The sequence below is a fragment of the Ornithorhynchus anatinus genome, chromosome 12 (assembly GCF_004115215.2).
Source record: "Ornithorhynchus anatinus isolate Pmale09 chromosome 12, mOrnAna1.pri.v4, whole genome shotgun sequence".
NCBI classification, from domain to species: Eukaryota; Metazoa; Chordata; class Mammalia; order Monotremata; family Ornithorhynchidae; genus Ornithorhynchus; species Ornithorhynchus anatinus.
This window is the reverse complement of record NC_041739.1, coordinates 16,465,187-16,730,908: the sequence shown is the minus strand read 5'-3', so window position 1 is coordinate 16,730,908 and position 265,722 is coordinate 16,465,187. Positions and strand designations below refer to the sequence as shown.

At 43.8% G+C, this 265,722-nt stretch overlaps 2 protein-coding genes and 2 long non-coding RNA genes across 9 annotated transcripts; 3 read left to right on the top strand and 1 right to left on the bottom strand.

Annotated features, from left to right (window-relative positions):
- Nucleotides 1-29,115: 29,115 nt before the first annotated feature.
- On the top strand, nt 29,116-142,725 carry FNIP2 (folliculin interacting protein 2). 6 transcript variants are annotated; one of them, XM_029076563.2, is made up of 18 exons: nt 29,116-29,248; nt 80,735-80,861; nt 84,791-84,955; nt 86,305-86,405; nt 86,498-86,569; nt 92,526-92,626; nt 92,818-92,907; nt 94,555-94,626; nt 98,169-98,292; nt 101,709-101,910; nt 102,722-102,810; nt 107,482-107,628; nt 108,984-109,153; nt 110,882-112,217; nt 113,033-113,189; nt 127,374-127,574; nt 133,109-133,224; nt 134,550-134,710. In XM_029076563.2, exons 1-18 carry the CDS (start codon nt 29,151-29,153, stop codon nt 134,695-134,697), a joined length of 3,516 nt encoding a protein of 1,171 aa, XP_028932396.1. In that variant the 5' UTR covers nt 29,116-29,150; the 3' UTR covers nt 134,698-134,710. The 6 variants fall into 6 exon arrangements, with proteins under 6 accessions (XP_028932396.1, XP_028932394.1, XP_028932395.1 ...); XM_029076561.2 differs by lacking the exon at nt 29,116-29,248 and adding an exon at nt 61,839-62,414; XM_007673049.3 differs by lacking the exons at nt 29,116-29,248; nt 134,550-134,710 and adding exons at nt 61,841-62,414; nt 138,905-142,725.
- A 7,741-nt stretch (nt 142,726-150,466) lies between these two features.
- Nucleotides 150,467-204,203, bottom strand: C12H4orf45 (chromosome 12 C4orf45 homolog). Its single transcript, XM_007673048.3, has 4 exons — nt 204,019-204,203; nt 186,548-186,777; nt 170,059-170,117; nt 150,467-151,034 (listed from the first exon to the last, which is right to left on the bottom strand). Exons 1-4 carry the CDS (start codon nt 204,080-204,082, stop codon nt 150,758-150,760), a joined length of 630 nt encoding a protein of 209 aa, XP_007671238.1. The 5' UTR covers nt 204,083-204,203; the 3' UTR covers nt 150,467-150,757.
- Nucleotides 154,943-168,954, top strand: LOC120638737. Its single transcript, XR_005660635.1, has 3 exons — nt 154,943-155,152; nt 155,238-155,299; nt 167,863-168,954. It is a non-coding gene; the product is annotated as an uncharacterized LOC120638737 (long non-coding RNA).
- LOC114815671 lies at nt 169,917-200,542 on the top strand. Its single transcript, XR_003763472.2, has 4 exons — nt 169,917-170,075; nt 193,885-193,979; nt 197,946-198,078; nt 199,709-200,542. It is a non-coding gene; the product is annotated as an uncharacterized LOC114815671 (long non-coding RNA).
- Nucleotides 204,204-265,722: the final 61,519 nt, after the last annotated feature.

Below are 265,722 nucleotides of genomic sequence, written 5' to 3'. Positions count from 1 at the left end.
TACTCTCCCAAGTGCTCAGTACAGTGCTCTGCACGTAGTAAGCTCTCAATAAGTAACACCGATTGATCGATCTCCATTTTACCAAAAGAGAACAGTACTTGATAAAACACAAAACCATTATCTGTGCTTCAAAATAATGCAGCTCGGTGATTTCTTTTTTTCCAATTACTATGTGGCACCAGAGAATTCCTCTCACACGAGTGAGTATGTTCTTCACTTGGAAGGCCGTGAAACTGCTTTATCTACATCACGGCAACACCTTTCACCTACATTATGGAGCCAAGTGGGAATTGTTGCTGTAGCAACAGCACAGATTTCCTAACATTCAATCCCACCAACGAGAGAGGGAACGGTTCATAAGGTTCCTTTCCCCTCCGTCCCCAGCTCCAGCTACTGAGCTACTTGCGAAACACGGTACGCTAGCCGTAGAAAAGTGTAAGCGTATCCCAACATGGCCGTGTTTCATTTAATGTCCTGGGAAGCTCAGCACAGATTCCGTTCCAACAAAATCTATTATAGCCAATGATGGCTAGAGTCTTGCAAGGCTAAAACAATGAAATTTCCCTTTCTCTGAGAATCTCCAACAATATTTGGGCTGTGTTTTTAGGCTGTCTTTCCTTTCGCTGTTGTATTTAAAACTACCTCTTTATAAATAAAGCCTGTCGGGTCAGTTGAGAATCTACATAGGTATCTGTGTGACCAGGTGCCACACCCAAAGCAGGGCAACCAAACTGTTATTGTTGGTCTTCTCTGATGGCATGAGATTTTTCCATCTAGCTGAATAACAAGAGCCAGATTTGCTTACTGCGTACTGACCACGCTGTACTAAGTGCTTTAGAGAACACAGTACAACAGAGTAGGTAGACACAATCCCTGCCCTCAAGAAGTTTACAGTCTCTTTCCCCATCCTCTCATTCCCTCGTTTCACTAGGAATCCTCTTTCTGCCTCATCTTTTTTTGACCACCCTAAAACAATCCATTGGTTTTCATAAGGGAGTCGGCAAGGTCCAGTAGAGAGAGTTGAGACGTGGGAGTCAGGAATCTCAGATTGTCATCTCAGCCCTGTCACTAGCCTCTTATGTGACCTTGGACAACCTGTGTAAACTCTCTGCCTCAGTTTATTAATCTGTAAAATGGGGATGAGGCACTTTTTATTATTGTTATTATTACTGTTGTTGTTGTTATATTTGCTAAGCTAACATCACTGAAATCCACCCCTTCCTTTCTGTCCAAACTCCTATCACAGTAATGCAATCACTCATCCTATCCCGCCTAGATTTCTGCAACAGCCTTCTTGCAGGCCTCCCAGCCTCCTGCCTCTCTTCAGTCCATACTTCATTCTGCTGCCCGGATCATTTTTCTACAGAAGTGTTCGGGTCATGTCACCCCACACCTCACAAAACTCCAGTCGTTGCTCATCCCCCACCTCCACATCACACAAAAACTCCTCCCCATTGGCTTTGAAGCAGTCCATCACCTTGCTCCCGCCTACCTCACCTCACTACTCTCCTACTACAACCCAGCCCACCCATTTCACTCCACTGATGCCAACCTACTCACTGTGCCTCCATCTCGCCTATCTCTCCACTGACCCCTCGCTCAAGTCCTCTCCCTGGCCTGAAACGACCTCCCTCCTCAAAGCAGCGTGGCTCAGTGGAAAGAGCACGGGCTTTGGAGTCAGAGGTCATGAGTTTGAATCCCGGCTCTGCCACTTGTCAGCTGTGTAACTGTGGGCAAGTCACTTAACTTCTCTGTGCCTCAGTGACCTCATCTGTAAAATGGGGATTAAGACTGTGAGCCCCACGTGGGGCATCCTGATTCCCCTGTGTCTACCCCAGCGCTTAGAACAGTGCTCGGCACATAGTAAGCGCTTAACAAATACCAACATTATTATCCGACCATTACTCTCCCCTCCTTTGAAGCCTTATTGAAGGCACATCTCCTCCAGGAGGTCTTCCCCGACTCAGCCCCCACCTTTCGTCTTCTCCCACTCCCTCTGCCTGACCCTGACTTGCTCCCTTTGTTCTTTCCCCCCACCCTCCCAGCCCCACAGCACTTCCATACATATCTATAATTTCTTTATATGAATGTCTGTCTCCCCAGCCGTAGACCGTAAGCTCGTTGTGGGCAGGGAATGTGTCCGTTTATTGTTGTATTGTACTCTCCCAAAAGCGTAGCACAGTGCTTGCACACGGTAAGCACTCAATAAATATGATCGAATAAATGCTTACAATGAGATAGAGACAAGTTAATCCAGTTGGACACTGTCTCCTACTTCTTAGATTGCGAGTCCCACTTAGGACAGAGACTGTGCTTGTTAGAATTAATTTATATTTATCGTAGTTCTTCGACGCTTAGTGAATGTTTCAACGCAATAATAATTATTATTTATTTCTTTACCCAGAGGACCTAGTGAGAGGAAGTAAGCCTAGTGTAAATAAAATGGGTAATCTGGAATAGTTTGAATTTTCCTCAGTTCAGTCGCTAGATGACAGCAAATCCCTCCAAGCAAGTACAACTGCTCAGAAGCTACAGGACAGATCCATTATTGTAAACTAACAGGGCTAAATAATTGAAGTCAAAACTACAATTGTGGACCTCTATCGGACTCCTTCATCAACAAGAAGTGCAGGCATATGGAAAAAATGACTAGAAGTTTGAACTGCATTCAAAAGATAATCCTTAAAATACATCAAGCAATTTAAGTTGACTCCTTACATACATAAATGATGGGAAACAGCATCAGAGAGAGCCGTAGGACAGGGGACAGAGCGGATTTGGTTGAAGAGGAACACATGGGAAACCGTACAGATGTAGTGACAGTGGAAATGAGATGAGTTTGCAAAAATGTTCGACCACCAAGATATTCTAATTTGGAAAAAAATGTTACTGCTGTAATGTATACAACAATTTTTCAAGAACCCAAGCGGAGTACTATGTGCATTCAATTCCAGATGACAACCTCACAACCGAGCAGTGTTCAGTCGAATAGAAAGAAGGCAACTCTGGATTAGTAAAGATAGGAGTGATGAGAAGAAATATGAAATTGAGTGGAAAAACCCAGCTTGGAATGTAAAGTCAATTCTAAACAGAATTCATGTCAATATTTTTCTCAGTTCAAGTTCCCAAGTACATATTAAACCACAACAGGTTAAAAATTAAACCCGCTATATGAATGTTCAAAAGTAGCTCTTAGATCACCGACACTGGAAATAGTATTTCGACCACAGGTTCTAGTTGTCTGCTAATACCATTCCAAGAAAAGCTGAAAATTATACAATTTATTATTGTAAAGCCCTAAATTATATGACAATTTAGAGATTACAAATTATATTCAATATGACATTTGGAAGATATTGTAAACAGCTACCATTTGGTTTGTTATTCTGTTTCCATAACAGAATTCAACAAAAGTGGAAGATTGTAAAAATGTTCAGACGGAGAAATTGAAGGCATATGGGTTGGAGTGCAAAGTAGAGCAACATTAAGAGAGATTTGAACGAAAAAAGTGTGAGATGCAACCATGAAACAAAATAAAAGTAAATATATACATATATAATACAGCATCTTAGTACAGTGCTATGCAAAGAATAACTTACGCCGTCGAGTCGTCTCTGACTCATAGTGATGCCAGTGAGGACACAATAAATACCATCAATTGATATTTAGATGGAAGGAAATTTCACATTTAGGAGGCTTCCACCCAGACTTGTATTTCTGCATGAGATTATACAGAGACTAAAATCCAATCAGGTACTTCAAGACAAGAGCAAGGAGCAGAACTCTTGCAGAAATGTAAGTCTGAATGAAGGCCAGTGACCTTTCTAGCCAAGTCTGCGAAAATGACAGGGAGATATCTTCTTCGAGAGGAGTTTTTAGTCTCTCCTTGCATGTGGAATAAAGCACTGTCATTTCATTTGAAAGGTTAGTCATTTCAGAAATTTGTCACTTGTAACAATTTCATTTTTAAATTTATGAGACATCTCAGATCATGAAGATTATTCTCCGTATTGGAGTTGGGTGATACAGAATTGTGTGACATGGAATTTGCTGTGGTAGAACTTCGATTATTGCTGATTCACCACTAAGGCCATAAGATAAACATTCATTCAATAGTATTTACTGAGCGCTTACTATGTGCAGAGCACTGTACTAAGCACTTGGAATGTACAATTCGGCAACAGTAGTAGTAGTCTGAATTGGAGACCAGTTATGCAAAGTTGTTTAAAGAACCAAATTGCAATATTAGATACAATTCATTCATTCATTCATTCATTCAATAGTATTTATTGAGCGCTTACTATGTGCAGAGCACTGTACTAAGCGCTTGGGATGAACAAGTCGGCAACAGATAGAGACAGTCCCTGCCGTTTGACGGGCTTACAGTCTAATCGGGGGAGACGGACAGACAAGAACGATGGCAATAAATAGAGTCGAGGGGAAGAACATCTCGTAAAAACAATGGCAACTAAATAGAATCAAGGTGATGTACAATTCATTAACAAAATAAATAGGGTAACGAAAATATGTACAGTTGAGCGGACGAGTACAGTGCTGTGGGGATGGGAAGGGAGAGGTGGAAGAGCAGAGGGAAAAGGGGAAAATGAGGGTTTAGCTGCGGAGAGGTAAAGGGGGGATGGCAGAGGGAGTAAAGGGAGAAGAGGAGCTCAGTCTGGGAACGCCTCTTGGAGGAGGTGAGTTTTAAGTAGGGTTTTGAAGAGGGAAAGAGAATCAGTTTGGCGGAGGTGAGGAGGGAGGGCGTTCCGGGACCGCGGGAGGACGTGACCCAGGGGTCGACGGCGGGATAGGAGAGACCGAGGGACGGTGAGGAGGTGGGCGGCAGAGGAGTGAAGAGCAGCTTGTCAACATCAACTAATCAAAACAGCATATTGAAAATAACTGAGGAATAAAATTCACCTGGAATTTGCCACAAAGAAAATCCAGTATCTCTTGGGGATTTATTCATAAATCAACTATAATGGATGGAATGCATTTCAAAGCTTAACAGTAGTTATCATTGACTAATTGATTGATTGATTAGGTTCTGCTGCCCAAAACCCTGAGATTAGCTACGTTAATAGGATTACCTGAGGATCTCTAGGGCATGAAGAAATGTAAAAGAGCAAGAGATTTATGTATCGGCCAAATGTGAAATCTTGTGAAACAGCAAAGTAACTCATTACATAATAGCCAAAAATCTGTAGATAGGAAAATACTAAGACCTTTGGCAGAAGTGGGAATGGACTCATTTATGTGATGGGAATACTTTTTTTTTAGACAGTGATTAGTTTTCAAATTTTCTCAGAATTGCTACATTGAATTATATGAAATCAAATGTCATAATTTGAATTAAGGCCATTTTTGCATGATATATTAGTATGCTATTTAAGAAAGTGTCTTCCTTCACATTACTTCCAGGACAAGATACTCTGAGCTGACTAGATTAGATAGAGAAACTGAAGTCAAAGTAGTTAGATTTGACTAGTTGAGATTATTAAATTACAGAGGAGAGTTCCCCTTTATGATTATCTTCTTTTAGTGTTTTTTCATCATGGTGCTACTGAATTTTAACACTTTTTTTTATAGTTCCCTTTGGTTTTATACATTGGTTTTGCAGTCTGTGAAAATTTTACTTTTGCTCAAAGAGAACTTATGTGTTGTTAATAATAATAATAATATTGGTATTTGTTAAGCACTTACAATGTGCAGAGCACTGTTCTAAGCACTGGGGTAGATACAGGGTAATCAGGTTGTCCCATGTGGGACTCACAGTCTTAATCCCCATTTTATAGATGAGGTAACTGAGGCACAGAGAAGTTAAGTGATTTGCTAATTTACTATCCCAAGTGACTCAAACAGTGGAAGTGACTATTCAGCCCAGTGAGTGTTTACAATACAACCAAAGTCTTCAAAATCTGCCCTCCCCAGACCCTGAATCCTTCCACATCAATGGAACATATTGATATTGTTATTTGATCGTGTAATTACTTTGTATAGTGCTTTTCCTTGGCCAATGTTTTGTACCTTCTGAATGCTTTAATATGCTTTACATTATTTTCCATGGGAAACTAGATAGTACCTAGCAAACGTTTGCATTTTCATGGAACAAATGAAGAGCGCTAACTTGGCTCTATCCATACCTAGCCAAAATCTTGGCAATAGGGTGCCTGCTATTGGTGCTATTTGGGAGAAAAGTAAAGTCTAATCTTTTGCCAAATTTGAAAATGAAACCAAGGAAGGAGAGACCATTTCCTATCATGCTGCCACTCTTCAAATGAAATTAAAAAGATGTGCCATGACAGGTGTTCTCCTACATTGCCACATAAAGTTTATTCAACCAAAAATACTGAGAGGAAAATACTGCTGTTATACAAAAAGTGGAACCAATAGTTTATGAAGCTGAAGCAGAAAAGGGACAGATCTGAAAAAAGGATGGGAAATGTTTCCAACTATTACCAAATGAAAGAATAACCCAGTGATTGCAGAAAAAGGATTAGGAAAAAAATGAATACAAGGAAAATGGCCAAATCGTTCCACTCCTCCCTATTTAGAAACGTTTTGAAAATTCTTCTCTTCCAACTAACAGACCTCTCTGAGTCATGTCAACAATCTGAAAAGGCTTCTTGTCTATTCTAACACCCCCACTAGACCGTAAGGCCTCTTAGGGCAGAGAATGTATGTCTTGATTCTACTTACTCTCTTTCAATCTATCAAGAGTCTTTATTGAGTGGCTGTTGTCTACACTGTACTAAGTGCTTGGGTGAGAACAGTGAAGTTAAAAGACATAAGCTTTGTCCTCATACTGCTTACAGTTTAGCAAGGAAGACAGATACAAAAATTACAGGTAGGAAGAAAAGAGAATGGAAAAATGAATATATGTGTTTAAATAGTAAGGTATGTAATCAATCAATCAAAGGTATTTATTGAGCCCTTAGTGTGTGTAGAGCATTACTCTAACTGCTGGGGAAAATATTATACAACCAAGTTGGCAGATATGATCCATGCAGAAGTGTACATAGAAAGTTGAAATGTGTGAGTGAATAAATGAGATGGTGAAAAGGTGCTGAAAGAGTAATCAGGAGGGTATGACTTGGGAAGAAGAAAAATTAGTCAGGGAAGATCTGGAGAATGTAGGTTTTGAGAAGGGTTTTAAAATCAGGGAGAGTGGAGGTGTCCAGTAGATTTGTAGGGAGAGGGTGTTCCAGGCAGGAGAAAGGATGAGAGCAAAGGGATTAGAAGCAAGGGAGAGAGATGGTAAGCCCCTTGGGGGCAGGGAACATTTCCACCAATTGTACTTTCCCAATCTCTTAGTACAGTGCTCTGCCATAGTAAGTGCTCAATAAATACCTTGATTGACTGACTGATGGATTAAAATGTTAGAAAAGTGAAGAGTGGAGGATAATACCAAGATGGCAGGTTTCGGAGACAGAGAGGATGGGAGTGTGGCCAATTCTAATGGTCAAATTGGGTGGAAGAGAGAGTTGGGAAGGAAGTTAAAGAGTTCAATCTTAGCCATATTTAGCTTAAGGCGCCGCAGGGATAGCCAGATGGAGATGCACGGGAGGTAAGAAGAGATGAGAGATGAGAGGACAGGAGTACCGAGATAGACTTTAGCTTCAGGTGGTAGCTGAAGCCATGAGAACAGGTAGATTCTCCAAGGAAGTGAGAAGTGAGAAGGGAAAGAAAAGTAAAAAGAGAAGGGGACCCAAGCCCTTAGTAAAATTCTTAGTACTCAGAAGGCACTTAATAACCTAATGAAGGAAAACATTAGAAATTATACTGAAATCAAAGGAGAAAAAAGAGCAAATACCAAAGATACTTTAAGAAAACCTGTTAGATCTAAAAGACAGCTGGAAAGGCTAATTGAAGCTAGTGAGAGTACTTAAAGTAAATATGAACGATAGATTGTAAAATATATGAGTATTTGTTATAGATGGAAGCTGTGGGAGGCTCTGCCTGTCACTCTTGCACTGCCATTTCCTCCCTAACTCGAGAGTCCTCAGAACCCTTGACTCAAGCCCCCAGCCAGAAAATTGGGACACAACCATGACCTTTTCAACATTCTCAGTGAGTGGAGAAAGCCTCGGGCTGCTGCTGTTAGAGACCTTCCCGTGCTGGAAGGACACTACTTGGAAAGCAGCGTGGCTCAATGGAAAGAGCTCGGGCTTGGGAGTCAGAGATCATGGGTTCGAATCCTCGCTCTGCCACTTGTCAGCTGTGTGACTGTGGGCAAGTCACTTAACTTCTCTGTGCCTCAGTTTCCTCATCTGTAAAATGGGGATGAAGACTGTGAGCCTCACTTGGGACAACCTGATGACCCTGTATCTCCCCCAGCGCTTAGAAAAATGCTCTGCACATAGTAAGCGCTTAACAAACACCAACATTATTATTATTATCATTACTGAAACTTGGGACTCTGCTGATCTGTGCCGGAGATCCTCTTTAACTGGTCCTCTTGAGATGAGCTAAGAACAGTTAGTGAGTTTTAGAAGCCCCACCCAGGCATCCCCGCCAATTCCTCGGACAAGACCCCTGGTACAAATATAAGGGGCAGTGCCATCCTGCAGCTACCGACGTCCAAGGTGTGGTAGGCACCGACATGGATAGAGACAGCCTCTCCAGGCAGGTGAATGCCAGCTTCTGGAATGTCAGAAGATTTTCACTGGCTCAGGGACATGGATGCAGGTGGGATGGCACCGGTCGAATGCTGCCAATACGGGAACTCTCCTGGCCTCCCTGTTGTAGTAGCAGGGAGTTATGATGACAAAACCTTTCCCTTCTATCCAGTCGCAGTTGGCTCAGTGCTAACTGCCTTTTTCCACTCACTTCTCCACTTCTTTTCCACCTGGGGAAGGACTCAAAGAGCAGCAGCCTGAGGCTTTCCCCAATCTTTGGGAACATCGAAAAGCTAACCTCCGTGGCTGCATATGGGACTTCTGGATCCGTGGGTCTGAGCCGGGAGGAGTCCGAAAAGCTGCTGCTCCTTTGGGGTTTATCACCATGTTGGTCTTGACATTTTTGTTCACCTTTCCCTACGTCTTCGTCACCGACGCCTTCCTCGCCCTAATTTTTAGATCATGAGCCTCTTGGGGATAAAGGCAGTCTGTATCTCATCCATATATTTCCCGGTGCTTAGTACAGTGCTCACAACTTTAAGCCCCATTTTACAGATGAGGTAACAGGGGGCCTTAGTAACTAAGATGAGGCCTCAGTAGGTCCAGAGAAGTGAAGTTGTCAAGGGGCGGAGTTGGGATTAGAACCCAGCTCCTTTTGATTTTCAGGCCTGTGCTCTTCTCATTAGGCTATACTGCTTCATGGCGTGATCCATTCCACCAACTGGACTGGTGGAAGCAGCAGGATAGTACAGTGCTCTGCACACAGTAAGCGCTCAATAAATACGATTGAATGAATGAATGAATGAACGATACTTTTTCCCTTAGCAGCAACAGCTTCTTCAGGCACAGTCAGCAGCCTCTGCAGTCCTCAGAGCAGCAACAGATGGGGCTGGCTGTATTTCTGTGTTATTATTATTTTTTTATTATTATTACCATATTCGGAAGTGATTACCATGTGCCAAGCACTGAACGAAGTGGTAGGGTAGCTAAAAGATAATCAGGCCAGACACAGTCCCTGACCCACATGGGGCTCACAGTCTAAGTAGAAGGGTGTAGGTTTTAATCCGCATTTCAGAGATGAGGTGACTGAGGCACAGAACAATTAGGTGACTTGCCCAAGGTCACATAGCATAGCATAGATTAGAACCCAGGTCCTCTGACTTCCAGCCCCCACTCTATCCACCAGTCCACACAGTTTGTCCATCAGTGCCACAGCCACGGTAAGCTTGGAGGCAGATAGGAGCTGCAGCAGGACAAGGTAAAACTACTTCCACCTCTTAGTCCCTTCATGCCTCCCCACCGGCAACTTGGAGGACTTTAGGCATTTTTGCACCTCAAAGTGGTTAAGCGGCCTTCTGGTCAAAATAATCACCCACCCTTGTCCTGAAGGGAAGGAGAAGGTCTGAGTGAGTCAATACAAGACACAGAAGGAGATAAACCTGAGACCTGGTTTCAGGTTAAAGGTTTAGTTATTTTAATAAATAAGTTATTTGTTCATTCATCAAGCAGGAGTGACTGTTTCATTATCTGTAAACACACACAACATGTCGTACTTAGACCTAAATATGTACCCATTTCAAGTTTACAATGTGGATCATGTTTCACTTTCAACTATAATTGCAAGATAAATGAAGATGATTATATTGCTTCTTGGCAGACAAATAACGTTTAAGAATGTACTCAAAGCACTCCAGAAACCCAGACCTTCTGAACCATGTAGGGTAATATTCACAAATTGCTTATATTAAGTCATACTGACGCTCTACCAACTCTGTTGCATTGTATTCTCCCAAGCGCTTAATAATAATAGTGGTGCTTGTTAAGCGCTTACTGTGTGCCGGGCACTGTACTAAATACTGGGGCGGATACAAGCAAACCGCATTGGAGACCATCCCTGTCCCACATGGGGCTCACATTCTCAATCCCCATTTTACAGATGAGGGAACTGAGGCACAGAGAAGTGAAGTGACATGCCCAAGGTCACACAGTCGATAAGTGGCCAAGTCAGGATTAGAACCCATGACCTTCTGACTCCCAGGACCATGCTCTATCCACTACACCATGCTGCTTCCAGTACAGTGTTCTGCACATAGTAAGTGCTCAATAAATACTATTGATTGATTGATTACTTGCTTGATTCTGATCCATATGCTGCCCGAGCATTTTCCTACCAAGACTAATTAGAGAATAAAAATTTTCCAAGTGAGTTTTACCATGAGGCTAACATAAATTAATATGAGGTTAAGGGCCCCATCAAGAAATCCAGGGCAATGGTATTGTGGTGATTGGAGATCAATTAATCAATCAATCATTGAGCACTTACTATAATCAGAGCATTTACTGCATATAGAAGTGGTAGACCTAATTCCTTACCTCAAGGAGTTTACAATCTAGTAAGGAAGACAGGCAATAAAATAAATTACAGGTAAGTGAAGCAATAGAATAGAAAGATATGCATATAAGTGCTCTGAGGGTCTGGATGGGGGGTATCAAAGTTCTTAGTGGATAAGTACACAATATAAAAATCCTATATGGAAAAACAGTGTGGCCTAGTGGAAAGAACCCGGGCATGGGAGTCAAGAGAACCTGAGTTCTAATTTAGACTCTGTCATTTGTCTGATGTGTGACCTTGGGCAAGTCACCTATTTTCTCTGTGCTTCAGTTTCATCATCTGTAAAATGAGGATTAAATGCCTATTCTTTCTCCCTATTAGACTGTGAGCTCCATGTGGGATGGGGACTAGGTGAGAGATGATTATCTTGTACCTTCCGTCACACTTAGTACAGAGCATAGAACAGATTAGGTACTTGAGAACCCCCACAATGATTAAAACTATTCTATGGAGGGGGGTGAAAGTGTCAACTCTGATTTGATGGGGATCTTGCCTCTTGTTGCTGTTGAACCAACCATTTATTACCAAGCATTGTATTGTACCCAGTGAGAAGCAACGTAGCCTAGTTGATAGAGCACAGGCCTGGGAGTCAGAAGGACCTGGGTTCTAATCCCTGCTCTGCCATTTGTCTGCTGTGTGACCTTGGACAGGTCACTTAACTTTTCCGGGCCTCAGTTCCCTCCTCTGTAAAATGAGGAATAAGATTGTGAGCCCTGTGTGGGACATGGACTGTATCCAATCCGATTATCTCGTATCTACCCCAGTGCTTAGTACAGTTTCTGGCCTACGGTCAACACCTAATAAATACCATTAAAAATTTTTTTAAAAAGTGTTCCCAGAATGAATAGCAACACCACTGTAAGAATTGCTGATCGCCTACATCACCTTGGCTTGGTCAATTTATTAAATGATGAGAGGATAATGGTAACTCTTACAAATGGCATTCTTATATGTTTCAAAATCAAGTATATTTCCTTGTCTTTTCTGTTCCTCTGTCAGACTTCCGAGGGCAGATCTGAGTGATAACCGGTGACACATTCTTTTCAAGGATTTCTGATGTTCGGCCACTCAGAATGTAATTTTAGCTAACACCAACAAATCATCCAGCATTGTATTATAGATCTAGCTGCCGTTTCCCAGAGACACCGTGACTCAGTGTCGGATTAACTGACCCCTACCAAAATCCCCGAAGACTATGAAAATACCCTCCAGAGAGGGAAATAATTTTGCTTTCTCCAGGACAAGGTAATAGGGAAGTCTTTCCTTTTTTCCTCAGGAGGGGCTTAGGTGAATACAAAGCTCTAGAGCACCAGTACCAGGCTGACTCGAGCCCAATTCGGCTGTCACAATCATTCTGGAAATTCTTCAGAGCGTTTATGCAGGAGGCTAAGAATGTCTCTCTCACCCCTCCCATGAGCCTGGCAGGTCTACCCACCCTCATTGCACTTAAGTGCTATCCTGACTCCGTCCACATGGACAGGAGGTGAGGCAAGTCAGGGGCCAGAGGCCTGGAGAGCCAGAGGAACACGATAATAAAAAAAATAATAATAATATCAGGGTTAGATGCAATGCAAATAGATAGGATACAATCCTTGTCCCAGAGTGGGCTCCCAGTCTGAGGGGAAGGCAGGCAGGTAATTTAATCCATATTTTCCAAATGAGGAAACTGAGACACAGAGAAGTTAAGTGACTTGCCCAAGATCACCCAGTAGACAAGTGACAGAGATGGGATTAGAACCCAGATCTCCTGACTGCTAGAGGAACAGCCTCCGGCTTGTCTGTGGCCCCTCACCCCTTCACCTCAAGGGCAATTTTTATGGTATTTGTTAAATGTATACTATGTGCCAGGTACTGTACTTAGTGCTGAGGTAGATACAAAATAATCGGGTTGGACGCCGTCCCTGACCCACACAGGGCTTATAGTTTTAAACCTCGTTTTATCGATGAGGTAACTGAGGCCCAGAGATGTGAAGTCGCTTGCCTAAGGTCAGACAGCAGTCAAGTGGCAGAGTGGGGATTAGAACCCAGGTCCTTGGACTTCCAGGCCCGAGGCTGTTTCCACTAGGCCACGTCTCAGAACCTCTGTAGAGTGGCTGATGCTCGTCCATCACAAGCCATCCAGGGAACCTCCTGTCTCGCATTGACACTGGCCAAGTGTGCCTGACGTACCATAAGGTACCCAAAATGGCACAGACCCTCCATTTCCCTGCATTTCCCCATGAGCATCACTGGAGTGTGAACCCATTCACTCATGAGGCATTTCCACCATGGAAGTAGATGAATGTGAGACTCCCTCTTTGTTGACCCAGAAAATGGATCTCTGCACTCCCAGGAACTGCACTGGGAGAATGGAGCTAATTGTAAGATTCCTTTGTTAGTGGCTCTATTACCTTTCAAATAACAGTGGAAAGGGGAATAACCCTCTCTGGGCCCTTAAGCTAATTGAAAATAGAGAGTTTTCTGTGGATGAACAGCAAGATTTGTTGACTTTTACTTTAGTTCTCCAACTTTTCCCCCAAACCTGATTGCTGTGTGGCTTGGAACAGAAAGCCCATCTATAGTTGAAATCCTGTCTGCACCCATGAATGACATTAAATCCTTGGGAAGTTTGAGTCACGAATTAAAACTGAATACATTTTGTAAAATGCCTGAGGACCTTCAAACCTTCGGGTCAGGGTGGATTAACTTATAAAACATTTTTGTCTATGGAATAAATTAATGTTTCAGCCAAGATCTTTGCAACATTGCTGATGAAAGAAGTTTGCCGGCTGGATAAGCATGGCTGGGGATTCTCACCTGGTGTGAGGACAACCATAATCTTTCCCTTTTTTTATGGCATCTGTTAAGTGCCTACTTTCTGCCGGGCACTGAACTAAGCACTGGGGTCCTTTTCACATAATAGAAAGGTTGTCAGGACTACTAAAATGTTAATGATAGAAGGGAGGTTTCGACCATCCTGAAAGGGGGTAGGATGGTATCCGATCACATCCTGTCTATAGTCAACACTTATTTGAATAGCACTTTCTACTAGGTGTGGAGAATTGCGAGAAATTTATAGGACATGTCCCTGTCTTCAAGGGAGAAGCGGCATGACCTAGTGGAAAGAGCAGAGGCCTGGGAGTCAGAGGACCCTGAGTTCTAATCCCAACTCTGCCAATTGCTTGCTCTGTGACCTTGGGCAAGTCACTTAATTTCTCTGTGCCTCAGTTTCCTCAACTGTAAAAAGGAGATTCAATACCCAGTCTCCCTCCTGAATAGAGAGTGAACCACAAGCGAGATAGGAACGTGTCCAACCTGGTTAATTATAACTACCCCAGCACTTAGAACAGTGCTTGACAAATTCCAAAAAAAGGGATGAAAAAAATTCCTATAGACTTCCTCTAATAGATAGCGTTGACAGCCCCACAGCAGTTAAGTACATTTCCTTATACTTTACTCTTTCTCCTACCTGGACTTTATTTTCATTCATTCATTCATTCAGTCGTATTTATTGAGTGCTTACTGTATGCAGACCACTGTTCTAAGCACTTGGAAAGTATAATTCAGCAATAAAAGAGAGACAACCCCTGCCCACACCGGGTTTACAGTCTAGATTTTGATCTATTTTGATCTCGGGCCCCTATAGACCATAAGGTCTTTGTAGGCAGGGATCATGTCAACCAACTCTGTTATATTGCAGTTTCACAAGTGCTTAGTGCAAAGTTCTGTCCACAGTCAACGATAAATACCACCAGATAATTGATATGCTATAATAAGCAGATAGAATGTGGTAGGAGCCACTGGTCAACAGAAACCGGACTTTAAGGATTTCATGGCCTTGGCTTCCCATCCTAGGTGGGCCACCGGCCATGGTGATGATGATGATATTATTTTGGGTGCATATTACGTGCCAAGGACTCTGCTTAGCACTGGGGAAGATACAAGACAGAGAGATCAGACACATTTCTTGGCCCACCTGGGGCACACTGTCAAGGAACAAGGAAAAACGGCAAGATAGTTGTAACACAGGTTGCCTTCCCAAGTATGAAATCAGACAAATGCTTTCTGTTCCTTGTGTGTGTGTGTTCATTCTTTTCTGGCAAACAAGTAGAGAATAGTAGGCATCTGTTCCTCCACTCCCTTTCCCGGGTCTGTGATGTCATCCTGGAAGTCACCAATCCCTCAAAGTTCTCCCAGAAGATGTGAGAAATAGCTTGGTTTGGTGGATAGAGTGCAGGCCTAGGAGTCAGAAAGGCCTGGCTTCTAAGTCCGGCTCCACCACTCGTCCCCTGGGTGACCTTGTTATTGTTGTTGTGTTATGCTGTCGAGTCGTGTCCGACCCATAGCGACGCCATGGACGCATATCTCCCAGACCTCGCCACTTCCATCTGCAGTCGTTCTGGTAGTGGATCCATAGAGTTTTCTTGGTACAAATACGAGAGTGGTTTACCACCACCTGCTTCCGCACAGTGAAAGGGCGACCTTAGGCAAGTCATTTAACTCTGTGCGTCACTTACCTCACATATAAAATGGGGATCAGTATTATGAGGCCATGTGGGAAATGGATTGCGTCCAACCTGATTAGCTTGTATCTACCCCAGCACTTAGTACAGTTCCTGGCACATAGTACACACTTAAGAAACGCCATAAAAAAAGAAGACCCTGTCTCGTTGAGAGAAATTCTCCATTGACCATGCAGCCATTAGATTGTAAGCCTTTTGAGGGCAGGGATTGTGTCTTCTAGCTCTGTTGTAGAAGCAGCGTGGCTCAGTGGAAAGAGCATGGGCTTTGGAGTCAGGGCTCATGAGTTCGAATCCCGGCTCTGCCACTTGTCGGCTGTGTGACTGTGGGCAAGTCACTTAACTTCTCTGTGCCTCAGTGACCTCATCTGTAAAATGGGGATGAAGACTGTGAGCCCCACGTGGGACAACCTGATTCCCCTATGTCTACCCCAGCGCTTAGAACAGTGCTCGGCACATAGTAAGCGCTTAACAAATACCAACATTATTATTGTACCCTCCCACATGTTTAGTATAGTGTTCTGCACACCCTAGGCACTCAATAAATAGTACTGATTGACTGATTATTATAATTTGCCCGGAATTCTGCCTTGGTTACATTTATGATCAAATGCAAAATACTGAATTCTATACAAGACAAATTGTGTTAAGTTAGTAATGCTGATACCAATCAGTGAAATTCTTGAAATTGAAATGACATTCAATTTGAATCTCCCTTCGGTATCGAGAAACATGCATTGGGTTTCCTCAGAACCCAATAAAATACATAGCTTATCTCCCTCTGACTCTTTAATAGAGAATCTCATTAATCCAGGATTGTGGAAGGCAATCATTAAACTAATTTAGTAGACAGAATGAGAAATGTGGAGGTTAAATGGCATATCCAAGGTCACAAACTAAGCGAGTGGCAGATGACATTTTCTGCTTCCTGGTCCTCTGAGCTAGCAACAGGGTAAAATCTACCTTCGTTCCACCCTGTCCCGAGGAAGCGTTAGTTATTTGACTGTGTCAGTGATTTAAGTTGTAAATGTATTATATGATTTGATTTTACCTTGCCAATGTGATTTGTACCACTGTATTTGAAAGGCCACTATATCAGTGAATTTGAAATCTGTTTCCAGTGACAAAATTATCTTGGCAAATAATGGCTAATGGTTGACATCTGAGATGATCATATTTTTGAATCTCTAGTTTCAATCCTAATTTTTCTCTACTAACATTACTTTTTAAACTTTTAAAATGTGCCCCTCGCTGATGTCGTTGAGTCGTGTTCAAAGAGTAAATGATTCAGTAAAGCAATGGGCAAAGCAAGGTAGAAAACCCAAGATGGCTTTGTCATTCTTGAAGCGGCAACAGAATTTCAGAGATGACCTGTAGGAGATTCTTTTTCATAGATGAATTTTCCACTGAGACTATCCCTCCTTCAGCTCTCTGGAGAATAAAGATAAACACAATTAAAATAATAATAATAATAATAATAATAATAATAATAGCTGTGATATTTGTTAAGGGCTTACTAGGTGCCAAGATTTCAACAGGAGCCCCCAAGCAGGAGACAAAAACAAAAAGATTTGCCTTTTGTCCCTGGGTCTTTCAAAGTCTCCTGGGAACAGAGAATTCACAGAATCAGAAGCTGGGAAATGGAAAAGCCGGTTCATTAATGTGCCCAGGTCAGGTGAGTGTTTATTCATTCAATTTGCCTGAGCCATCTCAGGCAGATTTTTCCAGGATTATCCTGGTTTTTAGTATAATAGAAAAGCCGATTATCCAAATATCTATTTTTCCAACTGGCCAGTTATCCAAACGGAGGTGGATTTAGGTAATCAAATAAAAAACAAAAGACCTGAGATAAGGAAGTAAAACTGGGAGAGTGCCTGTCCAAGATACCAGAACCAATCTCATTTGGTTATCTGAACTAGTCTCCATCCCCATCAGTTCAGATAAGCCATTTTTTTCCCCCCCGCTAATGTCCCTTAAAATTTTTCCAAAGCAACATTGGGTTTCCTTTTCCATTACACGTGTCTGGATGGCCTCAGATTTAATAGTAAACTTCAATTAGCAGGATAATTCAGACATGAGCCTGAATTATTAGGATAATTGAGAAGTCATGGACTTTGTCTAGAATTTGCAAACGGATGGTGTGCTTAGCTCAAATTCGCTGGCTAATTAGCAGCTTCCACTTCATTTGCATTGTGTAGACCAGAGATTTCTTTGAGTATCATCAATCAGTCAATCGATCCATGGTATTTACTGAACTCTTAATGTGGCAAGAGAACTGCACCAAGCACTCGGGGGAGTACAGAACAACAAAGCGGGTAGACATGATCCCTGACCCCAAGTCCACAAGAGAAATACATTAAAATAATAATAATTAATAATTATGATATTTATTAAGTGCTTACTATGTGTCAGGCACTGTACTAAGCACTGGGGTGGATACAAGCAAAATAAGTTATAGATCGGGGTAATGGCAGAGTGTAAGGGTGGTAATACCAGAATGAAGCATAATTATTATTATTGTTGTATCTCTTAAGTGTTACTATGTGCCAAACACTGTACTGAGTGCAGGGCTAGGCACAAGATGATCAGGTTGGACATAGTCTCTGTCCTACATGGGGCTCACAGGAGGGAATAGGATTTAATCCCCATTTTACAGATGAGGAAATTGAAACCCAGCAGTTAAGTGACTTGTCCCAGGTCATACAGCAAAGTGTCAGAGCTAGGATTAGAACCCAGGCCCTCGGACTCCCAAGCCCGTGCTCTTTCCACTAGACCTCACTGCTTCCGACATAGATATGGACATAAGTGCTGTGGGACTAAAGGTGGGGTGAATATCAGGTGCTGATGGGGTAGGGTGAATATCTAATATTTAGACAATACAGGCAAGAGTCTGAGGATGTGGGTTCTAATCCCGGCTCCGTCAGTTGCCTGCTGGATAACCTTAGGCAAGTCACTCAACTTCTCTGTGCCTCAGTAACCTCCTCTATAAAATGTGGATTACGACTGTGAGCCCCACGTAGGACAACCTGATTACCTTGTTTCTATCCCAGTGCTTAGAACAGTGCTTGGCACGCAGTAAGTGCCTAACAAATACCAGTATTAATATTAATATTATGTTTTGTCTCGTCTTGTTTTGTTCTATTTTGCTTTGCTGTCTGTCTCCCCCATTTAGACTGTGAGCCCGTTATTAGGCAGGGATTGTCTCTATCTGTTGCCGAATTGTACATTCCAAGTGCTTAGTACAGCACTCTGCACATAGTAAGCTCTCAATAAATACTATTGAATGAATGAATGAAGGAATCTGAGTGTGTAGGTGATGCAGAATGGGGGTTGTGTAGGGGAAATGAGGGTTTAGTCCAGGAAGGCCTCTTGGAGGAAATGTGATTTTAGAATGGCTTCGAAGGTGGGGAAAGTGGCAGTCTGGCAGATAGGAAGGGGGAGAAAGCTCCAAGTCAGAGAGAGGATGGGGACAAAGGCTCAGCGTTGAGATAGATGAGACCAAGGTAGAGTGAATGCCTTGGCAATAGAGGAATGGAGTGTGTGGGCTGAGCTGTAATCGCAACATTGCTTTACTCCAGAGAGAATTCAGATCTTGGATTTTTTTATGTTGTTATTGTAGACTCCTTGAGGGCAGGGACCACACCTGCTCAAGAGCTTAATATCGAGTTCTCTGCACACAGTTAGCATTCAACAAATACCATGGATTGATAGACTGATTGAAAAAGGCCCGAAAAATGGTCTGCATGAGGCATAGAGGCTAAGAATAGGTTGTGTTTATTCTTTAAGAGGTGTATATCAACTAAACGTTCTGTAACTTAAAAGGCAAGGGTAGGGTGACAGTTCAAGGCAACCTGAGATCAACTGTGATACTGAGGCATGCAGTTTCAGTCACTAGTGGGAGAAAGCCTGGTGTTTCTGCCTCTTCCCCTTCCTCCTCCCCCTTGCACCTCTCCTTGCTCTAATTAAGCAGGCAGGACCAGTATGTCTGATCAATAATAGCACCAGCTACTATACAGCTGGAAAATGGACAAAGAAAAACCTTCGATCAAGCTTTAGACAGTTTTAACTGAGGTGTGTAATTTCCTTATGTTTACAAATGCAGCCCTTCGGTGACCTCAATGACCTGGACTGAGCATCATAACTGAGGATTGGATTTGCCTAGTTTATTTCCACTTGGGCTTTTCCCTCTCTTATCTCTTCCAGGATTCTCCTATTTTCAACTGTAAAACATGAGGTGGATACGCTTGTGGATTCAACCCCTCCTGGACAGAAGCGATTCCCAGGGAATGGCTGCATATAATAGGCACTTAATGAATATAACGCAGTGATTATTATTATTGGTGCATGTCTGGTTCCAAGAGCTTAACCTATAGTAAATGCTTAAAAATGTCATAATTCTAGATTATTGCCAAATCAGATGAGAGTGATGAAGAATAAAGAGAGAGGAAGTAAATCTTCAATTCGCTATATGGTAATTGATTTTGGTAATGCCTACCTTGTTGCTCTCTAAGTCACTGCAATCCTTCCTTCCTTCCTTCCTTCCTTCCTTCCTTCCTTCCTTCCTTCCTTCCTTCCTTCCTTCCTTCCTTCCTTCCTTCCTTCCTTCCTTCCTTCCTTCCTTCCTTCCTTCCTTCCTTCCTTCCTTCCTTCCTTCCTTCCTTCCTTCCTTCCTTCCTTCCTTCCTTCCTTCCTTCCTTCCTTCCCTGAGATGGCTAGAAAAAAAAAACCAATCAATAATTGACCAATCAATCAATCAGTGGAATTTATTGAGCCTTTACTGTGTTCAGAGCACTCTACCAAGGTGTCGAGAATGTACAACAGAGTTGGTCAACGTGATTCCTACTCACAAGGGGCTTACAATCTAATCAGGGAGACAGAGGTTAAAATCGAATACAGAGAGGGGAAATGGCGGAATATAAGGACATGCGCATAAATACTGTAGGGTTGGGCACAGCGTGACTATCAGAGTGCTCGAGGTTTACACACCCAAGGCATGACAAATGACAATGTTCCCCTCACACACTGCGACTCCCCTTCCATCCCAGAAATGAATAAGGGAGACTCCCTCTTGACTGCACGGGAGAATTTGAAAAACAAAGGCAGGAGGTTACAGTGAGTATCTTGCTTGTGGTGTATTCATTTATTCATTCATTCAATCGTATTTATTGAGCGCTTACTATGTGCAGAGCACTTTACAAAGCGCTTGGAAAGTACAATTTGGCAACAGATAGAGACAATCCCTACCCACCAACGGGCTCACAGTCTAGAAGGGGGAGACAGACAACAAAACAAAACTAGTAGACAGCCATCAATACCATCAAAATAGAAAAATAGAATTATAGATATACACACATTATTAATAATGAAATAGAGTAATAAATATGTACAAATATTCACAAGTGCTGCATATAATAGGCACTTAATGAATACTGCAGTGATTATTATTATTGGTGCAAGACTGGTTCCAAAAGCTTAGCCTATAGTAAATGCTTAATAAATGTCATATTTCTAGATTATTGCCAAATCAGATGAGAGTGATGAAGAATAAAGACAGAGGAAGTAAATCCTCAATTCAGTTGTGGATATTGATTTTGGTAGTGCCTAACATGTTGCTCTCTAAGTCACTGCAATATTTAAAAAACCGATATGATTATCTCAGATGTCTTTCCCACTGAGTCAGATTCTCCAGAACATAGGTGAGTCCCTGGCTTCTCAATACTGTTGGAGGGTATAGAAAATCCATGAGACAGGAATTCAGTTTTGGTTAAATAAGGGGCTTGGGCGGGTTTAGATTCTAGCCCCTACCAGAATCTCCAGACCTAAGAGCATTCATCAGTGCGGGCAAGGGGCGTAAGAAGGGGTATAAAGTGAGTGGGGGGATGATTAATAAGTTCATGAGGGGTAGTCTATTTTTAGTTTTGGGGTTTGGAGAAACTGTAGCCTATCAGAAAGAGTACAGGCCTGGTATTCAAAGGATCTGGGCTCTAATCCCAGCTCTTACACTTTCCTCCTCTGTGACCTTGGCTAAGTCACAACTTCTGCGTGACTCAGTTTCTTCATCTGTAAAATGGGAGTTCAATACCTGTTCTCCATCCCTCCTAGAATGTGAGCCCTGTATAGGACAGAGACTGTGCTTACTAGAGAAGCAGCGTGGCTCAATGGAAAGAGCACGGGTTGGGGAGTCAGAGATCATGGGTTCAAATCCCAGCTCCGCCGCTTGTCAGCTGTGTGACTTTGGGCAAGACACTTAACTTCTCTGTGCCTCAGTTACCTCATCTGCAAAATGGGGATTAAGACTGTGAGCCCCACGTGGGACAACCTGAGCATCTTGTATCTCCCCAGAGCTTAGAACAGTGCTTTACACATAGTAAGCGCTTAACAAATGCCAACATTATTATTATTATTATTATTATTATTATTATTATTGTTATTACAGTACTTGGTACATTGTAAGGCTTAACAAATACTATTATTATTATTATTCTTATATTTCTTCTTTTCTTCCTGGGATGGAATCTGATGCACAATTTTTCATCCTGCTCTGAGGGGCATTTTGGAGAGACAAAAACAGAAGCCGAGAGACAGCATAGCCTAGTGATGATGTTGATGATGATGATGGTATTTGTTAAGCGCTTACTCTGTGCAAAGCGCCGTTCTACGTGCTGCGGGGGATACAAGGTGATCAGTTTGCCCCATGTGGGGCTCACAGTCTTCATCCCCATTTACAGATGAGGTAACTGAGGCACAGAGAAGTGAAGTGACTTGCCCAAAGTCTCACAGCTGACCAGTGGCGGAGGCGGGATTAGAACCCATGACCTATGACTAGAGGAAAGAACACAGGCCTGGGAGTCAGAAGACCTGGGTTCTAATTCCCACTCTGCTACTAGTCAGCTGTGAGGCCTTAGGCAAATCACTTAACTGTGATTTGATCTGTGACTTTATGCTATGCTTCAGTTACCTCATCTGTGAAATGGGAATAAGGACTGTAAGCCCCATGTGGGACTTGGACTGTGTCCAATCTGATTAGCTTGTAATAATAATGTTGGTATTTGTTAAGTGCTTATTATGTGCAAAGCACTGTTCTAAGCGCTGGGGAGATACAAGGTGATCAGGCTGTCCCTCATGGGGCTCACAGTCTTCATCCCCATTTTACAGATGAGGTAACTGAGACCCAGAGAAATGAAGTGACTTGCCCAAAGTTGTATCTACCCCAGGGCTTAGTTCCGTCCCTGGCATAGACTAAACATAGTAAGTGTTTAACAAATACCATTAAAAAGAAAAAAACAAGGAGAAAAGAAAGCCCATCGGAGCATGTGTGAAGTGGAGACATCTCTGAGTGACTCCTTCTGGGAATACAGGCAATTGGACTCAACTTCCACGACAACTCCCCCTTCTAGACTGTGAGCCCGTAGTTGGGTAGGGATCGTCTCTATCTGTTGCCAAATTGTACTTTCCGAGTGCTTAGTACGGTGCTCTGCACCCAGTAAGCGCTCAATAAATACGACCGAATGAATGAATGAACGAACTGGCAAGTGCAGTGGAAGAGTCGAAGAGACAGCAGAGGCATATTATAAGGGACAGGATTCCTTTGGAAAACAAAAAGGCAGAGAAGCAGCGTGGCTCCGTGGAAAGAGCCCGGGCTTGGGAATCAGAGGTCATGGGTTCTAATCCCCGCTCCGCCGCTTGCCAGCTGTGTGAGTCTGGGCAAGTCACTTCACTTCTCTGTGCCTCAGTTACCTCATCTGTAAAACGGGGATTAAAACTGTGAGCCCCACGTGGGACAACCTGATCACCTTGTGCTTTGCACATAGTAAGCGCTTAACAAATACCAACATTATTATCATTATAGTTTGTGAAAAATCAGCTGCATCTTGGCTCCCATTATGCACTGTGCTCCCGCCTCTCTATAACCGTGAATCCCACACTCTGGTGAATTTTGGACACTGGAAAGCGTGAATCCATATACAAAGAATTCACAGTCAGGGAGGGAGAGCAGCAGTAAATCAGGCATGAGGAGGCAGGCCTAAGGGGAGGAAAAGGAGGCGAACACATTTACTCTTTCAAGTTCTTGGGCACTGTAGGGCACTAGTGCCCGCTGCAGCGGTAATACGCTAATTAGCATTTGATTTGGCAATAACCTAACCAATGGACTGGAAACTCTATGGGTGTGCATGCTAATTCGATCTCATCAGTGTTTAGTGCCCTGCAGTTCAGTAGTCATGGACTACTCTAATTGGTCTCCTCGTGGCCTGAAAAAGTTCATGCCACTCCCCAAGTGCCAAACGTACTACAGTTCCAGGGTGTGACGGAGGCACCAGAGAGAACTGAGCCCACTGAGTCCAAAATGAACTCTGCATTCTTTAATTAAAATGGAGAGCCAACTAACTCATTCGCGTCTAGTTCTCTTTTACATTCCAATTAATGGAATCTCTAATTTCGTGTCTTGTACCTATTACTGTGGAACGGCAAGCTGAAGTCTCGCTGGAAGAGAGGGTTCGGAATAGTTCCTTTCTTGTGGTGTTTGTTAAATATTTACTATGTGCCAGGCACTGTACTAAACACTGGGGTAGATACCAGCTAATGAGAATAAATAAAATAAATCGTGGTATTTGTTAAGCGCTTACTATGTGCAAAGCACTGTTCTAAGCGCTGGGGGATACAAGGTGATCAGGTTGTCCCACGCGAGGCTCACAGTCTTCATCCCCATTTTACAGATGAGGGAACTGAGGCCCAGAGACGTGAAGTGACTTGCCCAAAGTCACACAGCTGGCAGGTGGCGGAGCCGGGATTAGAACCCATGACCTCTGACTCCCAAGCCCGGGCTCCTGCCACTGAGCCACGCCGTCCCTGTCCTGCTCGCAGTTTTAATCCCCTTTGGGCAGATAAGGTAACCGAGGCACAGAGAAGTTAAGTGACTTACCCAAAGTAACAGAGCAGACTGTGGTCAATCTGGAATTAGAACCCAAGTCTCACAGGCCTAGTTTTTCCATGAGGCCCCTCTGCTATTAATAGTAATAATAATTGCGGTATTTGTTAAGTGCTTACTAGATGCCAGGCACTGTACTAAGCGCTGAGGTGAAGACAAGCAAATAAAGAATGCCTGAGCACTTTTTCCAGGCTTAGGCATCTATCTAAGGAAACTCTCCATCCTACAGACAGCCAAAAGACCACTCAGCTGTTATTCTTGCAGTCTAAATCTTGGTCAAATCCCTAACCTCGGACAGTCACCTCTGTGTCGGTCACGGAGAACCTGGATGAGAGAGTGTGGATGGCTCAGCCCAAACTAACTGTGGTACTCCTTAAGCACTTTCAGAAAGTGCTCTCTCTCATCCAGGTTCTAAATGCTGGACTAAATGCCAGAACTAAATGCTGGAGGGAATACAAGCAAATCGGGTTGGACACAATCCCTGTCCCACATGGGGCTCGAGGTCTTAATCCCCATTTTGCGGATGAGGGAACTGAGGCTCAGAAAAGTGAAATAATAATAATGTCGCTATTTGTTGAGCGCTTACTATGTGCAGAGCGCTGTTCTGAGCGCTGGGGTAGATTTACAGGGTAATCAGGATTTCCCACGTGAGGCTCACAGTCTTAATCCCCATTTTACAGGTGAGGTGACTGAGGTACAGAGGACTTAAGTGACTTGCCCACAGTCACCCAGCTGACAAGTGGCAGAGCTGGGATTCGAACCCATGACCTCTGACTCCCAAGCCCATACTCTTTCCACTGAGCCATGCTGCTTCTCACTTGCCCAAGGTCACTCAGTAGAAAAGTGGTAGAGCCGGGATTAGAACCCATGACCTTCTGACTCCCAAGACTGTGTTTAGTCCAATAGGCCATGCTGCCTCTCTCGATCACCTATCGATGGCAGTGGGAGCAAGTGAATAAACAGACGGATTTTGCAGGTTGTTCTATTGGAAGCATTCTTGTTTATTTTGGGAGTGCATTTTCTTTGCACCCTTAGGCCATTTGAGCAAAGGATGAACTTTTAAAAAGAGTGCACGGGCAAGGGTCCGGGACCCAGAAGGACCGGGGTGCTAATCCCGGCTCCGCCACTTGCCTGCTGGGTGACCTCGGGCAAGTCACTTCGCTGTACAACGGCATTAAGACTGTGAGCCCCATGTGGGACAGGGACTTTGTCCCAAACGATTATCTTATTGGGGCCCCCAGCTCTCAGTAAATGCCTGGCACAAAAAACAGCTCCAACACAACTCCTGCTGCATAATGTCCTCTCCCAGAAGAAGAGAGGACATTACCCTGTATCTCCCCCAGCGCTTAGAACAGTGCTCTGCACATAGTAAGCGCTTAACAAGTACCAACATTATTATTATTATTATTAGAAGAGCACCAGGTCAATTCAGATAGTAATCAATGTTATTTCTTGATTGCTTACTATGTACTAAGTGCTGGGGAAAGTACAATGCAAAAGAGTAGGTAGACAAGATCTCTGTCCCCAAGGAGAAGTCAACTGTTCATCAAAGATGGATCTTTACAAGTGTAGGGACTGTCCTCTGTGACCCACAGATCCCAGCACTCGCGGGCTTTTAAACCACATGCAAATCCATAGATAAAGTTCTCTGTCAATAGCGTTATCTTCAGACCTTAAATACAACTACCGTTCCCTGAGATGAGGCGGGTCAAACAACCTGAATAATAATGTTGGTATTGGTTAAGCACTTACTACGTGCAGAGCACTGTTCCAAGCGCTGGGGTAGATACAGGGTAATCAGGTTGTCCCATGTGAGACTCACAGTTGATCCCCATTTTACAGATGAGGGAACTGAGGCACAGAGAAGTTAAGTGACTTGCCCACGGTCACACAGCTGACAAGTGGCAGAGCGGGGATTCGAACCCTTGACCTCTGACTCGTTAAGCCCGTGCTCTTTCCACTGAGCTACGCTGCTTCTCAAGCAAGGGATTACCTGAGGGGGATATGCATCAGCAGGGAAGGTGTCCCGTCACCCTAAAATATGAATATCTTTTGGAGGATGGTTTGAGTTTTGGAGAAGCAACGGTTCTTATGGAAAGATTTCCTTGGGTTGTTTGATCATTTGGAGAGTTTTCAACTTGTTTCCTTTTCCAGTTCTTTGTTTCACATGCAACATAGCCACCAGAGTTTGAAAGCCTGCATGATCTAAAGTCTATTATCCAGCTAATTGGCAAATGAGCTGTAGAGGTCCAAGTCTGTTTTGTTTCCCTTAAATTGCCACTACAGATTTCTCTGATCTAATGTACTGCAGAATCTTCATTTCTTCATTTTTCATTAGGGGAATCAAATTGCGTGCACTCCAAACCCCTGCTTGAATAACAAGCATTGATGAATACAGAAGCCTATAATTTGTCTGGTTTTTTTGAGAAGCAGCGTGACCTGCTGAATAGAGCACGGGCCTGGGAGTCAGAAGGACCTGGGTTCTCCTCTCGGCTTTGCCACTTGTCTGCTGTGTGATCTTGGGCAAATCACTTAACTTCTCTGTGCATCAGTTACCTCATCTGAAAATGGGGAGTCCCATACGGGACAGAGATTGAATTCATTGAATCATATTTAATAATAATGATGTTGGTATTTGTTAAGCGCTTACTATCTGCCAAGCACTGTTCTAAGCGCTGGGGGGATACAAGGTGATCAGGTTGTCCCACGTGGGGCTCACAGTCTTCATCCCTATTTTCCGGATGAGGGAACTGAGGCACAGAGAACTTGAGTGACTTGCCCAAGGTCACCCAGCTGACAAGCGGCGGAGCCGGGATTAGAACCCATGACCTCTGACTCCCAGGCCCGGGCTCTTTCCACTGAGCCACACTGCTTTATTGAGTGCTTATTGTGTGTAGAACACTGTACTAAATGCTTATCTAACCTGCTTAGCTTGTATCTACCCCAACACTTAGCAGAGTGCCTGGCACATAGTAAGCACTTAACAAATACCACAATTATTGTGTTTTGATCTTGCTTTATTTGAAATGTGCCTCCTTTGTTTTCATGTGGTTTCATGGAAGTTTTCAATGTCTTCTCACCATGCGTTTTACTTGGGTGTTTTCCCAAGTTAATCTCCATTTTACAGATGAGGGAACTGAGGTACAGAGAAGTGAAGTGACTTGCCCACAGTCACACCCCTGACAGGTGGCAGAGCCAGGATTCGAACCCATGACCTCTGACTCCCTTTTCACTGAGCCACGCTGCTTCGCATTGGGAATGGGAATCTAATGGGATTTAAGGTCAAAGAAACAAATGAGTTTTTTTCTATGATAATTAAGTGCTTACTATACGTCAAGCGCTGTTTCAGATGCTGGAATAGATACAGCCCCATTTTGCAGCTGGGGAAACCGAGGCCCAGAGACGTTAAGTGACATGGCATGGTAAAGCAAAGAGCTGGGAATCAGAGGTCATGCGTTCTAATAATAATAATGATGATGGTATTTGTGAGCCCCACGTAGGACAACCTGCTTACCTTGTGTCTACCCCAGCGCTCAGAACAGTGCTTGGCACATTGTGAGTGCTTAACGAATGCCATCGTCATCATTATTCTCTGTGCCTCAGTTCCCTCATCTGTAAAATGGGGATGAAGACGGTGAGCCTCACGTGGGACAAACTGATGACCCCGTAACTCCCCCAGCGCTTGGAACAGTGCTCTGCACATGGTAAGCGCTTAACACATACCAACATTATTAGTATCCCTCTGTCAGCTGTGTGACCTTGGGCAAGTCACTTCACTTCTCTGGGCCTCAGTTCCCTCATCTGTAAAATGGGGATGAAGACGGTGAGCCTCACGTGGGACAACCTGATGACCCCGTATCTCCCCCCAGCGCTTGAAACAGTGCTCTGCACATAGTAAGCGCTTAACACATACCAACATTATTAGTATCCCTCTGTCAGCTGTGTGACCTTGGGCAAGTCACTTCACCTCTCTGGGCCTCAGTTCCCTCATCTGTAAAATGGGGATGAAGCCTGCGAGCCCCACGTGGGACAACCTGATGACCTCCTCTCCCCCCGGCGCTCAGAACAGTGCTCTGCACATAGTAAGCCCTTAACACACGCCATTATTATTATGATGATCCCTCCCCTCCACCAATGTGGAAAGCGAGCGGTGTCCCTTTAAGACGGCTCTTTCTCCCGGGAGGGGGTGGGAACCCAGCACCACGTGTCCGGGGGTTGCGCCGAACTCGAAGTAGCCAATCGCGGGCGTCCCTCGGCGTCACGTGAGGGGGAGCCCTCGGCCTCCCGGCCAATGAGCGGCGGGCGGGCTCGACTCCCTCCCTCCCTCCCTCCCTCGCACCCGGCCCGGGCCTCCCCGCCCCGCGGGCTCCTCCTGGCGGAGGGAGCTGGCAGTGCGGGCTGGGCGGGCCGGGCTCCCGTCATATGACCAGCCGGGCCGCTCCGCTGGCCGGGAGACTTACTCTGCAGCGGCGGAGCCCGGCGCCCGGCCTCCCCTCCACCCCTCCACCCCTCCACCCCTCCACCCCTCCACCCCTCCACCCCTCCACCCCTCCACCCCGCCGGCCACGCTGCAGCCGGGATGCCGCCTCCAGCTGCCAGCTGAGCCGAGCAGCAGCTGCAGGAGCCGCAGCAGCAGCAGCTGCGGGAGCAGCAGCAGCAGCTGCAGGAGCTGCAGGAGCCGCAGCAGTTGCAGCAGCAGCTGCAGGAGCAGCAGCATCATGGCCCCGACCCTGCTCCAAAAGCTCTTCAACAAAAGGGGCACGAACTGTTCGGCTTCTGCTCAGAGCAGGACGGCCAAGGAAGGATCCCCCTTTAGGTGAGGAGCCTTGCCGCGTGGACAGCGGGTCGGGGGATGGAGGGGCCGGTGCCCTAACACCTCCCTCCCTCCCTCCCTCTCTCCCTCCATCCCTCCCTCCTGACACAGACGAGGGCTGGGGAGAGGGGCCCTCTCATCCGGACCGTCCCTCCAGCCACCCACTTCCAGTCCCGGCGTGGCCAAAACCCCGGACCCATTCATTCAACCGTTTCTTGGGCGCGAAGCGCTGTGCTGAGCGCTTGGGAGAGGACGCGAGAACAACACTCCCGCCCACCACGAGCTCGCAGTCCAGAGGACCGGCACCTTTTTCCTGGAGAGAGCCAGGAGGAGGGGACCCTTCCTCACAACTGACCTCCAGCGCTTAGAATAATAAGGTTGCTGTTCGTTAAGCGCTTACTCTGTGCCAAACACTGTTCTGAGCGCTGGGGGAGATACAGCCCCCAGGCCCACGTGGGGGCTCCCCCTCTTAATCCCCATTTTACAGATGGGGCACCGAGAATTCATCCATTCAATAGTATTTATTGAGCGCTTACTATGTGCAGAGCACTGGACTGAGCGCTTGGAATGAACAGGTCGGCAACAGATAGAGACGGTCCCTGCCGTTTGACGGGCTTACGGTCTAATCGGGGGAGACGGACAGACGAGAACGATGGCGATAAATAGAGTCGAGGGGAACAACATCTCGTAAAAACCGATGGCAACTAAATAGAATCAAGGCGATGTACAATTCATTAAGAAAATAAATAGGGTAATGAAAATATATACAGTTGAGCAGACGAGTACAGTGCTGAGGGGATGGGAAGGGAGAGGGGGAGGAGCAGAGGGAAATGGGGGGAAAAGAGGCGAGAAGGCGAATGACCTGTCCAAAGTCACCCAGCTGACAGGTGGCGGAGCCGGGATTAGAACCCATGACCTCTGACTCCTAAGCCCGGGCTCTTTCCACTGAGCCACACTGCTTCTCTTAGCCACAGTGCTTGGCACATAGTAAGCGCTTAACAATTACCAACATTATTATTTCCTTTTCGCCCGTGGCACTGGGGCATTTCCTAGGGACTTTAAGAGCAATGTACCTTTCCCTGCTGACATTAGAAGGAGCTTTCTGGTGTCCCCCCTGGGAATAGGGGCTGAAAGTATTTTAATTCTGGATTTTCAGAAATAACTGAGACGACTGTTCTGCTGTGTTGTAGAGAGAGGACATGCACGTTGACATCCCCAAAGCGTGTGTTATGTGACTTGGTTGTCCTGAAGTTGGGAGGTGGAAGAAAGGGAAAGAAGTGCTTTACGTCGGGGACTTGGGTGGGTGAAAGTTCGGGATGAAATCTCGCTTTCATTTGGGTGGATTGCTGGTGCCTGGAAATGGGGAGGGGGAAAATGTTTTATGAAATGGCTGAGATGGCCATCTGACGATTAGCTCCTGCATGTGTTCAATATTTGCTTTCCAGTTCATTTTTTGACAAGCCTCTCCAAGACCCGACATGCAGATTTGTTGCTTGTTACATTTTAAAGGGCTTGAGTTTTTACAGGATCCAACTGAGTTTAAATTCTTAATCGGTCCTTGGCGGATGTAAGTCCACGGAATGGTGGAATTGGTTTTTTTTTTAACATGACTAGATCAAAATGATACATTTGCCCGTGACTCTGGTGACATTCCAAGTCGAATTTAAGTTGCATCACACTTTCATTTCTTTACAACTATATTTCTGCAAAAATCACCTAGTGGTAGCTTTCTTTTTTTCTGAAAGATTCTGGTAACTCCACAGCTACAGCCCAATTGTCATATGTCTCCTTCAACAGCCTAGAAACTGAGCAAGGAGCTATAAGTGGTGCTGCCCTCCTTTGCGGATGGCAGAATTAGAGCATCTCCCGTCACTTGAGGCAACTTGGGGACCTTACAGTACTTTTGGTTTGCCAGTGGGAACAGGTGCTTGAGAATTGGAGCATCCCCAGCATCGTGGCTCAGGGTTGGGCAGGGACTATAATGATGATACAAAGAATGGATTGGAAGGTGGTTTCTACCATTCTTCACCCACTGACTTCCCTTGGTCATCGCCTTCAGGCCTCGCCCCATTGAGAGTGTGGCCTTAACTTTGTTGACTAGCCAATGCTTTGGGTGGGAACACTTAAGGTAAGTTAATTTCCATTTCAGGGCCAAGTTGGAACATAAGGCTTGGCCAGGGTTTTATTTTCTCTAATTGCAGTAGGATTTAGTAATTTTTTAGCAATATAGAGGATCCAGGGAGAAACACACCCCATAACCTGCTGTGCAAAGGAGATTCTTGAAGTGACCATCAAAACACTTGAGGATAATAAGCAAATAGTTCCTTTGGTCTTTTGAAAAATAAGGTGTATTTTGCAATTTTGGTTTACCCCAAGGTATACTAGGGGCCTGTGCCGTTACTAGCGTTTTCACAATTTCATATGTTTTCAAAGTAAATATACGATGCTGACTTTGGATGGATTTGTAGATCAGGAGAACAATCCTAGAAATCGTTTTTCCATAGTGATTTTTTTCACTTGAGTTCTTATAAATTATTGATTTATATTAATCTATGTCTCCCCCTCTAGCCTGTAAGCTCATTGTGGGCAGGGGACATGTCTGCTAATTGTTGTATTGTACTCTCACAAGTGCTTTATACAGTGCTCTGCACATAGTGAGCACTCAATTACCACTGATCGAATTCCAGTTCTCTCTCTCTTGTTTCTGGTTCACATTGAGTCATTTCAATTTCTTGAAATGACTATATCAAAATTTTAGTAAGGGAGATTTTCACTTTTTAAAGATGTGAAAAGTTCCTCTGGAAGCCTACCTAAAGGGAGGATGGTTCTAGAGAGTGATTCCAGAGAAGGTTCTGGCCAGCGGTCCTGGAGGGCGTCGCAGAGCTCAACAGCCATAGTCTGTATGCCTGAGGAAGCCGTGCAGGAAGCAGATGAATATTCCTGGAGGAAGTGGCAGCAGTGGGCACTCTTTGATTACTTGTGAAGTTCCTAGCCCTTGTAAAGAGCGACCCTTTTCAGACATAAGAAAATGTCTGCTTTAGTTCTAATTTTCCAAGTGCATGCCAGTAAAGCAGAGGGAGAATATCCCAAAATGGAAATGTTTGTTTTCCAAAAGGGAAAACCAATGTAGATGAATTGCGACTTGATTAGTGGCTTTGAATATAATTAAACAGTGTCAAAGCAGGGACTGGGATTGGAAGTTATAGCTTGAAAAACAGCTGTAAATCCAAGGTAAATATTAATCTAAGTGCTCCCTCTCTCTCCCCCCCCCCCCCCCCGCACCGCCGCAATAAATATAAGATCTTGGTGAATCTCAAGTTTTTTGACTGACACTAAAAAGCCAGAGAAGACTTGTTATGGTCTGAACTGTGAGAAGCCTGAAATCTCTCCCTTCCTCATTCTTAGATTGGGAGCCCTTTGGGAGCCCTTTGGGAGCCCAGAGTGCTTGGTACAAAGCAAATGCTTAACCAGTACCACAATTACTATTTAAAATGTGCAGGAACAGTATAGTGACATGGAAAAGAATATCTTCAGCATCCATATGTCAACTAATTAAACTAAAGTTTAATTATGACAAGAAGTGTACTAATTCAGAAAAACCTTTATGCTAAGACACTGTATGTTGTTGAGATCCTCAAGAAAATGATATCCATATGTGAGGAACAAATGTCCTAATTTGTTTTTTTTCTAGATCCTATGGTTACAGAACAGAATTAAAAGGGGTTGCCAAATGTCATGCTCGTTTATCACCATTACCTTGCAGTGTTAAACCCCCAGAGCACCTGGAAAGGTGTAGGGTGCTTTTCCAGTCAAGAGGAACCGGCACTTCCGCTGCTCTTTTAGGACTGTGGAATAGAAAACTATACTCCTGTGGAAGGACTCAAGGAAAACAAAGCATGGTGAATATGGAAGATTCAGTATCTGGGGCCAACCATGGAAGTAAAATAAATGCATTTTATGAATAGAGTTCAGTCGGGGAGCCACGTGAGTAGGGTCAGCAGAATTCTGTAGGTTTTTTTGGTGTCCACAGTTTGGTCTTCCCTAGGCGTCTACCTTTCCCTTTCTCGGGATTCTAAAATTCAAAACAGAATCTCATTTGAAGAGGCTGTTTGGGAGGTGGAGAAAAGGGAACTTATGAAATATGGCATTAGGGACTTGTAGTTTTGTGAAACTAAAGAACCCAATTCAATGTCAAAAATATCATCACCAAAATGATCCTTTAATAGGTGATGGCTTTACTTAACTTCCATTGAGATGGATCTTTCTGAAGAGGAGATGGACTACGTTCCAGTGCTGTGCAGTAACTGCCTCAAAGAAACAGTATGGCCTAGTGGAAAGAGCTATGGCCTTGGAGTCAGAGGACCTAGGTTCTAATTTTGGCACTGATGCTTGTCTGCAGTGCGAGCTTGGGCAAGTCACTTAACTTCCCTGTGTCTCAGTTTCCTCATCTGCTTGTGGGACAGGAACAATGACTGACCTGAATGACTTGTAGCTACCCTAGTGCTTGATGTATACTAAGCATTTAACAAATCACAATTATTATTCCCTCTCGGCCCAGGCCTGGTCCCAAAGCAAGGGCCCTGCTAGAGCGTAGCTTGACAAATGTTGGACTTCTACCTGAGCGCTCAATACAGCGGTCTGCATGCATTAAACCCTCACTAAATCCCACTGATTGATTGATTCCCTCACCCACTACCCAAGTTTCTATTGAGTCCAGCTGAACATGGCATGCTTTTCTCTCCCCATTGGTGACCTCACCGGGAAGACTTCTAAGACTCAGGATTTAGGTCTGTGCAGTGTGAGCTTAGTGCACTCTTAAGGGTAGTCTTGCTAACGGGTGAGACACACTGACGATGTCTCTCTTCCCAGTGGGTGCCCGGCTGCAGACCTGCAGTAGCAACCTGAGTTCAGTAGTGGACCCAGCACAGGTGGCGAGACCCCCCCCGCCCCGAACCATAGTTTGTGCAGAAACCCAGAATTCAGACTAGAGCACCTAGCCCAGTGAGAATTTACAGTTACCTGAGTGATGGAGGAGGAGGAGGACTGTCCCGTCCAGACCCACGTTCAATCCCTCTAACCTTTAAACTCGTTGTGGTCAGGGAATGTGTCTGTTATATTGGTGTTTTACTCTTCCAAGTCCTTAGTACTGTGCCCTGAGCACAGTGAGCCCTCAAAGTCTGAGCGGTTCCGCTCGGCTGAAGAATGAGGCCACTCATTTTTTGGATGAATCACATTTAATCAATGTGGAACCCGTTTCTTTTGGCTTTCCCTTGTGTAGATGAGGAAATTGAGGGTGTTTGTGAGGGCAAGTTTACTCATCAGTGCGGGAATAGGGAATTGGGACTCGGGCAGAGTTGCTGAGATCTCTGAACCACCCTGGCCAGTGGAGAACTTGCCAATGTGCAATATTTATTTTAGGTGTCTTGGGTGTAAAGGTTCTCACTGGGTTGATTAAACATTGCAAATAATGTGGTCACTACTGGTGGAAATGATCTTTCCAGTGATCTTTCCCCTGAAGACAGAGAAGGCCCTGCTTTTGGTCCCAGGGCACAGCCACACAATAGCTGTTCAATACCTGTTCTCTCTCATACGTAGACTGTGAAGCCCCTGAGGGACAGCGACTGTGTCTGGCCTGATTATCTTGTATCTGCCCTAGCGCTTAGTACAGTGCTTGACCTATAGACTGTAAGCTCATTATGGGCAGGGAAGATATCTGCCAATACTTGTACTGTCCCAAGTGCTTATTATAGTGCTCTGCACACAGTAAGCGTTCATATACCATCAGCACTTAATTATTTCATGTTTTTTTATAGTATTTGTTAAGCACTTACTATGTGCCAGGCTCTTTACAAAGCACTAGGCTATATACAAGGTAATCAGGATAGACACAGTCCCTGTCCCACATGGGGCTCACGGTCTTAATTCCTGTTTTATAGATGAAGGACTGAGGCACAGAGAAGTTAAGTGATTTGCCCAAGGTCACAGCAGACAAGTGTCAGAACTGGGATTAGGACCCAGGTCCTTCTGTCTTCCAGGTCCAGGCTCTTTCCACTAGGCCATGCTGCTTTTCTTTTATTATTATTACTACACTGGGAAATGGGAAACTTAGATTCTAGTCTTGGTTCTGCCTGCTAAGTCTATGCCATCAGTGGGGAAGGTGTCTAAGCAAAGAATGCCCAGGGAATTTTTCGAGGTGGACAGGACCAGCAGGAATCCTGAAAAATGACATGGCTAATGAAAATGGTGAAGGATGCAGTGATTACCCAGGCAACCACCTGCTGGGTCAAGGCTTAGGGCGCAGCATCCTCACTACATGTGGTCATTTTGGCTGTAAATGCAAGAACCCTTCACATACACTTCTCAATGTGCTGTGGCCCTGCTCACAAACTCACTCATTGCATTCACTGTCCCAGCAGGGCATGCTTAGCAAGGGTGAGAAACGGCAAATGGCAGTGGGCAAGCCATTAACATTATAATAAGTCTTCTGTGGTGGATCTTGGCTCTGAAGAATCAGGCCCTGAGGATTGCCCACCTTGCCCGAAGGAAAACTCTGTCATTATCAATCCGGTCCTAGTGGAAGACCATGGGCCTGGGAGTCAGAGGACTTGGGGTCTAATCCCATCTACTCTATTTGTCTTCTGTGTGACCTTGGCCAAGTCACCTAACTTCCTTGTGCCTCAGTTACCTCATTTGTAAAATGGGGGTTAAGACTGTGAGCCCCACGTGGTGACACATGGACTGTCCAACCTAATTATCTTGACCCTGCCCCAGTGCTTAATACAGTGCCTGGCACATAGTAAGCATTTAACAAATATTGTTTAAAAAGTCCATTTATTACTTGAGAATACTTTACACTACTTATAATGCAGTTCCTGGGATTTGCTATATCCCCTGCAATCTATCCAAAAATATGATGGGAAAAGTATGTAGAGATAGATATGAGTTTAACGAATTTTTCAGATTCTTTATAAAAAAAGTCTTAGCAAGAATTCAGTGTGTGAAAGGATTCAGTCTGAAGAAGTTGATTTAAAAGTTTATACATAGCAATTTTTTTTAAACCTTGAGGGACTGAACTAATAGACTTGGTGCCTGGATGGAGAGCACCAGGATGGATCAGTTGATTTAGAGTTTTGTTTAGCTGCCAGTGAGGTGGAGTGGTAGGCAGCCATTCGAGTGTTCAGTGCCCCAGTGACTGAAGTGAAGGTTGTGCCTTTAGCAAGAATTCCACCTCAACAATACTGGACCCCCAAGCTTTCTCCTCCCCAAACTCTGCAGTAGCAGAAAATACGTGGGGACATCTGCCTAGTGGTTGGGAGGGAGGAGCAAATGGGTGCTCTTAGTAGAGGAGGAGGAGGGAGGTCAGGTGGGAGGGAGCTGTGGGATGGCAGTGTAACATAGAAACCCTGGCAGAAGGGAGAAAGTTTAACTTTAACCCGGCAAAGAGGATGGGAGTGGGAACACGGGTCCTGACTATGCAGTCAGTCATTCAAGAATATTTGAGTGCTTTCTCTGTGCAGAGCACAGTATTAAGTGCTTGCGACTGCAGTAATATTTGTGGTATTCATTAAGCTTTCACTATGTCTCAAGTACCGTACTAAGCTCTGCGGTATGTAAAAGATGCCTAGGTTCCACATGGGGCTCATGGTCTAAAGTAGGAGGGAGGACTGGTCGGTACAGAGTACAATACAATAAAGTAGGTAGAAATGATCCTACCCTCAAGGAACTTGCAGCTTAAAATGGTGGGAGTTCAGCCCCTTGCCATTATCTCAAAGTGAGGCACCAGAGAAACCCTCTCAGTCTGGAAACCCAGCAAGCTTCAAGATGCAGTTTGACCATTTCTGTCTTGACTCAAGGTTCGTCCTAAATTGGTCATTAACTGAAGTAGCATGGTCAGTGTTTTTATTAATCGACATGTTTAAAAAATTTACAGCGATTGGATCGTTTTTTACACTTCTAAAATTAATGCAGTTAGGTCTCTGAAATGCGATTTCAACCTGTTTTGCAGAGTCTTCAGCTTGGAAGACTGATAGAAGAAATTGGCTTGACAGTACTCTTTCTGTGGGGCAGAGAAACTGTATGTTATGGACCTGTTGATTTAAAAACCTACTGTGAAGACAGCACTTCACAGGACATGCCAAAATGCGTAAACCAAAAAGAACAGAATTTTCCTGTTTCCCTACCACATTTCTGTCCTTTTCAATGTGATGACTGTGGTGCCAGCCACTTTGTCATATTGAGACCTCATCAAGAGTCATTTATGAATTGCTTAAACCACAAGAGTAAACTCATAGTGGATGAATCTGATTGAAAACTGCTGCTTTGTTTCATGAGACACTCTGTTTTACTTAGAGGGTGGGTAATGGTCTGTTTTCCCTGGTACGTGTGTGTGTGCGCGCGCTGTGATTGTTAGCTTGGATCTGTGAGCTCATGGTCTTGGTTGCTAATTCAAGACTTTATTCCCTTGGTCACAGCAGTACTGAAGTGCTTGCTGACCTGAATTCCCACTTGTTAAGCTTCTTTTATGGAACTTTATCTCAAGTCTGGAGTCCCAGTTAGGCAGGGCTGAAAGTAGAATGTTTTTCTTGCGGGTAGGCCCAGCCATCTGAAGTGCCCCAGGCCTGGGCCAGGGCAACAGAGCAGCATTGTAGACACGCTTCCCTGCAGGTATCCATGTATGTATTCCTGCCCCTCTTCTCCTCCCCAACCAGCCCTGGGGAGCGGGGGGTGGGGGGGGTGATTTAATCCTTTCCACAGTGGCAAGCTGTGCCTCTGCCCGCTGGTGGGGTGAGAGGAGGGTGTTGTGCACTGGTGAGAGAGAAGCATGGACTCAGCTCACCGCCATCCGGTTCAAGGGCTGGAAGACTGGGAGTTATAGCTGTCCCCTGACTATACTATATGGGGGAGGAGGGACCTCCCCTGTACACATACGTATGTGTGGATCTGTGTCAAGCATGTACCCCAGCTGGCTACCTGCAGCCCTGGCACCATGGTGGTTCGAGCCTGCCCTCCCACTTGGTCCAATGCCTTTCTGTTCCCCATATGGGCCCACCTAAAGCCTGGCAGTGCCACAGAACTTGGTGACAAGGTGCCTCGTGGAGAGAGGTTTGGGACTTCCAAGTGATTCATACCAAAATGCCAGATTGACGCTTCCTGTTTTACGGAACCACGTTCCGGACCGTTCCCACTTATTTTCATCTCAGCCGCTGAGTGGACGGGGAGTTGGGTGGACCAATGGGCGTTCCCACATAATTGAAAATGAGACAGTGGTTTTCCCCATCCCACCATCCTTTCACTCTTCATTCCATAAAATATACCTGTGCCACTCTTGTATCCAAGGCCCTTGTTTAACTTACATAGTGTGTGTATGTATGTATCTCTTTCTATTTGTCTACACAGTGTTGACGTAAACTGCCCAGGACAAAGCTGTGTAAAGATGGGGCTTTAAACAAATCAACATTTGTTTCCAAAACATTTACCAGTAAGCCTGAGATCCTTTTGTGTGATAAGAAACTCTTTATTTGTTATTTTTCACAGTGGATTATAAACAGGCAGTGATTGAGACTGAAGCTTTGTAGTGTAGGTACATTTGCCACATTTTTGGAAGGAGAAAGAGGGTTCATCTTAAATCCATCAATTTGCCTCCTGTAGTGTTTAAATGACTTAACTGCTTGTTTGTCTAACCTAATGACTGCAACTTGAGTTAGGTGTCTTCACACAAGCTAACCTTTAGGAAAAAAAAAAAAGTGAACACGGCTACTTTAATATACATTTCTCTTTTACTTGTAGAATTTAAGAACTCTCTCCATCTCACCTAATGTTCCTACTCTGCATTTAAATTAATGCTGCATTTTCATTATTCTAGTCAGGGGACAGACCCCTCCACACCCCACAAATAAAACTGTTGTATCGGTCAAGCTTAAATCTTGTTCAGGGATCGTGTCTTCTTTATTGTCCTCAATCACCTTAGCACAGTGATCTGCGCACAGTTAAGCATGCAGTAAATATTGTTGATGTGCAACTTATAGTACTTAAAGTAATTTTATATATATAACTACTCAGATTAAATGAATTTGTTTTGATGCTTTGGAAACATTAGGAAAATAACTTCTTTGAAGATGAGAAGTTGAGCTACTGAACAAATGTTTCCAATCCCAGGCAGCAGTGAAAAGCCTGAGTGGGCATAGCATTGTGCTGGATAAATTCAGTTGACCCAATGTTTTACTCAGTTGCCATGACAACCCTTTCCTTCTTGACCCTGGAGACAAATTAGGTGTTTACCTAGACATATACAGAGAGATTCTTCCTACTTCCAGGCTGTGATCGGGGTGTAGAGAGGGAGAGTTAATTATTGTTCTGGTCTGTTCTGGAGTCAGTGCCTGATGCTTCCTCTAGACTGTAAGTGTGTTGTAGGCAGGGAATGTGTCTACCAACTCTATTACATTGTGCTCTCCCAAGCACTTAGTACAGTGCTCTGCACACAGTAAGTGCTCAATAAATACCATTGATTGATTCAAGCCCTGCTATATTTCCAAGCGGGGCACCAAGACGGACTGATTTAGCCTTTGAAATGTTAACACTTTCACTTCTGCTTCATTTTATTTTGGGTCAGGAAAAATGAGAACATGTGCTGCTGCCTTGTTTTGAGATCAGAATCAGAATCTAGTAAAGTACTGAGGTGGGGTAAATAGTGGTATTGCCTTAGCTTTATGCAGCGCTATTATTCCTAAAGCTCTGTCCGTTAATTATGCCCCTTTTGCCCTCACAACAACTCTGTGAGGTAGGTAGGAAAGGCAAGTGGAATTATCCCCATTTTGCAGTTGAAGGAAACTGAGGTACAGAGAAGTCAAGTGACTTGCTCATGGTCACACAGAAGGCAGGTAGCAGCGCACTCCAACCCCAGGCTGTCTGGCTCCCAGATCGGTGCCTCCCACTGTACCACACTGCCTCCCCGTGTAGTTAGTAGTGGTAGTAAAGGTTTATTTAGTGTTCACTGGGTGCAGTGGTGCAGTGCACTGAACTGAATTCTTGGAAAAGAACAGCAGAAGCATGAGATCCGTTCTGGGCTCACACAGAACTAACAGTGCTCTCAAAATGTGTTGTGTTCATCAATGACTCACTTATCATGTCAGTGTTAGCCTGGAACCAGTTGCTATCTTTGAAATGTATTTGTTTCTCTTCCTTGTCCTCACACTTGGATTCGCAACCCTAATTCACCCCTCCCTTGGCCTCATATCACTTATGTCCATATCCCTAATTTATTTATACTTATGTCTATCTCTCCCTCTATACTGTAAGCTTGTTGTGGCCAGGGAACATGTCTATCAACTCGGTTATATTGTGCTTTCCTAAGTGCTTAGTACAGTGCTGTGCACACAGTAAGCACTCAAATATTCATTCAATCATATTTGAGCACTTACTGTGTGCAGAGCACTGTACTAAGCTCTTGGAATGTACAAATCGGCAACAGAGACAATCCCTGCCCAGCAACAGGCTCACAGTTATGTACATATCTGTAATTTATATTAATGTCTGTCTTCCTCTCAATCAGTGGCATTTATTGAGCACTCACTCTATGCAGGGCACTGTACTAATCACTTAGGAGAATACAATACAACAGAATTAGCAGACACGTTCCCTGCCCATAATGAGCAGCTCCTTTTGGGCAGGGAACGTGTATCAACTTTTGTACTCTGAACATAGTAAGCACACCATAAATACAGTTGATTGACTAATTTCTTTCCCTTTGTGGTATTTATTTTCCTAAATAGGATATGTTCATTTCTAACTCTGATCTTTCCAGGGCTCATTGTCCTTTGGTTGTCATTTTACCAGTTTTGAGCTTCATTCTTGAACCAATCTGTCAAATGTCCAATTTTCTTAGCCTTTGAAATACATTATAAGAGCCAACTTGAGTGAAGTCTGGCAAAAAATGTAGCAGTCAGGGCTAGAAAATGATAGAGATCTTCTTGGTGAACTGTATCCCAGTCTCCACCTCTGTCTTCTCACTTCCATCTCCTCAACCTGTCTCCCTTCCTGCCCTTTTGGATGTAATCTTGAGAGGGGATTGAGTTTATCTAAAAGCTGTGAAATTCTGCTTAAAGTCCTGATTACCCTATTCAGCTTTTCTTTGCTTATCATCAAATATCTCCTTAACCACCTTTATTCCTTTCATATTATTTAAAATAGGCTGAACATAAACTGTCTGATTATATTTGAACACTCTTGGGGAAGTGGGAATCTCACCCTCTGATACCTAGACTTTTCAAGATCAGTTGATCTAAACATTTAAGTGGAAAAAAATGTGTGCTTTTCCTAGGATTATTTTACTTAGCAACTCTCTTTTGAGATATTAATCAATGGTATTTATTGAGCACTTACTACAAGCAATGCAGTACATTATGCATTTTGGAATGTAGAGTTAATAGACACACTCCCACTCCACAAGGAATTTATAGTCTAGAGGTATGGCAAACCTCCGAGAAGCTTTTTAATTATCATTAACCAAGTTGCTCATCTGTTTCTTTAAGTATTAAAAAATATATATTTGAGTAGAAACTTGGTCAACTCTCGTCAGATTATAATTACTACTCTTAATTGCTAGCGTGGCTTAGTGGGAAGAACATGGTGTCAGAGGACTTGGATTCTAATCCTAGTCCTTACACTTACCTACCTTGCGACCTTGGGCACATCACTTAAATTTTTGTGCCTCCGTTTCCTCATCTGTAAAATGGTGATTCAATGCTAGTTCTCCTTCCCTCTTATACTGTGAGCCTCAGGTGAGACAGGGACTGCTTCTGACCCGATTATCCTGTAACTATCCCACTGCTTAGTACAGGCTTGGAACACAGTAAGCGCTTAACCAATGTTACTATTATCATTTTTGTTCACTGCAAATGATTGTTACCCCTTTTTTAACATAAGGTATTTCTGGTGTGAGGATGGATTATCCTCAGGTCTCTTGATTCTTCTCTCCTTGGTATCCAGTAAATACCACTGATTGATTTGTAGGTGTAATGAATCTAGGCTTTATGAAGTGTGGGTATCATCAGCTAAAGGTGTTCAGTAAATGTCACAGTGTTGTTTCATTTCCTTTATTCTAGCTGTCCCTCGCTCTTGACTTTACCTCTTTCATCTCCTCACTCCTACTCTTCCCTCCCACTACCCTGGCTTGCAATTCCCCCCGATCTCTTCCCATTCACAACCCTCCTAAAATCCCACTTCCTTTGACAAGCTCTCCCCAGTTAATTTCCCAGCACCCCATGCCATACAATCCTCTTAGCCAATTCTAGGACTCGGAAACTTATCTATACCCTTCTAACACTCATGTATATATGGCAGCACAATTTATTTATTTTGACTCCTCTGAGTTTGCTGTTTTTAGGTCCATCTCACACTGTGGGTGGGGAATGTGTCTACCAACTCTGTTATATTGTACTTCGTTCATTCAATTGTATTTATTGAGCGTTTACTGTGTGCAAGCACTGTACTAAGCACTTGGAAGGTACAATTTGGCAACAAATGGAGACGATCCCTACCCGTACTTACCCAAGTGCTAAATACTGTGGTCTTCAAACAGTAAACACTCAATGAATACTACTGATTGATTGGTTGATTGGCTTCTCCAGTTAGAGTGAAGCCTCCCTGTGGGCAGAGAATGGGTCACTTTGTTTTTCTGGACTCTCCAAATGCCTAGCACCCTGCTTCACACCAACTGAGTGTTCTAGAAATGCTGCTGCTACCACTAAGTACATGGGATTTCATGTATATTTTATTGGGGCTATGGAAAACTGAAGTAAATTCTAGTCCAAAAGCCAGGGCAAGTGAATGTGCCTCTCTTTTGAAATGAAAAATGCGAGTCCTTTGAGGCAAGTGATGATGTCTGCATGTTTGCCTTGCGAACTGCACTATGTGGAGTGCCTTTACCAAACGCTAGCAAAGCTTGGTGATGCTTTAGATCTGTTGGCAAAACATATGTGCCGTGCAAGGGGAAAATGGGAAGTAACATGTTCAAATAAAGTCAATAGCATTTCTTTTGAAAAAAGCATTTTTATAACTGAAAGATGCCACAGATTACCCTGACCCTTTCTTCCACCTGGCATTTACCTTAAGAACAATGAAACCATCCGGGGGAAATGTCATCAGTAACCTGTGCTTCTGAGGTAAATGAGCCAAACATAAAGTCTGTTCCCAGGTTGCCAGAGTGTATCAGAATGGTACCCCAACTCAGCAATGGGAATCTTTATCATTCTGCAACTGCCCTTGTAAAGTGGCCTGAAAAGGTCCCTGCCTCTTCCACGTGAGACTGACTTTCTACCAGGCAGCTGTTTGAGAGCTGTTTGACTCGGATAACATCTCCCTTAGTAGTGCAAGGTGACCAGATTTCCGAGTAAGGGTTCAGACAAATGAGGGGTAGATGGTGGGAAGGAAGGAAAGAGAGGAAGACAGACATAAGGAAAGGAGGAAAAGGGGAAGAGAGGCTGAGGAACAGAATCAGCATGGTCTAGTGGAAAGAGCACAGATCCGGAAGTCAGGAGACCTGGCTTTTAATCATAATAATAATAATTATGGTATTTGTTAAGTGCTTACTGTGTGCCAGGCACTGTACTAAGCTCTGGTCTGGATACAAGCGAATCGGGTTGGACACAGTCCCTGTCCCACGTTCATTCAATGGTATTTATTGAGCGCTTACTATGTGCAGAGCACGGTACTAAGCGCTTGGAATGAACAAGTCGGCAACAGATACAGTCCCTGCCGTTTGACGGGCTTACGGTCTAATCGGGGGAGACGGACAGACGAGAATAATAGCAATAAATAGAGTCGAGGGGAAGAACATCTCGTAAAAACAATGGCAACTAAATAGAATCAAGGTGATGTACATTTCATTAACAAAATAAATGGAGTAATGAAAATATATACAGTTGAGCGGACGAGTACAGTGCTGAGGGGATGGGAAGGGAGAGGGGGAGGAGCAGAGGGAGATGGGGGGAAAACAGGGTTAAGCTGCGGAGAGGTGAAGGGGGGGTGGTAGAGGGAGTAGAGGGAGAAGAGGAGCTCGGTCTGGGAAGGCCTCTTGGAGGAGGTGAGTTTTAAGTAGGGTTTTGAAGAGGGGAAGAGAATCAGTTTGGCGGAGGTGAGGAGGGAGGGCGTTCCGGGACCGCGGGAGGACGTGGCCCAGGGGTCGACGGCAGGATAGGCGAGACGGAGGGACGGTGAGGAGGTGGGCGGTAGAAAGGGAGAAGGGAGGAGAGGTAGGAAGGGGCAAGGTGATGGAGAGCCTTGAAGCCTAGAGGGAGGAGTTTTTGTTTGGAGCGGAGGTCGATAGGCAACCACTGGAGTTGTTTAAGAAGGGAAGTGACATGCCCAGATCGTTTCTGCAGGAAGATGAGCCGGGCAGCGGAGTGAAGAATAGACTGGAGCGGGGCGAGAGAGGAGGAAGGGAGGTCAGAGAGAAGGCTGACACAGTAGTCTAGCCGGGATATAACGAGAGCCCGTAGCAGTAAGGTAGCCATCTGGGTGGAGAGGAAATGGCGGATCTTGGCGGTATTGTAAAGGTGGGGGGGCTCACAGTCTCAATCCCCATTTTATAGATGAGGGAACTGAGGCACAGAAAAGAGAAATGACTTGCCCAAGGTCACACAACAGACAAGTGGTGGAGCTGGGATTAGAACACATGACCTTCTGACTCCCAGGCCAGAGCTCTATCCCCTATGCCATGCTGCTTCTCCTTTTAATACCAGCTCTGCCTCTTGCCTGCTGACCTGGGGCAAGTCATTTAACTTCTCTGGGGCTTGGTTCCTCACCTGTAAAATAGAGTTTAAATCCATGTTCTCCCTCCCTTTAGACTGTGAGCTCTGTGTGGGACAGTGACTGTGTCCAGTCTCATTTTGTATTTATCCCAACACTTAGTACAGTGTTTGTTATGTAGTAACCAAATGCCATAGTTGTTATTAAAGGTGAGAAGGGTAGTGAGGGGTGGAAAAAAGGAAGAGATGGCACTCTCATTGTAGTCTGCTGTCTCTCCTGCTCCTCCCACAGTGTTTGACCCATGGGAGATTCACAGTCTAAAGGGGAGGAAGAACAGGTATTCAATCCCTATTTTATAGATGAAGAAATTGAGACACAGAAAGATTAAGTGACTTTCCCAAGGTTACACAGCAGGCAAGTAATGGAGCTTGGAATAGAACTCAGCCTTATTTCTTTAGACCCATTTCTTTTGACTCTAAACTCATTGTGGGCGGGGAACGCATCTACCAACTTTGTTGTATTGAACTCTTCCAAGTGCTTAGTACAGTGTTCTGCACAGTAAGCGCTCAATATATACAGTGGATTGATTGATTCCCAGTCCTATGCTCTTTCCACTGGGCAATAAATGGTATCCGTGCTGTTAAGTGTAAGAACTGGGAACTGCAGTTAAATCTTAGTTAGGGATTAGCATTTTTGGGATAAACAGAATGAAGACAGTGTTTAGAGGCCAACCCAACAATGGTTACAGAGAAAATAAGGCAGAATAACTAAGGGAGTGCGGTTTAATTCTCTGAAAAGATTTTAATGTCGGTGTATGAACTGTTTTTTAATGGAATGTTTTAATAGTATGAACTAAAGCCAAGCCTCTCTTCTTCCCTGCCTACCCATCTATCTTTCTTTACTTAAAATTCTGGTTTTTGCAAGACAGTAGGATGCAGATGGCTTGTGCCTAAATTTTTGTAGACCTCCATTTGTGCAGATGCTCTAGCTTACTGAAGCTGAATAGGATACTTAATTGGGTTTTACAGCTTGGGCCATGAACATCAATATTATGCTTAACACCATCCTAGCAGTAGGGGTTATCTTGAACTGGCCATTTCCCCTGGCATCCAGGTAGTTTTCATGAGGCAGAGGTCTCTTCAGAGAGTATTAAGGTAAGAAATTGACTATTTTGGTATGTTATTGGCAATCTATCCACAATTAAGAACTAACAAGACTCCTTTTTTATGGTTATTTTTTTAAGCACTTGCTTTGTGCTAGGCTCTGTACTAAGTCCTCAGGTCGATACAACTTAAATCAGGTTGGACACAGTCCCTGTCCAATGTGGGCCTTGCAGTCTTAATTTCCATTTTACAGATGAGGGAAGTTGGGCGGAGAGAAGTTAAGTAATTTACCCAAGGTCACACATCAGGCAAGTGGCAGAGCAGGGATTAGAACCCAGGTCCTTCTGACTTCCAGGCTAACACTCTAGCAACTAGGCCATGCTGCTTCTCACCTCTTTTGGGAGTAATTCGGGGGATTGGTGACTTCCAGTGTGATATCACAGTCACAGGAAAGAGAATAAAGTGGAAAGAGAATGCCCACTGTTCTCTCCCTCTTGTTCACCAGAAAAGAATGAACACACACGAGGGCATCTCAGGACAACTGTGAAGAGGCAGACAAAATAGAAGAACCCCATTTTAGAAAAAGTTTTGTTATTGAGCAGATTGAGTGGATTCATTTCCTCACGGGCATGATCTTTCATCTAGCCCTGTGTGCTGGCATTGGATAGTAAACTGCCTCCTCACAAGGCCTCAAGACTCAGGGCTCTCCTCCAACTGCCCCACCTTTCTTATCTGCTCTCCCCCCCTGCCCCCCCCAGCTCCCTTCATTCCTCCCAAGCCAATCTTTTAAATGTACCTTGCCCCAAACTGTCTACTTGTTTTGTTTTGTTGTCTTTCTCCCCCTTCTAGACTGCGAGCCCATTGTTGGGTAGGGATTGTCTCTATCTGTTGCCGAATTGGACTTTCCAAGTGCTTAGTACAGTGCTCTGCACAGAGGAAGCGCTCAATAAATGTGATTGAAGGCATGAATGAACTCTTTAGCCCCCCAGCAAACCCCCACCCTCCCTCCCCCAGCTTGGAATTCCCTGTCTCCCCACAGCCCACAAATCAATTAGTCCATCAATAATATTTATTGAGTAATTACTGTGGGCAGAACACTGTACTATGCGTGGGAGAGAACAGTATATCAGAGTTGGTAGACCTGTTCCCTGACTACAAATAGCTTACTGTCCTGAGGGGGAGACAGATGTTAAATAAATTACAGATATATGTACTTAAGAGCTATGGGCCTGAGGGTGAGCTGAATAAAAAAATCCAGGTACAAGGGTGGAACAGAAGGAAAAGGGAGTAGAGGAAATGGGGGCTTACTTGAGGAAGGCCTTTTGGAGGCCTTGTGATTTTTGTTAGATTTTAGTAAGATCACAGCTCTTCCCTCATTCAAATCTCACTTTCTTCAACAAAAGTTCCCAAATCATATAATCCTATCAGCTATCACTAAGACTTAAAACTTAAGAATTTATTTATCCCCATCCTCAGCACCATCCTGAGCACTTTATAATGCTAATGCAACTGTAATTTCAGTTGGTTATCATGACTACTCTATTTGTAAATAATTTATGTCTGTCTCCCCTGTTAGCGTAAGCTCCTTGTGGGCAGGAAGAATATCCTTCCTTGGTTATGAACTTGCCAAGTGGTGGATACTATGGTGCCTTGCATCTACTGGGTGGATTGAATACCAGCTGAAGCAGCTTAGCCTAGTGGAAAGAGCACAGGTCTGGGACTCATAGGTCCTGGATTCTAATCCCAGCTCCAACATGTGTGTGCTGTGTGACTTTGGGCAAGTCACTTCTCATATCTGTGCCTCAGATATGAGGGATAATCTGTAAAATGGGTATTAAATCTTACTCCCTTCCTACTCCCATGGGAGACAGGGACTGTGTCCAACCTGGTTAGCTGTATATACCCTACTGCTTAGAAAAGTCCTTGGCACATAGTAAGTGCTTAACAAATACTGTAAAAAAGTAGGGGCACAGTAAATACAAATAGTGCTTCTATCACTCCTGAATTTGCCATCCACAATGCCTCCTCTTCACAAGGAGAAATTAGAAATCCTTACTTTCCTCTTCTTAGATGGTTCCTGTCCATCAGGAGGCTTACAGTGTTGAATTCCCACCTCAGTATTTTTTCCCAGCACCCTGTACACAGTAAGCATTTAGTAAATTCAATTACTGCCATTCCCCATCCTCAACCCTCTCCACCCTTCATTCTGGATTTGCATTGATTTTGTTTGTTTTGAAATACCTTTCAATTAGTCAGTTCCCTTCTGGCATTAAAATGAGCAGGGCCAATCCTTTTAAATAAAGCCTTTGTCCCAGACCCACAACCTGAAAGCGCAGTTCCTCACAGAGTGAACTGAAAGGCCTGAAATTCTGCTCCTCTAGCCACAGCAGCCTACTGGTTTTTGTCATTTGTGATTCGTCTGTGTCTTTTAGTTTTGGCTTAGTGTTGTGTTTCATCTCTCCTTATGAGTCTGTAGCCAATCTCCTTTTCTCCCCCTTGTATTTTTAGATGGGGAGCCCCTTGAGGGCCAGGGACCATGTCTAATTTCCATTCATGTATTATTTCTCAGTCCTTAGTACAGTGCTCTGCATTGGGTAAAGCTTAGTTAATCATATTACTATTACTATGCAATATTAAATCCCCAGAAACGTATACAGGAGTTTTGTTTATTCTGATTCTCCATTGCTTTCCCCAGCTCCCCTCAAAACCCACTCATTCCTTCCTTTCAGTTCTGAAAATAACTGCACTGATGTGGTAAATCAGCTTATTCCTATTGCACCTAGATCTTCTTTTCCTAGATGTTCCAAACCTCTTCTCATAACTTTCTCAGAAACCATATGGCTCCCCTTTTATTATGAAAGTGTCCAAACTTCTTTACGGAATTAGAAAAATAAAAAATTATGTATGATTAATGCAGTTTCAGGACTGGACTGCTGCAAGCCTGGGTCTGTTCCCTTTACTTAATTTTTTCCTCTCTGATAAATTATAAGCAAATTTGTTCTTACCTTTGAGTCATAGAGGATTGGTAGGAAGGCCTATTCTCCTTTGGAAAAACCACAGTAGATTAACTATTAAAACATTTATTATAGCAATATGAACTCTACTACTAGGCTATCTCCTTGTGGAAAAAGCATCATGGGCCTGGGAGCCAGGACTTGGGTTCTACTCCCATGTCTCCCCCATCTTTGGGTGAGTCACTTAACTTCTCTATGCTTCCGTCCCCTTATCTATAAAATGGGAATTAACTACCCACTCTCCGTTTCTCTTAGGCTGTGAGCCCCATATGGGACAGGGACTATATCCAATCTGATTGCCTTGTATCTACCCCGGTGCCTAATAATGTTAATAATTGTGGAATTTAAGTGCTTTCTTACTGTAAGCTGAGCACTGTGTTTAGCACTTGAGTAGTTACAAGATAATCAGGCTGGACACAAAGGGGCTTACAGTCTAAGCAGAAGTGACAACTGATATTTAATCCCCATTTTACAGAAGAGGAAACTGAGGTACATAGAAGCTGTGACTTGCCCAAGGTTACACAACAGACAGGTGGCAGAGTGGGGATTAGAACCCAGGTCCTTGGAATCCCAGGCCCATGCTCTTTCCACTAGATCATGCTGCTTCTCATGGTTAGCATAGTGCTTGACATAGTAGACACATAGTAACAAATATCACTATCATCATCCTTACCATAAACAGCAGCATGTGAGCAATTCTTCTAAGTCTGCCCTTAGGATAGGAAGAGAATTTTCCAGGTAGAACAGTCCCATCCCAAGCATAAGTAGAAGGGATTAAATCTCCTAGTTCTAAATCCCAGATGAATGTCACCTCGATGTGGAGTCCATTTTATGTTATCACTTAACCCCTCCGATACAGGATTTCCTGGTATTCAGCTTTGTGCTGGCAACAGGGTGTGCCCTACCAGAGTGCAAAAAGCGACTAGAAGAGGCTTATTTTCTGGCCTTATCCTCTCTTATCTTTCGCCTCTGAGCTCGGCAATCAGAAAGGAAAGTTAGTGGGAAAGCAGAGAAATTCTGGCCCAAGGCAAGCAAAGAAGGTTACTCTGGAGTTTGTAAAATCTACCAGAAAAATTGTTCTCCGCTCAAACAACTCTCCCCACTATGGATCAGCACTCTGTATAACCTAGACAGTGAAGACATTCTGTGACATTTCACCGAACAGAAAAGAGATGGGAAAATCAATTATCTGTTCCCAATCCAGGAAGTTAATCACCAATCTTATCTCCCAATTGTAAGTGCCTTCTGGGCAGGGATCTCATCTACTATATCTATAATAAGTGCTTAACAAATACCATTAAAAAATATTGTACTTTCCAAAGTGCTTCACAGTGCTCTGCACACAGTAAGCACTCATATAAATTCCATTGATTGATCATTCCACTCTGCTGCCCATCTCCAAGTCTTCTTTCCCTCTTCCAACCTCAACACAGATCAGAAGTGGCCTGTTGCCTTGCTACAGTTATGTCAAGGACTATAGGCAATGTAAGGAATTCAGTCGTGCCCATGGAGGGAGATTCAGTGACTTTTTTTTTTAAGCAGGAGGTGAAGATTCCAGGGGAGGCTAGCTTCTATTGTATAGTATCATTCATTCCCTATTGTACAATAAGAGTGTTGTCTTGAGTGAATTCACTGCACTCAATTTATGTAAAATAGTGTGGATACCTACCAACTTTTTGGGAGAATCCCTGAATGCCCTAAACGGATTTTTCCTTTTCTTTTTTTTTCACCTAAGGAAGAGCAAGTTTTAGTCTAATGAAAGAAACATTTTCTGTATACAGTGGCCAAAAAAGCCTTTCTTAACTGTGAATTTTTCTTGAAAACTGAACTTCAGGGTATTCTAGTAGCAGCTGGAGGGAAAGAGAATTTTCCCTTTCTCACCCTGCTCAGATTTAAAGAGGTAGAGACAGATAAGCAGAGTGCCCAGGAAAGCAACTCTAAACTCAGCACAACCGTTGCGAACACATAGAGAGATGCAAAGCCGAGACATTCAAGTACAGTGTCCAGCAAAAGATATCCTTATAAAACCTTATCAAAATTATAATATTTAAATATGAAAATTCAGACCTTGGGCTCCCAACTCCCTGTTTCTCCCTGACAATCATAAAATCTTTCAGCTGGAAGAGATTAGTTCACTCCTTTCCCCAAGTTGTGGAAAGATCTTTAGAGCTTGGTTTTACATTGCACTTGGTGGTGGGGGGAGTGGAGGAGGAGGTGTGGCAGTGGTATTTAAGTGCTTACTATATGCCAAAAACTGTACTAAACTGTGGGGTAGATAAAGGATAATCAGGTTGAATACAGTCCCTGTCCCACATGTCTAAGTAGGAGGGAGAAAAGTTACTGAATCCCAATTGGGTCATCTAAGAATGCAGTTTCAATGTGATAAGAGGCTTGTCTCCTGCTTTACTACTCTTGCCTTTCTTGTTCTCTAGTTTAATATAGATGTAGCAGGAGTTTAATGGGACAATAGGAGAACTTTGAACAAAATCACTCTTCATTTCTGTTTCTTTCTCTCCCATTTCCCAGAATTAATACCAAGCCTAGCTTTTTGCCCCTTCTTCTTTGAATTTTATTTTCTGGGTCCCTATTTCAAGAAGCCATCTGAACTAATGCATTTTTTTCCATTTATTTTCTTAGGGCTCACGTTGTGCATAGTCCCTTCATCTTTCCATTCCTTGCAATTCAGTTGCTATATTTTGATTCTTTTTGTAATAAAGTTTTTTAAACCTGACTCCATGTGCAGATGGATACCAGCCTACCTTCAAACCTAATAATTAGCATGGGATTTGAGGAGGAGGGAGGTCTTGGGTGAAAAAAGATGTCATATTTGTTTATGAAAATTGTGCATGATTTCCACCTCGAAATTTTAGATTGTATTTTTTCCTTCCCCAGTTCCCCATTCAGGTCACATGAATGTGAAAGAAAACAGAAATTTATGCTCCAGAATAACTTAGACGGGAACTTAGAAATTCTAAGGGTGAAAAAGTCTAGGTATAAGAACCCTTTGTTAGCACATTTTAGGTTGGTGCCATTCTCAGTATCAGTGACATTGTAACATTCTCATTCAGAACTGATGGGGTCTATATCAAGAAACTTAACTATCCATGAAATGCTCTACTGTCTTTCAAACACAGACTAGAGGAGAGGCCTTACAGACTGTTGGGGCTTTAATTCTTCCAACTTCTTTCCGTGTGTAGGGTACGTGTTTGTGTGACCAGAAATAAGAAACAGATGGTGAGTTGTGTGTTTCCTGGACTCTCTTATCAGGCTGTCCCAGGTGGTTGTTGGAGGTTGATGGCATTAGGGTTGCTAGGCAGCTGAGTCACATGAGAGAGGCCTGCTAAGCTACTCAAGACAAGGCAAGTAACTCAGGCCAGTAGATCACATTGTCCCGAAGGGCCAAACTTGGACCTTTAGAAACATGCTTGTTTCTCCACTGAAGGCAGTCACGTGCCCTAGTAAGAGCCTGGCGAGGGGCAGCCCTCACTGGTCTGCACTTGTCTTAGCAAGGTTGATTTGGGCCAAATTAAAATTGGCTCAGGCCTAGGGTGGCCACTGGCCTACAAAATTATCATTAATTGCTCTGCTTATTTCCCCTCCCCTCTTCTCCCCAACCCCACAGTCTTGGATAGAGCATGGGCTTGGGAAGGACCTGGTTTCTAATCCTGGCTCTGCCACTTATCTGCTGTGTGATCTTGGGCAAGTCACTTAACTTCTCTATAAAATGGGGGTTAAGGCTGTGAGCCCTAAGTGGGATAGGGTCCAACCCAATTATATTGTATCTACCCCAGCACTTAGAACACTGCCTGGAACAAAATAAACATTTAACAAATCCCATTATTATTTTTGTTATTATTATTACTACAACAGCTGAAAACCAGTATGGTTAGTATAAACACAAATGGCCAAGCTACCCAGGCTTCAGGGTAATAAAGCATTGCCCCAAGGGCTGTTAGGAGTTGTAGTCTCCAGAAGCCCAGGGCCCTAGCTGTTCCCTGCAAGTAAATTGTGGCCTCACTTCTGGTCTGGAGAACTCTAGCTCACTCAGTGATATTGAGTGTTTACTCTGCAGAGCACTGTACTAAGTGCTTGGGAATACAGTACAAAAGAATTAGTAGTCATGAGCCCTGTCCTGAAGGGGCTTGTAATCTAGGGCATGCTGCTGTAGACTATAAACTCGTTAGAGGAAGGGCATGTATCTGCTAATTCTGTTGTATTTTACTCTCCCAAGGACTTAGTACCATGCTCTGCGCATAGTAAGCGCCCAATATATACAACTGATTTATGCACCCTGCCAGCCTTGACCTAAAATGGGAATGGAAGCCTGTAAAGTCAGGGCAGAACTTCCAAATCCACTTGGAATTGGGTTTGACCCCTCAGGTCCAGAACCTCTTCCCAAAATCTTCCCAGCCTCCTTCTAAGAAGCACTTGTGTAGTAAAATCAGCATTCTTTACTCTTCTACTAAACTGAAACCCCATGTCTCCAGCAAGAGACCGTTTGCATGAGTGCATAAATTTGCATAAGAGCAAATAGCAAATAGTTTGAGAATGATGGTTTGATCACTCTTGAAAGGCAGTACAGTGTCTCTGAGAGTGCCCAATTATAATGTTGATCTGTGGTTTAATATTCCAGTGAAATATTTGGAAGAAAAAAGTCATGTATTTGCTGCAGCTTAGGGTGCCTAGTTTCCAATGATTGCCTTTTCAAGTTGGACTTATTTGGTGAGAGGTATCAGGCTAGCAAGTGGTAGATTTTCTGGATTGACCCCAAGCTTTTGCCAGATGAGTGTTGCGGAAGTAATTTGTCTCAGTTTTTTGTTGGAAAATGGTTATCCAAGAATTTAGCAATACATCAGAGATAGGGTGATATACCCAGAATTGATCCCATCGGTTCTGGGATGGTCACATCTAGTCCAAGTGACTGGTGATGGTGAGTTAATCCCCTACTTTTAAAGACAGTAGTTCAGTCCAGACAGTGGTGGAGAGGACCTTTCGAATTCCGCATGCTACCCCTGTCAGGAGAGACTGACTCAGAGAACCGATGTCATGCTGACTCATAGGTAAGGTGGTAATGGTGTCTTTCCCAGAATTTCTCATTTCCCTTTATGAATTTCCCTTGAAGTTTTCCCTTTTCAGAGCAGTCTGGTTCTTTTTCTCTAGCAAATTTTCTAAATCCCTACAGCATTCATTGAGATCTGGTTAGTTGTGCACTTCCCATGACCTTTTTGTCTTTAGGTATTGTATTTGCATTATTTCATCTTCTCTGTTTCAATTCACTGAACGGTTCCGCACACAGCAAATACTGTTAGGACTGCAATTGTATCATGTATAACGTTGGCCATGGATTATCCCCTGGACCTACATGTTTGTTTTCTCAACAAGACTCACCCACAGAGAGGAGGTGTTCTGTTACGCTTCTGTTTATGATGTTCCTAATATAAGTAGCATTTATTAAGTGCCCACTTGGAATGGTGCATTGTACTAGACACTTGTGAAGTACAGAATCAAGAAGTGACACGTTCCCTGCTTACAAGGATTCGCCTTTCTAATGGGGGAAACGTAAAATTATTTCCGACTAGAGCGGTCAAAATAATGGAGTATAGTATTATTATGGTATATGTTAAGTGCTTACTAAGTGTCAGGGACAGTACTAAGTGCTGGGGTGGAAACGAGCAAATCGGGTTGGACAAAGTCCCTGTCTTACGTGGGGCTCACCATCTCAATCCCCATTTTGCAGAAGAGGTAACTGAGGCACAGAGAAGTGAAATGACTTACCCAAGGTTACACAGCAGACAAGTGGCAGAGCTGAAATTAGAGCCCGTGACCACCTGACTCTCAGGCCCATGCTCTATCCAGTACGCCATAGTGCTAAGGAGGGGCTCGGTAAGTTTCCAAGTGTTAGAGTTGGTTTAAGGGATGATATGGCTCAAGGTGCTGGTAGATTAACTGGGGAAAGTGTGTTGGAGGAGGTGGGATTTAGGAGGGCTTTGAAAGTAGGGAGCACAGTGATCTGTCAGGAAGGAGTTCCAAGCTGGGGGAATAGCAGGGGTCGGAGGCGGGAGAGTCGAGAGCGAGCTACAGCCAGAAGGTTAGCTTGTTCCTACTTTGGGTACCTACTTGCCTTTCCATAGGATAAAAACAGTTCTGGGTCCCAAAGCAGGTAGGGTGAAGCCAACTGAAGGATCTGGGTGCACTGGACAGCATTTTTGTTGGCATTGCCTGACATTTCAAGAGTTTAGTACAGTGCTCTGCACATAGTAAGCGCTCAATAAATACTATTGAATGAATGAACTTCCATTAGAGAAGCAGTGTGGCTTGGTGGAAAGAGCACAGGCCTGGGATCAGAGGACCAGGGTTCTAATCTCAGCTCCTCCATTTACCTACTGTTTGTCCTTGGGCAAATCACTTTGACTTTTCTGTGCCTCAGTTCCCTCAGCTACAAAATGGGGATCCCTTATACTGTGAGCCCCATGTGGTATGTAATGATTTCATATCTACCCTAGTGCTTAGTACAGTGCTTGGCACATAGTGAACGCTTAATGGAAACCACAGTTGTTGGAAAGCAACAATAATTCCCAAAGTTCCAGTGATTCATGTTGGGACCTCTCTCCCTGTACCAATCCGGCACTTTCCGTGGAAGTGTTAGCTGCTGGGCCTGGAGAAAAGGGAGCCCAGAGTTTTTCCCTCTCTTCCCTTCTCCTGATTGTTTTAAGTTTTAAGAGCTACACTTATTATTCTAGGATAACTGTAGCTTTGCCTGGAATTCTCTGTCACCAAGGTAACTAAGCTCTCTGGAAAAGAACAATATATAATCATAGGATCTTATAAAGCATGACACTCTCTTTTTTTCCTTACATTTCAGTCTTGTATACTTTAATCCAGCAAATATCAAAGTATAATAAAGATACACTGTTCCCTGCAGCCCATAATGGGTATGTGTTTGCTTCCTGTTGCCAGCCATCACAACATAAATCTCCTTGTCGCTGCCAGCTGTTGCTCAGGCAGGCCACTGCAATTTTAGCCCTAACCTCCCACTCCACTCGTTTCTTCTCCTCTTCCCCATCCCCCCGACTGCCGTAGCGCAACCCCATTCCCTCAGCCTGCCCTAGTTTGAAGAGAACTGTGTCTCCTTGGTTTCCCTACCCTTCACCCTTCAACCACTTTTCTCTAAGACTTGTTTCACACACCCTGTCCTTTCCTATGGTTCCCTTCAAGTTCCCTACAGTCCTTCTTTTGCCCCTCCCTGGCTGGGTCCTTCAAACTTGGGGGATGGCAGGGATGGAGGAAGGTGGGGGGGGGGGGGGAGGAAGACAACTGCACTGCCATCTCTCAGGTTAAAGGACTCCACCTATGTTGGCCGGAAGGGGATTGTGAGCCAAGATGGAGGATGAGGGAGGAAAGGGAGAGAAAGATGGGACAAGTTTTAAAAGGAAGAGGGTTGATTTGAGGGTGAAGGACTGGTGTTATTGCTGGGTGTAGAGGAGGGTGGTTTGCAGGGAGAGACCAGAAAGGGGAGAGGTTGGAGTAATCCAGATTTAATTAATTGATGATATTTGTATGTGTTTTTTGGGGGGGGGGGTGTTTAGTGGTATTTGTTCATCACTTAACTGTGCCAGGCATTTTACGAAGTGCTGGGATGGATACAAGTTAATCAGGATAGACCCGGTTTCCGTTTTGTTTTTTTTTGTGGCATTTGTTAAGTACTTGCTGTGTTAGAAACTGTACTAAGTGGTGGTGTAGATACAGATTAACAGGTTAGACATAGACTCTGTCCCACTTGGAGCTCACTGTCTTAATCCCCTTTTTACAGATAAAGTAACTGAGTCACAGAGAAGTGAAGATGACTGAACTAAGTGCTTGGGAGAGTACAGTACAGTAGAAATGGTGTCAATGGTATTTATTGAGTGCTCACTATGTGCAGAGCATTGTACTAAGTGTTTGGGTGAGTACAGTACAACAGAATTAAGTCACTCTCCCTGCCCATAATGAACTTAGATGGTATGTGGTATGAATTCCATGTGCTTCCAGCTATCCTCCTTCTCTTCTGTGTCAGCTATTCAGTTGACTGTGTACAGTTTAACCATTTTGATACTCATCCCAGCCCCACAGCATTTCTGTACATATTCCCCTATTTCTAATCTGTTTTATTCTCTGTATCCCCCTATAGCCATAAACTCCCTATGGACAGGGATGTCATGCACAGCTCTGTTGAATTGTTTTACAATACAACACAACACTATTCAATATAATACAACACTAAGACACCCAGTGCTTAGTACAGTGCTCTGCACACAGTAAGCACTCTGTAAATACCAGTGATTGATAACTCCTCACGTAATCATAATAATAATAATGACATTTGTTAAGCACTTACTATATGGCAAGCACTGTTCTAAGCACTGGGGGGGATCCAAGGTGATCAGGTTGTCCCACGTGGGGCTCACAGTCTTCATCCCCATTTTACAGATGAGGGAACTGAGGCCCAGAGAAGTTAAGTGACTTGCCCAAAGTCACACAGCTGACAAGCGGTGGAGCCTGGATTAGAACCCATGACCTCTGACTCCCAAGCCTGTGCTCTTTCCACTGAGCCACGCTGCTTCTCTCAAACTCATATCTGAGTTTGAAAGGATAAAAATTAAAAATGTGTATATTTTGCTGTGTGTGTGTGCAGGAGGAAAAGACAGCACTTGCTGTATGATCGAAAGCCCCAAACTGAGTCATAAACATCCGTCCCCTGATTTGCTGGAGGATGAATCTGTTTACCTTGATGGAGAGATACGGCTTGCTGGAGGGTGGTGAGGAATGCAGTAGGAGCTTTTCATCCTGCTATTAGCACTTGTGCCTCTGTGTGGTTGAAAGAATCCCAGAAGTTGCTCTCTCTCTCTGTCTGCCCCCATCTTCCCCTCTCTCTTTCTCTCTTCCCTCTTTTTCTGCTCCAGGACCCTCTCCCCTTTATTCTCAGCATCTCTGATTGTCAGAAGTTCTTTCTTTTGTCTTTTTTTAAAATGATATTTAAGGGCTTACTCTGTGCCACACACTGTACTAAGTACTGGGCTAGATACAAGTTAATCAGTTTGGACACAGTCCATAAACCACATGGAGCTCACGGTCTTCACCTCCATATTACAGATGAGGTAAACTGAGGCACAGAGAAGTGAAGTGACTTGCCCAAGGTCACACAGCAAACAGGTGGCAGAGCAGGGATTAGATTCCAGGTCCTTCTGATTCCCAGGCCCGCTCCCTTATCACTAGGTAATGCTCATTCTTGGTGTTTAGAATACAGATGTGGAGTATATGGTATTTTATTACTTTAATCTTAGTTCTCCAAAACATGCTAGGTACCTAGGTAGTTCAGTCTGGGAAATGAGGAAAATTACTTAGCAGTCAATAAATAAAAGTAATCACCCCCAAAATGTGCCACTGCCAGGCAGAACATTTCATCACCCTTAGGCCTTGGACAAGTGAATTTAATATCAGTGCCAAGTTCTAATAACTTCCAATCCGGTAAGCCGTCATATGACCAGAAACAAAATTTATATTGCATTTCCTGTGCTGTCCCTCCTTTAGGGTAAACTGGCTGCTTTTATTACCACTGTTTAGCGATATGATATGTAGACTACGGCAGTGGAACCAGCTGAATAGTTATGGCAAAAACTGAAGGTAATCCTCATGGATAAGGTGGAAAGGTTTTGTTTCGTTTTTGTTTGTGTTTTTGACTCATCCTGTTTGTTTGCAAACATGCTGTTGCATAGCTTAATGGCAGGAGCATTTGGTATTCACCCCACCCTCAGACCCGGAGCAGTTATGTGTGTTTATGTATATTAAGGAAGAACCCCACGGGAGGGAAAGACACCAGACAGAGAAAGAATGAATAGATGGTGTTCTGACGTGAATAGGATTTAAACACTCTCCCCCACTAGATTGTGAGGTCCTGAAGGGTGGAGATTGTGTAGTCTCCCAAGTGTAAATGCTGAAATACCATTGATTGATATAAAATTTGTCTGGAATGCTTTAACGTAAAAATCTTTCCTTGGTTGAAATATCTAACCTCAATCAGAAAAGAGGGAGAAGGTAAATATGGAGCAGAATGACCTTGTGGAAAGAGCTCAGGCCTTGGAGTTAGAGGATGTAGCTTCTAATCCTGACTCTGCCCTATCTCTGCTGTGTGACCTTGGGCAGGTTTACTAAACTTTTCTGTGCCTCAGTTGTTTCATCTGTAAAATAGGGATTAAATCTTCATCCCTCCAGTTTAGACTGTGAACCCCGTGTGGGACAAGGACTGTGTCCAACCTGGTTAACTTGCATCTACCCCAGCATTTAGAATAGTCCTTGCCACTTAGTAAGTGCTTAACAAGTACCATAATTATATGGAGCTGGGATACCGAAAGGAGGAAAAGCATGTTGTTGGCCACCAAATTGAAGCCTGTCTCTCAGTGGAAGGATGTGATCAGGAATCACATTCTGTTCAGTTGATACTAATAATAATTGTGGTATTTATTAAGTGCTTCCTATCTGCTAGGCACTATACTAAGTGCTGGGGTAGATAGAAGATAATCGGGTTGGACACAGTCCCTGTCCCACTTAGGACTCACAGTTTTAATCCCCATTATACAGATAAGGGGACTGAGGCATAGATAAGCGAAGTGGTTTGCCCAAGGTCACAGGGGAAATGTGGCGGATTGGTATCAGAACCCAGGTTCTCTGACTCCCAGCCCCATACTCTTTCCATTACACCATGCTGCTTCTACTAGAGTCACCTGGCAGACACTCAGCCAATGAATACGTTCTGACAGATGGTGATGCCCCAGTTACCCCTGCTGCTATTACATCAGCCCACCCTGGCTTCTTTTTACTAGCCATCATGGGTGAGGGACTGTGGGGAATGCCAGGCAATTTCTCTCTCTAAGTACAACTTATTCCAAAAATTATAATGGCTCTTTTGAGTCTGTAAAATTGAAGTTCATTGACATATTAGGGAAAAATTGATTCCCCCTCCCCCCCAATAAGCTGTTACTGGCATTTAAAGGAGTGATTTTCTTTTTTTTCTCCTCCTTTAGTTGTCATCTTACCCAACTCCCATAGGAGGCCGAGGGAATCGTGTGAACACTTGCAAAGATTTGAACAGAGCTGTGCCCAAATGTGATTTGGTTCCTTACTTCAGGACACTGTCACCTACTGGTTCAGCACAAATTTAGAAATGGGGTTTACTAGTTAACCTTTGTTCACTTAGCAGTGGAGCTGCTTCTAAAGAAGTAGCAAAACCCAAGATATTCTAGCACCACATCAACTATATTTCAATTTCAGTTCACCTTTGAAGATACTATCTTTAAACTGATTTTTAAGTGTCCTATTTAAATATTTACATGGAATGTGAACATTTGATATTAATTTCTTTTTAGGCTAAATTAACATCATCTTATCCTTCAGGGACCACTGAAATTGGCATTTATTTTAAACTCAGACCACCCACATTGCCTGGGCTGGCTACCATGAATCCATTTTTATAGTTATTTGAAGTTATGAAGCAGTCTGGCATAGTGGAAAGAGCACAGGCTTGGGAGGCAGAGGATTTGGGTTCTAATCAATCATTTATTGAGCGCTTACCAAGTGCAGAGCACTGTATTAAGCTCTTGGATGTACAATTCGGCAACAGATAGAGACAGTTCCTGCCCAACAGTGGGTAATCCTGCTCCTCCACTTGTCTGTTGCGTTGCCTCCAGCAAGGCACTTGTCTTCTGTGCCTCAGTTACTTCATCTGTAAAATGGGGATTAAATCCTACTCCATACTACTAAGGCTGTGAGCCTCATGTGGAACAGGGATTGTATCTAACTGATTAACTTGCATCTCCCCCAGCATTTAGAACATTGCTTGGCACATAGTTAAGTGCTTAACAAGTACTATAATAGTAATTTAGGGTCCAGTTTGGTTTTTTTACCCCAATTATTAGAGGTCAGATATAAAGTTAGAAACCACCCCTAACTCCCTGATGCCTTCATTTAAGTTTGTCATTCTTGATATGACAAGCTGATATGATTCTTTTTGAAAATCTTCACGTTCTTTGCCCTTGTAATCCTCTGAGGGTATAATAACACCTCTTACCTAGCCATCAAAAGCCTTCTATAAACTATGTCTCCTGGCCAGCAGCCTTCCCATTTTACAGGTGATGAATTGAGGTCAGGGAAGGTGGTGACCCAACAGGATCACATGATGGATTAGTGGCAACCATTCATTCCTTCCTTGGAGAATTCTCAGCTGAGAGATTTGCCCTTCACCAACATCCCCTCTGAATCCCCCACACCCCAATTCCTTCAACCTCCCTAAACCAACACTGAGGTTGTTGAGGGAGAAACCTTTTTCTGCCTCACATGATGGGGTCTTATACAAATGCAAATGGTATCTTTTTCCTCTTTCAGGAATAACCTTTGAGCTGCTTCCCTGGTGGTCGAGACACCTCAGTTGAAAATGGGCAGCTCTCCTGATTTTTTTCCATCAGAGCCCAGGGAAGAGTTTTGCAAGGTTGCTAGGAGCCGTCAGATGACACTGGCTCACTCACATGAGAGCCATTAAAGGGGTGTTGTGGCCAATGTCAGAGCAACCTTGCAGCTGAAGGCGAGTCACTGCTTTTGCCCACAGCCATATGAATAGGTCTTGTGACCCATTAATTGACTACTACATAATCTCCTGCTAGGCAGCCCAGCTGCAGTGAGTCAGTGAGAGCAGCTGAACCTGAGTGTTTGCATCCTGCTCTCTGGCACATACGCTGGGCGAACAAAAGTAGGAAGTGGAGTTTGACTTCTGAGAGTTCACCCCCGGGTTGGTGCTGAGAGCAAGTTCCTCAACCTGCTGGATGCAGTTGATTTCCTAAGTTTTTGGCTAGCGGGAATTGCAGAACTTGTGTAAATGCTGCTTTTTTTTCTTTTTCTTTCTCCCAAAGAAGCAATCAATCACGAAGCAGCCAAGGATTTTCTTGGACTTCTTGAGGGAAGGGGAATGGTTGTTCAGTGTTGACAAAGACAGAGATCCGCCTCTCCACTAGCAAAGGCTTTTCAGACCTTGTTTCTGAGCCATTTTTAATGGTCTGGAGGAGTGAGAGATCAAGCAGCACAGGAAATGTGTGGTGGCACGCCAAGGACATCAACCCGGACCGGGGGCCCGCCAGACCAGGCCATATGTGGGGCCCATGCTACGTCCTCTGGGCCGTCAGGGAAGACGGACCGGTTGGGCCGAAAGGCTCAGAAACCTGAACGCGCTGGGGTAGGAAGGGGGAATGGAATCTCGGGGAACGTTCCTGCCCATATTCACGACAGGTTTGAAAGCTTATTTTCATTCTCAAAACTCAAAAAAAATGGGTTTTAATTTAGTGGGCTTTAACTGTGTGGCCCTCACACCACTGCTTTTCATGGGGGGAAGGGGAATGGTCTGGGGAGGGAAATCTTCATTTTGGAATGAGGTTGGAAAGAGCAAAGAATGAAGAACTGTGAACTCATTGTGGGCAGGAATTGTCAGTCTTTATATCTGTATTGTACTTTCCCAAGTGCTTAGTACAGTGTTCTGCACAAAGTAAGCGCTCAATAAATGATAGTCATTTCATTCATTCTTCTGGAAAGAGACTCAGAATGAGCTTTTTCTGGGGCTTTCTTTTGCCTGTTTCCTTCTTCCATATGTTTTTGCATCACATGTACTTGGTTCAGGCCCTCTGGGATGATGACTGCCCTGGAAAAAGTGCTTAAATCCAAGTGGCGGTACTCATTACCAGCAGCAGGAAGAGAGATGCCTTTTCTCTCACCACAGTGAAGGCGGTGGAATGGAGCACTGGATTTTGGAAACGGGGGCTCCTTGGTCCCAGCCTCACCTCCACCCTTCTTTTCAGGGCATGTTACCATCTGGCCGCTACCACCCCTGGCACGAGACGAGCAGGGCCAGTTCAGCATTTTTAAAAGGCCCTGGAAGTTTTTCATTAATTCATTCAACTGTATTTATTGAGCGCTTACTGTGTGCAGAGCACTCTACTAAGCACTTGGGAAGTATAATTCAGCAGCAAATAGAGACAATCCCTGCCTACAACGGGCTCACAGTCTGGAAGTTTTGGAGAAATACTGCTCAATCAGTAGCAAGGGGTCAGTGGATTTCTCCTTTACTTTACTCCCTCACCTGCTGGGCCATTTAAGAAACTGCTTGATCCTGAATAACATCAAGCAGAATTGGAAAAGTGAACCTCATTTCTCCCGATAAAGTGAGTGCTTGTGATGTACTGATCTATAGTTGGAAGACCAAACTGAAGAGATTGGAAGAAGTTGAAACAGCGACAGTAGTAGCAGTTACTGAATAATAATAATAATAATGTTGGTATTAAGCGCTTGTTATGTGCCGAGCACTGTTCTAAGCGCTGGGGTAGATATAAGGCAATCACAGTGTCCCACATAAGGCTCATAGTCTTCATCCCCATTTTACAGATGAGGTCACTGAGGCCCAGTGAAGTAACTTGCCCAAGGTCACACAGCTGACAGCGGCGGAGCCGGGATTAGAGCCTACGACCTCTGATTCCCAAGCCCGGGCTCTTTCCACTGAGCCACGCTGCACCCACTTGATCCGTCACACTGTGCTAGATGCTTCTGAAAGTCAAGAAGTTACATATTTCCTGCCCATGCAGAGCTTGCCCTTTAATGGGGAAGACAAATATAAAAACTATTAAAATCATTTTGATTCTCTTTTCACAAAGTAAACTACTCCTTCCTTCTCTCCCTTCAAAACCCCATTCAAAAATTAAGAAGATTTCCATCTCCCAAAGTGGTCATAATAAATAATTGATTACACATAGGTGAGTACTGGAGGGAAGGGTAATAAATTCATAACTATAAGACTTGATTGGGTTTAGAAGGCTTAGGGTGCTGGGAAATTAACCAAAAAGGCTTTATTGGAGAAGGTGGGATTTTTAGGAAGGCTTTGTAGGTGGGGAGAACTGTTAGAGGAAACCACCCCCAAAAAGCCAGTAGTCTGTCCGTCCAGCTGGGTTCTGTTGAACCAGGAAATGTTAGGAGATGGAGGGCACTTGAAGACACCACAGTCGCTTTGTGATCTCTCCGGTGGGCAAAACCTGTCCTGAAGTGAGGATTGCGGGGTGGAGATGAGGGGGGCCTGCAAAAAGTGAAAAGAGTCCCACATCACAGAGACTAAGAGGGGGTGAACCCTTTAGACTGTAATATCGTTGTGGGCAGGGAACCTGTCTACTGACTCTATCATATTGTGATATCCTTCTCTCCCAAGTGCTTAGTGGGGCCTGCAAAAAGTGAAGAGTCCCACATCACAGAGACTAAGAGGGGGTGAACCCTTTAGACTGTAATATCGTTGTGGGCAGGGAACCTGTCTACTGACTCTATCATATTGTGATATCCTTCTCTCCCAAGTGCTTAGTACAGTGCTCTACATGGTAATCATTCAATAAATACCATTGATAGTTTGATTACTCGGGAGTTGGAATTCCCACTGCATCGGATGAGGGACTTTAGAATTTTATTGACAAGTTTCATGTAAGAACTGGCTGGATGTCCAAGGGCCTGTATTGGTGTTATTATTTTTCAAGGCACTAAAGGGCTTAGTGCAGAGTGCAATACTAGATGCTTGGGAAATACAGGATAAAAAATGGACACTGCTCTCTGGGGCACTGTTTGTATCTACCAACTCTGTTGTATTTTACTCCCCCAATGCCTAGCTCAGTGGCTTACATTCAGTAAGCATTCAATAAATACCAGTGTTTGACAGGTGCCTTGCCCCCAAGGATCTTATCACCTGAGCCGTGCTCACGCCTATTCTTGTAAAAGTTGGAGGTTTTGGGGACCAAGTATACCATCCTGCCCTTTGGAAGTGGGAATCACTCCTCCTAATTGGTGGTGTGTCCATCTCGGGTTCTAATCCCGACTCTGCCACTTGTCTGCCTTGTGGCCTAGGGCAAGTCACTTTACTTCTCTGTGCCTCAGTTACCTCATCTGTAAAATGACTGTGGACAGTCCTAGGGGAAATCCCAAGTTTTGCTCACCAAGTCTCTTTCCAGCCTCCTGCCACTGTAGGAGGGAATCGGACAACTTCTAGCCACCAGGTTGGTTGAGCAACAGCCAAAGAGGTGTTTCCTGATTATCTGGGTTTTTCAGTGGCTCAGGGGCCCTGAGCAGGATGACTGAGAGTGTATTTGGGAGCATTTGGAAGTAGAGATACAGTGAAGTGTAGTGTAAGAGACAGGAGATCTAGGTTCTGATCCTGGCTCTGCTGTTTGCTGCTTGTGTGACCTTGGGCAAGTCAGTTCTCTGTTCCTAAGTTTCCTCAACTATAGAAATGGGGATTCAATACATGTTCTCCCTCCCACTTAGATTGTGAACTCCATGTGGCAGAGGGGCCTCCCCAACCGAATTAACTTGTCTCTACCCCAGTGCTTGATGTAAAGTTAATAATAATGTTGGTATTTGTTAAGCGCTTACTATGTGCAGAGCACTGTTCTAAGCTCTGGGGTAGATACAGAGTAATCAGGTTGTCCCACGTGAGGCTCACAGTTAATCCCCATTTGACAGATGAGGTAACTGAGGCACAGAGAAGTTAAGTGACTTGCCCACAGTCACACAGCTGACAAGTGACAGAGCTGGGAGTCGAACCCATGACCCCTGACTCCGAAGCCCAGGCTCTTTCCACTGAGCCACGCTGCTTCCCCAAGCACTTAATTCTTAATGCTTAATGTGGTACTTAATGCTTAAGTACCACAATTATAATCCATGTTGTTGAGTGTGATATGTGATATTCGATCAACTCTAGCATCTCTGGTTGTAAAGGGGCTAAAAGTAATCTACAGGTTTCATTTTAGATGCACTACTGTCAGATGCTCCAGAGATTGGGGTACTTGATTAAAATTTTAAAAGGCAATTTCGTCTTTCCCCTGTGCAAGCAGCCTTTTGATCAAAGCTACTAAAAAGCAATTATGTTGATTATTGAGTTTTCTTATTCTTTATCCTGCCCATCCTTAGAGGTGCCAGATGGCGTGTGGCCTAGTGGAAAGAGCACAGGCCTGGGTGTCAGAGGCCCTGGGTTCTAATCCCAGCTCTGCCACTTGTCTGCTCTGTAGTCATGGGCAAGTCACTTAGCTTCCCTGTGGCTCAGTTAGCTCATCTAAAAAATGGGTATTAGACTGTGAACCCCACCTGGGCCATGGACCATATGTAACCCAACTAGCTTGTATTTACTGCAGCATTTAATACAGTGCCTGGTACATAGTATGTGCTTAAATACCATTTAAAAAAAATAGCCAAAAGACAAGACAAGGAGGAGAATCCACACAAGCGAAGAGCCCAGAGAGTTTCTCAGACAGGATAATCAGCTGCTCAATAAGTGAGAGTTTTTCCATTTAAGAATTATCTGCCTCCCTGGGAGCTCAGAGTGCTTTCACATCAGTTATTGCACTTATTCTCCTAAGGTCCCTGTGAGGGAGGGTGGAACAAAGGTAGCCTCTCCAGTTGACTGGAGAACAAAGGTCACAAAGTCACAGGCAGAGCTGGGACTAGAGCCCAAGTCTCCTGACTCTCTCTCTGTTCTCTATTCACCAGATAATCAACCCTCACCTGACCCAAGAGTGTCCTTGTGGGCAAGGTAAAAAAAAAAACACACAAAAAAAACCCATAAAGCTATCAGGCATGAACTCAACCCCTGGTCTAAGGATAAATCCTCAGAAAAATTGGGCAGCTTTCCATAGGGGCTAATAAAAGTAATAACTGTGGGATTTGTTAAGTGCTTACTATGTGCCAGAGACTGTATTAAGGGCTGGGTTGTATAAGCAAATCGGGGTGGAAATAGTCCCTGTCGCACATGGGGCTCACAGTCTTATGCCTCATTTTACAGATGAGGTAACTAAGACACAGAGAAGTTAAGTGACTGCCCGAGGTCACCCAGCAGACAAATGGCACATCTGGGATTAGAACCCAGGTCCTTCTGTCTTCCCAGGCGAACGTATGAAATTATACTCTGAAGCACCCGATTGGGCAGCGAGGACTAGTGGCAAAAGCATGGACTTGGGAATTAGAGGTCGCGGGTTCTTGTCCCGGTTTCTCCAGTTGTCTGCAGTGTGACCTTAAGCCACTCATTTAACTTCTTTGTACTTCAGTTACCTGTAAAATGGGGTTTGAAACTGGGAGGCCCATATGGGACAGGGACTCTGTCCAATCTGATTGCTTTGTATCTACCCCAGTGCTTAGAACAGTGGATGGCACACAGCGCTTAATGAGTACCATTATTATTATTATTATTATTATTTCATGAAAGCCACCTTTAGATAATGATTAATATGTTTGGTCCCAGAGAGTGTAAATTCACTGTGGACATGATTGTGCCTACCAACTCTGTTATAATAATAATCTTGCTTTTGTTAAGCACTTACTATGTGCGGAGCACTGTTCTAAGCACTGGGGTAGATACAGGGTAATCAGGTTGTCCCACGTGAGGCTCACAGTCTTCATCCCCATTTTACAGATGAGGTAACTGAAGCACAGAGAAGTTAAGTGACTTGCCCACAGTCACACAGCTGACAAGTGGCAGAGCTGGGATTTGAAACCATGACCTCTGACTCCCAAGCCTGTACTCTTTCCACTGAGTCACGCTGCTTATAGTCAACTCTTCCAAGTGCTTAGCACAGTGCTCTGTACATGGTAAACACTCAATAAATACCACTAATTGATAGATGCATAGTCAGGTGGAAACTCTCCTTGCTTTTCTTTGTCGTCATTGTTTTCTCTTTTAACCCGATCACATGGTTGAAATCCACAGCCTGCTTCTCCTATCTCTCCCACCCTTGCTGTTGATCCCTATTAAGTTATTTAATTGTGTCTTAGTAAAACCTCGTATTTTTTTTAACTCTCTCCAACCAAATTATCCAGCAGCCTCCCTCTCTCCCGATGGAATGATAAAAATGTTCATGTGCTGTGGCCAGTCAGTCAACTGGCCTTTCACTCAGAGGATTTAAGTAAATTGTTCTGGCTTCTTTTAGTCCCTATGATGAAATGAGTCTCAACTTGTCCATTTCCCTGTTGCTTGGTGTTTCTGTCATTTTGTCCGTTCAGTCCTCTAGTCCAGTAATCTGATTCAGCAGTCTGACTTGCGGTTCAGGGCTTTTGGGAGCTCTATTGGGAATTAGGCCAAAATGCAAGAAGAGGAGTGAATTATTGACAGGACCCTGCATTTTGGGGTTCTGGCTCCGGTGTACTCACAAAGGTAATCTGTTTGATCAGGTCACAAGGAGCCATTGACGTTTGACTTCATCTGGCTCTTTGCTTTTGGTATCTAGAGTCAACAGTGTTTCAGGTGGCTCTTTTCCAGTTAAGCTGGCTACTCAGCAGTTTCTCACCCTCACATGAGGGCCCCAAGCAGCCATTTTGGGCACCTCCCTGCAAGCTTGGGCAGGATCTCCCGGCCCCGCAGCACTTACATACATTTCTGTAATTTATTTATATTACTATCTGTCTCCCCTTCTTTGGATCATAAACTCGTTGTGGACAGGGAATATCTATCTCTGTTTACTGTTCATTCATTCAGTCGTGTTTATTGAGCGCTTACTGTGTGCAAAGCACTGTACTAAGTGCTTGGAAAGTACAATACAGCAATAGAGGCAGACAATTCCTGCCCACAGTGGGCTTACAAGCGCTTAATATGGTGCTGTGCACACAGTAAATGCTCAATAAATATGATTAAGTGAAACAAAGCCATAAAGGGGGAAATTTGCATTCTGCATATTTTTGGTGTAATCATATGTGGTTTATCAATCGATCGTGTTTACTGAGTGTTCACTGGGAGCAAAACATGTACTGACCACTTGGGAGAGTACAATACAGTGCATAAAACAGAGTTGGTAGACACTTTTATATCTGTTCATCCCTTCCTGCAACAAGCTAGTGGTTACTGGAAAAAAGTGGAAAGTTAGGGGTTTTCTAAGGTGATTCAGGGGTTTCGCTTACTATTTGCTAAGTGTTGGAGTAGATACAAGCTAATCAGGTTGGACGCAGTCACTGTCCAACATGGGGCTCACAGTCTTAATCCCCATTTTGCAAATGAGGCACAGAGAGGTTAAGTGACTTGTCCAAGGTCATACAGATGACATACATGTCATCCTGACTCCCAAGCCCCTGCTCTATCCACTAGGCCACGCTGCTTCTCCTACAGTTGGTTGAAGAGCTCCAATTATTTGGTACCAGAACAGTGAAATAAAATAACATTAAAATTGGAATGATGCAGCATTTTAAGTAGTTAATTTAGAATTCCTTGCTAAAAGGAACACAAAAATTGATGTAATATACAGCAGGCTTCAAAGTGAGCTCCTCAAACGATTTTACTACCCAAATGAGCTCATCAAAAATGTCAAGTGTGCAAGATTACTAGCATTTTTAAAAACTCTTCTGATTATTAAAAGAAGAAATAAGTTACTGTGTAGGAGGAAGCTGGGGTGCCTTGTTAAACTGGTCTGTCAATCCCTAGTCTTCCTCCATCAATAGAAAATCAGTTTGGAAACCAGTTTTACTAAACTAAAACATTTCGAAGCACCCTTTCCCTGAAGCGTATCTTACCACAGGGAAAGGGAATCGAAAGAAGCACTTTATAGCCGATCAGGCGTTACTCTTTCAAACCACGGGTTCAGGTTTTTTGTTTCGTTTCATTTTTTTTCAGTCATTTGTGATAGGGCTCAAAATGGATTATGCAGCACTCCTTTGACGAATGCAGATGGAAAGAGGAAAGGAATGATTTTTAAAAATGTGGTTAGGACACTGCGTTCCAGAAATGGAGATTGTAACCTTTCTTAAAGATTAGAGCTGTTTCTTAACGTTGTTGAACAAAGACAAGTTGCCCATGCTGTGGCTGTTGAAACAAGCAGCCTTACGGATTGAAAAGGAATTCCAAAGGCTGCATCAGGCCAGGAAGCTTTTGATGGAGGAGTGGGGTGGAACAGCGAGGTCTCCTCGTGGGGGTATTTTGTTTTCATTTTTTGTGCCTGAGGAACCACAGCGTGGGAAGCCTGTGAATTTGGAGCTGTGTCTTGTGATCAACTCCTTCTCTTTCTCCTCCGGCCTCTTGATAATGCCTGGAAGAAAATGTGAGTGCCTGGCTGCCTGACTAAAGCAGGTGGGGGAAACCAAACCCTAGTCAGCTGATGGTCTTGTGTCCCTGGACAGACTGCACAAAGAAACTGCATATCACTGGGCGTGTTTTCCGGAGATGCAATGGGCATTGTTGCCACAGGTTTTCCCCCTCCCTCCCCCCACTATACTACTTGCTTGTGAGGATTTGAGATCTGCTTTAACTGGTTTGAGCAGTTTCTTTCTCATCTCGTTGATGATGCTTTATAATTAAGATCCTCCGAAGTGTGTTGTGATTCCTAGGCGAGGGCTGTGGAAACTTTTGTGGGGGATATACTGGAGTGTGTGATTCAGAGGCATGATAAGGAGTAAGCGACTTTCCCCTTCAGGGTCAGAACTACACTTAGGGCCAGTAAAAGCAGTGTTAAACCGACTGACTTAGAAGTGAGTTTGAACTTGGGGAAGGCTGGCTGTACATTAAGTGAAAGCCCTTTACATACCATCATTATTATTGCCTGAGTGTTTCTTTGGTCCATTGTATCGCACAATAAGGAAGAATTGCTGGTGTCATCCTCCACCCTATATCGCTCCCACCCAGGGTGACACTGTTTCCCACTCAAATGACAAGTCATGTTGTAGGTGTTAGACCGGTTTTTAGTCACATGTTCCAGTGCCTATGTGTTAAACTGGGACACACATGCTTGTAAAGTGTGCAAAAATAACAATAGTCTGTGTGTGGTGTATATGTTAAGATCTTACTAGGTGCCAAGCCCTGTCCTAAGCCTTGGGATAGATACAGTACAATCAGGTCAGACACAGACTCTGTCCCACATAGACGCAGATCAACAGGAGGGAGAAAAGGTATTTAATCTCTGTTTTACAAATGAAGAAACAGGATGGAGAAGTTTAAAAGACTTGCCCAAGGTCACCCAGGAGGCAAGTAGTGGATCTGGGATTTAGAACAGAGGCCTACTGACACGCAGATCAGGGTCTTTGCACTAGGCTACTCTGCTTAAAGTAGTGTGCTCCTCAAAAGTATCAAACCAAAGTTCCCTCGATTGTCTTATCCATGTTTGTCTAAACCTTCTTCATTAGGTTGTTACTTCCTCAAGGGCAGACACTGTATCCTTAGACTCTGATTTATTCCTTAGTGGGCCCCATTACCTTTGTATGGGCGGGTGTCAGGAGCTCGAGACATCCCGGCCTGTGTGATCCCTGGATTTCCCCAAGATGCCGCCCCACACCCAGGGAAGTGGGAGGGGGAGGGGTGAAAGGAGGGCAGTTAGTAATCCCGTGACTCTACTCAAAGGAAATAAACAAATGTCAACCTTTTTTATTCACAACCTTTTTTGGAAAGCAGCAATTGGGAAGGAGCTGTTAAGGAAGGGTGGAGCACATCCCCATAGCAAACAGCGCTGAAGATGACTACACACATGTGGCATAAGGAAGGAGGAGATGGGAACTCTGCACATGTGGGGAGGCCATCTTGACAAGGTCACTGATATGGACACCATCTCGAATGTCCCAGGAGGTTAGGAAGGTTAGGAGCCATAGGAAGGTCGGGAGCCTCATACCCACACCTGCCATGGGCCATCCCAAGGTGCCCATTTATCTTACTTCCAGAGCCAGCCTTAAGGCAGCCCGTGGTAAGCACAGTGATGTGATTTTAAGACAGAACTTGTTGAATTAGTGACAGCTAATGGCCTATCAACCACCATTTAAAAAAATGCTCTTAGGATAGAAGGGGCAGATTATTCTTGTTAATTTTCTCCTGTGTTTTTTTTTAGTTGTGTAGAGGAGGGAAAAAATCTAAGGAAGTTGCAAGGTTTCTGTATGTATGTTGTAATTACACTGATAGACAAAAATTAAGAATAATTTGGCTTTGTGGAGTTACTGCTTTTCACACTGTGAATCGTGGCTTGGACAACAGAATTATATGAATTTCTTCAGAGGGCAAAAAAGGGATTTATTTGTCAAGTTAAGACCCTGTCATGATTAAACCAAATAAATAAATCCAGGAGATTCGGCAACCCGCAAATCCAGGAGATGGTAGTGTAGCTGGAAGCAGTTATGGCTGTAATATGTTATTAACACATTCTTATCCACATTACCGAAATCACATGAATCTAAACCCATTTTGACTTCTCTGTCCTTCCTCTCAGCTTCCCTTTAAAAAATATACTTATATATTGTGTATATATATTACTTCAGTTAGGCAAGTCATGATAAGTGGGTTTCTTTGAGCTGAATGAAGATGTGGGGCAAGCAGCCTGTGCTTTCACTTCTCAGCTACCACCTAGTCTTAAATACAGATTTCAGAAAAAAATCCTTCTGAAGCTACCAGGTGAAAACCAGAATCTCAATAACAAATTTCAATTGCTTCTTCAAAATACCACACTCCATCTTTCAAAGTATGCAAACAAACTCTAATTAATTACTAAGCATTCAAGCAGTTTGTCCCAGTGTTTCCAGTCAGATCTTTTCACGCTGTTAAAAAAAAAAAACTGATTAAATCTGAAGGTTTTCAGCTTAAAGAGGAAAATCTGGTTGGCTTTCTCTGTAGAAATACAGCACTCATGAAGATACCATTCCTTAATGGTGAAAAAATTAAAGCATTTCATCAGAAGGACAGAATCAAAGTCAAGAAAAATTAAGGTCAGGCACATCAATCATTAGTATTTATTGGACACTTACTCTGTATAGAGCACCGCACAGTACAATAGAATTAGTAGACATGGATCCCCATCCTCAAGTGACCTGCAGTCTGGCAGGTATGGTTGGTGAGGTGCTTAAGCATTTATAATTTTCAGAACTCCACTCCTTAAAACTTTTTTTTTTCCCCATGGGGGAAAATGTTATCAAAAGGTCAGTTAATGTTAATAATTCAGTGGATGGGAAAGGCAACAGGCTGAGATAATAAAGCCATTGGCGAGCCCAGTAGTGGGAATTTACTAGGGCACCTTTTTTTTTTTTGAGAAGCTCAAAGTAACTCTCATTTTCTCATTTTCCTAATGGCTATGTAAACTGAGAGATTAATTAGCATGTTTGACAGAAGGTGTTAGCTAACTTGCATAGCGGGTCAAATTTGTAAGAGATTCATTCATTCAATCATATTTATTGAGTGCTTACTGTGTGCAGAGCACTGTACTAAGCACTTAACACTGTACTAAATCAACTCCCTCCAGTCTGGGTCTTGACCTACGTTGAAAATTGTATGGAAATACCACAAGAGTGAGAACTGGAAACTTTTTGAGTCCAGCATTAAAAATAAGGTGAAATTTTCATTTTCTTGAATTTCCATTTTATAGAACTCTTTTTCAGTGGAAGGGTATATTAGGCAAACAAACATCTTTCTTCTTGGGAAAGTTCAAGAAAGATGTTTTGTTGATGCGACCTATCTTTCAACAGAGTCATTGCAAATCTTAGTGGAAAAAAAAAAATCCTTGCAGTGATCTTGTGACTGCTTTGATTTTGCTGACAAGTGAATAACAGATTTAACCCAGTGACCATTGGAATGGCACATGTTTGCAGACTGACATCTAACTGTCCTTGATCTGTTAATGCTAGGTTTGGGGGGGGGGGGGGGGGAGGTTGGGTTTTTTTTTTTTAGCGTTTTGGGGAATATGAGGAGTGCTAGAAGTCTGTCTCTGAGCAGAGGACTCTATCTACGACTTCCATACTTTAGATTCTTTGGTGTGTCCTGAATACAACTGATTGGCTTGGCATCATTCTCAACTTATCTTTCTCATTCAACCTGTCACTAAATACTGTGGATTCTACCTTTACAATATTGCTAGAATCTTTCCTTTCCTCTCCATTCAAACTGCAAGTATGCACTTAGCATATCCCTCTTTGAGTACTGCATCAGCGTCTTCCCTTTCTCTCCCCACTCCAATCCATACTCCACTCTGCTGCTTGGATCATTTTTCTATAAAAGCATTGTCCACCTTTCCTTACTTCTCCAGAACCTTCAGTGGTTGCCTGTCCACCTCCGCATTAAACAGAAACTCCCTACCAATAAGCTTTAAAGCACTCAGTCAGCTTGCCCCCTCCTACCTTACCTTGATGATTTTCTACCACAGTTGCTATGACCCCTGTTAAAATTATAATAATGGTGTTATTAAGTGCTTAGGGCATGCCACGCATGGCCCTAAATGTGGGGTAGATACAAGATAATCATATGGACACAGATCCTGCTCCAAATGGGATTTACGGTCTAAAGTAGAAGGGAGAATAGGTATTTTATCCCCATTTTACAGATGAGGAAACCAGGGCACAGAAAAGTTTGTGACTTGTTCAAGTTCACACACCAGGCAAGTGACAGAGCTGAGATTAGAACCGGGATCTTTTGTCTCCCAGGTCTATGCACATTCCACTAGGCCAAAGATGGCAGTGGTGACAGGCACCTACTCTCTCCACCTTCAAAGCCTCTGCCACTTGTCAGCTGTGTGACTGTGGACAAGTCACTTAACTTCTCTGTGCCTCAGTTACCTCATCTGTAAAATGGGGATTAACTGTGAGCCTCACGTGGGACAACCTGATTACCCTGTATCTACCCCACCGCTTAGAACAGTGCTCCGCACATAGTAAGCGCTTAACAAATACCAACATCATTATTATTATTGAAAGCACAACACATCCAAGAGGCCTTCCCTGATTAAAACCTCCTTTCCTCTTCTCCCACTCCCTTCTACGTTGCCCCGACTTGCTGCCTTTATTCATCCCCCACGTCCCAACCCCGCAGCACTTATGTACCTATCTGTAGCTTATTTATTTATATTAATGTCTGTCTTCACCTCTAGAAGGTAAGCTTGTTATAGGCAGGGAATGTGTTTATTGTTATATTGTTCTCCCCCAAGTGCTTAGTACAAGTACAATGCTATACACACAGTAAGCGCTCAATGAATGTGATTGATTTAGAATAGTGCTCTTCACATAAGTGCTAAATAAATGCCATTGATTGCTTGATTTCTAAACTTTGGAATTCAGCTGGACACGCTGCAAAACGTAATCTTTATTTGTTAAGATCTTGTCAAACCTTTGCCTCCCTTTGAGAAGTGAAGAGGTTGGAATTACATCAATAAGTCGATGGTACTGAGCACATACTGTGTGCAGAATACTGTATTAAGTGGTTGGGAAAGTACAATCCAATAGAGTTGGTTTAAAAAAAAAAAGGTCCCTGCCCACAGTGAGCTTATAGTCTAGAGGGGAAGACATTTATATAAATAAATTGCAGATATGGACGTAAGTACTGTAAGGCTGAGGGGAGGGTGAATATCAAGTGCTCACAGTGTACTGATCCAAGTGCAGTTACATAATAATGATAATGATGGTATTTGTTAGCTCTTACTATGTGCTAAGCACTTTTCTAAGCTCTGGGGTAGAGTCGAGGTAATCAGTTTGTCCCTCATGGGGCTCACAGTTACATCTAAATGAAATTCTAGACAAAGTATCTTAGGACTTTGAGTTTTCAAAGTCAAACATTTCATTCTCCTGAAACTCTGGTTTGGAACAGTGTGGACTCTTCCTCTCTAATGTGGCATGTGACAAAGTTAGTTTTGGAAGTCATGGCTTGGCAAGAGCCTCCCATGTGATCCCAGAGCTGAAAGGTGAATCTACCTGGACAGTGACAAGAGACAAAAGTGACAGGGGAGTCTGTGGTCCTAATGTGTCACTGGTCTGACTTGATGATCAGAGAACAAAGTATTTTAGTTGAAAGGAGGGGAAAAAAATTGTGTTTGAGAATGATTCGATCCCACTGGGCCAGGAAGCCGTTAAATGCTTCCACCCTAGAATTTCCCTGACTATAATTGATTTCAGTGTTTGTCTCTCTCTGTATAGACTGTGAGCTTCTTATGGGCAGGGATTGCATCCGTCAACTCTATCGAATTATATTTTCTCAAGTGTTTAGTGTTCTGCACACACTAAGCACTCAAAGACAGGTGGCATGGCCTAGTGGAGGGAGCATGGGTTAGATAGGTAGCCAGAAGACCTGAGTTCTAATCTTGGTTCTGCCAAATGTCTGCTGTGTGACCTTGGACAAGTCACTTCTGTGTGCCTGTGTCCTCATTTCTAAAATGGAGATTAACTCCTACTCCCTCCTATTTAGTTTGTGAGCCTTAGACTATGTCCAACCTGATAATTTTGTATCTACCCCAGCGCTTAGTACAGTGCCTGGCACCCAGCATTTAACAGGTACCATTAAAAAAAGATGGATTAAGCATAATGCAGTCTCTTGCCTCTTGAGGGACGGGGACATCCCAGAGCATCAGTCAATCCACTGTTATTTATTGAGTGCCTTCTGTGTACAGAGCACTGTACTCAGTGCCTTGGAAAGTACAAAACAGAGTTGGGAGATGTGATCCCTGCCCGTGAGGACAGCCTATAGGGGAAAACAGACGTTAAAATAAATTGTGGCTAGTGGAAATAGAAAATGAATCAATCACATTGAGCATGTAGTATTCATTCAATCGTATTTATTGAGTGCTTACTGTGTGCAGAGCACTGTACTAAGCGCTTGGGAGAGTATAATATAACAAAATTAGCAGTATAGGGATATGTATGTAAGTGCTGTGAAGCTGGGTGACTTTCAAAGTGCATAGACAAGTGAACAATTGATACAGAGCAGAGGACAGATTAGGGAAACTTGGGTATATTGTTCATACTTTTCCACAGGAGACCTAATTGGTGTTGTTGGAAGGGATGATGTCTGGTTATGTGGACGCTGAGTATTCAATAAATCCCACTGATTTATTATTAATTTATTGAGAGTGGCCATTCTCTCTGAACAATGCCTTTGTAAGAGGCCCAGCACAGCAACATTAAGCGAGTCCCCCAGATGCTTAGAACAGTACAGCGCTTAGAACAGTGCTTGGCACATAGAAAGCGCTTAATAAATACCATCACGTCTGAGTCTGGCTGACTTGGAAGAAATCCAGAAGTCGGCCCTTTTCTATGGAGACACCCAGGTTTCTGGATTTTCTTTCCATTGAAAGTCCCAGAGCATTCATTCTTCAAGAACATGGTTAAAGGCCTTTTTATCCCCCACTTGTCTCCCTTGTAGTTTAGGCTGTTTTTAGGATACCTTTAATGGTTTCTCCCTAGGTAATGCTACAGTGTCACTTTTAAAAATGTTTAATTGATGATATTTGATAGAACTGTACCCAAAGGCATTAGACATAGAATGCGACTTTGTAAATCACAAATTAACTTCACGTGAAGCCTGAAATGGGCGTTCAGACTGCATTGACTCCATTAAGGCCTTGTGGCACTTCTGTTTTCATTTGTTTTTAATACGTGGCTGGCAACTGTACTAACCTAGAACGTTTCTAGGTGGAGTAAGCACCCCTTTTCTGCTTTTATTTCCTCCACCATTTCCAGTGAATGCAAATTCAGCAATGGCATTCCAACCAATAGGTTTCAGGGGTGTTGAGCTCAAGGTAGTCAGTTCTCCCAAAATGCATGTTTTCCTGTGTGGGAAGTTAGAGGATCAAGGATCATTCTTCCAACAAAACATGCCTGAGTGGAACACGATGCAATGTTAGAAGAAATGGTTGTGTGTATGTGTGCGTCACCTGTCAAGGTATGAGCACTACTATGGGCTTTACCTTAATATGGGATCTGGGAGGAACATTATCCTCAGGATTATGAGAGAGCTGGATGTGTATTCTCCTACCCCCCTTCCCCTGGCCACCCCTCAGCTCTGAGCCAGCAGAGGCACAGGACAAGGTCCAGAGAAAGTTCCAGTGAGGCCATATGCAGAATCCACTGAAAGCTTGGAGGAAATGTTTTAAGAACTCGATGAAACAGTGACTCGGGCAGTGCTGCTGTCCAACCGAGAACTGGGAGTTAGCTGCTGAGGGTAGAGCAGCGTGGCCTATTGCTATCAAAAGGGAGTGGCTTGTTGTAGAAAACAGCTCCAGATGCCATAACCATTAAGCCTGATGACACAACAAAAGACACCCTTTTGTGTGTACATTGTGACCAGGACCTTGGGTTCCCCCATCGGCCTTTTTTGTGGGTCCTGCGTTGCCCTTTTCTGCCATACAGTCACTCATAGGTGAATATCACCTTCAGTGGTATCTTCCTCAAACACAAAGAACAAGAGAGAGTGTGGGTGGGTGTGGGCAGGCACAGGCCAGAGCACTGCTATTTGCAATGTTTATTTAGGCATTCCCCAGTCATAATACTCTGTAGGAGAACTTGATGCCCAGTCTCAGCACTGGGCAGAAACGAACCCGGGTTTGTACCCAAGGAGCATTGGTGGGGAGGGGAAAAAAGGAGCTTTGGAGTTGGAATACTGTCCATCACGTCACTTGCCTCAGAGGATTTTTGGCTCTGGCTATTTCAGGTGGAGTTTAAGAATACTGGGTTAAAGAATCTAATAGTTATGTGGACTCAAACTCATGGTGATTCTTAGCCCCAAATTTCGATAACGAAGAAATTGGAAAAAGTAAATACGAAAATGGATCTTTACCCTAATCGTCTGTACAACAAAAATTTCCTAGCAGGTAAATCCTGCAGAATCCCTATGACCGTCACTGGTCGATGTGGGAGGGTGTCCCTGACAGACATTAGTGTACAGGCCTCCAGCTGGATTGTTTAGTTCATGTCCCAGCGTTAGTTCAGCCATAGAACCAGCTCCCCCGAACAGCCCCCACAGTGCTGCTTGCTAGCTAATAGGAGCACAAGCTTTATGTTAGATTTATGTTATTTAAATGATCTGTAGGTTGGAGAAGCAGTATGTATTACTGGCATGCCCAGAGCATCTGCTCTTGCCCATAACAGTGGGTGGTGGGAGTGTTTCAGTGCAGCTGACACTTCTAGGAGTGGTTGCTGGAGAAAATTTACTATTATTACGGAAATAAGTAGAGGCCTCATTTGCCTGGAAAGGAATGAGTGTTAAGAGCAAAAAGAATCAATACTTGACCGGAACTCCACATTCATCAAGTTTTATTTAGAAAAGGGGAAGATTGGGTTGAGTAGGGGGAGAAACAATCAAACATGCATTTTTTGGTTTTGTTTTTTATGTACTTTTTAAGCACTTTATGCCAAGACCCATACTAAGCCCTGGAGTACTTACAACATAGGTTGGACACAGTCTTTGTCCCATATGGGGCTTACAGTCTAAGTAGGAAGGAGTAGGATTTAATCCCTATTTTATAGGTGAGGAAACTAAGGCACAGGAAAGTTAAGTGACTTGCTTAAGGTCACATAGCAGACAATTGGCAAAGCGAGGATTAAAACCCCGTACTCTGACTCTCAGGACTGTGCTCTTTCCAATTAGACCATGCAGTTTGCTGTGTGCAAATCACTGTACTAAGCACTTGGAAGAGTACAGTAGAATTGCTAAACATGATTCCTGTGCGTAAAAAACTTAGACTCTAAATGAGGAGACTCATATTAAAATAAATTGAGGATAGGGGAAGTGAAAGATTATAAGGATATTATCGTAAATACTCTGTGGGTGTGATATTAAGCGCTTTAAAGGGTAGAGATCCAAGACTACAGACAGGCAAAGCAGAAGGGAGAGGCAGTCAGACCTAGCGGACAGGACACGGGCCTGGGAGTCAGAAGGACCTGTATTCTAATTCCAGCTCCACCACTTGTCAGCTGTGTGACCATGATAAAATCACTTAAATTTTCTGGGCCTCAGTTATCTCATCTGTAAAATGAGGATTGAGACCATGACCCCCCTGTGGGATAGGGACCATGTCCAACTTGATTAGCTTATGAGAAGCAGCGTGGCTCAGTGGAAAGAGCATGGGCTTTGGAGTCAGGGCTCATTAGTTCAAATCCCAGCTCTGCCACTTGTCGGCTGTGTGACTGTGGGCAAATCACTTAACTTCTCTGTGCCTGAGTTCCCTAATCTGTAAAATGGGGATTAAGACTGTGAGCCCCACGTGGGACAACCTGATTCCCCTATGTCTACCCCAGCGCTTAGAACAGTGTTCGGCACATAGTAAGCGCTTAACAAATACCAACATTATTATTATTATTACTATTATGTCTACCCCAGTGCTTAGGATAGTGCCTAGTGCATAGTAAATGTTTAATAAATACCATAAAAAATTTAAATAAAATAATGCTTTGAAGGTGGGGAGAGTAGTGGTTTGTCATATATAGAGGCCAGATGGAGGAGCTGGGCAAAGGTCAGAGATGTGATAGAAATGAACAGGATGAGATGGAGTGAGCAGGATGGTGTTAGAGGAGTGGAGTGTACAGATTGGTTTGTAGTATGAGATCCGATGGAGGAGAGATGATTGAGGACCTTAAAGCTGATGGTAAGGGGTGTTTTTTTAAGGCTTATTGATTCTATTCTGCTATAAAACACAAGGTACTTTTATTTTCTTCTCTTTCATCCAGGGGTCATTGCTCAAGAATGTCAAATACTCTTCATTAGAGCTGGCCTTACGTAGTATTTCCTGATCTGTCCAGAGAGCCTTGGCTGTAACAGCCAAATGAATGGCACTAAGAGATTGGCCAGTGATTTCCTATGCGCAGTGAGGTCAATGTAACGTCTTTTTCATCCACAGTTGGTCATCTTCAGAATTCGACTTGAATGAAATCCGCCTCATAGTTTACCAGGATTGTGAGAGGAGGGGCCGACAGGTCTTGTTCGATTCTAAAGCGGTGCGCAAGATTGATGGGGCAGCAACTCAGGTAGGAAACACTCTCCTTGCTTCTCTTCAGCTTCATTTGTTCTTTGGGCCGTGAAATATAGGGGTCTCCAAACGGCTTCATGTATCACCTTTTTAAAACAGCATTCAGAGTATGACTTCCTCAGAAATTCATTTGCATCTCTCTCCAGTGGTGCTTTTCATTTCTTTTGAGCTATCTAATCACCTCTGTCATGGTTTATCAGTGTCTAAATTGTTGCTCCTTTCTTTCCTTGCACCTGGAGCTCTCTTACCCCTACTCAAATGTACCAAACCAGCCCACCTTTTGAAGCCTTTCTAAAAAGTCACTTCCTCCTTGAAGGAAGGCATTCTCTGACTAAGCCCCACTTTCTGGTCATGCCACCCAGTCAGCCACTGTAGCCACCCTCGTGTCTGTTATCTGCTATTGGTTTTTATTTCTTACTCTAAGCCTTCCTTTACTTCCATGTTACTACTTTTGATTTTCCCAAGAACCTACTACAGTTTCAAAGACTATGGAAGGTTCTCATTAAATGCTTCTGCTGCTGAAATCTGTCCTTCAGATTTTCATGCTCAGTTTGAGGTGTGCATCTGAAGGCAAGACTTGAACAGTGGAGTCATATAGAAGGAATGCTTTGTGATTTCTTCAACACTCTATAACCTCCTTCATTTAAACTTTTATTGAGTATTTTCAGGGCACAGGGACATTGGACCAGGTACTAGTACAGCTGAAATCTTTCTCACCTCTAAGATTGTCAAAATCAATGGCATTTAGTGATCCCTTACCATGGGAAGAACACTGTTCTAAGCGCTTAGTACAGTACCACAGGGTAGCAGATACATTCCCTGCCCACAGTGAGCTTAAAGTCTAGACGATGTAAGCTCTAGACTATGCTAAACAATTTATTTCTATTAATGTCTGTCTCTGTCTCTCTGTCTAGGCTGTGGCTCAATGTGGGCAGAGAATGTGTCTGCTACTTCTGTTTTACTGCACTCTCCCAAGCACTTAGTAGCGCTCTGCACATAGCAAACACTCAGTTATTGCCATTGATTGATTTTGATGTGTCCATCCCCAGTAACCAGGACCACTTACCTGCTGAAATGTCTTGTAGCAACAAACTCCCCCACATTCCACCTCTGTCCTATGTCCCAGACTTTATAAGCGCTTACTATGTGTCAAACACCGTTCTAAGCACTGGGGTAGATTGATCAATCAGTCATTCAATATGATTGCCTGGTCTTCCCCAGTAGATACAAGCAGATACAAGTTAATCATCATTATTTAAGAAACTATTGTGAAAAAAGTCCTCCCTAAGATTATAAGCTTCTTAAGGGCTTTGTTTTCTCCTTTCTGATTCCCCTGTACACTGTATATTGTCATTTTTTTTTTGTAGAACCTGGTGCTCATAACACTCTCTGCCTTGAGAAAGTAGCATGAGTTCTATTGCCAAATTATAGGACGCCTTCATCATTAGAAGCATCGTCATCATCAACCACATGTTTATTTGTCCCAGACTTTCCAGTCATCTTGGTGACTAGGAATATACGGCTCATGCTAAAGCCGTCCTTGACCCACCCAACAAAGCTGCTGATTCCCCAGAAGATGAGTAAAAGGGCTAGGTGAGCAGAGTGGAATGTGTCAAGAAAAGCAGCATAACCTAGTGGTAGAGCACAGGCCTGGGAGTCGGAGAACCTAGGTTCTAATCCTGGCTCTGCCACTTGTTAACTGAGTGACCTTGGACAAGTCACTTAACTTCTCTGTGCCTCAGTTACCTCATCTTTAAAATGAGCATTAGGACTGTGAGTCCCGTGTGGGACAGGGATTATGTCCAACCTGATTAGCTGGTATCTACCTCAGTGCTTAATACAGTATCTGCATATAGAAAGCACCTAGCAAATGCTATTAAAAAAAAAAAGAGAGCGAGCAGTCTCCTCCTCTAGACCGTAAGCTCCTTAAACAGAGATCGTGTCTACCAACTCTATTATACTGTATTTTCCCAAGTGCTCAGTACAGGGCTCTGCATGCAATAAATAGCATTAATTGAGAAGGGCCCAGCCCCCTGGTGAGACCTCATTCAGACTCAGCCGGACTGAGCCGTTCATTTCTAGCTTCCAACAGCTTCCAGTAAGTCTGCAGTCTTCCCTGGAACTCCTGCAGCATTCCTGCCCTTGACCATGGCTCAGTGGAAAGAGCATAGTCTTGGGAGTCAGAGGTCATGGGTTCGATTCCCGGCTCTGCCACTTGTCAGCTGGGTGACTGTGGGCAAGTCACTTAACTTCTCTGTGCCTCAGTTACCTCATGGGGAATTAAGACTGTGAGCCTCACGTGGGACAACCTGATTACCCTGTATCTACCCCAGCACTTAGAACAGTGCTCTGCACATAGTAAGCGCCTAACAAATACCAACGTTATTATTATTATTATTATTAGCTCCATTCCTTTGGTAAGGAAGTGTTTGGGTTAGGGAAATGGGTATGTAATGGGAGGATTACATTGCTTAAAATGGAATTCAGGCACACAGCTACTCACTAGGGCAGTGCTTTGTCGTGTTTAGGTGGGTGGAGGAGGGAGGGGAGGAAGGGGAATCTCAGGTGAGTCATGGCAGGCTTTGATGATGAATTTTTTTAAAACTCAAAAGTTGGGCTAGTCCTAACGTGACATTTCCCTTGGTGGGTGGTAGATGATTTTTCTGTTGATATCCCACATCACTCCCCTTTTTCCCGCAGGGCCCTGCAGAGACAACTCTTCTGTACATCTTCTTTGTTAGGGTTCTTGAGGGGCAGAGGAGACGGAAATGAGCCAGCTGTCTGGTCTGACTCCAGAATGCCAGCTCTCACTGCATAGGAGTAGGAGTCTGGGCCATGGGGCATCGCCAGTGGGAAAAAGACCACTTAAATTTCCTTTTTAAGCCTCTGTATACCATCAGCCCCCTGGTGATCTGGACTGGTCTGCCACCATACTATTCTCCTCTAAAGGGCAAACCTGGTTATCTTGGTGAGAAAGGAAGGGACTGCCGGGGAGGGGCAGACACTAGAACAGGATGGGTAGAAGCGTTTAAAATAGGATGAATTTATCCAGGAAATAGTGAAGAGGGCACGGATTCAACTTTTTCTCCAATACTCTCCCCATCTCCCTCCTCCAATAGTTTGTGTCCAGTGCATCAATAATGGTATTTATTGGGCGCTTTTAGGTTGCACATGTTTTTTCCCCTACCCTGAGGTCCCCTGAGGATCAAATGAATACGATTTGCTAGTTTACCCACTGAGGTTTAGTTAGCCTCCTGTTGCATCTTGGATGGGGAAACGGCCAGGTTTCTTTGTAGCAGCAGTAAATAGTAATGACTGTAATTTTTTACCTTGTCTTCCTTTCGGCCTGCTACCCCCTGCCCCTCCCCCATTCCTAGCCCAAATTCCCTTTTCTTTACAATGCAGATTCAGGTCCTGAAATCAAAGTATTCTCCTCTATTTTTCTGTTGCCCCAATTTGGTCTTTTGAGCTGAAAATTGAGTTTGGTAGACACGGTGGTGACTTGTGCTTCTTAATGGGGCAGGGAGGGAAAGCCCACTTTCATTTACTATGTGATGCATGAACCTAGAACAGAAAGTACCACTAATCAGGCTCTAGCTCCCCATAAGGCAGCTGAGTGATAAAATTGATATGTCTCATAGTTAAATCACTGTGCAGAGTGTGGTGCATTAAATATATTTAATATTTGGAGTGAGGAGATGAAACTCAAAAATAGCTCCCTCGTTTGGCTTCTCATTCTCTGAACGAGGAAGAATTTAGAATCAATGCCACGTTTGTGTCAGCCCTGACGCCAGCGCCAGTCTCGACGGATGCAACCTTGCTTAAACACACTGAGGCGGCAAAGGGTTTTCTGCCAGTAAAGATGACTGGTGACGCATCCTTACGTACAGAAAGCTTTGTTTGTCGTACTTGTCTCTCCGAACCCAGAAAACAGAGGACGCCGCCATCAAACTGCCAGTCAAGTGCTGTCAGGCGAGCAGCCATGGAAGCAGCAGCAGTCTCAACAGCAACGGGAGCGGCGGGAGTGTCTCGTCTCATAATCCCTTAGCGGCCACTCCGCAACACACCAGGGAGCAACTTCCCAAATACCAGGTATGAGTCTCTTCTCCATCACGTGAATGAAGCAGAGAACCTGATCTCATAAGGCAAACCCCCTCCTACTGCTTGGAGTTGGCATGGACGGGGGAGTTCTGTTTCTGAGATGACAGAATATCAAGCACAGGCAGTGAAGGGGCTATAGTCTCCTGGAAGTTTTATCTTCCCTTTAGATCCACATTGCAATTTAGAAGGTTGTAGAGGCTAAGGAACAGAGCCTGATCGACAGAATGGATATGCAGCGATTCAGTTCACCGCACCCTGAAGACCTCCATGGATCGGATGAAGGGGATTTGCTAGTTTACGGACTGAGGTTTACCCTCTTTTTGCATCTGGAATGGGGAAAATGGTTTGCGTTCTGCCTAGCAGCAGTAATGCTAGTATAGCGCTATACTAAGCACAGGGCCAAAAAATATCTGGGAGAGAATTAGACACAGTTCCTGGGCCTCCAGGGGCTCACAGTCTGAGTGAGATGGGGGATTGGTTTCATGGTTAGACTGAGAGGAAATGAGAAGCAGCTTGGCCTAGGGGAAAGAGGAAGGAAGTCAGAGGACTTGGGTTCTAATCCCAGCTCTTGTCACTTGCCTGTTGTGTGACATTGGGCAAGTCATTTGAATTTTCTGTGCCTGTTTCCGCAACTGAAAAATGGGGATTAAATCCTACTCCCTTCGACTTAGCCTGCGAGCCCTACATTAGACAGGAACTGTGTCCAACCTGATAAACCTGTGTCTACCCCAGTGCTTAGAAGAACAGTGCTTGATGCGTAAAAAGCGCTTAAATATCTGAATCAAAAAATACTATTATCAAACACATAGGGAAGGGTGAAAAAAGTAGAAAGACCAAAATGACATCTGATAAAGCTCAGAGTCCAACAGCTCCAGTGGTGAAGGAACTCAGCGGGGACCTCGTGGCGCTGTACCCCAGTCATCTGGAGTCCAGTCACAACCAAAGCTGTCTTCTCTCTTGGACCTTTGTGGAACCCACTCATGAAGGCCCAGCTGGTCAAATGATGTGCCCAACGTCACACAGCAGACAATTCTAGCATTTTCATCAGCAGTAAATCCTGCTAGACCAAGCTCCTGGTGGGCAGGGAACTTGTCTACCAACCCTGTTGTGCTATTCTCCCCAGGTGCTTCGTACAGTGCTCTGAACACAGCAGGCACTCAATAATAAAAACCACTGATTGATTGCTATATGGTGAAGACCGAAAGCTCACTGTGGGCAGGGAGCGTGTGTACCAGCTCTTGTTGTATTATGCTCTCACAAGCGCTTAGTACAGTGTGTGGATCATAATAAGTGTTTAATGAATATAGTAATAATTATGTTTTTCTCCTGTTTGTAACTAGTACACTAGACCAGCTTCTGATGTCAATATGCTTGGTGAAATGATGTTTGGCTCTGTGGCAATGAGTTACAAGGGTTCTACCTTGAAGATCCACTATATACGGTGAGACTTGCTGTCCGTTTCAGGAATGTCTGAATGAGCAGGCATTGGAAAAATGTTGCTTACTAATGTGATGTTTTAAAAATTTTTTCCAGTTCTCCCCCACAGTTGATGATTAGCAAAGTCTTCTCTGCCCGAGTGGGCAGTTTCTGTGGAAGCACCAATAAGTAAGTGTGACTTTCCGCCTCCCTCATTTCTTTGGTTTTGGTGGGGAAGGAGCAGAAGAGGAGAAAATAGGGCTAAGAGGAAGATGGAGAGGGCTTTCTCTTAATTATGCAATCTTCAGTGTGCGAAGTATGTTCAAGTGAGAGTTGCCTTCAGGTTGGTGATGAGTATGGAATCTCAGCAAGCGACAAGATTACTTCCATTCAAGTAAGGTGTCTTCCTTGAGGGACTAGAAAAACAGCGACATATGACCAACCTCTAATTGCCTCTCTGTCATGCCCTCAGAGAAACACCAGGCATCTCTGCCATTTCCCATAAGGAATGGAAGAGATAGCACCCCTATCCTATCCAACGGATCACAACTTTTCTCATCGTCATAGCCCTTCTAAAATCATATCTCTTCCAAGAAACCTTCCCAGACTAACCTCTCTTTGCCTCTCCTTAGTCACCCTGCCTTCTACGTCACCTAGGCTCTTGGATCTGAACCCTTTAAGCAGTTTGATACTTACTCCACCCCAGCCCCGCAGCACTGACATGTGTTTCATTACATTCTGTTGTCTGTAACTAATTTTTAAAATCAGTCTCTCTCCCCCATTAGATTGCAAGCTCCCTGAGAATAGGAATCAGGCCTACCAACTCTATCATATTCTCCTAGATGCTTCATACAGTGCTCTGCACTCAGAAGGACTCAATAAATAGTGTTGATCAACTGATTGAACACTGTAGCCATAAAATGGTCCAGGGCTCCTTTATCCTCACATTCTTTTTTTATGGTATTAAGAGCTTAATATGTGCCAGGTACTGTACTAAGCCCTGGAATAAATGCAAGATAATCAGGTAATTCATCAGTGCTCAATATTCGGGTTATTCATTGGTAGCAGTCGATCACCTTCTCTAGGCAGAGCACGCTGTATGTATGAGGTCTTGAGTGAGTATAAAGTTCCCCGAGAAGTTTAGAATCTAATGGAGGATGTCACAATTTTTCCCCCTAACCTTTGGGAAAGACTCTATAGTCCTTCCACCTGCCTTTATCTCAAATCCTATTCCTGGATACATCTGTCTCAGAAAGTGAGGAGCAGAGCTTGAAATTCTGGCTGGGCCACCAGTTGGACCAACGATCTTGCTCACCAAGCTTCATCTTCCTTAGTTTGTGGTGATAGTCTGTACTGGGATGGTTCTGCTCAGAATAGGGATTTTTGGGGTGGGGAAAGGGGAAAAATTGAGGATGGCTCTATGTAAACAGTTTGGGAAATGGTGGGAGCAGAGGTTTCACTCTTGGACTCTTTGATCTAAGTTTTTCAGTACTTCTAGTTATTTATGTCCATTATCTTGGAGAAATGGGGAGCACCCTTTATTTCTTCTAACACGCCCCATTGGAGCATTTTAACAGTTAATCCTCTCCACCTACATTGTGGGAGCCAATATCTCAGTTCCCCCAGGGGTCATTGGAACTGTATGTCATTTGTCGCTGTGGCATTGACTGAAGGGAAACACTAGTTGGCTATTTATCGCCTGCATAGGGACCCCTGCCATCCCTCTCCCTCTGGACCATAGGGCAGGTCTGTGGTCATTGAGGAACAAAATCAGACCATGGTGGGCCTAGCGGTATGGTTGGAGTCTCATTACTGATTGCTGTGGACACTTGGGGCCCTCCCCAGCCCACAGTGTAGCTCCCAAGAGAGTTCTCCATTGGCTCAGTTCCCAGGAACTGAGGCTTCCTCAGCCTGAGCCCTACAGGTTTAGCAAAATCCAGATCTTCACTCATTAAAACTCTGAAATTCAACCACTTTTCAGTAGGACATGACTAGTATTGTTGAGGCCCAGAGGCATCACCAGTCCATGGGGAGGGACTCCCATATCTCCTACTTCTCCTCCTTGCCACAGTACTTACGTACGTACCTTTATACTCGGTTGCTTCCCCCATCTATTGGTAATTTATTTTATCGTCCGTCTACCTCACTAGATTGTAGGCTCCTTGAAGGCAGGAGCCATGAGTATCTAGTCAGTTTGTGTTCTCCCAAGGCCTTATGACAGTGCTCTGCATCCACTGGACACTCAAGGAATACCACTGCTTGATTGGACTCAGGCTGCAGTATCACTTGGGGGAACGTTTCATATTTTTTAATGAATCAGTGATATTTATTGAGCATTTACTATGTGCTAAGCACTTGTGACATTACAACAGGTTTTTAAACATGTTGGGTACTTATCCTCCGAGCAGTCAGTGGGAGAGGCAGTTGAAACAAAGGAGAAAGTTTAAATACATACTTGGTTCCCTTCTTTCTCCCTCTCCTTTATAGTTCATGGTCCGGGATCTTTGAACCCAGCCTAACTTGTGTAGAGCAATTGGCTGCAGTTCAGTATACCTCCAGAGCTCTCTGAAGGCCCCTGGCTAGGGTTAAGGTTTGGGGGTGCAGTGCCAGTTACTTTTGTTATTATTACTGTATACATTAAGCACTTACTATGTGTCTGGCACTGTTCGAAGCCCAGGAATAGACATAAGTTACTCAGGATGAACATAGCCTCTGTTCCACATGGGGCTCACAGTCTATGTAGAAGGGAGAACGGATATTCAATCCCCATTTTGCAGTTGAGGAAACCGATGCACAGAAGTTAAATGACAGCCCCAAGGTGCACAGCAAGCAATTTGCACAGTTGGGATTAGAATTCAGGTCCTGTGACCGCCAGGCCCGTGCTCTTTCCACTAGGCCACTAGGAGCAAATACATAGTTGATCCAGCGACTGTTCAATTTGAAGCTTGCTCAGCTGCTGCCTGTTGTGGGGGGAACCAGGCATTGGGCTCCTTCTGTGGGAGGCTGAGTTGTTTTTTCCATCTCCCCCATATGGAACTGTGGCTATATTTACCTTCCCTTCCAAAATTACCTAACCTCGACCACATCGATGGCATTTCTGATGAAGACGTGTTAAAATCTCGAACAACTTTTAAATTCTGCAGAGATAGAAATTTCTCACCCATATTTAATTTCACATTTCACCTTTCAGTCAGCTAGCACTGGCAGCACACTCAGTATCCATGTCTGCGGGGAACCAGACATATGTTCTGATAGCGGGTGTATAGAGGATAATCGTCCTTTTGGCCTGAATCTGAAAAGCCAAGCCAGCATCGGCAGAACAAGATCTTTGTGGGAGAAACATTCTCCTAGAGCCGAGAGGCTTCCTCCCTTCCCAGCCTATCCAGGATATCCTGATGGCAGAATGTCCCCTGGGGGAAGATGGCAGATTGGCGAAACATCTAAGGATTAGGAAAGACCAAAGCGTGGTGGACAACCATGTGGCCTAGTGGATGCATCACAGGTCTAGGAGCTAGAGGACATCTCTTCTAATCTTGGCTCCACCACTTGCCTGCTGTGTGACCTTGGGCAAGTCACGTAACCTCTCTATGCCTCAGTTTAGTCAATTGTAAAATGGGGATTCAATACCTGTTCTCCCTCCTCCTTAGATTATGAGCCCCAAGTGTGACATGGGACTGTGTCCAACCTGATTCACTTGTATCCACCCCAATGGTTGACACACAGTAAGCGCTTAAATATTAAACAAAAACAAACAGGAACCAGTAAGGCGAGCCACATGAGCCCATAATGTTAATATGAAAAAAGTGGGAGAAATGAAGAGAAAGCCCCATGTGAACAGCCTCAGCATAATGCCTCTGAGCTGCATGAGTAAAAAGTATTGGTGAAAATTTGTGTGTTCTGAGCAGACACTCTAGGCAGATTTCATTAAGTCTCTTAAGGATAAGTAGATTCTGCAAGTTTCTTTGACCTGAGATTAGCAAGATGCAGGCTTGTCCACAGAGCCCAGAACAGAAGCAGCGTGGCCTAATGGATTGAGCACGGGACTGGGAATCAGAAGGACCTGGGTTCTAATCAAGGCTCTGTCACTTGTCTGCTGTGTGACCTTGGGCAAGTCACTTAATTGTGTCTCAGTTACTTCATCTGTAAAATGGGGATTGAGATTGTGAGCCCCATGTGGAAAAGGGACTGTGCTTAACCTGATTAGTTTGTATCTATCCCAGGGTTTACAACAGGTGCCTCGAACGTTGTAAGCACTGAATAAATACTGTTAAAAAATAGCATGGCTCTTGCAACCGAGGTTTTAAATGCCTTCCATGGGCCCCCTGCCCCCTCCACACCCCCATGCAGTGGCGTGTCTTATGTGGAAGGCAGACATTTTAAGGGAATTGCTTCCCCTACAGCTCCTTTAAACCCATTGGCCCAGCACCTGTTCTTTGTTGAGTGGATCTTGACTTTCAGCCTTGTCTCCACAGCACATTTACAATCCTCAAATTGTTACATTTCAAGCGAGGAGGCCGAACAGAGAGATTCCTATAATTGCAAAAGTTGGGAACCTATGCAAACAACTACCTACTCAAAAATAGAAAAGCAGCACGGCTTAGTGGATAGAATACGGGCCTGGGAGTCAGAAGGTCATGGGTTCTAACCTCGGCTCCGGCACTTCTCTGCTTTGTGACGATGGGCAAGTCACTTTGCTTCTCTGTGCCTCAGTTACCTCCTCTGTAAAATGGGGGTTGAGACTGTGGGGACAGCGATTGTGTTCAACCCGATTTGCTTGTATCCACCCCAGTGCTTAGAACAGTGTCTGGCACATAGTACGCATGTAACAAATACCATTATTATTATTATTACTATTATTAAATACACAGACATGCCAAGTTGTAGGGAAAGGTACCAGCTGGAGCTTGGTTACTTGACTGTTGGAGCTACTCAACCCACTGGGATCAGTTCTGGAAGTTGGGACTTGAATAAAGATTTTGATGGAGAGAAAATAATAATAATAATGTTGGTATTTGCTAAGTGCTCACTGTTTTAAGTGCTAGGGTAGATACCGGGTAATCAGGTTGTCCCACATGGGGCTCACAGTCTTCATCCCCATTTTACAGATGAGGTAACTGAGGCACAGAGAAGTTATGTGACTTGCCCAAGGTCACACAGCTGACAAATGACAAAGCTGGGATCTCCACAAAGGAAGGAATAGCATGTGGTATTTGTTAAGCGCTTACTATGTAACAAACACTATGCTCAGCCCTAGAGTAGGTACAGGATAATCAGTTCCAATCCAGTCTCTGCGCCACATGGAGCTCACAGTCTAAGGAAGAGAGATGAGGTGTCTAATCCCCATGGGATGGATGAGGGAATTGAGTCACAGAAAAGTTGTGTATGACTCCATAAGAGGTGGGAAAAGGCAAAGCGTGGGCTAGCCTGGCTAGCAGGTTTGGTCCCTGAAACAGAAAGGGTGTAGAGTGACATGAAAGAAGTTTGGTCAGAGTGGCTCAGTTGACGAAGTAACAGAATGGCCACGAGCCCCAGTTGGAATTAGATGTGAGGCCAGGGAAGCCCCTGTATGGTCTGAGAAGTGGAGCACCCTACAATCTTCTGTCTCATCTCAACTTCAAAGCCTTAACAAGGCTTGGAGCACGGCTCTCTGGAATGCATTTTTGAAATTCATTTTGAACTACAGTAATTCTAGCCCTGGCTCAATGGGAGTCATGTGATGGAGAGAGCCTACTCTCCATAACCAGCAAACATTCACATGGCTGGATTTTGCTCCCCGTACATTTTTTGAAGGGGTGGATCCCGCTAAGAATGCTTTTTGGATTCTTTACTTTTCAGCCTCTGTACGGGGCTCCCTCCTGTGCATTCCTTAATTTTCCTGAAAATAATCCTCTCAAAACTACGGTTTCATTTCCTTTGGACAGCTATGAAATTTGGGTCATTTATTGGAAAAGGAGTTTCTTCAATTTGTGGGCACCCATTTTTTGCCATTGTGAAGTTAATGTGTGTGCGTGTGTATTTTGTGTATGTGCACATAAGGGTGAAATTATGCCCAGTGAAGGATGTGGGTTCTAGTGTTCCCTTCTTTGCCAATATAATCTCCTGAGATTTTCTCTTCTCATTCTCTCCCTCCTCTCTTTCATTTTAGCTTGCAAGATAGCTTTGAATACATCAACCACGACCCCAATTTGGGGAAGATGAGCTCGAATCTGACCGGTTTGGGTGCCGGTCGAAATGGAAGTAACCTAGGTAACAAGGGGAAAAGGGTGTCTCTCATCACTTACATTTCATTTTATTGGGTGAGGGGTGGGGAGAAGAATTTATTCTTTTCCCCTTTTTGTTTGAGTTCGTTTCCCAGCCTTGTCTTTAATCCGTCTTTATTTTTTGTGTGTATTTTTGTTGTTGTTGTTCTGCGTGTTTGTGTCCGTTGCCGTGTCCAGGTGTGCTCCAGTTGTGCAGCAGCAAACTGCTGCCAGGGGTGACTGAAGGAGGACTTCTCCGACTCACTCGGAGTGCTTCTTTCTTTGCAGGTTTGTGTGGATGTGATCACGGGGTGACCTCCATCGCCCCGCCCCGCCTCCACCCATCCCCCACACTGCAAGGAGCTGTTTCCTATCCCCTCTTGAAACCCAAAGGGTTCTCAATGACCAGTTCCCATGTCAAATGCAGCCAAGAGCATCATCTTTTAAGATTCCCCCTCTTCTTCTCCCTGCTCCCCATGAGCCACTACTGTAGCTAATGCCCTACATAATCGGATTGTGGTCAGAAACGAGCCCTTAACGTTTCTAAGAGGATTATTTTTCCTGATTTCCCCATGTCTCCTTTACTAGGAGTTGCTACCCTTGACTGCTTGCACCTTTCCGTGCTGTTGATCCTGGTTCTTTTGCACACCTTTAGCCTGATAATGTTTTCAGAGCCGGAAACTCCCTTTCCTCCCTCCTTGGAAAAAGGGAACCCCCTTAGGGTCAGGGAGAGCATTATTAATAATAGTATTGATAATTGTGGTGTTTAAGTGCTTACCATATGCCAGGCACATTTAGTGAACTGAGTTTGAGGGGAGAGGAAGCATAGGTGAAACCTCAGTCTTAGCTGGTCTTTGCTAATTATGAGTATGGGAAGCGAATCTCTACAACAGTGCTGCTTCTCAAGTCTTGGCCTGGTTATCAAGTTCGAGGGAATCTTCACCACTCGTATTTACCGACTACGGCTACCGGATTGGGTGTTTGCTTCACACTGTCCTTCCAAGCACTAGGTTTCCCTCCGAGCACTAAGTTTAACGGATACCCAGCTGACGCCAACACCTGACTACCTTGGGGTTGGTATGTTTACACCCTGCCCTTTAATTTGTTACTTAAAGGTAACAGAGAGTATATAAGCCAGGCTCTCAGTATTACGATTTGCCAAGGATTCTAGCATCAAAATCTGTTCTACCTTCTTGCCCATCTGGATATGTAATTAGTGTTGAGTAATGTGTTCCTAGAAGGCTTTAATTCTCAGTGGGGCACTCCAGAAAAGTCATGATGGCAACTGAGTCCAGCCAAGTAACCAACCCTACAATAATACTCCTCCCCCATGAAGAGTTTGAAGGGGAAATATTTGGAGAGGAACAGAAGCCCATTTCCTACCTTCCAAGGAGTGGGTTATATAAATGGAGAAACTTTTTTTTGTTTTGTTTTAAATTGATGAAGTGCTTTTATTTTGAGTGTCCTCTTTGGCCCAATTTGTGTGCAGGCACTATTGAATTACTTGAAGTGGTTACAAAGCACTTTGCCTTTCCAAAATCGTAATTTAAGTAGATTAATGATAATAGCTGAAATGAGAGGAATGTGTTGGGATCTGTGTTTGCTGTCGGTCATTGTTTTCCGTTCCTTGAACCCTAAAGGACCAACTGGAATTGTCTTTAATTCAATCAGAGGGTAGCTACGGGTTATGGGTCAGGGCTTCGTTCTCAAGTTTGTTTATGCTGTCTCCATCCCCCATTTTCTTCTAAATACCATGTTTATTTTCTCTGGACTCCTCTGTAAACTTCCTGCTGATAATCTGTGGCATAAGTGCCTTTGGATGAAGCTTAAAAACGCACCATGGGTTTAGAAACGGTGTTGCCGGGGGAACAGATACCAACTCTGGGCCCACCCTAGGACCCTGATAACCAGGCTTGCCTGTGGTCTCCATTTCAGCGCACAGCACTCCAGTTGACATGCCAAGTAGAGGCCAGAGTGAAGATCGGGACAGTGGCATCGCACGATCAGGTAGGGCCGGGTGCATTTCCTTTCACTGCACGAGATAGAATCGTGGAGCCCTTCGATGTATTCAGGTGATTTAGGATCCATAGGTGTGCTTTCCCCTGATTACTTGGACATTTCAGGTGAATGGGAGCTTCCTTGCCTTGAAAATACTTGGATAATACTTGGTCATGGGGATTTTAAGTTTATGCTTTTCAGTGGGACCGGAGGTGTTAGCTTTTAATGATCTTTCCAGGTGACTTAACGCTGTGAAATGAAACCCATTGGAGATGGTTAGCCAAAATGGGATTTCAGATTGAGATCTAATCCGTGTTCCCGAGCTGGTTTTTATCAGGTCCATTAAGGAGCCACGTTTTAAATTTCTTATCACATCCTACCCTCGAGGTCTCAAGGAAGCAGGGACTCACTCGGGAGAAAGAAAAGAATTGAGGGGATATGCATGGTATTCAAACTGGATTATGCAGGGGGAGCTTGTCGTAAGCAGCGAACGTCTACCAGATCTGTATTGTATTCTCCCAACTGCTTAATTCAGTGCTCTGCGCACAGGAAGTACTCAATAAATACCATTGATTGATTGATTGACTTGATTGTTTCAAACCCCATCAAACCACCCACATCCAGCAGGTGGTGGTAAAGACCTCTCTGGTTGCCTCTGACTCCATCCTTTCTGGGCACAGCAGCAGTCCAAATCTGCCCCGTGGTTTTATAACGCCTCTTCTCAAAATGCTGTGGCCCACTCAGGTGGCTATCAAATTTCTCATTCTGAGGAGAAGCTGAAGATGAAGATGTGTTGCAGGTCACCGCCCACCCTGATTCAAGCAGCACCTCTTCAAAGCACATTTTGTGTCTACATGACCTAAATTTGAACTTTTCACTTATTCTCTTAGAGGAGATCATTTTTTTGCCACAATTGTCTCTAAAATTCAGCTCATTTTCCCTTTCAAAATTGCTGTGGTTCCAAATTATGTACCTTTACTCTTTTTGGCTAGGAAGCTCAGTGTTCTTTGATGTTCTCGCTTCTCAAATATTTTCAGTTATTCTCTAATTATCAATCAGCCAGTGATATTTATTGTGTTCACCATGTGCAGAGCACTATACTCTGTGCTTTGAAAAGTACAATACAACAGAGTTGGTATTGTCCGTGATTTCCTGCTTGCCTAGGTTAGGGATGATTTAATGTTTTTTTCTTCCTAAGGCAACACCTCTGTTGCTGTGCTCTTTTTGGTTCTCTCTTCCAAACGTCTCCTGACTCTTCAAGTGTTTCTGATTAAATGTTCAAAACAGAACTCCCATTTTCCAAATATGATGCATTTCTCTCCATTTCTAATAGTTGATACAAAGTTTGTTCTTATTATTGAGTCTCTCTAATTGTTGTAGATGCTTCAAAATCTTAGAGGTAAGCCTGTAAATAATGTAGAAGTAGATATAGAAGTGCAACAGGCAGTTGTGGGTACACAAGTGTGAGTTTTACTCAGAGTTGCCGACACTGGAGAGAGAAAGAAAGGGTGAGTAGAACAGAAATTAGTCAGGGAAAGATTCCCAGAAGGGGTGGGCTTTCAGAAGGACTTGATGTCACCTTAACCCCCATTTGGGTGTCACCCAAAAAGATCCGTACACTGACCTGGGTAGGCAGATTCGGGATATGGCCGGGAAAGAGGAGCACAAAGTTCAGACCAGTCACTCATTTAAACAATCACGATTTATTATCATGAGGAAATACAGGATAAATGACATCTGCTAACAAGCATGCTAAGGCCCTCATAACCTCTATCATAACCTCTATCATAATCTATTCACGAACACCACGCTCTTCAAGTCACTACCCGACTTGGGAGTCCACACACGTCTCTAGGAGACCATAACTACACATCTGTTCACGAACAACACGCTCTACAAAACACACTGTCCGACTTGGGAGTCACACCATGTCCAGACCATAACAACCCCAGAACTGATCTGGGTATCACCCCGCCCCCCCCCCCCCCCACTGGCTATTCAGAAATCACTCCGGGTCGGTCCGTGTACCATCTTACGGACTGCAACACGACAACCCCTCCCCTGTGAGTGGGAGATGTTATATCTGGGAGTAAATGATGCAGCCGTCATTTGGTCACTGTTCTCCAATTCTATTCCATCATGGCCAGGTGGCAGCAGGTGTTGGTTCTGCCAAAGTACCATGAGCATGGCGTGGGCAAACATTCCAGCATTTCCCTGACTCTCCCATACATCGAGCTTCTTCCGCCTTTTCCCTGACTTGGGCTGAAATAGCGGTATAGCGGTACAGTCACTTAGGTCTCATAGGACCTGGGGTTTGATCATCTTCGGGTCTCAAGGTAGTGCTTTCTCCTGGTGGGAAACAGAGGCCTAGATTGGAGGAATTTACAGCAGGTATTGAGGGGGGAAGGGGGTGCACCAGCAGTTGAGAGGCAGTGTGGAGCCATTAGTTATGGGGTTTATTAAGCCTTTGCTCTGTGGGCCAGCAAAGATTTTCCCCCCTCCAACACCTCCTCCTTCCCCAACATGCACACACACATGCACACCACCTCCATGTCTACAAGCATTGTGGGGGCCCTTCCTCCCCTTCCTACTCCTTCTCCTGCCCCTTTCCTCTTCTACCCACCCCTCCCCACCCACCTCTGGTCCTGTCCACATACCCACCCTTCCTGCCCTGATTGCAGGAAGGAGTGGACGGGGGAGGTATTCACTCCTCCAGTCTAAAATACAGTTAACTCATTTTTTAGCTTCTGCACTTAAGGTTGTGGGCCTCTGAGGAATCAATTCCTTTCTTAATTCCTTTAGCCTCTATATGTTTCCTGCGTGAATTCTGCAAGGGCAGTTCCACAAGATCTTTGCAGATGTCCAAGACCTTTATTTAGGAATCAACACTTAAAGGAATTTGATGCTGAAAGGACACTTGAAGGAAAAGAAATATCTCTTTGACCTACCTCTCAATTAGTTATCAGACAAATTCAGTGTGGGTGTGTAGAACAGTTTCACAAGGGTTTCTGGGTACCAAATTAGGTTCCATCGGTTAAGGATAGGAAGGATTGAGACTGAAGTCGGTGCCTATTTAGAAGAGAGAAAGACTACCTGTCCCCAGAGGCTCCGGTGGAGTGCTCTGTTTCCTGTTTTTTTGTAAGTATGTGGGATTGATACCATGGTGGGAAATGCTGAGCACCTGATGGAGTTTCAGATGAAGTGCTTTAATGTTTATGGATGCTTATATTCATTATTGTTCTTGCCCTTCAGTTTTTCCTTTTAAAAAGTAAAAAAAAAAAGTCTCACCCCCTTCCCCTGCAAATTTAAATGATGTGAGATTAAAAAACCAGTTGTGACAGCTGTATTAAATCTGTTGTCTATAGTGCTGGAAGCAAATGTTACCAAGGCCTCTGATCTTCCACTCTTCCTCTTTCTCCCCCTCCCTAACTCTCCTCCCTGCTTCCCACCCGCAAAAATCAAGCAGGAACACATTTTCCTTAAGCTGGTCACTCTGGGACACTCTTGATCTGATGTGCTTCTCAGCACAACTTTCTTTTTGTTTTTAACAGCCTCACTTAGCAGTCTGCTGGTTACTCCATTCCCCTCGCCAACCTCTTCCTCCTCCAGCAGTTACCAGCGCCGCTGGCTCCGGAGCCAAACAACAAGTTTAGAAAATGGCATCGTTCCAAGGTGGTAAGTGGCAAGTTTCCTCTTGCTGGAGAAAGTGGCTGTGTGGATGCTTTGTCTGAAACCGGATGCAGTGGGCTGCCTCTCCTCTGGGCCAGCCTGGCAGGAAGCGTGGCGGGAGCTGAACATGGCTTCAGACCTACTTGGAAAAGTTGAAAGTTAGAGCCTCACTGGAAATAGAAATAGAAAAGAAACAGTTAGCCGGGAGTGGAGGGAATCTCATGAACTTAGTAACACATAGCTAGCTAGCATGTGGTGGCTAGACAGCGAATACAAAAGGCACTATGTTAGCTTGGAATGAGCAAATTCCATGCCTGGAACTTGGCATTTTTTCAGAAAGACTGAGCTTATGAGTTGGAGAGATCATATAAATTAAGTGACTTGGTATGTGATCCCTGTGACTCCTGAAAGTAAAAGAGCCCAGGAGGCTAAGATTTCACTCTGCTGCCGGAAGATTTGATTTTGAGAAAGTCCAACAGGGAGGGAAAGATTTCATATGGTTGTCTGTCCTGGGACTGGTTTTCTCTGCCCACTTTCTTCCCCAGGAATGTACAGTAAGGCCAGGTTGTCAGCTTTCATTTCCACTCTGCTTTGGCTTTTTTAGGCCTGGCATGATGCAGTTTTAGTATGTGAATTGAGGTGCTTTTGATTGGCTTTAGTTCACATATGGCTATGTGTCACTGGCTAAGTTCTGCTGTCCGCTTAAACCCGCTATCACACTGGTTCTGCCCCATATAGTAAACACATTGAAAACAGTACTAACTCCTAGGAGGGAAATCCCAAGAGAGTCACTGCAAAGACTGCCCCCGAACCACTGATGTGTGCCATTGAAAAAATGCATTTCCAGAGATTCTTCCATCATATGTCCATAAATGAAAGTAAGGGGCATGAAACTCTGTGTGCCTTTTAAAATGCTGACAGGCCACAGCTGTCACTGACTGTGTCCACACTGTGTCAGCGTTGATACAGCTGCTGGTGAAGTGTGAATGGCCTGAAGACTTATGTCCCATTGGCTTTTTAAATCTGTAGCAATGATGAGGGCCACACAACAACCAAGAGAAATTAAAACTCTTCTGGAATATCGTTGGGTAGCCCTCTTCCCCCTCAGACCGAATCTGTGCTTCACAGTGTGACTGAATTGCGAGTGGATTTGTAGTTAGGATGAGCTGTAACACACTCTTTTCATTTGCGGCTGCAGTGTGTCCTTAGCAGAAGAGGCATCCATTGGAGAAGCAGCGTCGCTCAGTGGAAAGAGCACGGGCTTTGGAGTCAGGGCTCATGAGTTCGAATCCCAGCTCTGCCACTTGTCGGCTGTGTGACTGTGGGCAAGTCACTTAACTTCTCTGTGCCTCAGTTCCCTCATCTGTAAAATGGGGATTAAGACTGTGAGCCCCACGTGGGACAACCTGATTCCCCTATGTCTACCCCAGCGCTTAGAACAGTGCTCGGCACATAGTAAGCGCTTAACAAATACCAACATTGTTATTATTATTATTATCCACAGCACACATTGTTGTTCCTAGGATGGTGAACCTTTCAGAACTTCATTCAGTCCAAAAAGCTCATATTGGTTCTGCCTACTTGTTTCCAGTACACAGTCGAGTGCATTTTGAATGACGACATTCAGCTTTTGCCCTCAAAAGGAGCAGTAGGAAAACATGGACTGAAACAGCAGCACCTTATGACATGTATAAGAACCATTTGTGCCAGACACAGATGATTTATATGATCCACCCGAACTGTTATGGTCCAAAAGCAAAATGCAAGAATTTGGAGGCAGCACCCGCTTTTTGAAATAGTGGCATGTGAATGTTGGCCTGGAACAATTTCATCATTCTAATTAGAAGGTTGTGGAAAATCTCAAGAATTGATTGAATCATACTTACTGATCACTTAGTTATGTGCAGAGCACTGAATACTAAGAGCTTGGGAGTGGACAGTATAATCGAGTTGGTAGACATGTTCCCTGAGTACAGTGAGTATATAGTCTAGAAGGGGAAGAAGACCTCTTGAGTTTTTTGCCAGAAAAGAGAAAGTTTTACCCCTCCTCTTTTTACTAATTCAACCATTGGAAAAAGAAATAGATACTTGCATTTTTTTAAAATGCTGAGGGTACAAAGTCAATGTATTGTGGAGATTGGATTACCAGAGTAGGAGTTGTGAGGCTAAAACTCAAGTCCCAATTCCACCCTCCCTGAATGATCACCATCAAACCATTTCACTTCACCATGCCTCAGTTTCTCCACTACTGAAGTGGGGTAAAGGTAGCTGTCCTTATAAAAACTCCCAGGGGTGTTGAAGATGAATAAAATAATGACAAAACTGAACACTGTTTGGAAGAAAGATGCTAGAAAAATTCAACTTTGCTCCTTATTTCTATACTGACAACTGAGGCGAAAAGGTTTCGAAGCAGGAGAGTAAGAAGCAGCTTGGTCTAGTGGAAAGAGCTGAGGTTTGAGAGTCAGAGAACCTGGTTCTAATTCTGGTTCTGCCGCTTGCCTGCTGTGTAACCCTGGGCAAGTCACTTAACTTCTCTTTTTTTCAGTTTCATCATATATAAAATGGGGATTTAATACCTGTTCTCTCTCTTTAGACTCTGAGCCACATGTAGGACAGGACTGTGCCGACCTATCTTGCATCTTCCCCCATGTCTAGTACAGTGTTTGGCATATTGGTAGATGCTAATCAAATACCATCATTATTATTATGTAAATCCTTGACTTTCCAAAGGCTGTAATATTTAACTCTGTGTCATTGTTTCATAACCATTTTAAGTATATTGAAAACTCTGAAAAATCAGAAGCTGTTACAGCCAACTTGAATTTGGTTTGCATTTTGACAACTTGGATTTGAGCCTTCCACCCATCCTTGAAGTGTGGAGATGGTAATTCCTAGTTTTGGGATTCATAGTGAATTAATAGAGTAGTTCAACGATGATACTTGAATCTAGCACACAGAGCTGTAACTCCATCTAGTGGTTTTAATGACATCTGAAAATAAATATTCAAAATTTAGGTTCTTGTGATGGACAAAATTCCAGGAATGTTTATCTCCCCCTTTTATATACTTACCTTCCAGCCAGACCCAAAAAAAAAGAAAATTCCAGACACTCAAGTGAACGTTTTGCATTAATCCTTAAGTAACACTATACGGTGTGCTGATATCGGGTGAAGCTTCTACTGCCAAAGATCTTGTGTTCCCACCCTAAAAACCATACAAGCATTTTTGTTCCTTCACACAACCCAACGAACTCAGGTTATTTCCATTTTTGAGATGAGAAAACTGAGGAATGGATCAATTTCCAGCTAATCTCCTGATCCCTGCTGTTTAATTGGTCCTGAAGAGTCATTCCTTGAAATGAGTATTTTACCTGAAGCACAGAGGGGAATACTGGAAATTTACTACTCCCCCTTTTCACCCAGGTCAACGGAGGAGACATTTAGCTTGGCTGACGAAAGCTGCACTTCCAACCCAGCCATGATTCGAAGAAAGAAGATCGCAATCAGCATTCTCTTCTCCCTATCGGATAGAGAGGAAGCACAGAGAAATTTTCAGGATTTCTTCTTCTCTCACTTCCCTCTGTTTGAATCCCACATGAACAGGCTGAAGAGTGCAATTGAAAAGGTAAATCGAGTGGGCCAGTTCTGGGGAGAAAGAGGTGTGAGACGTGCAGCCAGTGGGAGTGGGGAATATGAAACAATCAATCAACAAAACTGTTCATGTGCAGAGCATTGTAGAACACTCCTCAAAACACATTCACATTCTTCCTGCGAAGGAAGAAAGGGATCCAGTCCAGTGTCCCTATGCTTTCAATGTGATGGAGGAGGCTGGACAAAACAGCTACATTCAAACAAAGGTAAAGAGAAGGGACGTGTAACTCATCACACAAGATCGTTTCTGTCAACTCTTTTGTATTGTACTCACCCAAGCGCTTAGTACAGTGCCCTACACACAGTAAACATTTAATAAATACCATTGATTGACAGACAAGCATGAATAACAGCCCTGCTCAAAATATAAGTGGTCTGTTATGGGGGAGACAGGAAAAGTTGTTAGTGAATGATTAATTGATGGAGTTAGCTGGGTCTAGTCTAAAAATGCTTCTGAGAGGAGGGGAGTCTTTAGCAGAGGTTTCGAAGGGAGGAAGGGATGGATTTTGGCAGCAGCTTGGAGATGGTAGATTGGGCTCTCAAACCTTGAGTAATTATGTTGCCTCTCAGTCTAGGAGAGGGAAAACATGGTGGGTGTGGTAAGTTAGAGATCAGATATTGGTTCCTGTAGGAAAAGAGATAGCAATCTTTGGTTATTCCAAGGCTCTTATTGTTGTGTTTAGGATTGATCAAAAGATTTTGCCTTGTGAATAGAGCCAAACACATAGGTTGCAAAGGAATGTGTTCCCCAGGAAGTCATTTTGTTTGTTTTCTTTTCCACTAAGGCCATGATCTCGTGCCGAAAGATCGCGGAGTCAAGTCAGAGAGTGCAGATCTATGTCAGCCGTCTCATGGAGGCTCTGGGAGAGTTCAGGTGAGTGGTCGAGTTTGGTGTTTGCTTGGCCTCATAGGCTCCGAGTGAAAGATCACAACGATTTCTCTGCTGGGGTCACTTGTAAGCATTGCGTCTGGGCTTTAGGTAATGGTGACTAAGTGCATAATGAGACCAGAGCTACCATGCTCCACCCTCCTCAGAATAAACACATATCCCAGAATTTTGGCAGAATACCCTACACAGTTTAAGAAAACTATAAAGGAATCATCGTGACCAGTCTGGTTGACGTACTTTGCCCCAGCACCAATCTGCTCTTGCTCATTTTGAATACTTGGAATTTTACCTCCAGGTTGGAGAAAACTCCATTTAGGTTCCATGGCATTTTGATATCTCCAGAGTGGATGTCTCATAATGCTAGAAGGCTTTAACCTTCCACTCTCCTTTTGCCTCGTCCTCCTTTAGCACCTCCCAGTGGGGTGAGAGTGAAGGGAAAGTTGCTCAGTAGAAGGCATTGACTGTCATGGTTTTTAGCAAAAATAGTACGGTCATCCTGTTTCTTGAGTCAAAATGGGTGCCTGGGATTGACAAAGCATGAAGCAGTCTACCATGGGGCAGGAAGCAGCTCCCATTAGCAACCCTTGCCAATTTTGCAGGTATGGAGGTGGCAAACTTTTATTTAAAATGGGAAACAAGCAGTAGCCCAAAATGAGTTGAAATTTCCTGAAGTCCAGCATGTTCAATTTTAGGGCCGAATTGTATGGTCCTAAACAGAAGATGTATGTGTACTCTTCTCTTTTCCACCTTGGCTAGTTAATGGTATTATGAATACATGCCAGAGCACTATGCTAAGCCCTGGGGCAGATGCAAGATGCTAGACCAAGAGTTCATTGCCATTCTTTTTCCTTTGGGCCTGTGCACAGCTGAGATGGGCAGTAGCTTGGATTGGATGGAGGTGTGGGGAGCCCTGTGCCCCAGCTGACCAGTGGAAGGAATTATCAGGAGGAGGGACCCAACCAAAGAATTAAATACAACATGAGCTCTAAACTCTAAAGGGAAGCATTCGAAAGGGACTTAGTGGATAGAGCAGGGGCTGGGAGTCAGAGGACCCCGGGTTCTAATCCTGGCTCTATCACTTACCTGCTGTTCGACCTTGGGCAAGTCATTTAACTTCCCTGCTCTTCAGTTCCCTCATCTGCAAAATGGGGATTCAATAATCGTTCTCCCTCCTACTTACACTGTGAGCCCCATGTGAGAATGATAATCCTGTGTCTATCCCCATGCTTAATATAGTGCTTGGCATATAGTAAGTGCTTAACCAAATACCACAATTATAAGGTAATTGTGAGAAGATATGATGATCCTGTGATCTTGTCCGAAATGTTACTTTGGGGACTACAACTGATGGATGCTCATTGAAGGGAGACCAGTAGCTGTAAATGCCATAAGCAAGGATTGTAGGAATTCCAGAAGCCTGGGGATATCTAAGCACATAGAACCAGAGCCCTGGGATAGGGCTGCCTCAGGGTCCTGGGTTTTTCACCTTTGCACTTTATCTTAGAGCCGCTGCTACAGGAGTGAAAGGGCAAATCAGTAGGTTAACTACCTTTCTTACTGCTTCAGGTAGACTCTGGTGGAGAGGAAGTGCAAAGCAATAAAATGAAGGACTCCCTGAAAGTATTAAAGTAACTAGGATTTTTCACAGTTCTATTTGGTAAAATGAATAGGAATTTAATCCTCTGAAAGAGGGGTAAAGAGTTGAAACAGTGTTCTCACAATTATCGCAGGAGCTATCTGAACAAATATAAGATTCTTGGGCATTTAGAAGAAGAGTAAAATTGCGTGGTTCACAGACTGCTCAGGGCAACGTGACTAACTGCAACTGTGGCCTAGCACTGGCTCATAAGAAGAGATCAGGGTGCGGAAGCAGCATCGTGACCCGAGTTTGGGTTTTCTTGCATTCATCTAGCACAGATGTTTGAAAATGCTGACTGAGAATTTTGGAAGACTTATTCATTTTTCAGTAGATGGGCTAGTGCCAAACTCCTTTTCCTAAAGGCTTCAGAGGCACCAGCATTTGGGCTGTGGGAACAATACCCTTAACAGAAATGATAATGACAGGCAGCCATGGCTAGCCTCCTGTGCCCCATGGACTAGATGGAGGCTGTCTGGAGGTGGCGACTTCACTTCCGGCTGGCAGCCCATCTCCCCGACCCTCCGGCCTCCACCGCTCCCTGACCTGACTTTACCCCACCAGGTTTTGGAGTCAAGTCGGAGGCTTATCTCACCAACACTAGGCTCTGCGGACTTTTTCCATCCTCTCATGCCCAAAGCAGGACTCCCATTCGTGAGCTATGCCCCTTGGGATCCATGCCCCTCTATGGCCTAGCCCAGTTCCCCTACTGTCTCGCATCGTGTGGGTAGAGATTTCATCTACCCACTCTATTGTACTGTCCCAAGTGCTTTGACCAGTGCTCTGCACAACTTAAATGCTCAATAGATACCATTGATTGATTGACAGATTAACATTCCTCTAGGGAGTGTTGACCAGTAGGCAGAAAAGGAACTAATACATCCATGTCTCTCCATTCCTCAAGATCAAGATCCTCCAGTTTTTAACCATCCACCATCGTCTCAAACAGAGACCCCTTACCATGCACTTTAGCACTCTGTCTGCTCTCCCCCTCCATCATTACCTTGCTGATTTCTTACAACCCAGCCCACCTGCTTCGCTCCTCTAAAGCCACCCTACTAACTGATTAAGACTTTGAGACCCATGTGGGACAGGGACTGTGTCCAACCAGATTAGCTTATATCTATCCCAGCGTTTAGAACAGTGCTTGACTCATGGTAAGCATTTAACAAATAGCATCATTATTATTATTGTATTTTGATCTTACCACCGATCCCTTGCCCCACCTTCTCTCTCTGGCCTGAAACTCCCTTCCCCTTCATATGACAGACCACCACTCTCCCCACCTTCAAAGCCTTAGTCAAATCATAAGAGGCCTTCCCCAACTAAGCCATCATCTCCCCTATTCCCTGTCTGTTTTTTTAATACCTGTCTCCCCTCTAATAATAATAATAATGTTGGTATTTATTAAGTGCTTATTCTGTGCAGAGCACTGTTCTAAGCGCTGGGATAGATACAGAGTAATCAGGTTGTCCCACGTGAGGCTCACAGTCTTAATCCTCATTTTAAAGATGAGGGAACTGAGGCACAGAGAGGTTAAGTGGCTTGTCCACAGTCACACAGCTGACAAGTGTCAGAGCCAGCATCCGAACCCATGACCTCTGACTCCCAAGCCCGTGCTCTTTCCACTGAGCCATGCTGCTTCTCTAGACTTTAAGCTCTTTATGGGCAGGGAACATGTTTACCAACTCTGTTGTATTATCCTCTCTCAAGCACCTAGTTCCGTGCTCTGGACAAAGTAGTCAATATATGCTATTGAATGACTGCCTGGGACAGAAATATTCTTTGATCCTGGTCACCTGGTTATTCGGTTGCTGTTGCAAACTGAGGTCACATACCCAAGGAAAAGAATAAACGACTTGGAGGAATTTGCTTTCATAAGCATGATTAAAATGTTAGGGATTTGCTACATTCTGGGTTAGCTGGCCAAGATGGTCCCCTCAAAATATTTATTAACTTTTCTTAGTTTCCCTTCGGTGATAGAGTTTAGTAAATGGTTCTGGTGGTGGAAAAGCACATATGTTTTAGGTATCAGGGATCAGAAAGAGTATTAGAAACCCATCATTTCGGACTCACCTGCCAGCATACCCCAAAAGATGAGGACGTGTCTGTTGCAGTAGTTACTTATTTAGACTACTTGTGTTGTAAAGATAAGTTTTATGTTTACCTTCCTACTAGAATGTAAGCTCCTTGTGAGCAGGAAATATTTAACTTGTTTATTGTAGACTTCCCAAATGTCTAGTACAGTACACTGCATCAACTGGGAACTTAATGCTTCTATTACTAAAAAAAAAAAAAAAATTGTGGTATTTGTTAAACACCTAATATGTGCAAAGTACTGTACTAAGCGCTAGGGTGGGTACAAGCAAATCAGGTTGGACTCAGTCCATGTCCTACAATAGGGCTCAGAATCTCAATCCCCATTTTACAGATGGGGGACCTACGACACAGATAAGTGAAGTGACTTGCCCAAGGTCACACAGCAGACAAGTGGTGGAGGTGGGATTAGAACCCAGATCCTTCTGATTCCCAGGCCTGTGCTCTATCCACTAGGTCATGCTGCATCTCATTACTACCATTACTCTCTGAGGAAAATCATCCCACTCTATTCAGCCTGTGAATAATTACCCGCTTGCAAGCAGAGCGAAGAATCCTCTTTGCACTCAGAAGTGTTCTTTCTTGCATGGATAAGCCTCAGTATATCCTGGCAGACTTGTTCCTTTTAATAGGACTGCATTGGCTTGTAATGCTCTCTGAGAAACCAAACTGGGAACTAAAGTGAGGCCTTAGAGTCCCTTGAAAAAACCTGTGTGCCTTCCTAAATGCTGAAATGACCACTCAGGAACCCTTTGAGGATAATGACATTTATAAGAAAACAATCAGTGGGGTCAGAAGGGAGGGCACTGAAAAGCTAGGACATGCCCGTGATCTCCATCCCCCTCGAATATCATGACTGACTGAAATGCTTATGTCTTCTCTGTGTTTTTGCCCCCGCCTCCCTTCCCCCTTCTCCTTTGTAGAGAGACTATCTGGAACTTGTATTCCGTTCCCAGGATCACCGAACCCGTGTGGCTTACCATGATGTCCAGCACATTGGAAAAAAGCCAGCTCTGCCAGCACTTCCTCAAAGAGTTTACACTTCTAATTGAACAGATCAACAAAAACCAGTAGGCTTCCTTGTTCTCAGCATCTTGAATCCAAACATCTGCCAAAATCATGAGCAGAGCTGGATTAAGACACTAGTGGGCCCCAGACAGTGAGAAAACCTGGGACTCCAAGTTAAGTTTGCAGTGTGGATTCTAGGGCGTCCTCCGTCTCCTTCCCGTCTTTCCTGCACCAGTGTTGTATTCACTCCAAATTTTCTGATCCAGAGGGTGTTCTGATGAGGTCAGGGTGGGCTGCTTTTTGTTTTTTGTTTTTTTATGGCTTTTGATAAGTGCTTACTATGTGCTAGGCACTCTACTAAGCACTGGGATAGATTCATTCAATTGTATTTGAGAGCTTACAGTGTGCAGAGCACTGTACTAAGTGCTTGGGAAAGTACAATACAACAATAGACAATGACATTCCCTGCCCACAGTGAGCTCACAGCCTAGAGAAGCAGCATGGCTCAGTGAAAAGAGCCCGGGCTTGGGAGCCAGAGGTCATGGGTTTGAATCCTGGCTCTACCACCTGTCAGTTGACTGTGGGCAAGTCACTTCACTTCTCTGTGCCTCAGTGACCTCATCTGTAAAATGGGGATGAGGACTGTGAGCCTCACATGGGACAACCTGATTACCCTGTATCTCCCCCAGCGCTTAGAACAGTGCTCTGCACATAGTAAGCGCTTAACAAATACCAACATTATTATTATTACTAGATGGGGGCTTACAAGTTAATCAGTTTAAACACAGTCCTTGTCCCACATGGGACTCTCGGTCTTAATCCCCATTTTACTGTTGAGGTAACTGAGGCATAGAGAAGTGAAGTGACTTGCCCAAGGTCATGAGGCAGACAAGCAGCAGAGCCGGGAGTAGAACCCAGGTCCTTCTGACTTCCAGGCCCATGCCATATCCTCAAGGCCATGCTGATAAGCAGTGCTGGCCCATTGGTGATTGCCCATCGTGCCTGTTGGTTGAGGACACCACGCCATCCTTAATAATAAGAGTAGTAATAATGTGGTAGTTAAGCCCATATTGTTTGCTTAGCACCATGGTAAACAATGGTGCAGATATGGGATAACCAGGTCAGGCACAGTCCCTGTCCTATAGGAGGCTACAATCTAAGGAGGAGATCAGGTATTTAATCCCCATTTTACAGATGGGGAAACTGGGGCCCAGAGGAAGTGAAGTGACTTGTCCAAGGTCACACAGCCGGCCAACAAGGGAATCAGAATTAGAACGCAGGCCTCCTGTGACTCCAGTCCCAGGCTCTTTCCGCTAGGCCGTGCTGCTCTCCCGTTCCTGTTTTAGGGTCCCACCGGGTCACTGATCTGTCAGGTTCCATTAATGATTGCTCGGGTGACTGTTTACCTTCCCTTTAGGTTTTTTGCTGCTCTACTGACAGCGGTGTTGACCTACCATCTGGCCTGGGTGCCGACTGTCATGCCCATTGATCATCCTCCCATCAAAGCTTTCTCTGAGAAGCGCACCTCCCCGTCTGTGAATCTGCTGGCTAAAACTCATCCGTACAACCCTCTCTGGGCCCAGCTGGGTAAGTGGCGGGGCTGGGTATTGAGAGCACACGCAACAAGAACAACCACCCCCCGACCTTTAGACTTGGCAGACTCTCTCACATCACAGTAAAAGCCGCAGCTCTTCCGGTGGGTTTGTCTTCTGGGTGCCCGTTGGTGTAAAGCTTTAGCCTAGTCCTCGTGCTGTGTCCAGATCAAGTCGACAGAAGAACTGTGTGAGTTTCTTGAGGTGATGCCTTATCATACTGCCACAGGCAAAGATAAGCAAAGCTGGTGACTGCATGTGACTTAGTTAAGGGGACTGTGATAAGAATCACTTTGAATGGATGGGTTCTATCAGTCGCTGTCATCAGTAGGAAAAACTAGCCTTTTTTAAAAAAAATGGTATTTGTTAATCGCTGCCAGACACTGTACCAAGTGCTGGGATAGAAGATTCAAGCTAATCAGATTAGACACAGGCTATGTCCCACATGGGGCTCACAATCTTAATCCCCATTTTACAGATGAGGTGACTTGAGGCACAGAGGAGCTAAACGATTTGCCCAAGGCACGTAGCAGACAGTGGCGAGATGGGATTAGAACCAGGTCCTCTGACTCCCAGGCCCAAGCTTTATCCACTAGGACACACTGCTCCTCTTCTCTCGGTGCCATGGCATCCAGCCATCTAGAGTCCTGAAGGTGGAAGGCTTTCCCGTTTCAAGTCTGTGGGAAACTCTGCAAGAGTGTTCTTCAGATTGCATCAAGAGCCCAAAGTACGAGAGAAGCTTAGAAGTGACACAGTCTCTCCTGACAGAATGGAAGCCAAAATGCCTCTTTAGTCCTCTGCTTGCTGTACCTGGGCCAGATCTACAGCAGTGGTCTGAGATGCTTTCCATGAGAATCCGCTCACTTACAATCTTTGAACCTGTACATCGTCGTCGTCATAATAATTATGTGACCTTGGGAAGCCCCTTAACATCTCTGCGCCTCAGTTACCGCAACTGTAAAATGGAAATTAAATCGTCATCCCTCTGACTTAGACCGAATCCCTTGTGGGATGGAGACTACGTCCAACCTAATTATCTTGTTACCTACCCAGGCACCTAGTACAGTGTTTGACACACATCAGCGCTTAAGTGCTTCCTAAAAAATTATGGCATTTATTAAACATTTACTTGGGGCTAGAAACATACAAAGTTGAGAGATCAGACATAGTCCTTGTCTCCCGTGGGACTCAATCTATCTCATCCCCATTTTTCAGATGAAGAAAGGGTGGCTCAGAGATATGAAGTGACTTGTTCCAGATCATCAGTAGGCCAGGAGCAGAGGTGGGATAATAACCCATGTTTCCTACTCCCAGTCTCATGCTCTTCCCAGTAGGCCATGCTGAATGTCTTCACATAATATATCCCAAATGTTGTTTATTTGATGGTAATCCCACTTCATGGACACTTCCAGGTCTATGGAACTGGAGAAAAATGTCTCGGGTGAAATTCTCAAGGAAAGTCAGAGCTGTGATTTTTTTTACTGACTCTCAGTATTTGGGAGAGATGTTGATCTCCTCACCTCTCTCAGCCCCCACCATCTCATCCAGATCCAACCTCTGGTCCAGGCTCCCTAATTATATATCTGTCATTGGGGATCTGTCCCCAACTTCTGATCTGGAAGTTATTGTATTAGCTGCTTGCCAACACCTGTTAATTCTGTGTGTTTTTTTCTCTCTCTCTCTTTGTTTATTTCTCTCGCTCTCTTTCTCTTTCCCTTTACAGGGGACTTGTATGGTGCAATTGGTTCCCCAGTGAGGGTAACTCGAACCGTGATAGTTGGGAAACACAGAGACTTGGTCCAACGGATATTGTATGTTCTGACCTACTTCCTCCGGTGCTCCGAGCTGCAAGAACACCAGCTGACTTGGAGCGGGAAGTTTGGAGATGAAGAGCAGATGCTCAGTGGCAGCCAGATCACAACCACCTTGGAAAAGGGAGAGGTGGAGGAGTCTGAATATGTGGTGGTTACTCTGAGGAACGAACCCGCTCTGGTACCTCCGGTCCTGCCCCAGAAGAGTGGGGAGAAGAGAAATCAACCCCCTGCGGGTTTGGCGGGTGCCTCGGAGCACTCTGGGACAACCGACTCTTTGCACAGAGTTGACCGAGAAAAGAGCAAGCTATCAGAGAGGACCGAGCAGGATTGCAAGGCTACCCGGGTGGTGGACAGAGGAGTGGCATCGGGCAACTCGGGGCGGGAGCCTGGAGCCCATAATGCCACAGCGTGGGTAGCCTCCAGCCTCGGAGGCCCTGCCGAAACTGAGGCTTCAGAGATGGGGCTGCAGTCCAGCCAGCAGCCAGCGAGAGAGGTTCTGCCGGTGACGGGGGGCCCCGAGAAACCTCTCAGCAGATCACCCGCCTACCCTTGCCCTGAGAGGCTCACACGGGGGAGTACTCCTGTAGAAAAGGTCACCTTTCGCATTGGAAGCTCAGTGTCGCCGGAGTCAGACTTTGAAAGCCAGGCCAAGGAGATGGAGGAAAACCTGAAAGCGTTCAGGAAACATCCAGCCCGGACAGACATTCCTTTGATCCCGGCAGGCCTGGCTCCTGATGACGACGCTCGGGAGATGTGGACATCCGGGGTCTCGGTCATCCGGAGGACCGTCTGTTACGCTCCAAGCCTGTCTCGGGAGGGGAGCAGAAGTCTGTCGGAAGGACATTTCGTTGAGGAGAACGGTATCAGTGTCGCCGAGGCTGCTGGGCCGCCCACCCCACCAAGTGAACCCTTCGCACCTTCTCGCAACTCAGTGGCGATGGGAAAGAGGAAACCTCCGGAGAAGACTCAGACCTCGGGCCTGAAGGACCAGTCTTTGGAACCAGTTCCAAGTACACGTGTCCAGCAGGGCTCTGGACTTGAGGGAGCTTCGGATGTCCCCTGTGGGGATGCTAGCAGGAGGACACCATTCAGACCAGAAGGCGACCTCCCCAGGAACGAGAGCTCAGACAGCGCCTTGGGAGACAGCGACGAGGAAAGTGGGGCCTGCCCGTCAGCTCCCCTGAGTTTGAATTCTGACAGCGACCGACATGGAGCATCAACAGAAGTGGAGTTGCCTTTGCCAAGGTGAAATGGCAAGAGAGGCCGGGGGAGGAAGGGCTTTGAAGCATTCTCCAGGGACCTGATACACACTCAGTAGATGCTCGATACGTATTATTACTCCGCCTCCTCCTCCTGCTATATGATTGTCCTCTATATTGAAGAAGTCACCACTGATATTGACGTTCACTTACGTGTGTGTGTGTGTGTGAGAGAGAGAAGACCAATGAGAAATCCATAGTCTGTGTCACAGTGTGCATATACAAAGGGCACATCCTACGACTAAAACTTCAGTGATCTGTCCTCTAAGTAAGGCTTTTTGTACAACCTGATATCTAACGAAATAGGCCCCTCTCTGTAAAGTTTAATATAGTTGACCTAATAGTTGTCCATTATTATTATTATCGTTTTTATTAATAAGCACTTACTATGTGCTACAGTCTAAGGTAGTCAACAAATAGTATTTTTTTCAATCCTTCCTATCCACGGAGTTCTAAGCACTTGGAGAGTATAAAGCAAGAGTTGGTGGACATGTTCTCTGCCCTTCAGGAGCTTATAGTCTAGAAGTAGATACTAGGTATAAAATTAGACACAATCTCTGTCTCGTATGGAACTCAAGGTCTATTTTATCCTCATTCTTCAGATGAGGAAACTGAAGCCCAGAGAGGTTCATCGACTTCTCAAAGGTCTCACAGTAAGGCCAGCGGCAGAGCTGGGACTCGAACCCAGATCTCCTGACTTTTCATTAGGCCACACCGCCTCCTTCCCGTTCTCAGATAGCATTTGGCCTGTCAAGCAGCGAAGCACTCCACCCTCCCTCTGATGCGTTAAATGTCTTTCAGGTCTCAAGTCATCAGCAGCCGGAACGTGAGGAACTTCGGGCGGTCGCTCCTGGGCGGTTACTGCCCAGCGTACATGCCGGATCTGGTGCTGCATGGGACGAGCAGTGACGAGAAGCTGAAGCAGAACCTGGTCGCAGACCTCGTCCACGCGGTGCACGTAAGTCTCTCTAGCCTTGGACCTGACCGTGGCTCCAGCCATTGTGTTCAGAAATAGGGAAGCTGGAGGTGATGGCGCCTCTGGTCTGATTCTGTTTTGGATGCATTCCCGGCAAGTTCTCAAGGAGGCATCAGAGTCGCTATCCTGACGGATCTTGGGCAGTGAGAAGGTGAACGAGATTTGCTGGAGAATTGGCTTAGTGGCAGATGTTAAGCACTTGAGGTTCTGTTTTGAATTTTTTGGTTTTTATGTTATCTGCAGGGTGGCAGAAACTGAGCTGCCGGAAAGCTGGGTGAATCTGATGGGCTGTTTTTCATTGAGCCGCTGTTGAAGCAGACGGGCAAAAATAGGCTTTTTGCATTGGAAACATATTACGTCTGTGTGCAGAAGGGAAAGTCCTCATTGGATTAAGACACTTGGAATTTGGGATTCATCCCATTTGACACAAAGCAATAAAGATTAAGCATGCCTCTCCTCCCTCCTTTCTGGTTAGGACAAGAGACATTCGATTCCATTCTTGACCTCAGGTGGTTCCCGCAGAGGGCACAACTCAGCCCCCGGGGCATCTGTCCCAGATGACATGGAGCCGTGGCACACTATTGGCCCTCTGAGCCCCTGGTTTGGGTGGGGAGGAGAGAGGGAGATCAGAAGCCTGTTTCCCAGCCCCACCCTTCTTGGTGGCTGGATACCACCCAGTGCTGGTATGTGCCTGGAATGAAGATATGCTGCCTCTGCTTCACTCCTTCAGCCCGGGGCGGGGCAGCTAAAGGGGGACAAAACCTGATCTCAAGGCAGGTGTGATGCCCCATTCAGTCTCAAATTAGAATGGGGGAGAGAGAGAGAGACTTGAATCTGTAGCTCCCGTTCCATTTTTAAATATTACCAGAAGGTACGGTGTGTGTGCGCGTGTGTGTGGTTGGGGGTGTCTGGCGTATGCATGTTTGTGAGCATCTGATGTCTTGTGGTTGACTGGCTTAACTAAACAAGTCTCCAAGTGCCACGTTAAAACACCCTCGCAATTTGTGATCCTTTTCTCTGTAAGAAGTCACGAGCCGTCAGTGTTGCCTTGGTAACTGTACAGGATGCACATGCAAATGTCCTCTAACAATGCTTAGTGTTAAGTTGGGGGAAAATTTGGTCCGGGGGTGGTGCAGGGTGGCAGGGGCCTGGCACAAAAGGGTCTCTCCTCCCTCCCCTGGTCACTTTTAAATCCAAAATTTAGGGGGGCTGCCAACCTTTGGTCTTTCACGTGAAATTTTAATTGAGCGAGTCATGGGGAACTCAGACCTCGGGAGCTGCTAAGCCTCCTTTCCAGAGGGAGAACAAGCTTTTAAAAAGGGCCCTCCGTGTTCGGCCTGACCCAACCATCTAGGGGCCAAGGGCATTTGAAATTCAGAATCCAAGCTCAGACCTGTGTGTGGCAATGTGAACAGTCAAGTTGCAGAAAACGATAAGATAAAATTCAAGTCTGCTGATTGACAGATGAGGTTACTCCTAGGATATTGAGGAGGGGACGGTTAAAGTAAACACCTTCAAACCTACTCCAGTCATCTAGAGTACAAGCTCATCCTTTAACAGAGCAGCCACTCTTGGGATTTCCTAATAGTCACTCCTGCCAAAGTTGGGGGGAACAGAGCCACTTCCTAGCCTATATCCCCCAAGCAATGTGAAAATAAAAGGGCATAGAGCCATGCCCCACATGGAACACCCTAGGGTGGGGGCAAAGAGAGAGCAGTAGTGAAGCGTCGAGAAGTTATGGGGGCATCGGTGCAACCCCCGCGGTCCCTGGAAGGTAATTGCTGGCTCCTTGCAATGCCACCAACCCAGAATTAAACCAAAAATAGGGTTGTCAGAGTGTCTGGAATCGATCAATCATTCAGTTGTATTGCACGCTCACTGTTTGAGCACTTACTTACTCTCTCACTAAGTCCCCCGTCTCCTCAACTCCCCCTCCCTTCTGTGTCACACGACTCGCTCCATTTGCTCTCCCCTCCGCCCCACGGCACTTATTTATATATGTATCTACAGTTCTATTTATATTGATGCCTGTTTACTTGTTTTGATGTCCCTCTCCCCCCTTCTAGACTGCAAGCCTGGTGGGGGGGAGGGATTGTCTCTCTCTTTATTGCTGAATTGTACTTTCCAAGTGCTTAGTTCAGTGCTCTGCACACAGTAAGCGCTCAATAAATACAATTGAATGAGTGTTTGCAGAGCACTGTACTGAGGACTTCGGAGAATATAACAGAGCAGAGTTGGCAGACACGTTCCCAGTGCACATGAGTTTACAGTCTAGAGAAGGAGACAGTACTGTAAATTAGTAAATTATGGATATGCACATAAAATGCTGTGGGGATGAGGGAGAGGTGAATAAAGGGAGCAGTGGAAGATACCTTGCCTTCCCAGACCCCCTCTGGACTCTCTTGTGCCTCTGCCATGTTTGAGGGCCAGCAGGGACATGGTCAAAGAGACCAGAAGTGACCCAGCTCTCTGAAGTGCCCACGGTCCGTGGTTTTGGGTTGTGATACCATTGGAGTCTCGAGGGAAAGGCTGAAGGAATAGTAAAGTATCACTCATAGATATGCCGTGGGCAAAGGAGGGAGCGAGATGAGTGCCCAAGTGTGAAGCACAGTAGAGGTCCAGGGGCACCCCAAGACTCAAGCAACTTGGCTGTCAGTGTTATCTAGCTGATATTGCTGCCTAAATTCCAATGTTGCATTTGGAAGTTTGCTAGACTTATGGGTCCAGCGCAGAAGCCGTGTGACCTAGGGGCAAGAGCACAAGTCCAGGAGTCAGAGGACCTGGGTTCTATCCTTGCTCTGCCACTTGTCTAATGTGTGACCATGGGCGAGTCACTTAACTTCTCTGTGCCTCGGTTCCCTCAGCTGTAAAATGGGGATTAAGCATTTGAGTGCCATGTGAGTCCTTTGTATTTATCCTAGTGCTTAGTACAGTGCTTGGCACATAGTAAACACTTAACTAACTACCATTAAAAAGACCACCCACACCCCCAGCCTAGACCAGTTCCTAACTGTTTTCCTGAGTAGCTCTCCTGCATGAAGCAAAGTGACTTCCAGCTGGTGGCAGTGTTTTTAAAGGAACCAGACTTGTCAAGATCTACTTAGATTTACCGTGGAGAAAATTGAGTGCCTTACAGTTGTTTCTGGTACAGTGAAAGATGTCTATTAAATTGTAGTTCCATTAGGAGGGCGATCATGAAATTTGGTCTGGGGCTAAATATTGTCAAAGCAGGAAACCAGGGGGAAATTGCGTGGTGTGCTTTGCACGCACTGAGGGCTTAATATATGTGAAACTTCTACTACTAGTGGCAGTTAGTGTTGATATCGTTGTTCACTAAATAGGAATGGGGTTGTATTTGGGATGTGCAGTCTCATAAACATAATCCTCAAGCATTCAGTTGACCTCCCAGTATTTCTGTACCACTATGTAAGAAGCAGCTTGGCATAGTTGGAAAGACCACAACCCTGGGAGTCAGAAGGACCTGGGTTCTAATCCCACCTCTGTTACTTGTCTGCTGTGTGACCTTGGTCAAGTCGCTTAACTTTTCTGTGTCTGTTTCCCCATCTATAAATTAAGGATTAAGATTGTGAGCCCCATGTAGGACCTGATTGCCTTGTATCTACCCCAGCTCTTAAAACAGTGCCTGGCATAAAGTAAGCACTTACCAAATACCATAAAAAAATCACTTAGTAAGCACTTAACAAAAACCACAATTATGAATTACTGTATATTTTGAGTTCCAGTGGGATAGGGACTCTGTCCAATCTGATTATCCTTTACCTCAGTGCATTACACGCATTGCAAGCACCTTAGCATTATTTCCTCCTCTCATTCGGTTCTTTTTCCCTCCCCCATGTATTTCCTATCTTTACATCAGTTTCATATCTTTGTCTTGTTAACAATTGACCACTAGAATTTCTGAGCAAATATTCTAAACCAAGCACTGTACTAAGCACTTGGGAGAGTACATTAGACTAAGCAGACTTGATCCCTACCCTTGGGGAGCTTAGAATCTAGTGGTGGGGAACAGACACTAAAATTACGTTTGGAAGGAAGTAATAGAGTATAAAAGTATAGATATAAGTGCTTTGGAGGTGAGTTCTATAGGTGAGAGGTGATGTGGAAGTGGAGAAATGAGACTCCTTGAAGAAAAGTATAGAAAGAAGTGATAACTTAATTGCCATAGAAGAGATTGCAGTATATGAGAAGCAAATGCAAATCAAATACAGATTTGCTTCAGCACTTTTTCTCTCCCCAGGGATTGGGTTTCTGTCCTTTCTATGAATTTCTAGCCAGCTTAGCACATAGAAGGCACCAAGGAAATATCGTTACCTCCACCAAGAAGAATCCTAGTGGTAGTGGAGAAGCAGCGTGGCTCAGTGGAAAGATCCTGGGCTTCGGAGTCAGAGGTCATGAGTTCGACTCCCGGCTCTGCCACTTGTCAGCTGTGTGACTGTGGGCAAGTCACTTAACTTCTCTGTGCCTCAGTTCCCTCATCTGTAAAATGGGGATTAAAAGTGTGTGAGCCCCATATGGGACAACCTGATTCCCCTGAATCTCCCCCAGCGCTTAAAACAGTGCTCAGCACCTAATAAGCGCTTAACAAATACCAACATTATTATTATTAGCTATTGCAGCTCGAGCTTGGCCTGCATTCTTCCATGTTCATGCATCCCAGGCTGCCTTAATTCTCAAGAACTCCCAAACTAACAAATCAATCAATGAATCAGTTGTATTTATTGAGCACTTCCCGTGTGCAGAGCACTGAACTAAGAGCTTGGGAGAGTATAATACAACTGATATGGCAGACACGTTTCCTTGGCCACGACGATTTTGCAGTCAAGAGGGGGAGACAGACAATAATATAAATGAATTACACATATGTATGTAATTTCTGTGGGGCTGTGGGAGGAGTGAATAAGGGGAGAAAATCTAAGAGTGACACAAAAGGGAATGGGAAAAGAGGAAATGAGGGCTTAGGCAGGGAAGGTCTCCTGGAGAAGATATGCCCTCAATAAGACTTTGAAAGTGGGGAGAGTGATAATACACTGGATATGAAGAGAGGGCTTTCAGGCCAGAGGATACGGGCAAGAGGTTGGTGATGAGACACATGAGTTCGAGGTACAGTGAGTAGGTTGACATTAGGGGAGTGAAGTGTGAGGACTGGGTTGCAGTAAGAGAGCATTCATTCATTCAGTAGTATTTAGTGAGCGCTTACTATGTGCAGAGCACTGTACTAAGCGCTTAGAATGAACAAGTCGGCAACAGATAGAGACAGTTCCTGCCGTTTGACGGGCTTACGGTCTAATCGGGGGAGACGGACAGACAAGAACAATGGCAATAAATAGAGTCAAGGGGAAGAACATCTCGTAAAAACAATGGCAAATAAATAGAATCGAGGCGATGTACAATTCATTAACAAAATAAATACGGTAATGGAAATATATACAGTTGAGCAGATGAGTATAGTGCTGAGCGGATGGGAAGGGAGAGGGGGAGGAGCAGAGGGAGATGGGGGAAAAGAGGGTTAAGCTGCGGAGAGGTGAAGGGGGGATGGTAGAGGGAGTAGAGGGAGAAGGGGAGCTCAGTCTGGGAAGGCCTCTTGGAGGAAGTGAGTTTTAAGTAGGGTTTTGAAGAGGGGAAGAGAATCAGTTTGGCGGAGGTGAGGAGGGAGGGCGTTCCAGAACCGCGGGAGGACGTGGCCCAGGGGTCGACGGCGGGATAGGCGAGACCGAGGGACGGTGAGGAGGTGGGCGGCGGAGGAGCGGAGCGTGCGGGGTGGGCGGTAGAAAGAGAGAAGGGAGGAGAGGTAGGAAGGGGCAAGTTGATGGAGAGCCTTGAAGCCTAGAGTGAGGAGTTTTTGTTTGGAGCAGAGGTCGATAGGCAACCACTGGAGATGTTTAAGAAGGGGAGTGACACGCCCAGAGCGTTTCTGCAGGAAGATGAGCCGGGCAGCGGAGTGAAGAATAGACTGGAGCGGGGCGAGAGAGGAGGAAGGGAGATCAGAGAGAAGGCTGACACGGTAGTCTAGAGCCGGGATATAATGAGCCCATAGCAGTAAGGTAGCCATTGGGTGGAGAGGAAAGGGCGGATCTTGGCGATATTGTAAAGGTGAAACCGGCAGGTCTTGGTAACGGATAGGATGTGTGGGGTGAACGAGAGAGACGAGTCAAAGATGACACCGAGATCGCGGGCCTGAGAGACGGGAAGGATGGTCGTGCCATCCACGGTGTTAGGGAAGTCTGGGAGAGGACCGGGCTTGGGAGGGAAGATGAGGAGCTCAGTCTTGCCCATGTTGAGTTTTAGGTGGCGGGCCGACATCCAGGTGGAAACATCCTGGAGGCAGAAGGAGATGCGAGCCTGAAGGGAGGGGGAGAGGACAGGGGCAGAGATGGAGATCTGCGTGTCATCGCGTAGAGATGGTAGTCAAAACTGTGAGAGCGAATGAGTTCACCAAGGGAGTGAGTGTAAATGGAGAACAGAAGAGGGCCAAGAACTGACCCTTGAGGAACTCCAACAGGTAAAGGATGGGACGGGGAGGAGGCGCCTGTGAAGGAGACCGAGAATGACTGGCCAGAGACATAAGAGGAGAACCGGGAGAGGACGTAGTCCGTGAAACCAAGGTGAGATAAGGTGCGGAGGAGGAGGGGTTGGTCGACAGTGTCAAAGGCAGCAGAGAGGTCAAGGAGGATTAGAATGGAGTAGGAGCCATTGGATTTGGCAAGAAGGAGGTCACGGGTGACCTTAGAGAGAGCAGTCTCGGTAGAGCGGAGGGGACGGAAGCCAGATTGGAGGGGGTCCAGGAGAGAATGGGAGTTAAGGAATTCTAAGCAGCGATTGTAGACGACTCGTTCTAGGATTTGGGAAAGGAAGGGTAGTAGGGAGATAGGGTGATAACTGGAAGGGGAAGTGGGGTCAAGAGCGGGTTTTTTTAGGATGGAGGAGACATGGGCATGTTTGAAGGCAGAGGGGAAGGAGCCATTGGAGATTGAGTGGTTAAAAATAGAAGTTAAGGAAGGGAGGAGGGCAGGGGCGATGTTTTTAATAAGGTGAGAGGGAATGGGGTCCGAGGCGCAGGTGGAGGGGGTGGCACTTGCGAGGAGGGAGGAGATCTCCTCTGAGGATACTGCAGGGAAGAATGGGAAAGTAGGGGAGAGAGCAGTGAGGTAAGGTAAGAGGGACAAGGTGATTGAGGGCTTTAAAGCTGATGGTAAGGAGTTTCTGTTTGATGCGAGTTGGATGGGCAATTCCTGGAGCTTCTTGAGGAGTGGTGAAACAAAGACTGTTACACAAACACATTTGAGTTTGTGCAAATGTCCCTCCCCAAGTTTTAGAGTGCTTTCCAGAATAATCTAAAAAATTAGGATCTTTTGGGTGTAGAGCAGTGAACAAATGTTTCTACTGTGCAGTGTTAAAAGTAGCAACAGATAGTGTGCCACAAATATTGCACATGACTCGTGGTCCAGATGAGGAGCCTCAAGCCCTAGCTGGGATCGACTCAAGAATCCCTAAATAAGGCTGCTTGTAGGGGGCGATCAGCCACTGACCACACTTGAGAAGCTCCCAGGTGGTGCCAATGATATATCTTCTGGTAAATAAGGTACTTAAATAATATTAAAGTGTCTCAGGTCGATCAAAAACCTCAAAATCAATAGTTTCGTAAAAGAAGGTTTGAAATTAGGTTTGAAGGTTTGAAGAAAGGAAGCAGCGTGGCTCAGTGAAAAGGCTTTGGAGTCAGAGGTCATGGGTTCGACTCCCGGCTCTGCCACTTGTCAGCTGTGTGACTGTGGGCAAGTCACTTAACTTCTCTGTGCCTCAGTTACCTCATTTGTAAAATGGGGATTAACTGTGAGCCTCACGTGGGGCAACCTGATTACCCTGTATCTACCTCAGCGCTTAGAACAGTGCTGTGCACAAAGTAAGCGCTTAACAAATCCCAACATTAAATTAAGATGGATGCTTTTAGGAGAGTATCCCTCATCCTTTTCTTCTTTTTATGAGGTAGAAAATGAATCTACCTGTACTTTGATTCACCCAACACTTCTCTCCCTCAAATGTTGCCTCTGGGAAGCAGGCAGAGGGCTCTGACCCGTTGTATCCAAGCAGAAACACATACTACTTAAATGCTTCCTCCTCTTCTTCTCACCCACCTTTTTGGCCAGGACATCTTCTATGCTTCAGCACCAATATGCCTTCCTCTGTGAGTTATTGGTTGATTTATCCGCTTGTGTTTATTTTGATCTCCCTCCCCTCCTGCTGGCAGCCTGGGGAGAATGATGCAGGGTGAGGAGGATGTGGAAGTTCTGGAGCTCTCTGACAAATGGGCAACCTCTGTGAGGCTGGTTTATGTTGCCCCTGGGCTGCTTCCAAAGACCAGCCCAGCCGTCCCACCCATGATAGTGGCAGAAAGTGAGTACCCTCATTCTCTTGCCCCCATTCTCTCCCCTCACCTCCTCTTGCCTCCCTGCCCCCCACCCAAATTGGGGCATTATTGGCCTACTTTGTCACTTTCTAAATAGTTCTCTGCACATAGGGTTCTACAAGTCCTGTAGATGAAGCTATGGTCTGAGATTTTTGGTTCAACCTAATTCCCAGGAGACAAGATTGAAGCTCAAAAAATTTGCATAGACTTGCTTTAGTCAGGCATCACTGTTCTAATGAACACTCTATTACCAGGACCTAGTTCCCAAATCTTTTCTAAGGGAGTTGTGTTGTTGTTGTTTTTTTTAGCGTTTAACTAAGTTTCTCATTTTCTACTCATAAAAACTTCGCAGATCAGATTCAAAAATGGGTTTCAGATGTGCCACCAAGTTGCCAAATTTTTGCTGGCCCATCCACACTCACAATGTCATTCCAAGGTCCCCTTCTTTTCTCAGCCCCCTGTCATTAAGGGCTCAAAAAAATTTTATAAATCTTGTCAACCTAGCAGTCTAAAACATCAGTGTGAACAAGCAGTTATTGTCCTTTGGTCATTTGTCAGAGACTCTTGTGTCGTACATAATAAAAAAAGGTCATAGGATAAAGAACCGGCTCATGATGTTGTTCTTGGACTGCTTCATTTTCCATGCCTCCTGTCTGTGTTATTTGTAACAATGCTTAAGTTTTCCTATGCTACCTACCCTACCACCTCCCTGTGTGCTCTTCCCTCTGGGCCCTGTGAAGAACTACCCTCTTATTTTTCCCATCCCTGATGAGACTCAAACATACACATCCAGGCATGTATACACATACACACACCCCCCAACCTCTCTCTACTACTTGGGGACACATACACAAAATTGCACTCCAAACCCTCTCTGCTACAAGAGAACACACACAGACACATACTCCCCAACATACCCCAAATACTCTCTGCTACATGAGTACACACACACATGCACACAAACACCCCCAACCCCTTTCGGCTGCCTGAGGACCTGCGGAAACCTTTGTATAATATCTGGCTAGCTGTCCTGCTCCATGACCAATGTGATTCCCCCAGAGTCGGCAATTTGCACTTGGCAGCCAGAGCATACGCCAAATCAGAGCTGATGCCCAGAGGAATTTTCAACCTTCTATTGTTCTGCAGTCAGGGAGATGCCCAGAAACTCTGCACTGAAAGAAAATAGCAATTTACTAAGGATTTCCCCAGCTGAGTAGGTGCATAAGGAGAGTAGATGCTAGTAAAGTTTGTTTTTTTGTTTGGTTTTTTTGTTTTGTCTTTCCTGGAGAGTATCTGCTTAGTGTCGGGCCTTCTCTGCTCTGGGCTTCTTGATGTTTCCTGAACCTGGCTTGCAAAAAACCTCTGGAGGTGGTGATGGAGTGGAAGGTGGCTGGCTGGCTGGCAAGAAAACCAGACCTATGAGGGTCTTGGAAAACTGGCCAGAAGCCAATGAGTGCCCAAGTGACTATGTCCTGGGTAGGGGAATGGGAGAAGGGCTGAGAGGAGGATTGCAGAGCTCAACTTGATTGCATTAGTCATGTTTTGTTCTTTATGGGATTAATTAAGGACTGTCCCTCAAGCTCTCGAAGGGCTGATATTACTAAGTCACAGTGCTGTAGCTCTGGGCCCCCATGAAAAAGTATTTTGTCATATGACATCTATTTAGTCAAGTTCAGTTTAATGAAGTTATTGGGCTTCCCAGAAGTGGCTTGTAAAGAGTGATTAAATGCAACGCAGATGAGGCCAAAGAATCTCCCACTTTGGCAGCCCAGACTGCTGCAGGGAGAATCAAAGAAAGTGTGAGACCCTCCTAATTAGCCCTCCCCATAAATCAGCCCTCGTATTTTGAGGCTTATTGGCAAGCTGTGTAGTATTTTAGTCACAGCTTTCTGCTCCACCGTACCGGCCGATGTGCCTTTGGTAACAAACTAAAAATGTGTCCTTTAAGGGATTTGCCCTTTGACCCTTAAAGATGACCTCGACCTTTGTGAGATGTGCACACAGCAAAACTCATCCTGAAGATGGTCTCCATTTCACTTCTGTCCAGTTATGCCTGCTCTTGACAGTCCTAATCTTCGATTTAGGGGTACAATGGGAAAATCGAATACCCCAGCATTTGGGTTGTCAACTGGAGGTGTTATCGGATGATGTTGGTTTTTTTGTCTGATACGTTTTAAAAAGGAATATTGCTAATGAGGTCTTCAGGAATGTATTTTTTGTAGGAATAACAATGCCCTTAAGCAAGAGTGGCGATGCCAACCCACCCTTCTTGACAGGGAAAGGGAAAGGCTCCACCATTTCAAACCTGCCCAACTGAGCCCACCAACCCTTGATTTCACTTGTCCTTTGTGATTATTTTGCTCTGGCTGTGAGCCAAGAGCAGTAGCCCTGCCCTGGCCTCAGGACTCTGAACCAGAAGAGGGAAAAGGGTGGGTTGCGGGCCTCCTTTCTCTTTATTTCTTTTGGGTTTGTTTTTTTTAATAGAATGATTTTAGAGTAGCAACTGAGCTCCCTAGTCAGTCAGTGTTTAGAACAAGGAATTACTGCATTAGATTGTTTGTTTCAAGTCACCCGGTGTTGTGTCTTACAGCCCCCCTGGGGAGAGCTGCAGTAACTCACAAGAAAAGCCACAAAAAAATCCAAAGAGGACATTTGTTCTTCAAGGTCCTTGGTGTCCAAAAAGAAAGTCATGCTCATAACTCAGGAACTTAAATGCTCCTGTTTCTGACTTACTGTAGTTGACTTGTCCCCCTTGCCCCAAGGGGGAACTTCCCTGAGGGGAATTTCAGATACTGGGCAATTTGGTAGTTGGGGTGGGGAGAGAGTGAGAGACGAAGAAAGAGAGGGAGAGAGAAGGAGAGAAAAAAATCCAGTCCTGGAATTCTTTGAATTTCAGCTGCATAGATAATTGAAAAAGGAAACATCAACAAATTGAACACCCTGTCTTTTCCAACACTGGCCCTCAGACCATGCTTCCATTGGAAGGAGCTGTGTCAGATAACTGGGTTCACCAGCACTTGGATTTGTACTGGATATTTTTCATCTATGTGGGGAAACTCCAATGGACTCCCTTTCGCAGGATATGGTATCTTCATAGACGCACCTCTGGAAACAGAGGTTCATGCTAATCACCTTGGGTTCTGAGGAGACCAGAGGCCTCCTGACAGGGACAGATATGGCCCCTTTTGGTCTCACGCTCAGGTGGAGGGAGCTCTCATGTGAGAGCAGAACTAGGTAGCAGCTTCCTCCCAGGAAACTCCAGGCCCAGTCCCCTTCCTCCCTCCGCCCCTCCAGGGAGGCCCAGATTGCAACAGCTTGTCCTGTGGCAAGAAAGTCCTGAAACAAGCATTTTCCCTGGGTAAATATTTAGCAGCCCGAGGTTGGGTAAGAATTGGGTAATTCTGTTGGGTTTCCGTTTTGAAGGTGCTGCCCTGCATATGAGTTGTTCATCTGGTTTCTTTCCTGTTTCTAGAGCCTGCCTATGTGGACGTTTTCATCCCTGTGACGTGTTTGAGAGAAAGAAAGGGAGTGAGAATGTGAATGAATGAATTCCTGTCTTGACTCATTTACTTTCCACAGTTTCCCTCTCACGTGGAGGCTCAAGAAATCACCTGCTCCCTGTTGGCAGGAAAGGGTCTCTTGCTTCTGTTGGTTTCTCCCAAGTCCTTTGTACAGTGCCCTGCACTCACTGGGGCCTCAAATGAATCCCTTAACTACTATCTGTCATTTGACCAATCGTTATTATCTCTTCCATTTGCATCAGATTCAGACTCCTTGCTCTACCCAGTCTTCTCCTGATCATCCGCTCTCTGAATGTCCAGCAAGCCTGCTGTCAATTCTACTCATGCCATCCCCCAATTTCAGGCTCCTTTCTCATTCCTCTCATGCCAGTGCTGTCCTCAAATCCTGCTTCCTGGAGGAATACTTTTACGACCACAAAGACATTTCATTCAAAACTGCCTGGCTATCACCCTTGCTCAAAATAGCCAATAATTCTACCACATTGAAAAATCAGCAAAATGAGAATCTTAAAGTGCTCGTACACATTTACGTTTTGTTGGTTGACGCGTATATCGTGTGTTGTCATGCCACCGTGGCGTACTTTTTACTAGATGGCAAGGATCAGGATGTGTGGGTTCTGTGCTTGCCAAATCGTGGGTGCTCAAAAATTTCAACAGTCCTTCACTCTGCCCCCCTTCCTGCAAACGCAACTTGCACTTCTTAAACTAATATCAACCAAATTGAGAATTTGAACCAAATTCAGTGTTTAACCAAATAAACAATCCAAATTATTGACTGTTTGGACAAATGCTCATCCAGTTTTATTTGGTCACCACAACTTTATTATCCAAATTAGCCTCACTGTGGATAATTGGTCTTTTATGTAGGTTCAGATCATGGATTTTGAACTGTATGTATTAAAGAAGCACAACCGGGGTGTGCTGGAAAGGGCTGGTGAACATTCTTTGGGCGACTGAAGTTCCTGAGAGAAATATGTGGCCCTGTTAAACCTCAGAAATTGCTGTTGTCTTAACATGTAGGGACCAGGTCAGCTAACATCATGCCATCATTATGCCTGTATGACACACAAATTGGGCAAGAACTTGCAGAAACTTGCAGAGGGAAGTGAGGCATTTGGGCACGGTGTCCTTCATAACCTGGTTTAATATAAGAAAATCTTTGTTTGGTTCAGTTAATACATCAGGGAGTTGCCACACAACCTTGGGAAACCAGACGCTGTTCGTTCAGGGACTTGCTTCATGAAGTACTTTGTTGTTCCTTCATTTTCCGCAGACAGGGGTTGTTTAGGCCTGGCGGAAGGTGGGCTTTGGTTGAGCTACTCTGTGAGGCAGCACAAATATATTCTATTTCCAAAGCTGATGTGAAACACTGCCTCTCTGTTCACGTGATCCTTCTTCCCCAGCCAATGTAGAGAACTGTGTACAGGCAGGGCATTTAAAGGAATCCAATGCTGCATGTTCATATCCACTAGGCGTGGGAGAGTTGAGCTCAGAATATCTCCCCAAGAGTCAGCTCAGTATTTCCAGACCAGTAAGGAATAATTTATGTCACAACACCCCCAAAAGGGAGAGATCACTCCCCTCACTGTAAACAAGGAAGGAATAGAGTGGAGAGGACAGTACTTATGCAGTCTTCTGAAAATGCCTTCCACCATGTTGTTTGCTTTTTATGGTGTTTGTTAAAAGCTTCTTGTATGCTGGACACTATACTAAGCACTGGGATAGATAAAATGTAATCCGGTTGATTGAGTGCAGAGTGCACCTTTCTTAAAACACCTTCTTTGCTGGGCCTATTTAGCCATGTTATCTTTTCTGTCCCTGACAAAGCTTATCCTTTATCCCCGCTCTTATTAATAATGATAATAATAATAATTATCGTACTTGTTAAGCACTTACTATGTGCCAAACGTGGTTCTAAGCACAGAGGTTGATTCAAGTTAGGTTGGACACAGTCCCTCGTCCCACATAGGTGTCACAGCCTTAATCCCGTTTACAGATGAGGTAACTGGAGGCCCAATGAAGTGACATGCCCAAGGTCACACAGCAGACTTGGCAGAGCTAAGATTAAAACCCATTATCTTCTGACTCCCAGGCCTGTGCTCTGTCTACTAAGCCATGCTGCTTATTTCCCAAACTTCATTCCAGGTGGAAATTGTACAGATTCTGAGTTGTCATTTGGAACAATTGAGATTTAACCTTCCACCTTCACTGTTCCTCTTCCAGCATCCAGTACTAGATGAGCCAGTAGCCGAAGCCGTCTGTATCATTGCAGATACAGACAAGTGGAATGTTCAAGTGGCCACAAGTCAGAGGAAGGTGATGGACAACGTGAAACTGGGCCAGGACGTCTTGGTCTCAAGTCAAGTGTCCAGTTTACTCCAATCCATTTTACAGCTTTACAAGCTCCACCTCCCAGCTGACTTCGTAAGTTTTTTTGTTTGTTTTTTTTTAACCGAGACCCTCCATGGTATGGTTTGTGTAAATGGAACAATCCTATGATTATTTTGTTGTTGTATATACTGAGCATGGATCATACACGGTTTATAGCTCAATAAATGGGCAGGGAGTGTGTTTACCAACTCTGTTACACTGTACTCTCCCAAGCACTTAGTACTGTGCTGTGTGCACAGTAAGAGCTCAATAAATGCCATTTATTATGTTAATATCACAATCTTAGAGCTTGGAAAAAAAACTCAGTCCTGTTGACTGTAAGGTCATTGTTGACAGGTAACGTATCTACCAACTCTGTTGCACTGTACTCTCCCAAGTGCTTAGTATAATGTTCTACACGTGATAAGCACTCAATAAATATTATTCATAATTTTTCTCCAGTAATTCCTGCAAGGGCCTGATCTGTGAAATACAGAAGAACCATCAGAATTTAGAGATTGTCACAGAGGCAGACAGAAAGTGGGATGATAATGGCAAGTTTCGAAGAGGACATGAAGGTTGCAGGGTTCTGGAAGAGGGAGACGGTGGTGCTGCCCACCCTCAAGGGGGAGTTTAGAAGATATAGGAAAGTGAAGTCCAGTTTTTTACTGCACTGGGTTTAAAGTGTTACAGGGCACCAGTGTGGAAATTCCCTAGAAGCAGAAAGTGATGTGGGATTGTAAAGTCCATGAGAGGATCAGGCTAGAGATTTAGATTTGGGAGTCATAATCAATCAACCAGTGGTATTTGAGTGCTTACATTGTGCAAAACGCTTGGGAGAGGATAGTACAACATATTTGGAAAATATGAAAATTTTACCGACATCATGAAATGGTGGTTCACACCAGATGAGAAGAGGAGATTCCCAAGAAAATGAAGAGCAAGAAGACTAGACTAAAAGTGGAACTTTTTCCGGGTAGTGTGAAGTGAGGATGAAGAATCAGGAGAGGAAACTGAAACCTGTCAGAGAACAGTCAGAGGGCCAGGAAAATACTTTGTCAATAACCAAAGCAGGAGAATGTTTTTAAACATTTTTAGAAGAATCGGGGTTGGTCAACAGCCAAGATTTCCAAGAAGATTAACAGAGTAGAACCCTTAATGTGCTTTACTGTACTCTCCCAAGGGCTTAGTATGGAGCTCTGCACCAAGCAATTGCTCAATAAATGCCATGGATTGATTGATTGCTTAACTGGGAGGAATTCATTGGAACGTGACAGTAGAATAAAGAGGATGAAATCCAGATTCCAAGGACGCAAGAAGAGAGTCGGTATTAGTGTGAGTATTTTAGTATGGTAGGGACATTTATTGAGTACCCACTTGGTGCAGTGTACTGTACGAGGAGTTTGGGAAGTACACATTCACTGTACTTGGAAAATTCACAAGGCACTCTTACAGGTGGAAGTGTTGGAGACACACACCCTATGTGAGGAGGATAAGCAGGATGGGGGGTAAGGGTCTGGGGAGGCAGTGAGGTCAAGAAATGGAATGGTCAATGTGAGGGAGACTTGGCTTTTTTGAAAGCAGGATGAGAAATTGAAAGGTTAAATGTGGCGGGGAGGGAGAGTGCGAGCAGGTATTTTTAAGAGGTAAAAGGGGATAGAGTCCAAAACACAGGTAGAGAGGATAGATTTTAAGAACAGGAGGGAGATTTCCTTTGGGAGACTGCTAAGAAGGAAGGGGTGGGGGATATAGAAAGGGAAACGTTGAGTGGGGGGTCCTTGGGGTAATTCACTGTCATAGTAGGGCCATTGGGCATTAGATGGGAGAAGCCTGGGGCAGAGAGAGGTCTGGAAGAATCAAGAACTATGGGTAAGGGAGTCAGAGGATCGTGTATTCCTGGGTAACTGATGAAATGGCAGAGTTGACAGCATGAGGAGATGAAGACGCTGAGATCAATGTGATTTTTAGACTTTCACCAAGGTCACTCAGCTGCAAGAGACCAGGAGTGAGAGAAGAACTAAGTGGGTGAATCAGAGCAGGATTTGCCAGGATGAGAGGGACTGAGGGACAAAGGGGCAAGGGAATCGGGTTTGCTGGCAAGTCCCTTTCAACTATGCCAGCTCTTGGCTCGGGATCTGGTGAGCAGAATTCTAGCATAGGACATCTGTTGTTTGTGAGGCCTGGTGACTTTATTCTCGATTGTCCTTCTCTGTGTGTCACAGCAATACTCGCAGTATTTACTGAGAACCCACCCTGATTAGAATGCTGAATGAGGTGCCTGGGAGCTGCTAATAAATGTAGAAGACACAGTCCCTGCCCTCAAGCAGCTGACAGTTTAAGGGGTGAGAAAGCTGCCTTCCGCTCTAAGTAGAGACTGAATTAAGTTGACTCTTTTGGGTTACTTTCTCATTTCTCTTTCATTTAGTCATTTTGTGGGGCTGGGGGAAAGAAACAAATTGAACATGGTATTTTTATCCTAGTTTAGGGTTAATTTATGAGGTTTCTCCTAACAGAATTCCTGTTAACTTTTTACCTCTAAAGCACAGTTCTTCCAAGTATAAGGTTATTGTGCAGCACACAGTAAATAATTAATGCATTTAGTAAGATACTGACAGCTTCCAAACAGCAAAACATTAATCTGTGACTTAAAATGTTATTTAAAAGTCAGTGATTTAATATGAGTAAAAAACAGCTAGAAATGTTTGACCCTTTGGCAAAGGAAGAAAGAGGGAAGGATTGAGTATTTTAACTGTGACTTAAATGAAAATCGTGGAAGCCACTCCTAAAATACTTCAGAGGTAAAAATTGGAAAATTACACAGGAATGAACTCGAGAAAATATAGCATTTTCTTGAATTCGGAGCTCTGCAACACATAAGGGAGCCATTTAAAAAAAAAAGTCATCTGTGTGAGTTCACATTTGCTAGTCACAGGAAACAGTTCTCTGTCAAAATTAACAGGTGACGACCCTTTGACCTGTTTTCTCTAACTCATTTTTTTTAGCACTGATGTCTCTGAGTTACCTCAAAAAGGTCAATGTTATTTTTGCTATTGAAATACCTTAACCGGCAGCTTCCTGTGTTAAAATTCTTTATCACATTCCGTGGTTCTGATCAGCTGAACATGAAATCTCTCTACCACTTCATTGCATGCTTGACTATTTTGGTGAAACTGTTCCATGTAAAATCCTCCCTGGATCCTTTTATGATCCTAATCTCTTCCAGGGAATGCTGTCATCCGAGCAGCCCAGTACATTGGAAATGCTAAGCACCCGGAAATCATCATTTGTCTCCGAGAAGCTCACAGTCTGTGGGCTCTTGCACGACTATAAAGATTACACTGTCAACTGAATGTGTTGATCTTTTTCCTTGAAAGTAAACATTTGTAATTTTCTGTGAGAAAATGATCAGAAACTATTGCCAGATTTTTCCAGTCCCTTCCGTCAAAAGATACTAGGATGCCTCTGGCAGCTGGACTGACTACTGCAGACACATTAGCTCCGGGTGGAAACAGATTGTCGCTCGTCTCTAGCAGAGACTACTAGCCATATTTCCTAAGGAGGATACTTCTTGAAACACAGCACCCTGCCTTTTCTGTTGGGCTAGCCCCGGTTCAAATCCGGCCTCTTGGCTCTCCCCACACTATCCTACTCCCACAGCAGGGAATCATTAATGCTAGGTTTGGGGACATTCTTCATCCCTTCATTATTTATTTATGATTATTTACTTATATTACTGTCTCCCTCCCCCTCTAGACTGGAGAAGAGTGTGTTCTAGTGGAAAGAACACAGGCCTGGGATTCAGAGAACATGGGTTCTAATCCAGCTCTGCCACTTTCTTGCTGTGTTACCTTGGGCAAGTCACTTCACTTCTCAGCCTCAGTGTTCTCAATTGTAAAATGGGGATTAGGTCCCTTTTTGCCCTTCTACTTAAACAGTGAGTCCTATGTGGGACACAGACTGTGTCCAATGTAATTAACTTTACCTAGCAGTGCATAGAGCAGTATCTGACACATAGTAAGGTTGTAACAAATACCATGAAAAGAAACCAAAAACTTGTTGAGGCCAGGGAAATGTCTACCAACTCTGTTGTATTGTCCTCTCCCAAGTGCTTAGTACAGTGCTCGGTATTTAGTAAGTGCTCATTAAATGTCACTGATTGATTGATTCCTTTAGATTATTTTAAAATACCCAGCTGTTCATAGAAGTCTTCAGAGTAATGTCTGCTGGTTGTTCTACCTACTTAAAACAATGACAAGGGAAAGCAGAATGGCCTAATGGATAAATCCAAGGCCTGGAAATCCAAGTGTCTAAATTCTAATCCAGGGTCTTCTGTGTCCCTTCTGTGTGACCTTGGGCAAATCACGTAACTTCTTTGTGCCTCAGTTTCCTCATGTCAAATGGGGATTAAGTATTTCTTTTTTTTTTTTAAGTGACATTTATTAAGCGCTTACAGACATTGTGCCAGACAGTGTATTAAGTGCTGGAGTAGTTAGGTTGGACACAGTCCGTGTCCCACATGGGACTCACAGTCTTAATCCCCATTTTACAGATGAGAAAACTGAGGCCCAGAGAACTTAAGTGACTTGCCCAAGGTCAAACCACAAACAAGTGGCAGAGCCAGGATTAGAACTCATGTCCTTCTGACTCTATCCACTAGGCCAGGCTATTCTCCCTTCCCCACAGATTGAGGATCCCATGAGGGGCAAGGGGCTGTCTCTGACATGATTATCTTGTATCTGCTCTAAAACTCAGTATAGTGCATGGCACATGGTAATAATAATTGTGGTTTTTGTTAAGCATTCATTCAATCATATTTATTAAGCACTTACTATGTGCAGAGCACTGTACTAAGAGCTTGAGAGAGTAAAATATAACGATAAACAGACATTCCCTGCCCACAACGATCTTATAGTCTCTTACTAAATGCCAAGTACTGTATTGAGTGCTGGGGTAGATTCAAGATACCCCTCTCAGGGTTGCATCTGGAGAGTTTCCAGTGTTCTTGGAGACCAGAGGGAGAATCAAGCAGAGGTAGACCCCTTCCATTCCTAGCTTGGACAGTGGCTAGCGAGTGAAAAACAATCTGCTACAAGTCAAAACTCACCTGTGCCGGGCAGCAGCAGCTTGGGAGAGAATCAAAGGCGGAGCCTCAAGTTTACTGTGCAGATACTTCCATATTTTGTACCAAGAAAACTCTAAGGATAAACTACCAGAAGGATTGCAGATGGAGTTGGGGCATTCTGGGAGAGATGTGGCCATGCCGTTATAATTGGGTCGGAGACAACTCGACAGCATGAGACAAGACAAAATTAAAGCTAATCAGGTCCCACGTGGGGCTTACAGTCTAAATTGGAGGGAGAACAGATATCGGGTCCCCATTTTGCAGATGAGGGAACTGAGGCACAGAGAATTTAAATGACTTACCCAAGATCACACAGCAGGTAAGTGTCAGAGCCAGGATTAGAGCCCAGGATTATCTGATTCTCAGGCCCATGCTCTTTCCACTAGACTATCCTGCTTCACTTAAAAATGCCACAGTTAATCATCTGGAATCCTACACCTCACCTCCCATGTGTTTGCATTCTCAGTGTATCATGCACCTCGAAGACAGGCTCCAGGAGATGTATCTCAAAAGCAAAATGCTCTCCGAGTATCTGCGAGGACATACGAGAGTCCACGTGAAAGAACTGGGCGTCGTATTGGGGTGAGTCCTGAGAGAAGGCCGGCCCAACAGACCGGCCGACTCCACTCCGATAGGGATCGGGGGTTCCCCGCCCGGCTCTGGAGAACACGGTCCATGGCAGCCTGGCGGGAATGCTAGTGGAGATGAATCGAAGCCTCCTTCCTTTAGCAGTTTTTAGTGACGGCACAGGCAATAATCGATCGTCCCGCCCTCCAGCCTGCCTGCCTCTGTGCCCATTTGGAGTCGTTTCAGTAAGATGGGCAAGCTGGCATGAACGCAGCAGCTTGTGTTGACAATTCCCATACACCCAGAAAGCCATAGTCTTTGCATGGCCTAAACCCCTGCAAGTCTGCCTTGTCAGGACAAGGCACCGCAACCCTGGGCCCGCTTCCTTTGCCAGGCTTGGTGGCTTCCCTCTAACCACCTCCTGATTTTTCTATTTCATTAATCAACTGGAAAAAAGGGTGACTTTTAGTTAATCGGTAAAGTACATCCATCCGCTTGGCACATGGTTGGGGGCTCAGGGCTATTAGCTGAAAAATATGCATTTTCTTCTTTTTTATTTTTTCTTTTAAATTTTTCTGACCACACACACTCCCTAGGGAAGAATGGGTTGATTCACCTGTCTTCTAGACAGGTGAATGTTCACCTGTCTTCTAGACAGGTGAATGTTCACCTGTCTTCTAGGCAGGTGAATGTTATAGTCTAAAGGCTGAGGATGGTCATTGAGGTCTTTGAGATATGCGTTTTTAAATGTTAAAATAACAACTTGGTCTCCAGCCTCCTCTGCGCACAAGCAATCATTTTACATTGTTCATCTTCAGCTGACAGAACAGATAACTAACAGTGAGAAAACTTAAGCTCTTTATGGGCAGGGAGCATGTTTGCTAATTCTGTTGTACCCGCCCAAGCAGTCAGTACAGTGCTCTGCTCATAGCGCTCAGTAAATACCAACTGATTGATTATAAGGCTGTTGTTGTCCTTCGTTTATTTTATTTGGTATTTCCTTTTGCACATTTTCTCAAAAGTGCCAATTGTTTTGGTCTTCTGAGGGGGTGGGTGCGTGAGTGTGTGGGTTTTTTTTTCCTACATCGCTATCTTTGTCTCTTGCTTGTCAGCCTGAGTTTCTGTTTTCATTTTGCAGCCTTCAAACTCTGCCCAACCCAATTCCCTTATATATTCCCCTTCTCAAGGGCACTTTGTCCCGTGTGGAGGGGAGAGCTCTGGATTGGCTCACTGAACCCCTTAGTCTGGTTCAGTTCAAGACCAACCCCTGGAATTCGGTTTGAGATAGGGCTTACCTTCCTCTCCCAGTATTTCAGGGAACTTGTCCTCTCCCCTTTCAGCATCTCAGCCATGCCCATATCTGTGACCGTAGCGGAGCCCTGTGACTGGAGGCTTAAGTGGATCCAGCAAGTGGCCTGTTCCTTCAGCCCAGCTGAGTTTTGTTTTTTTAATTGCTTTACCATGTGCCGAACATTGTACAAAGGGTAGACACAATATAATCAGGTTGGATACAGTTCCTGGGCCAGGCTCACAGTCTAGGAGAAGAACAGGCATTTAACCCCCATTTTACAGATGAGAAAATTGAGGTACCGAGCAGCGAAGGGACTTGTCCAAGGTCATGCAGCAGGCAAGTGGCAGAGCTGGAATTAATACTAATGTTGGTATTTGTTAAGCGCTTACTATGGGCAGAGCACTGTTCTAAGTGCTGGGATAGATTTACAGGTTAATCAGGTTGTCCCACGTGAGGCTCACAGTCTTTATCCCCATTTTACAGATGAGGTCACTGAGGCACAGAGAAGTGAAGTGACTTGCCCACAGTCACCCAGCTGACAAGCGGCAGTGCTGGGATTCGAACCCATGACCTCTGACTCCCAAGCCCGGGCTCTTTCCCCTGAGCCACGATTAGAACCCAGGGTCTTCTGAAGTCAACCTGCCCTATCCCTCCCAGGAGGGTGAGGCTGCAGAGGGCAGAACGTGCTGCTTCCAGCCCAGCGTGCTAGCGTTGTTCGGCACTGAATAATGAGGCCCAAGAGTGATCGTAGAAACACACACAAGCACACACTTTCCAGAAGTGCTCTGCAAACAGTAAGTGTTCAGTAAATCAATCAATCAAGGGCGCTGTAGAAGATAGGACCGCCTGCCTCCCTGCAGCCCTTCTAAGCCAACCAGTGGACTGAGAGGAGAAGCAGCCAGTGACAGGCCTCTCTTGTGGGTGGAGAGATAAGAAGAAGGGTGGGTAGATAAGACTCTCATCTTCTCTGCCGAGGAAACTTGGAGAAGGGGCAGAGAAGGCACACAATTTTTGGCGTGTTAAAAGCTGGAAGAAACAGAGGTTCAAGATTCCTGGGATAGATCTGTACCATTTAAGCTGGCTTAAATTTAAACTTCAACATAAGATTCGGAGTGTTAGGTGTAGAATTCATCCTCCTCCGACCATCCTGCAAGCTGTTTCCTCTTGAGTTTCATCTTGCATGAAGGGCTTGCCCACTGCTAACACTTTGCTTTGGAGAGAAATAGATTTGATCACGTTTTTGACAAACTTTAGATGCAGAAGTTTCGATTCCTTGTTAACACGGACTAGTGGTGAGATCAGAGGACTGGGAGTCAGGAGATACGGTTCTACTCCTGGCTGTCCTGTTTGCCTGCTGTATGACCCTGGGTGAATCGTTCAACTTCTCGGTGCCTCAGTTTCCTCATCTGTAATATGAAGATTTTTACATACCTGTTTTCCCTCCCACTTAGACTGTGAGCCCCATGTGGTAAAGGGATCATGTCCGATATAGTTATTTTGCGTTTGCTATATGCTGAGCCCAGGGCTTGGCACGTGGTTAGTGAAAAATAGCATCATTTTTATGGGACAGCGGAGAAAGATTTCCCTCTCCTCCGACAGGCAAAACTTCTTCTCCTCCCTCATCGACACCCATGCCCGTCACCCCTGCCAATTGTTCCGGACCTTTAACTCTCTCCTTAGGCCCCCTGTTCCTCCCCCTCCCCCATCTCTCACCCTCAATGATCTGGACACCTACTTCATCTCAAAAATCAACACAATCAGGTCTGAGCTCCCCAAAGTCACCCCCCCCCCACTTCCCTCCCCCCCACCAACCTTCTCCCCTACTTTCCCATTCTTCCCTGCAGTATCCTCAGAGGAGATCTCTTCCCTCCTCGCAAGTGCCACCCCCTCCACCTGTGCATCAGACCCCATTCTCGCTCACCTTATAAAAACCATTGCCCCTGCCCTCCTCCCTTCCTTAACTTCTATTTTTAACCACTCAATCTCCAATGGCTCCTTCCCCTCTGCCTTCAAACGTGCCCACGTCTCCCCCATCCTAAAAAAACCCTCTCTCGACCCCACTTCCCCTTCCAGTATCTCCCTATCTCCCTACTCCCCTTCCTTTCCAAGATCCTAGAACGAGTCGTCTACACTCGCTGCTTAGAAATTCCTTAACTCCCATTCTCTCCTGGACCCCCTCCAATCTGGCTTCCGTCCCCTCCGCTCTACCGAGACTGCTCTCTCTAAGGTCACCCATGACCTCGTTCTTGCCAAATCCAGTGGCTCCTACTCCATTCTAATCCTCCTTGACCTCTCAGCTGCCTTTGACACTGTCGACCAACCCCTCCTCCTCCACACCTTATCTCACCTTGGTTTCCTGCACTCCTTCCTCTCCTGGTTCTCCTCTTATCTCTCTGGCCGGTCATTCTCGGTCTCCTTCGCTGGCGCCTCCTTCCCCTCCCATCCTTTAACTGTTGGAGTTCCTCAAGGGTCAGTTCTTGGCCCTCTTCTGTTCTCCATTTACACTCACTCCCTTGGTGAACTCATTCGCCCTCACGGCTTTGACTACCATCTCTATGCAGATGACACGCAGATCTCCATCTCTGCCCCGTCCTCTCCCCCTCCCTTCAGGCTCGCATCTCCTCCTGCATCCAGGACGTCTCCACCTGGATGTCTGCCCGCCACCTAAAACTCAACACGAGCAAGACTGAGCTCCTCATCTTCCCTCCTAAGCCCGATCCTCTCCCAGACTTCCCTATCACCGTGGATGGCACGACCATCCTTCCCGTCTCTCAGTCCCGCAACCTCGGTGTCATCTTTGACTCGTCTCTCTTGTTCACCCCACACATACTATCCGTTACCAAGACCTGCCAGTTTCACCTTTACAATATCGCCAAGATCCGCCCTTTCCTCTTCACCCAAACGGCTACCTTACTGCTATGGGCTCTAGTTATATCCCGGCTAGACTACTGTGTCAGCCTTCTCTCTGATCTCCCTTCCTCCTCTCTCGCCCCGCTCCAGTCTATTCTTCACTCTGCTGCCCGGTTCATCTTCCTGCAGAAACGCTCTGGGCCTGTCACTCCCCTTCTTAAACACCTCCAGTGTTGCCTATCAACCTCCGCTCCAAACAAAAACTCCTCACTCTAGGCTTCAAGGCTCTCCATCACATTGCCCCTTCCTACCTCTCCTCCCTTCTCTCTTTCTACTGCCCGCCCCGCACGCTCCGCTCCTCTGCCGCCCACCTCCTCACCATCCCTCGGTCTTGCCTATCCTGCCGTCGACCCCTGGGCCACGTCCTCCCGCGGCCCTGGAAGGCCCTCCCTCCTCACCTCTGACAATCTAATTCTCTTCCCCTCTTCAAATCCCTACTTAAAGCTCACCTCCTCCAAGAGGCCTTCCCAGACTGAGCTCCCCCCTTTTTTCCCTCTGCTCTCTCTACCGCCCCCTTCACATCTCCACAGCTAAACCCTCTTCTCCCCCCTTTCCCTCTGCTCCTCCCCCCTCCCATCCCACCCCCTCAGCACTGTACTCGCCCACTCAACTGTATATATCTTCATCACCCTATTTATTTTGTTTAATGAGATGTATATCACCCTGATTCTATTTATTTGCCATTGTTTTTATGAGATGTTCTTCCTCTTGACTCTATTGCCATTGTTCCTGTCTGCCCCTCTCCCCCGATTAGACTGTAAGCCCATCAAAGGGCAGGGACTCTCTCTATCTGTTGCCAATTTGTCCATTCCAAGCGCTTAGTACAGTGTTCTGCACATAGTAAGCGCTCAGTAAATACTCTTGAATGAAAGATTTGTACTTTTCCAGTTCAGAGATAGGGTCCATTCTCGGGCAGTCGGTGTGTGGGAGGTCACTCTCTGAGCCCAGTGACTCTCTGAGCCCGGGGAAGTTCAATCCAGCAATCTCACTGAGAAGTAACTCCAGCTCCAGAGAGTGGACAGAGTTGTTTTGGGGAAGCATTTTATTCATTCATTCATTCATTGTCATATTTTTTGAGCGCTTACTATGTGCAGAGCACTGTACTAAGTGCTGGGAATGTACAATTCGGCAACAGATAGAGACAATCCCTGACCAATTAATGGGCTCACAGTCTAAATGGGGGAGACAGACAGCAGAACAAAGCAAAACAAGTAGTCTGGTGTAAATATCATCAAGATAAATAGAATCATAGATATGTACACATCATTAACAAAATAGAGTAATAAATAATATGAACAAATATGTACAGTGCTGTGGGGAGGGGGAGTGGGAAGAGCAGAGGGCAGGAGAAGGGGGAATGGGGAGGGGTGGAAGAGCAGAGGAGCAGCATATTTTATGGCAGAAATATGGTTTGTGGTGAATTCGATGTGTCTGCCCTGTGAGGCAGTCTTTGTATGAAATAAAGATGCAAAGACACTTTTCTTCTGTTTTCAGGATCGAATCTAATGACCTGCCTCTGTTGACTGCTATAGCCAGTACGCATTCACCATATGTTGCTCAAATACTCTTATAAGCTAAAGCTCAGGAGTTCTTCCCTACACAGACAATTTGGAGATGCTCAACTGAAGGAGAGCGGTGACGAGCAGAGAGGAGGAGCAGGTAGAGATGGGCAACCCCTCACCTTTTTGGTTGGGATTCTTTTTTAAATGGACATTTCATCACAAGACTAGTTTACACACAAAGGTATTCGGGTTTTTCTTTAATACTTTACTCAATGATGAATCAACCAAATGAGAAAGTAATAGTTTTTTTATGAAATAAAATGAGAAATTAAACACTACAATGCACAGTAAGCTGCCAGCACAAACTAAGTTGTGCTGCTTGAAAAGGGAAGGAAGTGTGACAGCCTGGTTCTAATGCTACACAGCCACACTTTGGAGAAGGAAAGAAAACGATGAATGAAACATTCCTTCATGAAACCGCTTCATAAGTGAGTAGCCAAGATGTATTCCGGCGCTGGGCTGAGTATGTTCCACTTTTGGGCAGAGACCAGACAGTTTTGTTTTTTGGGGGTTTTTTTTGTTTTGTTGTTTTTTTAAAAAAAAAAGACATAAGTAAGAAGGAAATGACTGAGTTTTTCTAGGTTCTGGGTTTGCTGTGATGTTGCTTATATCAAAAATGAGTAAAGGAGGTCTACTGGCAAACTGGTGGCTAGGAATTCTCTACCATAACTTCTTCTGGGGGTTGACATTTTTGCAGATACAAATCTTAAATTAGGGAGGCAGTGGCAAAGGATGCTCCCTGGACGCTAAGTCTAGCATCATGATATTTTCGACATGAATTCTGTGCAGTTGTAAAGTACCCATTCAGGCACCATATGTTTTCTTCCTTAGTCACTTTACTGCGTTCAGCTGCCATTTTCAAGAGAGGCCACTTACCAAACCATTCTGAAGGCTTGAGGGAATCTTTTTTTATTTAATTCTTGCAGTTCAAACACTCTTTTTTCTGACAGTAAAAGTGATTCTGTATTCACACCCCAAAGAGGACAGCTGTCCTTATGTGAATCGAAATCTACAAAGGCTCAATCTGACTAGGGAAGGCAATTAGTTTTGACACGTCACGTTCGGATCATCTTCATTTTTATACTCTTATCTCTGTGCCTTCCAGACTGCTCTGGCAAGAGCAGTTGAATATCTGCTGAGAATTCATCCTCCCTAAAGGCACTGCCAGATGAGGGAGAAATCCTTTGCTCTTAGACTTATGTGGTCTTGTTTTGCAAGCCAAACAGGAAGAGGAAGTACGTTATATTGAAAATGGCCACCAGGACTATCTAATGGACAATCAGAAGCCATGTGTTAGCACCCCAATTTTGGTGCTAGCTGAGAAATGGAATTCTATGTGGAATTTTTGCAGAAGAGAGTAATTACAAATTAAGCTATTTCCTGAATGTTTATTTCTCCAATCCTAGGATTTCCTAGAATAACTTTTCTTCCTAGAGCCAGGAGAGTTTCAAAATCTCTAGTGGTTGAGGGATTTAGCTAGTGGACAAAGGATATTTTTCAGTGAACGTTAATTTGCTGACTCTCATGTTCACGGAATTCTTGAAGGAATATGTCACCAACAGAGTGCTCCTTTAAGAATTCATTGTCAAAAAGGTCAGAAGGTAGAGGTGTGTGTGTGTGTGAGAGAGAGAGAGAGAGAGAGGTTAAGGGGGAGGTATTTTTTGAGTGAGAGAAGGTGAGGACTATTGAATCATTACTCACCTTACCAATCTCTTTTCCTGAGATAGAGACTACTTAGGTAGCGACAGTCTTGCATTAAAATCTTTGAATGTCACCATCCAAGCGGAACTCACACTGTGTTCCACTCTTCAATTTCAGGTGCTCCTTTTTGCACAGCATTTGTGTTCAGACATTTTAAAGCCCTTGGCAATATTTGTGGCTTCACTACTGGTTTCTGCACCCCCTTCTCCTGCCTCGTCCACCCCTGGGGGGGGCCAGGGTAGGGAGAAGGGAGGATGCACTCAGGGGTTTGCCTGGCTCTTGAACTAGCTTGATTGTCTATTCTGGTTTATAACCCAAGGTAGGCCAGTTTAGCAAAAGTTCCTATTTGCCTTCCTACTCAGTCTCTGCTGCACAGGAGTTGATGTCCATTCCCCCAAACACTGAAGAGATTCCTCTCCTCACTTCCCCCAAAACACACACACTTCTCATCTTTTCACCCCTTTCCAAACTCAGGCCTTCCCACAGGCATGTAAACCCTTTGCCTTTTCTCCTTGCCTCCCAGAAATAAGAAGCAGGCGTCCTCCCCAAATTTCCCGTGATCATTTTTTATGTACTTTCCCCTCTCGGCACCCTCCGGTTTTCAACAGAAATAACTTCGTAAATGAATTTAAGCTGTATAAGGTGGCTCATTGTTGAGCCACTTTGTAAGATGTGACCTGTAAATGTAATAAGCATAGGTGGTTTATGACTTCGATCTAAGCCGATTCATTCAACCTCCTAATTTGTTTCCAAACTGCCTCTTGTTCAGACATTAAAGGTGCGATGAAGCCGATTTTCTGCGGCTCTCAAGAATAGACTGCTGCTCTGGGCAAATTCCTCATGATTGTTGCCTCCAAATATGATCTAAAGCTTGCTGCTCTTTTTTAAGTTCCACTTACACTCATTTTTTTCGAGTCTTAAATTCCTATTCTCAGTAAAACAAAATGGGGGATTAAAGGTTTGTGGCATTGTTGAAATGTAGATTTTTTTTTTTTTTTTTACAACCAGTGGCTTTATTATTGCTTTACTGAAGAGAATGAAAAATGTTGCCTCCTTCCCCTCAAACTCCCTACCCCGCCTCAAAAAAAAAAACTACTACCTCAGTTGACAGGATTCCACCTTTAGGGTTTCTTCAACTTTGTAAGTCTTACCCCATGAGTGTAATTTTTGTAGCATCTTGCCTTTAAAATGAGTTAGTGTGGCATGACAGGGCCGAAGCTATATGTAAATGTCGTTGGACTCTTTCTAGCATGTTTCTGTTTTATTTTTAATAAATAGGCAAGGGACATGAATGTAAGGGAAATTGTGTATGTGTAAGAGTGACATTGAAATGAACTGCAGCTTAAATATTTGTGCAAAATTCCAAAGCATTTTATTCTTTTATCAGTGTTACGATAGCTTTTTGTACAGGCTTTAATCCATTTTTCAGAAGTGTGCTTTTTTTTAATGAAAGTGATTGTGACCTTTTCAAGTCCCATGGAACTACCGTTTACACACTGCAACTTTTACAATCCATATTTTTTCAAAACTAACCTTTCAGAGGGAAGCAATCTCCCCACACAAGTGTACTCCACTACTGCTGTCTGGGCTCTGGTAACAAACCTCAAGATTTTATAATAATGTATAGATTTCCAAACTCTTCACAAGAAAGTCGCCATTGTTGTTTCTCTGTATCTTCTTAAAAGGAATTAATATAAGCTAATTCTGAAGTTACTTTAGACTCAGTGTTTTCTCCACAGAACTGGAATGGACTATTCTGGTCACATAGATGGTTTTCTCTTTGAAAGGAAAGTCTATAGCAAATACTCTGTGAAACATGCACCCTAAAAGACATGGAATATGATATGCTGAAATTTAACTGGCTCTTCAAACAGGAGAAAAATATAGGTTCTGTTGCTGTTGAAATAAATTGACAGGATTTATTTTTTTTTGATCAACTGAATAGGTACCAATGTCAACTGAATGGAACTTTTCTTACAGCTGTTCACCTATCATTTTGATCAATTTCTCTGTGGCATTTAGTGCAATAAACTTTTTTAAATACAATTTGAATTCTCTCTTTGTAGTGGTTCATTGAATTGATTTAATTCAAGAAAGTCCTTTCCTTTTCCGCCAAGAACCTTCTTGGAAATTATTTTTTTATGGTATTTATTAAGTGCTTATTAGGTGGCTTACTGTTGCCAGGTGCTGTACTAAGCACTTAAGTCTTAATCCACGTCTTACAGATGAGGTGGAATTAGAACCTTCTGACTCCCAGGATCATGCTCTTTCCACTAGGCCACCCTGCTTTTTCTATGATAAAGTGACCTGCAGAGGAGAGGTATGTTTTGGCAACTTACCGAAACAGACCAGCAGGCTATAGTGTGAGAGGGAGAACAGGGTATTTTGGGGTCCTACCCAGGTTCAATTAAGTTCTTCAGCAAGCTTGTGAGTTCACTTTAAAGGGGTGGAAAATGCTGTGTTTCAAAAAGGGGTTTCAAAGGATGCAATTTTACAGTTTCCAGTACCCATGACAGCAAACTATCATTTTTCAATGGTGATAATTGTGACCCAGAAAAACTCTGGGAGGAGAAAAGTACAATCTGGTATTTGTGTTTCCATGTACATTCAAGCAAAATTCAAAGCTTTTCACCAAGGTGATGCTGTCCTTCCATTTTTAGGGCTCTTTTACTTTAAAATTTGTTCTCACCAGCGATAAATAGGCTGCGAGCTCACATTTTTGCTCTGGGGTTTTTCCCATCATTTCACATATGAAATCTGGAACTCACAAGATCTTCTAACATAATAATAATGGAATTTGTTAGGCACTTACTATGTGCCAAGCACTGTTCTAAGCGCTGGAGTAGACTCAAGGTAATCAGGTTGTCCCACGTGGGGCTCATAGTCTTAATCCCCATTTTGCAGATGAGGTAACTGAGACATAGAGAAATTAAGTGACTTGCCCAAAGTTGAGCTTTATCTTTTCCCAGAACTGTTAAGCTTAAGAGCCAACTATCCTGAGTTAAGGTAGGAGATGGGAAGTAAGATGTTTATTTATGGGAAGTAACAGACACACTTAATACAGGTCTTAAGAGTATTTGTCTTATTCCCATTTCCACTGTACTGGCCAAGGCACACTGGAACCCTCTACTTATCTCAGCCCCTTTCTTTACTGTAAAATTACTCTAGAATATAAATTAATTTGGGGCAGGGGGAATGTTTACGGACTCTTTTGTATTGTACTCTCCCTAATGCCTAGTTTAGTGCTCAGCTCCCTGGAAGTGCTCAGTAAATACCATGGATTGGTTTAATAAATGTGGCTTCCCAACTCTGCCACTTGTCTGCTTTATGAACTTGGGCAAGTCACTCAACTTCTTTGTGCCTAGTTATCTCATCTGTTAAATGGGGCTTAAGACTGTGGAGCCCCAGGTGGTACATAGATTATATCCAACCTGATTAGCTTGTATCTACCCCAGTATTCATTACAGTGCCTGGCACATGCTAAGTGCTTAACAAATTCCATTGAAAAACAAATTGTTAAGCACTTACTCTGTACCAGGAACTGTACTAAAAGGTGGAGTAGCTACAAGAAAATCAGGTTGGGCAAAGTCCCTGTGCCACATGGAACTATGGGCCGCAGCGGGTAGGGAGAACAGGTATGTAATATCTACTTTACAAATGAAAAAATAGGCACAGAGTAGTTAAGTGGTTTGTCCAAGGTCTCACAGCAAACTAGTGGTAGAGCCAGGATTAAAATTTAGGTTTTCTGATTCCTAGCCCTGTGTTCTTTCCATTAGACCTCACTCTTTCCTTCTTGTGGTCTCTAGACTGATTTACCACACTTACAGGCTAATAGGAAGCCAGTGTGCCAACATTTGAGTTGACTGCCTCCTTGGTAACCTACACCAGTTCTCCCTGTTCAAGTGACTCTTCAATCTTTTAACTAGGAAGGGTGGCTGCAGGAACACATACATACACACATTCAACACTTGTAAAGAGCGTCAGTCAGTTTGTTCGCCACACTTGACAGCTCTGGGACACTGAAGCAGTCTCTCATGTCCTCTCTGGAACTTTTAAATAACTTTTTGCCTAACAGCAGTGATTCATTCAAGTGACTGTGTCCAACTCCTCCTTTTGATCGTCATTTGGGGACCAGAGACAGAGTAGTGCATTCCCCAGTGCTGTGTGTTTCAAATAGGAATGTATCTTTGCAAATCAAGTATTGTTACAATCCTGGTTAGCCCCCTTGGCCCCCTTACTGTTGTGCCATTCCTGTTACCCGGCATGAGAAATGGACTGTTTTGAGCTAGGGACTTGAGATTGTCTCCTTGGGATTGATAGTCATCCCAACTCATCCTTTCCCCTCAACCTCTGGAGAAATAAATGGGCATATTTGCTCTGCAGCCCAAACTCTCATTTTGTCCAGAAAGTTTGTGAATGAAGGGGTGGAACACCCCAAATCAGCTAAATGGCAATGATGGAGACAATACTCTTTCCAGCCAGAAAAAGCCACTCCTGTTTATGTGTTTCCCGTTCTTTGTTTCCTAATATCCAAGATCACACTGAGAAGCTACAGACGTAAGCGGATGGCAGCTAATAATAGCCACTATGGTATCTGTATGGTGTTTTCTCTCTACCAAGCACTGTGCTAAACCCTGGGGTAGGTGCAAGATAATCATATCAGACCTGGCTCCTGTTTCACATGGGACTCCTAGTCTAAAAGGGAGGGGGAACAGGTATTTAATCACTGTTTTGCAGAGGAGGAAACAGGAACAGAGGGGTTAAGGGATTTGCTAGTAGTGGAGCTGGGATTAGAACTCAAGTGTTCTGACTCTCAAATCTGTGCTCTTCCCATTAGGTTTTGGCACCTGATATCTTAGTGACCAGAGCTATGGCCACAAGCTTCTTTAGTGGAAGGGGAAGAACTATCTAGGAAAGAGAATCGATTGTATTTATTGAACACTTTGTGCTGAGCTGCGCACTAAGTATTTGAGAGAGTACAATACAATAGTGGTAGACACGATTCTTGCCCACAAAGAGCTTACAGTCTAGAAAAGAGAAAAAGTGTAGGAATGTTTTAAGTTCATGCCTTACAGCTGCTCACAATTTCTTACTAATTGCCAAGATATCAGTCTCTTATCCAACCTGTGGACAAAAGCAAATAAAGGGGAATAATATGAATATTTCCTGGAGCAATAGATAGCCAGGAAGAGAACAAAGATTTTCATTATCTATTTCCTTCAGTTTCACTCATCTTTTGGTTATTTTCAAGGTTCCTATGTGTACTATCAATCAATGGTATTTATTGAGTGCTTACTGTGGCCAGAGCACTGTACTAAGCACTTAGGAGAATATAAATGATAGCATCATTTTGCCATATGGCTGCTCCTCAGCAAAAGCCAGTGCTGCCAGAAGTGCTGGGAAATGGGAGGAAGATGAAGGCCTGAGGAAAAATAATATGTGGCATTAAGTGCTTACTATGGGCCAGGCACTGTTCCAAGCACTGGGAGCTAATCAGTTTGGACACAGACCATGTCCCAAATGAGGCTCACAGTCTTAATCCCCATTTTACAGATGAGGTAACTGAGCCACAGACAAGTTAGATGATGTCCTCCAGTTCATAAACCGACAAGTGGTGGAGCTAGGACTAGAACCCAGAACCTTCTGACTCCCAGCCCCTTGCTCTATCCACTAGGACATGCTGCTCCTGCCTACAGCTTGCCAAAACTGAGAGGGAAGGAGAGAAGTGGGAATGTAAGGAAGTCAGGGCCAGAGAGAGTCGGCCATTGCTCCTGCCTCTCCTATGCGGTCAGTTTGCGGGGCAATTTACTCTGGAGCCGATACTGAGGAAACCCTCTGCTTATCCTAGCACCACTAGGAGAAGCTACGACAGGAAGGGACCATAAGATTTGATTAGACTAATTTGTGACCAATCCTGCTAATGAAGGAGGACGGAAAGAAGAAGGTGGGAGATAGAGAAAAAACTTACATGTTTGTTTTCTTCCTCCGGCTGCTTAAATCGCTCCCAGAATGAGTGGGCGTGGAAGCCTACGGAAAGAGCCCAGACCCCTTGGCGTGGGAGCTGAACTACCCCCCACCCCAGCATTCCCTTGCCCCATGGTCATCGTCGCTTTGCCCAGCACCCAAGCACAGGAGCTGCTGGTGACCTGCTGAGAACAGTTGCCTTCAGGGCACCCAGGACCACAGCTGCTGACTGCAGGTGGGTAGGGTGATGGGGGATTGGGATGAAATGAGAACACCTTGAGCTCAGCCTGTCATGTGGGGAGACATGGAGCTGCCATGGTGGCTCCTCAGCTCCTTCTGACTCAACGGGATGGGGCCACCCAGCTACTTCCTGGTCCACTTCCCGCCCAGCTGTTAGCCGTGAGGGCAGAGGTAATGGTGTCAGTGTGGCTGTCATCGGCCGTGGGCGTTTATGCTAAAGTCACATTTGATTCCAAGAAGAGCCGTGATTAGTTCGGAAGCCATAGGTTCCCAACGCCTATCTTAAAGGGTGAGCTGGAAGAGAAGCCAAGGAAGGTATGACCCAGCAGTTGCCGTAAATGTTTGCAAGAGATGTTTGACATTCATAAAAAGAGTAAATAGAAGGCTACTGTTTGTATTAAACTTTGTGGTGGAGGTGTTGCAATAGTAATGTTCATTTAAACACAATTTTTAGGACCTTTGATTATATCGTACTACTGCTTCTGCAGCAAGATACCTAATCAGGTGAAGTGCATTTTTTTTCTATCCACCACATTAGGATGTTCCCCAAAGTCTACAAAGAGGGTGGTATTTAAGTGCTTACTGTGTGACCAGCACTGTTCTAAGTGCTGGGGTAGATACAAGGTAATCAGGTTGGACCCGGTCCCTGATCCACGTGGGGCTCACAGTCTTAATCCCCATTTTCGAGATGAGGTAACTGAGACATAGAGAAGTTAAGTGATTTGCCCAAGGTCACACAGCAGATATGTGGCAGAGCTGGTATTAGAACCCATGTCCTCTTGACTCCCAAGCCCCTGCTTTTTTCCACTAAGCCATACTGCTTCTTTGCTTTAATTGGAAGAAAAGTCCCTTAGAAATCATGGAATGCCCCCATGTATTGTTTTATGATTATTTTTAAAAATTGATTACAAATTATTCCTCATGACCAAAAAAAAAAAACTGTCTTTAGCAATCTTGAATATGGGAGCATGAGAAAGGGTACATAAATAAGGGCTTTGAAAATGTGCCCTTTTCTAACCTCTAAAGGGGCAAGGGATAGTGTTTAGGGGAGAAACCAGAAATCCAGGGGGGAAGCTGGTGGCTGGAAAGCTTGTCATTTTAATGCAGAGATTGAACATCTATTTTCTATTTTCTTGAGAGCTGGAGAGAAATAAGAGTAGAGCTAAAGACACCCAGATTTAGTGGTGGGAGTGAGCATCCGGGAAGACTGGAAAGAGTTGACCCTTGGTAGTTATGATCTGACATAAAATGAGCTTAATAGCCACCAACAAACCATCCAGATGCTCTCAGCATCACAGGCAGCATATTACAGTAAATCATGATTACAGTGAGCGAGTAGAATACATTAAAGAAAATCCATTGCAAAAAAGCATAGAACCACCTCTTGAGTCTTTCAGAATGGCCATAATCTCAGCTGAATGGATGGTCTAGGGCCAGTCGAACCGGTGTTGGGGTGAGAGGGTTGGAAGCCGGCAGAGCCTATGGGAACAGCCCCCCGCCCCACGATCCCCGAGAGGGCTCTGGAAAGGAGACAGTCCTGGTTCTGCTGTGTGGGGCTTTCTATTCTGCCTTGGGAGACAGGATTGCCCGGTGGCACTGATGGATGAGGGAAACCTGTGTGGCTGCTTTCTCCCCCTTCTATTTATTATGAAGATTTACATTTTCTTTGCTTGAGCACACCCAGGGGCTTTGCAGTCAGCGTGCTTTCTACAGTTCCAATAAATAAGACGTTGCCATCCTCCTATTCCGACTGCACGGGATCTGTGGCCTCGAAATCCCCATTATTCACCTAGATCAGGTGCAGGAGCCATTCCAAGACCAGGGAGGCTCTCCTTCGGGGTGAGTCTTTCCTCAGAGACAAGACACATATCGTGATCCAGTTGATAGAGCCCAGGCCAGGGAGTCAGAAGATCCTGGCTCTGTCACTTGTCTTCTGAGTGACCCTGGGGAAGTCAGTTCACTTCTCTGCCTCAGTTTCCTCACCTGTAAAACGTGGATTAAGACTGTGAGACCCATGTGGAACTTGGTCTGTGTCCAACCTGTTTAGCTCGTATCTACCTCAGTGCTTAAAACAGTGCCTGGCACATAGTAAACACTTAAATTCTTGTCTTGCCCTATTTAACGAATACTATAAAACGATTTTAAAAAAAAAATGGTCAGGAGGAGTCCTACTTGGTTGGCCGAGGAGCCGGCCGACTGGAACTGCCCTGGCCTGGGCCGACACTTTCGCAGGGCAGTCTTTTGGGGGATGTCTTGTGGCGTCAAACCCTTTACCCTTGGGATGCTTCCTGCCTATTATCCCTCTCTCCTGGCTTCTCCTGGGTGGTTGGGTGGGAGGCCAGGACAGAAAACTAAAACTTCTTTCTCTGAGTCTCTGCACTTCTCTCATTTCAGAGCTCATGGAATGCATGCCGTTAGAGCGGAAGTCCTCCCGTTAGAACCTAACCTCACAGCCAGGGGCCAGCTCTTACTTCTATTGCAGGTGTAATGTAATAATAATTGCGGTATTTGCTTAGTGCTTACTGTGTGCCAGGCACTGGGGTAGATACAATGTAATCAGGTGGGACACAGTCCCTGTCCCATATGGGGCTCACAGTTTTAAATCCCCATTTTACAAATGAGGGAACTGAGGCCTAGTAAAGTGAGTTTCCCAAGTTTACACAGCAGACAGTTGGCAGAGCTGGCATTAGAACACAGGTCCCTCCGACTCCCAGGCCCGTGCTCTGTTCACTAGACCACACTGTTTCTTGTAGGGTGGTGAGAGCAGTGGCCTCCAGAGAGGATTGGGGTTTGTTAAATGTTATTTTCTGGTGCTGGTGGCACCCCCATCTAGTTGAGCCTAGGTCAGGAGGGCCTGAGTGTCCCATGCTAGCCAGCTTCCCCAGCTCTCTCTTGTTCGCTGCCAATTCCCCAATCCAGGAATGCCTGGTTGCTTCCTCTCATCCCTCAATAACAATAACAACAATGATAATAATGGTACTTGTTTAGTACTTACTATGTGACAAGCACTATTCTAAGTGCTGGGGTAGATACAAATTAATCAGGTTGGACATAGTCCCTGTCCCACACTGGGGCTTATGCTCTTAATCCCCATTTTACAGATGAGGTAATTTAGGCCCAGAGAAGTTAAGTGACTTGCCCAAGATCACCCAGCAGACATGTGGCAGAGCCGGGATTAGAACCCAGGTCCTTCTGACTCCCAGTCCCGTGCCCCCATTCCCCCCGCGGCTCTGAGCACCTGCTTCCCCCAGCAGTCGCTGCTATCCCCCGCAAGGACGTCTGCTCGCCATTCTGATTAGAGGAATAATTTTTGGCCTGCGCCTCTTGGCCGGATTTTATTTTTGGTTTGCGGCCCTCCGGTTGCTGAGGCTAAGCCGCCCCTTTCCTCTCCCCCTCCCTTCCTCAACCTCCAGTGTGTGTTCTCAAGTACCTACGTGGTGACCTGTCCACGATACTCAATGAATTGGCTTCAATAAATTCTGTTGCTGATGCTGGAAATCTGATAGCCCTGGATGACCGACCTGCTCAGAGAAGAAACAAAGGTAGTTCACATCCCTGGCCATTAGCTGTATACTTAAGTCAGTGACACTTTTCTTGACCAAAAAAACAAAGACTTTACTGTGCATTTTCCCTTGCTCCAACATGATTCTCCAATAGGCATACTCCAAATTCTGAAGAGAAAAAGGTTTAGTTTTTGAGGTTGGCTCTAGTTAGGTTTGCGGGCGTTGGGGGTGGGGAAGGGAGGGATTGTCTCCCTTTTTCACATATGCGGGAGCTAAGCTTTCTTAAAACTGAGGAGTTGACCAGAAGACGTTTTTGTAATGGGGATTAACCCTGTAGCCATGACAGGGTTTTCTCCAACCAGATTTCACACATTCAATTAGGCTTCTCTCTTCTTGGAAGAGGGAAGGCATGGAAGAGCGAAAGAGGTGGGAAAAAAGACTGGTTTACTTGGCATCCGAATTTCTTTAGGGGTGAGAGAGATTTTGGGGAAATTGGGCTGAGCTAATGAGGAATCCTTGGCTCTCCACTGGTTCTTGACCCCTGGAGAACGTTGGTAATTTCTCTGGTCAATATCCTCATATTTTGCACAGTTCCATGCAAGAGACCTTCGGCTTCCTGCCCCTTGTTGATCCAAGATCTCAGGTTTAGGTTGCCTGAAAGAGAAAGAACCATCCAGTCAGCACTGAAAACTTATTCTGTCCCAAAGATCTTTCCAGGAAAAGAGGAGGCTTCCAAATGAGACACATCCCATCTCCCTCTGATGGCCACAGGCAGCTGACATTGGGCTTTTTAAATAAAAGAAAGACTCAAAAAATAGCTGAGGAGCAGAATGGCCTAATGGAAAGAGTATGGGCTTGGGAGTCAGAGGACCTGGGTTCTAATACCAACTCCATCGCTTGCCTGCTCTATCACCTTGGGCAAGTCACTTCTCTGTGCTTCAGTTACCCCATCTGTAAAATAGGAATAAAACACCTGTTTCCTCTCCCCGACTCCCACATGCAACAGGGTTGTGTCTGATCTACTTATATCAACCCGAGCATTTCATGCAGTGTTTAGCCCACAGTAAGCACTTAACAAATTGTTAATATTAACAGCATTATTCATTAGGTTCATCACGTTAAAACTTTAGTATTAAGTCCAAGCAAGATGTCTGACATCAGTCATGTCCACCGGAAGAAGGGGATTGTAAAGGCCTGAGTTCCGGCCAGGCAGGACTACTATTCAGTCTTCAAACTGAATTTGGGGAAGGAGGCTAGAGAGAGACAGTGGCTTCAGGTTTCATCCTGCCTTCCTCTAGCCCTTCTGGGGTTTGGGTGAAGCGGAGAAGCTCCGGTTGTAGCTCCCTAACCTGCCCCACCCTCTTGTCTCTCGCCCTCCTCCAAGGATGGCTCTCTTACTTTCTCTCGTGGATCAAAGATGGAGATGTCCTGCCAGCCAGGCCCCAGGCCCCCTCAACCTCCATCAAAACTTTCGGTGGCAGGAGAGACCCACGGCCCATGAACTAGAGGATTTACTCTGTGACCTTGAACGAGACACTTCATCCCCCAAGGCCTTGGTTTCCCCACCTGTAAAATGGGGATAAAGGAGGAGAGTGACTGCATCTAATCTCATCACCTGTACCTCATCACTGAGAAGTAAAAATCGTCCAATGGATAGAACACAGGCCGGGAGTCAGAAGGACGTGGGTTCTAATTCCAGCTCCACACTTGACTGCTGTCAGTCAATCGTATTTATTGAGCACTTACTGTGTGCAGAGCACTGTACTAAGCGATTGAGAGAGTGCAGTATAACAATTAATAGACTTATTCTCTGCCCACAGCCAGCTAACAGTCTAGAGGGGGAGACAGACATTAATATAAATAAATTAGATATAGTAGCTATTAGTTCAAGTAGGATTTAAGTCACTTAACTTCTCTGTGCCTCAGTGTCCTCATCTGAAAAATGGGGATTAAAACTGTAAGCCCCATGTGGGACAGAGACTGTATCCAACCTGATTAGCTTGAATCTACCACAGAACTTAAAACAGTGCTTGACACATTGTAAGTGCTTAACAAATATATTTAGTGCTTAACAAATACCATCACCATCACAATTATTATTAGTAGTACTAGCACCTACTACCTAGGAGCTTAGCACATAGTAAATATGAAATAAGTGCTTCAATTCATTCAGAAGTGCCCTGCCTTTTCCATTCCCACACATTCTCTTCACCTCGGCTCCTGAATGTCATTGTAGAGCCCAGCAGGAAGCTGTGCCCCCAAACTCCCCCCACAACCCTGTACCTCCCCTCTCCCCAACTCCATCTTTGAGGCTTCCCATCTGGCTTGCCACCTTCTTGAAACAGCAAGAACTCAGAGAAGGGCAGGACACGAGCAAGCCTCGAGGGGCAGGTGTGTGGAGGGGAGGAGGCAAAAATGTCTCTCTCTTCCTGTATCCAGTAGCTCCCTCTCTAGAATTTACTCCTCTTGTAGTACGGAGGAAAGAAGAATGAGGTGACAAGGACCAGAGATTCCAATAGTGAGTCGTGGATTATGAGGATGAGGGTGGATTATGCCTCGTCTATCCTGCCGTTGCCCGGGCCTGAAGGGTAACCTCCACTCCTGGATCGTAGCGTTTGGGGATAACATTTCCCAGGGAGATGCTGCATTTCCCAGGGAGATGCTGACTTGCCGGGAAAGAGGGGAGGGAGGTCCCAGGTGAGAATACTGGGTCAGATCCCTACTTTAAAACTTTGGTTTGGCCTAGGGTCTGAGCACTTGGATCCTGGCTAACATTCTATGCAATGATTTGAAGGCTCCCGCTAGGCAGAAGGGCTCCCAAGCAGGACAGTTTCTATCCACATATGTGAAACAGCCTCTATCTGCGTAGGGTCTGGGAAGGCAGCCTACTTGCTTCATGTAGGCTCTAGGGAACAGTTACCTTTTTCTGCTATTTCCTGTAGACACTATGTGGAAACTTCCCTTTCGGCCTTTGGTGTTTACATTGCAGCATCACAAGTGTGAGGTAACTGGAACCTCAGTCCATATCTGGTCATTTAGGACTCCATGTCTGTCTTGTGGCCGAAAGGCTCAATGGCCAATTTTCTGACCAATATAAACTGTTTCTTGCTTTCAACTCCATCGATTTTTGTTATTTCTGGTCCCTGAAAGCCCGAAAAAGCCACCGATGCTGCATGGAAAATTTTGAGAAACATATTTGGAGACCATTTGGCATGTCCTGTACTTTCTGGGAGAACGGAGTTTTACTCCCTGACATTTTCGGCTCAGAACAGTTGCAGGAAAACAAGATGCCTGTTCTTAAGGCAGAATCATCAGCCAGGAAACCATAGTTGTGGCTTTAAAGAAGAAATTGGATTTTCCTGAGAGAATCCCACCTGAATTAAGTCTCGATCAGAATAAGATGCTATGGGAAATAGTGAGGTTCCCCAAATTATTTTACTATTCCAGACAGAAATGTCTTGGTGGTTTGTTTGGGAGAGGAGGAAAAAAAAAGACAAACTCAGGCATGAAATGATCAGTAAGGCAGGACCTTTTGCATTGCAAATTGACCGAATACTATTAGGGGGAACAGGAAAGCAGCAAGACCAAGTGGAAAGAGACCGAACCTAGGAGTCAGAGGACCTGAGTCCTAATCCTAGCTCCGCAATTCGACTGCTGTGTGACCTTAAGCAAGTCAGTTAACTTCTCTGTGCCTCAGTTACCTCATCTGTAAAATGGGGATTAAATCCTCCACCCTCCAACTTAGTCTGTGAGTCCTTTGTGGGACAGGGACTGTGTCCAACCTAAATATCTTGTATCTACTTAGTACTGTACTTGGCACATAGTAACGAGTACCATAAAAAAACAGGAAGAGAACTTAAAAGCCATACATATAAACTAATTTCCCAGCACAAGTCACTGAAAGAGAGAGGCTAACAATAGTGATGTTACTTTAATAATATTCACAGTGAGTGCAGAGCGAGAGAGCTCCACCCCTTAAGAGACGTGCCCTGCCTACCTGTCTACATTTTCATTTCCCAGCTACTGGGAAAATGAACAAATTACACTTAAATGTCAGCTGACAGGAGTAAGCGCTATTGGAAAAAGAAAGTCAGTTCAATTGCTTGAAAACTGTTTTTCTTGAGGCTTTATTTTGGAGGGTCTAGGCCTTTGAGCCAATATTTATTTTTCTGGCTTGCCTGCACATACATGCTCATATTTTACAAAATTAGTTGTGTACACAATTTAACGTGACAAATGAAACAACTTCTGTCGAGGCTCAGTTGCATCATCGGGAAAAACATGAGGCATCAATGTAAAGGGGAGAAATCCCCCAAACAAAACGTTTGGGGTAAAGGGAAGAGTAATCACTTCCATTTGTGCAGCTGACTGATCCTAATTCTACTACTCAGAAGCCATTAAAGAAAGAGAAAGAAACATGTTGGATTACTCATGTTTTCTTTAACTGGGAAAGCAAATCCCCATTACTTTCCTTCTAGAAGAACTCCATGGCATAAGCTGTGGCACCTCAAAGTTCTAACTGCCATCTGCTTTCAAACAAAGCTGTTTTTGTTTTGGTTTGATGCATTGCTCTGGTTCTGTAGGAAACACGGCCCCTTAATTTGAAAAGCCTTGTTAAATATTCCACCGCCACCCTGGAGTAAAGATTTAATTGCAGCGGGAAAGGTTTCACGTTACCCAAAGTGAAAACTCTTTCATTAGTTTGCCAGATTGTGTCCCTGCAGCTCCAGAATGTGAAAAATGTTTCCCCGCCCCAGTGATGTCATGAGCGGGTTGGTAACTGCTTATGGCTTCCAGCTGGATTTACGATTATCCAGGCTCTGTAATCGAAATTAAACATGTTTTCTTCCATTTCAGAAGAAAAGCTTACAAGGTTGAACACTGTCAGAGTTTTGAGAAAAATGTACAAAGGCTCAAAGGTGAATATTGATTTTTTTCTTCTATATTTCCACTAGCCAGTGTCCGGGATGCTGTACCAATATTTTAGTTCAGGGTTTCACTTTCTTCTTTGGGGCACAATTCAGGTAAATAATCCTTCTCTCCTTCCTGCCCAGGTATGCAGAGGAGCCTGTGCTGTCCAAGCCCAGGTTGGGTTTCTGTTCCTAATAGTAGTAATAATAATATTTAAGTGCTTTCTATGGGGCAGGCACTGTACTAGGCGCTGGGGTGAATAGAAGCAAATCAGGTTGGATACAGTCCCTGTCCCACAAGAGGCTCACAGTCTCAATCTCTATTTTACACACGAGGTCCTAACACTGATTTGGGTGATTTTAAATAAGTCCATTAAATTTCTCATCTGTAAATGGGAATTCAGCCATCCATTTAAGTTTTTAAATTATCATCTGGGGATTGTGCAGGCCAGGAGTTTGCCATCTTGTTTTAAAAACTGGACCGTAGTCTCAAAGATTGAATTTAAATGCTCTTCAATAAGGCAATCAATCTACCAGTGGTATTTATTGGAGCACCTACTGAGTGCAGGGTGTTGTGGTAAGCCCTTAGGAGAGGGCAACAGAAGCAAAGCACATGTTCTCTGAGCTCCAGAACCTTGCAATCGAAGCAGGAAGTCAGCAGATAAAAATGATTTACAAATAGTGTGAACTCTAGCCAATAATAGATGAATGGGTCAGGATGAAATAGAATAAAGGGAAAACATAATTGAATAAATCCATGTACAAAAGTGCCAGAACATGGATATAAATACATATTAGGTATTCCCATGACTGCCTCATTGAAAAAGAGTTTTCCAAGGCTTTCTTTTGCACTACATATTCCTACATACCATCCACCTCAGAGAGGATGCCTACCAGGGAGCAATAGGTGGCGAGGAGAAGAAAAGCTGCTTCTGTTGCTGATGTTCAGCACTTATCTTGTACTAAGCACCCAACTTGGCCAGGGAAGTAAGGAAAAGAGGTTTGGGCAGACCTATACCTGTCTTTGAGCTGACTTGAGTGGCAGAACAATCTTTTTTTCCTAAGGTATTAAGCACTTACTATGGGCCAGGAACTGTACTAAGTGCTGGAGTAGATACGAGCTAATCAGGTTGAAAACAGTCCCTGTCCCACATGGGGCTCACAGTCTTAATTCCCGTTTCACCGATGAAGTAATTGAGGCACAGAGACATTGACCAAGGTCACATCAGACAAGTGGAAGAGCTGGGCTTAAAACCCAGGTCCTGCTGACTCCCAGACCCGTGATCTAGTCAGTAGGCAACACTGCTTTTCTAGCAATCAAAATTAAATACATGGTTTCTCCTCCTGGAGGACAAGAGATTGATTGATTGAGAAATGCATACTGTCATTTTGCCTCTACCTTGGACTGCAGATTGGGAATATTTTGATGTAATATAGTATATAGTATATACTATAAATAAATATAGTATATTTAACATTCATCATTTCCTTTTATTCCTACTTTCAAAATATATGCATATATATACACACCCACTTCAAACTCACCAGACCACAGCATTTCCCATCTTTGAAGCCCTTGAGAAATCACATCTCCTCCAGGATGCCTTCCCTGGTTAGTCCTGTTTATCCTAGATTATACCCCCATTAACTGCCATTTAAACACACTGCACCTACTGTGCCCTTAGGCAGTCAGAATCATCCAAAGCACTTCTGTACCTCTCTTCCATTCTCTATTACTTAAACACTAATTCATATATCCACTTTTCCTCCTTCCTTCTATTTGTAAATTATTTTAGTGCAGTAATAGTAGTAATATTTACTGAACATCCCCTGGGTGCAATGCATTATACTAAGTGCTTGGGAAGTACTAAATAAACAGGTGAAATATTCCTGCCAGCTCGCACTCCGTCTCTAGACTGTAAGAACCTTGTAGATAGGGGATGTACCTATCAGCTGCATTGTATTGTAATCACCAAAGTACTTAGTACAGTGCTTTCCACACACTGAGTGCTCAGTAAATACAATTGATTTATTATAAGCTACTTGAGGTCAGGTCTCCCAAGCTCTTAGCCTAGTTCTCGGCACACAGCAGGCGTCAGCATCATTAATGTAATTTATTGAGCTCTTACTATTTGCAGAGGACTGTACTTAAGAGTACAATATAACAGAGTTGGCAGGTATGTTCTCTGCCCACAGCAAGCTTATAGGCATATGTTAAATACTATTAATTGATGTGCTAATTGGTACCATCTGTACCATGGCAGATGTCTAAACCTCCATTATAAAACCCTCAAGATCTGGAAGAGTTAATGCTCCCCTGAAAAGGCATAACAGCCAATTCACGAATGGAAGAATAAAGGCCTGGGAGTCAGAGAACCTGGGGTTTAAGCTGGCTCCGTCAGCTGCCTGCTGTGTGACCTTGGGCAAGTCACTTAACTTCTCAGATCCTCAGCTTCTTCATCTTAAAAAGAGGATTTAATGTCTGATCTCCCTCCTACTTGGACTGCAAGGCCCAACAGAAGGGATTGTATCCAACAGGATTAATTTGTATCTACTACCCCAGATCTTAGAGTTTATATCTACCCGGGGCTTAAATAGTGCTTGACACGTAGTAACGAAGCTTAACAAATAGAAGAGCAACAACAATAATAATAATAATGATAGCAGAGGAAGTGCAGTTTGACTCTGATTTCCCTCAACAGTTTCTGAGTTCTAATCCATGCTAAACACAGTCTTGCTGGAATGTTGCAGGGCCCCCAAACCAGTCAGCCAGAGAAAGATGGATAGCTGGGTAAAGAGTCTTCAATCTCTATGATTCCCTCGTTGAAAAATGGTTCTCTTTCAATTCCCATGAAAGCAGATTGGGTTGTGGAGAATGCAAGAGATAAACCTTTCAGCATAGACCTGTTGTCTCATAAGACCCGGTCTGTTAAAGAAGTCAATCCAGCATGAATGCCTAAAAACACCAGCTACAGATATCCAAATATTTTAGCTTCCTTCAGGAGAATGGAGAAACAGTGCAGAGACAATCTGATATTAGATTCTGAAGCTCAGAGGTGTCACCTTAAGGAGTAACTGGTGCTAATCAAAATATGACTATCTTCAGATGGAAGGGTTCCCTGAAGGACATTTTCTTCTCGGAATGTCGAGAGAAGCATCTCATTTGGAACCAAGTCAGTCCTGTCAGCGTGGAAAGATGAAGCAAATGTTGAACTCAAGCTGTCATTCTGACTATCCACATTCTCCAACCAACCCCCGCAAGCATGGCCACGAAGATATTTTGTTCTTTTTAAAGATGAAAACAAAAAGAAACTAATTAGTCCTCTGAGCTTCCATGATTTTCCTTTTCCCTCGACCTGTTCAATAGACAGACGGGGAAGAATGTGGAAAAAAGGGCCGAAATGATTCTATTGTTAATAAGGCAGTGCTGCGACACCAATAAATCTGCCTCTGACTTTCAATTGGAACTCATCCAGCAGAAAATTCTTTGGAACTATTTGGATCTCTTCCAGAAGGGAGAAAGTAGGAATAAAAGGAAATGATAAATGTTAAAAAAAAAAAAAAAAGGTGGAGAGGAGAAATAGACCAAATAACATATGCTATAACTGTAGGTGGCCCAGAGTTGAGGCTCTGGGGAAGGGAATTATTAATAGAATCAAACTGACCCTGGATAGTAGTTTTCCAAAGTGACCTGAAAATTGCTGAGCTGCAATCAGCTCCCGGAGATCTCTCTGGATTTCAGGATTCAGTTTCTAGAATAATTTTCTGCTTTTGGAAACCTGAAAATAAGTCCAAACCTGAATTCCTAGACTTCTATACTCTCTCAAGCCTTCTTTCCCCGACTATGACAAAGCAACTTCATTACAAAATGCAAATTCACATCCTGTCAACATCAGTGGAGTCTGTAGGCAGAGCACTGTGTTAAGTTGCTTAGAGACATATCACAGAGCAAAGCTCAAACACCTCAGCAGCTCTCACAAATGAACACCAGACCACAGGACCAGTGAAGGCTCTGAGGAAACCCAACAAAATCAGCAGCCCTCTGCCACTCTGAATTTCACCCAGTAATAACCGTGGTATTTGTTAAGCAGTTACTATCTGCCAAGCACTGTTCTAAACAGCGGAGTAAATGCAAGATAATCAGGTCGGATGATGTCCCTGTCCCACATGGGGATCACAGTCTAAGTCTTTCCCAGACAAGTGTGTTTTTTCCATCACCCATCCTGTCAGGAATCTCTCCAAACCCCCACTGGAGGTGTAACAGGAAAGAGTTTGTGGTGGCTGAGAGGAGCCCCTGATGGCTTGTCCAGGAAACTGCCTCTTCTGGCCATCGGTTAAATCCATTCTGCCCAAACCCAACCCTGACTTCTCAAATTCATTAGCCTTTTGTTTCTTCTGCTCCGCTTAACGCAGCTCAATCAATCCATCACTCTTATTTATTGAGCATTTACTGTGCGCAGAACAGTGTACTAAGTGCTTGGGAGAGCATAATATGATAGAGTCGGTAGTCACGGTCCTGGCTTACAGTGCAGTGACGCTTTCCCCTGATTGGACCCCTGCACCCCAAACCAGCACTCTCCATCGGACCTCTGTCAGGACAGTCCAGCTCTGCTCCCTCTCCCCAACCGCTTCCCCCACCCCAACCTCCATTACCTCAGCCCTCAGGCAGGCACAAAAAAATCACCAAACTTTACCCCCAGATTCATTTCTCCAGCCATTTAGTGCTTGGGGCTGAGAGAAGGCCGGGGGGCATTGCTTTAGGCCATAAGTTTGTTGCGGGCAGGGCTTATATCTACCAATTTTGTTGTATTGTACTCTTCCATGTGCTTAGTACAGAGCTCTGCTCATAGTAAGCTCTCGATAAATGCCATTCATTGATTGATTTCAAGTGCTTCCTCCTTTCCTTTCTTTCTTCCTTCCCTACCCAGCCAGGGCCTCCCACCCACCTAACCTCTCTCAGGCACCTCCCTCCATCTTACAGACAAGTTTCAAGTGTCCAAATGAAAAGTGGCAAAAGTGTTTTTCAATGATGCCCCTAAATTCTATGTGGAATTAATTTTGGAGTCCTCTATCTGGATTGGGAAGGTCTTCCTATGGGCAACTATTTACCGTTAAAATGTGTCTGTCAACAGGCGAGATGTGGCTGGTGGCTCCCGTTGACTCTGAGATGATTTGAGGCTGTTTGGACTTGAGCATGGTTTTGCACAGAATATAATGGGCCACTTGGAAAGGAAAACAGTCTGAGCATCTGCTGTCCTTTTCCATTGGGATCTACAGTCTTCGAAAGAGCGGAGTTGAATTCGAGGGCTGCTCTCATTGTCTCTGCTCTGAATCCCAGCTTGTCTGTTTACTCTGGAGTTTGCAGGTCTCCTATCCCTGTCCTTAGCTCTCTTACAAGATAAAACAAGGCTTCTGCTCCCTGTAACATTACTCAGTGTGTCTCTCTACCAGTCTCAGAGGGAAAAAGGCATAAGAATCGGGCAAGTTGTGATTTTCCCTTTGATCTGATCTATGAAGTGCTGAGCAATAGCAGATGATAGTGTTTTGAATAATCAGCCACTTCTTTCAACACTTCAAACTTAAACATCCTTCATGATTTCTGCCTCCTTGCTAGTGATGTGGGACTCACAGGGTGGGGATGGATGAAGCAAGGACCAACTTAGAAATGAATCATCTCTTCACGGAAGCTAAGTCTCTGATGACTGGAAAGTAGATAGCACATTTTCCTTCTAAGAATTAGTTCTCCTTTTCTAGAGAGTGAGTGTGGTGTGGCCCACGTTTGGGGCCTAGGCAAATGGTGGCTACTGATGGCCTTTGAAAATATCAGATGGCCACTTTGCTACCCTGGAAGTAACGAGGTATACATAAGGATATATGTGTCTCTCAGTTTCTCATCATGATGTATTGATGCCATTAGAACATTTTGTGGAAATCTGTGGTCAGTGGTATTTGCTGAGTGCTTACATGTGCAGAGCAGTGTACTAAGCACTTAGGAGTAGACTAAAATAGATATAATCTCTGCCCTCAAGTTGCTGACAATATAATGGGATAGAAGGACATTAAATTATAGGTATGGGGAGCGGCAAAGTATAAGGATATGAAGCAGCACGGCGTCGTGGTTAGAGTATGCCACTCCACCTAGGAGTCAGAAGGAAGCCTTGCCTCACTTACCTCATCTGTAAAATGGGGATTGAGACTGTGAGCCCACATGGGTCAGGGACTGTGTCCAACTTCATTCAATTCAATCATTTTTATTGAGCACTTAATTGAATGCAAAGCACTGTACTAAGCATTTGGGAGAGTACAATATAACAGCAGACAGACATATTTCTGCCCACAGCGAGTTCACAATATAGAGGGGGAGACAGACATTAATATAAATATATAAATAGAAAGATAGATAAATTATAAATATATATATGTGTGTTGTGGGGATTGGAAGGAGGATGAATGAAGGAGCAGGTAAGAGTGGCACAGAAGGGAATGGGAGAAGAGGAGAGGAGGGCTTTGTCAGGGAAGGCTTCTTGGAGGAGATGTGTCTTCAATAAGGTTTTGAAGTGAGGGAGAGCAATTATCTGATATGGGGAGGGAGGGCATTCCAGGCCAGAGGCAGGATGTGGCAGAGAGATAGACGGTGAGATAGATGAGTTCGAGGTACAGTGAGACGGTTAGTATTAGAGGAACAAAGTGTGTGAGCTGGCTTGTAGTAGGAGAGTAGCGAGGTGAGTTAGGAGGGGGCAAGGTGATTAAGTTCTGTAAAACCAGTGGTGAGGAGTTTTTGTTTGATGCGGAAGTGGCTGGGCAACCACTGGAGTCTCTTGAGAATGGGAAAACATGGTCTGAATGTTTTTGAATTTGAAGGAAAACAATTTGGGCAACAGAATGGAGTATGGACTGGAGTGGAGAGAGACAGGAGGCTGGGAGGTCAGCAAGGAGGCTGATATAATAATCAAGGAGGGATAGGATAAGTGCTTGATTCACTTGTATCCACTCCAGCACTTAGTACAGTGCCTGGCACATAGTAAGTACTTAACAAATACCATTATTATTATTACAAGTACTGGGGACTGATGTTGGGTGAGTATCAAAGTCCTTAAGGCATACAAACCCAAGTGTATAGATGACACAGAAGAGAGGACGAAGAGGGTGGAGAGATGAGAGATTAGTCAGGGAAGGCTTCCTGGAGGAGAATGATTTTAGTAGGACTTTGAAGACAGTGTTGATCTGTCATATATGAGGGGTAGAGAGTTCCCTCATCATCATCATCATCAGTAGTATTTATTGAGTGCTTACTATGTGTACAGCCCTGTACTAAGCGCTTGGGAGAGTACAGTACAATGGAGTTGGTGGACATGTTCCCTGCCCAAAAGAAGCGTATAGTCTAAAGGGGACAATAAACATAACCATGGGCTAGTAAGGTAAGATTCCACATGGGGCCCCTCCTCAGCCGAAGCCTGTATTGAAAGGAGAGGGAGGAAAGAAGGTCGCGAGGGAGGGGAGAGACTCTGACCCCACAAAGGGATACACGGGGAAATGCTGAAAATCATTCTCGCAATGAAGACAGTCTTATAGCGCAAGAACATAAGAGAATTGGTCGCAGATGCTCCAAAATAACTAAGATGGTATGAATTCGGGCACTGGTATTAGTGCCTTAGAGCTAAAGAGGCATTCAATAAGTGATTGATTCTGCATTAATCAACCACAGTAGCATTTCTCGAGTGCCCAGATTAATGCCTTCCAGCTGGAGAAATGTGAGTTTTTACTGAAAGCATTCCTTTTCCCCCACCCCTGGAAATATACGCATTTATATAACAATATTCTTTAAATAACACCAATAAGAGAAGTGCTGTTTTAATTGCTGCTTCTACATGATTTCATTACAGAAGAAAGCTAAACCAGGAAACTTCCTCCTCCCCCACACACCCACGTCTGCATACACACACACAAACACACACACACTTGCACAACTACCTCTGTTTATTCAGAAGAGCAAATATTTCTTCAGCCCCCCAGTGCCTTAAGTTTCCGATTTCAGGTTTTCCTAGTTGGGCTGAGGTCGAGTACCTCCAGCTTTTTAATAGCCCTGGCTCCAAAATCTCAATGTCATTCCTATGCAGAGCCTATCCAGGCTGGGTGCCAGCTGATTTATTTTTTGGTTAGGTTGGAAAAGGCAGCAAGAAAACTGAAATCTGGAGAAGAGGTCTATGGAAGAATTAAAATCATATGCGATCATCGCTATGAGATAGGTTGGAGGTGGCTACATTCCCTTAAAACCTGTCCTTGTAGTTTTCAGGCATGTATTTCTGTCCTTCTTGGGACTGACGTATAATTTCTTTATACAAACTTCACTGGACAGCTGCAGCAATGATATTTTTCATTTATCCCTCATGCCAGTGGTCCAGAGAACATGGAGTGCCTTACCAACATTAGCTCATTATTCCTTTGACATGCCCCCAAACTGGCAGGTAAATAGCAAATATCATCAGCTCCATTTGGCAGAGGGAGGAAGGATGGTAAAGAGACCTCATCTGGCCATTAATCCCATTAAAGTGTTGTCTTTGGCTCTGTGGCTGCTATGGCCAAAGTGAGTCTTTAGCAAATATGGAAAAATTCCCAATCGATCAATCAATCAATGGTATTTACTGAGCACTTGCTATGTGCAGAGCACTGTAGCACATGTTTGGGAGAGTACAATACAACAGAATTAGCAGACGTGTTCCCTGCCCATATCGAGTTTACAGCTTAGACTGTAACTAAATACTAAATCAGGTGAAAGCAATTCATATGTGAGAAGGGGGAACAAGGAAGAAAGAAATAAGTTTTTTAATTCTCTTCATCTTGAGCTAACACTGAGTTTCCATGCAGACAGGAAGAGGTATGAATTGCCTCTCCTGGGTCTGGACACGTGACACTGAACCAGAGAGAGTGATGTGACACAATGATTACCTGCTCTGCCATGCAGACAGAAGATCAGAACACACTCTGTGAAGCACTTAATGGTCCACCCACCTAAAGTGACTTCCATTTCCAAGTGAATTACATGTGGCCAGTGTCCCTTTCCCAAGTGGCCTTAGCTGTAGAGGTGAAGGCTGGTGTTCCAGTGGACTCTCCCCCCACACACACACACACTCTCTCTCTCACACACAGCACAAACACATACTGCAATTTGAGTCCCTCAGCTGACAAAATTTCTCATTCCTGGGGGTTCTTCCCAATAATTGATCAATGATATTTATTGAGCATTTACTACATGCAGAGCACTGTATTAAACATTGGGAGAGTTCAATACAACAGAGTTGGTCAACACGTTCCTCACCCACAACGAGCGCGCAGTCAAAAGGGGGAGACAGACATTAACGTAAATAAATAATTTATAATATACTCTCCCCATTGCCCTGCTCACAGTGGTCAACACAAATTAAGCCCTCATGTTGTAGCTGAGCTTTCTTCTCAGCAGCAGGAAGTCCTCTGGTGTGAAGGGGTTGGGGGGGCCTCCTATTTCCTGCAGATCTCAAGCCCTGTTTTTAAGCTTCAGTATTCTGCTTTACTCGATTTCTAATCCTGAAAGTGTTTGTCATAACCCTAGGCGGATCAAACTGCTTTCACCTCTCTTCTTTGCCCTTTCCCATCGCCTTCATGCACTGGGAAGAATGACTAGACCTACATGCAGTATGGAGAGGCAGTTTCCATAGCAACAGTAGCCATGGGAACCCTCTGACAACAGCTTCCCATCATTCTCCCAACTTAGTGTGTCTCTGTTTTATTACGGTTTGTCTAAGAACGAGTACTTGGGATCCTTGTGCGTCTGACCTAAATGTCACCGATGAATGGACCCGTGTTTTCAAGCTTTTAAGACATGCTTTCCTGCTTTCCTCTACCTCTCGGGATCTCTGGCCTATCAAACCTACCAATATCGAGCCTTAATGCTATCGAAGAGCATATTTTTAAAAATATCCAAGATGATTGTGCCTTCGCACTGTTCATGGGAGCTCGAGATCTTATCTCCAAAATTTTGAGAACAAAAATAACCATTTCTGCCATTTTTTCCACCCACAGGAAGCCCTGAGAAGCCAATCGAATCCGAGGATCGTGGGTTTAATGTTAGTTCTAAGGCCATTGTCGAATGACAGAAAAATTAAGTATTGTAAACAAATGAAGTCCAGTGCTGTGAGTTCCTTGGAGGGTAGATGCTAGGAGGGGGGCCCCTCAATCTCTTATGGACTATGGGAGGGTCAAAGGGTTTAGAGAGACCAGAATTCTGATGGCCTTGACAGGATGGGGCCTATTGGCAGGAGGGAAGTTAAGTGGATGGCATCAGATGGGAGCAAAGAGGGGAAAGGGAAGAGAGGGGGAAAAAGCAGAGGATGAAAAAGGGAGAGAAGGGAAAAGTATTCACCATCTGCTGCAGTGCTTCCTTCTTCGACCTCTGTCACCACCTGTCACAACCAAGTTGCAGCAGATTACAGCAACTGCCCAGATAGGCCAGTTAACTGGGGCTGCTACTGCTTACAGGATGACAACGTTTTTGCTTCTTCAGGGCCCAGTGGTAACCAGCATCAGGAGACACTATGGTGATTTTGGTTCCTGGAATCCTACAGGGGCCTGCTTGTAGAGACCACCCTTTACTCCACACGCTCCCCCTGCTCCTCCCTCCCCTCTCCCTGACTTCTCTCCCCCTACACACACACGCACACACACACACACACGTGTGCACATATCACCCTCCTCTTGTCATCCCTCCTCACCAGGATCAGTATTCCTAAAAGGACCCGGGGGTAGGCCCTCAAATTACAGGACTGTCCATTTGAAATTGAGCTGTCTGGTCACCTTCTTGGGTTCCAGGAAGGGTCGACTAAACTGGTCCCTCCCAGCCACCCCTCACCACTGCATTCACTTAGGGAACCCCTACCTAAGAGCCCTTTAGAACTTTCCGGGCTCCCGGACCCAGGAGCCATCCATTCGAAATGAGCAGAGGACATGCAGGGGAAGCACCGTGGCTTAATGGAAAGAGCACTGGCTTGGGAGTCAGAGGACATGAGTTCTAATACTGGCTTCACCTCTTGTCTGCTATGTGTCTCAGTCACCTCATCTGTATAATGGTGATTAAAATTGTTAGCCCCATGTGGGACAATCTGATTACCTTGTATCTACCCAAGTGCTTAGAACAATGCTCGGCACAGAGCCAGCGCTCGATAAATGCCATTGATGGATTGACTGAATCCAGCCCAGAACCCATAATGCATTCATTTATTCATTCAATCGTATTTATTGAGCGCTTACTGTGTGCAGAGCACTGGACTAAGCGCTTGGAAGTACAATACGACAATAAAGAGAAACCATCCATGCCCACAACGGGCTTAGAGTCTAGATGGGGGGGAGACAGACATCAAAACACGTAAAGAGGCAGCAATATACAAGTAAACAGGCATCAGTATCTCACGGCCTGCCCAGTTACCCCAAAGCCACCAGGCAGACCTATACCCCAAGGCTCTAAGCTTCCTCAGGAAGTCTGGGGTCTGCAAACTACAGTGGCTAGCACCAGCAATACTAACACTTTAGAATTGCCCCCCACCCTACCGCCACCACACACACACACAGCCCTGGCCACAAGGCCTGAGTGCTTCCGTCTCTCTATCCACTCTGCCGATGATTTACCCGCTGGCTAGCCCTGGGGTGGGGGAAGGGAAGAGCTTCAGCTGCTGCTGCTGCAGCGGAAAGCACAGGGCAGGGATTCAGAATTGAGGGGGAAAGAAAGGAGGAAAGAGAGAGCCTGTGAAGGAAGGCACCCGTGACCGACCGCGGGAGCTGTCCTGATGGCTCATCGCCACTCCGGACAGTGATGGGCAATAGGTGCTATCAGGTTTGGGTCACAATCCACAGAGTGTAGGTATGTGACTACGCTTCTGGGGCTCTAGGCTGGGGGCAGGGTTAGTAAAGCAGGCAGAGGGTTGCACTTACTTAGGGGCCAGAGACCACCTTTGTGGGAACCCCCCTCTCTCTCCCTGCCTGCTCTTCCCCTCCCTCCCCGCCCCCCAGTTTTGGCTAGCTACTCTGCAAGCTCCAACTCCTGGCTGTGTTTTAGAATACAATGGGAATCCTGACCCTCTCCTCATTGTGAGACCTTGGTAGGATGGGCTGAGGAGTGTCCTTTCCAGGGCAAAGTGGATTATTCCTGGACTTTTATCAAAACTTCATGATTAGATTTTCTTGAACATAATTCACAGTGGCTGAAAGAATCAATGCTCTACAGCTTGTGGCAATCAAGGAGAAAAAGCAAGAGATAAAGAATAACTTCAACTTGTTGTTCCCAGATGACAGGCTTGACGTTTGGAAAATACCTAATTGAGGACTGCATTAAGGGCCTGAAAAAGAGCCAACTATCCTACATTTCTTCTTTCTCCTTCAGAACCAGGCCAGGCGGCTCTCATCAGAAGGTGCCGGTGCCTGACTGCTTTGCTAACTGATGAATTTATTTCCACAGCAGAAATAGCGGGACTTTGCTGCCAAATAGCTGGCTGAGTGCTGTCAGGTGTCCAGCACTGACCTCCCTTTTTCTATGCCTCAAATTTCAGAAGCACCAGGAAACAAGGATTGCCTGCCGGATGGGGAGATGCTTGGCAAGGCCAGCCTAGTGAAGACAAGCTATTTACATACTTCAAAGATCTGCAAGTTCACTATCTGGCAGTGCATTCTGTTGTGACATTTCTCTATCTGATTGGAAATGTTTCCTTTATTCCTTATCTAACTGGTCACTCTTCTGCATTCTTGTCACTTATCCCCAAAGCTAATACTGCATACCTTCACAGTTGAAATGTGATCATTTTGTAATACTGAGCAAGGGAGAACTTGCGTTGAGATACAGCCTGCAAAAAGCAAAGGTTAGGCTAATTTTCCCCGGCTATTTATAAAACAGGCTATAACTCGCATGACTGTGCGTCGCACACAGAGAGATAGTCTGTGTTAATGAACTACTCCATTTTTTTCCTGTTCTCAATGCTAAAAAGCAACAGTTCAGAGGTTCAAAGGCCTTCAGTGGTTATTTCTTCAGTATAATAAATCCATTATCTTTCCGTGTATAACAACTGAAAAAATAATTTTAGCTTGCAGTCTTGTGAGAGTGTGCCTGATTTAATCCCTCACTGGAAGGATTTGCTTTCTAAGAGCTGATAAAGAGTTAGAATACTGTGAAGAATGACTCTTGCTTTGCTCCATGGGACCGTCACTCCAAACATATCTCGAGGTTAAACATGTTTAATAGATAGTGGAGCAAGCAGGTTTGAAGCGACTTAAATCGAAATCATTATGTGACTTCAGTAGAACTAACTTTATTAACTGATAGGAGCTAGTATGATGGTTTCTAGGACAACAGCATGAAGTGGGAGTGGATATTTTTCTAAATAATTTAATATGTGATCTTTTCACCTAAGAGTATTATTTAAAGAGGTAAAGTCATTTCTTTGACCACTGCTATTTTTGACAACCACAACTTTGTTTTCCTCTTCTCCCTTCTCTGTCTGTTCTTCCTTCACTTGATTGTTGCATTTCAATCAATCAATGGTGCTTACTCTGTGCAGGGCACTGAACTAAACGCTTCGAAGAGTACTTATATTCCAAGTTGGTAGTCATGATTCCTGACCATGAGAAGTTTACCATCTATTGGGAAGTTTACAATCTCCTGCTCTAGTTACAGTTTGCTCATTGACCACCCCACCCACCCCCTCGCCCCCCCCCCCCCCCCCGGGCCCTGAGTCTTCACACTCTCTTCTCTTTCCCCTTAACCAAAAAGGAAATTAAAATAAACAATTTCTCTTGACTTTCTTGGCTGTTGGCCTGTGCCTTGCTCTAGCATGCTTTTTTTATGGTATTTGTTAAGCACTTCCTATGTGTCAAACACTGTTCTAAGCGCTGGAGTAGATACAAATTAATTAGGTTGGACACAGTTCCTGTCCTGCATGGGGCTCACAGTCTAAGTAGGAGGAAGAACAGGAGAACTGAAGCACAGAGAAGTTAAGTGACTTGACCAAGGTCACAAAGCAAGCCATTGGCAGAGCCAGGATTAGAACTCAGATCCTCTGACTTCCAGGCCCTTGCTCTCTCCAGTAGACCATGCTGAGCTTCTTGCAGGCAGGGGCTGTGTGGCTCTGCTTATTAGTTCATTCACTGTCTAACACCCTTACTGAAACAACATCTTTGCAGAAGGAATCTTATTGAAGTTATTAGTGTGTTACTGATACAGTACAGGAAGCCCATGGGAACGTGTGTCCTGTGATATGACCATTTGTGATACAGACATGTTTTTGAGGAACATATTATGTTAGTAAAATGGGACATGCCTGTGTTGAGAACTTCTTCTGTACCTGAACTCCCAGTATCCCTATTTCAAAACCCCAAGCACTTCAGTCCCCTTTAGCTCTCTTTCTCCTTCACATCCCTTAATGAAGGGCAGAGAGTGATGCTGAGTGAACAGATTCAATATCTGTTCTCCCTTTACTTACTCTGTGAGCCCCATGTGGTGCCTGATTACTCTGGATCAACCCCAGCGCTTACTACAGGGCTTGGCATATAGTAAGCACTTAAACATCACAATTATTATTGTTGTTATAATTACACACACACATACACACTTCTAATCTTCTTCATTATTTTATGAAATCTTACAGTGCTCCTTGTGCCACAAAGAGATACAATCAAAGGTTAAATGGATTCTAATTTACTTTCTAGGATAAAGTGATCTCTGTCAGCAACCGTTAGCAAGGACAAGAACTTACCACGGATTCTGATACCGGTGAGTAGCCCGCTTCTCAGAAGCATTGCGAAATTCTCCAAGCTGTCAAGATGGAAAAAGAATAAGCTGTATTGATGAGCTGTATAGATTGAGCGCAGGATGAGTAAGTTTGACTATGGAGGTAGAAACAGAGAGAAGACTTAGTTAGCAAAGTGACCTGGAACTGAGAGGCAATACAGAACTACAGGGCAGGAGGAAGCGACAGAGACTGCTCCCCACACAGGAAACGACCAGGAGGGAAATCCATAGTGCCGGCCCAAGAGAAAGAATAAATGTGAAAATAGCAGAAAAGAATCTAAGGATATCTAGTGGATCTGCAGTGTAGGCCAGTCCTATTTTCCAACCACTTTATTCTCTTCCATGATTTCCTCCTGAAATTCTTGTTCTTCTTGACCTGGGGCCCAGAAATGAACATGGCTCTGGTACTGAGGCTAATGGAAAGGTTACCTGGAGTGCCTCCAGGTGATGTTCCCTTTATTTCGTCTCATCGTCTTTCTTGTTTGATAGTAACAAAATATGGGTGGCTCATATTTGGCTTGGTGCTCTCAGCATAAGAATTTAGGAAGGATGACATGGAAAATTTAAGGCTTTTTGACCCCATAGATATCAATATTATGGCAAGAAGACCTAAGCAAGGCAGTTGATTTATAGACTATAGGAAAGAAATCTAGCGGTTCCCTTCTGATTTTATATTTTATTTTGTGTATTTGTCCTCATCTTTTCAAGTCAGTCAGTTGATCGTATTTATTGAATGTTTACTGTGTGCAGAGCACTGTATTAAGCACTTGGGAGAGTACAACATAACAGACATATTCCCTGTCCACAGTGAGATTACAGCCTAAAGGGGGAGACAGACATTAATGTAAATACATAAATTACAGATATGTATATAGGTGCTGTAGGATTGGGAGGGGAGATAAATAAAGGGAGCAAGTCCAGGTGACACGGAAGGGAGCTGAAGGCCACTTAGAGGAGACATACCTTCAATATGGCTTTGAAAGGCCTTTATGTTGTTTAGACATTTGATTGTTTCTTCTCTCATATGTTTACCACCAATCCCTCTTGCTGCCTTTATATTATCAGACTGTGAGCTCCCTGATGGCTAGATGCCACTTGTAATTCCACTAGTTAATTTTTTTCCCAGAGTTTTGTACAGAGTAGGAGTAAGTTCTTAATGAATACTACATACTATTACTATTTTAACGACTAAAGCTATTTTCCCTTGACTTATAAAAGGTTCAAGGGAATAGTTCATCATCACTTTGATCCCTGAGATTTCCTGAAGCCTAGAAATCTTTGCTTTAAGCTTCTAAGGAACAAGGTAGATGGACAGCAGGAGACAGTTAATAAAAAGGATCCCTGCCCCAGGCCAGAGAAAGAGAGAGCTCAATCCTGGCTTAGCAGGGGAGGGGCAGAGGTCCAAAAGAATCAGTGAATCAATCAACTGCATTTATCGAATGTTTACTGTGTGCAGAGCACTGTACTATATACTCTGTAGGCAGAGTATAATATAAGACAATTGGTAGACATATCCCTTGCCTACAGGGTGCTAGCATCTGGGAGGACGGAACAAGGAGAAAAACAATCACCTGATCTCAGTCTGTTCCTGGGAAAGTGACAGACTGAGAGACCAGAGAATACCCAGAAGATCACTCCGTTTGAATGGGTTAGAAGTGGCCATCTGAAAATTCTTGCTCCCAGGAATACCTGAGAAAGCTGTGAGAATTAGGAAGCATACATTTGAGTAAATTGTGGAAGAAAGGTTCAGGGAGACAGGTCATTTCGGTTGCAAACAAGAGAGCATTAAGAGGTTAGAGAGTGGATTCTGGAGCATGAACAAGCAGTTGGCCCTGGAACAGCGACCCTCTCAACAAAGCCTTTATTGGGGAGCACAACATGTATTTTGAGGGTCATTGCCTCTACTCGGTTCCTATCTTTCACTCTATCCGATTTCATTACCCACCCCATCATTATTCTCATTGCTTATAAGCAGAAAAATCCATATTTAAACAAGATCTCTCTTTATCTTTTTTCCTCATGCATTTTCTCACACCATGGTCTTCTTAGAGCAGAATTTATCCTTCATCTTGTAAGTAATTTTAAATGTCAGTATTACACTAAAATCTTCCAGTGAGTTCATTCAATAATTCATGCCTCAGAGACAAATTTCATTGTTCTTGCTTTTTTTTTTTTTAGCCAAACTCAAATCTTTTTCAGCTGGGGAGGTTTTCACAGCCTATGATAAATACCAATTATTGAACCACCAGGCTGACTGGTTGCTGTTTTAGTGAGTCACTTGATTTCTTGCAGCATTTTACTACTCACTGGGTTTGAATGGTTCCTTTAACCCTCTGATTTTCCGAAGCACATTTATAATGAAAGTCATTTTTAAGGTGGCAGGTTTGTTGCACAGTTACATCACATAATGGAAAATAAATAGCAGACATCGATGAATTATGGAGCTACAGCCCTTAAGCAATTTTGGAGGAAATAATAAACCACAGAGAAAATGCAGTTGGTGTGGTCACTAGAATCCTGACCCAGAATGATAAGCTCCATCAAAATCGGCCTCGATCTTATTCCATTCGAAATTTGATTCTAAATCTTAGATCTAAACTGCCTGCATCCGTCCTCTTTTCCTCAGGGCCTTTCTTTCCATGATGCTTTCTTTCCAGCTGCCTCTCTCCATTTCACATCACTCTTTCTGGTACCTTATAGCTTCCACCTTTCTCTTGACGTTTCTCCCCCAACCCCACCAAATTGCTTGTTTACAGTTTGTTTCTTACCTGATCTATGCAACCAGAATCAATCCAGGGTGGGACAAAAGGTTCCCTCAGTGATCTTGGGCATCCATAAAAAGATTAGAGTTTGTGTATCTGTTAAAAATCCTCGAACCTACTTGCACTGAGCCTTACCATATGGTCACCCTCCATCCCATTGATATTCAGCTAAACCTGGAATCACAGAATGCACTGGCAATTTGAGGAAAAGAGGTGTGAAAACCCTGGGTATGCTGAATGCTCCCGCATGCACACACACACAACACATGGTGATAGATAATATATGCATGTCTCTCCTGCCTTCCTCCTTCCCCCCTGCCACTCCCAGATTATCTTTCTTGAAATCAGAGAGCATATTTTATTAATCTGCCTCAAAGCATCTAGTTCGATGTCTTATGTGCCTTCAGAATTCTTGGATGATGTAGATAGTGGTCTTTGTGCTCAAAATATATGCCACTCACAGGTGCATGCTTGTCTGAAAATGCACGTTGCCCTTCAAGTTTCTGTAAGTCTCACTTTTGTCTGATTCACCAGGTGCTTCAAGGAGTTCACTGATGATGTGCTGTAATTGTTTCACTGACAGCAGAGTCTATCACCGACTCATCTGCATCGAACCTGGAGAACTCATTCACTCACTTCATCTACCATCTCTATGCAGACGATTCCCAAATCTACCTCTACAGCCTGGCCTCTCTTCTCTGCAGACTCACATTTCATCCTGCCTTCAGGACATCTCTACTTCATTGTCCCACCAACACCTCAAAATGACCAGAACAGAACTCTTCATCTTCTCACCCAAACCCATCTTCCCACTGGCTTTCCTATCACTGTAAACACCACCACCACCCTCCCTATCTCGCAAGCCCATAACCTTGGCATTATCCTTGACTCCTCGCTCTCATTTAACCCACATATTCAATCTGTCACCAGATCTTATCAGTTCTACTTTCACAACATCAGTAAAATCCACCCTTGCCTCTCCATCCAGCCTACTTCCACTCATCATTTCCAGCCTCCTTGCTGACCTTCCAGCCTCCTTTCTCTCCTATTGCCAGTCCATATTTCATTCTGCTGCCTGGTCATTTTCCTAAAAACATTCAGTCCACATCTCCCCATTCCTCAAAAACCTCCAATGTTTGCCCAACTACCTCTGAACCAAACAGCTACTCTTTACCATTGCTTTTAAAGCAGTCAATCAATTCCCCACATCCTACCTTACCTCACTGATCTTACCTCACTACAATCCAGCCCACATGCTTCACTCCTCTAACCTCAACCTACTCACTTCCCCAGTCTCATCTCTCTCAACGCTGACCCCTTGTCCATGACCTCTCTCTTGCCCAGAACTCCATCCCCCTTCATATCCAACAGGCCTCCACACTTCCCATCTTCAGAGCCATATTAAAATCACATCTCCTCCAAGAGGCTTTCCTCTGACTAAGACCTCATTTTGTCTATTTACCCTCCTCTCTGCTTTGTCTATGCACTTGGGTCTGTACTCCTTAAATACTTCGAGTTTTCACTCCATCACAGCACTTAGGTACATATTCTTACACTATTTTCCCTAGCTGTAATTTATTTTAATGTCTGTCTCCCCCCTGAAGCCTGAAATATGCTTTTGGGCCATGATAGTCTCTACACAGTCTACAGGATTGTACTCTCCAAGGATTTAGTACAGTGCTCTGCACACAGTAAGTGCTCAGTAAGCATTCATTCATTCAATTGAATTTATTGAGCGCTTACTGTGTGCAAAGCACCATACTAAGAGCTTGGGAGAGTACAATACCACAACAGACATTCTCTGCCCACAACAATCTCACAGTCTAGAGGAGGAGACAGATATTAACATTCATATATAAATAAATTACAGATATATACTTAGGTGCTGTTAGGCTGGGAGGGAAGATGAATGAAGGGACCAAGTCAGGGCGATATGGAAGGGAGTGGGAGAAGAGAAGAGGGCTTAGTGAGAGAAGGCTTCTTGGAGATGTGTTTTCAATAAGGCTTTGAAGAGAAGGAGAGTAATTATATGTGTGCTATGAGGAGGGAGGGCATTCCAGGCCGGAGATAGGATGTGGGTGAGAGCTCGGCAGCGAGATAGACGAGATCAAGGTACAGGGAAAAGGTTAGCAGAAAGGAGTGAAGTGTGTGGGCCATGTTGTAGCAGGAGAGTAGCGAGGTGAGATAGGATGAGGGAAGGTGATTGAGTGCTTTAAAGCCAATGGTGAGGAGTTTATGTTTGATGTGGAGTTGGATGGGCAACCACTAGAGTTTCTTAAGGATTAGGGAGACATGGTTTGAACATTTCTGAAGGAAAATGGTCCAGGCAGCAGAGTGAAGTATGGACTAGAATGGGAACCAAATAAGTCCTAGTCATAAAAAGAATGAGAGAGACTCTCACAGTGGGAGGTTATTTCCTCACACCAGAAATCTTTGATCAGCAGATACAGTTCCTACAGAATCAATGCTCAGCGGGCCAATAAGCTATTACTGAATGATACGCAGAGAGGGAATCCCCCCTCAGGATCGCATCTGAAGAGTTTCTAGTACTCTACCAATCTCAACTATGGGAGGGAGAGTCAAACAGAGGCATACCCATTCCATTCCTAGCTTGGGCAGTAGCTTGCTAGTGGATTTGCTACAAGTCAAAACTCAGCTGTGCTGAGCAGCAGAGGCATGAGAGGGAGTCAAGGGTGGAAACTCAAGTTTACTGTGCCGAGAAGGCAATGGTAAACCACTTCTGTATTTTTACCAAGAAATCTCTATGGATATACTACCAGAATGATTGCAGATGGAGGTGGGGAGTTCTGGGAGAGATGCATCCATGGAGTTGCTGTGGGTCGAAGATGACAGTGTAAGACAAGACACTTAGAAGTTGCAAAACTGACTTAGAGAAGTGAGGGGGGGGGAAGAGGGGGTTAACAGGGGACCAACAGGGTTGTCACGGAGTGAGTTGATAGGAATGTCATTGACAGGGAGGTGGTCGATGAGGAGGGAGTCAACAGTGACGATATCGATGGGGTGGGGGAGTGAGTTGTTAGGGATGTTGCTGATGGTGAGGGCGTCGACAGGGAAGGTCCCGACAGGGAGGGAGATAAAAGTTGTAAAACCAGACCAATGGCAATTCGTGACCCAGACTGGAAGGTGAGGCTGAGTTCAACTCTAGGAGAAGGAGAAAGAGTAGGAAGCAAAGGAAGAGAGAAAGGAGAGAAAAGAGATCTGGCTTAAGACCAGTTTTACCCAACCCTGTCTCTTGTATCCCTAGGTGCCAGTCAATTAAAAAATGGTACATGGGCCACATGGCTAGGGAAGGGAAATACATACTTTCTGCCAGTGTGCCATTTTATATTAAGCCACAAAACCAAGGAGGCAGAGTTATCAGATTTGGTTGAGAAGCAGCATGGCCCAGTGGAGAGAGCACGGGCCTGAGAGTCAGAAGGATCTGGGTTCTAACCCTGCCTCTGTCAATTCCTTGCAGTATGACCTTGGACAAGTCACTTAACTTCTCATGCCTCAATTTCCTCAACTGTAAAATGGGGATATCTGTTCTCCCTCCTACTTAGACTATGAGCGTCTTGTGGGACAGGGACTTTGTCTGATCTAATTAACCCGTACCTAACCCAGCTCTTAGAACAGTGTTTGACATATTGTAAGCACTTAATGCCTCCCCTCCATTGCAAAAAAAAAAACTGAGCAGGGATCAGGGCTGATAGGAAGAATGAGAGCGGTGAACAACTGTGCTTTCCAGAAGAATAAGCAGTGAAAATGCAAATATCTGACCATTTTTGCATTTGTGATAATGAAATGCTGTTCTCTCTGCCTCTATTTCAAAGATCTTTAACTCTGTCAATTACAGCTTCTTAATTATTATTATTGATAACAAAATTAATGATAATACTACTAAAAATATTTGTTGAGCACTTATGCTCCCAGCACTGTACTACATGCTGGGGTAGATGAAAGTCAATCAGTTTGGTTAAAGTCCCTGTTCCACATGGGGCTCACAGTCCAAGTAGGTTGGAGTAGGATTTAATACCCATTTTAGATGAGGTTACTGAGGCACAGAGCAGTTCAGTGACTTGCCCAAAGACATACAGCAGACAGATGGCAGTTCTGGTATTAGAAACCAGATCTTCTGACTCCCGGACCTGTGCTCTATCCAGTAGGTCCTGCTACTTCTTTGTGGAGAATATTTATGCTCTTTATGCCTACTTAAGAAATGGATCCCTTGCTTTTAGGCTAAATCCACACCACTTTGATGACTTCTGTCTCCCCCACTAGACTGTAAACCCCTTGAGAGCAGGGATCACGTCTACTCACTCTATTTGGACTTTGCCAAGTGCTTACTATAGTGCTCCACTCAGATTAAGCATTTAATAAATATCATTGATTTGATTGATTATCCAAGGGCAGATGTCAGAATGTGTGTCTTCCTTACCCTGTTTGGCTAGAATGTTGTTCGGGAATGAGAGAACATTCATCCGACACTGCAGACCGGTCTAATACAAGACCCCAAGGTATTGAAAAACACAGTTTGTGTTCACGCACACAGCACTATAACTGGTTAGTACCACAGTAAGTACCAGCGGGACTACAATTTTCCTTCATGTGGAGTGTGCGAGAATGGTTTTTAAGAGAACTGGGTGCATTGGATCTTCCACCGTCTTGCCATGTAAATGTCAAGTGAACTTTTCCAATTTTTTTTAAATTCCTACCCTGCAGATCTGGTAGTGTATGGAGTAATAAAAAGTAAAAACAAAAGCTTCCCAAGTGCTGCTTCTCTAAGATATGTTAGCCCTCTTCTCATCTATCTTAATTTATTAATGAGATTTGTTATGATTTATTTAGACAGTTGTGCTCAGCGTTGAGTTAAACTTAATGAAATATGGAGAACAAAGTGCTGCTTTTCCCACTGGTCTGTGGAATGAAAAAACTGTCTGATCAGAAGAGTCCCTCGCCCGTGACAACACGCAACTCAGTGGCTAATGAACGTGTGCAGCCAAATCACTCTTTGCTCCTGCTTTTTTAGTCTGCAGTTTATCAGAGCTATTATGCGCTCCAAATGAATCATTTCCTACCAAAACAGGTCCTACATGGTGAAGGATTGGACATTTGCCTAGTGGCCTGTGGAACGGAAAGGGCATTTCCCAAGATGTCACCAAACCCCAGGAATTCCAATCCTGAACATTCCTCCCAGTGGGCTAGTGTTATGAGACTTTGCCCTCTGGTGGGTCGTTATAATCCAATTTAGGAGGTATCTACTCATCTACCGAGTGATGACGAGTGAGATTAAATTTATATGCATTTTGCTGCAATGTCCTTTTCCACTTAATTTACACCTGGGCCTTCCATTCATGTTTATGAGGTTTTCGTGTTTACCCATTTCTTCCTAACTCTGGTCATGAACTACCAGAAATGCCCTTTCACAGGGGTTACTGCCTGCCTCCTTTCTCACTGCCTTACTCTATTTTTGTTTTGTTTCTTCTGTGTCTATTATCTAATAGACTTTCACACTTAGGAATGTTTTTTCCCTACCATCTTTTCTTCACCAATAAAATAAAAGTACTTGTAATAGATTTTAAGACCCCTCAAGCTTGCTCATAGCCTCCCCTCTTCCCCTCTCCATTTATGATTTGAGGCTCTTGGAAATTCTTATCCTTGAACAAATTTGAGTGGAAAGTCCCCTGAGGATACCTTTTTTATGTTAATCTTTTTTACTATCTTTGGCCCAATTTGCTAAATATTTCAGTTGTCCATTTAAATGCTTCATTTCTCACAGTCCGAGAGAGGCAGCATTCCCACTGAAACAATGCATAATATTTCCAGTGAAACACAAAGGCTTATTGGAAAATAGGGTATTTCCATTACCCTATTTATTTTGTTAATGAATTGTACATTGCCTTGATTCTATTTAGTTGCCATTGTTTTTATGAGATGTTCTTCCCCTTGACTCTATTTATTGCCATTGTTCTTGTCTGTCCGTCTCCCCCGATTAGACTGTAAGCCCATCAAACGGCAGGGACTGTCTCTATCTGTTGCCGACTTGTTCATTCCAAGTGCTTAGTACAGTGCTCTGCACATAGTAAGCGCTCAATAAATACTATTGAATGAATGAATGGAAAATGGAGCATGTGAAGTAGATTATTTGTGAATTCAGCAAAGGAGAAGAAAAACATTCATGCCTAAAGTTTTGAATCCTTGAATTCCGCCTTGGAATTCACTGTTCTCAAAGCAGAGCAATAAAGCCAGGACCCATATTTTATTTACCAGTTCAAAATCCACATGGATCCAGTATAAATGGATTAGACCATTTTTAAAACTGTAGTAGTTGTCTGAGTTATCAGAGTAACACTGATGATTCTGCAATAAAATGAAATGCTTGGATTTCTGCAAACTGATGATCAGTTCACCAATACCTCGCCACCCTCTTCCCACTAAGGGAACTGGATTATAGACACATTATTTCATGACATTTCTAGAATACTTTCAATAATGATATAATCCAAGCATTGATAACATGAGGAAAAGATCTTATATGTAGGTATCATTTCTTCTGACTGACATCAATATAAGCATATATACATATATGCATATTTATCTAGTCTCTTTTCTGGTTGGCATCAATTTACGATTGATAGAATTCGGCCTTTCACTCTGCTAAGTGGGGTGCAAAGATTCTCAGTCCTCTATTCCGTGGTACTTCATTTTATGGGCCAAATTTAATTAATCCTAAAGAGAAATCCCTTTGCCCCTCATTGAAGCAGAAGAAACAGATTGGTTCTAAAAAAGGTAGATGAGCGAATTCTGCCCAGTTTCTAGACACAGGTCAAGTTACTTTCTGGCTTCTCCTCTGAGCACATCCTTAAAATGTTGTGTTTCTCTAATAAAAACAGTGTCAAGATTGGTCTGGAAGGAATCGGTAACCACTTGAGATAAGGCACGTGACCATTTACTAACAGCCCTATTAGCCAAGCTTGGTTGATAATGTCTATCCGGTGATTGGAATCTGATTGTTCTGGGTTGATTCAGCTCTGATCACTAAACAAAAGATGAAGGGGAAACCTTGCAGAAGTCTCTGTTTGTGCTTGGTGTACACTTTGTGAAATACAATCAAATGCCTGTTTTGCAACCCTAGGGTTTTCTAATGGGTTTGGCTGCTGGTGTTAATGTAGAGGTTAAAAAGTGTGTTGCTCCAAGTTAATTGTCCAATTAGCCACGGAACACAGAAACCCAGTGGAGATGGGAACTCAGGCCCTGTGCATAATAAAATTACATCTAAATTTCAAGCCAAACTTAAATGGTGGCTGCTTTATGAATAATTACTCTAGAATTCGTAATTGTGTTTTTTCTAATCTAGTGTATTCTTAAAGTTTCTTTGGCAGTTTTTGCTGGGCCTCAGCAGAAAAGCCTGCTGGAAGTCTTTTAAAAGGAGGACTTTTAAGAGACCAAGCAGCCTGTTTTTGCTGTGTGCTCCAAAACAAAGACCTAAGTGATATGCATAGTGGGCTTCGGTAGTTGGGACAGAGCTATAAATTCTGTGCTCTCTCAACCATTTTCCATCTATCAATTTATCATTCTCTCAGAGGCCAATAATCTGATTGGTTTCTTTTCCTCTCTGAGAATAATTTTTTGGGGATTTATTTCTTCCTCATACAGGTAAGTAAATATTCTAACCTCTAGAATTATTTTCTAAATCAGCTATCCACTTGTTCTATAACTTCATAGGCATTCCAAACAGTTATAATTCCAGAGAGACTCTCAAATCTTTCAATCAGGATATAGAATTTTGATTCCTGTAGATTTTCTGATACTATCGGCTTCCAAGCATGACTTAGCAAAATATATTTAGCTCTCTCCTACGTGTCTAGTGTGTTTATAGTACCTCCAAATATGTATGCCCTAGATAAAAACATTTACTGAATACTTAGAGTGAAAGAAGGAAGGAAAATAACAAAGATGGCTGGAGGTCATTAAGCTTGGCTGGCCTGTATATTTCCGATGTTTGCAGATTTTAGCTATAATCCACTTTAGAGTTCCTTGCACCAAACCAAGACCAACTTAAAAATGTGGATCTAATAGGAAAAAAAAATATAGTATTTTTAGCTTCATAACAGATACGGATCATGTTCAGAGAGCCCATGACTCAGTAGACCTCAAAATACCTTTAGGCCAGTATCTAATTAATATTCAGCAGTCTCTGAAGAGATCAGACAGAACTGTGGCATAGCAGAAATTAGATAACTTGTGCAAGCTTACACAATGAGTCCAAAGTTTCTAGAATTTGGAATTTTAGTTATATTCTCTAGGTAGTGGATTTAGTGGATTGTTCCTCTCTCAAGCACATCAGTCACATCTTTGAGAAATTTGGTTGCTATTTGACCTGTCACCTTCTTTGTAAAATATAATGTAAAATTTCCTATCAGGGCATCCACCAACTGTCAGGGCTACTGTTGCTTCCTGGCACTCTCACAGCCCCTGCCACCTCCTGATACATATCTATAATCCACTGCCTTTTTCTGATCAAGTCTGTATTGCCCCTGTTAAATCTAATCTCCACCTCCTAGAAAGCCAGCAAGTCAGCTCATTTTCCACTCCCCTTTGCCAAGTATGAAAAAGACAAAGCATATCGGTAGATGGTGTCCGTTTATCTGATAGAGTGATGACGGAAATGTGGGGGTGGAAGCTCATATCCAAGACACCATCAAAAATCCTCCTTATTCGAAACCTAACATCCCCCTCAGAATGGCTTTGAGTCAGACTTTGGAAAAATGCTCAAGAGGGGCACATCCAAGGTAGATGGTTTCCCGCAGCCGAGGCCTATTAGTAAACGAGACTGCTGAGAGTCTCCAGATGAAATTTTAGAATTTTCCCTTTAGAGGTTCAGATCCCAGCAGGATAAGTTCCCAGTCATTCCTCTAGGGCTGCGCCTTCGCAAAGGATAAAGCAATCTTTTGGTTGGGCTAAGCCAGTTGGCCCAATATCTTAATATTTAATCTGGTTCATGCATGAAATGCTGCATGAAAGCTTTCCTCTCTTTAGATTTTTCAGCCAACAGGGTTTCTGCAGGGGTCCCTGAGACACTTATAACACAGTATTAGACGTCTCTGTTTGCCACTTTTCATATCCACCGAGAGTCTAATTCCGAACAGTTTTTTTCCCTAGGCTGTTTGGGTCGATGTTTTCCCCTTATGTTTCTGAGCTTGCCTTTTAATGAGCAATTCTGAGGGGCTAGATGGAAGAAAGGTTTTAGCTCAAAACCCAGGTCAGCATTTCCAAAAGGTAGCGATTGTTTGATCCCAATCAAAGGTGACTCACTCACCCCACTCAGGATTTTTTCACGAAACTGCCTCTAATGAAACTGAAACAAACCTTTTGAAAATGGGACCATGTGAAACAGGGTGGTGGAACTCCTTCCCAGAGTAAAATTGTCTTGTTCAGGGGAACCGACCTTAAAAGGCAGGAAGAATGAAAGGTCAGAATCTACATTTGTCTTAATGGCACTAAAGATGCCTGGTGATTGGAGGGAGAATTCTATTTGCTTTTTTTGTTGCAGTTCAGCACGAAAGGCTGAAACAGCTGAGGTTGGAGTCATGTTGACAGGCTACTTTTTTTTTCCCCCTTGAATAGCTGATTGGTTTGGGCATCCACCCAGTTAACACCAGCGCCCCTCCTGTCTGCCCTATCTCTGGGGAGTCTCCGGAAGGATAGAGAAAGTCTGAAGGGTAAAACAGCTTGGGCAGATCTGGGATAGAAACCCATGCTTTGTGGCTTCCAAAGTTAAGTGATATGCCCACGGTCACACAGAATTAGAACTCAGGACCTTCTGACTCCCACGTCCATGTTCTTTTCACTCCTCTGAAAGTGGCAAACTCTGCTCACCTTGACATCTAACATGAGACTTATCCTGCACAGATCTGGGGATTAAGGCAGGGATTTGGCTTTTAAAAATCACGTTTAGAAAAATACATGTGCTGTATACTCACTCTGCAATTATTGCGGCAACCACCATCATACATCCTGTTAATTCAGTTCCAAAACATTTACTGGTGATACTGTAGCTGATTTTCAACCACTGAGAGCTTGACATTCATGGCTTATGTCAGCAAAGCCAAGAAATGCTCCCTTCTCAATTCCAGGAAAAGAAGTCAAAAAACCTGTGCTGCCTGTAGGCGAGGGAAGGAATCTATTTTTCATATTAATAAGGGATTTGTCTTAGGAATCTCTGCCCATCTTAGTATTTCCACTATTCCTAAATATATTTATGTTTGCCCCACCATTAAGAGCATAGCTCTTGGTGGGCAGGGATCGTGTCTTACTTTTCCGCTCTATTTTCCCAAGATCTTAGTATAGTGCAATCCACCCTATGGGTGTTTGGTAAATACTACTACTATCATAATAATAATAGTAATAATGTTGGTATTTATTAAGCGCTTACTATGTGCAGAGCAATGTTCTAAGCACTGGGGTATACAGGGCAATCAGCTTGTCCTACATGAGGCTCACAGTCTTAATTCCCATTTTACAGATGAGGTAACTGAGGCACAGAGAAGTTAAGTGACTTGCCCACAGTCACACAGCTGCCAAGTGGCATAATTTTATGGTATTTATTAAGTGCTTACTGAGTGCCAGGCACTGTACTAAGTGCCGGGATAAGTACAAACTCATCAGCCACATGGAGCTCACAGTCTTAATCCCTATTTTGCAGTTGTGGTGATTGAAGCGAAGAGAAGTTAAGTGACTTGCCCAAGGAGGAATGCCCTTCTGACTCCCAGGCCTATGCTCTATTCATTAGGCCATGCTGCTTCTACTACTATTTAACAGGTGAACAACTTGTAAGAGACTCCAGTTTTCCCAAGACTTTCTGTGATGCCGTGAAACATATTACTTTATAAAGCTCTTGGGGATGCAGGGGGCTAATGTAATTAGTTTTCTATTAAACTACAGGCAGGTAATAGGCAGCTAACTTTATGACAAATATAATGTAAATGAATTTAGGGAAGAAACTATAATCTAGAGACTTTTCTAATTATAGAAAAGCCATTTAGAATTTGCTTTGATAACACGCTGAAAAGGGCAGGATTTTTTAAAATCGTCTCTATTGACAGCAACATCTGCAGATTAGAAATGTGAGAAACAAAATGACTTGGAACTTGTCAGACAAGCACAGGAAACCAAAATCCAGGTTGTAGCTATTTTAAAATTATTTTTAATATATTGACAATAACAGAGCTGTCCATGAGAAATCTTAGATTAAAATGAGAAAATGGCTAAATGAACTATTGTATGGGCTCTGGGCTCAGCACCCATTTTCACTGTTAATCTGGCAGATTTCCGAACTAAAATCAATGCACCCTTCCTCCATGGGTTCTGCCTATCATCAAACTCCAGTTCTGAAGTAAAACAAAAATGTCACCAGATTCCCTTCTGTTAACTTGAAAGCACCACTGCTAACCTGTGGAATCAGCCTCCCAAGATAATTTTTTCGGGGGACCTCTGCCTGTGGAGGGGGAAGTGGTCTGTCACAGGGTAAAAGGAACTATCTATGAGTAGGAAACAGTGAACGTGTTTGTCTATGCAAAGCGAACTGCGTGCAGTTTGGAAGCAGTCAAAAGAAGCTTAACAAATCCCACAGCCTTTGTCCTTGCACACAGGTGGTGTTTTTTTTGTTGTTTTTTTTTTAATTTGTTAAGCACTTACCATGCACCAGGCACAGTATTAAGCGCTGGGGCAGATGCGAGATAATCACGTTGGACATAGTTCGTAACCCACATAGGGCTCTCGGTGTTAATTCTCATTTTACAGATGAAGAAACTGAGGTACAGAGAATAATAATAATAATGGCATTTGTTAAGCACTTACTATGTGCAAAGCACTGTTCTAAGCACTGGGGAGATACAAGGTGATCAGGTTGTCCCACGTGGGGCTCGTAGTCTTAATCCCCATTTTATAGATGGGGTAGAGTGAAGTGACTTCCCCAAGGTCACACAGCAGAGATGTGGCAGAACTGGGATTAGAAACCAGGTCCTTCTGACTCCCAGACTTGTGCTCTATACACTAAGCCATGCTGTTTCTCATACGCGCACCCAGGTTAGCGGTGGTGCTTTCAAGTTAACAGAAGGGAACCTGATGACATTTTTGTTTTACTTCAGAACTGGAGTTTGATGATAGGCAGAACCCATGGAGGAAGGGTGCTTTGGTATGTGATTAGCTCGGGAATCTGCCTGATTGACAGCTGCCCAGACTCTTTACTTTCTCCCTCTACCTCCTGACAGTTTTCCTGCACTCCAGGTATGATGCTGAGGCACCCCATAGGCCAACAACAAGGTGGGAGGGGCAGGATGAGATGAAACGGCCTAGAATGCTCTGTGATTTAGGAGCCCGTACTGCTGTCACAGTTTCTACATAACTCCCTAGCTTGGTTTTTGCTTATACTGCTCTATCGCTGCTTGTTAAGTGAGTGTTTGGATTTAGGCTTGCCTAGCCATTTCAATAGGAAATTTTTCTTCCAACAACACAACTACATTGTGTAGGCCAATTTGGTGTGGATGAATGCACTGAAAGAATGAGGGCATGTTGTTCTGGGTTTCGGGGAGAGGAGATATTTATGTGTAGCTGAAAGTATGTGTATATGGGTTTGTGGATGCATGGGTATGTTCCAGCAGGGGGGAGTAGGGCTAGAGTTCTTGCCATTGTGTGTGTTTGTGCGTGTTGCATGCTGCGAGTGTAGCTTCAGAGTTGGCAACAGCTTCCATTCTCCAAATTTCAGCCCTAAACTTGCCCTGCTGCTAGGTTATAAGCACATCTCCTTCAAGAGGCCTTCCCTCTACACTGTAAGTTCATTCTGGGCAGGACACATGCCTACCAACTCTGCTGTACTCTCCCAAGCACCATAGTACAGTGTTCTGCACATAGTGAGCACTCAGTAAATACGAATGATAGATCGATTCTCTGTCTAAGCCTCAATTTTGCATCGTCTAAGCACTTGTGTCTGTACCCTTAAGCACTTGATACTCACACACACGCACATGGCCTCCCTCAACCAATCCTATAGCCATTAAGTATGCATCTTTATGCTCTGTCATTCTCTTATCTGTAATTTATTTTAATGTCCATCTCCCCTTCTAGACTGTAAATTCCTTTTTTGGCATCGTTCCAGCCAACTCTACTATATCGTACTCTCCCAAGTGCTTAGTGCAGTGCTCTGCACATAGCAAGTGTGCAATATGGGCTGCTCAAGAAGCAGCATGGTCTAGTGGAAAGAGCATGGGCCCAGGAATCAGAAGACCTGGGCTCTAATCCCTGCTCTGCCACTTGTCTGCTTGTGACCTTGGGTGAGTCACTTAACTTCTCTGTGCCTCAGTTACCTCATCTGTAAAATGGAGATTAAGACTGTGAGTGCCATGTGGGACAGGGATCATGTCCAACCGGATTATCCCGTATCTACCACAGCACTTAGAGCAGTGCCTGGCACAGACAGTAAATGCTAAACAAATACCATTAAAATAAATAAATCGCATTGATTGTAATATCCTAGGGGACCGGGATTATATCTACTTAGCCCATTATACTCTTCCAATCAATTGTATTTATAGAGTACTTACTATGTGCAGAGTACTGTCCTAAGCATTTGGGAGGGTACAGTATAATACAGTTGGTCGACACGTTCCCTGCCCACAAGGCAGCTTAACCTACCTTGATGTTCTTGCCTGACTGAAGGTTCATCTGATGAAAACCCAACTGGTTTGCTGCCCAGCCAATCTCGCCAACATAGTTACTTCTGTGAGCCGGTGTGAAGCAATTCCTTGGGGCAGGACGCCATAAATACCTGAGCTCACTGGTAACATCTAATGCTGGAGGCTTTTCTCCTATAAAACGAGTAAAATCGTGGATCTTGGGTCGATAATCCTTAATGCCATCTGGACCTTCAAAAGTGAAAAGGAAAAAAGCATGTAAAAATACTTGCTACCCCTTTTTATATTACAGTGATGTTTTCTTCCCGAGTTATTTCTTAAAATATACAACTTCTAGAAAGTGAATATGAGCCGGGATGAAGAGAAACAGAAGTAGAAGGAAAGTCTTAAGTGAGTTTAGGTTTAGTGTCTCTTTATTGCTGTATTGTACTCTCCCCAGTGCTTAGTACAGTGCTCCACACACGGTAATGCACAATATATACGTTTGAATGAATGAATAAATGCCAGCAGCAACCAATGGGGGTCTGGCTGCTCATTCTCAGAGAATGGGTGCAAATGGACAAACATCATCAGGGACAGGAAAGAACACCTGGGGTCCAGGTTTACTGGACCTCATCAATGGGCTGAGAAAGGGAGCAGAAAATTTGTGACATTAAATGTGTATCCAGCACAGCAAGCATAACACAGGTGGAGGAATTATCTTGTACTCTGGAAGGCAGGATCCGAATCCCAAATTAACTTAGTAGATTGGAGAAAATTTCAGAGAAAACCAAAATGGTATTGGCAGGACTATGAGGAAATTATCTTAAATCTATCCTAGTGCTTATTACAGTGCTGTTGCCGACTTGTTCATTCCAAGCGCTTAGTACAGTGCTCTGCACATAGTAAGCGCTCAATAAATACTATTGAATGAATGCTTGGCACATAGTAAGGACTGAATATTACTATTAACTATGATAATAATAATAATGATATCTCCATTGCTTAGACTAGTAAGTACATACTAAATACCAACCACTAGTAGTGAATAACAATAATAATAATAATGATGGCATTTGTTAAGCCCTTACTATATGTCAGGACTGTTCTAAGAGTTGGGATAGATACAAGATAATCCGGTTGGACACAGTCCCTGTCCTACATGACGCTCACAGTCTTAATCCCCATTTTACAGATGAGGTAACTGAAGCACAGAGAAGTGAAGTGACTTGCCCACGGTCACACCACAGACAGGTGGCAGAGCTGGGATTAGAACTCAGATCCTCCTGACTCCCAGGCCTGTGCTCTATCCATTAGGCCATGCAGCTTCTCTAATTGTTACTATTACTTAATACTATTACTTAATATTATTATCACTATTATTATTTCCTCCAACCTAACCCCCTAAATGTCCCCCACTCTCACTCTTTCATTTCTGACCCCTTGTCTCTGACCTCCTCAAGTATGTCAAATCATGGTCCGCTCTACCTTCAAAGCCCTTCTTAAAAGCTACCTCTTCCAAGAGGCATCCCAGCACTTTCCAAGGTATGTCCCATTTTTTCAGCATTTAAGTGCTTATTGATTTATCTATTCCTCCTCTTCCCACTCTTCCTCTTCTCCTCCCCAACTGTGCCTCCTTACCTATCTTTCCTCACTGTCGATTATTCACAATAACTCATATTCCCTATTCCACCAACGAAACCTGCTGACTGGTCCCTGCACATGACTCATCTCCTTGTCACTCCCACCCGAAATGTTCTTACCTAACCTCTTTGCCAACCTATGTCCTTTCTCTCCCTCAAGAACACAGTAGCTTAAACTCTCCTCCTCCAGGAATATTTCCCAGATTAATTTTCCAGTGGCAGTCTTCACTATTTCTCCAGGAACCTGATACTACTTGTGTAGAGTATAAATGTCTCTGTCTTCCTAAATTCATAATTTTCAGCCATTTGTACTTTATTTTTCTTTAGTTGGTTTTACCCTGTCTCCCCCAGGCCCCACAGGTGGAGGATGGAGTCTTTCATTTTCCTTCCAATTTGCAGTCTCTTCTTCATCCAATGGGTGCTCCTTAAATACTGTTGACTGAGGACTGACTGACTGTCTTGATGATGATGATGATGGTATTTATTAAGCGCTAACTATGTGCAAAGCACTGTTCTAAGTTGTGGGGGGGGGGGGGGGAATACGAGGTAATCAGGTTGTCCCAAGTAGAGCTCACAGTTTTAATTCCCATTTTACAGATGAGGTAACTGAGGCACAGAGAAGTTAAGTGACTTTGCCCAAAGTCACACAGCTGCCAAGTGGCGGATCCGGGATTAGAACCCATGACTTCTGACTCCCAAGCCCGGCTCTTTCCACTGAGCCACGCTGCTTGTCTTGTCTTATGCTGTGGAGTTGTGTCCGACCTATAGCAGCATCATGGACACATCTCTCCCAGAACACCCCACCTCCATCTGTAATCGTTCTGGTAGGGACACATAAACAAGCATTTCAGCAAAATGCACCATTTACCAGATCACCACACAATACGCCGTTTTATTTTTAATGGGAGAGAAAGGGGAGAGTTAATTCACTCCACCCAGCTGGGTGTTAATTTAGTCTCTCACCTCTCTGACTCAGTGATAATTGATCCCATTATTTCCAGAGTTGGGTAAGTGACCACGAGGGAGGTGCAATTCAGGAAAGACTGCTAGTGCCAATGGAAAGGGGCTGGGGAAAGATTAAATTATATAAATAAGCTAGAAAAATAGCATTAAGTAAGAATTAAATTGGGGATATTTATACTGGATACATAGGTGTGAGGTGTTTGAACATCGACTCCATTAGTGGTAGGAATAATGATGGTAATTATCGCTTAATCTGAAGAAAAGAGCATAATTAACACCTAGCAATGAAATGAGTACACATCATTTCTCCTCAAACCCTTCACCCCAAGGAAGAAACCAGTATTTTGGGTGGGGACACACAGAAGCAGCAGCAGTGATTAGTACAGAACTCTACACGCGGTCTAACTTTTATTTTAGTTTCATTAATTCATTCATTCATCGTATTTATTGAGCATTTACTGTGTGCAGAGCACTGAACTAAACGCCTGGGAGAGTACAGTATACAATAGACACATTCCCTGCCCAGAACGCGCTTACCATCTAGAGGGGTGGACAGACATGAATATACATAAATAAATTACAGACATGTATTTAAGTGCTTTGTCAAGTGGACTGTTCCCAACTCCAGTCATTTAATGACCAACTTAATCTGCAATTAATAATAAATAATAATTGTGGCATTTGTTAAACACTTACTATGTGCCGAACACTGTGCTAAGTCCTTATCCTATGGAGCGCTCACAGTCTAAAGCAGAGGGAGAATAGGTATTTTAGTCCCCATTTTACAAATGTGGAAACCAGCAAGACATAAAAAAGTTAAGATTTGCTCCAGGATGTAAAGCAGATGAATGAAGGAGCTGGAATTAGAACCCAGGATTCTGTGCTCTTTTCACAGGCCTGTGCTCTTTTCACAAGCAGTTACTAAAAATAATATTTACTGGAAATCAATATGGCATTGCTCTCTGGAATGTGGACCAAATTTTAAATCCAAAGAATTAATTAAGCAGTGGCTTCAGATTGCTTCCTTGCAGAGGGTAATGTACAAATGAACATGATAATGGAATAGAAATATGCGCATGTGTGTTTGAGCCATAATTAGAGGGTCCTTTTTGTCTCTATATGCAGGTACTCACTAAAGCGGTGTTGTCTCCTCCCCTTAATTGAAGTTGGGTAGAATGTACTCTCTCTCTCTGTTCCTCTACATACAGTAGGTACTCAATAAATACTACTGATTAATTCCAATAATTCCTTAGCCCAGATTTTGGCTCCTCAAATCAAACTGTCAATAGGGCTTTACACACAGTAAGTGCTCAACAAATATGATTAATACTAGTAACAGGTCTGTTGGGGCAGTCAGGGAACTATTTTTTAAAATGGATATTTGTCAAGCTCTTTTTTTCAATTATTATTTGTCAAGCTCTTACTATGGGCCAGGCAGTGTTCTAAGCACTGGGCTAATCCGGTTGGACACAGTCCATGTCCCACGTGGGACTCACAGTCTTATTCCCCATTTTACAGATGAGGTAACTGAGGCACAGAGAATTTAAGTGACTTGCCCAACGTCACACAGCAAAGTGGCAGAGCTGGGATGAGAACCCAGGTTCTCCTGACTCTCAGAACCGTAATCTAGCCATTAGGCCATGCTGCTTGTCAACTCTCTGGGTTTTTATCCCATGAGTGGATTTCCCTCTGGAGGAGTTCCTGGGTGAAAAGTTTGGAGCATCCTGATTGGTAGCATTTCCAAAAGGAATAGAAATCACCTGGATTACCCAGGACTTTGTCTAAAAAATCAGCTACTCTTAATATGGCTGTTTTCCCCTTGTCATTAAATTCTCGCTCTTGCTCCTCCTAAAGTGGAGAAATCTAGTCACAGTTGAATGGATAAAATCTTTTTTTTCTTTCTTCATCTCTGTGAATCTATCAAGTCCTTGCCCTTAAATCCCTTCACCAATTCCCATTGTGTGCCATTTCAAACTCAGAGCTCTTACCCACCCATCAAAGTTTTCTGTGACTCCAGCCTGCTTCCTTTGGGTCTCCTCTCTCATGACCCCCTCACTTTTTTTGTTTTTTGCCTAGATGCCAACTCTCACTTTCTACTCTCTCCTATTGTTCCCATCACAAACTCATTTTTTCATACCTTCATCCCAGCTGCATTCCAGACCATAAATAGCTGGAATACATCTGCATGCTATGTTTGAACAAGCACAAGAACTGTTTTTATTATCAGTGCATTTTAATCCCCCTGAATAATAGACAGCACCTTTGCATTGGAAAGAAACATGACTAGTGGAAAGAGCATGAGAGTCTCAGTAGCCCCAGCCCTTCTACTTGCTCTATGACTTTAGGCAAGATGATGATAATAATAATATTAATAAAAAATAATAATTGTTAAGCACTTACTATGCACCAAGCACTGTACTAAGCACTGGGGTAGATACTAGATCATTAGGTCCCACTTGGGGCTCACAATCTAAGTAGGAGGGAGAACAGATATCGAATTCCTGTTTTGCAGATGAGGGACCTGAGGCACAGAGAAGTTAAATGATTTGCCCAAGGTCACACAGCAGGTAAGTAGTGGAAGCGGGATTAGGGCACAGGACTTCTGACTTCGAGGCTCATGCTTTTTCCACTAGTCCATGCTGCTTCCCCATGCTGCAAGTTACTTATCTTCTCTATGACTCTGCCTCATCTGTAAAATGGAATAAAATACCTGTTCTGTTTCGCTCAGACTGTGAGCCCCATGTGAGACTGGAAGCAGTGTGGTTCAGTGGAAAGAGCATGGGCTTGAGAGTCAGAGATCATGGGTTCAAATCCCGGCTCTGCCATTTGTCAGCTGTGTGACTTTGGGCAAGTCACTTAACTTCTCTGTGCCTCAGTTACCCCATCTGTAAAATGGGGATTAAGGCTGTGAGCCCCACGTGGGACAACCTGATCACCTTGTATCCTCCCCAGTGCTTAGAACAGTGCTTTGCACATAGTAAGCACTTAACGAATGCTGCTATTATTATTATTATTATCTTTTATCTGCCTCAGTGCTTAGCATATAACAAACACTTAATAAATAACACAGGAATTGCTATTATGGGTGTTGTATTCTAGCTAAGACTCTGGGAAAAGCAGGCCAAGTTAATATATCCTTCTTGAATTTGGAAACAAAACTCTCCCTAAAATGAGATCTCTGAACTCTTAGTAGCAAGCGGGGCAAGGCTGTTAGAGTATCACAGGAGTTGATATAGGCCATGAGGGTTAATTTCTCAGAATGTGGGAGCCAGTGTTGCTTAGTGGAAAGAGCACAGGCCTGGGAGTCAGAGGAACTGGGCTCTAATCCCAACTCTGTCACTTGACTGCCGTGTGACCTTGGGCAAGTTACTTCACTTCTCCATGCCTTAGTTTCCTCATTTGTAAAATGGAGATTCAGTGCCTGTTCTTCCTCCTACTTAGACTATGAGGCCCACATGGGAGAGGGACAGCATCCAGCCTGATTAACTTTTATCTACCCACAGTGCTTGACACATAGTAAGCTCTTAACAGATATCATCATTATTATTACCCCAGGGTTTTGTACAGTGCTTGGCACATAATGCTTAGCAAATACCATGATTTTCATTATTATTACTCTTAGTAATAGGAGTAATGGTATTGTTACTGTGTTTTTTCTTGCTCATGAGAAAAAGAATTCTGGGAACTGAGATTCCCAGATGAACCAGCCTGACGTTCCAATGGTTAATCATTACAATTTAGAAAAACTTTAATAAATAGAACATGCTATTTAAAAAAGAGTGGATTCCAGACTGCATGACTAAATTAAGAACTAGTGATAAAGGGATCAATTCTCAATACTAAAAAGAATCTCAACTTGGTCAGTCGTGTTGGCACTAAGATGAATGGTTTATGGTCTTTAACTGGGGAGAAACTATCAAGGTACTTGGTCCTGAACTTGCAGGTTTTTTATTATTAATTTTACAGAGCTGTATAATTTTATAAGACAGTGACCTCCCTTCTTGGGAGATAAATTATACTTGATTTTCTAAACTAATTTTACTCCACTATTCAATCTAAATTCGATTTGAAACGTGAACAAGTACAAATCATTTGGGTCCAGAAAACTCGTTTTTATCTCTGCTATTGTCTCCGAAAGGATGACCCCAACATGTCAGCTAGAAGACCGAATATAAGCAAATGTGTAGATTCAAGGAGAAGTGGTGGAATTGTCTTTTCCCCTGAAATCTGTGTGTTCCTAAAAGGTGTAAATCAGCACTGCTAGCCTCAGAAACCAGTGCAACTATTTACAGAACAGAGGGGAGACCTTAATTGGTTCCACTAATGTGCTGGTGAAGATAATTTTATCTCCAAGCCCCCCGGGGTTTAATTTCTCTTGTGAAACTTTCAGTGAGAGGGTCAGTGGTATTTGTTGTGATGGTAGTTTCAGTGATTTGTGACATCATCCAACACATGCAAAGTATATGGATTTGATTCACTTAACATGCGAAATAGTCACTCAAGAGTCACTGCATTTGGCTTTGCTCAGTCAAATCCCAGGTTTCAGGTTAGTGATCCAAGGTCTTGATTAGAAGATTTCAAAAAGTTATTAATAGCTACATGAACATGTAAATGACTGTTTGTACTTTAATCTTAAGCCTTCCTGAGTAGTCTGCCCTTTGAAGCTATCTCTCCAGGTGTTCTTGGTCCATTTTTCTTCCTTGTGTTTTGTCTTCTCCTTCCTCTCCTCTTCTGCCTCTTCTTTTCTCCCCAGTCGACCATCAGGCCTCAGCAGAACTGTAAATTAGACTGGAATGGCAGAATGAAGCCTAAGTGGAGCTGCCCACTCAGAGAGGCCACCAGTCTGGGGTAAGTAATCAATCAGTCAATCAATCAATCAGTCACACTTATTGGCGGCTTGCTGTTCTCAGAGCTCTGTAATAATAATAATAATGTTGGTATTTATTAAGCGCTTACTATGTGCCGAGCACTGTTCTAAGCGCTGGGGTAGACACAGGGGAATCGGGTTGTCCCACGTGGGGCTCGCAGTCTTAATCCCCATTTTACAGAGGAGGGAACTGAGGCACAGAGAAGTTAAGTGACTTGCCCACAGTCACACAGCCGACAAGTGGCAGAGCTGGGATTCGAACTCATGAGCCCTGACTCCAAAGCCCGTGCTCTTTCCACTGAGCCACGCTGCTTCTGTAGTAGGTGCTTAGGAAGCGCATGGCACAGTGGATAGAGCACAGGCCTGGGATTTATCGTGATTATGTTGTCTTGTTTTTGTCCGTCTGTCTCCCCTGATTAGACTGTGAGCCCGTCATTGGGCAGGGATTGTCTCTATCTGTTGCCAAATTGTATATTCCAAGCGCTTAGTACAGTGCTCTGCACATAGTAAGTGCTCAATATATACTATTGAATGAATGAGTCAGGGGGAGCTGGGTTCTAATCCTGGCTCCACCACTTGTCTGCTGTGTGACATTGGGCAAGTCACTTCACTTCTCTGTGCCTGTTACCTTATCTGTACAATGGGGATTAAGACTGCAAGCCCAGTGTGGGGTAGGGACTGTGTCCAACCTGATTTGCTTGTATCTACCCCAGTGCTTAGTACAGAGCCTGGCACATAGTAAGTGCTTAACAAATACCACAGTTATTATTTCATGATCCTTGCTCTCAGCAGTGAAGACACTGTGTACATCCAGGTTCAGAGTACAGTGTCCAACTCATTTTCTCAGGCCATATGACAACCAGGCTGTAAACTCCCTCTAGATTGTAAGCTTATTGTGGACAGGGAATGTTTCTACCAACTTAGTACAATGCTCTGCACACAGTAAATGCTCATTAAATGTGATTGATTGATTCCCTCTGACATCCAGCTTGACAAGTATGCCTAGGAGAAATGTTACCCTGGAAGAGCCATGAATCTTCCATTGGCACAGCCAGATAGATCGAGGGTTGAGAAGAGTGACTAAAAATAAACATAATTTCTACATCTAATAATGGCAGTGTGCTGATTGAAGGGTTGAATGCCAAGACCAGAGAAACACTTGAGAAAGTAATCCCCATGCTTTTTTTCTTTAAAAGTTAATTATATTTGATTAATATAAAATTATGCCTTCAGAGACCCTTGAAATGACTAGAAGCTAAACTAATTACTGGAAAGCCAGAAAAATGGAGATATTTCAAGATAATATAGGCTGCTAATAATGCCAAGAGTTTATCAGCTATGTGAAAATCCACATCAATCTTGATGCATGATGAAAATGTCCTAAATCCATTCCCAGGAAAATCTCAGTTGTTTCAGTGGACACCAGAGTCATACTGTGTGGATCCTTTTTGGGGCCGCTGACACAGCTGATTTGTGTGACCCTAAGCCTTTCCTTTATGCCTCTGACTGTCCGGACCCTTAAATCTGTGACAGGGTTAGACCAGATAAAATTTCACAAGCTCTCCGATCCTGTACCTCATTTAAATTCATCAGAGGAGAACGGATGGCAAAGATGCCCTTGATAGACATGGGGGAAGGAATGGTAAGAAGGATACTGTTTTTTATAACCACCACAACCCAAACCCATGCTGCATTATCAGAGTTCAAGGATGTCTTTAATGTTCATTCATTCATTCAGTAGTATTTATTGAGCACTTACTATGTGCAGAGCACTGTAATAAGCGCTTGGAATGTACAATTTGGCAACAGATAGAGACAATCCCTACCCAATGATGGTCTCACAGTCTAAATGGGGGAGATATGTTGAATATGTTCTCATACTGATACTCTGGACACAGTTATGAGAAGCAGCGTGGCTCAGTGGAAAGAGCACGGGCTTTGGAGTCAGAGGTCATGAATTCGAATCCCAGCTCAGCCACTTGTCAGCTGTGTGACTTTGGGCAAGTCACTTAACTTCTCTGTGCCTCAGTTACCTCATCTGTAAAATGGGGATTAAGACTGTGAGCCCCACGTGGGACAACCTGATTCCCCTATGTCTACCCCAGCGCTTAGAACAGTGCTCGGCACATAGTAAGCGCTTAACAAATACCAACATTATTATTATTATTATTAGATGCTTAACCAGGACTGATGACTGACTGAATTATAAGGTATACTTTGATTAATTCATTTCAAAATTGCCTTAGTCAAACAAACATTTTTATATAGCTTGGCATAGCAAGCTGCCACAGACAAAATCATTTCAGCTTTATTAAATGATGCAACTGGTCAGACTGAAGAGGCAGGTTTTTCTGAAGGAAAAGAACCAATATCTGAAGCTTCAGCTACAAGAAATCCTTATCCAAGAAAACCATTCTTGGTACAGCATGAAACAGTTCATTTGCAAAATGAAAATGAAATGAAAATCAAACCCTGTCCCCCAAAGGTAGACTCTAGAATAGCTTTCTACAGCACTAGAAATAATAGCAAGATTTTTAAAGGACAGTTTACTTCCTTTTCTATTTATTCCCAACCTTTCTTCTAAGACCCTGATTATCTTTTGAAATAAACTTTCCTGTGTTCCTCTGGGAGAGACAAAGAAGCCAGAGATCTTAATAGCTCCCTCGGGGGTTTCATCAATCAATCAATCAATCATATTTATTGAGTGCTTTATGCAGAGCACTGAACTAAGCGCTTGGGAGAGTACAACACCATAATAAAGCCTATAGGCCCAAAAACCATAAGGCTTGCTGGATTACTGAGAAGAAAATAGCCGAATAAAGGGCAAAAGGCTTGCAACTGGGAAAGTGCTGCAGTCTCCATCATGTTTAGGAAATAAATGCCCCAAATGAACAAATCAAGCAGTTGGAATCCTGCTTACGTATGACCAGAACAATATATTCAGAGGAGAGGTGATTCTCCTCAGTGAGCATAAAAGCTAATGGATGTGCAAAAACCTTGGAGTTACCCTCCATCTCCAAAGGTTGAGAGTAATTTAACAGCATTTTGGAATGAACAAGACTTACCAACTCAAAGAGTCACCAGTGCCATACTCTCCTCTTTTTCAAGACATTTACACTGGAAGAGGAGGATGTGCATGTTTTGAAATGATATTTTTTTTCTCTTTCTTGCCCTCTCTAAAAAGGAATCAATACTGCAGATTTGGAAAATTTTCTCCTCCATTAAGTAAGATTTCCTAAATCCCATCTTCTCCATATGCTTTTCTTCAAAGTTGCAGCTGAGCTGCTTTTGAAGTTGTTTGCTCTTTTAAAAAACCAAAAACTGGGTCTGACTGTGCTCCCAATTTAGCCATTTTAGCAGCAGCCTGCCACCCGCAAGGAGATCCTGAGGAAGCAGCAGCTGGGCCTTTGGAGAGGGGAGAGTGAGGGCTTAGAAAGGGACTCTCTTTGAAGCAGCATGACCCCTTCCCACTGCTTCTGACAATGCCCCTGCTGAACTTTTCCTTTCACTCTCTTCTGGAAGAGAAATTCTCTGCTTTTCTTAAGGAGTGTGAGAGTTGAAAGGGGACCTGTCCCCAGGAAAGCTTGGCTGGTGGTGGCATGGGGAGAGGGGGCCCAGGGCGAGGATGGTATGGGGTGGGGGGCAAAGAAGGGGGGCAGGTGGAGGGCACGCCCTCTGAAGTCTGTTGCCTGCTGCTGAACCAGCAGCAGGGATCCCCCAGGGAGCTGGGCTGTGGCAATCACTGATTCTGTGTTCTTCCCAATTAAAAGGTGCTTTAGATGGAAGGATGAAGATCAAAGAAATTGCTGAAGACCTTCCTTCCATGACACGCATAAGCCACAGGTTCGGGAAATATAAGCGGACATCTTCCCCAGGGGTTGGTACTGTGCTTTGTACATGATAAACGTTTAATGGATGCCACAATTATCATCATTTCTTTTCCTTAGGTCTGTCCTTCCAGCTAAGAGAATTCACTTGTAAACTCTTCAAGGTGGCTACCACATTTTTCCAGTGGCCTGTAACTTCTTCGAGGCCAGTACCACATTTTCCTTGTGGCTTGTAACTTCCCAGTGACTCCAGGTAGGACATATTGATGGGTTAAAATGAGAAATACATGGATAGATCGTTATAAATTGGGCAAAATCATACTGGCTGGAAAGAAAGAGAAAAAGGTTCGATCTGGTTCTGGTTGCCCTTATTCTAGATGACTTCCATTGAAGGCTTTTAGCACATTAAGACTCATTGAGAAACCGAAAGGACTACAACAGTGCTACGTCATCACCACCCTACTTTGGAAAGCTAGAACAGGCCAATTAATGTATATTTAAATGGAGGTGGGTCCAGAAGGATGGCCAGTTTTGCCACCATCTTGGTTCTAGTTTGTTTGTGTGAAGGGGTTGGGTCAAAAACATGTAGAGGTGGTCCAAACTTTGGTAATTTAACCCAACTTCCTGGGGGTTCTCCAGACAAGGCATGAATCAGGACAAGACCACTTCAATAAGATCACTGCTGTGCTGGACTCCCTTGGTCTGAACCCAAAAGTTGCATCTGAACCAAGATAAACTCTGGTGGCGGGGAGGGAGGAAGGAGGCTGGTTGAGAGGCCATTTTTGAGTCATTCAGTCAGCTTGATTTCAGTTTGATATTGGCTATAAGACTCTTGGGAGACCAAGATGGCTTCAGGGACACCCAAGGGCTAAGGTGAACTCCAGAGAAGCCTATGGGTCCCCTTCAATCTTATGATTCAAGCTTCAGTCCTGGGCTCTTTGAGCAGGTTGAATCAGACATATTCCCTCAGGAGGCTGTAAACAAGCAAACTACAACATATAGAAAGTGGGACTTCAGCAAGAGAGAACATCCCTGAATTGCTGGGCCAGGGCTGGATCAGACCATCGGTCATAGAGAAAGGAGCTAATTCATTCAATCAAATTTATGTGTGCAAAGCACTGTACTAAGCACTTAGACCTAGTTCAGTCCATGGTCAGCTCATATTCCCCAAGAAACCACATAAGGAGCTGGCGGAACCATTTTACTCAACAGAAGGGAATGTCCAGTTGGATTAAGGGATTGGTGTTTTAAATTGGGCGGGGGAGGGGAGGCGCGATGTCATATTTTTAGCTTTGTCTTTGCCATGTGTTTCTGAGGACTCAAGCCTCCTGATTTGTGTTTCTGTAAAAACAAGAGTGATAAGAGCAGAGATAGCTATATTATGAGATTATTTTGGAAGCTTTAGAAATCCTTAGAAAAATTGAGTGTTGTTTTCTCCGGCAGTATCTCTATAATAAATGGACAAAATAATGCTGAGTGTTTATTACCTAAACTAGCTGAAAAGAAGGAACTCAATCACTTCAATCCTTCAGATGGATTTATTCTGAGGAAGGTGTCTATTAAGGGCAAGAGCTTATCATGGTTTCTTACTGCCCGAAAAGCAGGTTCTCTGACAAGTTTGTTGTCCTGGCATTTGGGGCGATAATTATTCAGGACTGTTTCTGTGGCTTTAGGATGCTCTACTGGCAGAATTTTTTGACTACTTAACGTTCACTAATTATCCTGTCAGCAGAACTGTTAATTCACTGATTCAAAAGATATTTCATTTTTATAGCATAATTTAGAGATAAAACTGACACCAATTTGAATCAAGCATATTTTCAATCTTTTAAGCTGTGATTTTTAGAAACTATGTACATTTTTTCTTTTTCCCTAAATACCAGCCCTGAGCCAGTGAGCCATTACCTACTCCAGAACAGCACACTAGATGTTTTGCTGAATCACTGAAAATAAGACTCAGAAGAAGCCTCCAGATCATTTAACCCAATCCCCTGCACCAGTGCTAAAGTATTTAAATGATATAAATGAGATGCTCCAAGGGACTGCCTATTAATCCTGAAATTTGGAAAAATGCAAAATGGTTCTTTTGGTACAAAATGGGTTTTATTCGCATGTTGATTGACCCTTGTGGTGAAACTAAAAATGAAGCAACCCAAATCACTAACTTTAAAAGTGCATCTTTTAGCTGCTAAAAGCCAGTTTACTTCCTTTATCAATCTTTTGCCTCTCCTTTGTCTTCTACCTCATTTTTAAAGCCTTTTTCTCCATGTAGTTTCCTAGCAGGTATGTTTTTGTAAAGATGGCAATCCTGATCAGCGGAAACCTCTACCTGTTTTTGAGATCATTTCTGGTGATTGGTGCTGAGGGAGAAGATTCTGGGAAGTACTTGTCACTTGCTGGGAATGAAATTGATTAGGATCACACACAGCAGGGCCAACAGTTAAGTGTTCCCTTGCCAGGGCTGAGTACCCACTGACTCTCATCCAGAGGTCCTGCGCCGAAAGTAGGGAGGAGAGAGAAATGGACAGAAAAAAGTACAGACTAAAAGAGTCCCACGGAGAAAAGCCACTGTGCCTACCCGAACCCAGGGTCATTTTTCTCACCCCACGCTCTATGTAGATCGCTTAGGTTTGCAGAGTCAGGAGCAAAATCTTGGAGACAGATGCTTTGTAACAACTGTGAGTGGGAAGGGTTCCATTTATGATTGGTTTTGGACATTTACTAAGGCCCTTAAATGCATAAGGGCAACTTGATGCTTTACATTTGAGGGTTTTTTTTTATCATTTTAATGATACAGGTCCTTCTACTAATGTACCACTGCCAACTCTCCATAAAATTATCTTTGTTCTGGTGCTTCTTGAATAAATTTAGTTGAGTGACAAAGTGATTTAAAAACATTTTGGAAAAGCAGCATGGCATAGTAGAAAAAGCACAGGCCTGGGAGCCTGAGGATCTGGTTTCTAATTCCACCTCTACCACTTGCCTGCTGAGTGACTTGGCAAGTCACACCTTCTCTGTGCCTCAGTTTCCTCAAATGTAAACTGGGGATTCAATACCTATTTTCCCTCCTACTTGACTGGAGCCCCAGATGGGATAGGGACTGTGTCCCACCTGATTAACTTGTATCTACTCCAGGGCTTAGAACAGTACATGACACATAATAAGCAATTATCAAATACGATTAAAATAAAAAAACAAATTATGGGCACTAAATTCAGAATGTAAAGTACTGGAGTCAATAAGTATAACATCATTACTACATGTGTGTATTCTCTATAAGGACATTTTAGAAATGACTGCATCTCTTTTTTAAAACTCCTAAATCCAAGATATTTGATTCTGGGACTTACTGAGAAAGGGTTACCTGATTTTTTATTTCTGATAAACAGAAAATGACAGTAAAGGTGAACTCACTTCCCAATGTTTACATCGCTGAATTTCAAACACTGCTATTAGTAGTATCCTCAGAGGAGATCTCCTCCCTCCTCGCAAGTGCCACCCCCTCCACCTGCGCCTCGGACCCCATTCCCTCTCACCTTCTTAAAACCATCGCCCCTGCCCTCCTCCCTTCCTTAACTTCTATTTTTAACCACTCAATCTCCAAGGGCTCCTTCCCCTCTGCCTTCAAACACGCCCACGTCTCCCCCATCCTAAAAAAAAACCCGCTCTTGACCCCACTTCCCCCTCCAGTTATCGTCCTATCTCCCTACTACCCTTCCTTTCCAAAATCTTAGAACGAGTCGTCTACAATCGATGCCTAGAATTCCTTAACTCCCATTCTCTCCTAGACCCCCTCCATTCTGGCTTCCGTCCCCTCCACTCTACCGAGACTGCTCTCTCTAAGGTCACCCATGACCTCCTTCTTGCCAAATCCAATGGCTCCTACTCCATTCTGATCCTCCTTGACCTCTCTGCTGCCTTTGACACTGTCGACCATCCCCTCCTCCTCCGTACCTTATCTCACCTTGGCTTCACGGACTCTGTCCTCTCCTGGTTCTCCTCTTACCTCTCTGGCCGATCATTCTCGGTCTCCTACGCTGGAGCCTCCTCCCCCTCCCATCCTTTAACTGTTGGAGTTCCTCAAGGGTCAGTTCTTGGCCCTCTTCTGTTCTCCATTTACACTCACTCCCTCGGTGAACTCATTCGCTCTCACGGCTTTGACTACCATCTCTACGCAGATGACACGCAGATCTACATCTCCGCCCCTGTCCTCTCCCCCTCCCTTCAGGCTCGCATCTCCTCCTGCCTCCGGGACGTCTCCACCTGGATGTCTGCCCGCCACCTAAAACTCAACATGAGCAAGACTGAGCTCCTCATCTTCCCTCCCAAGCCCGGTCCGCTCCCAGACTTCTCCATCACCGTGGATGGCACGACCATCCTTCCCGTCCCGCAGGCCCGCAATCTCGGTGTCATCCTTGACTCGTCCCTCTCGTTCACCCCACACATCCTATCCGTTACCAAGACCTGCCGGTTTCACCTCTACAATATCGCCAAGATCCGCCCTTTCCTCTCCACCCAAACGGCTACCTTACTATTACGGGCTCTCGTTATATCCCGGCTAGACTACTGTGTCAGCCTTCTCTCTGACCTCCCTTCCTCCTCTCTCGCCCCGCTCCGGTCTATTCTTCACTGCGCTGCCCGGCTCATCTTCCTGCAGAAACGATCTGGGCATGTCACTCCCCTTCTTAAACAACTCCAGTGGTTGCCTATCGACCTCCGCTCCAAACAAAAACTCCTCACTCTAGGCTTCAAGGCTCTCCATCACCTTGCCCCTTCCTACCTCTCCTCCCTTCTCTCTTTCTACCGCCCACCCCGCACGCTCCGCTCCTCTGCCGCCCACCTCCTCGCCGTCCCTCGGTCTCGCCTATCCCGCCGTCGACCCCTGGATCACGTCCTCCCGCGGTCCTGGAACGCCCTCCCTCCTCACCTCCGCCAAACTGATTCTCTTTCCCTCTTCAAAACCTTACTTAAAAATCACCTCCTCCAAGAGGCCTTCCCAGACTGAGCTCCTCTTCCCCCTCTACTCCCTCTGCCATCCCCCCTTTACCTCTCCGCAGCTAAAGCCTCATTTTCCCCTTTTCCCTCTGCTCCTCCACCTCTCCCTTCCCATCCCCACAGCACTGTACCCGTCCGCTCAACTGTATATATTTTCGTTACCCTATTTATTTTGTTAATGAATTGTACATCGCCTTGATTCTATTTAGTTGCCATTGTTTTTACGAGATGTTCTTCCCCTTGACGCTGTTTAGTGCCATTGTTCTTGTCTGTCCGTCTCCCCCGATTAGACTGTAAGCCCGTCAAACGGCAGGGACTGTCTCTATCTGTTGCCGACTTGTTCATCCCAAGCGCTTAGTACAGTGCTCTGCACATAGTAAGCGCTCAATAAATACTATTGAATGAATGAATGATGTTATGGTGGACTCGAAATGAGATGAGTGAATAGGTCCGTGAGGCAGATTAATGGAATGGAGATTTACAAAATAGTTCTCATGTTTTTATGTGTCTCCCAACACTTCTGGCATCATTCATCAGGTGGTCTCTGGCAGTTTTCTAGACTATCCCTAAAGGGATTCTTAGGTCAGAAAAAACACTCCATCCTCCTAAGGAAGCCCTCCATTTTAGGTAAATTCTTGCACACATACATATAATCCAATGATTTAATAAAAAATAGAAATGCCAATAATATATGAATAGTTGAGGTTCAGTCAATGTGAGTTCATTGACTCTATCTCAACTATTCATATATTATTGGCATTTCTCATAAGTGTTAGACTCTTGAAACCATGAAATATTTGACAAGATGGTTGAAATTAAGGAAGGCGTTTATTCTGGCCTACTTAACACTTGTAAGACGACAAACATGGAGGCACTTTGTTGTGTTATTTATGTCAGGGTGGAACTGGGCACTCCAGGATGCTCTGTAAATGATTACCTTGATATAATATAGTAGAGGTAATGTAGCACCTTGGCTTATAGCAACATGTGATGAATAGAGTGTGGTGTACAGTATGTGAAAACAACTGCTAATTGTACTTAGTACTTGTAATTAGTACTGCTAACTGAAATATACTGCTAGTTTAAATATACCTACTCTATGAGAATTCACATCTATAGATCGAGATCGATCAAGCTAGCTAAGATTGATTTAGGGAAACAGTCTCATGCAGGGGGCATCAGAAACTTTTTCATTTACCTGTGAAAATCATCTGTGTTCCAACAGTTGGAGAAATAGGTTGCCTGTAAGCAAGAGACGTCATGGTGCCTTCCTTGACTGAAGACTCAGTGCCTGGGTGGCCCTTGGACCTATTAACCCTAGCTCTGAGTTCTGCTGCAGCTCAGAATGCGAACTGAGTCCTCTCTCTCTCTCCTACAGTGTTTCAGTCTAGAATCCAGGTAGTCATTATGAAGTCATTGTCACGGGGAGTTTAGGGTGCTCAGAATTCCATAGCAGTAGCAGCAGCCTTGATAGGAGCAGAGGTTTTGGGGCTCAGGAATGAGGGAGTCCAAAAGAGAAGGTGGGTGAGGTGAGAGAAACACAAATAAGGAGAAAGATTTGGAGCTAGGTTTAATGAAAAGAAGAGGGAAGGCAGTCATTCTGGTGAAATGTCCATTAGCAACAATACTACACACTGAAAGACTATGCCAGGGTTTTACTAAAACCACTGGGACACATAGTCTGTACTCTCCAAACTCTCATTAATCGGTGCCATTGGATGTCCTAGGACTGTCTGACCCCAGTGGAGGGTTCCTGGATCACAGCCAAAAGTGCTGGGAGCAGCTGTGGCCTAGAACAATCCCTTCAAGATCACATGTGCTTGACTCAAACCTTCATGGCTAGCCCAGGAGTCTCCTTCCCAGACAGCCCAGTGAATCCACGGTGCCAGAGAATCTGCAGGCAGGGTTTGCCTTCATGAACTGCTCTCAACAGATTAGGTGTTTCTGTGAAATAATTTTCCACCTTGATTTATAGCATTAGATGAGATGTGCCGTGAGGGGCAGGGTCTATGTCCAGTGTGATTGTTTTGTATCTATCCCAGCGTTTATAGTATAGTGCTTGACACATAGTAAGCACTTAACAAATACCACAAGTATTAGTAGTATTATATATGAGATAATATATTATATAATTAATAATGATTATTAAAATTGCTATTATTCTTTTATTTCCAGAGCTGGTTGCCACATCTTAAAAAGAATGTGGAGGAACTGGGGAATGTCCAGCCTAAAGAATCGTAACTGATTAAAGGGAAAATGGCAACTCTAGGAAGGAAGGGAGTCGGTGGAGGAGGGTGGCAGCATGAAGAGTAAAGTAATTAGAGAGAACAGAAGGAGAAAGAACAGAGCGCTATATACTCACAATGACCATCTTGTAAAACATTGGTTTTAAGCAAATTTCTGGCTCAAGCACTATAATAATTTGGCTGGATAATCCCTGTGAAATTCCCACCCAACAGATGGTAGAATGAGGACCAATGGAATGGAGTTTGCTTCTCCACAGTCACAGATCTCCTTGTGCCTCCCTCAGCAGTTGCCCATCCCCTCCCATTCAGGTCTTGATAGAGATAATGGAGGGTGAGCAGTATCTTCCAATCAATCCCTGTGACAGCCTCAGACCCTGCCCCAGCTCTTGCCCCACTTGCTCCATCTCCCCTTCCCCTCCTCCAGTTCTCTCTTTGATCACCCCCATTCTGGCTTCCACCCCCTTCACTCCACAGAAACAGTAACCAATGACCTTTTTGAAATATCTGATGGCCTCTACTCTATCCTAATCCTCCTAGATCTCTCAGATGCCTTCAACACTGTGGATCACCCCCTTCTTCTTTGAAACTTCATCCAGGCTGAGCTTCACTGACACTGACATTACCCTCTCTTGGTTCCCCTCCCATCTTCTCTGATTGCTCCTTCTCAGATTCTTTTGCTGGCTCCTCCTCTGTCTCCCACCTTCTGACACTGGGTTGGGGGGTCCCTCAACTGAACCTTGAGGAGAACTCATTCTCTCTCATGGGTGTAACTATCATCTCTTTGCAGATGATTCCTAAATCTATATCTGTAGCCCTGACCTCTCTCCTTCTCTGCAATCTCTCATTTCCTCCTGACTTCAGTACATGTCTACTTGAATGTCTCCCACAACACCTCAAACTAAACATGTCCCAAACTAAACTTATCTTCCCACCCACCCACCCTGTCCTCCCGCTGTCTTTCTCATTACTGTAGACATTATCACTATCCTTCAATCGCACGAGCCCATAACCTTAGCATTGTCCTTTACTCACCTGTCTCATATCATACACGTATTCAATCTGTTACCAAATGCTGTCATTCCTACCCTCAGAACATTCTTCTGCATCCAAACTGCTCCCACACTGATCCAAGCACTTATCCTATCCCACCCTGACTACTGGTCCATAGTTCATTCTGCTGCACAGATCATTTTTCAACAAAAACATTCAGTTCATGTATCTCCACTCGTCAAGAACCTCCAGTGGCTCCCCATCCACCTCCACATTAATCAGAAACTCTTTACCACTTTTTAAAGCACTCAATCAGCTCTCCCCATCCTACCTCACCTCACCCATCTCCTAAAGCCCCATCTGCACACTTCATTCCTCTAGCGCCAGCCTACTCACTCTGCCCCAATCTTATCTATCTAGCCTCCGACCCCTTTCCCACATTCACCCCCTAGCCTGGAACTCCCTCCCCCTCCATATATGCCAGATCACCCCTCTTTCCACCTTCAAAAGATTATTAAGGTCACATCTCTTTCAAGAGGTCTTTTTTCCCTAGCTCCTTTTCCCTTCTGCATCATCTATGCTCTTGGATCTGTGACTTTTGGGTGTTTGATATTCTCCCCTTCCATAACTGCACAGTGCTTATGTACATTAAACTATATTATAAATTATTTATAGTAATATCTGTCTCCCTTGCTAGACTGTAAGCTTGTTGCAGGCAGGGAACTTGTCTGCTAACTCTGTAATAATGTCCTCTCCCAAGTGCTTAGTAAAGTGCTGTGCGCCTACAAAGCACTGAATAAATGCCCTTGACTGATTGATTGCATATCATCACCCATCTGTGCTCTCTAGGAAATCAAGACGCAATGTGTCTAGTGGACAGAAAGCACAGACCTCGGAGTCTGAAGGATCAGGGTTCTAATTCCACCTCCACCACTTGTCTGCTTTGTGACCTTGGGCAAGTCACTTAACTTCTCTATGCCTCAGTTAACTCAACTGTAAAATGGGAATTAAAGACTGTGAGCCCACGGGGGACAGGGACTTTGTCCAACCCGATAAGCTTGTCTGTACCTCAGCACTTAGTACAGTGCTTGGCACATAGTAAGCGCTTAACAAATATATAAGGGCTAAACAAATACTGTAAAAAAGATGCTTAAATTGCATGAATATCCTTCAACCCCCTTCTCTCACAGTAGACTAGGAGGTGCCAAGCCTGCTTTCTACAGCACCGTCAAGCTTAGTGAGCTCAAGGGGCTCAGTCCACGGAATGAAAATTGCATGAACGCTAATGTGCAAAAGGGCCAGGATGTTGACTGCACAAACGTCTAGCGAAAAAATGAGGCCAATTGGACATGAAAGAACATGACGGCTCTGGTGATTAAAGATTCACTAACTACTCTGGCTACCAACTACATGCTGGTCCCAGAAAATACCCACCAGTTGTGGATTATCAGCAGTTCCTTTTGAAAGGAAATCAGCTTTTCCTTTTCAGTGCAGATGCCATGCTGGCTGCTGCCTTCATTCACCAATTTAATTGTTTTTTTTGTTTGGCTTTTTTTTTTCAGAGCTGGCAGACTCTCTTATTCCTGATTATTGGTGAACAAATGCTCCTACTTTTTCTTATATACACAGCAGTAACTTACGGATAGAAATGATAAAATAAATACAAAACTGGCAGCACTGAAAGCATAGAATAGAGTCAAAATAGCCTCATACTCTAGCGAAGAATATCATTGCCAAAATGATACATTGAGCAAGAACCTCTTTAATGAAGTGATATAAATTGACCTAGTTTTATCCTAATGTACATCTGGGGCAGAAAATGCTCATCCCTTAATCTCCTTCCCATTCCTTATTTTAACATTTTTAAAACTCAATAATGATTTAAAAAAAAATTCTTATTTGAGCATAATGGGAACTTTCTAACACTGAGGTTATTGAGGTTGAACAGTGTATATATTCTTCATCAGGAGCCCCTGATCTCTGGAAAATGTCTTCGGACTTCATAAGGGAATGTGCATAAAGGGACCAATAATACCCAATTTCAAGTGCAATAAAATCATTTTCAAACTAATTTATGTTCAAGTGATTGCTGTGGCTTTTAAGTATTATGATTGGTTTAATCATCAGATATCCAGACTCAAATCATTGAAATGAATAGATATTGAGGTATTGATGGACCAGGTCCCTTGAGAAAACCAGGAGATATGTGATTTCTTTTAGTGAAATCTCATTTTCTTGGTAATTTCAGATATAACTGAAGGCTCAACCTAGCATGGGGGGAAAAAAAACTTGAAGGGGATCTTATTTATACAGGGAATAAAATGGGAATTTGATTTATAGAACTTTGCTTTTTATATATGATTATAATTCCTTTCTTTTGTAGTAGCCAGTTCTGTTGCATGTCAAAAGGTATTAGTTTTGAACAGAGAACGTTTTTATGTCTAAAGTGGTCAACAATATGATTGTGGAAGCATCATCTCTGTTAATAATATAGACTCATGACTCTAACTTCAGTTTATACTTGGCTTTTGCACAACAGATTAATCCCTTCAAAAGGGCATTCTTCTCTAGTTTTTCTTCCTTTTTTTGTCTATTGTAGAGTTAATTTCAAAATCCCCAACTTTCTTCTTTCTCCCATTTCCGGGTGGGTTAGTTTATCTTTGATTTTCAGGTGTATCTCATCAGTAATTTATCTAGTTACATAGGGGAGTCTTTTCTGTAATCCGGCTCAGATCCTAAAGTGTTATCACCAATCTGGTTTCTATGTGGTATACTTAAAAAGACTGAAGGAAAAGGAAACAGAAAATCAAAGCAAGAAGTCCTTTGCGAGATTGACAGAGTGGAGCTACGACAAGGTATCAAACTCCTTACTAAACTTAGAGTTTGTTTGTCATGGACTTTTCAGAAGGTACATCAGACATCAGGCTTCTTGAGTGATTGAACCAGGGTCCCTCTTAAGCCATGTACTACACCAAATGAAAAAACAGGATCATGTACAATAAGGTCCTGGAATGTTGTCACTTCCTCAACATTGGGGTAATGCTCATCGCAACAACACTTGGGTGGAAAATATGGAGAGAATGGTTGATCGAAGGTAACAAAGAGGTTGCTGACAAAGTATTAACTTTAAGGGCCTACAATGTGGAATGGATTGCAGAATCCATTGTAGATTTTATATTGTAGACTAGGAAGTAGCATGGCCTAGTGGAAAGAGGATAAGCCTGAGAGTAAGAGAACCTGGGTTCATATTCCAGCTCCACCATTTGTCTGCTGGGTGATCTTGGGCAAGTCGCTCCACTTCTTTTGGCGTCAGTTACCTCATTTGTAAAATGGGAATTAGACTATGTGTCCTTTGTGGGACAGGGACTGTGTCCAACCTAATTATCTTGTACCTGCCCTGGCTCATAGTATGGTGCCTGGAAAATACCATTAAAATAAGAATCGTTTCTGTCATGCCCTACATGGTTAGGCTTTGACTGGTAGTGTCATTTTTGAATATAGACACAAAATCAACATCTACTGTCTTTGTCTACCTCTATATGGGGAAAAATTCTCCTGGAGATGAGTCAGAGCAGGATGTGGGTCAGAGAGGGAGAGTACAGGATCTGAGTCCTAAAATTACAGGAAGGCATTCCACACTGAGAATCCCTGGTTGGGGAGAGCCTATGGGTGGAGGAATTCCTGGCTGGGAACAGCAATGATGCGGGCAGAGATGTATGAAAACTACTCTTAGGTGAAATAGACAAACCCATTAGATCCATTATTTCTTTTGAGTGTCTCCTACTGGCAATGGGTCTGACAAAACTACCACTTGCTTTCATTGGGAGTAATTTTGTATTTCTAGTTAGTTCTGACAGTGCTAAAAGGCAATCGCTTGCCTGATTTTAAATAGCAACATTCTTCCCATTCCTTGTGTACACCATAATTTGATGGATCACATCTTATTTTTCTCCTAACACTTGCCTACCAGAATACGGAAGCATTCACAAAATACTTTTCAGGGATCCACCTTGAGCTTTTTGTCTGATGCACTGAAGAAGCTTTCATAGAAAAACAGATTCTCTGTTACCTAACGATGGCTAGCCAATATCCCCAGTATGAAAAAAATTCAAAACTCAGTTAATTTCTATTTACCCCCACGAAGACTTCCCTGTGGGAAAAATCCTAAAACGAATTCACAGTTGTCAGTGGTGTTTCTCATTAGGTCTTTGAGAGAGTGCTTCCTGGAGTGAAGCCCTAGGCTCTGTGCTTCTTTATTTCTTAACCATCTAAAAGGACTACAAAGTCTCCATTTACAGTGACAAGGAGTTTAAGGTAACAAGCTACTTTAATTGCTCACTGATTCCTGTAGCACCAGGGTATTACTGTTATAACGTATTCTAGATTATTCAAGATAATGTGGGGCAAATAACCATCTAACCCTAATCTTTTCTAGAAGCCACGGCTATAGTCAAACACTGATCTGGCCTGCTGGTGGAAATTTATTTTATTTTACTCAACAGGGCACAGTGAGACCACTTTTGATGCCAAAGAAGAGCGGTTTCCAAAGTCTGTAACAATCTCTTGGTTAATCCTCTATTTTGCTTTCTCCAATATACACTGGGATTTTTGGCAAGAGAAAATACAGAGAAATGTATTCATTATCAAGTTCTCCCAGTTAATGTTTTCTCATGCATAACATTCAAAAAACTCAATCCCCTGGAAAATGTGTTGAAGAAGTTTTACTGTATTACACTTATTCTTCTCATCTTTCACAAAAGCAGTCAGTTCTCTGTTGAACATGCGTGTTCTTTTCTTCAGAGCTCATTTCCCCTTCCATAGGCATTTTCTCTTGGCATAAAGCCACCCAGTAGGGTCTTGAGCAGAAGTGGAGAGATGGTGTTTTACAGTTCTTTTCTCACATTCAAGACACAGATGGGCATTGTCATAAAGATTTGAACCTAAAACACACATCATTTTGCATCTATTAAGATTATAAAGGTAATTAGTTCAAAAATATAAACTCTAAAATAGGATCAAGATAATCTATCATATATATCATGAAAATGGTTTAGAAATTATTTAATAAATTATTTTAAGAACTTTTTTAATGGGAAAGGAAGATGATTTGAATCACTTAAATGTTTAAGGTATACTGGAACATTAGAGCAATAATAAACAAGTTTAAATAAATTCAAAAATATTCACAATGGGATTAATTTAGGTCAGAGGAACATTGACATTATTTTTTCTTTCCATGGGTGTGGTTATAGATCAATTCATAAAAATGGTAGACTGAAACATTCTGAGCAATTACTGCTAAGTAAAGCAGAACTAACATCAGATTTTATACCTTCCACATACATGATCCCAGAAAAAATTTATTTTTTATTTTACATAGAGAAATTAACAGGTACACCTGAACCAGTTAAGTATGGGGGAGGCAGACATTCGCTCATAAAATACAACTACCCACTAGTTTTCTTGGAAGACAGTAGAATAGATATCTTAAAACTGTAGAAGATGTCCCAAGAAAGTTCAACATTCCTGGATGCTAAGAGGTACAAGCTATGTTCAATTTGATGACTATCAAAGACATTTATTGCCTTTTCTTTGCTAAATGAAAATCAACCCCTGAATCCTTACTGTGAGGTTTTTCAATCAACTCCTCTCTTGTAAGCTGTTTGTTCTTTGGAAATGTTCCGAACTTGTTTCGTTCTTTGTAAATATTGGTAGCCTGATGGCAATTCTTTGTAGTGTAGTTACTTAGAAAATGAGATAAAAGCCATATAACCCCTGCGGCCTATCTGAGAAACAGTGGTCGATTTTCACAGATGTCATCAAGACCCTGCATATGATTTGGCATCGTATCACTGACATTTTGGCAGTGCCTGTAGAGCTGAAAAATGACTTTGATATTGATGTTATTCACATGGCAGGGAAATTTTGCTGGGAAAAAAGACATCTGTACTAAGGAGGTATTAAAAAAGATAAAGTTTTAGCTCTTTGTGGATTAAAAAATTCACTCTTTTCATACCTCCTCCAACAATTTTGACATGTTAAAATGTTTTCTGCTGCTCTAAAGTGCCATTCAGTGTTGTCTATCCATTAGCATTGACCCTGCACTATCCTCTCTTAACAAGGACTTTGCTCTGGTATTCCTGATGGAGAAATTAATTATAACTCTGAATGAGGCTCCTGTTATTTTAACATCATTTGCCGGTTCAATCTTCAAACCGGGCTGCTTTTAAGCCTCTCTTTTTATTTTCTTACTATTGGCGTTCACTCTCAATAATCAATCGACGACTCAATCATACTTATTGAGCACTTGCTGTGTACACAGCATTGTACTAAGGACTTGGGAGAGTACAACACAACAATATAGAGACACATTCCTTGCCCACAACGAGTTTACAAGCTAGAAGGTGGGGGAAAGTGGAGAGGTCTGTTTTGGACCCTGACTTCTGAGTGCAATTGTAGCATTGAACAGGGAGAGAGTCCCTAGATGACTTATCAGAATTATGTGTGGAGCTTAGGATGATGTCTGCCTGATATGGAAAAAACTTGCAAATCTCCAGATCAAATTCAGAATGTCTTCTGGTTACACAACACCCTACTGCATGTCTGTCGCTAATCTGACACACTGTGTTCAACCAGCATTTCCGAGGGAGTGGAAATCTATCTCAGAAATTCTGCACTGAAAACATTAAAAATTCACAGTGTAATGAGCAGTGGAAGGGTGTGGTGGGACACTGCATTCTGGCAATTCTCCTCTAGGCTGTAAGTTCCTTGTGGGCAGGGAATGTGTCAGTTATATAGCTATAGTGTACTCTCCCAAGGCTTAGCACAGTGGTCCACACAAGGTAAGCATTCAATAAATATGATTGATCAGTTGATTACTGACAATGAATAGTATTGATAGTTTATAAGTGTTTACTACATTCAGAGTGCTGTATCGAGCACAGGAAAGAGGCATAGACATGGACCTGGCCTCCAAGAGACTCAGGATAAGGAGGGAAGAGGCCGGGTTGGTGACAGATATGTAAGGAACACAAATACATAAGACAAAGATGATGACAAATGTGATAGGAGCAGTGGGAATTCAAGCTCCTCGCAGCTCAGGTTAATAGTCACAGATGGCACGGTTACGGACACGGCGGTGACTCTCTCAACACCCTAAAAGTTGCCGCTGCCTCTGGTCCAACACTTCCCCGGTGTCGTGGCCCCGGTGTCCTGAAGGAGGGGCAGTGTCCTTCCTACATAACTAGGTGGCGGGAAGCATCATGGTGTAGTGAATAGAGCAAGGGCCTGGGAGTCAGAAGGTCGTGGGTTCTAATCCCGGCTCTGCCACTTTGCTGTGTGACCTTGGGCAAGTCACTTCACTTCTCTGGGCCTTCGTTCCCTCATCTTGTAAAATGGGGATTGAGACTGCAAGACAGGGACTGTGTCCAACCTGATTTGTTTGGATCCACCCCGGAGCTTAGTCCAGTGCCTGGCACAATGTATGCGCTTAATAAATACCATAGTTACTATATAAGGAAAGTGATGGAACAGGTCTCATGGGTGCCTATGGTTGAATCCTTCCCTGGGCTGAAGCAGAGGTCTATGGAAAGTCCTTCTCAAAAGGATCGCCTTGATTCTATTATCGCCTTGATTCTATTTAGTTGCCATTGTTTTTATGAGATGTTCTTCCCCTTGACGCTGTTTAGTGCCATTGTTCTTGTCTGTCCGTCTCCCCCGATTAGACTGTAAGCCCGTCAAACGGCAGGGACTGTCTCTATCTGTTGCCGACTTGTTCATCCCAAGCGCTTAGTACAGTGCTCTGCACATAGTAAGCACTCAATAAATACTATTGAATGAGGTGAGCACAATTACCAGCTTATCTTCCTGCAGAAACGCTCTGGGCATGTCACTCCCCTTCTTAAAATCCTCCAGTGGTTGCCTATCAACCTCTGCATGAAACAAAAACTTCTCACTCTAGGCTTCAAGGCTTGCCATCACCTTGTCCCCTCCTACCTCTCCTCTCATCTCTTTCCACTGCCCACCCAGCACATTCCGCTCCTCTGCCACCCACCTCCTCACCGTCCCCCATTCTCGCCTATCCCGCCGTCGACCCCCAGGCCACATCTTCTTGTGATCCTGGAATGCCCTCCCTCCTCACCTCTGCCAAACTAATTCTCTTCCCCTCTTCAAAACCCTACTTAAAGCTCACCTCTTCCAAGAGGCCTTCCCAGACTGAGCTCTCCTTTTCCCTCTGCTCCCTCTGCTCCCCGTCTATCCCCCCCACCTCTCCTTAGCTAAGCCCTCTTTTCCCCCCTTTCCCTCTGCTCCTCCCCCTCTCCCTTCCCCTCCCCTCAGCACTGTACTCGTCCGCTCAACTGTATATATTTTCATTACCCTATTTATTTTGTTAATGAGATGTACACCACCTTGATTCTATTTATTTACTATTGTTTTAATGAGATGTTCATCCCCTTGATTCTATTTATTGCTATTGTTCTTGTCTGTCTGTCTCCCCCGATTAGACTGTAAGCCCATCAAAGGGCAGGGACTGTCTCTTTCTGTTACTGATTTGTACATTCCAAGTGTTTAGTACAGTGCTCTGCACATAGTAAGCGCTCAATAAATACTATTGAATGAATGAATGAATTACCCGCACATGCTCACACACACACACACACACACACACACACTTTTCTTGCCAGTAGACACGTACAGAATCTCCATCCACTACCCTGCTGAGAGAGTTTACAAAAAGACTCAGAGAAAGGAATCAAATAGGTAAAAGCAAAGCTTCAAAAATCTTAGAGGCGGAACCTACTGCTGCCTCAATTAGCCAAGAAAATACCTTTGTCTGGGCAAATGAGGTTTGTAGACCAGAGGTTCCCCGCAGAGGCAGGGAAGGTGTACACTGCTGGCCCAGCCCAAGAATCTCCATACCTTCCCTCCTCGGGCCTCCCCTAGTCCTTGTGCCCCCGACCCCTGAGGAGTGTGTTGGATTTCATTTGGAAGTGCCTAGAGACTTCAGCAATATGCACCATATAAATAATAAATGGAATGCAATTGAATTTAAATAGCCATGGTCCCTGACTTTGGCTTATATCCTAAAATAGATAAAAAGAAAGAGACAAATTCAGACATGTGAAAGCTGTTTTTAATGAAAGCCCAATTTGCTTCCTTTTGGTAAAGAGAAATATTGTTTTTTCCCTTCTTAAAATGATGATTTCATTTCTTAATTGGACTTCCTTTTTTTTTTGAAGGGGAGGAAAGAGGATGAGGGAGAAAAGAACAAGGGTAAGGAATGAAGGGGAGTTTGGCTATGAAATAGCGTATGGAAATAATTGGGGATTTTTGTGCCTAATATGTGTGTAGAATTAGATATACTCCAGCTCTAGTAAATTTATGGCACATGGCCCAAATTAAGCTATATGACCAAAAAAATCCTATAAAATTTAAAGTCCTAGTAATACTCAGCTCTCCAGCTCAGCCTCAACATCTGTTTCTAGACTATCAGTTTTATTGGCTTCTTCTGCGAATAATATTCATTCCAAATTTATTAGTTTCCTTTACTTGTTGATTTTCCCCTTTAATAATAATGATGGTATTTGTTAAGCATTTACTTTATGCCAAACACTCTCCTAAGTGTTTGGATTGATAGAAGATAATCAGGTCAGACACAGTCCCCGTCCCACATGAGCCTCACAGTCTAAGCAGGAATGAGAATAGGTTTTGAATCCCCATTTTGCAGATGAAGGTACTAAGGCTCAGAGAAGTGATTTATCCAAGCTCAAACAGCAGGCCAATGGCAGAGCCAGGGTTAGAACTCAGGTCCTCTGACTATCAGGCCTGTGATCTTTCCCCTAGACCATACTGCTTTATCCAGCAAAACGTAGGTAACTGGGTTGAGAGGTTTGCGTTGTTTGTAACCGGTGACTCCCTGCCCCTGTGAGATGACCATCCTTTCCAAGTACTGTTTTTGCTACCTATTTAAACATTGTTAATTTTGGACTGTTGAATTTTAAATTTTATTTTATTGCTTGAAATGTGTTCCTATTTTTTACCCATCTACCTTCCCCGACTTGGGTTGTGAGCCCCTTGTGGGACTGGGACTTTGTCTAATTTATTTATCCCAGCATTTAGTAGTCTCTGTTAGAAAATTCACACTTAATGAACACCATAATTAATAATAACAAGGATGATGATGAACCTCCTCATGGCTAGTCCCTGGAACAAAACAGAGCTACATAATTCTGTCTGTGATTGAGGGCCTCCCCAACCCATTTGGCCCTAGAAATTTCACCAATTCCTTTTCCCTCTTTACCCATTGCCAAGGAACCTGGGCCCACCTTAGAGAAACAAGTGGAAATGGCTAGAATGGTTCTGATGTGTGGACAGATATGACTAGAGAGGTATCTGCTTCCCTTTGAGCTTATCTTGGGGATTGATCACCAATCAGTGGTATTTAATAAGTACTTACTGGGTGCAGAGCACTATACTAAGCATTTAGGAAAGGACAGTACAAATTTCTAGACTGTAAACTCGCTGTGGGCAGAGAAAGTGTCTGTCAACTTTGATACATCATACTCTCCCAAGCACTTAGTACAGTACTCTGTATACGCAGTAAGGGCTCAATAAATATGATTTATTGTTTGACTGAATAATGGTGATAGAAGTGATCCCCGCCCCAAAAAGTCTTAGACCTGGAAGGCTGACCCTCCCACAGCTTTGAATAGTCAGACTGTTTGGATAATAAAAAAGATGACCCATACCTGGCCCCTGAAACTGGTAGTAAATCCCAATGCTGATTCTGTACCTCAGCACTGAGGTGTGAGGACAGGGGGAGAGAATGCATTTCACTCTTCTGCTACATTGGCATTGAGGAAATTGGGAAAGGTGGGGAAAAGGAGGAGTGGACATATTTCATGAATTTTGCCTTTTAAATTGGAGCAGAGGTCCCGTAGAGGGAAGGGGATGTCACCTGAGCAACTTATCATCATCAACACAGCGGCATTCTTTGAGTGTCATGTGAGGAGCACTATAAGCCCGTCATTGGGCAGGGATTGTCTCTATCTGTTGCCAAATTGTATATTCCAAGTGCTTAGTACAGTGCTCTGCACATAGTAAGCCCTCAGTAAATACTATTGAATTAATGAATGAATTAGATGCTTGAGATTCACTCCTGTTCTCTTTTCACCGCTCTTAATACACACAGTTCTTCCATAATGTATGTTTTCACTACGTGTAAAATTAACTGCTCAGGAATGAGAAGATGTTTTTCCAACAGTGTGTCTCTATCTAGATAGAATCTGAAAGATGTTGGAAGAAATGGTCATTTACAGACCTGTGGCGCCGATCAAGGTGAACTTTCTCTAATGCAAATTTTCCTTAAGGAGGGGTTTACCAGAAGATAACCTCCATGTCAAAGGAGAACTGTATGCACATTTAGGAACTGGAACTTTGAGGAGAGGCTTTTAATCACTCACCTTTTAGTTTGACAGCAACCTGAGATGCTCACACTGTGAACAGAGTCCAGAAGCTGATGTGGCATGATTTGGCAATCTCAAGTCACTTCACAATACCTGCCACATCAACATTGTGGAGGACAGCACCAACAGCAGGGCTGAAGACTGAATGAACCAAGAGACCGACCACTTCAGGGGATGCAAAATTCAAAGCAGAATTGAAATGTGAATTTATCAAGTCAATGTCCATATTCCCCAAATGCCACTGGCCATCCAGAATCAGACATCTGGATCAAATAGAAGAGTCAGTTGTCACTGAAGATGATGGGATTCCCTTTTCCAACAAACTTGAAAAATAATTTAGATATTTTTTTCTTAAAGAAAGAAGGAGAAAAGGAGTCCACAATCCAGCCTCAAGGACAGCTTCAGAGCAATGTGAAGGGTGAAAGAGGATAAAGGGAATAGGACCCTCTGAAATTTACTATCCAACTGTCCATTATCTGCCCATTGGGCAGATGACTGCATATGTATGAAGATTGAACCAAGAAGTAAAACATCTTAAAAAGAAGGCTTTGTGATACTGGGGATTTGGGTTTGGGTTTGAGTTTTGGGATGCTTTTCTGAAGAAAAAAAAATCCCTGGTCTCTTCCTTAATAATAATAATATTTGTTAAGCGCTACCTATGTGCCAGACACTGTATTAAATGCTGGGGTGGATAAAAGCACCTTGTCCCACCTTGTCCTTGGCCCACATGGTGGCTCTGAAGGAGCCATCAGAAAGAGAGCAGCTGAAAATGGTGGTAAGAGAAAAAAGAAGAGTGGACACAAGTGTCCTTACGAAGTGAGAAAGGGAGATGGGATCGTAGGCATAAGAGGGGTGAATAGATTTTTAAAGCAAGACAATAGACAATGAGTGTAAGATAATAAACAAATTCATGTTTTCAGTGACAATTTTCTATTGTGGTGGTGGTTTGAGAATTGGGAGTTGGGTGTGGTACAATCTAGAATTGAAGGAAAGGAGGAAAATCATCCTCTCTCTTTTGCTAGCTAGGGAGTAGAGGAAGGATAAAGAGGAGAGGCTTTAGAAGGGTTTTGAAAGAAAAAGAATTTGGCATTTCTAGAAGGAAACCGAGTAAGGAATGATGTGGGAGAAGACATACGAGTGGTAAAAGCAGACAAAAAGTGGCATGAAACAAAAGGTTGAGTGATAAGAGTTGATGAGAGATGATGGTTAGTCTCGGACAGCCTAGTAAAAGACATTTGAGCACTAGCAGATGGTAAGGAGCTTAGACCTAATACACAGGTCAATTGGCCTTTTAAGCTGTCGATCCAGATAAAGTGCCTCAGTAATATGTGATTACCTCTAATTGAGTAGAACTGTCCTCTTCTTTCTACCCAAACTGTACCATTTTAAGCATATCTCATAAAATCGTATTTTTAATGAACCAGATCCTCCAAGGGAGCAAGCTACTCCAGGAAACTGCACTATCAGTAGTATTTATTGACTGCTTACTGCGTGTAGAGCACTGCACGAAGGAATCATTTAGAGAGTCGACATAGTGCGGTGGAAGGAAAATTGAGTATCCAGTTTCTAGACCCTGGTGTTTTTTTTCAATTGCCTGCTGTGTAATTTTGGGCAGCCACTTCATCACTTTACTCTTCAGTTTCCACATCTTTAAATGAAGGGTAATATTACCTACCTTTCTTTACCTTAAGGGGATGTTGTGAGAACTGAATTGAGCTAAGTAATGTGTAAGTGCTTTGGGAATAAAATCTCTACATAAAATCAAGGTATTATTTAGTGCACTTAAAGAGTTATTTGTTAAACTGCACTCCAGAGGCCTGGAAGAATTAAAGCGGGGTTTCCACAAATGACCAGCTTGGGCATAGTAATAAGAATAGTGGTATGGGTTAAGCACTTACTATGTGCCAAGCGTTGGGCCAGATACAATTCAATCAGTCCCACTTGGGGTTCACAGTCTAGGTAGGAGGGGAAAAAGGTATTGAATTCCCATTTTACAGATGAGGAAACTGAAGACCAGAGAAGTTAAAATGACTTTCCCGAGGTCATATAGCGGGGAAGTGGCAGATCCAGGATTAGAACCCAGGTCCTCTGACCCCCAGTCCCACGCCCTTGCTAGTGGTCCATGCTGCTTCCATGAGAGTGAGACTAATCTAACCCTACAAGAAATCAGATTGATTTGGTTTTTATCCAGAGCAAATTATACTTTTTTTACTCAGGCACACCTTCTTAACCAGCCTTTTTAATAAAGATCTAGGTTTTAGTCTTTGTCAGTTCACCCGATAATTGGGAGTTCAATTCTTCTAGTGCCTAAATGTGCTTCATGGTAGCGAGTTGGGAGAGAACCATTTAGTGACTTGCACCCTAACTGGGGCATTCCTTATAGTAAAGAGAAAAAACCTAGAGGTCTGTATGAGTTAATGCTCTTTCTAAATTAATCAATCAATCCTTGGTACTTATTATTTATTAGTTGACCAACTGTTTTATTTTGTTCTTCCAAGTAGAGTTATCTACACACAGTAAGTGCTCAATAAATACGAGCGATTGATCGATTGACCCTAATCTTCCTATGTAGACTGTGAGCCCTGTGTGAGAGAGGGGCTGTGTCCAACTTGTATAATAATAATAATAATAATGATGGCATTTGTTAAGTGCTTACTATGTGCAAAGCACTGTTCTAAGCACTGGAGCACAGTTCTAAGCGCTCTACTCCAGAACTTAGAACAGTCCTTGACACAGAGAAAGCCCTTAGAAAATACCATTAAAACAAAAAATGAGTGCTTACTGTGTGCTTACTGCAAAGCACTCAGGAAATTACAATACTACTAAAAGGCTATAGTCTACAAGACTACAGTGCCTGACTTGCTACTGCTAATAAACTTGAGCATTGGGAGAATTGGGATTGTTGGTTATTCTTGAAATCTCCCAGTGACTCCCTAGTTGCTTTATTAATCAGTCTGTCAGTGAAATTTACAACTACTTTCTGTGCAGTATTACACAGAGAGTACATTATAACAGAGAGTAGTATTATAATGTTCCCTGCCCACAAGGAGCTTACAGTCTAAGCTTTTGTTACACCAGGATGGCTGAATTTTTAAATGGCACATGTTAAGATTCATAAGTAATTTGGCCTAACTAAATTATATTTGTGATCCAAATCTCTTAAGATAATTACAGAACTTGGTGTTATCATGACTTTGAAAGCCAACTGTTTAAATCTTTTATAAAAGATAAACAAAAAACTAAACCGAATGGAACAAAATTAGGAAATAAAAAGGAGTAAAATCTAAACAGACTCATTAGTCTCCATGGTTATATTATTCTTTAGAAATAGATATTCCTTTGTTTGTGGGTTTCTTTTATTGTATTTTTCATAGAGATTTCAGCACAAAGCTCTCCATGTGTTTTTCTTTACTCTTCTGCCTTAAGGGATAGGTCAAAGGGCACCCTTAGGGATTGAGATAGAAATTATCTTTGATATTTATAAAGACTGACTTTACATTGTTAGTGACAGTAATGCATAAGTAATGAGTGATAAAAATTATATTTTACTGATGCTCACTGATTGACACAAATGGATTGGGCTTCAGGCCCAGCAGAGTGCCAGCTGGTCTGTGGGCTTTGAAGAGTGGTCAAAATATTCCACCACTTCAGTTATATTATATCTTAAAACATAGTGGGGGAAAATTAAACCCCTAAGATCAACTGTCTCTAAGATCTTAAAAGCATTGCTAAGAGAAAGGAAAAGGAGCCAAGCTAGAATTTTGCCTTCATTTGCCTCTTTCTCACTGCACCTTTCAGAATGTAACACTGCAGTGAATTATTTCATTTGGTCTATTTCACATTTGAAAGTAACAAATGCCTCAGGGTGGAAACCCCCAGTGTTCTTAATCAAAGCCACATTGAAGATATGGAGGGCTTCCTTGAAGGCCCACTTTATTGCTGCTTTCTTCAAGGGGAAGGCATTCTGATGGATGGTTTTTAATTGCTCTTGCCTTACTCAGAATTGTGATTGACAGAGGTTTTTCTTTAACCAAGTAGCTTTTCAGATGGATTTTTCCTTTAGTCATTTTTTTTTTTTACCAATTTTCGTTTAATGTGTTTTTAATTTTAGACACATTTTCAAAGTTTTTAAAATGTAACCAACATGTATGGGAAACATATGAAGCTATGAAGTGATTTTTAAAACAGCTCATCTTTAAATATTTTTGTGTTTCATATTTTGAAGATTTCTTTTGTATAAACCAGCATAATGTATTTTCTCAGTTCTTCGAAATCTGCAGTTTGATTATCATTCTGTTCTATATACTCAGACACCTTTCCCTTCCCATTTTTACTTTAAATAGAGTTTGGCACAATTTCAGTCCATAAGTTATTATATTAAGAATATATTAAGAATTATATACAATACCAATGGATTTAAAGTGTTTAAAATGGTCTGAAGCTCCATTATCGGTTAAGTAGATAACCTTCGGCCTAATGGAAAGAGCCCAGGTCTGGGAGTCACAGGACTTGGGTTCTGATCCGGTCTCTGTCACTTGCCTGTTGTGTAGCCTTGGGCAAGTTACTTAACTTCTCTGAGCCTCAGCTTCCTCATCTGTAAAATGGGGTTTCAATATCTGTTCTCCCTTCCCATTAGACTGAGAGCACCAGAATGGACATGGACTGTGTCTGACCTGATTATCTTGGCACAGAGTAAGGACTTAACAAATATTATTAGTATCATTACTATTATTGTTATTATACAGATTATTATAATTCCTCAAATTTTGGCAGAATCATGACCATGTAAGGATTGTAGGGTTGGCTTAATAGCCCCTGAAGATCAGGACCTGAGGATGGGTATTATAATATATCTCCATGGGGGAAATTCTGCCATTTCCACCTTGTCTAATTATTTCCTTTCAGTGCAGAGTCAGAATGAGCAACCATAGAAATCCTGGAATTTCTGAGGTCCTAGAAAGGATCTGTAAGGGGAACTCAGAGAGTCGGATTCGGCAGCACTCCAGCCAAAAGAGAATGGCTGTACTTCTCCATGACTCTTTTCGCAGGCAGTGTCAGGTGGAATGGGTCAGCAGGTGCAAAACATGGAAGGGGGAAGGGGCAATGAAACTGCCGGGAGGAACAGAACACTGAAAGTATGAGTGTGAAAAAAGGTGGAATGATAAAGTAGAATGGAATGGATGATAAACAGATGAAGAAGTATGTTTTGGAAAGCGGGTATAGAAAAAAAGCAAAGTGCAAGTGTTCAACAGGGAGAAGCTATGTAATACACACTTCAGACATCCTTAACTTTTCCCTCGAATAATTCTATCCCTCTATGAATGTATCTAAACCCTTCTTGAACCTATTGTTATGATTGGCCTGCATAGCTTCCCATGATAAAAAATTCCATATGCTGATATGAATGTGGTTTTGCTTGGGTTGATTTTCTGCAAAATTTGTTGAATGTCCTCTGCATTACACTAAAAATGGCTTTAGAAGTAAACTTTCTATGAACTTTACATTTCACTTAAATGGGAAAAGTTAAGGTTGCTAGCACATATATGAGGCTGTGAAAATTGGATTGCCCAAATCCACCTTTTTCTGAAAAGCTACTCACCTGACAACTGGAATAATATGAGGAGAACTTATTTCATTAAATGCACAAGAAATCAAAATGACTGAAATAAAACCATCCTTCTCTCCAATCCTCCTGCTCTAACTCTTGCATTGCAATATTTCAAATCCTAAATTGCTCCTTTATAAAATGGAAATAATCTGATTCTAAACCTTAATGTTGGATAAACTTTGCTGTTTTCCATTCTGTTCCGCTTACCACTCCCTTTAGTAAAAAAAAACAAAAGTTCACTTTGACACTTTGAATGTGAATTACTAAAGGAAGTAGCAGTTATATGTGTGATATTAAATCCAGAATTTCTAACCCTAATTCTGAATTTCTTATTTCTGTGGAAAGCAGCATGGCCTAGTGGAAAGAGGATGGGCCTGGTAGCCAGAGTAGTTGTGAACTAATCCTGGTTCCATCACCTACCTGCTGTGTGACCTAGAGCAAGTCACTTAGGTTCTCTATGCTGAGTTTCCCCATCTGTAAAATCCATTCATTCAATCGTATTTATTGAGTACTTAACTGTGTCCAGAGCACTGTATTAAGTGCTTAAAATGAGAATTCAATACGTGTTCTCCCTCCAAATTAGACTGTGAGCCCATGTGGGATGTTCAACCTAATTATCTTGTATCAGTCCTAGCGCTTAGTACAGTGCATGGCACATGGCAAGTGCTTCATGCTATTATAACTAGTGATATTATTATCATTTTTATCATTATTATTATTAACTCAGTATATGATATATTGAATGGTGGGTCTTTAACCAATCTTTGCTTAGTCCCAAAGCACACTGAAGTTAAAGCAAGTTTTGAAATCTCCTTCTTTGGAGCTGTTTAAAAATTGGTTTACAGATGTCAGGAATGGTGAGGCATAACCCTTCCTGAAGGTTCCTTCTAATGTTGTGTTAAAGAGAGCCCGAGTTAGTAAGTGGGGCATGTAGCCATTCAACATATGGAGGAAATTTGTCCTATTCAAAGTTGATGCATTGAACCGCAAAGGAAACATAGTTTGATTGCACACTATTTTTTTTCATTTCTACCCTTGTTCCATTCCCCAGTTAAGTACATTGTGCCCATCTTCAGTCAGACAAAGAAACGAGAGAGCAATATAAGCACCAGAAAGGCAGGCTGAGCTTGCATGAGCTTGCATTTGATGAGACTGGATGAGACTGAAATTTCTCCTTGGCCCAAGAAAGTGAGACAAGAGCCATGAGACTCATTGTGAGTAGGGAAATGTATACTAACTCTGTTATGCTGTACTCTTTCAAGCACTTAATACAGTGCTCTGTACACAGTAAGCACTCAGTAAATTCAATTTTGATTGATTGAATAATAAGCATATATTGAATTCAATACACTGCCATTTTATGTAACTGTAATGGATGGGTACATATGTAGATGTTTATTGTCGTGCATGTATTTGCTGCATGCTTCCAACGTTGCCTGACAATGAAACTGATGGTAAGGGAAGTTCTAGAGCAAACATCCAGAGGCCAAACTTGTTTATAATAGACTATACCCAGAAGTGTCATTAAGCTGTTAATATCAGGGTGTCGCTGCTTCAGGAGCAAGGCAAGAGGCAGTTATCTTCCAGTCCCATTTTCCTCCCCTGTCACAGTCAGAGATGTCATCCTTACCCTCCTTAAACCAAAATGCACCTTGATGGACACTACTTATTCTTCCTTTCTTGCCAAAGCCCATCACTTGGGTTGACGAGACCCTCAACTCTTCATGAGATTGAATTACTAGACAATTTCAGTTTTTCCCGTGGATCCTTGGGAAAAACGTTGGTACCCACAGTTGATCAATTTTTATTACCCTGCATTTGGGGCACCTCCATTTCACATAACCATGAATTGATTTGTAGATCATCCAAACAAGTAGCTATAAAATTTTTATAGCATCTCTGTGCAATGTTTCCCCCTACGTGAAGTACAATAGTTGCCATGGAAACAATGCCAATGGATGAATGAAGGTTACCTATGTTCACTATTGTATATCAACGCTGTATCTAATTTTCATGTCTGTAGAGGCAAGGTAATGGTAAAGGAGATAAAGACCACTCCTCAAAGGAAGCAGAGGACAATTTCCATCCATTTTCTCTATGCATTGGGAAATTAAGCAACCGGACATAGCTCCATGCATAAGAGCTATAGAACCTAAATGCAATAAGGAAATTGCTGTATTTTAGGAGGGCTCACTGATAACAACTCTTCTGCCTAAGTGGTGCTCATAAGTTTCTTTTTTTAATGTTATGGTATTTTTTTAAGTACTTACTATGTTCTAGGCACTGTACTGAGCACCACAGTAGATACAGACTAATCAAGTTGGGTATAGTGCCTGTCCCATATGGGGCTCACAGTTTTAATCTCCATTTTACAGATGAGGTAAATGAGGTGCAGAGAAGTGGAGGGACTTGCCCCAGGTCACACAGCAGACAAGTGCCAGATCTGGAATTAGAATCCAGGTCTTCTGACTCTCAGACCTGTGATTTATCCACTAGTACATGCTGCTGCCCAGTATGAGTACAATTAGCTCCCCCTTAACAACTGTTTTCACTACATATTTTAGATGGTATGCTACTGGGTATTTAGGGAATGGTCTTCTGACAAGGCTCTGAGTGGAATGTGACGATGTCTGAAAAAAGAGTTGTGTTATGCATGTGGCAGTGGTGAAGGCGTGGAACTGCCAGGAAAGTTTTCTTTAACCCAGGGTTCTTCAAGCATGTAATTACTGATGTAACTGTATGCACTATCAGAGGACTAACTCTTCATCCCTTTTCCATCTCTGAATAAGGAGGAAAATGTGATCCTCTGAAACAGTCTGCATTTCTCTCCCAGGAGCAGATCACCTACCCTGTAGACTGTCACGCTTAACCGTATGGTTTTGGGTGGAGGAGAGAACCACTTGGAAAGTCACAGGGGGCTGGACTCTTGTAGAAATTTTCAGAGAGAGATGAGTTCCAAGGATAGAGATTTGTATGTCATTTTGAATATTGTTTCCTTGTGCTTGTAGAGATGACAAACTTTTTTTTAATCACATTTTCACTCAGTTGAAATACGCCAACCCCAAAGTTTGTGGTATTTTTGAAAAAAGCTTTTTGTAGAAGGATATCTAGCATATTGTATAAAAATACTATTAGTCACTGGAATGGTGATATTACTATGATAGTGAGAGAGAAGTGTTTCTAAAAACTGATGAAACTGCCTTTAAGTTTTTTTAAAAAATAATTTTGAATATTTTTTCTATTTAGGAATAGATAGCAAATCCTAATAAAGGAAACTTCACAAGAATTGATTCTTTTAAAAATAAACTAGGTTAGTTCCACTTGGAATTTTGTCAAAACTTCCAAGGATTAGTTATTTGCTTTATAATTTGAGATACTGGAGTGCAGTCCAGGTGCCTTAAATAAAGGAATCACAGAGCTCAATATCCAAATGCCTCAAAAAATTAATAACTGCAATTGCCATTATCAAGGGGAAAAAATACAATCCTATTTTTTAGTCTGAAAGGCTCTTGTTGAGCTCGGAAGTCAGTCCAGTACTAATAATTCATATCTCCGGCTATAACAACAAAGTGAAGGAATCAGGATTATGATATATATTTTGAATTCCTATGCTTTTAGATCTTGAGGATTATATTGAGTTCACTTTGCATATTATTATGTGTCTCCATAGCATAATGTGGAAATTCAGATATGTAAGATATTTAATATTAAATGGACCTGTTTTCTCTTATTAGACTTCAAAATCCTAGTTTGCGAGTTGGATCTCCTCTTTTCCTTTGTTTCTTCAAGTGAATGGCTACGTATTGGCTACCAGGTGGCAATAATGGAGACAAGTCTGTTATTTCAGTGAACTGAAATGTTATTGTTAAAAAAGGAGATGACTGACAGGGATAAGATAGAACTGTGTTGTATTGTACTCTCCCAAGCGCTTAGTTCAGGGTTCTGCACACAGTAAGCATTCAACAAATACCACTGATTGAAGGCAGGTTCTAAGCAGCTGCCAGTAAGTCCCCATTCAATAATGAAATATCCTTTCAAACACTGCAATCCTCACGGGTGGCAGGGACTGAGACAGAGATGACTGGTTCTGGTTGCAAGCTCCCCTTACCAATCTGGGCTTTAAATTACCCTCCATAATGAACAGATAATCTCATCCTCAGTTGTTATTCAATTATACACTCAATTATTTAGTTTAATAATTATTCATTCATTCAATAGTATTTACTGAGCACTTACTATGTGCAGAGCACTGCACTAAGCGCTTGGAATGTACAATTTGGAAAGAGATAGAGACAATCCCTGCCCAGTGACGGGCTCACAGTCTAAACGGGGGAGAGAGACAGCAAAGCAAAACAGAACAAAACAAAAACAAGACAACATCATCAAGATAAATAGAATCAAGGAGATATACATCTTCTTAACAAAATAAATAGGGTAATAAATAGTAGATACAAATGAACACAGTGCTGAGGGGAGGGGAAAGGGGAAGAGCAGAGGGAGGGAGGGAGGAGAGGGGGAGCAGAGGGAAAGGGGGGGCTCAGTCTGGGAAGGCCTCCTGGAGGAGGTGAGCTCTCAGTAGGGTTTTGAAGAGGGGAAGAGAGCTAGTTTGGTGGATGTGAGGAAGGTGTGAATTCCAGGGCAGCAGTAGGACATGGGCCAGGGGTCGGGACAGGCGTGAACAGGGGACCGTGAGGAGGTGAGCAGCAGAGGAGCGGAGCATATGGGGTGGGCAGTTGAAAGAGAGAAGGGAGGTGAGGTAGGAGAGGGCAAGGTGATGGAGACCTTTGAAGCCAAGAGTGGGGAGTTTTTGCTTCATGCGAAGGTTGATAGGATGAATTACAGTTAAGAACTTATCACATCAGGTACTATACTAACCTCTGGTGTAGATATAGTAGAAGCAATGGCCTCACATCACTCCGTTTCAAAATATTTTAATCTTTCACCCCAGTTAGAGTGTAAGTTCCTTGCGGATAGAGAATATGTCACTTGCTTGTTTTGTACTTCCTAAACACTTTAGTATAGTGTTTTATACGCAGTGGGTGCTCAATAAATACTACTAGTACCTACTGGTACAACAACTGTGAATATTTGGGGAGACATTACATTTCAAATAGAGAACTTCAGAAAGCCTGAATAGACTGATATTTATACCACGTTTTCCAGTTGTTTTAGGATTGGTATGGAGTGGTCTTAGTTAAGTCTACCCTCATAAGCATAATCATTAATGTTTGCTCTCAACTTAATGTTAGAAGGCATCATGAAAGTTTAGAATAAAATATTCTGTTGCAAAGCAGAGACATCTTTGGAAAGAAAAAAACCACACTAAATCCTACACAAAAAACCAATTTAAGTACAAAATATGTTTTGAAATATTTCAGAAACTTTTTTTAATACAAGGCAAATATTATACATGCCTCATTACCAACAACCCATCAAGCACAATCCGGACAATGACATGACAAGCTTATGGAGCTCTACTAGTTTACCTCGGTTCTGACCTCTTTGCTGGAAGGAGGTGATGATTAGGTTTTAATGCCAGCTGATCCCTGGAACCGTTTAAATGCAGAGATGCACAGAGATATAGATTGGAACATTTGGACAACTTAATGTTCGTTAATCTGGTTTAATTGCAATAGTTTTCTAAAATTGACTCTGGTTTCTCTAGCCCAACTTTTAATAGGAAATACTCAATGTCTATGGTTGAGATGTCAATAAAATGTAGGCTAATAAATTCCATATAAATTGTTTACTGGATAGCATAGACAGTGTTATCATCACTTATTTATGCCTAGGTCCCCTAACTTGAAAGATTAAAATGGATGTGCGAATTTTATAGCGCACATCTTATAAGGTGGTTGTTCATTTTTATGAATATATTTTGGAAGTGAATTTTGACATTTAAGGCTCGACTTCTAAGGATGCTTGATGGCATGCTGAAACCATTTAATCTGGATTCATTCCAATTCCTCAGACAGTAATGCTGATGAGTAACACTGGCAACACCTTTTGGAGAAGACAATCAAATCACTCTGTATATATCACTTCTGGATCAATTCCAAGGCACATTTCTAGCAGGAGATCAAAGTACGTCCTGGTTGGCTAAGAAGGAAATGATTTGTATAATTAGTGAATATGATTCTACCAAAAAAAGTGATCGCTGACTTTGTCATCTGCATCTAAGGCTTTAGAAAAGATTAAAGCTACTGATTCTTCTCCCCCCAAATTCTCAATGTCTGGTTTTCTTTTGGTTTGGCTATTTAAAAAATTGTAGAAAATCCAGTATAATGAATTTGCCCAGATTATGGGATGATAACTTTTCATTTTGAGGGTTGGGACAAAATGGGGACAGTGTATTTAGTGAGAACTAACCCAACCTGGTGGAAAGACTATAGACCTGGGAATCAGAAGACCTGGATTCTAATCCCCACACCTCCACTTACGTGCTGTGCGACCTTGGGCAAGTCACTTACTATCTCTGGGCCTCAGTTCCATCTTCCAAATGGGCATTCAATACCTCCTCTCCCTCCTACTTAGACTATGAGCCCCAGGTGGGACCTGATGATCTTCTATCTACCCCAGCACTTAGTACAGTGCTCGGTAAGTAGTAAGTACTTAGCAAATGCCACAGTTATTATTTTTATTATAAGAGTAAGTGGCTGGAGTTTGGCTTCAAAGAGGTAATGAGTCAGACTCAATTAGGAGGCTTTCCCCCGGCCCTCAAAAATACTTGGCTACTTTCAGCCGATCGCAAAAGCTCACTGATCTTGTCAGTCCTGGGATGAGGACGACTGACAGATGACTGACAGAGAAGCAAAGCCAGATGCTGCAAATGTTAAGCATGATAACATAAACAGGGATAACGTCTTTGTGTGCCCACTTTGGTCTGGACTGTGGATCCCACATTGGCCTTTCCAGCCACATACACATTCCATAGGTGAACCTCAATTTCAGTGGTATCTTCTTTGAATACAAAGAATAAAGGTGTATTCAAAGACGACACCACTGATGGAGAGGTTCACCTCCAAGTGTGTGTGTATGTAATAATAATAATGACTATTGTGGTATTTGTTAAGTGCTTACTATGTGCCAAGCACTGTTCTAAGCACTGGGGTAGATACAAGGTAATCAGGTTGTCCCACATGGGGCTCACAGTCTTAATCCCCATTTTCCAGATGAGGTAACTGAGGCACAGAGAAGTTAAGTGACTTGCCCAAGGTCACACAGCTGACAAGTGGCAGAGCCAGGATTAAAACCCACGTCCTCTGATTCCCAAGTCCATGCTCTTGCCACTAGGCCATGCTGCTTCTCTAGGTGCATGTCTATATGTAAATGTATAGTCTATATGTCTATATATGTATATGTCTATGTATATACATATATAATGTGTGTGTGTATCATATATGGTAGTCATGGCCCCAAGCTGTAGGAGAAATGCAACTTCAACCACAGATCTGGAAAACAGGAAGCCATTTGTTAATAGAATAAGCACCTTTGACCTGACATTCCACATTAGACAAGACTGTCAGAAATTTTGTCTTCTGCATTCGGGCCTCCTATATGAAGACTGGCAGGATTAGCAAGTTCCATTTTTATCCATTGCAAGCATGATGCAAGGAGGCTGCTCAGCATGGAATAGGATGCAGCAGAAGGTAAGAGAAAGGAAACATCAGGCAAAGCAGCCCTGGTTTGCTGCACCATGACCACTCTGCTCCTGCATTTTCACCTTCTTTGTCATCAGCAATGGTAATTGCTGAGTCCCTATTTAGTGAGAAGTGCTGAAGTAAGAACTTTGGAGAGCACAACAGTAAGACACATGATTTTTAACCTTCCAAAGTTTACAATTTAACAGGAGGCAGTGTGCCTTGGGGAAAGGCGCTGGGAGTCAGGAGACTTTGGTTCCTGTTCCATTGGCCTGCTGTGTGACCTCATGAAAGTCATTTAACCTCACCGTGGCCTTGGTTCCCTCAGTCCCTATAATGGAGACAAGATACTTGATCTCCCTCCATCTTAGATTGTGAGCCCTGTGTGGGATACAGACTTTGTATGATTCGATCTTCTTGGATTTCCCAAGTGCTTAGTACATAGTAAATGTTTAATAAATGTAACTTTTTTAGAAAGGGCGAGGGCAGGTGAAAAATATTTGCAAATAGTAGGAGCAGAGGAAGAACAAGGATACAATAGAAAGTCCTACAAATGAATCAGGATGAGATAGCTGAATGAAATACTGAATATACAAATGAAAAAGGGGAAGCAGCGTGGCTCAGTGGAAAGAGCCTGGGCTTCAGAGTCAGAGGTCATGGGTTTGATTCCCGGCTCTGCCACTTGTCAGCTGTGTGACTGTGGGCAAGTCACTTAACTTCTCTTTGCCTTAGTTGCCTCATCTGTAAAATGGGGATTAACTGTGAGCCTCCCGTGGGACAACCTGATTACCCTGTATCTACCCCAGCGCTTAGAACAGTGCTCTGCACATAGTAAGCGCTTAACAAATACCAACATTATTATTATTGTTATCTCCCCCAGGGCTTAGAACAGTGCTCTGCACATAGTAAGTGCTTAACAAATACCAACATTATTTAAAATACATATGTACATAGGTGTCATGGATAGGAAGAAAATATATGGGCTAAGAGCAGTGGAGATGGATTTAACAGGACTGGAGTGATGCAAATTAATCAGGAATTAGGCATTTGGAGAGTTTTGAAGGTGGGATGAACTACTATCTGAATAATTTGGGAGGGAAAGGAGTCTCAGACTGGGAGAATAGCATGAACCAGAGGTACTTAGTTCTAGTTTTGAATGAGGGGTCAAAAAGGTGGCAAGAATGATAGAGTGAAGACTGGAGAGGGGACAGGGTTCAAAGTACTAATAGGCTGGAAGGCCCCCTTTTTCAGTCTTGTCAGCCCTGACTGGAAACTTCCAAGTCTTTTCAGAGACTAGGGATGATCACAGCTGGGATGATCACAGCTACTTTTTCCAGGGGGCCAGAATGTGTCTCATTTTCCCATGGGATGAAGACTGGGAGGTGAGGCCATTAGCTCTGACCCTCAGATTTGGGGACACAGCAGACAGCTGTGGATGTTCCTCCACCCCCCGCCCTTCAGAGTAAAATGGTGGGCAGGTGGCCCAAGAATCTAGAACTGCTACAGGGTTCTAGACTGTGACCTTTTCTGCCTCCTGCCTCATTCTAGACCCAATTTGGCTGAGGCCTCAGTGATAAGACTTGCCACTGCCAAGTACTGAATGTTTCCTTAGGTGTTTCACTAGCCGAGGAGTGTGTGTGTTTGTGTGTGCGTCCGTCCCTCCCCAACCTTTTGTGTGTCTCTGTCACTCATGGTTTTTCATCCCTGGCCCCTAGGAATCTCTCCCTGTGTGCAGCCCTGCCCACAAAACAGAAAGTGGGTGCCACTGCCATCTCAGCATCATGGCTTAGTGGCAAGAGCATGGGCTTGGGAGTCAGAAGCCATGGATTCTAATCCCAGATCCATACGTGTCTACTGTGTGACTTTGGGCAAGTCACTTAACTTGTCTGTGCCTCCATCTGTAAAATGGAGATTGACTGAGCCCCACGTGGGACAACCTGATTACCAGTATGGCTCAGTGGAAAGAGGCCGGGCTTGGGAGTCAGAGGTCACGGGTTCTAATCTCGGCTCCGCTGCTTGTCAGCTGTGTGACTTTGGGCAAGTCACTTCACTTCTCTGTGCCTCAGTTACCTCATCATTAAAATGGGGATTAATACTGTGAGCCCCAAGTGGGATAACCTGATCACCTTGTATCCCCCCAGAGCTTAGAACAGTGCTTTGCACGTGGTAAGTGCTTAAAAAATACCATCATCATCATCATTATTATTATTACCTTGTATCTACTAGTACTTAGAACAGTGTCTGGCACATAGTAAGTGGTTAACAAGTACCATTATCATCATTATTATTATTATCTCCTCCTCTGGACTGCATGTATGACTGTTGCAGCAAAATCTCTACAGAGTCATCAGTCTGGGGCTACAGGAATTCCATCAGCTGCTGGCTCTCTTCTTATCTGCCCCTGCTGCTGCTATTGACTGCTGCCTAAAGACAGCTCTCAAATGAGCCTGTGTATGTGGACAATGCAACAGACCCACATATATACACTCATTTGCTCTCCTTTCCCCCTCCCTCCTCTCTCTCTGTCTCTGGGCTCTGTCTTTCTGGGCCCCTCTTGTATCTGCCAGGCTATCTTCCTCTGTCTAGTGGAAGTTTACAATCTGATACATCTAAATATTTATTTTGATGCCCTGAAGACACCTCAAACTTAACATCCAAAACAGAACTCCTCATCTTTTCACCCAAAGCCTATCCTCCCCTTAACTTTCCTATCACTGTAGACACCACCACCATCCTCCCTGTCTCACAAGCCTGTTAAACTCGGCATTAACCCTGACTCATCTCTCTCATTCAAACTACATGTTCAATCTGTCACCAAATCCTGTCAATTTTATCTTCACAACATTTCTAAAAGCCGCCCTTTCCTCTCCACCCAAACTGCTTCTATGCTGACCCAAGCACTTATAAAATCCCTCCTTGACTACTGCATCCGCCTCCTTGATGACTTCTCTGCCTCCTGTCTCTCCCCACTCCATTCTTCTGATAGGATCATTTTTCTAAAATAACATTCAGTCCACGTCTCCCTAATCCTCAAGAATCTCCTTTGTGCCCATTCACCTCTGCATTAAAAAAGGAATTCCTTACGATAGGTTTTAAGCTCTTTGTGGGCAGGAAAGTGTTTACCATTCTGTCGTATTCTCCCAAGTGCTTAGTACGGTGCTCTGGACAATAAATATCATCGATTGACTTAAAGCACTCAATCTGCTTTACTCCTCCTATGTTACCTTACTATTTCCTACAACAACCCAGCCCATATACTTTTCTCCTCCTAGACTACTGTACCCCGATCTCGTCTATTTCGCTGCCTATTCCTTCCAAGTCCTCTTTCTAGCCCAGAACTCCCTCTCCCTTCATATATGGCAGACCACCATTCTTCCCACTTGCAAAGACTTTTTTAAATCATATCTCCTCCAAGAGACCTTCCCCAAATAAACTCTCATTTTCCCTAGACCCTCTCCTTTCTGTGTTGCCTATGCACTTGGCTGTATCTAGAGAAGCAGCATGGCTTAATGGAAAGAGCCCAGACTTGAGAGTCAGAAGTCATGGGTTCTAATCCCAGCTCCATCACTTGTCAGCTGTGTGACTTTGGGCCAGTCACTCAACTTCTCTGTGCCTCAGTTACCTCACCTGTAAAATGGGGATTAAGACCGTGAGCCCCATGTGGGACAACCGGATAACCTTGTATCTCCCCCAGCGCTTAGAATAATGCTTGGCAGAGAGTAAGCGCTTACCAAATACCATCATTATTATACCCTTTCAGCACTTGATAGTCACCCCACCTTCAGCCCCACGCACTTACATACATAACTATACTTTAAAGTAGGTTCTCCCCCTCTAGACTGCAAACTCTTTGTGGCCAGGGAGCGGGTCTACCAACTCTGTTGTGTTATAACTCTCCCAAGTGCTTAGTACAATGCTTTGTCCACATTAAGTATTCAATAAATACCAATGATTTATTGCCTGAGAAAAAGAGCCAGAGGGTACGTAGGGGCCATGAGATCCATCCTTAGAGAAAAAGTTGCCCCCCGCCCTTCAGTATGTCACACCTCCACTTGAGTTAGGGTGGGATTGTATTCTCCTTAGTTCCATGCTCCGCACAGAGTACGTGCTTAATAAATACCACCAATGGATTGATTGAAGGGGAGACAACAGGCTGCATGATTTTCTAAAGAATGAAGCCAGCACTTGGCTCTTCGCTGTGCCTCTCCCTCTTGCGTATGGGGGGATCTGTGTGTGAGTGGGCTTGTGCAGGAATGTGTAAATTACTTAAAATAATCTGATTATAACTTTAAATTCATTATACAACACCTTGAGTTCCTTAGAGGACATTCTCTAAAGAGAGCATATGAAAGAAAGTCCCACTAATATTATGTTTAATGGACTAAAGAGCTTTGATTGCTGAGTGTTTTCATTTGCATAACAGTAATGGTTAGCTATAACTACTTACTATTTATAAATGTAGAACAACAGAATTATTTATATAGCATTTTATATTTTTCCAAGTGCATTATTAGCTAACCTCACAATAGCTTCATCAGGTGAGTGACAAGTACTGTTAGCACCTAAGCAAATGACTGTAATGGGCTAAAATCTGCATTTTTTCTTTCGTACCTCTACATTTTTCTTGAATGACAGCTTTTTGCACATGAAAGAAAAACCCCATATAGTAACAATGAATTTTAATTTTCTCCCAGCTGATCTTCATAGGCCTCTGAAAACATCAACCAAAAATAATCATTACATTTTTCAAAATGTAAAATAGACTTCAAAAACTAAACATTTCTAAATAGCTTTAGTGAAGGGCAGAATTCACAATCACATTGCAGACAATTGGCCTGAGAAATATAATAATAATAACAATATTTGCTTAGTGCTTACTTTGTGTCAAACACTGATCTAAGAGCTGGAGTAGATTCAAGTTAATTAGGTGGACACAGTCCCTGCCCCACAAGAAACTCAAAGTCTAAGCAAAAGGTAGAACAGGTAATAATAATGTTGGTATTTGTTAAGCGCTTACCATGTGCAGAGCACTGTTCTAAGCGCTGGGGTTGACATAGGGGAATCAGGTTGTCCCACATGGGGCTCACAGTCTTTAATCCCCATTTTACAGATGAGGTAACTGAGGCCCAGAGAAGTTAAGTGACTTGCCCACAGTCACACAGCTGACAAGTGGCAGAGCCGGAATTCGAACTCATGACCTCTGACTCCAAAGCCCGTGCTCTTTCCACTGAGCCACGCTACTGAATCTCTATGTAGGCAAGTCACTTAACTTCTCTGTGCCTTAGTTACTTCATCTGGAAAATGGGGATTAAGACTGTGAGCCTCATGTGGGACAACCTGATTACCCTGTATCTACCCCAGTGCTTATAACAGTGCTCTGCACATAGTAAGCACTTAACAAATACCAACATTATTTACAGTTGAGGCCCAGAGAAGTTAAGTGACTTGCCTAAGGTCACACGGCAGGCAAGTAGTGGAGCTGGGAATAGAACTCAGGTCCTCTGACACTCAGGCCAATGATCTTTCTATTAGATCATGCTGCTTTCACTCAGTGTATGGTGAACCTGACCTGATTTTACTAGGTTTCTGCTAGCTGGGGTTCCAGATTAGTTTGGAGAGCCCTTCCATATAGGTGCAAATCCTCCAGGGGATCAGCTCCAATCTGAATATAAGGGATTGAAACAGAACCACATTACCTTGAAAGTACAGGGAGGGAAATGGGTTTGTTAGCACTCTGATTACAACTCCTAGTAATAGTAGTTGAAGCATTTATCAAGTGCTGATTGTGGGCACTGGAAAATAATACGCAAGTGGGAATTAGACACAGTCTCTGACCCTCAGGTGGTAATATAAGTTGGAGAAGAGGGACTGAAGACAGACCCATCAGGAGTGATGAAACATTAAAAAACTAAACCACATGAAAACAAGATGCAACGTTGTGATGCAACCCATACTTTACACGCTTGTGGAGAGTAGCAGAGCAGGCCTCTGGAACACATGCACAGAAAAGATCAGTAGTAGTTGGTTAAGGACCAACCAGTCACATTGCAGGAGTGGAGTATTTAGTGGCAGCCATTTTGTTGCTGCTGAGTTGACCGGGCATTTCAGCTGAACACATAAGAGGATATTCACAACGATACACTGGGTCAGTTCTGCATTCTGTCCCTGTCAGTGGCAACAAAGGATGTTGAAGGAACAGTATTCATCAAGGGAAAACACTCCCATTTGCAAAACGTTCCCATAATGGCCAAGGAGCTATTTTGAACATCATTATGGTAAATTCACCGATCCATTATTTTGATGCAGAAACAGCCCCAACTACAAGATATTACACAGTTATAAATGTATTTCTCTTCCCACTTCAACTTCCAAATAAAAATAGTCTCACGTTGGTTTTTATAACCAGAAAATTCAAGCCAATGCCATAGATGCTGAAAGAATTTATTAGACAGCTCTTTCTACTTGTCAACATAATACAGTTTGGAAGAAATCAGTAGGCGCTCTGTCAGCTGCTGAGATGGACGAACAAGCAGTGTGAGGTCACTCAAATAGAGATCTTTCAAACTGTTTAATCCTATTGGTGTGTCTGGCATACAGTCCCAGGCCACCAAAGGACAGTGAATAAAAGAACCACCTTTGAAACTATTCTCTTCCAGAGGGAGAACCTGGGTCTTTCAGATTAAGTAGTAGATAAAGAGTTCTAGTCTCAAATCTGTCTTTTGTACTCCAGAGTGATGTCAGGAAAATCACTTAGCTTCTCTGCCTCACTTTTCCAGATCCTTTGGCTTAAATATGAATGAAATACCCATCTCCAATCTCTGTTACAGTGTTGTTGCAAAGATTAATTAGAAAATGCCCCCATAGCATTTTGTTCTCCTGGGGGAGTGAAGCTACTATAAATATACTGCAGCTTTATGTAGTATCCTGCTTCACAATCTTCGGAGTAGAGATTCCAGGATTCATGACTTTCTGATGTCCTCTCAGTACAAAGATGAGCTAATGAATATTAATTGATCGTATCTGCATCAACCAATTTTTCACAATGAACTAAGAGTGTTTTATTGGAATGGATGGCTTCTTCTGATCACCAAAATAAAGTTAATGGGTTGAAATTATTTTAAGATTTATTTTCCTTAAAAGCCCTAAGTCCTCCAAGCCAATGGGACCCAGGAGGGTGGGAGGAGGGAAGGGAGGACAGAGTCAGGCTGGTGACTAGAGGAGCCTCCCAGCTCCCAGTGACCATTGCAGGAATGTGCCGACTGACCCCCTTCCTCCAACTCCCTTACATTGGGAGTGTTGGGAAGATTGCAGCAATTCGTAACTAAGGACAGTAGCCTGGATTGGGGGAGAGCTTGAGAATCACCTCATCCAAAGATTGTTTAGCTACTTATTTTAACTTATTTTGTTTATTTGGGACTGCTAAATCCATATATTATTTTTATTCATAGTTCACTGCTGTTGTTCTATGTCCATGGCCTAATGGAAAGAGCATGAGCCTGGGAGTCAGAGGACCTGAGTTCTATCGGCTCTGCCACCTGATTATTGCTTGATCGTGGGCAAGTCACTTAAATTCTCTGTGCCTCGGTTTCTTCATCTATAAAATGGGGATTAAGTACCTGTTCTCCCTCCTGTACAGTACAATTCTTGGAACGTAGTAAGTGCTTAACAAATGCCGCTATTATTATTGTCGCTATTATTATCATTATTGTTATAATTATTTCTACCCAATTCTTCTATAACATGGGGATTGTGTTCTTGCAGAACCCCATGTTAAGAAAAATTTGAATTATACTGTAGTACCCACCCTATGTCTACATTGTAGGCTTGTGCACAGCTGGTTGCTATGACATTGTGACATGCTATAACTAGCCACTGTTGAAGGAAGTTTCCCCAGCTCTGGCATCACAAAATGTGTAATGGAGACACATGTTATGGCAGATGTGAGTGTACCCGTTTTTCCCCATTTAGATTGTGAGCCCTGTGTGGGATGGGAGATGGGTCTTATCTGATTATTTTGTACTATCTAGAGCTTAGTACAGTCCATGACACATAGTAAGTGCTTGATAAACATTCTAAATAACTAGAATGCAACTGATTGAAAATGAACATGCCCACAAGAATATAGATCAAGCATCTGAGTTTAAATTCAAACATGATGGGAGCTCTTTTATTATTTAGGAATGAAGCTCGTGTCAAAGAGGTGATGATTAACATCCCAAGAGAGAGAATGAAAAGAGACTCTTCCTAGTTAATGGTACAAAATGACATCATCTCAAATAAACAACTCATCTACTGAAACTCGAATAGGTATACGGGGTGGACATTTTAATTCATCCTGTCACTGTGGCTAAGCAAGCATGCCAATCACTTTAATTTTTGCTTTATAGTAAAGGTGTAAAAATAAGTGGGCCAAAGACCTTAGTAGGGCTAATAAAATGGAAAAGTTGCTTGTTCTCTCTCCAAATATTGCACACCGAGCAGGCAAGGGTCTAAGTAAAACTCTTTCTCTGCCCACCCACCCCAATCTGCCATGGAAAAACCTTCCTGCTATCATGAGCAAAATCTGTTTCCTTTCTCATGTTTGGAAACACGGACACACACACACACATACATACTCTCACACGCCTGTCCTTCATTTTCAAAGATGGAGCTGCCTGTGGGAATGATACTGTCTATGTGTGTGAGTGTGGTTGAAAAGACTGATGAAAGTTCCTTAGTAAATTCCTTAGCAAATACCACCCAGTACCTAATCCTTGGCAACTTTCTAATTCCAATTTGGCTTTGAAAGAGTGTGTCTAGGTGGACCAGGAAAGACTAATCCTTAACCAGCCTTGGGAGTTCCAGTCTCACCCTGTGGATATCAGTAGTGTCAAGAAGCCTGTAAAAGCCAGAGAGGTTCTGCAGCTATTCTGGGAGTTTGGGTTCCCTCCTGTACAGGTCCTGGGATCAGTTCTGGATGCCAAGGGTCTCCTCAGCCTGGTGCTGGAATAAGCTAAACTTTTGGGTCAGTCTCCAAAACATTCAGACTCCCAGAAATCCTACAGATCGAGGCTATTCTGGACCCCAGGTCAGGCCTCCTGGGGCTTCTCTGACTTAAGATTTGGCTTTCATCTGTCATCTCCAGAGGCCACACAGCAGGCAGAAGAGACTCGAAGGTGTGGTCGGATTGTCTTTGGGCCAGACCACTGGGTGTGCTCACTGGGTTCTGAGACCAAGCTTAAGTTGGGGGTCTGGGAAGCCATCTTGAATCCAAGGCTCTAATTCTGTTTTCCTTAAGGTAAAACATTTCTTCTGGTTGTGATGTTTTCATATCTACTTCTGCTTCAGTAGCTATCCAGACTGTTTAAGCCACTGCTTCAGAACTGACAGTACATAAACTCGCATTTCAGGTAAATCACATTCGGGACAGGTGAAAACATGAAAAAAATCCCCTGGTGGGGGGGTGGGGGGAAATGATTTTTCTTCATCTGATTTTTCTGATCCTTCTCTCCACCCTCAGAATCTGAAAGGGAGGTTCTTCAAGAGAGAACTGAAAGAGGAGGCAATTGGCTCTTTTTGATTATTTACCTTCATCAGCAAGTGGATAAACAAACAGCAGCTGCAGTAAGCGCTCCATCGCACCCCTTACACCAGAACTTCAGGACCCATCGTGCCCAAGAACCAGGGTGGCCTAGTGGAAAGGGCACAGACCCGGGAGTCCGAATCCTAGTTTTTTCCAGTCACTTATTGTGTGACCATGAGCAAGTCACTTAACTTCGGAGTGCCTCAGTTTTCTCAACGGCAAAATGGGGATTAAATATCCGTTCTGTCTTCTACTTAGACGGTGTCTAACCTGATAAACTGGTATCTACCCCAGCACTTAGGACAGTGCTCGACACATGGTATGAGCTTAATAAATACCATAGTAATTACCACACAGGAGAAAGATTGCTCCCACACTCATGTCACCTGGTCTCCCATCACCCCCTACTTCACACCAGGAAGGATTCAGACAGAAGCAGCAGCATGATCCCTCTGCCATTCCCTTTATATTCAGCCCCTGGGGGCTAGGAGTGAAAGCATCTTTAGCTTCAAGCAGCAGCAGCAGGAGTATAAAGCCTTCTCAACTTGCAGAGCGTCTGGAAAGTCGTCATCATGGCCACGCTGTAACTCCTGGTGCCAGTCAGTCAGTCAAACATATTTTTTGAGCGTCTACTGTGTGCAGAGCACTGTACTAAGCACTGGGGAAAGTACAATATAACAGACACATTTCCAGTCCACAGCGAGCTTAGAGTCTTGTTCTGAGCTATGAGGAGCCTGAAATCCTGCTGCTCCTCTTATAGCATTTGTCCTCATTCCTGTCTTTTATATTCTTGTTTCATCCTTATTTGTGTGCCTGTCACCAACCCTAAGAATGAGGTAGGCTTTTTTGAAGAAAAGTGCTTGTTAATAACAATTATAATGTTCAAGATTATAAAGTTTTTCATTTACAGCCTTACATTGTTTCAATTTTTTTAAAAAAAATCAAAAACAGATATTGAGACAGAGAGACTGACAACAAATATAAAATGAAGACCAATTGTCCTGAAACCCATTTTTTTGATATTTTATTTCATTGTGACTTGAGAAGAACACAGATGATCCAGCCCCACCCCAAACATCATTAGTATGAATTGTTTGGTTCCTAGTATTTTATGTTATTATTATTAATAATAATAATGGTATTTGTTAAGCGCTTACTATGTGCCAAGCACTGTTCTAAGCACTAGGGTAGATATAAGGTAATCAGGTTGACCCACGTGGTGCTCACAGTCTTAATTTCCATTTTACAGATGAAGTAACTGAGGCACAGAGAAGTTAAGTGACTTGCCCAAAGTCACTCAGCTGACAAGTGGCAGAGCTGGGATTAGAACCCACGATTTCTGACTCCCAAGCCCCTGCACTTTCCACTAAATCTACAACTGATTTCTAGTTAAATATGGAGCATATATAGGTACACACGTACATACATATACCTCTTTTAATACCTCTTATTATATATACCTATGTGTATATATATATATAGATATATTCATATGTACCTCTTATAATCTTGAATGTTATTGTTATTAACAAGTATTTTTCTCCAAAAAAGCCTACATTATTTTTAGGATTGGTGATATACATATATATATATATACATCAATCAATGGTATTTATTGAGCGCTCACTATGTATATAGCACTGTTCTAAGTGCTTGGGAGAGTACAACAGAATTAGCAAAAATATTCCCTGCCCCATAAGAACTCATAGTCTAGATATGTATAATATATACATATGTATTTATAACTGGAGAGATAGTTAAATTCAAATACCCCCTCCCTCCCCCTCCCCCGAAGTGTGTGTTTAAGTCTTGTCAATGTTAATGCACATGACTGTGCCCATCGAGAAAGGATGAATATCCTATATCAAGGGACAGTAAATAGTGCAGACTTCTCAGACATTTCAGAAGACTGGCTTATTTCTTTCTTATCTCATTAATTCAGCGGAATCCCTAGTGTGCCCAAGTATAAATTATTGTGTGATTTTTTTTGAAAGAAAAAAAATGCTGTATTGTCCTATTACTCATCTTTCCTGAAACATGAATTAATGCTCGTTCAAAATCTTGGATTGACGGAGCAGATATATTTTGAAAACATGTCACTTTTCCTATATTTAATTCCGTCTTAATTCTCCTGAAACTTTAAAAACTAGGACAAAATGGATTTGATTTTAATTAATATTTTCATAAACTCTTCCAGGATACATCGTAACTTCCATTGCCGTTAAATGTTTCTGGAGCCACAGGGAATAGCATTCTTTAGCAAAACAATATTGTTACATGCAAGAGCAACAAATAATATGAGGGCATTTTGATTTATGAATAAAAGAATGCATTATTGCTTGCCTGAAAAAAAAACTAAACATAAGGCTGAGTGTGCCTATGAGTATGAGAGGATAAGAAAGAGATAATTATTGCTTACAGTGAAAATGCCAAGGAAGGGAATTGTAGTTTGTGTGACCAAAGGTGGTCTAATTAAAAATGGATGGACAATAAAAAGCTAATTCTGGAAGTGGTGGAAACGCCATGATATGAATATAAACATTTAGATTGGAAAAGTAATAAAAGCCAGTTTTAAAAAATTCTTCATTGACAGAGCTTAGTAAACCTAGTAAGCACACAGTTGTGGAAAAAGCCCCCACAAAGAATGAGTTATCAATCTCCTTTTCATTTAACTGAAATGAAACCGGAACCAGAACCACTGTAAGCAGCAGGCATTATCCACACAGATTATTTGGTGGTTTTTTTTCATATGGCCAAGCTACACTCCTGGTAGGAATATGATATTCATCTTATTATATATTTAGTTCTGTTCTTTGCATTTTACAATATGTTTTAGCTAGAACATTTTTAGGGATTTTGGTAACGTGCATCTAACAGTGCAGTTCTATTTGAATATAACACCGTGGGAAGCAGAATGGAGTAGTGGATAGAGCACAGTCCTGGGAGTCAGAAAATCATGAGTTCTAATTCTGCTTCTGCCACTTGTCTGCTGTGATCTTGGGCAAGTCACTTTACTTGTCTGTGCCTCAGTTCCCTCATCTGTAAAATGTGGATTGAGACTGCAAGCCCCACGTGGGACAGGGACTCTGCCCAACCCGATTTGCTTGGATCCACCCCAGTGCTTAGCACAGTGCCTGGCACATAGTTAGCGCTTAACAAATGCCATGATTATTATTATTATTACCGTAGGAACCTAAAAGAAATGATTTGTGGTCATATATATAAATGCACATAGTCAAAACAGGCAAGTGCTGCTCTGTGACCTTGGGCAAGTAACTTAACTTCTCAGTGACCTCATCTGTAAAAATGGGTATTAAGACTGTGAGCCCCATTTGGGACATGGACTGTGTCCAACCTGATTAGCTTGCGTCTACATCAGCGATTAGAACAGTGCTTGACACATCATAAGCACTTAACAAATACCAATATTTGCTCCAACGTGAGTTTTTCTTGACTGATGTTTTGCAAGAATCAACGTTTGCATTATAGGAGAACTAGATATAGCAATGTCTACAGGTTTTGCTTTCAACCATGTGTGCCTAGAAGCTGATTTAAGTTGATTGTTTCCAAAATCTATTAGGTTTTGCATTTAGGACATTTTCAAATCGGGTTAAATCTTTGATAATTGCACTAACTGCAAATTTGTATTTTATTGATCTTTCCGGGACTCTGACCTCTTGAACTTGTCAGACAAAAGTGATTTCAATTTTGTATTTTGAGCCAAGAATACTGGCATTTTTAAACAGCTGCACTGCAGAATATTACCAGTAACCCTTGCCTGCCTATTGGCAGGGATCGTGACTGATAATTCTGCTTCATCGTACTCTCCCAGGCGCTTAGTACAGTGTTCTGCACATAGGAAGCGCTCAATAAATACGGTTGATTGTTTGATTGAAGATGTTGCAGGACATTGTTTGGGAGGGGATCTCCTTTGTGAACTAAGATTTAAATGACCTTGGGAAAAAGCCTTTCATTTGGTGATATTTCTTAGTGCTTTGGTGATGCAAAATAGTGTGTGTTAGTGAGGAATGCACTTTCAATGGGAGACAGAGGTGAGACTGTGCCTATCCACTTGTGCTCCTTCACTCATTTTCTTCAGAGTTGGCTCTCACTTTTGAGTTCTGGTCTCAGTTTCATATCAATTTAATGAAAAGGGGATTGATACCATGTTTTCATTTTGAGCTGGGGGCCAAAAAGAAGGCAGGGATTTTAGGGGGAGTGGAGGATTGGGAGGGGTCAGGCTTCCAAGAGCTAACTACCTGTTTTGGGTTTTTGTAGACCTGACTGGAAACTTTCATGGTTGATTGATTTCAAGGCTTGTCAGAGGTTTGCTGAATGGGGCTGGAAGTGTAGCTCAGATATCACTGGGGACCATCACCTCCTTCCCTCCCAGGGGAGTGGGCACCTGTGCCTTTGAGAATTCCCTTGTTTTATTCATCTTGCCCTATCACAGTTTAGTTTGCTCATTTCTTTCCTCTGTTCCTGCACTTGCTACCTTTGAAGTGAGTGTAGTATTTGTTAAGTGCTTACTATGAGCCAGGCACTATACAAAGTGCGGGGGTAGATAGCTTATCCGGTGGACACGGTCCACGTCCCACATGGGGAGAAGCAGCGTGGCTCAGTGGAAAGAGCCCGGACTTGGGAGTCAGAGGTTATGGGTTCGAATCAGCTGTGTGACTGTGGGCAAGTCACTTCACTTCTCTGTGCTTCAGTTACCTCATCTGTAAACTGGGGATGAAGACTGTGAGTCTCACGTGGGACAACCTGATTACCCTGTATCTACGCCAGTGCTTAGAAGAGTGCTCTGCACATAGTAAGTGCTTAACAAATACCAACATTATTATTTCAACCCTCATTTTACAGCTGAGGGAACTGAGACACAATGACTTGACCAAGGTCAAACAGCAGACACGTGGCAGACCTGGGATTAGAACCCAGGTCCTTTGACTCCCAGGCCAGTGCTCTTTCCACTAGTCCATGCTGCTTCTCAGCTTCCCTTTCCATCACTGTACATTTTCTCCTCTGCTTTTCTCCTCTTCTCTCTTCCAACCTGACAAACTACCTTGTTCTTCCTCCAAATCTGTACGTTTTTTTTTTTACTGAAAATAAAAACAAACAAAAAACCTTCTTGAATTACTCTAGACTATGTTACCATATTTTATTTTTGGCTGACTCTTGAAATCTCTAGAGATCATTCCTTGTTGCCAGCTATTTTCTCTAGTCTGAATATCCCATGACCTTCTTTGCTTCTTTATATATCACTTGCTGTATTTAGATTGGTAAACTCACCATCTAAGCACTTTGTCTTTGTTTATGTACACACAGTGCCTAGCACACGGTTGGGAAAGGAATAAGTATTATCAGAACTCATCATGATAGCGGCTTTGGCCTTTTTAAATCATAGCTGGCCAAGACACCGTGACTGCGACTCTGTGACCTTTCATCTTTTTGACACCTCTAGTCTAGACAACTGAATACTTACATTTGCCCTTGATACCACCTGGAATCTATAGCTGGCAAAAAACTGAGTGGCTTCTCTTTTTTAGGGGAACATTAGCATTCAAAAATCTGGACTGAATATATTTGCTTGTGGATGTAAACCTGTTCATTTGCAATAACCTTCAGCTGGCTATGGCCAGGCGCTCTTGTGTCCTAGTATAATATTTCTATTCAATTGTGTTCAATTTTGGAATTTACACTATTTGGAGGGTCCATGAGATAACAGTTTGCTTAATTTTGTTTGCGATTATCTTGTTTATTATTTGGGTAACAGTTTGCTAATGACACCAGTACTTATTAGGGGATTAGTTATTGGGGAATTGAAAGTATTTTTAAAATATTAACTTGTTAACCTTTTCATGTTTGCTGTTTATGTAACTATTTGGTGTGTGTGTGTGTGTGCGTGTGTATGTATATTTACCTAGATAAATATTTTTCAAGGGCATAAAGGTCATAAGGTAAAGCACTAAATCAGGGTACAGAAAGCAGATATCCTGACATAGTGCCTGACCACATAGACTGTAATCATTTGCTATTGAATTTTAAGAGATTAGAGATAGAAAAAAATGCTAGACCATATTCCAGGAGGGAATGGTGCTACGGATAGCTTTGTTTAATTGGGTTTGTTGATTCAATGTCCTCACTTCCTTGGCTTAAACAGTGTGTTGCTTGAAGCAGCACGGCGTAGTGGCTACAGCACAGGCCTGGGAGTCAGAAGGTCATGGGTTCTAATTCTGGCATTGCCACTTGTCTGCTGTGTGATCTTGGGCAAGTCACTTCACATCCTCTGTGCCTTAGTTACCTCATCTGTAAAATAGGGATTGAGCCTGTGAGCCCCAGTTGGGACAGGGACTGTGTCCACCCTTGTATCCACCCCAGTGCTTAACACAGTTTCTGGCACATAGTAAGCACTTAACGAATACCACAGCTATTATTATTATTTTCAATAAATCAAGCCCACCTGCTAGCCACTCCTTTTTCTGCCTCCTGGTCAAAGCATAGGCCATGCCTCCCCCACCGGGATTGTCTCTGCCAAGCCATGACCCTCCCCTTCTTCTTCTAAACTACTTAAAACCCACCTCCCTTATGAAAAAGGCTTTATCTCACCTGGCTTCAGCCACTGAAATCATTCCCATAAACCTCACAGCTCTTCTAGGTTCTGTATTTATGATCAATGCTTCCGAACAACTTAGGCTTGTATTGGGATTCTTAAATTCGGCTTTTTGTTGTGTTTTATGAATTTTTCCTTTTACGTATTTGGATCTGTCCTTCCCCATTTGATGAAAAGCCATGTCCTCTACAATATTTCCTTTGTAACTCCCCTCAGCAGCTGGTGCAGCATCAGATGCACAGTAAATACTCCCAGTGAGTAATGTTGACTGACTTAGATCACTGGGCTGCGTCTGTGTTCAATTTTTTGTTCTGAATATCACCTAGCACATTTTTGGTTTCCAAATGTTAAATATTAATAACAATTACAACTGATGCCAAAGAGTAGCTCTAGCGTTAAGATTATAAGCAGTGATAAGTGCTAATGAAGTACTTAGATAGGGAGATCATGAATGAGAAAAAAATTAGTCATAATGGAAGTTAAATGATAGCTTAGTAGGAAGTAGGTTTTTTTTTTCTTTGTCAACCTGCTGTTGACAGGTGCCTCTTCAACAATAATGCCACTAGAGGAATCCAGCTTCGGATTTAACATTTTTCTGGTAGTCTTTCAAACTCCAAAAAGTATAGTGTGAAGATATTAATTTGACCAAGAGTTGCACAAACAAGCATAAAGAAATGTGTGTTATGTACTTGCCCAACCTCAAACTATATTGAATAACTGTGGACCACTGGGAGGCAACACTGGCAGACATGCAACAATCAGGAAAAGATGACTGAGTGGGATCAGTGGAAAGAGCATGGCTGGGGAGTCAGAGGTCAGGCTTCAAATCCTGGCTCCACTGCTTGTCACTGTGTGATTTGGACAAGTCACTTCACTCTCTGTGCCTCAGTTACCTCATTTGTAAATGGGGATTAAGACTTTGAGTCCCACATGGACAACCTGAATCACCTTGTATCTGACACCCGCACCGCTTAGAACAGTGCTTTGCACATAGCAGGTGCTTAACAAATGCCACTATTATGACTGTATAAGCGGATTATTTTATCAAAAGGCAGAATTAAAAACAGCAATCTGGCAGTGGCATATACTGAGCACTGACTGTAGAGGCAGAATACTAAATGTTTGGGAGACTAATACGCTAACAAGGCACATGATTCCTGCTCTCAAAGACCTTACAATCTGATGGTGATGAGAATGATAATAGTATTTGTTTAGGGTTTACTATGTGCTAGGCACTGGGGAACATAGATTATCACACTGGACCTAGTCCTGTCCCATAGGGTCTCCCAGGCTAAGTAGGAGGGAGAAGAGGTATTGAATTCCATTTTACGGAAGGTGAAACAGAGGTTAAATGACTTCCCCAAAGTCACGTGACAGCAACGGGTAGAATCGGGATTAGGATCCAGGTCCTCTGACTCCCAGGTCCAGACTCTTTACACTAGGCCATGCTGCTTCTTTAACAGGTGGGGTAAAGACAAACAAATGTTTACAAATAGTGAAAGCCAAAGGAAGAACAAGAATAAAGCAGGAAGCAATACAAACACATCCAGAATAAGCAGCTGAGCAAATCACTGAACACACAAATAGATATTTAAATATGTCATGGTACTGTAGGAGACCATCTTTAAGTATGCACTGTGCAGAAGGGATTGTAGGTAAACTGCTCCTTTAGATCACATTCCACACAAAAGGTTAAACAATTTTACTATCAGTACCTTCACCTCCAAACATGGACATATTGTTAACTTGCCAATAACGCAGACATATTGTTATCTTGCCAGTAATGCTGAATATGGACAGACATATCTGTGTCAATACTGTCATCTTCAATGCTGGCAGCCTCCATCAGTGTATAGCTACCTATCTATCTATATTTATTTATGTGTAAAGAGAGAGAGCTGTACTATTGTTAAGACAAAATACACTAGCATAGGAAATACGTCATCCAGCACAGAGGACAACACAACACGACACAAAGAACTGTAGCTAATTTTTGCATTCAGTAAGTCTTACCAAACTGTGCACATGCAATGCGACTTTATTATATGGAATAAACATATTTACATATATTCAAACAGACATTTAGAGCTTGCAGTAAATATACCATTCTGTTAAGGTTTTCGCATGTTCTCAGTGAAATCTGTAGCTCATTTAAAAAGCAGCAAAACCCCACATATTGCTTTCATTTTGAATACACATACACATTCATTCAATAGTATTTATTGAGTGCTTGCTATGTGCAGAGCACTGTACTAAGCACTTAATACGAAGCAGCATAGTACAGTGGGTAGAGCATGGGCCTGGGAGTCAGAAGGTCATAGTTCTAATCCCTCTCTGCCATCTGTCTGCTGTGTGACCTTGGGAAGTCACTTCACTTCTCTGGGCCTCAGTTAACTTCATCTGGAAAATGGGGATTGAGACAGTGAGCCCCATGTAGGACAGGGACTGTGCCCAACCTGATTTGCTTGTATTCACCTCACCGCTTAGTACAATGCCTGGCACATGGTAAGTGCTCAATAAATACTGTAATTATTATTATTTATTACAATAAAAACAAGATAGTGTCACATTCAAACAAGAATACCAATGTACACACACTTACACACATATGTATATGTATACCTACACGTGCACCGCACACAGACATCACTCACAACACTTCAATCTTTCAATCTTTGGGATTTTGTGGATTTTTGCACATTTTATTGGACTAGACATCACATTTGCTTATTACCCCCATGGTTGATTGAAGTGAATGTGAAAACAGAAGGGGGTGCAAAAATTTCAAGTGTTGTATCTTCATAGTGCAATTTATACGTCATATATTTCCTAGAAGGAAACTGCTGAAAGATATACATTTCCCCAAAGACTTTACAAGTAAAATAAAAGAACAATTTGTCTGAAGGCCCAGCAACAAAGCCTCCAGAAAGACTGAAAAATCTATTGATGGTATGAGGCCCAGATCGGTTTCCTTTTTTCCCGGCCAGTGTTCTATAATAATATAAAACGTTAACATCGAAGTATTTTAGCCGGGAGAAGGATGAGGGTAAATGAAGCCATGTTATAAAGGAAATGCTCTTCTGCCCCCAGTGAGTCTGGCTTAAGAAACGTCTCGGTTTTCAAGTGCAGGTGCCTAGCCTGCGAAAAGAAAGCCAAGCTGCCAATTAAAGGTTCCTGATCATATCAGATAATTTTCTATACGGTCCTAGATTCTGTTTCTCTCTCTCTTTAATTACTTTTCAGCTTGTGTGCTGGGTGGCAGAACTGGCACGTCCCCGACCCCTACAATTTTTTTTTTAATCACCCCAGCCTGAAGGGACTATTTCCCTGCAAGTTGAAAGCGCTGACAAAATCAGAGCGCGCTGCCTAAGAACAAATTTAAAAAAGGATCCCAAGCGGGCAGCCGGCGGAGATGGACCTGAGAAGAGTTCTTGCTTTATTTAGGTTTGCAGAGGAAGGCCTCCCTTGTCCCTGGGCCCTAAGCTCGTTGCGGGGTGGGAAATGTTTATTGTTGTAGTGTACTTTCCCAAGCGTTTAGTACAGTGCTCTGCACACAGTAAGTGCTCAGTAAATAACAATTGAATGAATAGAGCCTCGGAACTGAGCTGGTTCCAAGGGAAAGGTGCCCCACCTCGGAGGAAGCAGTAGTGCCAAATGATAGTATTTGTATATATTATATATGCATACACATACATTTATATATGTGTGTGCATTTTCATCCAATCGTATTCATTCATTCATTCAATCATATTTATTGGGCGTCTACTGTGTGCAAAGCAAGTGCACTAGGCATCTGGGAGAGTACACTATAATGGACATTATTCCCTGCCCACACACAAACTCACATATTGAATTGCTTAGGCCTGTACAAAGCACTGGGAAGAGTTACACTAGAAAACTAAATCCATTGCCTGCCCACAACGAGCTCACAGTCTAGAGTGGGGGGGAGACGGACCATTAATGCAAATAAATGAATTACAGATCTGTACATTTAGTGCTGGGGGGCGGAAGCAGGTGAGCTACTCAGGACGATGCAGAAGGGAGTGGGGAGAAGAGGGAAGGAGGGCTTAGTCAGGGAAGGCCTCTTGGAGGAGGTGTGTAGGGCTGTGTACTTTCCAAGTGCTTAGTACAGTGCTCTGTACACAGTTAGCGCTCAGTAAATACAATTGAATTAATGTGTGTATGTGTTTCCTGCAAGAAGGAGCGTGGCCCTATGGCAAGAGCCCGGGCTTGGGAGTCAGAGGACGTGGGTTTTAATCCCAGCTCCACCACTTGTCTGCTGTGTGACCTTGGGCAAGCCACTTAATAATATAATAATAATGGTTGGTATTTGTTAAGTGCATACTATGTGCAAGCACTGTTCTAAGCGCTGGGGGTAATACAAGGTAATCAGATTGTCCCAAGTAGGGCTCACAGTCTCCATCCCCCTTTTACAGATGAGGTACAGAGGCCAGCAGAGAAGTGAAGTGACGTGCCCAAGATCACAGAACTGACAAGTGGCGGAGCTGGGATTAGAACCCACAACCTCCTGACTCTCAACTCTGGACTCTTTCCACTGAGCCACGCTGCTTCTCTAACTTCACCGATGAGCCTCACGGTCCCTCATTTATGTATACAATGGGATGAAGACTGTGAGCCCAGCGGGGGACAACCTGATGGCCGTTGGCATCTCCCCAGCGCTTAGAATAATGAGAGCAATGTGGCTCAGTAAAAGAGCACGGATTTGGGCATCAGAAGTCATGGGTTCTAATCTGAGCTCTGCACTTGTCAGACGCTGTACTTTAGGGAAAGTCACTTCACTTCTCTGGGCCAGCGGTGGCGCAGTGAAAGAGCCCGGGGCTTGGGAAATCAGAGGTCATGGGTTCTAATTCGAGCCTCTGCCATTGTCACTGTTGTGACTTTGGTAAGTCACTTCAACTTCTCTGGACCAGGGTGGAAAGAACCTGGGCTTGGGAGTCAGAGGTCATGGGTTCTAATCCCGTCTCCATCACTTGTCAGCTGTGTGACTTTGGGCAAGTCACTTCACGTTTCTGGGCCTGTTACCTCATCTGTGAAATGGGGATGAAGACTGTGAGCCCCTCGTGGGCCAATCTGATCACTTTGTATCCCCGCCCCCCCCAGCTCTTAGAAAGTAAGCACTTTCTTACCTGTCCTGCCGTCAACCCCTGACCCACATCCTACCTCTGACCTGGAATGCCCTCCTTCCTCACACCTGCCAAATTAGCTCTCTTCCTTCTTCAAAGCCCTTCTGAGAGCTCACCTCCTCCAGGAGAAGTTCCCAGACCGAGTCCCCTTTTCCTCTGCTTCTCCTCCCCTCCCATGTCCCTTCTCTCCCTCTGCTCTACCCCCTTCCCCTCCCTCAGCACTGGGGTATATTTGTACAAATTTCTTATTCCATTTTATTAATGATGTGTATATATTGATGTCTATTTGTTTTGTTGTCTGTCTCCCCCTTTTAGATCCCCGTTTCAGACTGTGAACCCGTTGTTGGGTAGGGATTGTCTCTGTTGCCGATTTGGACTTTCAAAGCGCTTAGTCCAGTGCTCTGCACACAGAAAGAGCTCAATGAATACGACTGAATGAATGAACAAATACCAACATTATTGTTATTATTAGTAGGTGCTTAAGTACTGAAGCAGCGTGGCTCAGTGGAAAGAGCCCGGGCATGGAAGTCAGAGGTCAGGGGTTCTAATCCCTACTCCGCCGCTTGCCAGCTGTGTGACTGTGGGCAAGTCACTTCACTTCTCTGGGCCTCAGTGACCTCATCTCTCAAATGGGGATTAAAAACTGTAAGCCCCATGTGGAACAACCTGATCACCTTGTAATACTAATAATGTTGGTATTTGTAAAGCGCTTACTATGTGAGAGACTGTTCTAAGCCTGGGGGAGATATACAGGGTAATCAGGTGTCCCACGTGAGGTTCACAATTAATCCCATTTTACAGAGGAGGTAATGAGGCACAGAGAAGTTAAGTGACTTGCCCAGTCACACAGGTGACAAGTGGCAGAGCCGGGATTCAAACCCATGACCTCTGACTCCCAAGCCGGGCCTTTTCCACTGAGCCACGCCCCAGCGCTTAGAACAGTGCTTTACATATAGTAAGCGCTTAACAATACCACCATTATTATTCTGTTGTTTAGAGAGGCCGGGGCTCCCTCCGGGTTGGGCAAGCAGCGTGGCTCAGTGGAAAGAGCACGGGCTTGGGAGTCAGAGGTCACGGGTTCTAATCCCGGCTCCACCACTTGTCAGCTGTGTGACTTTGGGCCATCACTTAACTTCTCTGGGCCTCAGTGACCTTATCTGTAAAATGAGGATGAAGACTGTGAGCCCACGTGGGACAACCTGATCACCTTGTATCCCCCCAGCGTTAGAACAGTGCTCGGCACTAGTAAGCGCTTAACAAATACCACCATTCAGGCTCTCCGGGCTCCACTCGGGGCCGTGGCCCGGGACGGATGGACGAAGGGAGGGTCCCCCGCTCACCTGTCCGGAGCGTCGTGGACGCCTCCGGAGGGGCGGGGGCTGGCCGGGCCCGGTCCTGCTGCTGTCAATCATCAGCTCACCACGGTTGCAGCACAAAGCAACAAGCGGCGAAGGTTTGCACACTGAGCGGAGGCTGGGGCCGAGGTGGGTCGGAAGGACGGAGGAGGGGGGAGGCACCCCACCGCTGCACCCCAACATACCTCCCCGCTCCTACAACACGGCAAGACCCCGGGAGCGGCAGCTGCAGGAAGAGGAGCGGCAGCAGCAGCACTCATTCATTTCAATCGCGTTTTTGGAGGCCTTCCTGGGTGCAGAGCACTGTGCTAAGCGCTTGGAAAGTCCAATTCGGCAACAGAGACAATCCTCCCAACAACGGGCTCCCAGTTTAGAAGGGGAGACGACAGCATAACAAAGCAGATGCAGTTCCGATGGAGCGGGTGGTGTGGAGATCTCGACAGTAGGTACTGAGGAAGATCCGGAGGGTAGAACGTAAGCCTGCAGATATTTAACAGGAGGAGCGGCAGCGGGAGGAGGAGCAGGGGGAGCGGGAGGAGGAGGAGTGGGAGCAGCAGGAGGAAGAGTGGAGCCCAGGAGGAGGAGGAGCGGCAGCAGGAGGAGGAGCGGGAGCAGGAGAGGGAGGAGCAGCAGTAGGAGGAGCAGGAGGAGGAGCGGGAGCAGCAGCGGTAGGAGCAGGAGAGGGAGGAGGAGGAGGAGGAGCGGGAGCAGCGGTAGGAGAGGGAGCAGCAGCAGCAGCAGCAGGAGGAGGAGGCGGCGGGCTTCCTCCCCGCCCTCCGGCAGCCAGCGGGAACAAAGTTGCAGGGCGTCGGGGTTGGGGCGGGGGCGTCGGGGCCGCACGGTGGGGGCTGGGGCGGTTCCCCGTCCCCGGGCGTCCGCATGGCGGGGATGCAGCAGCAGTCGGGCGGGACGTAGCGGAGCGCGGCGGCCGCTAGACAGACGCCCCGGAGCGGCAGGAGGAGGAGGAGGAGGAGAGGAGGACGGGGGAAGCAGCGGCAGGATCGACGGAGAGGCCTCCCACCCCCCGGCCCCTTTCCCTTCCAGCCGGCGACCGGCGGATCGGCGGCGGCCGCCCGAGACCCCCGGCCGCCCCAGGCGCAGGACGGGACGAGAGACCCGCCCGCCCCGCTCCAACCACCTAAAATAACTTGGCCGCAGCCGCGCGCCGCCGCCGGGGGACGGGAGGAGCCGGAGCCGCGAGCCAGGAAGCTCGCAGCGGAGCGGGAAGCCGCCGCCGCCTTCTCGCTCCGCTCCGCTCAGTCCGGGCGGACGAGGGAGGGGAGCAGCGGCCCGGCGGTCCTGCCCGGCCGGTCTGCCCGGCCGGTCCTGCCGGCGGTCCTGCCCCGCCGGTCGCCGGAGGCGCGGAGCGGGCGAGGCGGTCCGGAGCTGGGCCCCGGAGGAGCCCAGCCGCGGGAGGGAGCGGCCCGGCCGGCCGGAGAGAGATGGCGTCCTACGTGGATAACAGCTTTCGCAGGCGGTGATGAAGAACCCGGCCGGAGGAGCCCAGGTAACAGCATCCCTGTCGCCCTCTGCACCCTGCCTTGCCCAGTCCTGTCCGCCCTGCTCCGCCCAGCCCCTGCCTCTATTCCTTGCTCTGCCCAGCCCTGCCTATTCTGCCTGCCCGCCCTTGCTCCTGCCCAGCTTGCCCTGCCAGCTCCTGCTCCTGCCAGCTCTGCTCTGCCCCAGCTCCTGCTCCTACCCGCTCTCCTCCTCCCAGCTCTGCCACTGTGCAATTTCTTCCCTGCTCCAGTTTCTGCCCTACCCAGTTTCTGCCTGTCTTGTCCTGCCCGCCCTGTGCTTGATCCTGGCTTGATCTGCTCCTGCCAGCCTGCCCTGTTCCTTGCTCCTGGCCAGCAGCCGTGCCCGCCTGGTCCGCAGCACGCCGCTTGGGCCCAGGCCCTGTCCTCCTCCAGCCCCTTATCCGGACCCGTCTCGTCCCCCATTTCCTCCCTCATCGGGCCCTCGGCTCCTTCTTCCCGTTGCAAGGCCCAGCTCGGCCTGCTCTTGGAGCATTCCTCCGTGTCTTTCTCCCCCGGCTTCTCCTCTTGCTTCCTGAACTAACCGCCCCTCACCCCTGCCAGTTGGCACTCAGCCATTGGACTCCTCTTACTCCTGGAAAACACGGCTGCTCTCTGTTCTCTTCAAAGTTTAATCTTTTTTTTTAAGAGAAAGAGCCAGTACTTGCACGACATAAAGCAAAACTTATACTAGCTCGAGTTTCAGGACAGCGAACCTATTTCCCCCTCCAAAGAAAGGTTGTTTTTTTTTTTAAATATTGGAGGAGATTTCCATTGTCAAAAGGAAATAGTCTCATTTGTCTTGGTGCAGGAGGATTAGTTGGCTGTACTTAGCATGCTGATATTATTATAATGTTTTAAGTTACATAAAGCAGGGTTGGGTGTACTAAGAGTTGTGGTATGTTGGAGGTTTGTAGAAGACTGAACTGATTCCATTAGGGCCGCACCACACGGCAAACGAGGTAGATAAGAAGGTCTATTAACCTTGATTCACTTGTTTGTTTATGTAGAACTTTATTTGTGTTTCCTTGTGCGGGCGGTATTGCTGATGCAGTTGGAATTGGCTGTCCGCAGTGGAGGAGAGAGGGGGAAAAATGCATGGAAATGTGGTCGTTGGGTTTTCTTTGCTTGCTGATAAATGGATGGGCTGAGTGGCGTTTGTTCTTCAGCGGGGGGATGTTCTGCCAACTCTTTTGAGACGAATGGGCTCCGCTGCTCCTTAGGACACTTTAGTTCAAAGATAATGATTGAAAGAGTTTCTTCTTAATGTTGGGAGGTGACATTGGTTCCTCTACACGCTGCCTGTCGTGGCACTCTATCACGTTTTGATTTCACTCAAATGTTTTGATTTTGGTAGGCGTGCTTTTTTTCCTTCTTTTCACAGAGTGTAGAGACTGGTAGTTTTAACTGAAATAAGAAAAGCAGTAGAACTGAAATCTTGTCAAGATGCCCTTCTAGACACTGTGGCCATTCGAACTTTCGGTGTACATGACGCAGTTGTCACACATGGGAGATCGCAGAGTGACTCTGCCCATTTTCCAGAGGTAGAAAAGAGACATTTGTAATGTTTTCAGTGAAGAGATTTCACCCTTCACTCGAAAGCTAAAATCTAAAGGGACTTTTCAAGGTCTGAGGGAGCACGACTGCCCATCTTTTCCTTTGTACACTTCCTCTCCAATCCATTGTTTGCTTGAAATTTGGCAGCTCATCCAAATTCTTCTATATGGGGGAAAGATAGAAAATTTGATTTAGAGATACTCTTTGCAAGGATGCTTTTGGCAATGTGGGGCAAAATCACACTTCCGGAAAGCTTAAAATCAGTGCACGTAGTCGAGATGACATCCAATCTTTGGGAGAAGGTGAGAAAAGGAGAATTGCATTGGTCAGAAGGAGACTGGTGAATTGCGCAGCATTCAGTCAGGTACGGAGGCATCGCACCAGGATGAAAGAGACAAAACCTTTACTGTAGCAGCTGAAAGTATGGGCAAATAAAATGGGCTGTTAAACGTTTTCTGCTTTGGAGACGATTCTTTAGAATAGTATAAAACACTGACCCCGCACTGAAATTAGCCTGAACAGGGAGAGAGCCAGAACAAGGAACCAAATACAAATCCGAAACACGAGGACTGCATTAACTTTGGAAAAAACATAATCAACAACCTCGTTCAGAATGTATCATCTAGAAGCTCCAAACCCTAGGTCATAGGTAGCCCAGAGGGATCATGGGAGAGACTTTGGAGTGTAAACACTGGAAACTTAAAATACCTTTCAGTATTTTTTTTGAAATTTTGAATGCATTACCTGAATAAACTCCACTTTGAATGCTTTTTCCTATGGAGTTGCTTCTTGATTTGCTTTCCAGAAGTGAGGACAGGGGAACTATTTTAAAAGCAGGAATTGTTAATTTGGAAGAGGGTTATTTTCACGTCAGATTATATGCTGAGAATTCAGTGGTATTTTCTTTAATCTTTTGGATACAGGTTTGGGGAAGAGTTGTTAATGTTCTTGAATGCGCTTTAAAATGAAAAGAAACTTATTGATTTTGGAAAGAATCTTACCTGGAAAGGACTTACCTGGTTCTGGAACCTGGAAAATTCGTCATGATTCTTTCTGTTGCAGTGGCCTCTGAAAGGCTATTTTGTCAAAGGTGTGCAATATCGTTTCCTTGGGAAGGGGACTTGATATGGGAAATAGAATGGGCTTTAAGTGGTTTTTATTTTATTTCAGTTAAAGGGTTCATTAAGACATTCTCTCCCTATCCTGGTGGTTTTCCCCCCATTGTGCCTTTAGGGAACTTAAATGATTGTGATTTCACAAATTTAACCTCCATAGTTGCCTGTTGCCTCAAGGGGCCCGGCTGGCGACAGAGGCGGAAAGGCACACCTTTTTATTTAGACAAAGGTTTTGAGGATTGTCATATCCAGTTAGCTTACGTGGAAAATCAGTTATCAGTATTTTTCCCCATTTTCTTTACACAGTAAAGTGGCATAAAATTAGAGAACCTGAGAAATCTTACTGTCTTCTGAAACTCGGGAAAAAGATTTTGCTGGACTTTTTTTTTTTTCTTTATAGCGCAGAAAGGGAGAAAACCCAGCTAGAGTGTCCTAGTGAGTGGGATGCTCCATTCAAAGTAACAAAGACGCTTAGAAAAACATAAAAAGAAAATGCGCATGGACAGTAGCTTCATGTTGACATCGTTCCATGTGCTTCAGTGGAATAACAGCCTTTTTAAAGTAATTGCTTTATTAAACTATTTGGGTTGATATCTTTACAGACTTAAATGGGAAGTTAGGTCTCTGAAGAAATTTAATGAAGTAACTGAAGTAAATAAATTATAAGCAGCTTTATGCCCCAAGGCTCTGTACAATGAAATGATTTTTCTAAACCATTTTATTAACTTAGTGGTTTCAGGCCCTTTGAAAATGCTTCTACATATTCTAGCTTAGTTTTTTTTAATGTTTCAGATGAAACAGCAGCCGCCGAAATCTTGCTTTTAAGTTCCTCTGTTTTGAATGTTTCCTATAAAATGTTTTATGTTTCTCTTAAAAGTTACTGGTCTAAAAGTTGTGAACAATAAGCACCTAGAGAACAAATAAATTTTTTTTGCAAAATATGTACTGTTGGCATTTTTTTGGCCGATGCATTGATGAACATGTTTAGCCATGAGAGAACCAGCTTGACACTCAGAACAGTGCAATTCTGTAAAGTTTTTTGCATAACCTATGAAAAGTACATTTCACATATGGGGAGAGCTAGGTAAATATCTTCAACTCTTTTATGCTACATCAGCTGTATAGAAGATAATGCTTTGGCAGGGATTCTACTGTTTCAATCAATGGTATTCACCGGGCACTTTATGCAGAGTGCTGTAAATAATAATAATAATGAGGGTGGTATGTAAGTGCTTACTGTATGCTAGGCACTGTACTAAGCACTGGGCTGGATGCAGTCTAATCAGGTTGGACACAGTCCCTGTCCCACATGGGCTCCTAGACTCAATTCCCATTTTACAGAAGAGGTAACTGAGGCACAGAGAAGTGAAGGGACTTGCCCAAGGTTCTACGCCAGACAGGTGGCAGAGCCGGGAGTAGAACCCATGACCTTCTGACTGCCAGGCCTATGCTCTATCCGTTATGCCATGCTGCATCTCCGCTTGGAAGAGTACAATACGGTAGAGTTGGTAGACATGTTCCTCACCCCCAAGGAGCTTACAGTTTACAGCGGGACAGACATTAAAATAAACTATGGATATGTAATAAGTGCTCTGGGACTGAGGGGGTGGGGTGAATATAAAGTACTTACAGGGTGCGAGGGGAACACAGAAGGGAGAGGGAGCAGTGGAAATGAGGGCTTAGAAAGGGAAGGCCCCTTGGAGGAGACTCTAAAATTTTAATAGGGCTTTGGAAGTGGGGAGAGTGGCGGTTTGTTGGATAGGAAGGGGGAGGGAGATAAAGGTCTGAAGGAGGATGTGGGCAACCAGGCAACTGTGAGAGAAGTGAGATTGAGGTGTAACAAGAAGGTTGGTGTTAGCGGAGCAAAGTGAGCATGTTGGGTTGTAGTAGGAAATCTGAGAGTAAGGGTAGGAGAAGGCAAGGAGTTTCTGTATGATGGGGAGGTGGGGAGCCAGTTCTTGAAGAAGGGGGGAAATATGGATTGAATTTTTTCTAGAAAAAATGATCTAGGTAGCAGAGCCAATTATGGATTGGAGCGGAGAGAGACAGAAGGCCGGGAGGGCAGCGAGGAAGCTGATGCTATAGTCAAGAAGGGGCTTGGATCTATCGAAGGGTCTGGATCGAGGTAGTAGCAATTGGGAGAAGAAAGGGTGGATATTAGCAACATGATTTGGCGACTGAATATATGGGCTGAGTGAGAGAGAGGAGTCGAGATGCCAATGTTTTGGGCTTTTGAGATGGAGGATGTAGGTGCTTTCTGTATCTTTCCCCTACTACTCCACTATTTCCCCTCTCCTAAGGCTTTTAAATTTTTTCTAAATTTTAGGGTATTGTTAAGCACTTACTATGTGTCAAGCACTATTCGTCTATCCTGGGATACATACAACTTAATCAGATTGGACTCAGTCCCTGTCCCCCCTTGGGGCTCACAATCTCAGTATCTACGCACTTTAATCTACTTTAAGTCCATCTCCCTTGCAGTCTGTAAGCCCCTTGTGGTAAAATCCGTCAATGGGCAGGGATTGTCTCTATCTGTTGCTGAATGTACATTCAAGCTCTTAGTACAGGTGCTCTGCACAATAGTAATGCGCTCAATAAATACTATTGAATGAATGAATGAGGGGAATCGCATTTACCAATCCCTGTTGTATTCTTTCCCCAAACATTCATTCATTCAATAGTATTTATTGAGCACTTACGTATGTGCAGACCACTGTACTAAGCACTTGGAATGTACAATTCGCTCAATTAGAGACACTCCCTTGCCCAATGACGGGCTCACAGTCTAAATCGGGGGAGACAGACGGCAGAGCAAAATAGAAACGAAACAAAAAACAAAACTATTATCACGATAGCAAATAGAAATCAAGGGATGAAACACTCATTAAACAATAATAAACATAGAAGTGATACAACAAAATGAGCACCAGTGCCTGAGGGAGGGGGAGGGAGGAAGCCAGAGGGAAAGGGGGCTCCGTTGAGGGAGAGTGAAGAGGGAAGGGGCAGCGAGAAGAGGGTAGAGGGGGCAGCAGACGTGACTCTGCCCACTATGCTAAACACAGTAACGCTATCTTTGCTATTCAACTGTCAAATCCTTGGAAAAAGATATGTATGCTATACATGTGGAAGTATATATCGTTCATATATTCAGTTAAAATTTCACTTGAAATTTTTTGTTTATGAACCATTCATTCGATGACAGCTTTAGAGTGTGATAATGAACATTTGCTCTCGGTCAAGTAGTTTATGTTCCTAAATCACAACCAAACATTGCATGAAGTTATGAGAAGCCTAATCTTGGAAACAACGGGATTTGAATAGTGGCTGTAAGGTTTTAGAGTGTAAAATATGTGGTATTTTACCATCATGATCACATTTGTGGGGGAAAAAGATTAATTTATAATTGAAATAGTTCTCACTATGTGATAAACTACTCGCTCTGAAACAATGGTTTCACAGGACAGCTGCTTCATTGCACCTGCAGGGTCTGTTCCTTTTTCATCTAGCATAAATACTTCGCATTCCCATCTCTGCATTATTGGTGGAATAGTTTTATTCATGGCATGGGGCCTCTATACTGTTTCATTCTACATATGGTAACTACATAAAACCCTCTGGGAATCAGGCCTGGCTTCTTGTCCCAGTTCTGCCTGTAGCTGTCTAAACTGCACTAAGGCTGCACATGCAGTTCACCTATTCGGATGTGAAACTGAAAAGAGTACAGAGGAGAAGCCACTCTCAGCTTAGCAAAGACAACAGATCATTTTACCTGGAATGGTGTTCTGTATCCAGAGTAAGAAACCAATTGACCTCCTCTTCTTCTAGTCCTCCATAACTGCTCAGCTGCTTTTAGCCCTGTGGATCACCTCCTAAACTGCTCAGCTGCTATCAACCCTCATCCCCTTCTCCCAGGAAACTCTATCCAAACCTTGCTTCATTGACACAGCTCCTTACTAGTTCCTCTATCTCTCCCGCCTCTCCTTTTCACCCCTTTACCGTGGAGTTCCTCAGTGCTCAGTTCAGGGTTCCCTTCTGTTCTCCATCTCCACCATTCCTTGGAGAACTCATTTGCTCCATGAATTCAACTTGCTTCCTCTTGTAGATGATTTCCTAGATAACCTCTCCAGATCTTACTTCTCTGCATCTGCGTTTCTCCCATCTTCAGAAAGTCTTTATTTGGATGTCGCTGCTTACACTCAAACTACATGGTCTAAACAGACCTCCTCACCTTCCACCCAAATCCTGTCCTTTTACAGATTTTTCCATCATTGTAGACCATTCAGTGGTATTATTGACTGCTTACTATGTGCAGGACACCACGAGAGCTTGGAGAGTACAGTACAACAAGAGGGTAGGCACGTTCCCACCGCATGACGAGTTTAGTCTAGAGAGGGAGACAGACCTGTGTCAAGCCTGTAACCATGACATTACCTTGTACTCATCTCTCTCATTCAACCTGCATATTCAGCCTGTCACAATGCTGTCCTTTCTACTTGATGGAAATCTCTCGAAACCACCTCTTCCTCTCCACCCAGGCTACTACCATGCTGATCCCAGGCACTTTTCACCTTGACTACTGCATCAGCCTCTTTACTGACCTCTCTGCCTCCTGCTCTCCCCTCATCGATACTCTTCTGCCTGGATTATTTTTTCTAAAATAATTGCCCACTTTCCCTGCTCCTCGAAAACTGCAATGGTTGCCCATCCATCACTTTATCAAACAAATACTTACAATTGGGCATTAAAAGGACTCAGTTCCCCCCTCCTACTTTCGCTGATCTCCTACTGCAACCCACCCTGCACACTCCACTCTACTCGTCTAATGCCAGCCTCTCACTGAACTTGAGTATGTCAGTCTCACTGCCGACTACTTGTCCACATCCTCCTCTTGGAAATTCCCTCTCCCTTCATATACAGCAGACCACCCTCAATCAATCAGTAAATGAATGGTATTTGAGCATTTAGTATGTGCAGAACCCTGTAATAGATGCGTTGAGAGAATTCAGAATAATAGACTTGATAAACACAGTACCTGACCTCAAGGAGTTTTACCATGTAGAGAGAATCTTTATAATTTAGTGAGTAAAACCTGGATTTCAGATAATCAAAAGGAATACTGGACTTTGACCTCTCTGCATTTAATGCAGCAATTTCTCCCAGAATTATAAACACTGACATGTATCTCTTGAATCTGAACGCGGTCCTAAATTCGTGTGTCTTCCAAGAGTCCTTCCTAAATCCTCCTTTCCCCTATTCATCTCCTTTCTGTGTCACCTATTCACTTGGATCTGAAGCTCCCTTAAGCACTTATTATTCAGCCCAGCCCCATAGCACTTATGCACATAGCCGTTTACTCTCCCATTTCCCCTGTCTGATCTGTAATTTAATGTCTCTTTTCCCCTCCAGTCTATAAACTCTTTGTGGGCAGGGATCCTGTCTGCCACCTCTATTGAATTGTACTCTCCCAGGTCTTAGGACAGAGCTCTGGCACATAGTAAGCAGTCATTAAATGCCATTGATTTGTGCTTTCCCCCCTTCCCACCACCCAACATGGATAGAACTGGAGAGTGGTGGATGATGGAAAAGGTGTTCTTCAGATTCATTCCCTCTTGAAACCCTCCAGCCTCGCAGAGAACCTCTCATGACCAAGTCCTAATCCTCTGTTAACTTCGCTCCAAATTCCCTCATCATCTGTCTAAGGGACAAGGCAAAGGTGGAACTGTGGGGTGAAGGCCAGTTGGAATTTGGAAAGTAGGGATGGGGAGAAGAGAGTTTGGAGTTGCTATTGGTGTGGCTGTTGGTGACACAGTTTCAGAACTTATCCAACTGGTAATTGTTCTTAATACAGATAATGGGCTGGTAAATCATTCAGTAGCTGTAAATGAGCATTCAGTGAGTGCAAGAGCACTGTGCAGTAGAGTGGGTAGACCAATTCCCTGCCCCACAAGGAGCTTACAGCTTAGAGGGGTACGACAGACATTAATATAAAATATATCAACATAATTATATTATATAATGAATAAATATATATAGATAAATAATAAAGTGAAGTGCTGTGGGGCTGAGGGTGGGGGTGAATATCAAGTGTTAAATGGTACAGATTCAAGGGCATAGGTGAGAAAGGAAAGTAGGGGAAATAAGGGCTTAGTTGGGGAAGGGCTCTTGGAGGAGATATGATTTTTATAAGGCTTTGAAGGTGAGGAGAGTGATGGTCTGTTGGATATTGAAGAGGGAGGGAGTTTCCAGATCTGAGAGAGAAACGTGGGAAAGGTTGGTAGAGGTAGTGAGATTCACTCGATCATATTTACTAAGTGCTCTGTGTGCAGAGCACTGTACTAGTGCTTGGGAAAGAACAGTACGACAATAAACAGTGACAATCCCTGCCCACGACAAGCTCACAGGAGGTGCAGTGATTAGGTTGACATTAGAGGAGCTAACTGTGTGGGCTGGGTTTTAGTAGGAAATCAGTGAGATAAGGGAGGGGAGTATTGGCTTATATCCAGTTTATCCTCCTGTTCCCCCTTCACATCTGGGAGGCTGGAAGGAAGGAAAAGATGCCAAAAGCTTGGACTCACCAGGAACCCTTCTTTCTAAGGCCAGGACTGCTTCCCCCTTGTTTTCCAGATAAGCATGCTTTAAGGTAACTTGCCCTAATGCAAATATTTAACTGCTTAATTTGCTTCTGTAATAGAGGAGCAGTTTTCTTAGACAGAGAGGGCAATTGGAAGTGAGATTGGATTGTTTAGGGCTGTGAATTCTGAGCTTTATAGGAAATGGAATGGAATTCTAAGAACTTGACATAATTAATGATAGAACTAATTTGAGGAGAGGGTGGTGGTTGTTTTTTTTTGAGCAGAGGCCACACACGGTTCTCCTCCCCAATAATCTATTTCTATAGGAGTGAAGTGAGGAGTCTGAGGTAGATCACAAATCATACTTTGGGAAAATCCTCATGTAACCAGTGGGAACAAAGTGCTTTGCTTTGGGGGCCTGATTCAATATTTTATTTAACGAAGACATTCCTGATGATCTCAAGACGACATACTACATTTGTGCAGCCCTTAGGTAAAATTGAAATAAAATGCATTTAATGCTGATTTATGTCTTTCATACACTATAGAGACAACTCTTGTCTTAACAAAGATCACATAGACATTTCATTGTAATAGAGCCAGTTTTAATATAACAAGTTCAAATTAATGCAAGTCTGGGGGCCTCAGATCGCCTCATTAAAATGAAAATTCACCCGGTATCTTGTCTCTTTATACAGTGTTCCTTTGTGAGTTTTTTATTTGTGCATTTTAAAATTATTTTGTACTGCTGAAATCCATCTGAGGAATTGTGGATCTCTGGGTGAGCCTGATTTGGATGAAAGAGGCAATTTCTCGGACTCGTTTCTCCAGTATATATATTTCGTCACCTGGTTTGTATTGACCTGGACATTCTAGGCATCTAAATCTCTTCTCGGATCCTAGAAGAGTGTTGTTGGCAGAGCCTGGTGGTAACAGGGTTCAGGCTTCTATTGGAGGTGGACCTGAGGTCAAGGGGAAGTGGGAAATGGCCAGAAGTCTACATTTCCCAGAATCGTCAATCCAGTGGTATTTGAGTGCTTACTATGTGCAGAGCATTCAACTAAGTGGTTGGGAGAGTTCAGTACTACAGAGTTTGTAGACATCATTCTTGAACCTCATGGAGCTTAGCGTAGTGATAGAGGCAATTATTAAAAATAAGTTAGAGAGGAGAAATGACAGAGGAGCAGCATGACACAGTGAATAGAGCACAGGCCTGGGAGTCAGAAGGTCATGAGTTCTAATCCAGTATCCACCACTTGTCTGCTGTGTGGCCCTGGGCAAGTCACTCCACATCTCTGTGCTTGTTACCTCATCTGTAAATGGGGATGAAGACTGTGAGCCCTATGAGGGACAGGGACTATCTCCAACCCTATTTGTTTGTATCCACCCCAGCACTTAGTACAGTGCCTGGCACATAGTAAGTGCTTAACAATACCACAATTACTATTATTATTATTATATGTGGCAAAAGTGCTGTGGGGCTGGGAGTAGGAAGAGAATCTAAGGGTATAAGGGAAGACC

Coding starts and splice junctions, on each gene's coding strand:
- C12H4orf45 (XM_007673048.3), bottom strand. CDS start 204,082: ATGACGTCTCTTGCTTACAGGCAACCTATTTCTCCAACTGTTGGAACA. Junction 186,778..204,018: donor AACACAGATGATTTTCACAG/GTAAATGAAAAA, acceptor TCACTTTTGAAG/GTCCAGATGGCATTAAGGAT. Junction 151,035..170,058: donor CACCGGTATCAGAATCCGTG/GTAAGTTCTTGT, acceptor TTTCTCTTTCAG/GCAACCTAAACCTGAGATCT.
- FNIP2 (XM_029076561.2), top strand. CDS start 62,218: ATGTGTGGTGGCACGCCAAGGACATCAACCCGGACCGGGGGCCCGCCA. Junction 86,570..92,525: donor TTCTGTGGAAGCACCAATAA/GTAAGTGTGACT, acceptor CTTTCATTTTAG/CTTGCAAGATAGCTTTGAAT. Junction 92,627..92,817: donor TCGAAATGGAAGTAACCTAG/GTAACAAGGGGA, acceptor TGCCGTGTCCAG/GTGTGCTCCAGTTGTGCAGC.